Genomic DNA, 288358 nt, shown 5'->3' with positions numbered 1-288358 from the left:
CTAGCAGTCATGCTCAAATAGAATGAAGTACAAGCTATGTATGGATTTCAAAATTTTTGCACCAAAATAAGTCCATCTATTTTTTTCTATGAACTTTTTGAAGCCTCAGTGTATTATAGGACCATATGGACCAAAAATGGCTTTTCCTTTGCTTACATTCATTATTTTAAAGAAAGTTCTAGGGATAGTGCTGTGGTGTAGTGGTTAATGCCAATGCCTGCAGTGCTGGTATACATTATGAGTGCCCATTTGAGACCCAGGTGCTCTACTTCTGACTCAGCCCTTTCTATGGCCTGGGAAAGCAGTAGAAGATGGCCCAAGTGCTTGTAAACATGTACCCATGTGGGAGATCAGCCCAGCTTGAGCTGTTGTGGCCATTTGGGGAGTGAACCAATGGATGGAAGTTCTCTTCCTCTGCCTCTGCCTCTTTGTAACTCTGCCTTTCAAATAAACAAACCTTTAAAAAAGGAAAGTTCTGTGGCTGAATAGTGTAGAAAATTCTAGCGCCCCCTCTCTGTCATTCCAATTGGCTCAGGGATAGAAATTCCTTGCATGACACAAAGATCCTGGTGCAGGTTGCCAAATGTGACATTTGGAGTTCTAATCATCTCTAGTGCTGGGTGGCAATTCTGTCCTTATTCCCTTAGTTGAACTTCAGGAGGGCCAATGTATTCTGTGACTAAGATGGTTTTAAATTCTGTCTCTTGTCATAACGTCCCAGGCTTCCAGCAGAAGTTCTCCCTTCACAGTAAAGAGATTGTGGCTATGTTCTTCCTGGTGCCAGCAGATGGTAAGTTTGGGAAGCAATAAAACAATGTGGGCTCATGTTTTATCAAAAAAGAAAAGATTTCATTACTTGAGCTCCTATTTGGAAGTGGAAATTATCCTAATTTAGTGTTGCTTTTCTCACATAGGATTCCTGGAACATGAAAGAGAGACAGACTATCAAACAATAGTGTATATGAGCTGGGAGAAATTATGTCAATTAACTAACCTCTTCATTTTTTACATGGGAATGTGGGACAAGCACTAGAAAATTTTCTTCTGTTCCAAGCTGAGGACTCTGCTTGAGGGTTTCTCACTCCAGGGCATATTGTTATTCCTATTCCACCAGAAAGGAACCCTTTTGCTGAGGGGACAGATATTAATTCCCTCCAAATCGAGTGTGAGTGCGATTTTCAGGTTAATTCAATCAGAATTCGATAGCCAGTCAGCTGGGAGGGGTGGATGAATCTGGAAACAGCCGGATTCCTTGTGACTAAATCAAGCCCAATATCACTAAGGACTCTTGGATTTCTTTGGCTTTTTTCATATTTTTCTTATTTATCACGGTTTGTAATGAATTTTCTGATGTGACCTTTGGATTTGAGGCTGGAATATGGAGTTCAGGGCATGGGAGGAATGGTCTTTTTCAATCAGGGCACAATTGTTGGCTTGCTCCAATTCTGGCTTTCTGTCATGGTTTTGGGTGCCTCAGCTGATTTTTGGGTTCTTGAGCGGCAATTTCCTAAATTGTTTCGGGGTCTGAGTTTGTTTTGCCTTCTTCCTTCCCAAATTTTGTATCCTGACGCAATACAAACAAGAGTTTAGACAGAGTATCCATTAGGAAATAAAAACACACAACAAATTGGCATTTCATGCTTAGAAATCTAGAGGCAACTCGACCAAGAGGAGTTTTTGTATTTTGGAAAATGAAATGGAACCCTTTTGCTGAGGGACAAGATATTAATTGCCTCCAAATCAAGTGTGAGTGCTATTTTCAGGTTAACTCAATCAGAATTCCACAGCCCAACTAACTAAAAAAAGGAAAAGAAAAGACCCAAATCATTAAAATCAGAGATAAAAAAGGAAACGTACAACAGACCCCAAAAATAAAAAGAATCATCAGAATTTACTACTAGGACTTGTCTGCCAGCAAACAGGGAAACCTATCAAGAATGGATAGATTCTGGACACATGCAACCTACCTAAATTGAACCAGGAAGACATCGAAAACCTAAACAGACCCATAACAGACAGAAATTGAAACAGTAATAAAGGCCCTCGCAACAAAGAAAAGCCCAGGACCAGATGGATTCACTGCTAAATTCTACCAGACATTTAAAGAAGAACTCACTTCAAAACTTCTCAAACTATTCAGAACAATAAAAAAAGAGGGAATCCTCCTAAATTCTTTCTATGAAGCCAGCATCACCTTAATTCCTAAGCTGGAGCATTGAAAGAGAATTACAGACCAATATCCCTGATGAACATAGTTGCAAAAATCCTCAATAAAATTCTGGCCAATAGAATGCAACAGCACATCAGAAAGATCATCCACCCAACCAAGTGGGATTTATCCCTGGTATGCAAGGATGGTTCAATGTGTGCAAAACAATCAACGTGATACACCACATTAACAGACTGCAGAAGAAAAACAATATGATTATTTCAATAGATGCAGAGAAAGCATTTGATAAAATACAACACCCGTTCATGATGAAAACTCTAAGCAAACTGGGTTTGGAAGGAACATTCGCAATACAATCAAAGCAATTTATGAAAAACCCACAGCCAACATCCTATTGAATGGGGAAATGTTGGAAGCATTTCCACTGAGATCTGGTACCAGACAGGGATGCCCACTCTCACCACCGCTATTCAATATAGTTCTGGAAGTTCTAGCCAGAGCTATTAGGCAAGAAAAAGAAATTAAAGGGATACAAATTGGGAAGGAAGAACTCAAACTATCCCTCTTTGCAGATGATATGATTCTTTAAATGGGGACACGAAGAACTCTACTAAGAGACTATTGGAACTCATAGAAGATTTTGGCAAAGTAGCAGGGTATAAAATCAATGCATAAAAATCAACAGCCTTTGTATACACAGGCAATGCCATGGCTGAGGAAGAACTTCTAAGATCAATCCCATTCACAATAGCTACAAAAACAATCAAATACTTTGGAATAAATTTAACCAAGGACATTAAAGATCTCTACAATGAAAATTACAAAACCTTAAAGAAAGAAATAGAAGAGGATACCAAAAAGTGGAAAAATCTTCCATGCTCATGGATTGGAAGAATCAATATCATCAAAATGTCCATTCTCCCAAAAGCAATTTATACATTCAATGCAATACCAATCAAGATACCGAAGACCTTCTTCTCAGATCTGGAGAAAATGATGCTGAAATTCATATGGAGACACAGGAGACCTCGAATAGCTAAAGCAATCTTGTACAACAAAAACAAAGCCAGCGGCATCACAATACCAGATTTCAGGACATACCACAGGGCAGTTGTTATCAAAACAGCATGGTACTGGTACAGAAACAGATGGATAGACCAATGGAACAGAATTGAAACACCAATCCAAACTTCTACAGCCAACTTATATTTGATGAAGGATCCAAAACCAATCCCTAGAGTAAGGACAGTCTATTCAATAAATGGTGCTGGGAAAATTGGATTTCCACATGCAGAATCATGAAGCAAGACCCCTACCTTTCACCTTACACAAAAATTCACTCAACATGTATTAAAGACTTAAATCTATGACCCAACAGCATCAAATTACTAGAGAGCATTGGAGAAACCCTTCAAGATATAGGTACTGGCAAAGACTTCTTGGAAAACACCCCAGAAGCACAAGCAGTCAAAGCCAAAATTAACATTTGGGATTGCATCAAATTGAGAAGTTTCTGTACTGCAAAAGAAACAGTCAGAAGAGTGAAGAGACAACCGACAGAATGGGAAAATATATTTGCAAACTATGCAACAGATAAAGGGTTAATAACCAGAATCTACAAAGAAATCAAGAAACTCCACAACATCAAAACAAACAACCCACTTAGGAGATGGGCCAAGGATCTCAATAGACATTTTTCAAAAGAGGAAATCCAAATGGCCAACAGGCACATGAAAAAATGTTTAAGATCACTAGCAATCAGGGAAATGCAAGTCAAAACCACAATGAGGTTTCACCTCACCCCAGTTAGAATGGCACACATTCAGAAATTTACCAACAATAGATGCTGGAAAGGATGTGGGGAAAAAGGGACACTAACACACTGTTGGTGGGAATGCAAACTGGTTAAGCCACTATGGAAGTCATTCTGGAGATTCCTCAGAAACTTGAATATAACCCTACCATTCAACCCAGCCATCCCACTCCTTGGAATTTACCCAAAGGAAATGAAATTGGCAAACAAACAAGCTGTCTGCACATTAATGTTTATTGCAGCTCAATTCACAATAGCTAAGACCTGGAACCAACCCAAATGCCCATCAACAGTACACTGGATAAAGAATTATGGGACATGTACTCTATAGAATACTACACAGCAGTCAAAAACAACGAAATCCGGTCATTTGCTACAAGATGGAGTCTGGAAAACATTATTTTGAGTGAACTAAGCCAGTCCCAAAGGGACAAATATTATATGCTCTCCCTAATCAGTGACAACTAACTGAACACCAAAGGGGAAACCTGTTGAAGTAAAATGGACACTATGAGAAACAGTAACTTGATCAGCTCTTGTCCTGTTGATGTACAATGTAATACTTTATCCATTTTAGTATTTTTTGTTCTAGTACCATTGGTTGAACTCTGTAATTAACACACAATTATTCTTAGGTGTTTAAATTTTAACTGAAAAGTGATCCCTGTTAGGAATTTGGAAAACATTATGCTGAGTGAAATAAGCCAGTCCCAAAGGGACAAATATCATATGTTCTCCCTGATAGGTGACAACCAACAGAGCACCAAATAGGAAACTTGTTAAAGTGAAATGAACACTATGAGAAACGGTGACTTGATCAGCCCTTACCTTGACTTTTGATGAACAACTTAATACGTTAACCCTCTTAGTAATTTTTTTGTTTGTTCTACTTAATACTTTTGGTTGAATACTGTAATCAATACACAGTTATTCTTAAGTGTTGAAACTTAACTGAAAAGTGATCACTGTTAAATATAAGAGTGGGAATAAGAGAGGGAAGAGATGTGCAATTTGGGACATGCTCAAGCTGACTTACCTCAAACGGTAGAGTTAGAAACATACCAGGGGATTCCAATTCAATCCCATCAAGGTGGCATGTACCAATGCCATCTCACTAGTCCCAGTGATCAATTTCTGTTCACAATTGATCGTAATGATAGGACTAACAGCCAAAGGGAGCACATAAACAAGAATAGTGTCTGCAAATACTAGCTGATAGAATAAAAAAGGGAGAGAATGATCCAACATGGGAAGTGAGATACACTGCAGACCCATAGAATGGCAGATGTCCTAAACAGCACTCTGGCCTCAGAATCAGCCCTAAAGGCATTCCGATCTGGCTGAAAATCCCATGAGAGTATTTCAGGCATGGAAAGCCAAGACACTCTGGCAAAAAAAAAAAAAAACCTAAATGAAAGATCTCCGTGAGAGAGATCCCAGTGGAAAGAATGGGTCATCAAAGAAGGAGGTACCTTTCTCTGAAGGGAGGAGAGAACTTCCACTTTGACCATGGCCTTGTCTAAATATGATCAGAGTCAGTGAACTCAGGGGGCTTCTATAGCCTTGGCAACTCATGACAAGGGCCTAGGGTGATTACTGATGCCATAAACAAGAGTGTCAATTTGTTAAGTCAACAACAGGAGTCACTGTGCACTTACTCCTCATGTAGGATCTCTGTCCTTAGTGTGCTGTACATTGAGATTTAATGCTATAACTAGTACTCAAACATTATTTTTCACTTTGTGTTTCTGTGTGGGAGCAAACTTTTGAAATCTTTACTTAATGTATGCTAAACTGATCTTCTGTATATAAAGAGAAATGAAAATGAATCTTGATGTGAATGGAAGGGGAGAGGGAGCGAGAAAGGGGAGGGTTGCGGGTGGGAGGGACGGTATGGGGGGAAGCCATTGTAATCCATATGCTGTACTTTGGAAATCTATATTCATTAAATAAAAGTTTAAAAAAAAAACCTCCATTAATTTCATCATCCTGCTTTCGCCTATCTCCTATGCCTTCACTTCCAAGTTTACATGGGAAAAGATGCTGTCATGGTTTCATTCACTCACTTTTACCTCCTCTGGTATATTGCTTAGTAGTTACTATGTTTACCACACTACCCATTGCATAGAGGAACTTGCACCCACCACAAATTTGTAATGATAATTCTGAATACAAATGTATGTGTGGTAGCCTCAATTGTTTGGACTTCTGAACATTCAATTGATGTCTATGTAAGATAAATCCACTATGAAATGATAAAGCTAAATCACAGATATGCAGGTCCAATTCTATGCAAGGAAATATAAAAATAAAAACTAATTGAATGAATCCATTTTGAAACTTATTGACAGCAGTGCACAAATAGTCAGAATATGATCAGAATACAAACCAGTTTTGAAAGTTACGTTAGGATGAGAAACTTGGGCTTTCCTTTCCCCCATTCCTATTTGACCGTAAGATAAGTTGCCATAGATTGATAATGACTTGTTTGATTACTATTGTGCTCTGACCAAAATAATAGAAACAAGTTAAATATTACCCTTTGTATGGTACACATGTGAAATGGATTTCATTTTCCAGCCAGACTTAGAAGTATCTCTCTGATTTTGCATCTGGTCCATGTTATGTAAGTAGCAGATAGGTATGGACTTGAACTTGTTTACATGGTCAGGACCATATTGATTTTGCCACCCAAGTGCCTAGATGCTGAGACCCTACAGAAAATACTTTCATTACATTCTGCATGGGCTGCGATTTGGTTTAACTTACTAACTTAACATGTGGGATCTGGGTCATAGGATCCAGAACACCAGAGAGAAAACACTGGTTGTAAGTGCATGTTAGTGTGGTACACACCCATCAAATGTGCCTCTGCATCTACCAAACCCTCACAGACAGGAAGAGCTTAAGGATTACTTTACTCCAAACATGGGACCCACTCCATGGGAATGCAGTATACACATATAACTGCAATAGACTGTTCCACACTGGTGACAATATAAATATACTAGAGGACTGGCACTGTGTCTTTTTTCTTCATTCCTCTATCCTCAGTACTCCAAACTGTATCTGTGACAAAGACTACCACAGTGAATATTAAAGTGAGTATACCATCACTGGGTTACATTCATGACAGTTGCCTAGAGGCATTTCTTCAATCAGTTACTATTAGGATGTTACATGAGTTCTATAGTGATTCCAATTCAAATAAAATTAGTAAGGCAATGTAATAGCTTCCTCTCATGCTTACACATACTCCCTAAAGTCCCATGTGTTCAATTTCATGATATTATCAAAATCAGTCACATATGGGTCAATTTTTCATGACACCTCATAGGAAACAACGCTGATATACCAAAGCATGGAATTATGATATATCTCAATTATGATTACATTTCTTTCTTGTGGGTATTGTACATGTATCAACCAAAGAGTTGTAATGAAGAACCTGTAAATAAATATAGAATTTTGGTAACCTGTGCAAGAACCTGCTTGATAGCAGAGAATGGGTTGTCTATAAAGAAGTGTGAGAATATTATGAGAATTTTGTTCTAAGGAGAAAACACAAATCAGAAAGTGCCATTCTCACTTTCCATGTGTAAGTGAATGCATGTATCATTGTGGGTATTTATTTCATTTGGTTCAGAATCTCTGCAGATAAAAATCAAAATCACAGGGCCTGAAAAACAGGCAAAATATATGTGATTATTATTTGTCAAGAACTAGCATAAGGGTGATTCATCACCAGATCTTGTCAGTTTGTAAAAGTTGGCTAAAATGCACACCAACAGGGAGTGTTGGGTAATAGGAGAATTTGTCTTCATTCTCATCACTCCCCAGATACTGATTTTTATGTTTGTCTTATTGGGCTAAGTCCAAGCCCCTGCTTCTGCATGTACAAGTCATGGAAGAATTGTAACCAAACTCTGTAGACACAACTGCATGCTTTAAGTAAATGCTTTCTCAGTAGGTTAGCCAAAGAATGTTTTCCATGAGAATAATAATATTTTTCAATCTGTGTAAGGATTTTCTCCAAAGTATACCTGGAAGCCTATTTACGACTGAGCTGTATGAAAAATTTATTGGTGCTATGGATGAAGGGAATAAGAAGGCCAGAATTTCCATAATTCACAGGTGATGATGTAATACCTATTCTCCTGGATATGTCTGAAAAACACAACCAGTGCAAACTTGGAAAAATATCAGCTTCTGTTTTATCAATTTATCTAGTCAACTCATTACTTAGGAAAAGGACTTCATTGGGTGATACACGTGGAGGCTAGATTAGAAAGGAAAGGAGGCCTTGATATTGTCAGTGAGTCCATGTTTCTCTCTTAACATTATGAACCTGGAGGACTTGACCTTTGTACACATCTTGGACTATAATATATTTATACAAAAATAAATCCTTTGGTTCAATGCACATGTAAGAGAATTGAGCAGTGTTCTTTGTGTAACATTGTCAACATAGACCCACCAGTCTACTGGAGCTCAGGAATTGAATTCATTGAAAAATTTTCAAACATATTCATACCTTGAGTGAATTTCTAAGATAACTGATAGCCTTTGAGTGCTTGCCACAAAGCAATGTTGCTTTGCTACTACCTTATAAACCTAAGGAAACCATTCCATGCAATTTTTGTTATTAACAGATTTTCAGTTTGGCACATTCTGGAATGCCAGATATTTAAAATATATTTATGTTATATTAGCTATTTATAATATTTACTGAATTTAAGACATGATATAATGTATTCACAGAAACATTGAAGACAATATTTTGATGACACTGATACATTCTTCTCTATTTTCATTCGTTTTGTCAATAGTGACCAAAACAATGTGCTCCATTTTGTATGTGAATGCAAGGTTCTTAGTTAAATTCTTGCTTTAAGAGTACCTTTTTCTGTGTTTAGGCTTTTAGATCAGCTGCCCGAAATGAATTTTCATCTCTTAGAATGCTTATTCATATGTTTATACAAGATTGCACATTCACCACTCAATAATATGACATCTTCTGATTTGTCACTGCACATGACCTCAAGCCTTCTTTGGATACCCATTTCCAGAAACTCAGAAAGAGGAATGGAATGGCAGAGAAAGGTAATGTCTCTACTTTGAATCTGAAATCCTATGTATTAATTCTGATGGACCATTTTTTAATTACATACTTTAAGTACTGCTCTGAAGGGAAAGAGTCATTCATCCATTTGGCAACTGTGGGCAGGTGGGATATTCACCAGGACACTGAGTGCATTGAGTCACTCCACCTTTCTTATGAAGGATTCAATCACTAGAGACATACTACCATAGAGAGCAATGTCATACCATGTGCTAGAAATGAACTTGGACATTGAGGTTGGACAAAACCAGGTCAAGTCTGGGTTTCACCACTGAAGATTGTGCAACAGTATACAAAATTTCCATTTTAGACATTCTTACCTAAGTAATGTCAATTATATTGACAACAGGAACGAGGTGACACAACCAAGGTGGCCTGAACAAAAGTGGTCACCTGCATTTAGCTTATTCTGCTGATTGTTATTCATTAAGAGAGAGGGTAGGTTCTGATTTCATCTCTGCTGGTGGAATATAAAAACTAAGAACATCCTCATGGAATCACAACAAGCAAGGTTGAGGTGAGGCAGTACAATGCACAAGGAGAGACTACAGTTAGGCAGGCAGAAATTTTCCTTCAACATTCTCCTTTCTTGTTGAAAAGATTCACTGATGCTCTGTTTGCCAAACTGAGGATACTTTACTTAAGAAGGGAATTTCCCACGGATGTTTTTGTTGGGTATGTCACAAATTTGGGAATGGTGATACATATCTTCACTTCAAATATCATTAGGAAGACTTACTGGAAATGATACTATCTGTAAACAGGTAGTCAATGAAATAAAACTGCAAATAATTTGAACCACAAATGATAATGTAATGTACTGATAAGAAGTATTTATTTTTATTTATATTTTTATAAATGTAAAAAGATTTAATGTAGTTCAGAGACAATTATAAAAATATAATGAATCCTCCCTTCCTTACATCTTCCCAATCTTTCTTTTTTAGTTTTTGTGATATTTCTATTACTTTATACCAAAAGGCTTATTGCTCCACTAAATTAACAGTTCAAAAGATAAAAACAAAAAGACCACTGTTTTGCATGAAAAAAGATAAGGGCTATAAACAATAATCAGATTGAAAGATCCCAATTTTATAATTCAAGTAAAATTTTATACTCTATATATTAACCATCACAAATCAGAGAAAACATGATTTTGTTTCTTTTTTGAGTCTGGCTTATTGCACTAAGCATATTGATATCTCATTGCACCCATTTTGTTTTATTCTTTTTAAAAGATTTGTGCCCAAGTATTCTGGATTTTTCACATCATTTCATACAGAAAATGGGTTCATATATTTTATGTCAACTCAGTTGTTTTAGAATTCTAAATGTCATATTTTTGTGGGTTATAAGATTCTTATGTGTTTTACGATTTATAGCAATGTCAAATGTAAAAGTACATTCTTTTGTTGCCCTTCATCTAACAGGTTACTCTTATACAATTTCTAATTGATAACTGCAAAAATATTTTTGGACATAGACTGACCTCCTGCATGGGAGGACACACAAAATATGAGGACACCTTCCAGGAACTTTTAGGTATAATGAATCATTTAACTTCCCTTGATTACAAATGGAGACAACCGCTGGTCATGAGAGATTCTTAGATAGTGTCTCCCTTGGAGTTCACGGCATGTCCAAAGGGCAGTGAGGTGGGACCCAGGAACACTTCTGCTCCTTGTTCAAAGTATGACTCATAGGTCAAGGATAGTTTTCACATTGTTGTGAGACAAAGAAAAATATAAAGTGATGCACTGGATTTCAGAAAATAGTGTCAATTCTAGCTGCCTCAAGATACATCACATTGTATGACATAGGGGCTAGGATCCTACAACAGGTAGGTGGAACCCTGTATGAGATTATCTCAGCAAGTATGAAGATTAATGGAATTTAAAATGTTAGTTTCTTTAAATTTATTAAGCTAAGGCAGAAACCCTCTGGGAGAGAGAGATCCCTTCCACTGGTTTGGTCCTCTACGGAATATATCATGTAGGGTTGCATTGGTCCAAAGTCAGAAGCAAGGAGCTTACTGAAGCTTTTCCCCATGGGTAGAAGGAATCCAGGTAATCCAGTCAACACTACAGTTTTATCTTATTTTCATAGAAAATATTTTGAAATTCAGGCCTTGTTTTTTCATATTTACTTTCCATATACAGGGAAAATCATTTTTTGAACCAATACACTTTTGTCAGCAAAATATAATCATATTTTTAATTCCATTTTTCATGAGGAGTTTGAAGTTCTCTATACATATAATCAATGTGCTCTAGATTAAACTAAACTAAGGAGCTCACAGCACTACCTTTTAATTTCCTTCCCCCTTCTTACTCAGTGACCCCTGAGGCCCATGGATATTCTCAATTTCCATAGAAAAGTTTCTAAGAGAATCACAATCCTTGAGCAGAATAGCTTCTGTTTTGATGTTCTGCTTTCCAAAATGTAAAACATTGTGCCATAATTTTCTTGCTGCATTAATGTCATCTTCTCTGTCAGCCTCAGTTTTTGAACTCTAAAATAATGATAAAAGCAATACCTAAATTTTAGGATTGCTTTAAGGGATGAATGAGATAGTGGCTAAAAATTAATTTAATTGGGATAAAAGGAGAATTCATAGGGCTAGTAGAGTTTTTTTTTTTTTTTGAAACTTAAACTAACTAGTACTAGTCAAATCTAGCCAGTGATAGCTTACAGGTTCTCCATTTAATAGGGTAGAGTTTGGGTGAAATTTTTGAGGATATCTATTTTGGTTCCTTCACATTTTTGCCCTTTCCTGACTTTATGACATCTACCTCATTGCTTAGGAGAAATATTTAGGGAAATCCAATTCATTAGCAAGTGGGAGGACTATAGAATTTGAGACTATAGGTAGTAAAGCAACATTTTGTTTTTCATTCAACAGAGAAAATGGAGCTATCTGTTGACTCTGAGCTCATAGAAGTCCCATGCATCAACTAGAAGACCCAAATACGGAAGGATGGAAAGGCCACATATAGTATGGGCCCATCTAACTCTTTGTATTCTACTTTCTGAACATCTACATACTTACATATGATTTTTTTAACCCTACACTTCTTTTCACATTATTCTAAGACCATTTTAAAAATATTTATTGGTCATTTTGGAAAATCTTTTTCTGTCTGTCTGTCTTTCAAATAAAATGAATAAATAAAATTTTAAAACACAAAAAAAATATTTATTGGACTTTTCTAAATTTAGCTGACATCTTAAACTTCTGTCTAGATAAAATGGATTTCTTGGTAAAAGACTGGTCATAAGACACCTGAAAAGAAGACCAACTTTTTTTTTTTTTTTTGACAGGCAGAGTGGACAGTGAGAGAGAGAGACAGAGAGAAAGGTCTTCCTTTGCCGTTGGTTCACCCTCCAATGGCCGCCGCGGCCGGCGCACCGCGCTGATCCGATGGCAGGAGCCAGGAGCCAGGTGCTTTTCCTGGTCTCCCATGGGGTGCAGGGCCCAAGCACCTGGGCCATCCTCCACTGCACTCCCTGGCCACAGCAGAGAGCTGGCCTGGAAGAGGGGCAACCGGGACAGAATCCGGCGCCCCGACTGGGACTAGAACCCGGTGTGCCGGCGCCGCTAGGCGGAGGATTAGCCTAGTGAGCCGCGGCGCCGGCTCAGACCAACTTTTTGCTTCATGTTTAACATTACTTGATCTTAATGGAACATTCAGTGAGCAGCTTCTAACATATGAGCTCATCTTGTTAGATCTTAGTTTTACCATCAACCATACACAAGGAAGACTTGAAATGGTTCCTTCGAAAATGGTATAGAAAGATTAAATGGGGCGGAGCCAAGATGGCAGAATAGTGAGGGTGCACACCGATAGTCCGGGAAAAGATAGTTTAATAAAAGTGGAGTTACGGTAGCCTCAGGAAAAGGATCAGGAAAAAATTGAAGAGGAAACTCTTCCGGATCTAGTGGTTCTGACTCAGAGGACCTATGGAGAGAACAAGGTCGCCCACCGCATGGAAGCTGAGCCGTGGAAGCCGCCGGAGCCATGGGAGCCACCAGAGCCGCCGGAGCTGCCGGAGCTGCCAGAACTGCAGAGTCTACGCGCCAGCACTGGAAGGGGAGGTGAGACAAAAACCTCTCAGTAACCCGAGACATTGGTGGGGAAAGGCAGAAAGAGCCTGCAGAGAATGAGGCCTGAAACCCCACTGGGGAAAGTTCACCAGGATGGCTGCAGGAGAGAAAAAATCGAATAAATAAGGGGAACCGGCATGGACATTTAGCCTCTCCACTCACCTTACAAAGCCAAGCAAGACAAAGGACAGGCGCCATTTTATGTAAGAAGGCGGTGCGCACCATTTTGCATATGTAAAGCAGGTGCCCCTCATTAGCCAAGCAGAAAAATCTGACTCTGGTAAGCAAACGAATACCCACAGAGGCCAGATTTCATACATCAACTACTCTCAATTCCACTCAGCTGTGTGGAATTACTTCCCAACTGAGTCAAAAAAAAAAAAAGAGAGAGAGAGAGAGAGCAAGAGAACAATCAGGGTGAATCACCTTTGGAACACCCTTAACCCGAAAAAAACAAACAGAGTTCTCTGGCCACACCCATCACAGCCTCTAAAGATCCATCAAAAGCAGACAGTCCTCTTAATCTAGAGTCACAGTATAACGAGAAAAAAAAAACAAAGAATATCTCCAATATGCCAAACAACAAATGCAAAAGCCGAGGTAACAAGAACAAGGAAGACACTATGATGCCCCCAAATGAAATAGACACCCCAATTCAAGATTATGAAGATGATGACATAGAAGAAATGCAAGAAGCAGATCTCAAAAAATTGATAAGAACATTAAGAAGTTCTCAAAAACAAATTCTTGAACTACAGAAATCCTTAATGGACAAGAGAGAAAATCTCTCTCATGAAAATGAAATATTAAGGAGGAATCAAAATGAAATGAAACAACTAGTAGAAAATGCAACTGTGATAGTGATGAGAAATCATAATGAAGTGAAGAATTCAATAGATCAAATGACAAACACATTAGAGAGCCTTAAAAACAGAATGGGTGAAACAGAAGAGAGAATATCAGACTTAGAAGACAGAGCACAGGAAAATATACAATCAAACCAAAGAAAAGAAGACGAAATGAGAAATCTAACAACTATTGTTGGGAATCTTCATGGTACTATTAAAAAACCCAACATTCGGGTTCTAGGAGTTCCTGAAGGCATGGAAAGGGAGAAAGGATTAGAAGGCCTTTTTAGTGAGATATTAGCAGAAAATTTCCCAGATTTGGGGAAAGACAGAGACATCCTAGTACAGAAAGCTCACAGAACTCCTAATAAACATGACCAAAAGAGATACTCACCACGACACGTTGTAATTAAACTCACCGCAGTGAAACATAAAGAAAAGATCCTAAAATGTGCAAGAGAGAAACGTCAGATTACTCTCAGAGGATCTCCAATCAGACTCACAGCTGACTTCTCATCAGAAACCCTACAAGCTAGGAGGGAATGGCGAGATATAGCCCAGGTACTAACAGAGAAAAACTGACAGCCCAGAATATTATATCCTGCTAAGCTCTCATTTGTGAATGAAGGTGAAATAAACACCTTTCACAGGAAACAAAAATTGAAAGAATTTGTCACCACTCATCCAGCCCTGCAAAAGATGCTTAAAGATGTGTTACACACAGAAACAAAGAAACACGGTCATCAATATGAAAGAAGGTAAATGAAGCAAATCTCACACCAAAAGATCACAGGAAGCTCAAAACATATATCAGAAAATATCTTTGGCAAATGGCAGTGCAAAGTTACCACTTATCATTAGTCACATTGAACATTAATGGCCTGAACTGTCCAGTTAAAAGACACAGATTGGCTGATTGGGTTAAGGAACAAAACCCATCTATTTGCTGCTTACAAGAAACACATCTTTCCAACAAAGGTGCATACAGACTGAAAGTGAAAGGCTGGAAAAAGATATACCATGCCAACAGAAATGAAAAAAGAGCGGGCATAGCCATCTTAATATCGGACAACATAAACTTTACCACAAAAACTGTTAGGAGAGACAAAGAGGGGCACTATATAATGATAAGGGATCAATTCAACAGGAAAATATAATGATTATCAATGTATATGCACCTAATTACAGGGCACCAGTTTATTTAAAAGATTTGTTAAGGGACTTAAAGGGAGACTTAGACCCCAATACAATAGTACTGGGAGACTTCAATACCCCACTCTCAGAAATAGACAGATCAACAGGACAGAAGATCAACAAGGATACAGTAGATTTAAAAGACACTATAGCCCAAATGGATCTAACAGATATCTACAGAACTTTTCACCCTACATAGAAAGCATTTACATTCTTCTCAGCAGTACATGGAACCTTCTCTAGGATTGACCACATACTAGGCCATAAAGCAAGTCTAGCAAATTCAAAAGAATTAGAATCATACCATGCAGCTTCTCAGACCATAAAGGAATGAAGTTGGAAATTAGCAACTCAGGAATCCCTAGAGCATATACAAACGCATGGAGATTGAACAACATGCGCCTGAATGAACAATGGGTCATAGAAGAAATTAAAAGAGAAATCAAAAATTTTCTGGAAGTAAATGAGGATAACAGCACAACATACCAAAACTTATGAGATACAGCAAAAGCAGTGTTAGGAGGAAAGTTTATATCAATAGGTGCCCACATCAAGAAATTGGAAAGGCACCAAATAGATGAGCTTTCAATGCATCGCAAGGATCTAGAAAACCTGCAGCAAACCAGACCCAAATCTAGTAGGAGAAGAGAAATAATTAAAATCAGAGAAGAAAACAACAGGATTGAATCCAAAAAAAATTACAAAAAATCAGCCAAACGAGGAGCTGGTTTTTTGAAAAAATAAACAAAATTGACACCCCATTGGCCCAACTAACGAAAAACAGAAGAGAAAAGAACCAAATCATTAAAATCAGAGATAAAAAAGGAAACATAACAACAGACACCACAGAAATAAAAAGAATCATCAGAAATTACTACAAGGACCTGTATGCCAGCAAACAGGGAAACCTATCAGAAATGGATATATTCTGGACACATGCAACCTACCTGAATTGAACCAGGAAGACATCGAAAACCTAAACAGACCCATAACTGAGACAGAAATTGAAACAGTAATAAAGGCCCTCCCAACAAAGAAAAGCCCAGGACCATATGGATACACTGCTGAATTCTACCAGGCATTTAAAGAAGAACTAACTCCAATTCTCAAACTATTCAGAACAATCGAAAAAGAGGGAATCCTCCTAAATTCTTTCTATGAAGCCAGCATCACCTTAATTCCTAAGCCGGAAAAAGATGCAGCATTGAAAGAAAATTACAGACCAATATCCCTGATGAACATAGATGCAAAAATCCTCAATAAAATTCTCGCCAATAGAATGCAACAACACATGAGAAAGATCATCCATCCAGACCAAGTGGGATTTATCCCTGGTATGCAGGGATGGTTCAACATTTGCAATCAGTCTATGTGATACACCACATTAACAGACTGCAGAAGAAAAACCATATGATTACCTCAATAGACACCGAGAAAGCATTTGATAAAATACAACACCCGTTCATGATGAAAACTCTAAGCAAACTGGGTATGGAAGGAACATTCCTCAATATAACCAAAACAATTTATTAAAAACCCATGGCCAACATCATATTGAATGGGGAAAAGTTGGAAGCATTTCCACTGAGATCTGGTACCAAACAGGGATGCCCACTCTCACCACCGCTATTCAATATAGTTCTGGAGGTTCTAGCCAGAGCTATTAGGCAAGAAAAAGAAATTAAAGGGATACAAATTGGGAAGGAAGAACTCAAACTATCCCTCTTTGCAGATGATATGATTCTTTATTTAGGGGACCCAAAGAACTCTACTAAGAGAATATTGGAACTCATAGAAGAGTTTGGCAAAGTAGCAGTATATAAAATCAATGCACAAAAATCAACAGCCTTTGTATACAAAGGAAATACCACGGCTGAGAGGAACTTCTAAGATCAATCCCATTCACAATAGCCACAAAAACAATCAAATACCTTGGAATAAAATTAACCAAAGATGTTAAGACCTCTACGATGAAAATTACAAAACCTTAAAGAAAGAAATAGAAGAGGATACCAAAAAGTGGAAAAATCTTCCATGCTCATGGATTGGAAGAATCAATATCATCAAAATGTCCATTCTCCCAAAAGCAATTTATACATTCAATGCAATACCAATCAAGATACCGAAGACCTTCTTCTCAGATCTGGAGAAAATGATGCTGAAATTCATATGGAGACACAGGGGACCTCGAATAGCTAAAGCAATCTTGTACAACAAAAACAAAGCCAGCGGCATCACAATACCAGATTTCAGGACATACCACAGGGCAGTTGTTATCAAAACAGCATGGTACTGGTACAGAAACAGATGGATAGACCAATGGAACAGAATTGAAACACCAGAAATCAATCCAAACATCTACAGCCAACTCATATTTGATCGAAAATCCAAAACCAATCCCTAGAGTAAGGACAGTCTATTCAATAAATGGTGCTGGGAAAATTGGATTTCCACATGCAGAATCATGAAGCAAGACCCCTACCTTTCACCTTACACAAAAATTCACTCAACATGAATTAAAGACTTAAATCTATGACCCAACAGCATCAAATTACTAGAGAGCATTGGAGAAACCCTTCAAGATATAGGTACTGGCAAAGACTTCTTGGAAAACACCCCAGAAGCACAAGCAGTCAAAGCCAAAATTAACATTTGGGATTGCATCAAATTGAGAAGTTTCTGTACTGCAAAAGAAACAGAATGCAAAGTGAAGAGACAACCAACAGAATGGGAAAATATATTTGCAAACTATGCAACTGATAAAGGGTTGATAACCAGAATCTACAAAGAAATCAAGAAACTCCACAACATCAAAACAAACAACCCACTTAGGAGATGGGCCAAGGATCTCAATAGACATTTTTCAAAAGAGGAAATCCAAATGGCCAACAGACACATGAAAAAATGTTTAAGATCACTAGCTATCAGGGAAATGCAAATCAAAACCACAATGAGGTTTCACCTCACCCCTGTTAGAATGGCTCACATTCAGAATCTACCAATAATAGATGCTGGAGAGGATGTGGGGAAAAAGGACACTAACCCACTGTTGGTGGGAATGCAAACTGGTTAAGCCACTATGGAAGTCAGTCTGGAGATTCCTCAGAAACCTGAATATAACCCTACCGTTCGACCCAGCCATCCCACTCCTTGGAATTTACCCAAAGGAAATCAAATTGGCAAACAAAGAAGCTGTCTGCACCTTAATGTTTATTGCAGCTCAATTCACAATAGCTAAGACCTGGAACCAACCCAAATGCCCATCAACAGTACACTGGATAAAGAAATTATGGGACATGACTCTATAGAATACTACACAGCAGTCAAAAACAACGAAATCCGGTCATTGCAACAAGATGGAGGAATTTGGAAAACATCATGCTGAGTGAATTAAGCCAGTCCCAAAGGGGCAAATATCATATGGTCTCCCTGATCAGAGACAACTAACTGAGCACCAAAAGGGAAACTTGTTGAAATGAAATTGACACTATAAGAAACAGTGACTTGATCAGCTCTTTTCCTGACGGTTGATTTACAATGTAATGCTTTATCCATTTTAGTATTTTTTTGTTCTAGTACCATTGGTTGAACTCTGTGATTAACACACAATTATTCTTAGGTGTTTAAATTTTAACTGAAAAGTGATCCCTGTTAGGAATCTGGAAAGCATTATGCTGAGTGAAATAAGCCAGTCCCAAAGAGACAAATACCATCTGTTCTCCCTGATCGGGGACAACTAACTGAGCACCAAAAAGGAAACCTGTTAAAGTGAAATGAACACTATGAGAAACGGTGACTTGATCAGCCCTTGCCCTGACTGTTGATGAACAACTTAACACATTATCCCTCTTAGTATTTTCTTTGTTTGTTCTACTTAATAGTTTTGGTTGAATACTGTAATAAATACACAGTGATTCTCAAGTGTTGAAACTTAACTGAAAAGTGATCGCTGTTAAATATAAGAGTGGGAGTAAGAGAGGGAAGATATATGCAATTCGGGATATGCTCAAGCTGACTTAACTCAAACGGAAGAATTAGAAACATACCAGGGGATTCCAATTCAATCCCATCAAGGTGGCATGCACCAATGCCATCTCACTAGTCCCGGTGATCAATTTCTGTTCACAACTGATCATAATGATAGGACTAACAGCCAAAGGGATCACATAAACAAGACTAGTGTCTGCAAATATTAGCTGATAGAAATAAAAAGGGAGATAACGATCCAACATGGGAAGCGAGATACACAGCAGACCCATAGAATGGCAGATGTCCTAAACAGCACTCTGGCCTCAGAATCAGCCCTTAAGGCACGTGGGTCTGGCTGAAAAGCCCATGAGAGTATTACAGGCATGGAAAGCCAAAACACTCACAAAAAAAAAAAAACCTACATGAAAGATCTCTGTGAGTGAGATCCCAGTGAAAAGAACAGGTCATCAAAGAAGGAGGTACCTTTCTCTGAAGGGAGGAGAGAACTTCCACTTTGACTACGACCGTGTCTAAATATGATCAGAGCTGGTGAACTCAAAAGGCTTCCATAGCCTTGGCAACTCCTGACAAGAGCCTAGGGTGATTACTGATGCCATAAACAAGAGTGTCAATTTGTTAAGTAAACAACAGGAGTCACTGTGCACTTACTCCTCATGTAGGATCTCTGTCCTTAATGTGCTGTACATTGTGATTTAATGCTATAACTAGGACTCAAACAGTATATTTCACTTTGTGTTTCTGTGTGGGAGCAAACTGTTGAAATCTTTACTTAATATATGCTCAACTGATCTTCTGTATATAAAGAGAAATGAAAATGAATCTTGATGTGAATGGAAGGGGAGAGGGAGCGGAAAGGGGAGGGTTGCAGGTGGGAGGGAAGTTATGGGGGAGGGGAAAGCCATTGTAATCCATACGCTGTACTTTGGAAATTTATATTCATTAAATAAAAGTTTAAAAATAAATAAATAAATAAATTGATAAAAAAAAGAATAGTGGCTACAACAAATTTTTATGTGACAAGATGGTTGACAACAGCTAAACAAAACAGTATTATTGGGTTAGTTCAGGAGCTCACAACTGCCTTAGCTTAGTTACAAATGAAATGGGATTCCCTTAAGTACTCCTACAATATTGTAAAAAGAATGCTACCCCTGATACAACTTCAGCTTTGGAAAGGACAGATGGCTCTTCAGCCGTGACTAGAAGAGAAAACCACAGTAACTCGCTTTAGATGGTACGAATCAGATCTTGGTTGAGGGCCAGAACAAGGCATTCTGAAGGAGGATGCAGTCAGGCAATTTTGGCTCAATGCCTTGGAAGTAAGAAACTGCGGTAAGGATGACTGGTTCAAGCGAAGAACCACCTCCACTGCTGTCATTTGGCACCAAGCTATGGCACCTCTCCTCTGCAATGCTGTAACCGCCTCTCAACGGTTCTCTTGCTTTCACCCTCACCATCTGGAGTCTGTCTTCCAGACTATCCAAGGTGAGCCTCCACAAGCATGTCACAAAATGTTGCTGCTTAGCTCAAAACCCTGCTTCAACACACTCAGCTAATTCAAGTCCACAAGGATGGACGTGACCCTTCTCCTATCACATTTCTGATCTCCTTTCCTGCACCTCCCTTCCCTCTTGCCATAGAGACCTCCTGAAGCTGCTGCTATCTGTTGCAGGTGGCAAAGGCTCCTCCCATGCCCCAGCAGAACACACAAGACCAACTCCCTCTCACCTTCAAGTTTTTGCTCACATCTGACCCTCTCAGGTTGGTCTTACTCCACCTACAACTGCACATTCCATACACTCTCCTCTTTTTGCTCCTATTAATCTATCATTTGTTTATTATGTTTATTGTTTATTTCTGCCTTCTGCCACTAGAAGGCAAGTTTCATTAGGGCAAGCATTTTTTATGGAGAAGGACTGGGTATGTAGTAGGCATCTAATCTATATTTGCTTGATGAATAATGTTCACATTCTTGCTTTCCAAGAAATAAATGGGGTCAGGGAGCATCCTCACCTATAACAGAGTCATACTCAAGCCACACGCTGGTGAGTAGCTCCCTCTTTTAGCCCACTTACCACCAGGGTATATAACAGTGTGTCTTGGGGTGGAGCCTTGCATGAGAGAGAAAGAGAACTTACAAACTTGTAGCTAATGTCAGAAGGTAGATCTCTCCCCCTCTTAGAAGTCTTCTTTTGGTCTTTATTTCCTTTTAGATGGTTTCTTTCATGGAACATTACTGGTTGAGTTGTGCCCAACAGCAAATTCCTATGTTGATGTCCTAGCCATCCAGGCCTCTGAATGTCACTGTAATTGAAAACAAAGTCATTGCAAATGCAATTATTTATAAGTTAAGGTAAGCCCGTTTGTAACATGAATGTTCTTATTAAAGGAGGAGATTTGGATTCAGAGATTTGCAAAGAAATAAGCCCATGTGGAGACACAGGAAGATGGCCAACTGCAGGACAAGGAGAGAGGCTTGATACAGACCTTTTTCTAAGAGCCTTCAGAAGCAACTAGCCCTGCTAAAACCCTGATCTTGGACTTCTAGGCAAAATCAGTTTCTGTTTCTAAGCTACCATCTCTGGTACTACTTTGCTATCGTGGCAAATGAATACAGACCAACATGGAATCAAAGGCCCAGGGAAGCCGCCTCATTACCACCCTTTGGAACAGTAAGAGCTAGAATTATAGAAGGTAGATGTAAGCCTGGGCAAAAGGAATCTGGGAGCCTCATCCTGGAAACTCCAGCCAGTGTTCAAGCTGTCTTCAGTATGGATGAGCTTGCAAGGTCACAGAATGGCTCCATAAGACTCAGTATGCATACACATAGAGCACCTAGCCAAGATTCCTTAAAACATATAGCTACATTAGGTATCTGTTTGGTTGAAGAATTCTATGCTCCAGTAAAATAGCAACTAACAGTTATCTACTCCCTATTTCTCCATATACTGGCATGTGGAGAGTCTTTTTTTTTTTTTGACAGGCAGAGTGGACAGTGAGAGAGAGAGACAGAAAGGTCTTCCTTTTTGCCGTTGGTTCACCCTCCAATTGCCGCGGCGGCCAGCACACTGCAGCCAGCACACCACGCTGATCCGATAGCAGGAGCCAGGTACTTCTGCTGGTCTCCCATGGGGTGCAGGGCCCAAGTACCCGGGCCATCCTCCACTGCACTTCCCTGGCCACAGCAGGGAAGCACTTGGGCCATCTTTCCCAGGCACATTAGCAGGGAGTTGCATTGGGATGCTAGCACCAGAGGTGGTGGCTTGACTCGCCAAGCCACAGAGCTAGTCCTTACTTTTTTAAAGATTTATTTACTTGGTTCTCTGAAAGGGAGAGAGAGAGAGAAATATTCAGTTCACTGGTTCACTCCCCAAATGTCCACAACAGCCAGGGCTGGGCTGAATCCAAGAGTCTGAAACTTCATCCTAATTACCCACATGGATTGCAGGAGCCCAAGTACTTGGGCCTTCATCCACTGCTCCCAAACACACTAACAAGGAGCTGGATAGCAAGTGGATCAGCCAGGGCTTACTGGTACTCTGATATAGGATGCAGGGGTAGCAAGTGGTGGTTTAATCCACTGTGCCACAGCATGGTCCATACCTTATATCTTTATGGGGAGGAGTAAACACATTACATATGGAGTGATTTATAGTTGCAATTGTTTTTGGATCCAAGGAAACCTCTATCAGTCAGCTGAACAGTACAATTTGATCTGTATGGCTCACTAGTCTCATGGGACAAACAGTTAAGCTAACTATGCATGGGTGAAAAAAATAAGAAGTTGGTGGTACCTGGCCTTGACTGACAGTGAAAGCAAAGGAGGAAAAGTCTGTATTTGGCTTTGTCACAGATAAACAAGGGAATCATCTGTAAGTCTTTTCATAGCCATGAAGAAAAGAAGCAAATTTAAGTCCCCTATACATAAGCAAGTCTTATTGAACTCAGAGAGAACCACTGCTATAAGCTATCTCTCCCAAACACAAAAGTATGGAGGGATTTCTTGTCTATCACTCTGCCAGGAGCACAGGGCCTATGTATGTCATTGCATGATATGGAGAAAGAGGCTCTTTCCCAAGACAAGATTTATTTATTTACTCAGAAACTAGACTTTAATTAGTGTAACAAATAAAATATTTTCTGACAACATTTAAGGCTTAGAAAAATATCAAAGGCAATAGAATGAAGGAAACCTAAGACATTTTTGAAAGGGTACGTGAGACTCTTGGGACAAATTCTTCCCTGAATATAGTTAAAATCTTGAATAGAGAAAAATTTTTAAATAAACATGGAGTTCTAAGAGCTGATTGTATAGTGGGGAGTTGCCAAACAAAAGTCCATAGGGAAAGACAAAACTCCAAGAAACAGAATGTAAGCACACACACAGGACACTTCGTTTTTATTTTTTTAAACTTTTAAGCATTCATTTATTTGAGAAGCAGAGAGAGAGAAATACAGACAGATAGGCAGATTCACAAAGAGCTGGTTCACTCCCCAAATTCCAAATGCCCACAATGACCATGGCAGGGCCAAGCCAAAGGCAAGAGCCAGGGACTTCATTCAGGTCTCCTACAAGGGTTGGTGAGTGATGAAGACCCAACTATTTGAGCCATGACCTTCTGTTTCCTGCTATCCATGTTAGCAGGAAACTGGAATTGAGAGTTGAGCTAGGATTGGAACCCAGGCACTCCGATGTGGCACATCTGCTTATTAACTATTAGGCCAAATACCCAACCTGCCACTTTATTTTTGAAGGCATTTATTGAATCTAAAAAACATTAACCTTGGCTGTATAGTCTGTGTCAAGAGGAGACCCTAAGTCAAGACTCAGTGCCCAATTAAGTTCTAAAGTCTTATAGAAAACTTCCCAAATGCCCTAATAGGAAACTTCCAATGCTCCATCCTCAGATGTTCACCAAAATAAAACAGTTCCTGTCACCTTCAACCTCCACCATGGTGCTACATAGAAGTCAGTCGTGGTATTAAGCTGAACAGTAAAAGGAGGAAAGAACAAGAACTCAGTCCTCACAATTATTTTCAATCTGGGGCAGGAGGATTGCGGGTGTTAATGAGAAAATGCAATTTCCAAAGAACATCCACTTTGGATTTGGATTAATACATCTGGCATAAGTAAATGAAAATCCCTCTACTTAAAAAGACACATTCTTTCCAGAGCTTGGATGTTGCCACAAATAATATTCAAAAGCGGTAAGCAGCCAAGTCAAAGCTAACTGATTTCACAGGGAAACAATGCACCAACAGTGAGAACCATGAGAAAACAATCACACAAGCATTTGCCATCATAAGTTGGTATTCTCAAGGATTTGGTTACAGGATCAAACATACCAAAATCTGAAGATGCTCAAGTCCCTTATATAAAATGGTGTAGTATTTGCACATAACTGATGCGCATCCTCCCATATACTTAAAATTACTAAATTACTTGTAGTAGTTATTGCAATGAAAATGCCTTAAATAGTTTCAGGCTGTATTTTCAGGTAATAATGAAAAGGAAGAAAAGTATGCATGTATTTCATACAGATACAACCCAGAGGTAGACCTATAATGTAATATTTCTTATCTGCAGTTGATCGAATCTAGGAATGAAGAACTCAGGTATGCAGTGGGTCCATGGTATTATTTTAGCAGAGTTATAAAAGACCCAAAGAAAATTCCATAAATTAAAAACACAAACACCATTGTGGCCAGCTCAGGGGAGTAGGTGCTGTGTGAAGGTGGCAAGGGCTTATTGGCCCTCTGATTGGAGCATATGATGACCAGGAGCCACTTCCTGATAGTACAACTCATGCTGTGGACTGGCCCTGCACAGATGGTCTTCCTGCATTGCCCGCACTCACCATCCTGCTGCTCTTCCTGGCCTCCATTCTGAGGTGCCAGGAGCAAGCCTAAGACCACTAACTGCAGTGTCATGGTAATGCTTGTGTGAATGGCATGCAGCAGATACACACATGCCCTAATGCTGCCTTGGTCATCTGGGAGGCATGGATGGGCTCTGCCAGCACAGGTGTCTTTCCCAGGTTGCAGTTATAAACCCTCCTCACTGATTGGATATGGTGCTCTGCTCTGTGGTGTTCTTAGCACTGTTGCCTCCCATCTCCTATTAACCGAGTGCGGTAGCCCATAAATATGACAGGTGCCTGGATTTTGCTGGAGGGCAAAATCAAGAATGACTGTCACAAGAAATTTCAGTATTACTGCTTCAAGTTATGCCAAGATTTGCAGAAAACACTAGGTCTGGCTCAGAATGTTCTGCAATGTGAAACAACTGTGGAGTTCTAACAGTGTTGAGACTTTTAGACTGGGAACCACACCTGGACCCCCAATAAGCCACATACATCGACCTTTAAGGAAGATGCTGACAGTTGGTGACAGCACATGAGGATGGAAGAACTTAACTTGTGACAAATAACTAATGATTTTACAACATAAATCTCCCTAATTTTTGTGACAGTATTCTGTTACAATCTTACAAGACTTCAAACATGGGAAAATTGTCACTTAGAAATATACTTGTTTACCATGAACTATAAAGGTATGCATGTGTCTGGAAATATTTAACAATTTTTATTTTAATTACACACAATATCCTGTTTTTCTGTAGTTTATTGAGTGCATCAGTAAGTCACATATATGACAGCACTGTGCTTTGCTGTTTACTTCCTAGCACTTGTTCCTCTCAGCAGATTCTAGGATATTTTTAAAAGACTGTAATCTTTCACTAACACTGTTCTTAATAAAAGTTGCTCTTAAAAAGTACAATCAAAATTTAAAATTCTGTGGGTGGGAAATAAGATATTTGACACTGTAGAAAAGGAACTGATGAAATTTTTTTGAAAATGAAAAGATAAATCCAGAATGTGTGAAAGGGAGCTCAATAAACCATGGAAAACATGAAAGTTTAAGAAATACAGAGGCTAACTCAACAAAGTCTCGTTATCTCAGACACAAAGTCATAGGTTCAAGAAGCCAAATGAACCCTAATTAAGATAAGATGCTGGGGGACAAGGGAATAGATTATACTGAAAGTGGGAACTATTAGAGATAAAACTTATTTCTCAACAGCAATTGTGGAAGCCAAAAAGTGGAATGGCACCTTCCAGGTGATGAAAGAAAAACCCTGATCTAAGATTATGTATTTGGTGAAAAATATAATAAGAAGAAATAAAGACATATTCCAACACAGATTCATTGCCAGGAGTCCTTGATGAAAATTCAAAAGGACAGGCACTACCAAAAGAAGAATGATCCAGGATGGAAATTCTGAGTTGCAAGAGGAATACATGAAAATGCAATAAAACATATGTAAACTTCACTGAGCACTTAGAACATGGCATGGAAATTATAAAAATATACATTGTCAGGGCTGGTATTGTGGTATAGTGTGTAAAGCTGCTACTTGTGACACTTGCACCCCATATGAGTGCCAGTTCAACTCCTGGCTGCTCCACTTCTGATCCACTTCCCTGCCAATGGCCTGGGAAAAGCAGCAGAAGAGGGCCATAAGTGTTTTATCTGCCACCCACATGGGAGACCCGGATGAAGCTCCTGGCTTCCGCCTGGCCCAGCACTACCCATGTAAAAAGTGAACCAAAAGATGGAAGACCTCTGTATCTGTTTCTCTGTCTCTCCCTCTGTCTTTGTAACTCTGACTTTCAAAACAAATAAATTTTTTTAACAAAGTCCATTATCAGGGCAGGCATTGTGGCATAGTGGCTAATGCTGGCACCTGCAGCAACAGCATCCCATACGGATGGCGATTCAAGTCCTGGATGCTCTTCTTCCAATCCAGCTCCCTGCTAATGTGCCTCGGAAAGCAGTGAAAGATGGCCCAAGTGCCTGGGCCCCTGTACCCATATGGGAGACTCAGAAGAAGCTCCTGGCTGCTGGCTTCAGATCGGCCCAGCTCTGGTTGTTGCAGCCATTTGAAGAGTGAACCAGCGGAAGAAAGATAACTCTCTGTCTCTCAAATAAAATAATCGTTAAAAAATAAAAAGTCCATTGTCTTTAAAAGATACACGATCATAAAATGGCAACAACACTAAAAATTAAGAGAGGTGTGAAAATGTGATAAACTTGTATTTTAAAATAGAAACAAACCAAAAAAAGTCCTATGCAAAATATTAAATATATAAAATATAAATATATAAATATAAAAAATATAAAAAAGAGGAATGTCTGAAGCCAAAATAATATCACAATGAGGTCATAACATTGTTGTGAAAACATCAGAGGTGAGACTTGTATTTTCTGTTGCCCACACACTCCATCAGGGTGACGAAAGTCTTATTATTAGCCACTCTGAATTACACCTCTCCTGTGTCAACCTCTCCACATTTCAGGAGTGGCTAGTTGGTGACAAGGCCCCCTCTAGTGGTAATAGCAAAGATCACACTCAAGGCAAGTGAAACCACCAAGCGCTTGACTGTACAAAAAGTAGTCACAGTACGTGGCCCAGTGGATTTAAGCTGTAATCTTCCCCCAAAGTAGTTGTAGAGATTAACAGTTACGTAAATTGTTGTCTACTAGAACTACAATGTAAGTTCATTTACTAGCTTTGTTTCCCAAAATTATACTATTTAGGTTTCATTTCTTTCATTATGTGATTTGAAAGAATTACAAAGAGAGGGAGAGACAAAGATTTTTCTGTCTGCTGATTCACTCTCCAAATGGCTATCTCAGCCAGTACTGAGCTAGGCAAAAATCAGAAGCCAGGAGTTTCTTCCAGGTTTCCCACTTGTGTGGTCTGAGGCTCAATTACTTAGACCATCTTCTGCTGCTTTCCCAGGTGCTAGATTAGAAGTGGAGCAGCCAAGACTTGAACTAGCACCTATATGAGATGCCGGCATTGCAGGAGGCAGCTTTACCTGCTACACCACAAGGCCAGCCCCTAGGTTTCATTTCTTACTAATATCATGAACCTGTCAATAAAAATTATGCTTTAGAGGTAAAGTAATGAGCTTAATGCATTATTCATGATTCTTTGTTTTGACTAGTCTTTGACAATGGTTTTCTAAATTCTAATTCTTCTAGACAAAGCTGCTTATATCTTTTTTCAATTCTGATTTATTAGAATCTTCTTGAGCAGCTTTCATACATGGGTATTCAGATTCCAGATCTTTAATTCTGAATTCCATTTTACTCTTTAATGAAGTGTTATTACTCTCTCTTAACTTCTTCAAGTTTTCTTGAAATGCTGCATATGATAAGAACAAATTAAAAAGATGTTTTTAAAATAACTGCATCCTTGATATTCAGTGTGTATTTCCTTTAGTTTTGAGTTAGTGATTCAGAGAGAAATTTTAAAGATGTTGGGGAAAGTAGAATCGGAAGTATATAATATGTATCCTTAGCCTGCTGATTTCTTTTTCTTTCTAAAGAAAGTGGGTGGAAGGATTAAACATTTGTTTGCAATAAAATAATTCATTTTTAAAAAAGAGAGAAAAGGGCCGGCGCCACGGCTCACTAGGCTAATCCTCCGCCTAGCGGCGCCGGCACACCGGGTTCTAGTCCCGGTCGGGGCGCCGGATTCTGTCCTGGTTGCCCCTCTTCCAGGCCAGCCCTCTGCTGTGGCCAGGGAGTGCAGTGGAGGATGGCCCAGGTGCTTGGGCCCTGCACCCCATGGGAGACCAGGAAAAGCACCTGGCTCCTGGCTCCTGCCATCGGATCAGCGCGCCGGCCGCGGCGGCCATTGGAGGGTGAACCAACAGCAAAGGAAGACCTTTCTCTCTGTCTCTCTCTCTCTCACTGTCCACTCTGCCTGTCAAAAATAAAATAAAATTAAAAAATTAAAAAAAAGAGAGAAAAAATTTATTTTCAATATCCACCTAATTAAATCTGAGTTGTAATAGAAATGAAATCACTCTTATGTGACTACTCCTGGGAATTGATAATCAAAGAGTAGTAGAATCAATTAGAAAGTTTAAAAATTGAGCAGTGTCACTTAGGAACAATTCAAGGATAGGAAGTTCCAATTTCTAAATTACAGTTTCTGTCTTCCTCCTAACAGTCTTTTTTTTTTTACATAAATTAGTAAGCAAATGGTTCTCTAATGAGAATAATTATCGCAAAAGGTCAACCTAAATATAATAAAGGGAGAAGTAGATGCAACCTGCCTTCTAAAAATCTACAAAAGAAATTTCTTTAAGGCATGCAATATACTCATATATACCCAGTATATAAGTTACAGTGAAATGAACTAAAGCCAATTACAGATAAATAAAACTATAAAAAGAAATGGACATCTCTTAATTTTTTAACTATATCCTGTATTGCCATTTCTTCACTCTTATATTCTTTTTTTTAACTTTTATTTAATGAATATAAATTTCCAAAATACAGCTTATGGATTACAATTGCTTTTTTTCCCCTATAACCTAACTCCCACCCGCACCCCTACCCTCTCACGCTCCCTCTCCTCTTCCATTCACATCAAGATTCATTTTCAATTCTCTTTATATACAGAAGATCAATTTAGCATATATTAATTAAAGCTTTCAACAGTTTGCACCCCCATAGAAACACAAAGTGAAAAATACTGTTTGAGTACTAGTTATAAAATTAAATCACGATGTACAGCACATTAAGGACAGAGATCCTACATGAGGAAGAAGTGCATAGTGACTCCTGTTGTTTGCTTAACAAATTGACACTCTTGTTTATGGCATCAGTAATCTCCCTAGGCTCTAGTCATGAGTTGCCAAGGCAATGGAGGCCTTTTGAGTTCAGAGACTCTGATCATATTTCAACAAGGTCATAGTCTAAGTGGAAGTTCTCTCCTCCCTTCAGAGAAAGGTACCTCCTTCTTTGATGACCTGTTCCTTCCACTGGGATCTCACTCCCAGAGATCTTCCATTTAGGTCACTTTTTTTTTTTGCCAGAGTGTCTTGGCTTTCCATGCCTGAAATACTCTCATGGGCTTTTCAGCCAGATCTGAATGCCTTTAGGGCTGATTCTGAGGCCAGAGTGCTGTTTAGGACATCTGCCATTCTATGAGTCTGCTGTGTATCCTGCTTCCCATGTTGGATCATTCTCTCCCTTTTTCATTCTATCAGTTAGTATTAGCATACACTAATCTTATTTATGTGCTCCCTTTGACTCTTAGTCCTATCATTATTATCAATTTTTAACAGAAATTGATCACTGGGACTAGTGAGATGGCATTGGTACATGCCACGTTGATGGGATTCAATTGGAATCTCCCAGCACATTTCTAACTCTACCATTTGAGGTAAGTCATCTTGAGCATGTCCCAAATTGTACATCTCTTCCCTCTCTTATTCCCACTCTTTTTAAACTTTTATTTAGCAAATATAAATTTCCAAAGTAATGTTTATGGATTACAATGGCTTTCCCCTCCCCCATAACTTCCCTCCCATCCGCAACCCTCCCCTTTCCACTCCCTCTCCCCTTCCATTCACATCAAGATTCATTTTCAATTCTCTTTATATACAGAAGATTGATTTAGTATATATTAAGTAAAGATTTCATCAGATTGCACCCACACAGAAATAAGAAGTGCAAAATACTGTTTCAGTACTAGTTATAGCATTACTTCACATTGGACAACACATTAAGAGATCCCACATGAGGTGTAAGTACACAGTGACCCCTGTTGTTGAATTAACAATTTGACACCTTGTTTATGGCATCACTAATCTCCCTAGGTTCTAGTCATGAGTTGCTAAGGCTATGGAAGCCTTTTGAGTTTGCTGCCGACTTTGATCTTATTCAGACAAGGTCATGGTCAAAGTGGAAGTTCTCTCCTCCCTCCAGAGAAAGGTACCTCCTTCTTTGATGGCCCATTCTTTCTACTGGGATCTCACTTGTGGAGATCTTTCATTTAGGTCCTTTTTTTGCCACAATGTCTTGGCTTTCCATGCCTGAAATACTCTCATGGGCTTTCCAGCCAGATCTGAATGCCTTTAGGGCTGATTCTGTGGCCAGAGTGCTATTTAGGACATCTGCCATTCTATGAGTTTGCTGTGTATCCCGCTTCTTATGTTGGATCATTCTCTCCCTTTTTAATTCTATCAGTTAGTATTAGCAGACACTAGTCTTGTTTATGTGATCCCCTTGACTCTTAGACCTATCAGTGTAATCAGTTGTGAACAGAAAGTGATCACTTGGACTAGTGAGATGGGATTGGTACATGTCACCTTGATGTGATTGAATTGGAATCCCCTGGCACATTTCTAACTCCACCATTTGGGACAAGTCCGATTGAGTATGTCCCAAATTGTACATCTCCTCCCTCTGTTATTCCCACTCTTATACTTAACAGGGATCACTCTTCAGTTAAGTTTCTACACTTAAGAATAATTGTGTATTAATTACAGAGTTCAACCAATAGTATTAAGTAGAACAAAAAAAATACTAAAAGGGATAAAGTATTAAGTTGTTCATTAACAGTCAGGGCAAGTGCTGATCAAGTCACCATTTCTCTTAGTGTCCATTTCACTGCAACAGGTTTCCTTTTTGGTGCTTGGTTAGTTGTCACCGATCAGGGAGACCATATGATATTTGTCCCATTCGGACTGGCTTATTTCACTCAGCATGATGTGTTCCAAATTCCTCCATCTTGTTGCAAATGACCGGATTTCATTGTTTTTGACTGCTGTATAGTATTCTATAGAGTACATATCCCATAAATTCTTTATCCAGTGTACTGTTGATGGGCATTTAGGTTGATTCCAGGTCTTAGCTATTGTGAATTGAGCTGCAATAAACATTAAGGTGCAGACCGCTTTTTTGTTTGCCTATTTAATTTCCTTTGGTAAATTCCATGGAGTGGGATGGCTTCTGTAACATTGGTTCAGGTAATGAATGAGTAAGAGTTTTCATCAATTGCTGTGAGTTTCCTGGCAAAGTTTAGTTAAGGTTACTTTTAACACCCAATTAACCAATCAACACCAATTCTTTCAATCTTTTTAGACTATTAGAATGTCCAGACAGCATGCAATTGCCAAATTTCCCTTATAGCCTGGGACACTCCAGCCACCATCTTTGAAACAAAAGTTGTCCCATTATAATTTTAGACAGTCCTAAACAGACCAAATTCATGATTAATTTCTCCTAGCAGGCTTTTAATGACTTCTTTTGCACAGGAAGGCCTCTACCCACCCAGTGAAGGTATCTGCAAGCATTAGAAATTTAGATTCCCTTGGAGCTATTTACTTAAATGTGAAGTCAACTTGCCATTCTTCTCCGGGCAAGATACACCTTATCTGCCCTGCTTTGGCTAGTGTGGTAGGGGATACCTGATGTGCACAATATTTTAAGGCAGTAAGTCCATTGTTTTGCTATTTTAGCTGCAATTTCTTCATCTCTGGGATTAAGATTAGGTAGCCAAGTATCCGTTGTCTCTTCGTCATAATGGGTGAAATAAAGAACATACTTAAGAACTGTGCAGCCTAGTTCCAGGGTATTGGCACTTTTTCCTTTTTTGTGTATCATCTAGTCTCCTGAGCCATGATCTCCTGTCATTGGGCTTTCAGTGACTCTGCATAAGAGTACTTGGGTTGAAACACATAAAGGTATAAGAAAGGCAGCAGAGGTAACTGAAGAGTCTTCTTTGTCAAGGCTGCTCTCTTTGTAGCAGCTTGCTTGACTAGGCAGTTCCTTCTTGTCACTTTGAAATCTCCCTTTTTATTGTACAACTGTAACACCCTGGAAAATTACTTTATCATATTTAATTTCTTTCTTGTTAGCATGTAGACTTCTTTCTTTCCAGATGGTTCCATGAGCATGGAACACTGAGAAGATACCTGGAGTGAGTACAGACTGCTATCTTTCCTATTCCAAGTCCCGGTGTCCTAGTCAGAATTATTATTTTTGCCATTTGTGTTGAAAACCCTGGAAAGAGACTGTTAGGTTCAACCATCCCATTAAAGACACAATTGCATACTCTGCCCTCTGCTGACCATTTATCATAAACTTGCTGCCATCAATGAACCATGTTTCTTATGCATTACACACAGGTTCACTTCTGAGATCTTTCCTACTTGAGTGTGCCAGGTCAGTGGTTTCAGTCACTATGTGCTAGGGGGTACTGAAGCACTGGCAGTAATGTTCAGAATCAGACAAGGTTTTACAGCGATATTAAAAGCATCCAGCAACAAGGCTTAATAGCAAAGTATCTGACAATAAGTCAATCAACATGACATTTTGTTTCAGGACATTTGTCACCTGATGTTGGGTCCAGACAGGGTTATCCCATTCTTTTTCCACTTTTCTAACCAGCAAATAGGTGGCAGCAACAGCTCATAGGAAGGAGGTGATCATCCCTGGGATACTGCACCTATTTGTAACAGTGAGCCACCACTAATTCTAAAGCTCCCAGAATTCACATTAGAACCCCAGTGTGATCCTCTGCCTTTCATGTACATGCAGGTCTAATAGATTTTCTAGATCAGGTCATTCTAAAGCAAGAACCTGACAGAACACCCCTTAGCTTTTCAAGGGTCTCATTACTTTGTTCATCTCATTCAATGGGGGTGTCTTCCAGCTTTTTAACCTGTATTTGAGGAGCTTTGTTATGAACTCAATTGGGTATTCAAATCTGTCAGAAGCTGGCCATTCCCAGGAATCCCCATATTTGTTTCAAGTTATAAATTGCCAATTTATGGTAATGAGCAGGTATGCTGTCCTTGGTATTGTATAAAACCCAGATTATTTACAACTTCTTTAGTAATTCCTGCCTTTTCCTTATACCATCTTTCTCTGCCAGATAATTCAAGATTTTAATGTTTTTGATACCAGATCCTCCTTTGAATGGTTTGTGATAAGAATGTAATCCACGTACCATGACAGTGTTGCCTTATTTAATTGTAGTACTCTCAGGTTGCTACTCAAATTATTCCTGAAAACCTGAAAATTGTAGCAGGGTTTGTAAATTCTGTTAGAACAATCCAACAGTACTGCAATTTTTGGTGAGTTTTTGGGTCTTCCCACACAAAGGAAAATAGTGTAAGGACTCAGGTCCAAGGAATCCAGAAGAAGGCATCCTTTCAATCTAAGACAGTATAATAATTGCTATGCCCTGGGAAACTGGATAACAGAATATATGGATTGGGTGTGAATGTCATGTAATGCTTCATCATGGCCCTCAAGTCCTGTAAAAATCTACAATCATCTGTACCAGGTTTCTTAATTGGTTATAGAATTATATTACAAAGATCTCTACAGGGCTGAACTGACCCATGCATAAGGAATCTATTTAGGCCAGTGCCGCGGCTCAATAGGCTAATCCTCTGCCTGCAGCGCCAGAACACCGGGTACTAGTCCAGGTCGAGGTGCCAGATTCTGTCCCAGGTGCCCCTCTTCCAGGCCAGCTCTCTGCTCTGGCCCGGGAGTGCAGTGGAGGATGGCCCAAGTCCTTGGGCCCTGCACCCGCATGGGGGACCAGGAGAAGAACCTGGCTCCTGACTTCGGATCAGCGTGGTGCGCCGGCTGCAGCGCTCCAGCTGCGGCAGACATTGGAGGGTGAACCAATGGTAAAGGAAGACGTTTCTCTCTGTCTCTCTCTCTCTCTCACTGTCCACTCTGCCTGTCAAAAATAAATAAATAAATAAATAAAATTTTTAAAAAAGAATCAATTTAGCATTAGTTAGATCCCAGCTGTTACTTCAGGTCTCAAAGACTATTACCTGGGGGCTGGCACTGTAGCACGGTGGGTTGAAGCCCCAGCCTGCAGTGGCAGCATCCCATATGGGCACCAGTTCAAGTCTCAGCTGCTCCTCTTCCAATCCAGCTCTCTGCTATGGCCTGGGAAACCAGCAGAAGATGGCCCAACTCTTTGGGCCCCTGCACCCACATGGGAGACCTGAAGAAGCTCCTGGCTCCTGGCTTCGGATCAGCTCAGCTCTGGCCATTGTGGTCATTTGGAGAGTGAACCAGGAGATTGGAAGACCTCTGTCTCTGGCTCTACCTCTCTCTGTGACTCTGTCTTTCAAATAAATAAAAATAATGCTTAAAAAAAAGACTATTACCTGACCCTGCCCAGTGATTGATCTGCTTTAATATTACCCTTAGATCAAGCATTGAAAAACCATCATGACCTTGGTCCCATAACTCTGGATTAACCCAAGGTAAAATATCTTCTGGAAGGGCTGGCATTGTGGTGTGCAAGGTTAAGCAGCCACCTATGGTGGTGTCCCATTTGGCACTTGTTCAAGTTCCAGCTGCTCTGTTTCCAATTAAGCTCCCTGCTAATACACCAGGGAAGGAAGTGGAAGATAGCACAAGTGCTTGCCCCTGCACCCATGTGGGAGCCTCAGATAAAGCACTTGGCTTTGGCCAGGTCCAGCCCTGGCCATTGCAGCCATCTGGGAAGTGAACCAGCAAATGGAAGATTCCCTCTCTCTCTAAATCTGCCTTTCAAAAAATAAATAAATCTTTGAAAAATAAAATAAAATATCTTCTGGAATGGTTTCAAGATCCTTAGGCACCTTGTGGAGGAGAACCAATTATTCTGCCTATGAGTTCCTTGGAACATCCACTTCTATTTGGTCTTGACTTAATTTTAGCTTTCTAGACCAGGAAGTCCTAAAGCAGTTAACACTAAGCAGAAGCTGAACACATGGTAGCACTCAAATTATTATTTTTTACATAAAATTCAGTAATACATATACAGATTTCAATAAACATACATGATTTCAATAAATGTTGATGAACCCACATAAATTGGTAAATTTACATAAATTTTGAGAAATTTACAGAAATCTACATAAATTTTGCTAGATTTCAATAAATTCCAATGAGCCTACAGAAATTTCAATATATTTTGCATAGATTTCTATATATACACAAATTTCAAGATTTACATAAGTGTCCATAAAATTGCAAACATTTCAGTACATTTACATACGTTTCAATATATGAGCATAAATACATATGTAAAAATAACCATCTACAATAAACAAACTAAGAGCACACATTTGGGCTCCCATGCCTGCAGGTGCAACATGGAGAGATGGGTCTGAAGTAGCACCTTGACAGTAGGGACTCCATTTTGGAGCACTTGAGACTCCATTCTGGGAAAGCACACCCCCACCGTGAGACTCTGGTCTGAAACTATGATCTCAAATAGTCGGACAATAGCAGTACACTACATCACCCTTGGCAGAGCACAGAAACCCCTTAGCATGATTGCTCAAGCTTGAAAGTAGAAAGGTTGCACCTGGGTTAATGATAAAGATGTGATTTGTCTATGTCTTACCTATAATTTGGATTAATGTCAAGATCATAATTGATAATTTTAAGATTGTAACTGGTATTGTCAAGATTATAATGGATATTAATTTCACTTAGGACTTGGGTTATGTTGACCCCAGTAATTATGTACTCTCTTTTGATTTTAGCAGCCGTGTATCCCCCCTCCCAGTTTTGTAATTTTTGCCTTTATAAACCCTATGCTGTAGTTCCTCAGGGCTCCTCTGTTCTTGCATGTTCAGAGAGCCCCAGCATGCTGGATCAATAAGCCCTTAACCCTTTGCTGATTGCATTAGAGAGTCTCTTGGAGTCATTCTTGGGGGCGGCGGATTTTTTTTAACTCTAGCAGGTCTGCCTATGATGGTCTCACCCCACTGTCCCCAACCCCCAGATCAGTGGCTGGTCACATGGGCTGGTCTGACCCTCAGCAGTCAGGCTGAGCTTCAGGATGCCAGAGCTGGAGCTAGAAGTTGAAACTGGAAGCAGACCCTGAGCACCCAAATTAGTTTGCTGGTCTCCCAAGAGAAGCATGGGCTGCTCAAGATCATACAGAAATGAGTGAGTCGATTTTAAAAAACTACTTCACAGGGCCGGCGCTGTGGCTCAGTAGATTAAGCCTCCACCTGTGGTGCTGGATCCCATCTGGGCACTGTTTTGAGTCCCGGCTGCTCTTCATTAAAGCAGTAGAAGATGGCTCAAGTGTTTGGACCCCTGCACCCAGATGGGAGACTTAGAAGACGCTCCCAGTTAATGGCTGTGGATCAGCACAGCTCTGGCCATTACAGCCATTTGGGGAGTGAATCACTGGATGAAAGAACTTTCTCTCTGTCTCTCCCTCTCACTGTCTGTAAATCTATCTCTCAAATAAAATCCAAGAAAGGAAGGAAGGAAGGAAGGAAGGAAGGAAGGAAGGAAGGAAAGAAGGACGAATGTACCAAACTACTTCACTGTTCAGAGGCTCCAGAAATCTTTTTATATCTCTTCTTCCTGACACACCTTTAAAAAAGATGTATGTATTTATTTGAAAGTCATAGTTACATATATAAAGTCAGACTAAAAATGAACCATAATGAAAAAGGAGATGGGAGAGGGAGAGGGAGGTGGGATGGGAGTTGGGGTGGAGGGAGTGGGTATAGGGGAAAGAACCATTGTATTCCTAAAGTTGTATCTATGGAAAAATACATTACTTTAAAAAAGAAGGAAGGAAGGAAGGAGGGAGGGAGAGAGAGGGAGGAAGGGAGGGAGGGAGGGAGGGAGGGAGGAGAGAGAGAGAGGGAAAGAAAGAAAGAAAGAAAGAAAGAAAGAAAGAAAGAGAGAGAGAGAGAGAGAGAGAGAGAGAGAGAGAGAGAGGAAGGAAGGAAGGAAGGAAGGAAGGAAGGAAGGAAGGAAGGAAGGAAGGAAGGAAGGAAGGAAGAGTTGGAGAGTGAGGTAGAGAGTGAGGGAAATCTTGCGTTTGCTGGTTCACCCCCCAGATGACTGCAATGGCCAGCACCGGGCCAGGACAAAATCAGGAATCAGGAGCTTCATTCAGGTCTTCCACATGGATGACAGGGGCTGAGGCAAGAAAGAGAAAGCAAGTAAGCGAGCAAGCAAGCAAGCAAGAAGACAGGATGAAGTAATGAGCTTCCAAAAAAGCAATATTCACTCCACTGAAGGGAGTATACTTTATTTTGATCATCTCTTTATTACTTTTGTGGTTAAAAGGATTTCTTTAGGAAATGATAGTTGTGGGGAGCAGCCCGGACTGGACTGAGTTACTGGAATTAAGACTTAATTCTATGCATCTGCTCTCCCACAATATGGCGCTGGTAGAGAAGTAAACAGCTTCTGCACAGCTGCCTCCAGTTCAGCCAATAAACTGTAGGACTTGCTCCTGATTGGAGAGCAGCGTACTCGGCATGTGGGCAGCCGAGTTGGGATTGGCAGAGGAGGATTATAAAGGAGGAGAGAGACGGCATGCACCAGGAACATCTAAGGGGAACATCTAAGGGGAATACCTGTGCAGCCCCCGAGAGAGCCGGCCGGCGGTGTGCCGCTCCCCTGTGGAAGTGGGGAAAGCGGCCAGGGGGAACCGCCCTTCCATGGAGGTGGAAGGGATAGTAGCCAACCCGGGAAGAACCAGCAGCAAACCCGGGGAGGGCCGAGCAGACGAAAGAACAGCGCAGGGTCCTGTGTCGTTCCTCCACGAAGAGGGGGAGCGACATAATGGTGCCGTGACTCGGATATGAAGCCTAGGCAGGGTTTAGTGTCGTTCCTCCATGAAAAGGGGGAGCGACAATAGTAATGGATGTTGGTGGAAGTTTATTGTTTTAAAAATAAATTTACTCGGGCCGGTGCTGTGGCGCAGCAGGTTAACACCCTCGTCTGAAGCTCCGGCATCCCATATGGGTGCCAGGTTCTAGTCCTGGCTGCTCCTCTTCAATCCAGCTCTCTGCTATTGCCTGGGATAGCAGTGGAAGATGGCCCAACTCCTTGGGCCCCTGCACCCGCGTGGGAGACCCAGAAGAAACTCCTGGCTCTTGTCTTCAGATAGGTGCAGCTCCGGCCATTGCAGCCATCTGGGGAGTGAACCAGCGGATGGAAGATCTCTCTCTCTGTCTTTAGCTCGCTCTGTAACTCTGACTTTCAAATAAATAAAATAAATCTTAAAAAATAATAAAATAAAATAAAAATAATTTTACTTGGGGGTTGACGCTGTGGCATAGCAGGTAAAGCTGCTGTCTGCAGTGCTGGCATCCCATATGGGCACTGGTTAGAGTACTGGCTGTTCCACTTTTGATCCAGCTCTCTGCTATAGACTAAGAAAGCAGTGGAAGATGGCCCAAGTCCTTGGGCCCCTGCACCCATGTAGAATACCTGGAAGAAGCCCTTGGCTCCTGGCTTAGGATCAACGCAGCTCTACAGCCATCTAGAGAGTGAACCAACAGATGGAAGACCGACCTCTCTCTCTCTCTCTCTGCCTCTGTATAACTCTTCCTTTCAAATGAATAAATAAATATTTCAAAAAATAAATTTACTTGATTGGTGTTGGCATTGTGGCACAGTGAGTAAAGCCACCACCTGCAACACTGGCACCCCAATTGGGCACAAGTTTGTGTCCTGGCTGATCTACTTCTGACCCTGCTCTCTGCTAATGGACTGGGGAAAGCAGTAGAAGAGTGCCCAAGTGCTTGGGCTCCTGACACCCACATGGGAGACCTGGATGAAGCTCTGGCTCCTGGCTTTGGCCTGGCTCAGCCCTGGTCATTGCAGCCATCTGGAGAGTCAACCAGATAGAAAATACCTCTCTCTTCCTCATTCTTTCTCAGTCCCTCCCTCTCCCCCCTGTAACTCTTTTAAGTAAATAAATCATTTTTAAAAATTTTTAAATAAATTTACTTTGTGAAATGTTAGAATATATATCTGACCTCATTTTCCCTTAAATTTTAACTAATCAGCCATGAAATCTGAGAGTCAAAAAGCCTCTTATCTGGTTTCTCCTTTATTTTCAAAGTAAAATGGAAAATAAAGTTATTTATACCACACACATATTTAATTGCCAAAAGAATCCTTAGATTTTTGGACTCAGTTTTCTTTTTGGCTAAACGGTATTAATCTGTCTTCCCCTAGAATAGCTGTAGAGAGACATGACCATAAAAAGTAGTTGGCACAGAAAATGACCATTTGCTTTACTCAGCATGAAACACATGGGGCAAAAGGGATAGCTGAGGAAGATTTTTGTGAGTGTCTTAACCTCAGGCAATTTATTTTTTTTTTTTTTGACAGGCAGAGTGGACAGTGAGAGAGAGAGACAGAGAGAAAGGTCTTCCTTTGCCGTTGGTTCACCCTCCAATGGCCGCCGCGGCCGGCGCGCTGCGGCCGGCGCACCGCGCTGATCCGATGGCAGGAGCCAGGAGCCAGGTGCTTTTCCTGGTCTCCCATGGGGTGCAGGGCCCAAGCACCTGGGCCATCCTCCACTGCACTCCCTGGCCACAGCAGAGGGCTGGGCTGGAAGAGGGGCAACCGGGACAGAATCCGGAGCCCCGACCGGGACTAGAACCCGGTGTGCCGGCGCCGCTAGGCGGAGGATTAGCCTAGTGAGCCGCGGCGCCGGCCAGGCAATTTATTTTTTTAAAGATTTATTTATTTATTTTATGGGGGGGGTCTTCCACCCATTGGTTCACTCCTCAGATGGCCACAATGGACAGAGCTGCGCTGATCCAAAGCCAAGCACCAGGAGCTTCTTCTGGGTCTCCCACAAGGGTGCAGGGGCCCATCTTCCACTGCTTTCCCAGGCCATAGCAGAAAACTAGATCAGAAGTGCAGCAGCTGGGACTCGAACAGGAGCCCATATGGGATGCCAGCACTGCAGGCAGCAGCTCTACCCACTAAGCCGGCCCCAGGCAATTTATTAATGAGACTGATTCATTATTTTGGACAGTGGATCATTTAAACATCTTATCTTTGGGGCTGCCTGTTTGATTCCTGAGATTTCCAAACCTGCATTTTCTCTGAATGTTACCTTGTTGAATTTGTGCATTCACAAGCTCCTGATGGTTGCAGTGTGTGTTAGTGTTACAAGCGTCGTAATGGCATGGAGGCAGTGCTGGTCCCAATAAGGTTTTCATTATGCAACAGGGAAATAACACATTTTAATTTGTTTAACACAACACACTGCATAAACCAACCATCCAGGGTGCCCAAAGTACCTCCGGTGCTCCTCATGATGTGTCTTAGCCACAGAGGGAGAATTGCACAGCATCCACAGGGGTGGTGCCTCTGAGCTGGAAAGCACTGGTCTTCAAAGTCGATCAGAGTTTCAGCGTCTGGCTGGTGTTTCTGCAGTCTCGGCTCAGGGAGAACAGAGCCTCAACGCCTGGTGAGCAAAGGGCTGGCTGGGAGAACTCTCTCACAGGAAGCTCCAAATGCGGTGCTTCAACTGGGAGTTTTCTCTCAGCTGCACTCAGGATAATCTGTCCAGAGAATCCTGCAGGCCTCTTTAGTCTGTGGTTTACATACATTTCTTGACAGTGTAGAATCGATAAGGTCTCGAGGAGAGTGTGAGCAGGCCATGGGTGGTTCTTAACAAGTCCATGCAGATCTCCTGTAGTCAGCTTAGCTCTTGCTTATTTTTGTTAATATTATGGTAAAGTTGCTTAATTTTCTGTTCCTTACAGTTAGTTTTCTGGGGGTGGGGCATGGAGTCTTCCCTTTCTCCCAGTATGAAAGGGTGATCCAGGAATTTGTACTAATGTGACATAAATGGAAGCATATAAACCTGCCATGAGAGGATTGGGACAGAGAAATCAGTGAAGAGGTTTGGCCAAAAGATTAAAAATCAGAAAAGGAGGCTTGAGGTTGCTGAAATTTATGACATTAAGACTGCTATCTATGGTAATGAATGTTGTCTCTTGCATAGGAGGACTGTGAGAGTAACAAAGTCTTGTCTGGCAAGGGTCAGGTGAGATAATCAATGTGAATGATGGAAAGAGACACATAGGCAATGCCTATGTTTGAAATAATAGGCATTATAGGTGACAAGGGATTAAACAGTGAGAGCAAACAATGTTTCTTTGTTGGAAGTTGGAGTAAGTAAAGACCTTGAACTTCCAGTGGAAAACAGTCTGCACATTGAAAGCAGTGAGCAGCTAGGGGAGGAACACTCTTCCTACAGTGATCTATTTTGTTTCTTAAATAATTCTGAATAAATGATTAGTCAGTGACAATACCTGTTATCCCACTGAGTGTGGTAAACTGAGGCAAAAACAAATTCAAAACTTTGAAAAGTGGATCTTCAATTTCTGTTCACAATTGATCATAATGATAGGACTAAGAACCAAAGGGATCACATAAACAAGAATAGTGTCTGCAAATACTAGCTGATAGAATAAAAAAGGGAGAGAATGATCCAATATGGGAAATGAGAAACACAGCAGACCCATAGAATAGCAAATGTCCTAAACAGCACTCTGGCCTCATAATCAGCCCTTAAGGCATGCGGATCCGGCTGAAATGCCCATGAGAGTATTTCAGGCATGGAAAGCCAAGACACTCTGGGGGAAAAAAAAAAAACCTAAATGAAAGATCTCCACGAGTGAGATCCCAGTGGAAAGAATGGGTCATCAAAGAAGGAGGTACCTTTCTCTGAAGGGAGGAGATAACTTCCACTTTGACCATGGCCTTGTCTAAATATGATCAGAGTCAGTGAACTCAGGGGGCTTCCATAGCCTTGGCAGCTCATGACAAGAGCCTAGGGTGATTACTGATGCCATAAACAAGAGTGTCAATTTGTTAAGTCAACAACAGGAGTCACTGTGCACTTATTCCTCATGTAGGATCTTTGTCCTTAGTGTGCTGTACATTGAGATTTAATGCTATAACGAGTACTCAAACAGTATATTTCACTTTGTGTTTCTATGGGGGTGCAAACTGTTGAAAGCTTTACTTAATGTATACTAAACTGATCTTCTGTTAAAAAAAAAATTATCAATTCCCAACTTGACTCTCACTGGGATTAAACATGACAATAGGTCTGATCTGATTTCATCATCATTTAAAAAATCATCTATTATTTTTCACTTTATGTTTCTGTGTGGGAGCAAACTGTTGAAATCTTTACTTAATGTATACTAAACTGATCTTCTGTATATTAAGAGAATCGAAAATGAATCTTGATGTGAATGGAAGGGGAGAGGGAGTGTGAAAGGGGACGGTTGCGGGTGGGAGGGACGGTATGGGGGGGAAGCCATTGTAATCCATAAATGTACTTTGGAAATTTATATTCATTAAATAAAAGTTTAAAAAAAGAGAGAGAAACTGAGAAACCAAAAAAAAAAAAAGAGGATCTTTTTTTTTCCACTCTTTTTTTTTTTTTTTTTTTTGACAGGCAGAGTGGACAGTGAGAGAGAGAGACAGAGAGAAAGGTCTTCCTTTGCCGTTGGTTCACCCTCCAATGGCCACCGCGGCTGGCGCACCGCGCTGATCCGAAGGCAGGAGCCAGGTGCTTCTCCTGGTCTCCCATGCGGGTGCAGGGCCCAAGGACTTGGGCCATCCTCCACTGCATTCCCGGGCAACAGCAGAAAGCTGGCCTGGAAGAGGGGCAACCGGGACAGAATCTGGCGCCCCGACCGGGACTAGAACCCGGTGTGCCGGCGCTGCAAGACAGAGGATTAGCCTATTGAGCCACGGTGCCGGCTGAAAAGTGGATCTTTATACAGAATAAAATTAAGGTGTTCTTTCTTAATGGCTTTGGCTATTTGATCATTAAAAGCTCATTCAAAATGCCAAATCTCTAGCAGAGGCTAATTACCGGGAGGTAATGGCGCAGTAGGTTAATCCTCTGCCTCCAGTGCCAGCATCCCATATGGGCGCTGGTTCTAGTCCCAGCTGCTCCTCTTCCAATCCAGCTCTCCGCTGTGACCTGGGAAAGCAGTGGAAGATGGTCCAAATCCTTAGGGCCTTGCACCCACGTGGGAGACCTGGAAGGAGCTCCTGGCTCCAGCCGTTGTGGCCATTAGGGGAGTGAACCATTGGATGAAAGACCTCTCTTTCTGTCTCTCCTTCTCACTGTCTGTAATTCCACCCCTCAAATAAATAAATAAAATCTTTTTTTTTAAAAAGTACACATCAAAAGAGTCTAATTCCACATGTGGACAACTAAATACTGTTTTGTCTCCCAGTGTCAGCTGATGGGTTCTGGGAGGGCAATGGGTGGCTCAGTCAGGTTGTTTTAAAGATGCAATAAATCTAACCAGTTTACATTATGTAAAACAGCGAATGACACGTAGTAACAACTCAATAAATTTAAGTTATTATTAGTAAACATCCAAGAGATTTCTATAATCTTAAACACAATATTTGAGTTTCACTGACCTAACAATCTTGAATCACTATCAATTCATCAGTAGCACTGGTTTGTTAAACTTATGTGTATTTACAGAGTAAACTTTCCTGGACAATGAGCATTAATTACTGATGGTGTCAATTTGTAGCAAGAATCCAAGAGCTTAGAGGAAGCAAAAGTATCTAACTCTTCTGTTAGGTCAGGGAGCTGGATTGGAAGTAGAGCAGTTGGGACTTGAACCAGCGCCCACACAAGATGTTGGCACTGCAGATGGTGGCTTATCCCACTGTGCCACAGTGCCGGCCCCCAAAACTATTTTATATGGTACTATTAGTAACTCAGTTTTGCAGATGAGCAAACTGAGACTTTGCAAGATTCAATAACTTCTCAAAGTTTACAGCTAAGAAATAGTGGGGCTTGTATCTGAATGCAGTTGTCTGGTTACAGCCAATATGCTCACAACCACATAGTAGTAGTTTTCTAAACTATCCTGAAGAGTTAACTAGATGGATAGTAGGGTCAACAGTTGAGGCATGGAACACAGTTGAAATTAGAAGACTAAGAGGGAAGTGATAGGAATAATTTTGAAATTAGTTGGTTTTCAATAGCTGCTTAGTCAACCAAGTGGTGATATTCGGGGAACAGCTGCAAATACAGTGAGCCCCAGTATAATTTAAGGATAGTGGGTGTAGGCATTCCATAAACAAGTCATAGACAAGTCAAGGTCAGTCTTGGCTTGTGGAATTCCTGGGATGAAAAAAAAAAGTCACCTATTCCCATGCTCTAGGAGAATGATCAAACAAGAACACTCTGCTAAAATTAACTATGTTGTGACTGTGTTGTAGAAAGCCTGATAAGTTGCTTGTGTATGTTGTTAACTTCTGAGTTGCCTAGAGCTGCAGCTGGTTATGCATAAATATCTCTGAGACACTGGAATAAACGAGCCTTGATCAGACTTTTGTCTTGGCTCCATTCTCTGCACCCTTGTCCCTCTTTTCATTCCCACTCCCTCCTTCAGGTTCCATTCGACAGGTGCAGCTGGCCTGCATCAAGTGGGGATGGACATAAAAGGCAATTCTGAGCCAGACCAGACAGGATTCAGTGGCAGAATGAATTTCAGTGATGAGGACGAAGGGGTATGTAGGATTGGCTCTCATGCTTCTATTTTTGAAGAGACAATAAGAGTGTAAAGCTATACTGGACAAGAAGTTAATATAGGGAAAGCAGTTTCGAGAATGGTCTGCAGAAGACTGTGAGGATCCTTTGGAAAATATTAAGTTTGAGGAACCGGCACAGCCCATTCATTGAAAATCTTTAAATGACCACTCTTGGTTTTAAATGAATAAAGTAAAAAGATTACAATGACATAACTAGTATGGTACAAATAATGTGTGTGAAGAATCAAAAAATGCACAAATCGTTCCTTCTGAAGAAAGTGAGCAAGTTTCACACTTCTGCATGTCCCATAACTTAAATACTGTGGTGCAAACTTAATGTATCTTGTTTTATATGATAAGTGGAGAAATGAAGGTGTGAAACAGGGATAAAATAGAATGAAATATAAAATAATACATAAAATATTTTCATTTTATTCAATTCTTTATCCACATACAAACACAGTCATAACAAAATAAGGGAGAAACTTCCATGACAATTACAGTCCTCATTTCTGTAACTGGCAGCTGGATTGTAGCTAGTATTCATAACTACGGTCTTCCACTGCTTGTTCTATATTTTTGTCCTCAATAAACACCTCAGCTTATCATGGCTCTTTGCCTGGTGGAGTGACCCAAATCTTTAATCTTGAATGATATAAGCCATTAGTAGTCCTGCCTGGATGGGTTCCAAATGTTACTGTTTTCCGTTGACATTAATGAGAGGCATAATGATATGAAGACACACCCTAAGGGACCTGGATTTCACATATATTCTTCTTTCCTTCCCTTGTGGAGAAGTAGTTCGATTTGCTATCAGTTGTCAGGATCAATCACCCAACCACTATTATAATACTCAGTATAATAGTCAGTAATGGAATCATTGCTGTGGAAACTAGGATAGCAGAGTATAATGCCATGGGAGAAAGGAAGCAAAGATTTGTCTCATGAATCACTAGACCTGGTAATGATTCCATTCTCCTTGATTCCTAGTTTTGGGAATTCTGTCTATGGGAAGAACAGCATCATATAGAGATGCTGATTCAGAGCACATACATATAGATGCCTGGAGAACCTAGCCCCAGACCTGCAAGGTATTGTTACCTACCTGATGCTATAACTGAGTCCTCAAAAAGCCATTCCATCATTCTTTCAAGCCGACTGCTTCGGGATCATGGACAACATGGAAAGGCCAATAAATTCCTTAGTCATGAGCCCACTGCCATCCCTAATTGCTATGAAGTGAGTTCCTTGATCAGAACTAATGCTGTATGGACTACCATGACAATGAATACAACCTTCTATAAGTTCACTGAAGATAGTTTGACAGAATCACTGTATACAAAAAGGTAGATGCAAGAGTATCTGTTCCATTTAGGACAAAATACTGCCCTCCTGTCAAGAAAGGCATCCAAGGTAATCATCTTGCCACCAAGTAGCTGTTCAATCACCCTGGGAATGGTGCCAAACTGGGGACCTTATGTTGGTCTCCAGTGCTGGCAGATGGGGCACTCCGCAGTGGCTGTAACCAGTGATCAGCCTTGGTGGAAGTTCATATTGCTGATCCCATTCATATCCTCTGTTCCTGCCACCATGGACATTTTATTCATGATCCCATTGGGAATGACAGTAGTTATAAGGGAAGTTTTAAGGGAAGAGGCTTCTACCCATATGTCATCTTATCTGCTTGATTTTTTTTGCCATAAAATAGAACATGATTGTATTTCAATACATAACTTATGACAAACAAAAATAACACATCACAGTAAAATGAGAGAAAAACATGGTATTTCATTTGCAATATGTGACAAAATGTTAACATACTTAGTCATAAATGAACTTGTAGAAACCATAACAAAGAGATTGCATTACAAGGGAAGTAGAAAAAAAGGCACAAAGGAAAGAAAATAACACAATTTACTAATAAGGCCATTTGAAGGTGGTCTCACTTAACATTTCCAGAAGACGAAAGCAGGTTTTTAAAATAGCTACTCAACTTTATTGTTTAATGATTTAATTGTTTATTAAATAAATAATATTTATTCCTCTAAAGAGAGGAAGAGACAGAGACAGAGAGAGAGAAAGAGAGAAAGAGAGATCTTGGTTCTGCTTGTTCACTCTCCAAATTGCCCAATGGCTAGGGTTGGGCAAAACTGAAGCCAAGAGCCAGGAGCATCTTCTGCATCTCCCATGTGGGTTACAGGAATCCAAGTCCTTGGGCCATCTTTTGCTGCTTTTCCAGGGCATCATCAAGGAGCTGGATCAGAAGTGAAGTAGATGGGACATTAACTGGTGCCCCTATAAGATGCTTGCATGGCAGGTGGCCGCTTAATCCACTATGCACAACGCCAGCCCCAAAAGCAGGTTTTTTTAATAATGCATTATCAATTATGAAAATTTTGATTATTTAATGTTTATGCAATTTTAGCAAAATGAGGAATTATTATTAAAAGCCTGGAAGAATGTTCTCCAATTGGTGGAAAAACACTTAAAATGTAGATTTTTTCATATACTTAGTCCTGACAATTCTAACCCATAGCAATTAAGAATGTCTACTGCATAGAAAAACTGTAGCTAACATACAGCTTTGCAAAAAAAAAAAAAAACTAATTACATCAATTTGTTTATGAAAACCTTTCTAATGGCATACATAAAACTCCATCAATAGTAGATAGTACTAGGGAATAAAATTAGAAAGAAAAAGACTGGGCTGGCAGTGTGAGTTAAGGGGTAAAAACACCACCTGAGAAGGCAGCATCACATATGGGTCTCAGTTCATGTCCCAGCTGCTCTACTTCCCATCCAGCTCTTGCTAATAGCCATGGAAAGCAGCTGAATATTACCAAAATATGAATATGGGTCCCTGCATCACATGGAAGACCCAAAAGAAGCTCCTGGCTCCTGGCTTCAGACCAGAATAGTTTCAGCTGATGTGGCCATCTGAGGAGTGAACCAGAGGATGGAAGTCTCTATGTCTCTCACCCTCTCTCTGTAATTCTGCCTTTAAAATAAATATATATTATATATATACGTATATATATATATATATATATTAAAGCTAGAAAAACACCTATAAGTAGTGGAGATACTGAATTCCACAAAATTCTCCTTTAAATTAATGCCACAATAGTAACATTGTGGAGTGACCTTTATATTAATGGATGCTCTCAGATGAAACCCTGTGATCCCACCATCCAGAGCTTCTCTGTGCAATGTCAGATCTTTAGATTTAGTCCAACAACAATAATGAGAGTAATCATCATGTCTAATGAATATTCTCTTCAATGATAACTGTTAGATCACTTCCCTATATGAGATTTCTCGGTCTAATTTTTGGGGTTTTTTTTGGGGGGGAGAATCTGCAAGCGTATCCACAGTAACACACATGAAGGGAGTAGCTCCTGTGCATTGTGAAGACCATGTGTTGTGTCTGGTGAAGCTGGTGACAGAATCAGTGGTGTAGGTTCTTTTTCAATCATCACCATCAAGGGGATATTCCAGAGAGAAATGCGAGTGAAGCACACCTGAATGAGAACACAGTAATAGGTCATTCACTGAACAAAGATGAGAAGTATCCCTCTGGGAAATATCTTCTTTATTAGTTTCAATGAAGCTCTGCAAATTAAGGGACTCCGTAGGGAAGGAGATATCCTTGATTATTTCAGATCTACTCAGGTTAACTGCAAATATAGTTTTATATCCACTTGATTATGAAATTAATAAGATTGCCTTTACACAACTGCCTCTCCATTTTCAGTTGCTTCTCTCTATCCCAAAAAGCCTCTGTACATACCTCTACTCTGACCATCCAGCCAAACCATGTGAGATGTGGGTGTCTCAATTGTAAGGCCAACTGCTCATGCTTGAATCTGGCTTCTTTAATTTAGAACACTGTTTCCAAGTTTCATTCATGTTGTAGCATGCATGCTTTCATTCCTTTATATGGTGAAATAATGTTCCATTGTAGGGATATATCATAGTTTGGTATCTATTTATCAGTTAATGGACATATGGATTGTCTTTATCTTTTAACTATTCTAATTCATCTTCTGTAAACATTCTTTTGAGAGTTCTTATGTGGAAATATGTTTTTATAAATAGGAGTGGAATTGCAACTCTATAAACAACTCTATAAATAAACAACTCTATAAATAACTCCAATGTATAAGTTAAATCATTTGAGGAATTGCTACACTATTTTCCATAGCCACTGCATAATTTTACATTCCCAACAACAGTATATGAAGGTTCTGACCTCTTCACATCCATACCAGTATTTGATATCTGATTTTAAAAATATTTTTATTTTTATTTCTTTTATAAGCAAAGACATATGTACACACACACACAGAGGGAGAGGGAGAGGGAGAGAGAGAGAGAGAGATTTCCAACTGCTGTTTCACTCTCCGAATGACCATAACAGCCAGCCAGGGTTGGGTCAGCCACAGGCAAAATGTAAGTATTCAGTCTGGGTCTCCCATGTGGAAGGGCCCCAGATACTTGAGCCATCACCTGCTGCTTCCTATGATGTGCACTAGCAGGAAGTTGGAATTAGAAGCAGAGGTAGAAGTTGAACCCAGACAGTCCAATATGAGATGTGGGCATCCCAAGTAGTATCTTCACTGCTATGCAAAATGTCCACCCCAGATTATCTTTTTAATATTGAATTGTAAGGCTTCTGGAATCCCTCCAGGATCAATCCCTCCCTCCCTTGCTCATTCCCTTCCCTCCTTCCTCTCACTAAAAGAGCACTGAAGAAGCTGATAATTAAAATACAGTTCCTGAGCTCAAGGATCTCACAGCCTAGTGAGTAAGATAAACACAACTAAGGAACAATTCATATCCGAGATGAGCAGTCTGGGAGGGTTTCATAGAAGATACAAGTAGTACACTTGAGTGCACTGTGGAACAGCATTTCTGCTTATTCCAGGGTCTTGGGTACATCATATTCTTGTTCCATTCTCCAGGTTAAAGAGACAGTGAAGGAAATGCTTGCAATGCATTTGTGCTCATAGAGTCATGTAAATGTCAAGTCAAAGGGTAAGTACTATGATTAAACTATTTGCTAACTAAAGCTGTTAAATAGCAATTTCTGGTAAATACAGACAAGGCAGCTATGTTTGATGACTTAGGGGTTATTGGGAGATCCCCTTCCCCAGTTAAAAAAAAAAGTAATCTCTCTTTCTATAAATATACACTGCTACCACAGAAATTTCTTATTTTTACTCTTGAGGCATTATTCATTTGGGATGATAATGTCTCTAATAACTTGTTTGTCAGTAGAGATCTGTTGATTGAACAGTGAAGTTAAAATTCAAAAAACAGAAAATTTTAAATTTGAATCCTATGCTGCTACTAATCAATTGTTTACGTTGGCCAAATCCCCATATCTCTGAGTCAATTTCCTTATCTGTACAATGGATTTAGTAACACCTACTTTATGTGGTAATTATAAGGATTAAGTGAATCAATGTATGTTTAATACCTAGTTAGTGCCTAGCCAAAATAGAACCTCAGGATAGTAGCTTGAATTGTGCCAGAGGACCTTGACAGAATAGAACACTGGAATACAAAACAGGTGAATTACCTTAGCAATAGAAGTAAGAGGAACCTGGTGGGGTTTTTTTCTTATTTTAAAAATTATTTATTTATTCGAGAGGGAGGGGGACAGAGAGAGAGCACATGCTCCCATCCCTGATTCCTTCTTGAATGCATGCAAGGGCTGGGGCTAGGCTGGGCTGTAGCCAGGATCTCAGTTCAGGTCTCCCACATGGGTAGCAGGAACTCCATTACTTGAGCCATAATCTGCTACCTCCCATGGTCTGCAAAGGCATGAGCCAGAGCTGGGTATGAAACTCAGGTACTCTGATATGCGATGTGTCTTAACTGGCATCTTAACCACTAGATCAAACATTTACCCTATGAATCTGGTGTCTGTTAAAGGCAAAGGCCTGATAGGGCATCAGAACAGAATAGGGGGTCTTACAACAGGAAGGAATGCCAGAAATGAAGAGGGCTAGGGGGCTGTAGACAAACTTTTTTAACATTTATTTATGTATTTGAAAGGCTGAGTGGCACAGATGATGAGGAAAAAGAGATAGAGGGAGAGAGGCAGAGAGAGAAAGAGCACTTCCATCCTTTGGTTCACTCCCCTAGATATCTGCAATAGCCAGGTTTGGGCCAGGCCGAAGGAAGGAGCCTAGAATTCCATCTGAGTCTCCCACATGGGTGGCAGGGACCCAAGTACTTGAGCCATCTTCTGCTGCTTTCCCATGCACATTAGCAGGTGAGCTGGATTGGAAACAAAGCAGGGAATACAACTGGTGCTCAGTTATGAACACTAGTGTCTCCAAGCCATAGCTTAACTCTGCCACCAAAACACTGACCCTGGCTATAGACAAAATGGGCTGACTTGGCAAGTCTGAACCACTTCCAGACAGGGGCAGTCATGGGCTGAAACCTCACTGTGCTGAAATCCTGGGAACTCCACATCCTTCTGACTTTGCCTTTCTTTCCACCAATCATCAAGGGTTTTCAGGAGAACTCTGGATAAGCGACATGCAGGTATGAACATTTGATAAACCTAACAGGGGTTCCTGAGCCTCTGGGTTTCTCTGCTTACTGCAGCCAGCAGCTGTGGACCTCAGTGGACATGGCAGTCCACTGACCCCTCAGACAGGACTTGAGGTACCTTGAGAATAGAAATCAGTCTTCTTCCTGCCTTGCTGTGCCAGCAAAGAAATACTTATTTTCTAACTGTTTTGTCTATACAACAATGGTATCTTTGTTTCTGTCCAGTAAACTCATTGCCTCTGGGGATGCTGCTGAGGCCTGTAGTGGTCAGGCAGGCAGGGAACATGCAGTCCTTTGATAATCACCTTTTATCCTAGCCTCTAAATCAAAGTAACAGACACACTGACAATGCCTTGGGCCAACACAACCAGTGCTTTGAGGGCTGACCCTGACAAGGAGACTCACCTCCATGGGGAGAAGCAGAAGTATGAGACTTCTAGTGGTTTGTGCGATAAAAGGAAACAGGAACTTTGGGTCCCTGAACACAGCTGCACTTGCCTCCGCAGCTCCGACAAAATTTATTATGGGCTAAATCTGAGTTGCCCAAAAAGGCTCTCTTGACTCCACAGTGCCTTTTCACATGTTTTATATAGCTGTGTACAACTTCATATGCATTGTTGCTTCTGAAGGAGATGAAAATCACGTAACATAAAAGTAACCACTTGAAGGGCATCATGGCATTTAGTAAATTCACCATGTTGTGCAAACATCACCTCTATCTATTTGCAAAACCATTTACATTGCTCAGAAAACAACTGCATACCTGCTCAATGGCTATGCTCCATTTTCCATGCCCTCCCCTTGCACAACTCCTGGCACCCACCAGTCTGCTTTTTGTCTCTAGGAATTTATTCAATCTGGATATTTCATATCAATGGAAATCATATGCCATGTGGCCTTTGGTATCTGGCCTCTTTCATTTACTAATATTTTCAAGGTTCAAGGCTCACCATGTTTTTACATGTGTCAGTGCCTCACTTCTTTTTGTGGCTGAGTAATATTTAATTTACCACAATGTGTTTACCCAGTCTTCTGCCAGTGAACACTTGGATTGTTTCTCTTTTGGTTATAATTTACAGTGCTGCTATGACCATTGGTATCTAGTATCTGTTTGATTCTCTGATTTCAATTCTTTTGGGTCCATGAAGATACTTCTAAAAGTTCACCCAGGGACCCGTGTGGTGGCATAGTAGGTTAAGCCTCTGCCTATGACAGCATCCCATACTGGTGCTAGTTCGTGTCCCGGCTGCTCCTCTTCCCTCTGTTTATGGTCTGGGAAAGCAGTGGAAGATGGCTCAGGTGCTTTGGCCCCTGCATCCATGTGCGGGGCCTGGAAGAAGCTCCTGGATCCTGGCTTTGGATCAGCCCAGCTCTAGTCATTGTGGCCATTTGGGGAGTGAACCAGCAGACCAAAGACCTTTCTCTCTATTTCTCCCTCTGTGTCTGTAACTCCACCTCTCAAATACATAAATAATAAAATAAAAGTTCATGCAAATGGTATTTAAAAAATGATTTTGGTGAAAAACTGTTCAAACCTACACACAGGTATTTCATGGGGCATATTTTCTATAAACTGTTAAAGGACCCCTCATTGGAATACAATTACTGGATCCTATGGTAATTGTATACTTATATTTTTGAAGGATTTCAATATGTTTTCTACAGTAGCTGTGCCATTTTACGTTTCCACCAGAAATGTACAAAAGTGTGGATTTCTCCACATCCTCACTAAAACTTTTGAGATTTTATTTTATATTGTGTTTTGTAGCCATCCTAGTGGGTACTAGGTCGTATTTCACTTTGTTTATGTTTTAGCATCTTTCATGTGCTTATTGGACATTTGTATATCTTTGGAAGAACAACGATTCAAGTTCTTTGCCCATTTTTAAACTGAGTTGTATTTTTGTTGTTGAGTTGTAAACGTTCTTTTCATATTCTGGATGACTTCAGATGTCTTGATACTTTTATTACATTCCTATACATGTTTGTCTCCTCTGCTAAACAGAGAGCATCTTAAGAACAGGGCCTGGGAAGAGTCCTTGGCTTATAGGCTAAGGTGCCTATGTACCACATCACAGTTCCTGGGTTAGATTTCCAGCTCTGGTTCCTTACTCCAGCTTCCTGACATTGCAGACACTGGCCCAAGTAATTGTGTCCCTTCTACCCATGTGGTAGACCTGGATTGAGTTCCTGGCATCTGGCTTCATCCCCAGCCTATGGTCCTTGAGGACATTTTGGGTGTGAACTAGTAGGTGGGAACTCTCTCTCTTCTAACAGTTTCCAAATAAATTTTATTAATTTATTAATTTTAAAATAACAGGGCTTATGCCTTTTTTTATTCAAGATTATGATTCATTTATTTAAAAGACAAAGAGAGAGAGAGAGAGAGAGAGAGCACACTCCTATATGCTAGTTCACTCCTTAAATGACCACAATGGGCAGGGCTGTAGGGCTAGGCTGAAACCAGGAGCTGAGAACCCAATTCAGATCTGTGGCAGGGACTCAAATACTTGAGCCATTACCTGCTGCCTTCCAGGGTGTGAATGAGCAGGAAGCTGGAATTTGGAATGGAGCCAGAATTTCAATCCAGGTGCTCCAGTGTGGTGTAGGCATCCTAATCAGTGCCTTAACTGCTAGGCCAAATGCCCAACCCAGATCCTACTGACTTTTAAAAAAATCTCTAGTCCTTGGGCCTAGAAAACTGTCTGACCCAGGATGGCTTAAATAATTAGTGCCAAATCATTTGTGGAATGAGTAAATATTAGTGGTTAGGGGATCCTTTCATATTTAAAATTCATTGTATTCTTTCCTCATGTATAAGACTCTTAGGCACAGATAATAGGCAGACTGGAAAGGCAGAGTGATGTGGAATGGAGTGACTGAAAGCTACAGTGGGCATGTTTTTCTCTACTAAGTAAGTCTTCCATTTCTTTTTTTTTAACTTTTATTTAATGAATATAAATTTCCAAAGTACAGCGTATGGATTACAATGGCTCCCCCCCATAACGTCCCTCCCACCCGCAACCGTCCCCTTTCACACTCCCTCCCCCCTTCCATTCACATCAAGATTCATTTTCAATTCTCTTTATATACAGAGATAAGTTTAGCATATATTAAGTAAAGATTTCAACAGTTTGCTCCCACACAGAAACACAAAGTGAAATATACTGTTTGAGTCCTAGTTATAGCATTAAATCACAATGTACAGCACATTAAGGACAGAGATCCTACATGAGGAGTAAGTGCACAGTGACTCCTGTTGTTGACTTAACAAATTGACACTCTTGTTTATGGCATCCGTAATCACCCTAGGCTCTTGTCAGGAGTTGCCAAGGCTATGGAGGCCTTTTGAGTTCACCGGCTCTGATCATATTTAGACAAGGCCATGGTCAAAGTGGAAGTTCTCTCCTCCCTTCAGAGAAAGGTACCTCCTTCTTTGATGACCTATTCTTTACACTGGGATCTCACTCGTGGAGATCTTTAATTTAGGTGGTTGTTGTGGTTGTTGTTGTTGTTTCTTTGTTTGTTTTTGCCAGAGTGTCTTGGCTTTCCATGCCTGAAATACTCTCATGGGATTTTCAGCCAGGCCCACGTGCCTTAAGGGCTGATTCTGAGGCCAGAGTGCTGTTTAGGACATCTGCCATTCTATGGGTCTGCTGTGTATCTCGCTTCCCATGTTGGATCTTTCTCTCCCCTTTTCATTCTATTAGCTAGTATTTGCAGACACTAGTCTTGTTTATGTGCTCCCTTTGGCTCTTAGTCCTAGCGTTATGATCAATTGTGAATAGAAATTGATCACCGGGACTAGTGAGATGGCATTGGTACATGCCACCTTGATGGGATTGAATTGGAATCCCCTGGTATGTTTCTAACTCTACCATTTGAGGTAAGTCATCTTGAGCATGTCCCAAATTGCACATCTCTTCCCTCTTTTATTCCCACTCTTATACTTAACAGTGATCACTTTTCAGTTAAGTTTCAACACTTAAGAATAACTGTGTATTGATTACAGTATTCAACCAAATTATTAAGTAGAACAAAAAAAAAATACTAAGAGGGATAACATAATAAGCTGCTCATCAACAGTCAGGGTGAGGGCTGATCAAGTCACCGTTTCTCATAGTTTTCATTTCTCTTTAACAGGTTTCCTTTTTCGTGCTCAGTTAGTTGTCACCTATCAAAGAGAACAAGTGGTATTTGTCCCTTTGGGACTGGATTATTTCACTCAGCATAATGTTTTCCAAATTCCTAACAGGGATCACTTTTCAGTTAAAATTTAAACACCTAAGAATAATTGTGTGTTAATTACAGAGTTCAACCAATAGTACTAGAACAAAAAAAATTACCAAAATGGATAAAGTATTACATTATACATCAACCGTCAGGACAAGAGCTGATCAAGTCACTGTTTCTCATAGTGTCAATTTCACTTCAACAAGTTTCCCCCTTGGTGCTCAGTTAGTAGTCGCTGATCAGGGAGAACATAGGATATTTGCCCCTTTGGGACTGGCTTAATTCACTCAGCATGATGTTTTCCAAATTCCTCCATCTTGTTACAAATGACCGGGTTTCATTGTTTTTGACTGCTGTATAGTATTCTATAGAGTACATGTCCCATAATTTCTTTATCCAGTCTACTGTTGATGGGCATTTAGGTTGGTTCCAGGTCTTAGCTATTGTGAATTGAGCTGCAATAAACATTAAGGTGCAGACAGCTTCTTTGTTTGCCAATTTGATTTCCTTTGGGTAAATTCCAAGGAGTGGGATGGCTGGGTCGAACGGTAGGGTTATATTCAGGTTTCTGAGGAATCTTCAGACTGATTTCCATAGTGGCTTAACCAGTCTGCATTCCCACCAACAGTGGGTTAGTGTCCCTTTTTCCCCACATTCTCTCCAGCATCTATTGTTGGTAGATTTCTGAATGTGAGCCATTCTAACAGGGGTGAGGTGAAACCTCATTGTGGTTTTGATTTGCACTTCCCTGATTGCTAGTGATCTTACACATTTTTTCATGTGTCTGTTGGCCATTTGGATTTCCTCTTTTGAAAAATGTCTATTGAGGTCCTTGGCCCATCTCTTAAGTGGGTTGTTTGTTTTGATGTTGTGGAGTTTCTTGATTTCTTTGTAGATTCTGGTTATCAACCCTTTATCAGTTGCATAGTTTGCAAATATTTTTACCCATTCTGTAGGTTGCCTCTTCACTTTCCTTTTTTTTTTTTTTTTTTGAAGTACAGAAACTTCTCAATTTGATGCAATCCCAAATGTTAATTTTTGGCTCTGACTGCCTGTGCTTTTAGGGTATTTTCCAAGAAATCTTTGCCGGTACCTATATCTTGCAAGGTTTTTCCAATGCTCTCTAGTAATTTGATGGTATTGGGTCGTAGATTTAAGTCTTTAATCCATGTTGAGTGAATTTTTGTGTAAGGTGAAAGGTAGGGGTCTTGCTTCATGATTCTGCACGTGGAAATCCAATTTTCCCAGCATCATTTACAAAATCCTTCTTGTGAGGAGCTAATTCTGTGTTGTTCAGGTGGAGCTGCTACTGCTGCCCCTCCAAGAGTAGTCACAGGCCAGGCCCAGATAGTCAAAGACTCCCTGATGGGCTTCATGATGGGCATGTGATCAAAAGAAGGTCAACCAAAGCCTTCTCCAAGTTACCCCCAAAGAAGTACTTTCTGCTACAGTGGCCATTAAGTCTGCCACTCTAGAGATCCTATCCAATAACCGGAGAGGGACACACAGCTCCAGAGGGACAATAACGATATTCATGCTGGATTCAGCCAGGCTTGTAATCTACATGTAGACTTTGAAATTCTGAGACCCCAAAACTTCTCTTCTAGGTGGGCATTGGCCAAGGGTTAAGATGCCATCAGCACATATTGCAGTGCCTGGGTTTCAGGGCCAACTTCATTTCCAATTCTGGATTTTTGCTAATATGTGCCCTCAGAGGTTGCAGGTGATGGCTCCATTACTTGGATCCTTGTCACTCATATGGGAGACCTGGATTGAGTTCCAGGCTTCTGGCTTTGGTCCAGCTCAGCCCTAGTGTTTGTGGGGTTTTTGGGTGTGGAACAAGCAGATGGAAGGTCTCTGCATGCCTCTCTCTCTCTCTCTCTCTCTCTCTCTCTCTCTCCCCCTCCCTCCTTCCCTCCCTCCCTCCCCCCTACTCTTGGAAATAAATAAATAGAAATTATTTTTTTAAAAAAAGATGGGAGTTGTCGCTGGCATTGTGATGCAGTGGGTTAAACTGCTGCTTGCAATGCCAGCATCCCATGTCAGAGTACTTGCTTAAGTCCTGGCTACTCTGCTTCTGATCTAGCCTTATGCTAATGTACCTGAGAAAGCAGCTGAAGATGGCCCAAGTACTTGGGCTCCTGCCACCCATATGGGAGACCAAGATGGAGTTCCTGGCTTCTGGCTTTGGCAAGGGTGAGTCCTGGCTATTGTGGCTATCTGGAGAGTGAAACAGCAGATGGAAGATCTCTCTACACCTCTCCCTCACACTATCATTCTGTCTTTCAAATAAACAAATTAACATTTTTAAAAGATTGGAGTTGGATTTTTATAATTTTTGACAAGATAAAGGAATGCATATTTAGGTGTCCAACAGATCTTTGAATCTTGGCCCTGCCATTTATTGGTGTAATCTTGGGTAAGGCATTTAATCTCTCAAAGCTCCAGCGTCTTAATCTGTAGAATGGGGATGATTATTAAATTCACTTAATCAGAATATTGCAGAGTCTGTCCGGGACATGGGGACCATTAGTGTGGTTTGTTGGACTTCTCTTTGCATATACTCTAACACCCAGCTCTTGTCCACTGTAATACATGACTCATTTCCCATTGCTTGTGCAACATCTGTCTTTCATGCTAGGTTAAACTCCATGGAACAGAAACTTCAACTATGATATGTTTACCATTCTCATCACAGTACCTGGCATGTTTTATTTATTCAATAAGTATTTGTATAGATATTATCTACAATTGACTGAATGACTACAGCAAATTGTTTATTCTCTCTCTGAAGTTAAAAAAAAGCCTCTGTTTTCTCTATCTGCCTATAGGAGAAGTTAGTCCAGATAATTGGTAGAATCCTGGAGGATCCAAAGTTCGATTGAGGGGCAGGCATTTGGCCTAGAAGTTAACACAGTGAATGAGACTTTCTGCATCCTATTTTAGAGTGTGCAGGTCTTATTCCTGACTCTGGCTCCCAATTCCCACTATCAGCTAATATGGACCCTGGGAGGCCGTAGTGATGGCTCAAGTGAATGGGTCCCTGCCACCCACATGAGACACCTGGACTGAGTTTCCTATTCCTATCTTCACCTCAGCTGTGCACCACTGAAGGCATTTAGGGAGCAAATGAGGGCTCTCTCTCTCTCTCTCTCTGTGCTTATCTGTCTCTCTTCCTTTGCTTCTATGCTACTCAAGTAAATAAATAAAAATTTTAAAACAAATATATAAAAATAATTTGGTTGTTCTGCTTCTTCTCCTCATCTTGTCCCATGAAAACTTATTAGCTAATTTTCCTGGAATACCTGTTTTTTCCAAATGCTTCTTGAGAAAAATGATCAGTCTCATATTGCATCATTCCTAAATTGTTTCCCCTTCCTGGAATCTCCTCACTGGCTACCTGAAGGTGGTCCCTCCTTTCACAGGGAGTCCTTCCAGGGTTATTGTTCCATTCGCCCAGTCACCCACACATGCTTGATGAGTGCCCCGTGTGGGCTGGGCATCTGGGCAGGTGTGAGGGAAGCTGGAATACAATGTGTATTCAGATGTGAGTGGCCTCAGAGCTCAGAGACCATCCTTCCCTCTGCAGGTGACAAAATTCTGTCTTGGTCTTCACTCAGAACTGCATCTGGAATAAAGGCAGGACCCTCTGGTTTCCAGGTTATTTAAAAAGTATAGTTGCAGGGGCCGGCACTGTGGCATAGCGGGTAAAGACACTGTCTGCCGTGCCGATATACCATATGGGCACTGGTTTGAGTCCCAGCTGCTCCATTTCCAATCTAGCTCTCTGCTGTGGCCTGGGATAGCAGTAGAAGATAGTCCAAGTCCTTGAGCCCCTGCACCCACATGGAAGACCTGGAAGAAGTTCCTGGATCCTGGCTTCGGATTGGCACAGCTCCAGCCATTGCGGTCAATTGGGGAGTGAACCAGCTGATGGAAGACTTCTCTGCCTCTCCTCTCTGTGTGTAACTCTGACTTTCAAGTAAATAAATAAATCTTTTAAAAAAGTATAGTTGCAATAGACATCTGAAATTCTTTCCTTAGAGTTTAACCTCTTTGGCTTAAGGCACTGATCCTTATTACCATACCTAACCTTTCCAGGCTGTTACTGGTCATTCTAAAATGAAAGGAGAATCCAGATGAACGCAGATGGTGGTGATAGCTACCTTTGGGACTCCTTTTCTCTTTCATCTGATGCCATCAGCACAAAAATTCGGAGACAGAGCATTCAGGGAAACTGCCCCTGAGGTTTACTGTCTCCAGCCCTCAGAATCACATGAAATCTATAGGCCCTTCCTGCTCCCCTCCCTGAAGCCTTGCTCCCTTGTACTCTGTACTTCATGGCTAAACCCAGCCATGGCACATTTGCCTTCACAGCACCCCACAAGGCAAGCACCTGGTGGAGTCTCAGTACCTTTAGTCCTGATCCCAATTATGCCAGGATGGGCCACTGACCCAGGCTCCAGTGGTGCAGGGTGAGTGGGGCAATGAGGGAAGGAGAGGATGAGCCAGGAATCCTGAAGGCATCTAGTGCAGGAGCACACCTTATGTCCTTCTAACTGGATATTGTGGGATGCAGGGGTGCTACTTGTGAGAGATACCTGGACATCTCGGTCTATTTTATTAGGTTTCGGGTTTGTTGTTGTTTAAAATGTGATTTGATTCTTTAATGTTGCAATCCTCTTATTGACCTAAGGCCTGCCTATCTGATATGTCAGCATTGTTTTAACTGCTGGTACAATCCAAAAACTACTATTGGGGGACTCCTGAAGTTCTTCTGAAACAATCCCACACTCATTCCTTCAATTTAAACAAGCTGGTGTTAGCTCTGATAGAAGAAAAAAAAATCTAAGATCTCCTATGTTTAATGACAAAGGCCAGAAGGTGGAATGGGGAGAGGTCAGGGAAGTTAATCAGTTAATAGCTATGGGCCATACCTACCAAAGACTTTCATGTTGAAATCTCACTTAAATCTCATCACAGCCAACCACCAGGCTACTTTGCTTCTTTACTCCAACCAATCCAGAAGCAACAAGCACTTATTCATGTGGACTGTCTTCCTATCCCCAAACTTTAATTACTTAACATTATCCTGCCCCTGTTATCTACAGTCAGTGTAGGTTACTAGGTTTTCCTTCCCCAAAGTTTATAAACAAGTAAAGTTCTCTTATTTCTAGTGTTAATATTGAAGGGAGCGGCCGTGAGCCGCCATAAAAGTGGCCTTGATGAAATAGAAAAACAGGAACTTAAGACAAACAGTTTCAGAAACAGCCATGGGAAACCCCCCCACCACCGTCATACCCTTTCGACCTAGTACTTTTCCACTGACCATACTTCCCTACTGCTTTCAAACTGCCATATTAGGTCAATTGCTGATAACTATCCAATGAGCTATTTACACCAAGTAGAATGTTAATTTATGATAATTGTGTGGTTTTTCGCCTTAAATACTGCGTGTAATCAGGGCACGGGACTCCTCTCTTTCCCGCTGCATGCGGCAGCAGAGGGCCCATTTGCGCAAATGAAATAAAACTGCCTCTTGCTTTTTGCATCGCCTGGTCTGGAGTCTGTGTTTCTGGGGTCGTCACAAAAGGGCACCACTTTTGGAGTCTTTCATTTGGGGGCTCGTCCGGGATTTGGGAGATCCTAGACTCCCACACTCCATCGGCCTGACGGAGGTAAGTTTGCTTATTTGTGTATTATTGTAATTGCGGTTTGTACTGTTTGTCGTTGTTTGCCAGGGCGACGTGGAGACCGTCCTGGGGCGCCTGTGCAGGCTCAGTATTGGACCAGTGGGGGAGACAGACGTGTCCTGAGACCCCTGGTCCCACCCTGGAGGACGCTCCAGTGGTGGTCTGGGAAGGGGGGAAAGAGAGCATTTCCCTCCTTCCAGGGGAGAGTCTGGCCAGACGGCCACTCCCGTCTGAAATTTTAGTTTCGGTTTTGTCTCGGTCTGTTGCCACGCGGCTTGTGATTTGTGTTCTGTGTGTCGCTGTTTTTGTCGTTCTTTATTTCTTACTGTCTCCCCCATCTGTCGTCATGGGGCAACAATTAACAACACCTTTGAGCCTGACCCTAGGACACTGGAAGGAGGTTCGAGAGATCGCCCGCAGTTTGTCAATGGAAGTCCGCAAAAAGGAGTGGGTGGCGCTTTGCACCTCCGAATGGCCCACTTTCGGTGTTGGGTGGCCAAAGGACGGAACCTTTAACCTTGACTTAATTTTGCAGGTTAAAGACCAAGTCTGCCGTAAGGGTGGAGGGGGACATCCAGACCAAGTACCATATGTCACGGTGTGGGAAGACTTGACCCGGAAGCCTCCGCTTTGGGTTAAGCCATTCCTTGCACATGGAGACACCAAAGACTGCCAGCAGAAAGATAAGGAGGAAGTTGATAGGGGTCCCAGACCTCCCCCGCTTCCCTCCTCAACTCCCCTGATCCCCGCTCCAGCAGGAATCCCAGTGCAAGATCCCCTGCCAACCTCCGATCTCTATCCCCTAAAAGAACTCCAACCACCGAAAACCACATGTCCACCCGTCCTTCCGGGTGGACAGGAGGACCTCCTCCTTTTGGATCCCCCACTGCCATACAACCGTCCGGCATTGAGGGAAGTGCCTCCCTCTGCCCCATCTCCGGACTCAACGGTCCAAGGATCAGGGGGACCACAACCCACTCCCCCATGAGACCCATCACCGCCAAGTACTTGCCTGCGCCTTTGCCGAGAGCAAAGGGAAGGGGGGGATTATTGGGCATCCCAGGCATTCCCATTGCATTCGGTGGGGGGGAGCTTCAGTATTGGCCATTCTCCGCGTCAGATCTCTACAATTGGAAAACCCACAACCCCCCATTTTCGCAGGACCCTCAGGCCCTCACAGGCCTGATTGATTCTATTTTGTTGACCCACCAACCCACTTGGGATGACTGTCAGCAGCTTTTACAGGCCCTTCTGACCACGGAAGAGTGACAGCGGGTTTTCACAGAAGCCCGCAAAAATGTGCCGGGGGATGACGGCCGTCCCACCCAGCTACCTAACGAGATTGATGAGGTGTTCCCGCTGACTCAACCAAACTGGGACTTCAATACGGCAGCGGGTAGGGAGCAACTCCGTCTCTATCGCCAGGTTCTCCTGACAGGTCTCCGGGGGGCAGGAAGACGCCCCACCAATTTGGCCAAGGTACGTGTGATTGTGCAGGGTAGTGAGGAAACTCCGGCAGGATTTTTAGAAAGGTTAATGGAAGGATACAGAATGTATACTCCCTTTGACCCACAGGCCCCTGACAGGCAGGCCAACGTAATCATGTCCTTCATTGGACAATCAGCCCCGGACATCCGCACAAGACTACAAAGGTTGGAAGGCCTGCAGGGATATACACTCCCCGACTTGGTGAAGGAGGCAGAGAAGATTTATAACAAAAGAGAAACTAAAGAAGAAAGGGAAGAAAGAGTACGTAGGGAACAGGATCAAAGGGACAGGAAAAGGGATAAACAATTAGTAAAGGTCCTGGCCACCGCAGTTGCAGGGCCAAAAACAGGAAGAGACAAGGGCAGGCAAGACAGGGACCAGGGAGACAAACGGAGACCGAGAGTAGAACGAGACCAGTGTGCCTACTGTAAAGAGAGAGGGCATTGGGCCAGGGACTATCCGAACAAGGGACGGCCAAGACCCCAGCCAAGAACCACTCCGGTCCCGTCATTGGAAGACGACGAATAGGTAGGTCAGGGCCAGGAGCCTCCCCCTGAGCCCCGGGTAACCCTGAAAGTGGGAGGCCGACCAGTCACCTTTCTGGTCGACACTGGAGCCCAGCATTCAGTTCTTACCACAGCTGAGGGCCCTCTCAGTTCCAAGACATCATGGGTCCAAGGGGCCACCGGAGGAAAACTGTACAAATGGACTACTGAGCGTAAGGTCGACCTGGCAACAGGACGGGTCACGCATTCGTTCTTACTAGTGCCAGACTGCCCATACCCCCTGCTGGGAAGGGATCTGCTCTCAAAGGTTGGGGCCCAGATCCATTTCCAAGACAAGGGAGCCACAGTAGTCGGCCCCACAGGCCAACCCCTCCATGTGTTGACCCTTCAGCTGGAAGACGAATACTGCCTTCATGAGTGCCCCCCTACCAGCTCAGCCCCAAGTAGCATCTGAATGGCTTGCTAAATTCCCCCAGTCTTGGGCAGAGGCGGGAGGAGTAGGGCTTGCTGTCCGACAGCCCCCGGTGATAGTAAACCTGAAGCCCACGGCCACTCCCGTATCTATCCGCCAATACCCTATGGCTACGGAGGCAAAGGTCGGAATTCGGCCACACATACAGAGACTAATAAAACTGGGCATATTGAGACCTTGTCAGTCACCTTGGAATACCCCTTTGTTACCAGTCAAAAAGCCTGGCTCCAATGATTACAGGCCAGTGCAAGACCTACAGGAAGTAAACTGTAGGGCTGAGGACATTCACCCTACGGTCCCTAACCCGTACAACCTGCTGAGCACCCTGCCCCCGACCCGAACTTGGTATACGGTGCTTGACTTAAAAGATGCCTTCTTTTGCCTAAGACTGAGTCCCCAGAGTCAACCTCTCTTTGCCTTCGAGTGGAAAGACCCGGAGACTGGGTTTTTGGGACAACTAACGTGGACCAGGCTTCCCTAAGGGTTCAAGAACTCCCCTACGCTGTTTGATGAAGCCCTACACCAGGACTTGGCGGATTTCCGGGTAAGCCACCCAGAGTTGACTCTCCTACAATACGTGGATGACTTGTTGTTAGCTGCAGAGACTGAGCAGGGTTGCACCAAAAGTACGGAGGCCCTACTCCATAGGCTGGGAGAGTTAGGATACCGGGCCTCCGCGAAGAAGGCCCAACTTTGCACCCAACGCGTGACCTATCTGGGCTACGTATTGGAGGGGGGTCGGAGGTGGCTGACTGAGGAACGTAAGAAGGCCGTAGGGCTCATCCCGCTGCCTAAAAATGCTCGCCACCTCAGGGAGTTCTTGGGCAGCACCGGCTTCTGCCACCTCTGGATACCGGGTTTTGCGGAGATGGCAGCATCCCTGTACCCCCTAACCAGGACAAATTCTCCGTTCATCTGGGGAAGGGAACAACAATTAGCATTTGACAGAATAAAACGAGTCCTCTTGGAGGCCCCAGCATTAAGCCTCCCAGATCCCGCTAAGCCCTTTACCCTCTATGTGGATGAAAAAGGGGGAATGGCAAAGGGTGTTTTAACTCAGAATTTGGGGCCCTGGAAAAGACCTGTGGCGTACTTTTCAAAAAAACTGGACAATGTCGCCTCGGGGTGGCCCTCTTGCCTCCGCATGATTGCGGCTGTGGCCGTCTTAGTGAAAGACTCAGACAAATTGACTCTGGGGCAACCACTCACCATAGTGGCACCCCATGCCATCGAGGCCGTCATCCACCAACCACCAGATAGATGGCTCTCGAACGCCAGGATCACCCACTACCAGGCCATGTTGCTCAACCGGTATGGGACTGCTGCCTTGCTCAATCCGGCCACCCTGCTCCCTGGGCCGGGGTCTGCATCACAAGTCAACCACGACTGCCACCAAGTGTTAGCCGAGGTGCACGGGACCCGAGAGGACCTGACCGATCTACTCCTGTCAAACGCAGTCACCTGGTATACGGACAGGAGCAGCTTCTTGCACCAAGGTGAGAGAAAGGCAGGGGCGGCAGTGGTGGATGGGGAAACTGTCATATGGGCCTCTGCTCTGCCCCCAGGGACTTCGGCACAGAAGGCTGAACTGGTGGCCCTCACCCAAGCACTCCATGCTGCTAAGAATCGGAGGGTAAACATTTATACCGACAGCCGTTATGCCTTTGCCACGGCGCATATACATGGGGAAATATACCGGAGGAGAGGGTTGCTAACCTCAGGGGGCAGGGATATCAAAAATAAGCAGGAGATCCTAGATCTCCTACAACCCCTCCACCTTCCAAAGAAAGTGAGCATCATCCACTGCCCAGGCCATCAGAAAGGAGATGACCCAGTGGCTAAGGGGAATAGAATGGCGGATGAGGTAGCCAAAACAAGGGCCCTGGACAGCGTCACTCTAGTAACACAGTCATCTGAAACCTCAAATAACCCTGGGTGGTCATATTCGGAGCAAGATGTGACAGCCATCCAAAGACTGGGAGGTGCATACAATGACCAGCGTAAAGTCTGGGAGATCCAGGGGAAAACAGTACTGCCAAGAAAGGAAGCCAAGGACCTCATAAAAGACCTCCATAGATGGACCCACTTGGGGCATAAAAAGTTAAAGGCCCTACTGGACAGAGAGGAACTAACTTACTTCATAATAGGACTGGACTCATTAGTAAAACAAGCAACAGAATCCTGTGTTCCTTGTGCAAAAGTAAATCCAAAGTGTATTAAAATACCAGAGGGAGCAAGGATGCGAGGGGCATGCCTGGGAACAAACTGGGAGGTGGACTTTACCGAGATTCATCCCGGTAGGTGATGAATTAAGTATCTCCTAGTATTTGTAGACACTTTTTCCGGCTGGACAGAGGCTTTTCCGGTAAAAAAGGAAACAGCACAGGTGGTGGTCAAGAAAATCCTGGAAGAAATCTTTCCGCGGTTTGGCCTACCTAAGGTACTGGGATCCGATAATGGGCCGGCCTTTGTCTCCCAGGTAAGTCAGTTGGTGGCCAAAGTACTGGGGATTGATTGGAAATTGCATTGCGCGTACAGACCCCAGAGTTCAGGACAGGTAGAGCGCATGAATAGAACAATTAAGGAGACCTTAACCAAATTAATGATGGAGACTGGCACTAGAGACTGGGTCGAGTTACTACCAATGGCCCTATTCCGGGCCCGCAACACTCCCTCCGCGTTCGGGTTAACTCCGTATGAGATATTGTACGGGGGTCCCCCTCCTATGACTGATCTGTTGGGACCAAGCATTGACTCTTATGCTACCTCCCCCACTTTGCAGGCCCAGCTTAGAGCCTTGCAATTGATCCAGAGGCATGTGTGGAAACCGCTGGCGGTGGTGTATCAGTCCAAGAGCCCTGCAGTACCTCACCCCTTCCAGATAGGGGACTCAGTCTACGTCCGTAGACACCAGACTAAGACTCTTGAACCGCGCTGGAAAGGGCCCTACACCGTACTACTGACAACGCCGACAGCAGTGAAAGTGGATGGAATCGCAGCTTGGGTTCACGCCTCTCATGTCAAAAAGGCATCAGAAGATGAGGAGAGTTCAGGCAAGGACACAAGTGAACCATCGAGATGGAAACTCCAGCGCACTCAAAACCCCTTCAAGATAAGACTTTCAAAAGCTGCTTAATGTTTGTAAACATTTACCTGTTGCCTGTATTGCTTATGATTCACCCTAGTCTCACCCTACCCAGCTCGTCCCTCCCTATCCCCCATGGGCCGCAAAGGCTCACTTGGGAAGTGATCTCCCCTTCGGGTAGCGTGGTCTGGTCGACCAGTGACACTCAGGTGCCAGGAACGTGGTGGCCTCCTCTCCACCCAGAAGTATGCCAACTAGTCCTGGGGCTAGAGACCTGGGATCTACCCGACCAGGACAGCATACCCTTCCACCCCGGGCACCCGCTCCCACAGGTGCTTTCGCCCGGATCCTCCATGGGGGGCTACGGATGTAGAGACACAAGTTGGAGATGCCGACTACATCATCAGGACTTCTATGTGTGCCCCAAGGATGGTAGACGCCAGGATCAGACCTTCCGGTGTGGGGGACCAGAGTCCCTATACTGTAAGGCTTGGGGGTGCGAAACTTCAGGAGCTGCAGACTGGGGGCCGTCCTCCGCTTGGGACTGGATTACTGTGCAGTGTAACTACACTCCTGAGGGCCTCGATCAGTGTACACCCCTCCTTCTGAGAGGTAGCAGGTCCAATTCCTGTGGGTCCACTTCCCCGTGTGCAAGGTCCCCTACGTGCAATCCCCTTAATATTACCTTTACCACCTCAGGGAAACAATACGCAACGCTGTCTAGTTGGATCAAAGGGAGGATCTGGGGTTTGCGCTATTATGTTTCTGGAACCGATCCTGGATTTTGGTTCAAAATTAGACTGAGAATCACCTCTCCCGACCCCCTACCGGTAGGGCCTAACAGGGCTCTGGCCCCTGCCTACTGGCCGAGCCACCCCCAGCCTGAGATGACCAAGCAGCCGACCTCTAAAGGAACAGGCACACCGGCACTGACCTCTATGAGGACAAGCTCACCGGTTCCCATCGCGAGGTTCCCGTCGCGAGCCTACCTGCAGGAGAGAGAGCAATGTTGCTAATACGAGGCGCCTTTTCGGCATTGAATCAGTCTCACCCTAACCTGACCGACCCCTGCTGGTTATGCTTGTCCACAAGCCCGCCCTACTATGAGGGAATAGCTGTCGTTGGAACCTTCAATACCTCCTCGTCCCACCGGCAGTGCCCTACCGTTAATCCCCTGATAACTTTGGCGGAGGTCTCAGGGAGGGGATCCTGTGTCAGGGACCCACCCTCGGCCTACCAGCGCCTCTGCCACACCACTGTCAACTCCTCCTGGAACCTGGTGGGCATGCTCTCGCAGCCTCACTCCTTGTGTGTCCACCACTGTTCTCAACGGGACTGGGGATTTCTGTGTCCTGGTGGCAGTTGTCCCGAAAGTGATTTACCACCCAGAAAACACTCGAGGAGCGGTACGACAGCGCTATAACCAGGTTCCGTAGGGAACCAGCCTCTGTGACCCTAGCAGTGCTACTGAGCTTTGGGGTAGCAGCCGCTGGGCTGGGCACAGCGACGGCCACCTTAACCCAAGGAAACAGCAAACTAGCAATCCTTCAACAGGCGGTGGACGCGGACATCATGGAGATAGAACAGAATCTCCAACGGCTACAAGAGTCCCTCACCTCCCTCTCAGAGGTAGTACTCCAAAATCGCAGGGGCTTGGACCTGTTGTTTCTAAAAGAGGGAGGGTTGTGTGCTGCCCTCAAAGAAGAATGCTGCTTCTATATAGACCACTCCGGGGTAGTAAAAGATTCTTTAGCCAAACTAAGAGAGCGGCTGGAAAAAAAGACGACGAGAAAGGGAACAGACTCAGAGCTGGTTTGAGGGGTGGTATAACAGGTTGCCCTGGTTGACAACCTTGCTCTCCACCATAGCGGGCCCCCTTATCATCCTAATCCTAATTCTGACCTTCGGGCCATGCATTATAAACCAATTACTCCAGTTTGTTAGGGACAGTCTGTCCACCGTGCAGGCATTAGTCCTCACGCAGCAGTACCAAGCCCTGGCCACCAGTGACCATATTGAAACCCCTTACCAATAGCTTTAACAGTAACAGGCAAACAATTTTAGGATTAAAATTAGTTCAAAGAGAAAATGGGGGAATGAAGGGAGCGGCCGTGAGCTGCCATAAAAGTGGCCTTGATGAAATAGAAAAACAGGAACTTAAGACAAACAGTTTCAGAAACAGCCATGGGAACACCCCCCCCCCCCCCGTCATACCCTTTTGACCTAGTACTTTTCCACTGACCATACTTCCCTACTGCTTTCAAAATGCCATATTAGGTCAATTGCTGAAAACTATCCAATGAGCTATTTACACCAAGTAGAATGTTAATTTATGATAATTGTGTGGTTTTTCGCCTTAAATACTGCGTGTAATCAGGGCACAGGGCTCCTCTCTTTCCCGCTGCATGTGGCAGCAGAGGGCCCATTTGCACAAATGAAATAAAACTGCCTCTTGCTTTTTGCATCGCCTGATCTGGAGTCTGTGTTTCTGGGGTCGTCACAAAAGGGCACCACTTTTGGGGTCCTTCAATATTTTCCCAGTGTTCCCTAGTCTTGCTGCTATTGGGTCTGGTTCTTTTTCAGGCTAGCATCTCTAATGTCACAATAAACCTTTTATTTCAGAGATTCTTGAGTCTCAAAAGTGTTGGTTTAACAGTTCGTCACCAACATTTATGATACCAGTCTGGTATTGGTGAGGAATAGTTTAGAAACCAAGATGCTGAATTCAAGGAGCTTCCAATTACCTGGAAGTTCCATGCTCCTGTGCAACAAGATGATTTACAGACATCACCAAAGTCACAGCGCAACAAGGTGGGGACATCCCAAGATGCCCTGGGCTGGGCTGGGAGAAATGAGCTACCCAAATACACATGGAAGTAGTGATGGGAAAGGGATGTCTTTCTGAAACCGCAATATCTTGTATTTACAGGTTGTACTCTCGTGCCTCTAGTCAATCTGCCATTGATCTCTCTAATCAAGTGGCTGAGGTGGCTCAGCAAATCTTCCCGAGGGCGGCCTTCTCCCTGCCAGCAGCACCGTGCCCTGGAGCCCGGACCGCCTGCCCACTGCCGCTCACCGCTCCGCCGCCGGTGTCCCGCGCGGCTCCGCTCACTGCCGGGCCGCTGAGGCCTCGGTCCGTGGTCGTCGGGCCAACTGGGACATGGCGCTCACCCCAGGCCCCAGATCTGCGTGAAGACCAGGCCGGGCTTGCGTCCGTAGACCCCGCCTTCTCGGGCCGTCAGGCTCCTAACGGCCTCCGTGGCCGCCATTCTGCTCAGCAGGCCGCACCCGCACCACTCAAAGACGCAGCGTCCGTGGCTCCTCGGAGAGGGAGCCTCGCATAGGCTCCGCGGGGTTGAGCCGGGAGACCCAGCCGCCGTGGGGTGGGGAGTCCGGACTCTGAGAGGCGACCACCTCCATGAAATCACCGAAGTGGGGCCGGATGCGGTTCGCCGCTGCTTCAGTGCCCAGGCTGGGGCGGTGGAGCAGTCGCAGCGAGGGCCATAGTCTGTCCTGTGGCCCCCCAGCCTACCGCCCGCCCTGGGTCGGAGGGACCGGAGGGCCCCAGGGGAGCAAACCGTGTCCTGCCCCATAACCGACACTTTAAAGTGACCTCTGTGCTGTAAGTTTTCTAACATTGTAGAAATGTCATCCAAAATGGAGGAGTTCTCTCTTGACCCGTAGGCTCAGAGTTAATCAGAGTTGTTTCCTGTATCACATAAAGGGAGAGGGAACTCCCGGTACAACATAGGATTACCAGGTGCTTCCCATAGAAGAACAAATGCCAAGTAACCTCAATATGCAAATAAAACTATCTTACCAAGATTTTAAATTCCCCAGTTTTCCCAGGAAGCACTTGGATAATGCATGAAGTCTGATTAGTACACAAAAAAAAAAAAAAAAAAAAAAAAAGCCAATCCCAGAACATATTTTGTTATATTTTCATTTTACTCGAAAGGCATGGAAAGAGGGTTCTTCCATCTGCTAATTCCTTCCCCAAATGCCCACAATACTGAGGGCTGCGCCAGGCCAAAGCCAAGAGCCCAGAGCTCAATTTGAGTTTTCCATTTGGGAGGCAGGGACCCAAGTACTTCAGCCATGATCTGCTGCCTCCAAGGCTGCACATTAGCAGGAAATTGGATCTGATACAGGGTAGCTGGAACTCAAACCAGGAACTCTGATGTAAGAGTCAGTTGTCCCAATTAGTGTCTTAACTGATGAACCAAACATCTCTCCCCCAGGACACTTTTACTCTGAACCCTGAGGATTTTTTCCAACTGAGGGTAAACAAAAACCTTTGAACAACTAAAGCCCTGCAAAACCTACCATTTGATAGAACTGAGGAAATACAGTTGTATTGAATGGAAGGTGGGGGAGCTCATGGCTCATGTCAAATGGTTGGAAATCGTTAATTATGTCTTTTACAAACAACATACCTGTATTAGTCAGCTTTTCATTACTGCAGCTGAAATGCCTGAGAGGAGCAACGTAGGAAGGAAGAAGATTTATTTTGGTTTATGATTTATAAGTTCTCAGTTCATGACTGGGTTGGTTGATTGATTCATCAGATGATGCCAGGTGATGATGGAGTAATGATGACATGGTGAGGCAGGAAGCAGAGAGAGACAGGAAGCCCACTGGCTTAAATGACCAACCCTCTTGAGAGAGCTCTGAGGGCCAGCCACCCATGGCCTAAAGATCTTCCACTAGGCCCACCTCTCAGAGGCCATAAGTAGATCAACTCTCTACTCTTAATCCACTATATTAATCCATTGCCCCTTAACGTGAGATTTTGCAGTTTAAAGATCTGAATGTGTTTGAGGAGCCAAATCCTGTTTAAATCATAACAATACCTTCTCATTCCAATGATTTCACAAGTGTCAAAGGTGGTCTAGAAGGTGGAGTACCTTGGAGGAAAGACCTAACAGAAAGGGGGAGAAAGAAGGCAAAGAAATTAGAGACATGGGAAAATAAGAGACACTGTAGCAAAGAGACAATGAGAGGAAATTGAATTTGCTCTAATTATCCAGGACAAACTGAGTGGTCTACTGACAGTCTTCTAGACCCCTGACCATCTGCTCCTACCAGTTACTACAGCTTAAATAAAGCAAGAAATAGGGGCTGGTGCTGTGGCGCAGTGGGTTAAAGCCCAGGCCTGAAGCGCTAGTACCCCATAGGGGTGCTGGTTCGAGTCCCAGCAGTTCCTCTTCAGATCCAGTTCTCTTCTATGGCCTGGGAAAGCAGCAGAGGATGGCTCAAGTCCTTGGGCCCCTTCACCTGCGTGGGAGATACGGAAGAAACTCCTGGCTCCTGGCTTCGGATCGGTGCCATTGCAACCATCTGGGAAGTGAATCAGCGGATAGAAGACCTCTCCCTGTTTCTACCCCTTTCTGTAATTCTTTCAAATAAAATTAAATAAATCTTTAAAAGAATAAAAGAAATGCAGTCAACATAATCTTTGGGCATCAAGGATATGAAAGTCACTGCATATACTTAACTTGTATTTTGGCTGTTTTCTTGCTGTGCTGAGCAGTAGGATAATAAGTAGAGCACAAAAGCCAGTCCAGGGGCTGGTACTGTGCATAGCGGGTAAAGCTGCCGCCTTCAGTGCCAGCATCCCATATGGGCGCTGGTTCAGGTCCCAGCTGTTCCACTTCCGATCCAGCTCTCTGCTATGGCCTGGGAAAAACAGTGGAGGATGGCCCAAGTTCTTGGGCCCCTGCATCTGCGTGGGAGACCCGGCAGAAGCTCCTGGCTCCTGAGGCCAACTGGGGAGTGAACGCTGACTTTCAAATAAAATAAATAAATCTTAAAAAAAAAAAAAAAAGAAAGAAAGAAGGAAAATGCAAAATGCGCCAAGCAGCTCTGGATAGGCCCAACTCTGTCTCTCCCTCTCTCTCTCTGTAACTCTGTCTCTTAATTAACAAACAAACAAACAAACAAAAGGCAGTCCAGCCAAACCTGTCAGCTTTGTCTCCCTTAAAACAAAGACAAAGCACATTGGTAGGTTTTCTGTGTGAATAGTCTCTCATATGTCAGAGAACTGAAAGCTGAGGAAAATATCTGGATCTACATTACAACCTTTAAAGCATAAAGCAAAGCTTCACAAAAATGCAAAATTTGTTTTGTATATGTACCCAGAAAATGAATCCTGAGACATAGGATTTACAAATACTGAATTTTTTTTTTTTTTTTTTTTTGACAGGCAGAGTGGACAGTGAGAGAGAGAGACAGAGAGAGAAAGGTCTTCCTTTGCCGCTGGTTCACCCTCCAATGGCCGCCGCTGCAGCCGGCGCACCGCGCTGATCCTGGCAGGAGCCAGGAGCCAGGTGCTTTTCCTGGTCTCCCATGGGGTGCAGGGCCCAAGCACCTGGGCCATCCTCCACTGCACTCCCTGGCCATAGCAGAGAGCTGGCCTGGAAGAGGGGCAACCGGGACAGAATCCGGCGCCCCAACCGGGACTAGAACCCGATGTGCCGGCGCCGCAAGGTGGAGGATTAGCCTATTGAGCCACGGCGCCGGCTCAACAAATACTGAATTTATATTAAACACTACCAGATTTCTTTCCAAAATGGCCATGGCAATGAAAACCTCTCAGAGCCCTTAACAGTGGTATTGTGACCTTCCCAAATGATGATATAACATACGTATTTCTCAAAACTTCCATGACTTTGGGACTCTCTTTGAAAAGCATCTTGAAGCTTTAGTGTTGCACAGAATAAACTGGGAGATATTAATGATATTAATTATTATGAGATAATTAAGATAATTAAGCAGGACTGGAAGAGTAGCACACTGTTGTGGGGAGATGAGCTTTACTTATTTTTTTTAAGATTTATTTATTTATTTGAAAGAGTTACACAGAGAGAGAAGGAGAGGCAGAGAGAGAAAGAGAGAGAGAGAGAGATCTTTCATCCACTGGTTCACTCCTGAAGCCAGGAGCCAAGAGCTGCTTCCAGGTCTTCCCATGTGAGTACAGGGGCTCAAAGACTTGGACCATCTTCTACTGCTTTCCCAAGCCACAGCAAAGAGCTGGATCGGAAGTGGAGCAGCCGGGACCTGAACCGGTGCCAATATGGGATGCCGGCACTGTAGGTGGTGGCTATACCACAGCACCGGCCCCAGCTTTGCTTATTTTTAACCTAACTAGGTCATTCTGTAGAATTTTTACTTGCAGAGTGACTCCTTATTTGTTGGCTAACACAATAGCCGGTTTTTTCTATTATTTGAAAAAAGACAAAATGTCCTTTCTAATAATTTGTTATTTATTTGTAGTAGGGGTCAGGACTAACTGTTTTTCCCACTAGGGCTGTGCACAAGTAAGATTTGGTGGTTACAATTGTGATGATTTCAGTAAAACGGGCATTTATTCACAGAGGACCTTGAAGAAAATCAGGAATGACATTCAAATCTGAACAGCAGGGAAAAACAGAGGTATAAAGAAGCAGGCTTGGGGCCGGTGCTGTGGAATAGTGGGTAAAGCCGACACCTGCAGTGCCAGCATCCCATTTAGGCACCAGTTCAAGTCCCAGCTGCTCCATTTCCAATCCAGCTCTCTGCTATGGCCTGGGAAGGCAGTAGGAGATGGCCCAAGTCCTTGGGCCCCTGCACCACGTGGGAGACCCAGAAGAGGGTTCTGACTCCTGGCTTCAGATCAGCACAGCTCTGACCATTGCAGCCAATTGAGGAGTGAACCAGTGGGTGGAAGACACATCTTTCTCTCTGCCTCTCCTTCTCTCTGTAACTGTGACTTTCAAATAAATAAAATTCCTTTAAAAAAAAAAAGAAGGCTGATTTTTAAAACTGTGAAAAAAAATAACAACAGTAATTGGACATAGGAGGTAAATGGTTCTGTAAAGGTAGAGCCAAGGACTGACAATGTGGCATAGCAGGTAAAGCTGCTGCCATATGGGTGCTGGTTGGAGTCCTGAGTGCTCAAGCTCCTGACTCCTGGCTCCTGGCTTCAGTCTGGTCCAGTCTTGGCTGTTAAAACCACTTGGAGAGTGAACCAGCAAATGGAAGATCTCTCTTCTTCTAACTATGCCTTTCAAATAAATAAATAAATCTTAAAAAAAAAAAAAAAAAAGCCCGGCGCCGTGGCTCAATAGGCTAATCCTCTGCCTTGTGGCGCCAGCACACCAGGTTCTAGTCCCGGTCGGGGCTCCAGATTCTGTCCCGGCTGCCCCTCTTCCATGCCAGCTCTCTGCTGTGGCCAGGGAGTGCAGTGGAGGATGGCCCAAGTGCTTGGGCCCTGCACCCCATGGGGAGACCAGGAGAAGCACCTGGCTCCTGCCTTCGGATCAGCACGGTGTGCTGGCCGCAGCGCACCAGCCGCGGTGGCCATTGGAGGGTGAACCAATAGAAAAAGGAAGACCTTTCTCTCTGTCTCTCTCTCTCACTGTCCACTCTGCCTGTCAAAAAAAATAAAATAAAATAAATAAATAAATAAAAGTAGGGCCCAATCTTACTAGCTCGCTGAGGCACAGTTTAGAGGAGACACAGTAAATGAGTGTGGAAGAAATAAATTTTAAAACCAGTTTTGTGTGTGTGTGTGTGTGTGTGTGTGTTTATTTTAATGCCATCATAGCAAAAGATTTGGGGTTAATTTTTAAGGTAATTAGTCATCCTAAATATATGTCTGGGAAAATTTCCCCCTAAACTCCCAAGAGTCATGCTAGAAGAACCTCACATCTAGGATTAAGGAAATGTAACTGCTTCTTCCTAAAATATTTGCCCATCTCTTTTGGGAACTGTCCATCCTTCCCACAAGTGTAGATTCCTAGCAGCATATTTCCACCATGTGATCCTGTGTCCTGGCTACAGTTAATTGGATAAGGTTGGACACAGTGCCTAAGCTGGGACAATCAGATTCATGAAAACCTAGATAGCCTAATCCAGTGTTTCTCAACCAAGATGATTTTTGCCTTCTGGGGACTTTGCAATGTCTAGAGACATTTTAGTTGTCACCCTCAGGGGCAGGATGAGGTGGATGCGACTAGTGTCCAGTGGGTAGAGGCCAGAGAAGCTGCTAACCATCCTACAATACAATGAACAGGACAGCCACCACAAAAAAAAAAAAAAAAAAAAAAAAAAAAGACTTCACCTATTTTGTCAATTGTGTGAGGTTCAGAGACTTTGATCGAGGCTTGAGTATTTGAACAAAAGTCATTTTAAGTCAGTTGATTACAGCTACCAGCTGCCATGTACCCTCAGTGTGCAAGGGAACCAGACAAAATCAACAAGATAGGGGATGGGGAGAGATATTGATTTACAAGTTGCACACAGAGAAGCTGCACTTGGAGACTTTTCTAATTCCTGAGTCCAATTCCCTCTGGAGTCTCAACTGTAATTTTTTTTTACCCTTGATAGCATAAAATGATTGTTGTTACTTGTAATCAAAATTATCTTAATGCATAAATATGGAGCTGAATGATTTTAAAATGACCCAAAATTCATCAAGTCTTGGGTAGTACAGAGATCATTCTGGTCTTTAGGGTGGTACTAAAGAAATAAAAAAGGTCAAATGTCATTACTTTTCCCTGACCTCTCCACATTTAAGTACTAGAATGAGTTGAGGCCTTTCAAAGGGTAGAGGAATCTAGGACATGCCTGCATTGTGTTTATCAGTCTTTTGGGAATCAGGAACCTGGCTGACCTGTTCTGCCACTATGCATGAGCCCAACCCATGGCCACTATTTCTAAGTCATTACATACAATGCACCCTATACAGCTACTACTAACCACACACTTGGAAATGATTTCTACTGTGCATTTTATTTTCTCTTTCCATGTATATCACCAGCCTGGATGCTGATTTTTTTATACTTAGGAATTCAATAAAAGTTGTAATCTCTTCACTTGTGCTAGAATTTGTGATTGTACATTTGGGCCAAAACAAGTTTGAGCCACCTGAACTGAAGGCCAAGTGTCCGGCTGGGAAGTTGCTGTAGTAATCCAAGAGAGAATTTGATAGTCTATAGTAAGGTAGTGGCATGGCAGTGAGGTTAAAGGAACAGCAAGGATTTTTACTTGGAGAAATGGCCAGAAGTTAATGGGGGAATTGTGGTAGAGTTGAGACTGCTTCAGGTGGGCACTGTGGTACAGCAGATTAAACTGCTGCTTGAGATGCCTGTATCTCATATCAGAGTGCTTGGGATCGCGTCGTGGCTCTGCTTCTAATCCAGCTTCCAGCAAATGTACTCTGGGAGGCAGAGAAGATGGCTCAAGTACTTGGGTTCCTGTCACCCATGTGGGAGGTCTGTATAGAATTCCTGGCTCTGGCTTCAGTCTGGCCTAGTCTTGGCTGTTGCAGACATTTGGGGACAAACTAGTGGATAAAAGATATCTCTCTCCCCTTCTCTTTCCCTTACAAAGAATTATATCCTTAAAAAATGACTGACTACAAATTCACTAATATTCTTCCCATTGAGACATCCATTCTAAAATTCTTCTTTATGAATTTGAGCGTGCTCTGCACTGACAAGTAGAGTATTGCCAAATGGCATCATGCTAATTTCTGGACCCAGAGATGGGCAACTGCCAATTGTTCTTTCTTGCAACATGTGCTCTTTGAACATAGCCACCATGCTTTCAGAAATGCAAGCCCAATGCAGAGACACACATACATAACTGCTCTGGTTGACAGCCCTAGCCATGCTCATGATTGATGGACAGCATCAACTGTCAGCCATGTGAGTATGGCAGCTTGGATGTCCAATCTAGTCAAAATTTCAGAGACTAAAATTGCGTAATAGACCCAAGCAATTCTCAGCCAACTGGCCTATTCCATCCATAGAACCATAAGAAACTGCAATTGTTTTAAGGATCATTTTAAAAAAAAGATGTATTTATTTATTTATTTGAGTGGTAGAGTGACAGTGAATGAGTGAGTGAGAGAGAGAGAGAATCTTCAACTCTTCAAATGACTACAATAGCCAGGGCTGGGCCAGGCCAAAACCAGGAGCCAGGAACTCCATCTGGGTTTCTAAAATGTGTGGCAGGGACTCACTTCAGCCTTCATCTGATGCTTTCCAGACACGTTAGCAGGGAGTTAGATGGGAAGCAGGACTGACAGGACTTGAACCAGCATTCTGTTATGGGATGTGGGTGTCCCAAGTGGCAGTTTAACCTCCTGATCCACAACATCTATTCCACTAGTTTTTCTCTTTTAAGTCACTAAATTTGGGGGTGGTTTTGTTACAGAATTTCTGGTGAAAAGAAAATTAGCACCTCAGTTCTTGAACTTGGCAGAGAAAGAATTCAGAACCAGTTCGAGACAAGTGAGGAGTGAAGTTTATCAAGCAAAGGAAAAGAATACTCAGGAAAGACCCAAGCCGGCAAGCTGCTGAGTGGCTACTTCAATTGGCTAGAGCGAATAGTCCTTCATTGTCTGTATCTTAATTAAGAGTTGGGATAGTCCTCCCATAGGTTGGGATTTCTGTGGAATGGGGAGCAGGTTATCTAGAAGGAGTAGGAGAATTTGTTTCAATCCTTATTTTGTCATATTGGGTTTGTCATGGTGATTTGGGGATTTCTGTATAATAGAAATTCCTAGAAAGAGAAGGATAGTCTATTTTAGCCTCTATGTAGTTGGGCCATATCTGTCATGGCAAAGTGAAGGTGAAGTCCTCTTTGGAACAAGAAAGATTTGACCCCACTTCTCTGTCTTCTGACAAGTTGTGACAAGATGTGTGCCTGCATCTAATCACTGGAGCGTAGGTGTCCTAGCCTGGGGGCCCCTGCCCATGCCTGCCTAAATTCTTACTCTAATAGTCTGCTAACCCTAACCCTAACCCTAACCTTAACCCTAACCCTAACTGCGAAATGAACGGTGGAACAATCAAAAATCAGAATAGGCAAGAAAGAGAGAAAGAAGGTGGCATCAAGGATGAGAGAATTCTGGTTAAGGCAGAGGATGGAAACCATTACTGCTAAAATGGAGCCCAGGAGCAGACCAGTTTGTGAGAGGATGAATGTGGGTAAACAATCTATCATAAACTAGGAAATGTGTATTTGTGAAACTGTATTTTTTCTACTTGTCCTATTATGGTTTCTTTACAGAATTAGTTATCCATGTTTTAAGTAAATTTATATTTTATAGATTCCTATACCTTTGGCCATTTAAAATGTTTCCTTACTATCTTTTCCTACAAAAAAGATTTCCTGCTTAACTCAAAAGTATTGAGGGGAACTACTACCAACTCCAACCCTTTTAATCCTTGTTCTTCTAGTACTCAATTTCCAGGTATTATATTTATTTATGAAATATTTACTGATTACATGTTAGGTGCTCAGCACTCTTCTGGGTGTTAAGGGCAAACCTGTGGACACAACAGATGATATCCTGGCCCTCAGGAAGTTTACATTCTTTTTGTTGTTGTTGTTTATTTTTTTTTATTTGACAGGTAAAGTTATAGACAATGAGAGAGAGAGAGAGAGAGAAAGGTCTTCCTTCCGTTGGCTCACTCCCCAAATGGTTGCAATGGCCAGCGCTGCGCCAGTCCGAAGCCAGGAGCCAGGTGCTTCTTCCTGGTGTCCCATGCGGGTGCAGGGGCCCAAGCACTCAGGACATCCTTCACTGCCCTCCAGGTCCACAGCAGAGAGTTGGACTGGAAAAGGAGCAACCAGGACTAGAACCTGGCGCCCATATGGGATGCTGGTGCTGGAGGCGGAGGATTAACCAAGTAAGCCATGGTGCCGGCCCCCCGGGAGTTTACATTCTAATTACCAGGCAAAGAACCAGTTAGGAAGAAAGTAGTTAACAATTTGATAAAACCAATGAAGGAAATAAGCAGGGTTGGGTTTGGCATTGTGGTGAAGCAGGTTAAGCCACTGCCTGCGATGGTGGCATCCCATATGAATGCTTATCCTAGTGCTGGTCTGAGTTCCAACTGCTCCACTTTTATTCCAACCTCCCTGTTAATGTGCCTGAGAAAGGAGCAGAAAATAGCTAAAGACCCATATGGAGTTCTAGACTTCTGGCTTTGGCCTGCCTCAGACCCAGCCATTGTGGACATTTTGGAAGTGAACCAGCAGATGGAAGATCTCTCTCTGTCCCTCCTTCTGTCTTTCTAACTCTCCCTTTGAAATAAATAAATAAATCTGAAAAAAGCAGGATACTGAAATAGAGTAATGGTTGATGCTAAGTGGAAACAATTACCTGTTAGAAGGGGAAAGTGAAGGTTGGGATCTATGGGATCAACAAGATGCAAAGATTCTTGAGCAGATGAAAACTTGACTAAATACTAGGAACTGGAAACACTAGTGTGCTTAGGAGCAAAAGGTACTAGATCAAATGATCCCTCAGAAGCCAAATAAAGGTATGTGCTTTTTGATTATAAATTCAAAAGACAGGCAAATGCATAAACATGATGATTCAAGTTTTAAGAATATAGGGGGCCCATTGCTGTGGTGTAGCAGGTAAAGCCGTCGCCTGCAGTGCCGGCATCCCATACGGGCACTGGTTCGAATCCCAGCTGCTCCACTTCCAATCCAGCTCACTGCTATGGCTTGAGAGGAAAGCAGTAGATGTCCCAAGTCCTTGGATCCTGGCACCCACGTGGGAGACCCAGAAGAAGCTCCTGGCTCCTGGCTTCGGATCAGCACAGCTCCGGCCGTTGAGGCCAATTGGGGAGTGAACCAGTGGATGGAAGACTTTCTCTCTTCCTCTCTCTCTCTCTCTCTGTCTCTGTCTCTACTTCTCTCTGTGTGTAACTATGACTTTCAAATAAATAAATAAACTTTTTTTTTTAAAAAATAAAGAAGATAGTGGACACAACAGCAGAGGAATAAGAAGAGTGGTGGGAAAACCTGTTGAGAAACTGTTGAAGCAGGGAAGAGCATATGGTGCAGCAGCTGGCACTGCTTGAAATGCTTGCATCCCATTTTGGAGTGCTTGAGTTGGAGTCCTAGCTCTGCTTCCAATTCCAGCTTCCTGCTAATGTGCACACTTAGAGGCAGCAAGTGATGGAGTTCCTGCATCCAAATGGGAGACTTGGATTGATTTCCTGGCTGCTGGAATCAGCTTGGTCTGGCTTTTGGGGTCATATGGGTTGGGGGATAACTTGGGGTCATTGACCTTTCAAGTAAAAATAAAACAAAAGACACTGTTGCAATGGTGTGGAAGAGAAAAATGTGGCCTGGGCCAAGGATCATTCTAATTTTCTTTTCTTAGACTTAATCTGTTACTTGCAATGACTGAGACATAGTAGAGACAGATCAGCAAACAATTATTTTCAAGTACTTAAATATAAATATGACTCCCACGAATTCCTTCTTCGAATAAAAGCTTGAAATATTTTCAAGATTGATGGTGTTTTCCATTCCTCTGCACAACCAACCTACTTCCCCTAAATGTAAGTTTCAGTCTAACAGGAACTAGGAACATCTGTGGCCTGTGATCCACTGAACCAAGTAGTGGTTTTCCAGGAACTTCACTATAAACAGTGTTTGTTGTCTACCAAGTTTTTTAGTAACTGGAATAGGTGATAGTGGGTGTGTTTTGGATGATCAGTCCTGGAAGATCAGCCCATATGTTTTTTGGCCCTTTGCAGGGCCACAGGACCTGTACTGTCAACAAAACTAACATTCAGTGTTAGAGATCCTTATTAGATTTAAATTCAATTCCCTTATCTCAGTGCCTTTAAGGATCTCAGTAACTCTGAATATTGATGAAATGTCTATCAGTTAAAACTTAGTAATATGGTAGGTGTTGTGGTGCAGTGGGTTAAGCTAATACTTGACATGCCCACAACCCATATTGGAGTGCCGGTTCAAGTTCTGGCTCCTCCACTTTTGATCCCGCTTCCTGCTAGTGCATTCTGGGAAGCAGTAAATGATAACTTAAGTGTTTGGGTCCCTGCCACTCCTTTGGGAAACCCGGATGGAGTTCTGTGATCCTGGCTTTAGGATGGCCCAGCCCTGGTTGTTAGAGGCATTTGAAGAATGAACCAGCAGGTGGAAGGTTTTTCTCTTTCTCTCTGCCTTTTGGAGACAAGAAAATGAATAAATGAACATTAAAAAAAGTAAAAACAAAACATGGTAAAAAAAATTCAGCTTATATGCGTAAAAGCTTCTTCAACATTAAGTGGCAATCTCTGACCCTGGCTTTGGATTGGCCCAGCCTTTGCTGTTGTGGGCATTTGGGAAGTAAAATAGCAGATGGGAACTCGTTGAGTCTCAAATAAATAAATAATTAAATTAAAATTCAATTTGGAAATTAACCTATACAAATCCAATTAAGACTGTATGTAAATTTCAACTGTCCTCTGTGCTCCCCCAAAGCAGTACCTTTTGTACTGACATACCTTCTTAAACTCTTGATGCAGTGAAGAAACATTGTAAAAAATGGTTACACGGGGCTAGCGCTGTGGTACAATGGGCTACTGCCCTGGCCTGAAGCGCTGGCATCCCATATGGGCGCCGATTGGAGATCTGGCTGCTCCACTTCCAATCCAGCTCTCTGCTATGGCCTGGGAAAACAGCAGAAAATGGCCCAAGTCCTAGAGACCCTGCACCCGTGTGGGAGACCCAGAAGGAGCTCCTGGTTCTTGGCTTCAGATTAGCTCAGCTCTGGCTGTTGCAGCCATTTGTGGAGTGAACCATTAGATGGAAGACCTCTCTCTCTCTCTCTGTGAAACTCTTTCAAATAAATAAATAAATCTTTAATGATTACACTCTTTTTTTTCTATCTGAATTATTTAACAATGAGGTAAGAAGTTCTATCTACCAATATTTGCTTTCAATAGTTCTTATCCACACAGATTTGAATGTGAATCTTGAAGAATATCAAATTTCTACTGGCTGCTGAGTATGCTGATCTTTCATGCGCTACAAATACGGGGTTTCTAGCAATGTCTTTAAGAAAAGCACTTGTCTAAGTTTCCACAGAGGCCTGCCTCTTTGGGTTAAGAACATAACTTCTGCTTACCCTGTATTCATCAAAGCTGAAGATTCCAGTGACAATTCTAGAGAACAGTAAGTGGAGGGAGTAGGGGTGGAAGATAAACATCAAATAGTTTTCTCTCTGCTTGTGGCCAAAACCTTTTCATATACTGGTCAGTTAATCAGGTTTTGGGTGGTTTGTTATAACCCTCATTAGGTAAACAACTAGTTACAAGTCAAATTTGGTCTTCCTCTTTCATACTAAAGGTTCCTTTTAAATAATCTGTTTATTTACTCCTCCCAAATTTCCTAAGGTACCCACAGGGCAAGAAAAAAACTGAGATGTGCTAAACTAAACAAAGTTTATTTAAGTAAGAAATATATAGGTTCTGGAACTGGCAGCATTCCAGACTGAAGATGGTTCAGAGTGCCTCCATCTACAATATGATATTTTTACCAGAAAACAGGAAATGAGGTACAAAGATTACCTGATTTGTACAATTCGGTGTTTCCCTTATTTGGGCATAGTTTGGCAGCTTTAATCCTGGGACTAGCTGAGGGCCAGATGCTTAGGTTACCCAGGTATATCCTTAGATGAGGCTACAATTTGTTTGTAGATCAAGCCAGGCTTCAGGTCACTACTTATGAAGGATACTTTGTGTCACATTTTATCATGCAAGAAGGGAGGCAGGTTTTCTGTTTAATACCTCTCTCCTTCAGGTCATCCTCTCAATCTTGAGGGATTGAACAAAACATGGGCATCATCTGTGACATCATCACAACGAATCCAATTGTTTTCAGTATTCACAACTTTAGAGTTAAATTAGCTGACTCTTCCACGTTTTTATTATTACAATCATAAAGAAACAATTTGATATATAAAAGCTGCATACAGGTACTTAAAACTTTTGACTGAGTACAATACAATACACAGTGCTAAGAAATATAACAAGTCTCCCTGAAACAAACTAATCAAAAACCATTCAAAGTTCCACAGGTATCTGAGTCTTTTCAGTCATAGTCCTTGATGGTGACTGAGCACCATAGCATGAGGCAAAATGGCTTGATTTAAAGAGCTATTCTATTTGGTTAGTTTGCTAACACATGTCATAGTGATCTAGAGACCCACTAAAAGAAACGCAAACATTAAGAAATCTTGGTGGTTGTACTGGTCTTACCCATGATGAAGGAAGATTTCATTTTGTCTGATGTAGCTGTCAAGATGCCATGTGGTGCATCAACTAAAAGGCACAAATCATACTAGTGTTGTCAGGCGGCAGGTCAAGCTACCACCCATGACACTAGCATCCCCTATGAGTAACGGTTCTAGTGTGGGCTAATCTGCTTCCCATTCAGCTCCCTGCTAATGCACCTGAGAAAGCAGCAGAAGATGGCCAGAGGACTTGGAATCCTGCTACCCATGTGGGAGACCCAGGCACAGTTCCAAGATCGTGGCTTCAGCCTTCTCCAGCTCTGGTAGTAATTTGGAGAGACAGAAGATCTCTCTCTGTCCACTGCTCACTTTGTTTATATAACTCAATCTTTCAAAGAGTATTGGTTTTTAAGGTACAAAAAGAAAAGTACAGGAGTTACTTGATTCCCCAAGCCATTTCAGATCCATTAAGGCCTTTACATCTCTTTTGATGTCTTCCACTTGACCAATTCCTGGCCCTTCAGTTGCTGATCTATGTGGAAATTGCAGGAATACAACCAGAGGGTCAAAGTTGTGAGAGTGGTTATACTTTATTATCTCCTGAAGGCTTCATGGCTGCCTGGATTTTCCGACATTTGGTTCATGCAGAAAATACTTTTTTGATATATTTTCTACATGAGCTCTATAACTTGAAACTCATTCATTCTTCTTTTTCCTGCAAGATTATATTTTTAAGAATTTTATTTTTGTTGTGGAAATTCTCCTGTGATGGCTGTAAGCTTTACCTTACCAGGGGTGGGGAACATCCAGCCTGTGGTCTGTATAAGGCCTACACAATCATTTGGTTTGGCCCTACCAAGGCAACCACAGATGGTACTTGAAATTCAATAAATCTATAGCAGGCTAATTTTTTTTAAAAGATTTATTTATTTATTTGAAAGTCATAGTTACACAGAGAGAGGAGAGGCAGTGGGGGGGGGGGAGAGGTGTCTTCCATCCAACGGTTCACTCCCCAGTTGGCTGCAACAGCCGGATCTGTGCTGATCCGAAGCCAGGAGCTAGGGACTTCTTCCAGGTCTCCCATGAGGGTGCACGGGCCCAAGGACTTGAGCCATCTTCTACTGCTTTCCTAGGCCATAGCTGAGAGCTGGATTGGAAGTGGAGCAGCTGGGATTCGAACCAGTGCCCACATGGGATGCTGGCACTTCAGACCAGAGTGTTAACTCACCGCGCCACAGCGCTGGTCCCCAGGCTAATTTTTAAGTTGATAATTTTGTATGGCCCATGAATGGTATTATAAATATCCAAATAGCTCTAGGCAGAGAATTGGTTCCATACCTCTGCCTCAAAATGGAGTAAAAGTAGTATGGCAAGCAGTCTTGGTTGATCATAAAGTCTCATCTGACAAGGCATGTATCTGTCTTTGTCTTTTGATTATTTTCAAGGGAAAAGGGAATTGGGCAAAACAGTGGAATCAAAAGTATTTAGGTAAAGATGAATGGAAAGAAGGAATGGTTGGGGTTAGTTCAGAAAGCAGCCAATTTCCATCTCATCTTTAGTCTGTTGCTTAAGCTTTTCATCTGTGTTTTCCAAAAAATCTTTTAAGGAGCAATTTCATGTCTCTTAGATGCCTTCATGTATCAATTAAATGTATTATATTGTTTTTATGGGATGTGTTTCTAATATGCTTCACAAATTCTATTCAAATTAAAACTTTCTTATGTGACCACCATTTTGTAAGCTGTTTCTAGTCAGACTAACCTGTTTTCCCCCAAAAAATATATACTATACAATAATAAACATATAATTATATATTATATGTAATATGATCATATACTATAATTATTATATATAATATATGTAACACCTTACGTGAAATACAAATATTTAATATTTATATAAATATATATATTTAAAAATATATATTCTGGGTCCATACTCTTGATGCATGAATCTAGCTTAAGCCCCAGGTGAGAGTCCTAGACTCCTTGGACTGTGAAAAGCCCATAATCAAGAATCAAAAATAATTAAAAATCAGAAAGAGTTACCCAAGGTCCTTCACTCATATTAATGGATTTCAAAACATTTTTGCACCAAAATAAACATCTTTTTTTTTTTTTTGACAGAGTGGACAGTGAGAGAGAGAGACAGAGAGAAAGGTCTTCCTTTGCTGTTGTTTCACCCAGCACCGCAATCAGCACCACACTGACCCGAAGGCAGGAGCCAGGTGCTTCTCCTGGTGCAGGGCCCAAGCACTTGGGCCATCCTCCACTGCACTCCCGGGCCATAGCAGAGAGCTGGCCTGGAAGAGGGGCAACCTGGACAGAATCCGGCGCCCCGTCCAGGACTAGAACCTGGTGTGCCGGCGCCGCAAGGCGGAGGATTAGCCTATTGAGCCGCGGCACTGGCCCAAAATAAACATCTTTTAATTACACTTTCCATAAACTTTTTGACTCCCTTTGTAAGCGTCAATCCAGTTAATTATCAAACCCAATTTTATTGCGAATCAGTTCAGATTCTAAACCAGTGAGACAAGTAAGGCCTCTTAACTGAATCCAATTCAGAAATGTAGTGGTAAAAATTACTCAGCTACATCGGGGGTTCCGAACACAACGTACATACAAGTTGGGACCCAGAGAGATCACTAGGCTTGGGCCACAAGCGATCACTAGGCTCAAAGGGCCATGGCAAGTTCCTTGCGTGGTGGCTTGATGCTCATGGGGGCCACCGGAAGTTCTACTTTGGATCCATCAACTATACCAATCTGTTTAGCAAAAAGATGTTTACTAAATGAAGAAATAGCAGCAGCAGCACTTTGGGCCACAGATGGTTCAGAAGGCCTCCAACCTAAACATGGTGAACTGTTTCTATAACCAGAAAAGCTTGAAATCACATAAAGATGACCACATTCGTGTCTCAGTGTTTGCCTTATTTGGGTATTAACTTGACAGCCTTCAGCCTTGGTTTGCTGAGGTTCAGATGCTTGGTTACTAGGATATATTCTTAGGTTACAACTTTCTTGCACATCAAACCAGGTGCAGAAACCACTTTGCACCAAATTATCTCACTCAATTTGTTGTGGACAGTTTGAGCCGAATTTGTGTGACACAACCAACCAAAGATAACACAAGGTAGAAAAGATGACACAAATGATTTCTGAGCTCTGCCTGGCAGAGTCGCAACGAGCCCCATCCGGGGGTTAGCCGCAGTCCTCAGGCTGCAGGGACATTCCAGTCACAGGGAGGTACCGAGGCTTCCGGCCTCCGAGAGCCGGCTGTAGCCCGGGTTCCTCACCCACGTGGCCGTCGCACACACCAGACCGCGCACACTCGTTCAAAGTCCAAGGGCCGCGGTCATGGGCAGTGGCCTTGGACAAAGCGACCGCCCATGCAATTGTGAGGGTCGTGAACGTGGCGGCGGGCTGCAGCCTCCGCAGGGACCTTCTCTGGAACCCCCATTCCCAGCTCTGTAACTCGCCCCAACCACCGTGGCAGCAAACGGGCAAGCAACCGGAAGCCCAAGATGGCGACGCCCCGCCCTTCTCTCGCGAGAGGGGGAAAAGGGAGGAAGTTCGGCGACTGACGGGAAGGCAGCCAATGAGAGAGCGGAAGGCGCTTGATTGGCGGCCCTCTCGGAGTCTCTGGAGGCCACGCCCCGTCTGCCCAGGCGAGGTCCCCGCCCTCCGCACCCTCTCCCCGTCCCTTGCCCGCTCTTCTCTTCCCGTTTGAGGTGGTGGCTGGGCTTGCCTCCTCGTCAGCTCCATTTTTTTTCTAGCCTCCCGCCTTCCCTTTTCCCTTAACCTGAGAGCGTTCTGAGCTCCTCTCCGCCTCCTTAGAGTGGCCGCAAGGTCTTTTAGCTTTTCTCCTTTCTCGAGTCGTCCGCCTCGCCCTACCCCGCCATGAATGAGGAGTACGACGTGATCGTGCTGGGCACCGGCCTGACGGTGAGCTGCTGGCCGGGAGGAAATGCTCAGAGGCCCCGGGGGGAGGCGCGGCCCGCCAGTGTACGAATCCGGGGGTGAGGGCGGCCCTTTAGGCACTTGGTTCAGTTCCCCTGCCCGGTTGCGCCGTCCACCCTGTCCGGTGTACAGAGGGTGGGCGCACTCCTTGCGCCAGCGCTCAGCAGGGCCCCGCGTCCTAGGCCCGCTAGATTGCAGGCTGCGTTTACTCGGAGACTGTTTCGTCTTCTGCCTTGGTTTTCGGGGAGGGGTTCGTGGTTGGTGGAGCTGGAGGGGTTTCAAGGAGCACGGTGGGTGGAGCGGGCCCTGGACAAGTGTGCATGGAGAGAACAGGAAATGGAAACCTAGGACAGACGTCTGTGAAGGCAGTCAAATGGGTAGTCCTGGCCGGAGAGAAGGACGTCGGAAATGGGGGACTCTGAAAAATGTGAAGGGAAAAAGCCTGCCTTTAGGTGAAGCCAAGACCTCCCCTCTTAGAGGTCGGTGACCTCTGGTGATTGGAAGCTGAGAAGCACTGGGCGGAGGGGGAGGGAAAGGCGGCTTGCAGTTGCATTTCCTGTTTAGCCTTTAGCCTCTGCTACTAGTCAATCTGGCTGTCAGAGTGAGGCCGGAGGAGTGCCACATCATTAGGTAATCAGTACTTTGTAGTTGCTAGAGTTCACTAGACTTAAACTTTTGGAGAAAGTGAAGGAGTGATTTAATTTTTAATCTCTCATTCCGAGTAGGAGACATCATTGATTGTTTTAAGTCACCCTCTCATCCTGCTTACTAAGCATCTGGTAACTGGAAATGAATTTTTTCAAAACTTGTGTATCAAGTGCTTTTACACATCACTTTACTTTTTTTCCCGGGATGTTCTCTGCTTCCATTGTCTCTTCTACATGCCATCCCCTTAACTTGTGATGGATTGCCAGAGGCCACATTCTCTGTACCTCTGAACTCTCTTCAAGGGTTATCATAAATCAGTAACCACATGAAGAATACATTCATAATATATGAATGCAAAGAGTGACTAATACCATTGGATGTTTCTTTTTCTGGATCTCTGCTTAGAGGCTATTAGATAAGAGTCTGCAAGTATTGTAGGCAGGTTTACTCTCATACTTTTTCTAATCTTGCTTTTATGATGACGAGTCATCTTACAAAAAATTAAATTTGAGGAAGGAAGGAACTATTTTGATTATCAGTTTTATTAGAAAATTTGAAATTCTTTCTGGACTACTTCCTCATAAAAAGATGAACACCAGAAGAAATATCATGTGTCCCATACATTCTGACCTCAGTACATGAATGATTTCATATAAACTACCACTTAAAATTTGTTGAAATGCATTTTGATTTTTTTGGATCAAATCAGTTTTTTTAAGGTAATACTCCAAAATAGCTATATTGGGTTTCTGTAGATAAGAAAACCAAACTTTTGTTTGACTAATTTTTTTAGGAATACACAAGTTTTTAGGAAAAGTCTGTTAAGAATTAGAATAGTATCTTTATGGTTTGTCATTTTCAGTTTATAGTGATTTATGATAACTGGAGAATACTCATTTCTGAATAACTTTATTATGTCTGAACAGTCCGGAAATAGACATGTGACTGTGTATGAAATAGTACCAAATAGAAAGCCATTTAATCATTTTCAAGTGCGTGTGATACAGTTGAATTTCTTTTTCAATAGTAAGTTGTAGGATGCCTGAATATATATGTCTATCCACAGCGGTTTTTTTTGTTTGTTTTTTGGTTTTTTTTTGTTTGTTTGTTTGTTTTTTTAACTACCTAATTGGGATTCTGAGCTGAGCTTAGTTTGTCATTTTTTTTGCCCAGTGGAATGGTGCTGTTGCTGCCAGCATGTTGTAAGAGCCAGTTAGTTCCACTGGTTTTCTATGGTTGCTGCTGGTCTTTCAGATTTGTCCACGATTAAGGTCAGTTGAGCATGAACAAGTGAGTGCAAATCCATCGTGATGCAGGTTTCCACATGCCTAGTTCAGAATCATTTTGTATCAAAGATTGTGTGGTGTTTTTACCTTAATGTATTTTGTTGCTAGCCTTTAGTTTCTCTTAAAAAATATATATTTAGTTTTAACTGACAAATTACTGTATATTATGATGGGTACAGGGTAACATTTCAGTACCTATATACAATGTATAATGATTGGTACAGGATAGTTGGCCATCTGCTACCCCAGACATTTATTATTTATGTTGGTAATGTTCAACGTCCTCTCGCCTAATGATTTTGAAATTTATAATTGCTGGGGCCAGCACTGTCGTGGAGCAGGTAAAGCCACTGCCGGCATCCCATATGGGCACTGGTTAAAGTCCCGGCTGTTCCACTTCTGATCCAGCTCTCTGCTGTGGCCTGGGAAAGCAGTAGAAGATGGCCCAGGTCCTTGGGCCCCTACACCCTGGCTCCTGGGGCCAGCCTGCGATCCTGACATCTCATGTGGGCCCCAGTTCAAGTCCTAGCTGTTTCACTTCCAATCCAGCTCCCTGCTGATGTGCAGAAGGTGATCCAAGTGCTTGGACTCCTGGCTTTGGCCTGGCCCAGGCTCAGCTGTTGTGGCCATTTGCAGAGTGAACCAGCAGATGAAATGTGGTAGAATGAGAAGGCCATGCCAAGATGGCCACTGGCAAGCAAGAGTCAGTTACTCAGGAATGGCTTTGAAACCCACCTGGCAACCGAGCCTGCCTGGCAACAGGCTGTGATTGATTAGGGCATAAACTGCCCCTTGACCAGATTGGCTGCCTTGGCTATTTAAGCTGATGTAGCAACTGAAATAAACGAGTCTGCAGGCTGCTCGCCTCTAGCCTGCTTTCACCCGACTCCCAGGGTCTGTGTGGTGACTCTATGCCTCTTGCCCTCACCACGTTCCTCATCTCAGAATGAATCCACAGCAACAGTGGAATAGCTCTAAAGATTTATTTAGTTATTGATAGAACAGAGTTACTGAGACAGGGGGAGAGAAGAAAACAGACATCTGCTGGTTTACTTCCCAAATGGCCACAATGGCTGGGGCTCAGTCAGGCCAGAGCTAAGAGCCTTGTACTCCATGTGAGTTTCCCATGTAGGTGCAAGGCCTCAAGCATTTGGGCCGTCTTCCACTGGTTTCCCAGGTGTATTAGCTGGGGGCTGAGTCAGAAGTTCAACAACCGGGACTCTAACCAGTGTCCAAATAGGATGCTGGCATTGTAGGCAGCAGTTTAACCTGCAACATCACAACGCAGGCCCATCATTTTTTTTCTTTTCTTTATTTCTTTTTTTTGACAGAGTTAGACAGAGAGAGACAGAGAGAAAGATCTTCCTTTTTCCATTGGTTCATCCCCCAAAATGGCCGCTACAGCCAGCGTGCTGTGCCAATCTGAAGCCAGGAGCTTCCTCCTGGTCTCCTACGAGGGTGCAGGGCCCAAGCACTTGGGCCATCCTCCACTGCCTTCCTGGGCCACAACAGACAGCTGGACTGGAAGGGGAGCAACCGGGACAGAACCGGCGCTCCAACTGGGACTAGAACCAGGGGTGCCGGTGCCACAGGTGGAGGATTAGCCTAGTGAGCCGCCGTGCCGGCCAGGCCCAATGATTTCTGTATTTTTCTTTGAAAATTGTCTGTTCAGGTCACTTGCCCATTTTTAAAGCAGTTAATTTTTCTTTTAATATTATTTGAAAGGCAGAGTTACAGAGAGAGGGGAGTAGACAGAAAGAGGTCTTCCATCCATTGGTTCACTCCCCAAATGGTCACAACAGCAGTGCTGGCCAAGCTAAAGCCAGGAGCCAGGAAATCCATGTGGGTCTCTTATGTGGTGACAGAGGACCAAGCACTAGGGTCATCTGCTGCTGCTTTCTCAGGCACATTAGCAGGGAACTGGATCGGAAGTGGAGCACCCAGGACACCAGTAGGTGCTCAAATGGGATACCAGCATTGTAGGTAGTAGATTATCTCTCTGCACCACAGCCTTAGTCCCTCCTCTCCTTTTTTTTCTGCTGCTGAGTTATTTATGTATTGTAGATATTAATATTTTATCAGCTGAGTAGTTTGTAAATATTCCCTCCCACTGTGTAGGTTGTCTCTTCAGTCTGTTGGTTATTTCCTTTGCTGGATGCATTTTGTTTAAATTTTCATTTGGATTGTATACTTTTTAAAGAGTGGTTGATACCTACTTCACTAGATTTGGGGACTAATTTCTGCTGTCATTTGGTAGCTATGATAATTTTAAACCCTGTTAATCGTGTCAGGTCTTTTGGTGAGTTATTTGAGAATTATATGAATTCAGGATAATCACATTGCTGTCACTGATTAGAGTAGTGATGACAGGGTGTTTTGATAATGAAAAATCTTATAGTCTCATTTTTAGTGATACCAGGTCTTTTAGATGGATGAAAGTTAAATGAAGGGACCACGAAAGTTAAAAGTCCTCAAATTAGAAATAACTGAGTATTTAGAGTAGACATACTATTTAATTTTCTTAACTTTTGGTTTATAAACGTGTAGTGCTTGAGATTTAAGAACTTGAAAAAAGGTATATGCTATCAAATGTGGGTACTGAATACTAATGGTACCTAGCGTGTCCAGTACTTTTAGGATCAGGAACTTCTTATATTTTTTTAAGATTTATTTATTTGAAAGAGTTACACAGAGAGGAAAGACAGAGATCTTCATTTGCTGGTTCACCCCCAAAATGGAGGCAATAGCTAGGGCTGGGCTAGGCCAAAGCCAGGAGCTTCCTCCAGGTCTCTGTTGCTCTGTCAGTCACTCTACTTTTTAAATAAATTAATCTTTTGAAAAAGAAGATGAGACAATTCTGTATAAACTAGAGAAACATATTCCCTGACTAGAAAACATACATATCATTGAATTTTCTTTTTTTTAAAAGATTTGTTTATTTATTTGAAATTTAGAGTTACACAGAGAGAGAAGGAGAGGCAGAGAAAGAGAGAGAGAGAGAGAGAGAGAGAGAGGTTTCCCTCGTCTGCTGGCTCACTCCCCAGTTGGAGCTGTGCCAATTTGAAGCCAGGAGCTTCCTCTAGGTCTCCCATGTGGGTGCAAGAGCTCAAGGACATGGGCCATCTGCTTTCCCAGGCCATAGCAGAGAGCTGGATCGAAAGTGGAGCAGCCGAGACTTGAGCTGGCTCCCATATGGGATGCCAGCACTGCAGGTGGCAGCTTTACCACAGGGCTGGCCCCATATCATTGAATTTTCTAAGGAATTGAGAGCTGCCCCTTTAAAGAACTACAGCTTTCGTGTGAAAGCCTTTCTGAATAACACAATTGTTTAGCAAAGTGAGGAACAAAATTAGTTTATTTATTTATTTGACAGGCAGAATTACAGTGAGAGAGACAGAGAGAAAGGTCTTCCATCAGATGGTTCACTCCCGAGATGTCCTCAATGGCCGGAGCTACACCAATCCAAAGTCAGGAGCCAGGTGTCTCTTCCCGGTCTCCCATGCAGGTGCAGGGGCCCAAGCACTTGGGCCATCCTCCACTGCTTTCCCGGGCCACAGCAGAGAGCTGGACTGGAAGAGGAGCAACCCAACTAGAACCTGGCGCCCATATGGGATGCCGGTGCCTCAGGCGGAGGATTAACCTAGTGTGCCATGGTGCCGGCCCCAATTTTTTTTTTTTAATATTTTTATTTATTTGTTCAGGAGTAAGAGAGAGACAGAGACCAAGAGATCCTAACCTCATTCACCCACCAAATGCCCTCGGTGGCCAGTTCTAGGCTATGCTGTGAGCCTGGAACTCAAATCAGGTCTCCTGTATGGTGACAAGAACCCAGTGACTTGGCCATCACAGCTACCTCCCAGGGTTTGCATTAACAGGAAGCTGAGATTCAAAGCTAAAGCTGGGTATTTAACCCAGGTATCCTGATATGGGATGCAGGCATCTTAGCTGATGTCTTAGCTACTAGACTAAGTGCTCATCTTTGTTCTCCTTGTAGGCTTAGGTTGGTCTCCTTTTTAAAGTTCTTGATTTTATTCTATTATTTTTCACCATCTCTGTGACTTCACTGTTAGGCTGGCAACCTCTACTTTGCTCTGCTTTCCAAAGGGTAGGCAGCCTCTCACCGTATAATTTGCACATAACTTACTATAGGCTTGAAATATACTCATGAATCTTCTTGGAAACAGTGTATTTAAAAAAAGAGTTACTGCATACCCATTTGTGCTTCCCAGAAGTTTTTTGTTTTGTTTTGTTTTTTTAAGATTTATTTATTTGAAAGAGAGTTACAGAGATAGAGGGAGAGATAGAGAGATCTTTTATCTGCTGGTTCACTCCCCACATGGCTACAATGGCCAGTGCTGGGCTAGCCGAAGAAACCCATCTCCCCACCAGGTTGTTTTCTGTGTTTCATTTTTGTTCCATTTAGTAATTAGTAGTGAGTAAATAGTAAAGAATTATGAATGGGAACATATGCTTTGATGATATTTATTAACAAGATGACTCAGCAGTGTATTTTTTTTTAAAAGAGTTATTTATTTATTGGAAAGGCAGAGTTACAGAGAGAGTGTGTAAGAGAGAGACAGAGAGGTCTTCCATTCACTGGTTCACTCCCCATATGGCTGCAACAGCTGGAGCTGGGCCAATCTGAAGCCGGGAGCCAGGAGCTTCTTCCAGGTCTCCCATGGAGGTGCAGGGGCCCAAGGACTTGGACCATTTTCCACTGCTTTCCCAGACACGTTAGCAGGGAGCTGGACTAGAAGTGGAGGAGCAGGCATTTGAACAGGCACCCATATGGGATGCTAGTGCCTTATTTGGTAGCTTTACCCACTACACCACAGTGTATTTTTATATTTTTATGTTAATTTATTTGAAAGTCAGGATTATACATATACACACACAGAGGTATCGTCCGTGCAGTGGTTCACTCCCTATGTGGTCTCAGTGGCCTGGGCTGGGCCAGACCAGGGCCAGGAGCCAGGAGCCAGGAGCTTCAACCAGTTCTCCCACATGGGTGGTAGGGACTCAATCTTCTGCTTTTCCCAGGCCGTTAGTAAGGTGCTGAATCAGAAGGAACTAGAACTGGTATCCATATGAGATACAGGCATGGCAGGCAGCAACTTAACCCACCACACCACAGCGCTACCTCTTAGCATTTTATGACTTCAGAGCAGAAGTTCTGAACTTGATTTTAAAACTTCTGGACTATAATTTAGATTGCCTCTAAGATTTACTCAATGTTAAATTTGCTCTGTTATAACTTGCTGTAGTTATATTAGAGTTCTGTAGACATATGGCTTTTTATTCTTTGTAGTAGTTATAATAGGACCAGTATTTACTAATGCTTGCAAACAATCATTTCTAATCACAAAATCTGAAATCTCAAGTGCTTTAAAAATCCAAAACTTTTAAAGTACCTTTATTGTGTCACACATGGAAGATTCTACACCTGACCTTTATGATGTGTCACAATCAAGGTGTAGGTACATTAAATATGAACAGATGAAATTTATATTTTGATTTGTGTTCCATCCGTAGCTCATTAAATACACTGTAATATTCCAAAATTTGAAAGAAATGGAGATCTCTTAGCAACTTTTGGTCCCATGCATTTTTTTTAATGTCTTTTTTAAAGATTACTGGTTCACTACCCAAATGGCCACATGGCTGGGGCTGGATCAGACCAGATCTAAGAGTTGGAATTCCATGTGGGTTTCCCATGTGGGTATAAGGCCCCAAGCAATTGGGCCATTTTCCACTGGTTTCCCAGGTGTATTAGCAGGGAGCTGGATCTGAAGTCAGCAGCCAGGACTCTAATGAGTGCCCATATAGGATGTTGGCATTGCAGGCAGAGGCTTAATCTACTATGTCACTGTGCTGTCCCAGTACCATGTATTTTGGATAAAGGATACTAAACCTGTATTACTCTTGGAAGCTATAAACATATTGTAATTTAAGATTACAAAACTGTAAACATGTTAAACATTCTGGCCAGGGGCTAGCATTGTGGTACAGTGGGTTAACCCCCTGGCCTGAAGTGCTGGTATCCCATATGGGCGCCGGTTCAAGACCCGGTTGCTCCACTTCTGATCCAGCTCTCTGCTATGGCCTGGGAAAGCAATAGATGATGGCCCAAGTGCTTGGGCCCCTGCACCAGCAAGGGAGACCTGGAGGAAGCTCCTGACTCCGGACTTCAGATCGGCACAGCTCTGGCCGTTGCGGCCATCTCGGGAGTGAAACATCGGATGGAAGACCTCTCTCTCGCTCGCTCGCTCTCGCTTTCTCTGCCTCTGTAACTCCACCTTTCAAATAAGTAAATAAATAAATACTTTAAAAAAGAAAAATTATATATAGAATACTCTCATCTTTAGATTTAAACCTAATATGTTTACAAACATTCAAATGTGTATAAAAAGTTAACCTTTTTTTTTTTTTTTTTTTTTTTTTTGGACAGGCAGAGTTAGACAGTGAGAGAGAGATACAGAGAGAAAGGTCTTCCTTTCCGTTGGTTCAGCCCCCAAATGGCCGCCACGGCCGGCACGCTGCAGCCAGCGTGCTGTGCCGATCCGAAGCCAGGAGCCAGGTACTTCCTCCTGGTATCCCATGTGAGTGCAGGGCCCACGCACTTGGGCCATCCTCCACTGCCTTCCTGGGCCACAGCAGACAGCTGTACTGGAAAAGGAGCAACCGTGACAGAATCCAGCGCCCCAACCGGGACTAGAACCCGGGGTGCCGGCGCCACAGGCAGAGGATTAGCCAAGTGAGCCGTGGCACCGACCAGTTAACCAGTATTTTTGACATACATAGTAGGTGGACTAGGTTTTCTAGTGTAAATAAAGGAGACTTGGGATTTTTCTGTCTTTATTCTTCTTGCTTGTTATTCTGTATTCACAAATAGGTAGCAGATTTTACTTTTTTTTTTAATTTCATATTTTAGAGGCAGAGTTATAGACCAAGAAAAGGAGAGACAGAGAAAAAGCTCTTCCATCTGCTGGTTCACTCCCCAAATGGCCTCAACAGCCGGAGCTGGGCTGATCTGAAACCAGGAGCCAGGAGCTTCTTCCAGGTCTCCCACGTGGGTGCGGGGACCTAAGCACTTGGATCATCTCCCACTACTTTCCCAGGCCATTAGCAGAGAGCTAGATTGGAAGAGGATTCAAATTGGCACTAATATGGGATGCTGGTGCTGCAGGTGGTGGTTTAACATACTAGGGCTAGAGGTCACAGCCCCAAGATTTTGATTTTGAGTTGTTAATTTTAGGAGATACCAAATTTTAGAATTATTGATATATACCCTGTACCAAGGTGTGATTGATTTTTGTCTGTAAATTAATGACTTCATCCCATGCTGCTATTTATTTTCTTTCAAGAATGTTGAAACAATCTTTTAAAAAGGTTTATTTATTTGAAAGGCAAAATTGCAGAGAGAGAAGGGGAGAGAAAGAGATCTTCCATCCACTGGAAGATGAGTCTCCCACATAGGTGACTGAGGCTCAAGCACTTGGACCATCTTTGCCTGCTCTGCCAGGCACATAGTGGGAGCTGGATCTAAAGTAGAACCGCCAGTTCTTGAGCCTGCACTCATATGGGATGCTGGCAGCAAAGTCTGTAACTTAACCAGATGCACCACAATGCTGGCTCCCGAAGCAGTTTTTTACAGGTAGGTTTAAAAAGCCAGTGGACCTGCAGATTTTGATTAGCTACAGTGAGCTTTGTGTCCTTTATTTTTGGCTGAGTCGTTTGTGTTTGCTTTGGGGCCATAGTCCAGTGCATCAGGCTTTATTGCAGTGGAGTGTGAAGTTATATATAGAAGCTTTGCAACACTAAACGTTATTTGTTATGATTTTACTTCCAAAAGTTGAACCATGAAGTCTACTTTTGTCAGCTGGGAATGGGACTATTTGTCTTTTATGTCATAAACTATTATAGAAATAGTTAGTAGTGCTTAAGGTGTATTTCTTATTTAAACAAACGAATTGTTTTAGATAATGTTAGTGTTGATTTTTTTAGTTGTAAAAGACCTTCAGTTTTGTTCATTAAGACATCACTAAGAAAGTGAAAAGGCAGGCCAGAGAATGGAAGAAATTATTTGCAATTCATGTAACCAATAAAGGATTTTTATATACATATAAACTATATAAGTAACTTTTATAAAGCAGTAAGAAAAGACAAAAAGCTCTTTTAAAACATGAGCAAAAACTTGGCACTTATTTAACGATAGCCTGATCATCAAGAAAGTGTAAAAAAAAGTGCTCAACCTTATTAGCTCTCAGGAAATGCAGATTAAATCCTATCTCAACTAGAGTGACCAACTTGAAAGGACAACAGTGTAAGTGTTGGTCAAGGATTTAAGACAACAGGGACTTTCATACATTGCTGATGAAAGGATAAATTGTACAGCCATTTTGAAAAGCCAATAACTGCTGAAGTTGAATGTACTCATACTCTCCCTGATTTATAGCTAACAGAATTGCATCCTTAATGACATATGTGAAAATGTTCATAGGGCATTATTTGTAATAGACAAAAACTGGAAACTATCCAAATATCCATCGGTGGTAGAATGAGTAAGTAAATTGTGTCATATCCATGTGGTACATTTCTTCAGTGGAAACCTCCACAGCTTCATTACCCAAAGTGTGGTCAATCCACCAACTACATCTGTTAACAACTGAGAACTTACCTGAAATGAAAAAGCTTAGGCCCCAATCCAGGTACAGTGAATCAGAATTATAGTTTAACATGATCCTCAAGTGATTCTTATTTGAAAAGCACTGCTTTAGTCATGGTTCTCCCACTTGGTCAACTATCATCAGCTTTGCCCAGGAACTTGTTAGAAACACAGTTTGCAGGCTGTATCCCAGACTTGCTGACTGATAGTTCTGAAGATGCAGCCCAGCAGTTTTATTGAGTTCTTCAGTTGATATGGATACAACCAGAAGTTTCAATATCTACTTAGAACTTACATTTGGAGTGACGCTAAATCAGGAATCACACATGGAGGTCTTCTGTTTATGGCATTGGACATAGTAAATATTTGAAGGGTTTCAAACCTAAACAACTCTGCTGTGCTACTGTGAAAACAGCCATAGACCATATGCATATGAACAGGAATAGTGTTTCCCAATAAAACTTTATTTACAAGCAAAGACTGCAGACTGGATTTTGTGGACCCCTACTCTACAGCAGTGAGAATAAATACATTAGAACATTTAAAACATTCACTCATGTTTTAAATGTAACATTGAATACAGGATGCTAGATTAAAAAGATATAACGACTATGTGATTCCATTCATGAAATTCAAGAAGAGAGAGAACAAATCTGCTTTAGAAACCAGGAGAGTTCTGGGGGGATGGTGGTGGTGACTGGAATAGAGCATGAGGAACCTTCTGGAATACAGTGTTTCATTTTTTGAGCCAAATTTTAAAATGGTGCATATTCCTGATTCTGGAACATAATGTATCTCTTGAGCCAAATAAAAAATGGTTCACACCCCTGTAGTAAAATGTGAACCGGATGCTAATTGTCATCATTTAAAAACTACTAAATAAGTAGACAAATTATGGAGGAAAACTTGGAATTTGTATGGATTTTAAAAAGAAAGATATCAAATTAGATAGAGTGAAGTTGTCCTGTTACATAAGGTCCTTTGGGTAAATTTGAGGAGTACTAAACTTTATAAATTTAAGTGAAATTTCCTTTGTCTTTTTTTTTTTTTAAGATTTATGTATTTATTTGAAAGGCAGAGTTACAAAGAGCAGAGACAGAGAGGTCTTCCATCCGATGGTTCACTCCCTAGATGGCCGCAACGTCCGGAGCTGCACCAGTCTGAAGCCAGGAGCCAAGAGTTTCTTCCAGGTCTTCCATGCTGGTGCAGAGGCCCAAGGCAGGGACCCAAGGACTTGGGCCAACTTCCACTACTTTCCTAGGCCATAGCAGAGAGCGGGAACGGAAGTGGAAGAGCTGAGACACGAACTGGTGCCCATTATGGGATGCTGGCACTGCAAGGGCAGCTTTATTCACTATGCCACAGCACCACCCCTCATTGTCTTTTACCAAGATAAAGTGCTGGTTGCTAAAATCCTGATATAATGGTTCTGATTTGCCCCCCTGTCTCGGTTTGGTGTGTCTTAGTATAATCATAGTTATTTGAAAGAGTTAAAGAGAGGGAGACAGAGAGATCTTCATCTGCTGGTTCACTCCCTGGATGGCTGTAACAGCCAGAGCTGGCAAGGCTGAAGCCAGGAGCCAGGAGCCTCATCAGGGTCTCTGACATGGGTGGTAGGGGGCCAGACACTTGGGCCATCTGCTGCTTTTCCCAGGGCATATGCAGGGAGCTGGATCAGAAGCAGAGCAGCTGGTATACAAACTGGCACCCAGTGGGATTCAGTCATCGCAGGGAGCAGCTTTACCAGCTATGCCACAAAGGCATCCTTGATTGTCAGTTTTTAATGGTTATCTTGAATGCTTCTTCTATAGCTCTAAATCTCAAATGTCTGTTCTCACTTAAAAATGAGGAACCTTGGGATTTAAAAAAAAAATTGTTAATTTGAAAGAGTGATAAAGAGAGAAAGATCATCCATCTGTTGGTTCACTCTTCAAACGGCCACAAAAGCAAGGTCTGGGCCAGGCTGATGCCAGGAGTTGGGAACAACATCCAGGTTTCCCAGATGAGTGGCAGAACCCAAGCACTTGGGCCATCTTCTGCTGTCTTTCCTGGCATATTAACAGGAAGCTTGATCAGAAGCAGAGCAGCCAGGACTAGAACCAGCCTTCTGATATGAGATGCTGGTGTTTTAAGCAGAAGCTTAACCCTTTGTATTACAGCATTTGCTCTCCTGAAGTAGTTTTGTTTATATGGGTTATATATGTTGATAATAATGATATTCTAAATCAACAGATAAATTAAAAAGTATTAGTTAAGTTAAAAAATAATCCATTACATATTAATGTGTGACAATTTCATTAAATATTACTGTTTTGTGTATCAATTTTTTTAAAGGTTTATATATTTGAGAGGAGAGTTACAGACAGAGAGGGAGAGACAGAGATCTGTTCCATCTGTTGGTTCACTTCCCAAATGGTCACAAGAGCTAGAGCTGGGCTGATCCGAAGCCAGGAGCTTCTTTTTGGTCTCCCATGTTGGTGCAAGGGTCCAAGCACTTGGGTCGTCTTCCACTGCTTTTCCAGGCCATTAGCAGAAAGCTGGATTGGAAGAAGAGCAGCTGGGACACCAACTGGCGCCCATTTAGGATGCTGGGCTGCAAGCAAAGGCTTAACCTAACAAGCCACAGCGCTGACCCCTCAAAAAAAGTTTGAGAAAAGTATGATTGTCTCACATTTAATGTCTGGCTTAATAAAAGCTGGATTTGCATACCTGCTTTTGTGTTCAGTCTGTAGATCACAAAAACACAAGGGGTAGGGGTTTTTTTTTTGTTTGTTTTTTAAAGATTTATTTATCTGAAAGGGCAACAGAGAGAAGACGAGAGAGAGAGAGCGTGAGTGAGAGTGCTCTTCCAAAAGAGATCTTTGGTTCACTACACAAATGGCCTGCAGAAGGCTGGCCCACACCAATTCAGGAGCCAGAAATTCCACCTGGGTTTCCCATATGGGTGGCAAGGGGCCCAAGTACTAGAGTCATCTTCTGTTGCCTTCCCAGGTACATTAGCAGAAAGCTGGATTGGAAGCAGAGCAGCCAGGATTACCTGGCACTCTATATCAGATGTTAGCACACACTGTGCCACAACGTTGGCTCTAGGGGTTTTTTAAAAGATGAGTTATAGGCTGGTGTTGTAGCACAGTAGGTTAATTGGTGACATCTGGAATAACATATTGGAGGGCTCATTGGGGTCCCTGCTATTCTTCTTTTAGTCCAGCTTCCTGCTAATATGCCTGGCAAGGCAGAGGATGATGACCCAAATAACCCCTGGATGGAGTTCCTGGCTCCTGGGTTCAGCATAGCCCAGCTAGGCTGTTATGACCATTTGCAGGGTGAACCAGTGGATGGAAAATTCTCCCACCCCCCTCCCTTGCTCTTCATTTCAAATAAATAAGTCTTTTAAAAATGATTAATTCCAAAATCAAATCTGAAACAACATTGAGAATCTATTCTGATACATTGATCTAACTTGCACTTTTAATTACATCATTTATTTGTCATTTGGGAAATACTGGTTTACTCTGGGTAATAGAGATTTTCTGAATGTTGACATTCATTTTGTTTTATAGTGTCAAAAATCATATTTGTTTATATTGTCACTAATATTGTCTAAAAAGCCCTTGCTGACAATGGTAGATTCTTCTCCCTTCTCAGAATTCTGATTTTCATTCAAAAATTTGACTTTCTTCTATTGGCAGCAGATAATCTCAAATTTTTTTTTACATTTATTTTTGAGAAAATATCTGCCACAGGCCGGCGCCACGGCTCACTAGGCTAATCCCCCGCCTAGCGGCGCCGGCACACCGGGTTCTAGTCCCGGTCGGGGTGCCGGATTCTGTCCCAGTTACCCCTCTTCCAGGCCAGCTCTCTGCTGTGGCCAGGGAGTGCAGTGGAGGATGGCCCAAGTGCTTGGGCCCTGCACCCCATGGGAGACCAGGAAAAAGCACCTGGCTCCTGGCTCCTGGCTCCTGCCATCGGATCAGCGCGGTGTGCCGGCCGCAGCGCGCCGGCCGCTACGGCCATTGGAGGGTGAACCAACGGCAAAGGAAGACCTTTCTCTCTGTCTCTCTCTCTCACTGTCCACTCTGCCTGTCAGAAAATAAAAAAAAAAAAAAAAAAAAAAAAAAAAGAAAAGAAAAGAAAAAAAAAAGAAAATATCTGCCACATATTTAAGTCTGAATAATCATAGTTTGTCAGCCATTTGAAAATTTCCTTCTTTCACTCTTTTTCTGTAACACTTCCTTTCAAATAAATAAATAAATTTTTATAAAGTAATTTCCTTGAGTCAGAAGTGCTGTCTATACTCCCCAGATTATTAAAAATATATTAATTTTTTATGCCTCATCAGAGGCACTCAAGTGAGTGCTTTGATCAGTGTAATGACTACTAGTGGAGTTTAGAGTCCTTATCTTAATTTGATCCACCACTGATTTTACATCAGTGCAAATGTCAACACAATAAAAATGTCTTAATGTTATTGTGAAAATTGTTTTAGGGACTGGTATTGTGATACAGCAGGTTAAACTGCCACTTTTAATACTGCATCTCTTATTGGAGTACTGGTTCCAGTCTTGTCTGCTCTGCTTCCAATACAGCTCCCTGCTAATGTACCTGGACCTGCAGTGAATAATGGCCCAAGTACTTGGGACCCTACCACCCTTGTGGAGACCTGGATGGAGTTCTTGACTCCTGGCTTCTGCCTGACCCAGCTCTGGTTGTTATGACAATTTGGGGAGTAAACCAGCAGATGGGAGATAATCTCTCTATGTGTATGTCTTTTCTCCATGCTACTCTACCTTTTAAATATAAAGATAAGTAATAAAAAAAATAGTTTTAGGTACTGACATGTGGCATAGCGGGTAAAACCGCCACTGGTGGGTGCTGGTTTGAGTCCTGGCTGCTCCACTTCCGATCTGGCTCCCTGCTAATGTCTTTGGGAAAGCAGTAGAGAATGACTCACATCCTTGGGCCCCTGCACCCACATATGGGAGACCCAAAAGAAGCTCCTGGCTCTTGGCTTCTGATTAGCACAGCTCCAGCCATTGTAGCCATTTGAGGAGTGAACCAATGGATGGAAGACCTCTCTTTCTCTATGCTTCTGCCTCTGCCTTTCAAACAAACAAATAAATCTTTTAAAAAAAATAATAGTTTTAACCTCGGGAATCACAGGATGGATTCATGACCACAGCCTGGTTACTTTTAGGTTTCTTTTATAAATTTTGTCATGTTGTATGAACATAAATGTTAATTTCTTTTTTCTCTTTTTTTAATTTTACAAAGGGAACAAGTTTCATGTATTTTATATGTATAGTTTTAAGAGACTGTTTAATGATAATTTTTTAAAAAGGAATCAGTTTAAACATGCTGTAGAACTTCATTTTGAAAATGCTTACGCATTTCCTGTAGGAATGTATCTTGTCGGGTATCATGTCAGTGAATGGAAAGAAAGTTCTTCACATGGATCAAAACCCATACTATGGAGGAGAAAGTGCATCTATAACACCTCTGGAAGATGTAAGTATTAGAATGAATACACCTTTTAGATGTTGTTTTACTTGAGAATCACCATTTTACTCAAAGATGGATTTCATATTACTAAATAGAACATCTGGAGCACCATAATTGTCTAGAAGTTTCTAGTTTGGGGTTTATACAAATTAAAACTGTAAAATTGTTGTTGCTATCTGGTATCTGTTATCTCTCAGTTAATAGAGCATAGACTGGAAAGAGTCAGAAGAGGTGTCTGATGTCTCAGGCACAGTGCCAATGCCTTCCACATGGTCTTATTTATTGTCTCAGTTACTCAAAGACACATTTTTCTCCCTCAGTTTACAGTTTACAAAGTAGTGCCTTCAAGGTTAAAATTGCAGACATGGGTTGTGAATCTGTGTCATAAATTTAAAGCTTAGTTCATTTTGCTACATTGCCCTTTTCCTACTTGTTTAGGATATGAGCACATGAAGCATTTCTAAACTGTGTCTTACTAAGTATATGTGTATTTCTCTGTGTGAGGCTTGTTTGACATTCACATGTATAGACATAAACCGTAATGTGCTTTTTGGGAGATACAGATTTCAACAATGACTTTTTATATAATTAGTGGCTTATTAGAGTTAGTATCTATAAAAAGCATTTTTCCTATGTCCAAGAATACAAAAAAGTTATAAGAATAATACTAGTGTATCAAAAACCTTCTGTCTAAAAAAAACACCTTCCATCTGAATTTAACAGTTAATGTTTTGCTATATTTGCTTCATGTGTCTTTGTTACTGGTTTTCAATTGTTGAAAGTAATAACAGACGTCATGCTACTTGACCTGCATATTCACATTCATCTGCCAAGAATACATTTTCCAGCAAATCATAAGGACATATTTATGGAAATTAACTATTATCTAATGATATCAAGAATGTCCTTTTAGTGATTTAATAGACTTTTAAACCAAGGTTACCTAATGGTTATTTTATCAAAACTACTTAATCAATAAGTAGGTGTATGAAGAAGCTTCAAAAATACATTATCTTTTCAGGAAAATTTTAGTTTATTTGAGAGGTAGAAAGAGTGAGGAAGAACATCCAATTGCTCCCATAAGCTGGCCCACAGTTGACCTCCTCCCTAACTGTCTTTATAACCTGGTCTGGGCCTCTGGCCAAACCTAAGAACCAGGAATTCATTCCAGGTCTCCTACTTGGTGACAATAACCCAACCACTTGAGCCATTACAGCTGCCTTCCAGGTCCATACCAGCAGGAACCTGGGGTTAGGAGCCAAAAGTAAGCACCAAACCCAGGCACTCAAATATGGTATATGGGCATCCTAACCCCAGGGCAAATGCCCACTCTCATAATATCTTTTTTCCTTTAATATTTCTTTAATGTTTATATATTTATTTTCAACTACTTGAAAGGCAGAGACAGACAGACAGACACACACACACACACATACATGGGGAGAAAGAGATATCTTTCATCCTGATTCACTCCATAAACCAACCAGGAATTTGCCAGGCCAAAGCTGGGAGCCAGGAATTCCATGTGGGTCTCTCACTTGGGTGGCAGGATACCAAGCACTTGAGCCATCCATCATCTGCATCCTACCAGAATGCATTACCAGGAAGCTGGTTCAGAAGCAGAGGTGCCAGGGGTTGCAGGTGTCCCAAGCACAGCTTAATCCACTATACCACTCTATATATTATCATTATCATTTCCAATAACTTTTTGAAGTCCCTTTGTATGTTATAATAAAAATTGAATTTTTATACATCATGAGTCCTTTTTGTTTTGCTCCTAGTTATACAAAAGATTTAAAATACCAGGATCACCACCATCATCAATGGGGAGAGGAAGAGACTGGAATGTTGACTTAATTCCCAAGTTCCTTATGGCTAATGGTAAAGAACTCTAACTTGAACTTGTGACAATACATTGAATCTAATTTGTAAGTAGATACTAACTCTTCGCAGAGAATATTATTCTCAGTGTGATGGTTATGCTTAGCAATATGATCCATTAGATAGGGTGGCTGGAGTTGTTAAGAATGAAAGGGAGAGAGTGTGACTTACTAGTAATTATTTCTGGAGAAAGAAAATTATAATGTAGCACAACACATCTGAAAATTGTAAACATTTTGAAAATGTAAAGTTTTAAAAAATTATATTTGGCATAATTAAAAACATTTATCCAATTATGATGGTGTATCCTACGTTATAAACACTTGTATCAGACTTCCTTCTTAATTTCTTGAGTGATGATTTAGGTAACTGACTTTTTTTTTTTTTAACCTTTATTTAATGAATATAAATTTCCAAAGTTCGATTTATGGATTACAATGGCTTCCCCCACATACCGTCCCTCCCACCCACAACCCTCCCCTTTCCCACTCCCTCTCCCCTTCCATTCACATCAAGATTCATTTTCGATTATCTTAATATACAGAAGATCAGCTTAGTATACATTAAGTAAGGATTTCAACAGTTTGTTCCCACACAGAAACATAAAGTGAAAAATAATAGATGATTTTTTTTAAATGATGATGAAATCAGATCAGACCTATTGTTATGTTTAATCCCAGTGAGAGTCAAGTTGGGAGTTGATAATTTTTTTTTTTTTTTAAGTAAAGATTTCAACAGTTTGCACCTCCATAGAAACACAAAGTGAAATATATTGTTTGAGTACTCGTTATAGCATTAAATCTCAATGCACAGCACATTAAGGACAGAGATCCTACATGAGGAGTAAGTGCACAGTGACTCCTGTTGTTGACTTTACCAATTGACACTCCTGTCTATGGCGTCAGTAATCTCGCTATGCTCCAGTCATGAGTTTCCAAGGCTATGGAAGCCATCTGAGTTCTCCGATTCTTATCTTGTTTAGACAAGGTCATAGTCAAAGTGGAGGTTCTCTCCTCCCTTCAGAGAAAGGTACCTCCTTCTTTGAAGACCTGTTCTTTCCACTGGGATCTCACTCACAGAGATCTTTTCCCAGAGTGTCTTGGCTTTCCATGCCTGAAATACTCTCATGGGCTTTTCAGCCAGATCGGAATGCCTTTAGGGCTGATTCTGAGGCCAGAGTGCTATTTAGGACATCTGCCATTCTATGAGTCTGCTGAGTATCTCACTTCCCATGTTGGATCACTCTCCCCTTTATTTATTCTATCAGTTAGTGTTAGCAGGTACTAGACTTGTTTATGTGCTCCCTTTGACTCTTAGTCCTTTCATTATGATCAATTGTGAACTGAAATTGATCACTTGGACTAGTGAGATGGCATTGGTACATGCCATCTTGATGGGATTGAATTGGAATCCCCTGGTATGTTTCTAACTCTACCATTTGGGGTAAGTCAGCTTGAGCATGTCCCAAATTACACATCTCTTCCCTCTCTTATTCCCACTCTTATGTTTAACAGGGATCACATTTCAGTTAATTTTCAACACTTAAGAATAACTGTGTATTAATTACAGAATTAAACCAGTCATATTAAGTAGAACAGACAAAAAAACTACTAAGAGGGATAATGTATTAAGTTGTTCATTAACAGTCAGGGCTATGCTGATCCAGTCACCATTTCCCATAGTGTCCATTTCACTTCAGGAGGTTTCCTTTTTGGTGTTCAGTCAGTTGTCACCGATCAGGGAGAACATATGGTATTTGTCCCTTTGGGACTGGCTTATTTCACTCAGCATGATGTGTTCCAGATTCCTCCATTTTGTTGCAAATGACTGGATTTCGTTGTTTCTTACTGCAGTATAGTATTCTAAAGAGTACATATCCCATAATTTCTTTATCCAGTCTACCCTTGATGGGCATTTAGGTTGGTTCCAGGTCTTAGCTATTGTGAATTGAGCTGCAATAAACATTAGGCTGCAGACCGCTTTTTTGTTTGGATCTTTTCTTTATGTTTCACTGTGGAGAGTTTAATTACAACATGTCGTGGTGAGGATCTCTTTTGGTTGTGTTTATTAGGGGTTCTGTGAGCTTCCTGTACTAGGATTTCTCTGTCCTTCTCCAAACCTGGGAAATTTTCTGCTAATATCTCACTAAAAAGGCCTTCTAATCCTTTCTCCCTCTCCATGCCTTCAGGAACTCCTAGAACCCGAATGTTGGGTTTTTTAATAGTATCCTGAAGATTCCCGACAATATGTTTTAGATTTCTAATTTCCTCTTCTTTTCTTTGGTCTGACTGTATCCTTTCCTGTTCTCTGTCTTCTAAGTCCGATATTCTCTCTTCTGCTTCACCCATTCTGTTTGTAAGGCTCTCTATTGTGTTTTTCATTTGATCTATTGAATTCTTCACTTCAGTCACTATCCCAGTTTCCTGTTGTACTAGTTGTTTCGTTTCATTTTGATTCCTCCTTAATATTTCATTTTCACGAGAGAGATTTTCTCTCTTGTCCATTAAGGATTTCTGTAGTTCAAGAATTTGTTTGTGAACTTCTTAATGTTCTTATCAATTTTTTGATATCTGCTTCTTGCATTTCTTCTATGTCATCATCTTCATAATCTTGAATTGGGGTGTCTTTTTCATTTGAGGGCGTCATGGTGACTTCCTTGTTTTTATTACCTCGGTTTTTGCGTTTGTTATTTGGCATATTGGAGATATTTGGTTTCTTCACTGTGGTGCTTTTTCTTGTTATACTATGACTCTAGTTTAAGTGGACTATCTGTTTTTGATGGAGCCTTAGGGCTTGAGATGGGTGTGGCCTGAGAGCTCTGTTTGATGTGCCAAAGGTGACACTCCCAGGTTAGGCATGGTAAACCTCTCTCTCTTTCTTTATTTTTTTTGATTCAAAAGGGACGTTATTCTGCACAGCTGAACGAAGTTGGAGGTAGTTAGCAGGCAAATGATATACCCACAGGAGCCAGAGATCAGAAGCTCTTTCCCAAGGACCACACAGGGAATCTGTCCTGCCCTCAGAGTGGGCTCAAATTCTCCTTCAGTCTCCCACTGGGTTGCCAAAGTTACGGAATTGTAGCGTCTCTGGAGAGTGCTCACGTGAATTCCGTGAGTTCTCTCCCCCACCGTCTCTTTTTTCACAGTCTCAGTTCAGTAGCACCACAAATTTACTAGGTCCTAATCTCCTGTTAATTCGCCCCGCCCAGAGTCAGGTTTTTCTGCTAGGCTCAGGGCCGGTGCAGACCTGAGGTCGCTCTGCTTATGACGTATGTCCAAGATGGCGCCTGCTCTTTGTCTTGTTCGCCCTTGAGAGGTGAGCGGAGAGAGAGAAACCGGTGTCCGTACCAGTCACTTTTTTTTTTTTTTTTTCTCTCTGTCTCTCTTCCAGTTAGCCTGGTGAACTTTCGCCCCCCCCCCCCCCGGGGGTCGTTCCCTCTAGTCTCCTCTCTCCGCTTGCCTGCCGGTGTCTCGGGCTATTGAGGTTCGGCTCACCTCGCGTTCCAGCGCTGGTGTGTTGAGTCTTCCGCTGGTGTCCCGAACTGTGGGCTCCCACGCTCTCCACGCAGGTCCGTTCCCCTTCCAGCGCCGATGTGTGGACTCGGAGCCCTGGACGTCCCAAGTCTCCCCGCTGTTGTCTGTGTGGCACGCACTCCCCTTCGAGCACTGGCGCGCAGACTCCGCGGCTTCCGCGGCTCAGTCCCACAGCTCGGCTTCCGCGGCTCGGTCCCGCGGCTCGGCTTCCACGCGGTGGGCGACCTTGTTCTCCCAGTAGGTCCTCCGATTCACGGCCACTCGTTCCAGAAGAGTTTTCTCTGCAATATTTTCCTGGTTCTTTTTTCTGAGGCTACCGTAACTCCCCTTTTATTAAACTGGTAACTGACCTTTCAGAAAGAGTCATTTTAATGTTTTTCTAGTTCGTGGGTTTTTTTTTGTTTTTTTTTTTTGTTTTTTTTTTGTTTTTTTTTTTGTTTTTTTGACAGGCAGAGTGAACAGTGAGAGAGAGAGACAGAGAGAAAGATCTTCCTTTTTGCCATTGGTTCACCCTCCAGTGGCCGCCGCGGCTGGCGCACTGCGCTGATCCGATGGCAGGAGCCAGGAGTTTGTGGGTTTTTTAAAATATTTTTTCATCTAGCTTTTCTCATAGTTTAAAGGAGCTAAGTATGTTTTGAAATTGCTGTGGTGTTAATACCTTTTTCTGAGATGACATTGAAAAATGGAAATCATGGTTGTAAGTCTGTCTGTGTCCCATAAAATAAAGAATGTACTACCCTTTCCGCTTTTTGAACTTCCATTCTATAGGTTTTTTTTTTTTTTTTTTTTTTTTTTTTATTTTCTGACAGGCAGAGTGGACAGTGAGAGAGAGAGACAGAGAGAAAGGTCTTCCTTTGTCGTTGGTTCACCCTCCAATGGCCGCAGCGGCCGGCGTACCGCGCTGATCCGAACACAGGAGCCAGGTACTTCTCCTGGTCTCCCATGGGGTGCAGGGCCCAAGCACTTGGGCCATCCTCCACTGCACTCCCTGGCCACAGCAGAGAGCTGGCCTGGAAGAGGGGTAACCGGGACAGAATCCGGTGCCCCGAATGGGACTAGAACCTGGTGTGCCGGCGCCGCAAGGCAGAGGATTAGCCTATTGAGCCACGGCACCGGCCCATTCTATAGTTTTAATAGAAGAGACGTTATTTGAATTTTCTCTGAAATTTAAAATGAATTCACTGAATTTTTTTGAGGTACATTGTAAATATAATTGTTTATTATCTAGGTTTATTTGACTAAGATTTCACCATTTATAAGTATGTTAATATTTTGTCTGTCACGTGCATATTTCTTTTTTCTCTCAAGTTATGTTTTTTACTCTGTTACTTATGAGCATTTGAGGGAGTGAGAGTGTGTGTTGGTGCTAAACCTCATTGTATACTTTTAGCTCTGTATTTTGGGGATAAAGGCAATGATCTTTTTTAAACTTTGCCTTATTATTGCCACATTTTGCTTTGTTTTTTAAAAGACTTATTTATTTGAAAGGCAAAATGGCAGAGAGACAAGAGACATAGAGATCTTCCATCTCCTGGTTCACTCTCCAAATGGGTACAACAGCCAAGTCTGGGCCAGGCCAAAACCAGTAGCCAAGAGCTCCATGCCGTTCTCCCACATGGGTGACAAGGGGCCCAAGTACTTGGGCCATCTTTCACTGCCTTCCCAGGAGAGCAGGAAGCTGGATTGGAAGTGGAGTAGCTAGGACTCAAATCAGCACCCCAGTAGAGGATACCTGCCTCAAGTGATGGCTTAAACCACTGTGCTGCAAAATTGGCCTCGCCACATTTTACTTTCATTAGTGACACTGTCTTTTTCCCAATTCCTTTATCAACCCTGGATAATTATTCATATCAGTTTGTCGTATGAAATTGCAAAATATGGACTTTAAATATTTATTAGAGGATAAAATGATTTCTAGATTTATATTGGCCTTCATATTGATGAGTCTTGTGCTTTGGACATTGATTCTGTTGGGGTTTTTCTGTTTTGTTTTTACTAATGTGAAAGAGCTCCTTGGAGATTAAGGGTATTGTTCCTATAAAAATACTTCTAAATATCTTTCTCTAGCTTGTGATTTGCCTTTTAACTCTGTTGTATTTTCTTTTTGTATATAAGGTTTTAGTTTTCATGTCATATTGGTTGCTTTTTTTTTTCCTTTTATTATTTATGATTTGGGGCGATCATGCTTAGAAAATTTCTATTAAGGTTAAGAATACTAACACTTGGCTTTTTTAATGGTTGACAGTTTCACTTTTTCAGCATGTACATTTAGCTATTTCACATTAACATTAGTTTTCTGTTTTATTAAATTTATCTACTTCATTATCTTGAAGTTGAAAAATAAGAAATTGAAATTTAGTTTTTAAAAATTGCTAGTTGTTAGTCTCTGAATGCCACTTAGCTTTCATTTTTATTTAACTTTTATCATATATTAAATCCTTATACCTGAGTATATAAGGTCCTATTTTCCTTCATTTGTGAACCAATCAATATAGTCACAGAATATACTTTATTTATGTATTTATTTATTCATTAACATTTATTTTATTTATTTGAAAGGCAAAGTTAGAGAGGCAGAGCTTCCATCCACTGGCTCAATCCCCAAATGGCTGCAATGGCCCTTGGCTGTGCGAGACCAGTGCTAGGAGCCCAGAGTTTCTCCCAGGCCATCTTCTGTTACTTTCCCAGGAACATTGCAGGGAGCTGGATCAGAAGTAGAGCAGCCAGGATTTGAACCAACACCCATATGGGATGCCAGCGTCACAGACAGCAGCTTTACCCGCTATGCCACAACACCGGCCCCTCGAGTATACTTCAACTTCTGGCTGCTCTTTACTTTATTTCTTGTTCTAAAAAAAAATTTTTTATGTTATTTATTTTTCTTTGCTCGATAGGCAGAATAACAGAGGTAGAGAGAAAGAGAGCTCTATTAACTGACTCATTCCCCAAATGCTCCAACAACCAAAGCTGAGCCAAGCTGAAGCCAGGAGCCTGGAACTATATCTGGGTCTCCCCAGTGGGTGCAGAGGCCTTAATACTTAAGCCACCATTTGCTCCCTCTCAGGATATGTTGGAAGGAAGCTGGATTAGAAATGGAGTACCTGGCACTCAAATTTACCTTGGTATATGATGTGGGCATCCAAGGAACAGTTTAACCCACTGTGCCATGATCACACATGCAAAAAATTATTTTGTTAGTGTTTGACCTTTGTAGTGTTTTTATCCATTCAAATTGGCTTTAAAATATTTTTTTTTTTGTTTCTGAACCATATTTGGTATACCAGATTATAGGTACACCTGCTTATAGGTAGATATTTCTGGTCACAAACACATCTTGTCTTTAGCTGAACTTGATTGACCCAGAGCTGAATATATTCCTGAAACATTTTGCAGGTTGCCTGTATTTAAAATATCGCAGAAACTGGAGAGAAACCCAAACCTGTTTGCAGTTACACTATAATTCTAAACCTCATACTCTAGTTAGCACTTCCTAGCTTTTGCAAAAGCATGCTGTAAGAGTTATTAACCAGGAAGTTGTCTAAATGTGCTGTGCAATAGTTTGCCTTGTCCCATTTGAAATAATGGCTTTAGAGAATTTTTTTGTAGGAGTTACTGAATAAAGTTAAGGGGAAATTGAGAAGGTATTAGTATTAAATGTACTCTTGTTTCTTCTGAATTTTTGTAATAGTAAGGTTTAAGTTATAATTTGAATTATGTGATTTTTCTAGGTCAGCTGGTTAAGATGCTGCTTTATACAGAAGTCACTCGTTATCTGGATTTCAAAGTGACAGAAGGAAGCTTTGTCTATAAAGGAGGAAAAATCTACAAGGTTCCTTCCACTGAAGCAGAAGCCCTTGCATCTAGTAAGTAATTTCATTTTATTTTCTTAGAATAGTGAAAATTTATAATGGAAAGGAATCTCAGAGATCATTTATTAAAAAATGTTTATTGAATGTCTGTCATGTGCTGGACAGTGTTCTAGGAAGTTGGGAATATATCAGTGAAAAAGTTTGGAAACTTCCCTCCCTTTGAAGTTTCTAGAGAGTTTAAGACCATCTTTAGACTTTGTAGCTAGTTACTGATAGATCTAAGTCTGTCTAGTGCCTGAAGTGCTCTTTTTATAATAATCATTATAAAGATATCACTTTTTTGGCCAGCGCCGCAGCTCAAAAGGCTAATCCTCCACCTAGCGGCGCCGGCACACCAGGTTCTAGTACCGGTCAGGGCACCGGATTCTGTCCCGGTTGCCCCTCTTCCAGGCCAGCTCTTTGCTGTGGCCAGGAAGTGCAGTGGAGGATGGCCCAAGTGCTTGGGCCTTGCACCCCATGGGAGACCAGGATAAGTACCTGGCTCCTGGTTTCGGATCAGCGCGATGCACCGGCCGTGGCGGCCATTGGAGGGTGAACCAACGGCAAAGGAAGACCTTTCTCTCTGTCTCTCACTGTCCACTCTGCCTGTCCAAAAAAAAAAAAAAAATTCAATCCAAACAAAATGTCTTCATAATAATAGGATAATAAAATATTATTCCTGTCACTGACAGCTAATTGTGTCTTGAAGTATGGTAGTTATTCCTTTATTGTTTGTGCATTCTGTCCATGTAAAAAGCTTGGTTGCAAATCCTAATTTTAAAAAGTTAAACATGGAAGTTAAATGTAGTTAGTTATTGTTAATAGCTTCATAATTTCAATTTTCATTTTTAATGGTTTGAACTGTAAAATAGTCCTGGATGCAAAATACTAGAGCTATCAAAATACTAAACTGTCAATAGAGAGTTCATTATTTTCAAAGTGGTAACTACTCTTTAACATCTTTAAAGTCACTATACAGATTAGAAAACAGAAGGGAGGTCATATCAGAAATTTTTCTTTTTCATTGGCCAATTTTCTTTCTGCCATCTGAATACTACTACTAGTGGAAGTGTTGTCTAGTAGGGAGAGCTGACTGTAAGTGGTAGTTTGCAGTGGTCTCTTCATCTGTTTTTAGTGAAAACAACAGTGAATGTGTTACCTGCAACTACACTTAAGTGAGTAATTAACAAGATAACCAACATGTAAACTTCTTCTTTGAGGTCAGTTTGTTCTTCATATCTTTTTTTTTTTTTTAAGATTTATTTATTTATTTGAAAGGCAGAGTTATGGAGAAAAAGAGAGGGAAATCTTCTATTCTATTCACTGGTTCACTCCATAAATGGCTGCAACTGCCAGAGCTGGGCCGATCTGAAGCCAGGAGCTTCTTTCAGGTACAGGGACCCATGTATTTGAGTCATTCTTCACTGCTTTTCTAGGTGCATTAGCAGAGAGCTGCAGCAGAAGTGGAGCAGCCAGGACTTGAACTGGCACCGTTGCCCGCTATGCTGGCCTGTTTTTGGTACCCTAAGCTTCTTTTCCACTGACTGACAGAGTGTATCTTAGCATCCAAAAGAGGAAAAGGAGGAGTATTTACAGTTTTAGGCAGTTGTCTGAGGGTAAATCAGAGTTGTTAGAGGAAGAAGATTCAAATTCAATCTTTCATATGTAGTATTTTTTCAGAGTAATACTTTAAGTGATATAATTCGACTTATCACATTTACTTAAATACTGGTTATAATTACTTGTAGTTATATGGTGAAATTGAAGATTTTATAGCTGACCTGTAATTGTGTTGGTTTATTTTAAAGTGTCGTGAAACTGGAAGCCCCATTGTCCAAAACTCCTGTATCTGAAATTGCACCCTGCATCAGTGGTGCCTCAGTTAACGACATGGCATGTCTCAACTTTGTTCTCGTGCTTTCTTTTCCTCAGTGTCCTATTTTTGAGTGTGTGTTTTTTAGGCTTAATGGGACTATTTGAAAAACGTCGCTTCAGAAAATTCCTGGTGTATGTTGCCAACTTTGATGAAAACGATGCTAGAACTTTTGAAGGTGTTGATCCCAAGAAGACTGCAATGCGAGATGTGTATAAGAAATTTGATTTGGGCCAAGATGTTATCGATTTTACAGGTCATGCTCTTGCACTCTATAGAACTGATGAGTAAGTTGTTTAGGTTTTGAGATTTGTGTATTTCTCAAAAATCACTGAATTTTCCCTAGTTCTCTACAGTGATTGTTCTAACAAATACGTAACCATGTTACACTGTGAAATAAGAGAGTCTAGTTGCATATTAGTGTTGGAACCTTTTAAATGAAATGTTGAAATGCTAGAAAAGGATTTTAAATTGAACACCAAGAATGAAATCTAAAACCCTTTTCTAATACCCATTTCCTTTTCTCCAGCTACTTAGATCAACCATGTTGTGAAACCATTAATAGAATTAAACTTTACAGTGAGTCTCTGGCGCGATATGGCAAAAGCCCATACCTTTATCCACTCTATGGCCTTGGGGAACTCCCACAAGGATTTGCAAGGTAAGAATCTATCTTTCACCCATTAGCTGAAACCTTATTGATCCTGAACTTCATCTTCAACATAGGTATTATAACAGTATATTAGTCATATATACATAGGTATATAGCATAGGTATAATTTCTGTGAGAAATGAGATGCCTTTACTTAGTTGTTTTTTTTTGACAGGCAGTTAGACAGTGAGAGAGACAAAGAGAAAGGTCTTCCTTTCTGCTGGTTCACCCCCAAATGGCCGCTGCGGCCAGTGCACTGCGCCAATCTGAAGCCAGGAGCCAGGTGCTTCCTCCTGGTCTCCCATGTGGGTGCAGGGTCCAAGCACCTGGGCCATCCTCCACTGCTTTCCTGGGCCACAGCAGAGAGCTTGACTGGAAGAGGAGCAACTGGGACAGAATCCGGCACCCCAGCCGGGACTAGAACCCGGGGTGCCGGCGCCGGTGCCGCAGGCAGAGGATTAGCCATGTGAGCCACGGCGCCGGCCCGAGATGCCTTTATTTTTATTGAAGTAAAATTTACATACAGTAGAAGGCAGAGATTTTCAGTTAAAAAATCAGTACATAGGCCGGCGCCATGGCTCAATAGGCTAATCCTCCACCTTGCGGCGCCGGCACACCGGGTTCTAGTCCCGGTCAGGGCGCCGGATTCTGTCCCGGTTGCCCCTCTTCCAGGCCAGCTCTCTGCTATGGCCAGGGAGTGCAGTGGAGGATGGCCCAGGTGCTTGGGCCCTGCACCCCATGGGAGACCAGGAAAAGCACCTGGATCCTGGCTCCTGCCATCGGATCAGCGCGGTGCGCCGGCTGCAGCGGCGGCCATTGGAGGGTGAACCAACGGCAAAAGGAAGACCTTTCTCTCTCTGTCTCTCTATCTCACTGTCCACTCTGCCTGTCAAAAATAAAAAAAAAAAAATAAAAATAAATAAAAATAAAAAATAAAAAAATCAGTACATACAGATTTTTGTAACTGAAACCAAAATCAAGATACACAGAATATTTTCCTCACCCCAGAATGTTTTCTTATCACCTTATCATGTGCCCAGCAATTGCATTTGTGATTTCTATTTTCATAGGTTACTTTGGCTTGTTGTTGAAGTTCATATAAAGAGCATAATATATACATGCTTAAGAATGTTTTTGACGGGGCCAGCACTGTGGCCTTGTAGGTTAAGCCATGGCCTGCCGTTTGGCATCCCATATGGATGCCAGTTTAAGTCCTGGCTGCTCTACTTCCAATCTAACTGCCTGCTTATGTGCCTAAGAAAGCAGTAGCAGATAGCCCAAGTGCTTGGGTCCCTGCACCTAGAAGAAGCTCCTGGCTCCTGGCTTCAGGCTGGCCCAGCCTCATTTGTTGCAGCTATTTAGGGATGGAAGCTCGCTCTCTGTCTCTCTCTCTCTCTCTCTGTAACTCTGCATTTTAAATAAATCTCTTTAAAAAACAAAAGTATTTTGGGGGTTCATTGAAGTTGATGCACATAGTATTAATTCACTTAATAGTCTATTAATTTGAATTGTACAAATATACCACATTTTCCCATCGACATACTTAGAAGGTTCCAGTACTTGGCTATTATGAATAGAAATATTAGGAGATTTGTATATACGAGTCTTTTTTGCAGATATCAGTTTACATATGTTTTGGTTAAATATCCAGGAGTGGAACTGCTGACTGAGATAGCAAGTATATGTGTTTTTTCATATACTTATCTGTTTTCATATAGGTACCATTCTGCATATACCCAGCAGTATATGTGAGTTTTGGTTACTTCCACATCCCTGTCAACACTGTCAGCCTTTTTTATCACATAACTGGGTGTGAAATGCAGTCTTATTATGATTTTAACTTGGATTTATTACAAACTAATGTTGATCACTTTTTCATGAGCTTATTGGCCCTTTGTATCATTTGGGATATTTTCAGGTTTTCTGTACATTTTAAAATAATGGGTTATCTTTTTGATTTTCATTTTTTTTTTCTTAAGGTTTTATTTATTTGAAAGCAGAGTTACAGAGAGGGAGAGACATAGAGAGCAAGAGTTTTCCATCTGCTGGTTCACTCTCCAAATGGCTACAATGGTCAGAGCTGTACCAATCTGAAGCCAGAGATTCTTTCAGGTCTCCCTCGTGCTTGCAGGGTCCCAAGCACTTGAGCTATCTTCCACTGCTTTCCCAGGCACACTAGCGGGGAGCAGAAGTACTCCATTAAAAGTGGAACAGCTGGGACTCCAGCCAGCATCCATATGGGATGCAGGTGTCACAGGTGGTGGCTTTAACTAGCTATGGCTCAGTGCTGTCCCCTCATTTGTAGCTCTTGATGTACTCTGACAGCAACCCTTTTGTTAGATAACCATGTGCATGGATTTCAGAATGTTTCTGCACCAAAATACTTAAATTTTAATTCCATTTTCTATGAACTTTTTGTTAAGTACTCTCATACTTTTGAAAACTTTTAACTAGAAATGTATCAGATCTCCGCAATGAAAGCTTTGAAACATTACTGAGACAAAGAAAACCTTAAAAAGTACATGGAGAAAATACCATATTCATGGGTTGGAAGCCTTATTTTAAGATAATAGTTTTCATCAAATTAATCTACAGATCTTACCACAGCATTTTTTCTAAAAATTGATAGCCTGATTTTAACATGTAAATAGCCAAATCAAATTATGAAAAAGAGCAAAATCAAAGAACATATATCACCTGACGTCTAGATATTATAGGGGCCAGTGTTGTGGTGCAGCGGATCAGGCCACTGCCTGCAGTGCTGGCATCCTACATGAGTGCCAGTTCAATTCTGCCTGCTCCACTTCTCACAGGCTCCCTGCTAATGCACCTGGGAAAGCAGCAGAGGATGGCGATAGTGCTTGGGCTCTTGCCACCCACGTGGGAGATCCAGATGAGGTTTTAGGCATCTGGCTTTGGCCTGGCTCAGTCCTGGCTACTGTAGCCATTTGGGGGAGGGAACCAGTGGATGGAAGATCTCATTGTCTGTTTCTTCTTCTCTCTGTAACTCTGCATTTCAAATAAATTAATCTGCTTTTATAAAAAGACTATAAAGCTGTAATAATCAAGGTGGTATGGTAATTTCCTAAGGACTAGCGAGGTAGTTCACATGGGGAAAAAGCCCTGTAAATCACATAAACACCAAGTGGTAGTGGTTCCTTTTGAGCTCTTCTTTCATTTTCTGCTTTCCCTTATGCACTTTTCTGAGCCTTCTGATAATGTTTTTATTCCAGAGTCTTATGCATATACAGGAGGATTAGACCAGTATAAGCCATTCCTGCATATAATTTCTTCATAACTGTGACTTTTGACAGTTGTCAGCAAACATCCTTCTAGAATGAAAATGAGCAGATATGTGCCCTTAACATTGAAATATAAAGAAAAAGACAAGCAATTACATTATTAATTGAGATTTTAAAATTTTTCTAGGCTAAGTGCTATTTATGGTGGTACCTACATGCTGAATAAACCTATCGAAGAAATCATTGTGCAGAATGGGAAGGTGGTTGGTGTAAAATCTGAAGGAGAGGTATGTAGCTTTTACAGTTGAAATAACATGAACTTGTGAAGATAATTATAAGTACTTATTTTGATGTGGACATTGATCCTGGTTTCCAGACTGTTACATGATTTCTTTATGGTAAGTTAGTATTCACCATGATGAAACACTAGAGTGGCTGTTCTTTATTTAAAAAGAATACAAATTGAATCCTTTCTATCCTGTTAATTGTTGTAGTAAAAATAATAGTCTTATGACTAAAATATGCAGCATTATGGATATGTTCTAAATAGTATTTATTCTATATTAATATTGTATGGGTTGATGTCTCTTTTCAAATTTTCATATAAATTTAGTTTCATTTAAACCACTTGTAATTTATTGTTTGAAGTTGGGCTTGGCATATACAGGATATTTTGTTATTTAATTTGAGGTTTAGCTATGGAGTCTGCCATCCATACAGGTGGTTATTTTAATAACATGAGGGTACTTGAAAATGTTCCTGAAAAAATGGAATTAAAAGTGAAGTTTGTATTGGTACATTTTGAAATTCCTGTGTTTTTTCATAAAAAACATTCTCTTAAATTTTTGAAGACCACTCATATGACTCTTAGTCTGGTACTGAATATTCTGATTCAGTAGGTCTGAGGAAGTTTAGTGTGTTCTTGAAAGGTTCTCAGGTGACTGATAACCCTGGTGTGGAAAGTACACATTACAGAGAAAAGTTGCCCATCCTTTGCTTTTCTCACCATATTGCTTAATTTTGTTGTCTCAGTTACTATTCTTAATAGTTGAAGTAGAGGAAACTCCAAAAAATACTGCTTTACATATTGTCTGTGTTTGAAATTCTTAAAATCTAAGCTTTATCTTTTTTAAAAAAAATTATTTGAAAGGTAGAGTTAAAGAGAGAGAGGAAGAGACAGAGGGAGTGAGATCTTCCATCTATTGGTTCACTCCCCAAATGGCCACAATGGCTGAAGCTGGGCTCATTCTAAGCCAGGAGTGTCTTCTATGTTTTGCACATGGTGGCAGCTGGATCACAAGTAGAGCAGCCAGATCTCTAATTGGCACTCATCTGGGATGCCAGCGTTACAGGCAGCAGTTTTACCTACTATGACACAATGTCATTTATCTATCGTAACTACCTGTCCCCCTTCTTTTTTTTTTTAAAGATATATTTGTTTGAAAGGCAGAGTCACAGAGAGAGAATCTTCCATCCACTGGTTCACTCCCCAGATGGCTACAATGGCTGGGGCTGGGCCAGCTGAAGCCAGGAGCCAAGAACTTCTTCCATGTCGCTCTTGTGGGTGCAGGGGCCCAAGCACTTGGTGCATTCTCCCCTACTTTCTCAAGTGCATCAGCAGGGAGCTGGGTGGAGTAGCTGGGACTTGAATCCCATATGGGATTCTGGCATTGGCAGGCAACAACTTAACCCACTATGCCACAGTGTTGGCCCTACTACCTGTCCTTTCAGTGTAATAGTGGTTTAGGAAATATGGTTACTTTTTTTTTTTTTTAGTGGTTTATTTAGTTCATGGGTTCCCTATTTGTTTATTTTTATTTTATTGAAAAATCTCCTATCTGCTGGTTGATTCCCAAATGCTCACAATAGGTCGGGTCAAACCCAGGAGCCAGAACTCAATCTTGGTCTCCCACATGGGTGGCAAGGATCCAACCAATTGAGCTACCACCTGCTGCTTCCCAAGATGTGCATTAGGACACTGGAATTGGCAGCAGAGACAGGACTTGAACCTAGGTGCTCTGATGTGAGAGCAGGGGCATCCCAAGTGGGATCTGAATCACCAGATGAAATGCCCACCTTCAATCACTCACTTTTCTAACAGGGCATGCACATAAGAGAACCCTTATGTACATACCATTTCATTTAGTTCTGACATCAGTTCTTGCGGTTAGGTAGAGCCAGGATTTGAACCCTGATTTGCCCAGTTTTAAATAGTCTGAATACCACGTACCAGTTTCCCTAATAGGATTTCGAATTCATGTTATCTGTTCAATGAGAATATTTGGAATAGATGTGAGATGACAAAGGGAACAGCATCTTTTGGAAACTGTTATGAAAAGAAGTGCATGTTATGCTGCCACTGTGGCTCTAAGGTACACCATCTTCAGAAGTTGGCCTGTCACAAATGTAGCTACTCTGCCAAGCACAAGAGAAAGTATTATAATTGGAGTGCCAAGGCTAAAAGACAAACCACTGTGACAGGTAGAACACGGTCTCTAAAATGCCTATTCTGCAGATTCAGCCACGAATGGATTCCTTGACAGAACCACCACCACCCCCACCACCCCCAGACAGAAGAGGGCAGCTGTTGTAGTATCTAGTCCATCTTAAGAATTTCGGAAATTTCAACAGTCAATCACACAATAAATGTTCTGATTTTTAAATGTGAAAAAATATATATATATAGGGATTGATGACAAAGCTATTTTCAGTACTCCAGAGTTTTATCTATAGTTTTTATATTAAGTTATGAAGATACCATTTTCAGAGGTGAATTGCATTAGTGTACTGTATATAAACACTGAAAATATATAAAGTATACATAAAATTTACCATCTTAAACACTTAAGTGGGGACTGACACTGTAGTATAGTAGTCTAAGCCTCCACCTGCAGCACCGGATCCTATATGGGCGCTGGTTTATGTCCCCCTGCTCTTCTTATCCAGCTTCTGTTATGGCCTGGGAAAACAGAAGATGGCCCAAGTGCTTGGGGCCCTGCACCCTCATGGGAGACCCAGAAGCAGCTCCTGGTGCCTTGCTCCAGCTGTTGCAGTCACTTCGGGAGTGAACCAGCAGATGGAAGACCTTTCTATCTGTCTTTCCCTCTCTAACTCTACCTCTCAAATAAATAAAATATAAAAAAAAATTTTTTTTAAGTGAGTCACTGATTTTAAATATATTCATAGATGTTTTTGTATAATTATCACCGCAACCCAAATCTATAACTTTTTTTTTTAATTATTTATTTGAAAGATAGAATTAAAGATCTTTTCATTCACTGGTTCACTCACTACTCAAATGGCTGCAACAGTTGAGGCTGGGCCAGGCTGAAGCCAGGGGCCAAAAGCTTATTCCAGGTCTCCCTTGTGGGTGCTGGGACCATTCTTTGCTGCTTGCCCAGGCACGTTAGCAGGGAGCTGGATTGGAAGTTGAAGAGCCAGAATTCCATCCTGCACCCGTATAGCATGCAGGCACTTCAGACCGCAGTTTAACTTGATGATCCACAGTGCTCCCCTACAACTCTTTTCACCTTGTAGAACTGAAACTCTACGTATTAAACAGTAAATATTCATGATAAATTCCATGATTATGACTGCTAAGTATTAACAGATAAGTGGAATCATATACTATTTGGTTTTGAATGGTTTATTTCACTTACTGTAATGCATTTAAGGTTTTACCTGTGTTGTAGCATGTGTCCTGTTTAAGGCTAAAATAATATAAGGAGAATTCATAAACTTCATGGGAATAAGAAAAAGCTATGAATGGATTTTGAAATTTTTGGGCCAAACCAAATTCAGCTGTTAATCCCTTTTCCCATAAACACTTTGAAGTACATTTGTATTCCATTGTGTGGATATATACTATTTTTTCTTATTTATCTATCATTAGAACATCTGGGTTGCTTCCATATTTTAGCTTTTGTAATGCTGCTGTGAATGGGTGTGTAAATAAATCTCAAGCTCCTGCTTTCAGTTATGGGTTTATATGCAGGAGTTGAATTGTTGGATCATATGGTAAGTCTTTTTTAGTATTTTGACAAACATTACTGTTTTCCATAGAAGTATACCATTTTTACATTCCTGTCAACAGTGCATAATTTCTTCACATTCTTGCCAACATTTTTTTTTTTTTTTTTGGACAGTGAGAGAGAGAGAAAGGTCTTCCTTTTGCCGTTGTTTCACCCTCCAATGGCCGCTGCGGCCGGCGCACCGCGCTGATCCAAAGCCAGGAGCCAGGTGCTTCTCCTGGTCTCCCATGGGGTGCAGGGCCCAAGCACTTGGGCCATCCTCCACTGCACTCCCTGGCCACGGCAGAGAGCTGGCCCGGAAGAGGGGCAACCGGGACAGAATCCGGCGCCCCAGCCGGGACTAGAACCCAGTGTGCCCGCGCCACAAGGCGGAGGATTAGCCTAGTGAGCCGTGGCGCCGGCCCTTGCCAACATTTTTGATAGTAGCTATCCTGATGAGTATGAGATGTGGTGTATCATTGTAGTTTTGATTTGCATTTCCCTAATGATTAGTGATGGTTAGCATCTTACATATGCTTATGAGCCTAATGTCTTTGGGAAAAGATACATTCAAATCCTTTCCACATTTTTTGAATAAGGTTGGTTTTTTTGTTGTTGGGATGTAGTAGTTCTTGGTATAATATGGATATTAATCCATTATCAGGCATATCATTTGCAAATTTTCTCCCATTTTATGGGTTGCCTCTTTATAGTGTTTCTTGATACACAAAAATTAAAATATTTGTGGGATCAAATAACCCATTTCATTTTGTTGTGTCCAAGAAATTTCCAAATCCAAGGTCTTGAAACCTTTGCCTTATGTTTTCTTCTAACAGTTTTATGATGTTAGGTCTCTTGATCTATTTTGATTTTTGTATATGGTGTTAGACAAGAGTTGACCTCATCCTTTTACATGTGGATACAATTTCCATATAGTAGCATTTGTTGAAATAGTTATCTTTTCTGTAGACTGGTCTGGGTACCTTTGTCAAATTATTTGTGGATAAGCAGGTTTATTTGGGGCTTTCTTTTTTGTTACATTAGTCCATATGCTTTTATGTTAATTCCACACTGGACTACTGTAGCTTTTTAGTGAATTTTCAAGACTTGTTCAATATTGTTTAGGTTATTCTTAAATTCAATTCCTTGAGAATCAATATACATTTCAGGACAGGTTTTTGACATGTTAACAGTATTAACTCTTCCAATCAGTTGTTTCCATCAATTTGTCTTCTTTATAAAGTTTTTTTTTTTTTTTAAAGATGTATTTATTTACTTGAGACAGGGTTACAGAGGGACAGAGAGAGACAGGTCTTCCATCCGCTGTGGTTCACTCCCCAAATGGCCTCAATGGCCAGAGCTGGACCTACTGAAGCCAGGAACCGCTGTGGTTCACTCTCCAAATGGCCTCAATGGCCAGAGCTGGACCTACTGAAGCCAGGAACCAGGAGATTCTTCTGGATCTCCCATGTGGGTGCAGGGGTCCAAACACTTGGGCCATCTTGTGCTGCTTTTCCAGGCCATCAGCAGGAAGCTGGATCAGAAGTGGAGCAACTGAGACTTAAACTGGTACCCAGATGGGATGCCAGCACCACAGATCCAGCCCCTTCAATGTTTTCTTACAGATTGCTCGCTGTAAGCAGCTCATCTGTGACCCCAGCTATGTAAAAGATCGGGTGGAGAAAGTGGGCCAGGTGATAAGAGTTATCTGCATTCTTAGTCATCCCATCAAGAATACCAACGATGCCAACTCCTGCCAGATCATTATTCCACAAAACCAAGTCAATCGAAAGTCAGGTGAGTATTGAAGACCAGCAGATGTTTATAAGATTTTGTTAGATGTAATTTACATTGGATTTCATCTGAAATTCCTAATTTTGTATGCTGTATTATAGTGAATAGACTTAAGTGTACATGTGGGGGACATGTGATACTTTCAGCTTCTAGTGATCCTGCAGCTTACGTTGTTGACTAGGAGCCTTATCTTTTTTTTTTTAAAGATTTATTTTATTTATTTGAAAGACAGAGTTACAGAGAGAGGCAGAGGTAGAAAGAGAGAGAGGTCTTCCATCCATTGGTTCACTCCCCAGATGGCCGCAATGGCCAGAGCTGTGCCAATCCGAAGCCAGGAGCCAGGAGCCAGGAGCCAGGAGCTTCCTCCAGGTCTCCTATGTGGGTGCAGAAGTCAAAGCCCAAGAACTTGGGCCATCTTCCACTGCTTTCCCAGGCCATAGCAGAGAGCTGGATCAGAAGAAGAGCAGCCAGGACTAGAACCGGCGCCCGTATGGGAAGCCAGCGCCTCAGACCGGGGCTTTAACCCGCTGCGCCACAGCGCTGGCCCCAGTGCCTTATCTAACACTTGTTGCATCTCTCTGGACCTTCGTTTCCTTCCTTTTGGAATTAATGGACTAGACAAGGTAAACACAAAAGTCCCCATTCACAGTAGGTAATTGTTGAACTGATTACACTGTTTTTGAGCTGATGACACAGCTGCTTTTATACAAACACTTATTTGATTTTAAAAATGTGCTAGAAAAATTTTATTTCTCTGATTCATATCAGGAATTGAGTTTCAGCCCTAAATCTTGCCTGTATTATAACTATTATTATTATTTTGCATTTAAGGTTTATATTAAAACAGGCAGTTCCCTGGATTTGTGAAGATCTTAAAAAAATATATAGGGAGTCTGGTACTAATTTTTTAAGATTTACTTATTTGAAAGGCAGGGTGACAGAGAAAAACGGGGAGAGAGACTGATTTTCTGCCTGCTGGTTCACTCCCCAAAGTGATCACAATGGCCAATGCTGGGCCAGCTGAAGCTTTAGGAGCCTGAACTCCATTCAGGTCTCCTATGTGTGTTATGGGGGCCTGAGTAATTAGGCCATTTTCTACTGCCTTCCCAAGCACATTATAGCAGGGAGCTAGCGTGGAAGTGGAGCAACCAGGAATAGAACTGGTACTCTAATGTGGGATGCCATTGTCACAAGTAGCAGAATGCCAACCTCCAATAATTATTTTCTATATTGCAAATTATGCAGTTGTTTAGAATAGTGATATACAGACCAGGTCTGGTATCAGGACCTGTGAGTCTGTTAAACTAGTTCATAAAGGTCTTATACTGATCTGCAGTATCAAATGAAGGAAACAGTACTTAATAAATCTTGTTAGCTATTTAATGCAAAGTCCTAAGTAAAAGAAAATCCCAGAATAGTTAATATGGCTTGTTAGCTATTATACAGCAGGGAGATTTCATTTTCATGTTTAGCGGTTCACTGCCACATAATTTTTAATCGTTAAATATTTGAATACTGTGGTTGTGTTTTGTCTCCATGTAGAATGTTTATAAGATCTTGCCTGCTTCAAGTAGTGTAAATTAACACCTTGATGAAATATAGTGAAAAGTTAGTATGCTAAGTTTTATAAACAGGTTTATAAACTTTAGGCATTGAGCTGCTATTATTTGTTTCTAGATATCTATGTCTGCATGATTTCCTCTGCACACAATGTGGCAGCACAAGGGAAGTACATTGCCATAGTCAGTACAACTATGGAAACCAAGGAACCTGAGAAAGAAATCAGACCAGCTTTGGAACTGTTGGAACCAATTGAACAGAAGTGAGTGTTGTGTTCATTTATATGAACTAAAATCCTAATTGGGGTCTTGATTTTGGCTTTGGGGGGTGGTGGTTTGAACATGATAACAAGGAAGGCAACCATTGGGTTCTTGTGGGTATTTCTTAAACTGAACCATCTCTACCAGTCTTACCTTTTGTGTTTAGAAATTCAGCAAACAATTATTAGTTTGAGGCCAACTAACTTGGCAACCTAATTCTTTTTCCCCTCCAGATTTGTTAGCATCAGTGACCTCCTTGTGCCAAAAGATTTGGGAAAAGAAAGCCAGGTGAGTGTGGAGATCTGAAAAGGATATTAGGCTTCATTGCAAGATATCCCTTAACAAATCATAATTTTTATGATTTTTATTTCCAGATCTTTATTTCCCGCACATATGATGCTACGACTCACTTTGAGACAACTTGTGATGACATTAAAGACATCTATAAGAGGATGACAGGATCAGAGTTTGACTTTGAGGAAATGAAGCGCAAGAAAAATGACATCTATGGGGAAGACTAACAACAGTACATGTTACTAAATTGGGACAAATTTAAAATTTGGCAAATAATGCATATTGTATGAAATCAGTATTGTAAAGCCTGCTTTTGTAATTAAAATGGAGGGATTGAAGAGCACTATACCAGTAAATATTCCTCCCCCTTCATCTTTCTAGTATCATGTATTAACTTCTGTTCTTGGAGTGGCTATTCAGAATTGGCAGGTTACCACGTTCTGTTCCAATTTAACCAAACCACCCCACATCCTGTGAAAGATCAGTTTTAAACAAACATTGTGATACTGATACAGAGAACTTGATACAGTATTTTTATCTTTTAATCAGCATAGTCTTGGCAGTTGTGCCTCTGCTGCTCAAGAACTGTATCTGTATGTCTGTGCCATCTGTCCTTATGACACTGAGATCCTACACTGAATATTCCATAATTTGAAACAGCACCCCCAAGTTCTCCCTCTAATTTTGTTTTGTGTTTTATCACATATTATGGCAGGTCCCAAATAGTATAGCCACAGATTTGGTTTATGTGGGCATAAATTATAACCAAACTCCAGAGATAGGGAGTCATTTGGAGGAAGCCACTTTGTGGTGTTTTAACTAATGAAATTGGTGAGACCAAGGGGAAAGGAATCGGTCATAAAGCAGGTAAAATGTAGAAGTATCTTTTATATCACAGGTGTGGCTTCTTCAATGGACCAAGCTGCAATGCAGTATTGATTTGACAGAGCCTCTACTTTAGTCTGTCTGAAATGGCTCCAAATGATTTCTGTACTGCAAAATAAAGCCAAATTCTGGATACCACTGCTCTCTGTATTGGTCTGTGTCCTGATTGTAACTATTAGTGTTTCCTTCAGTAAAGCTGAAAGATGATAGAATCATAAGGTGTGCACAGTATCAAAGAGCATATGTGGCTCCTGATCTGGACAGATCAGAGCAGCCCTTGTCATCATCTGGCTTCAGTATGAGTAGACCCCACATTTTATTCCTGATACTATATAGTATACGATGCTTGACTCCTATTGATGTTAAGTAGTGGTAAGCCTCACTGTACAGGCTATTTATTACTAAGACTTTGAGGAGGGAAAAGGATACCAGAAACACTAGCAGGTCTGTGAGGGTCTAAGTGGTAGGATTGCTCTGGAAGGTTAGTTATTCCTGTTTAATGGCCCGAGATTGCTAAGACAAGGTGTTTTTTTTTTTTTTTTTTTTTTTTTTTTGCCATAAAATCATTGCAGAAACTTTGGTTGGATGCTTTTGGGTTGTCTTTATTAAAAAAAAAAAAAAGAAACAAATTAGTTACAAAAACTTTTGTTCCAAATAGATACTAAGTATCTCAAATGTTTGGTTTTTAGTTTGAAAGATTACTGTAGAAATTCAAATATCATAAAGTTTCCTCAGAATTGATTTTGTAGTGTAGTATTTACAAAAACTAAGTGAAAAATGACAGTTTATAAATTTGTACCATTTAGGAAAAAAATGTATTAACTTTGTGTAGTGTTGTTTATATAATAGCAAATAAAACCATTTAAGATTTATAGTTTCACAAGGATGGCAAAACTTTAAAACAGACCACAACATGCATTACATTAACATATAAAAATGCAGTTATTCGTTACTAAAATACTTATTCTTGGCTCCAACTATGTAAACATGTTGTAAAATTCTTATTTTGAATAGTAAGTCCAATTAATAGCTTTGAAGGCATTCTGTTTAAAATAATTTAAAACAATATTCAACATTGTGACCCAAAGCTCAACAACTACTATGAAATCAGACATTCTAGCAAAATAAAAATGAAGTTGTAGAACAATTGATTTTTCAAAATATGAAATGACTATCTCATGTTTATCAAAGAAAATTGTTGTTAGGCATCGTTCATGAATAGGCAAGCTTCAGTCCAGTCACCTTGGATAAACACAAAATTGTTAATATTACCTTAAGTTTTTTTTAAAATGGTATATCTAATACAGAAAATTCCCCTAAATAAACATACTTTAAATTTGTAAAAGATTGTATTTGAGAGATCTCATCTCCTTACCTTCTCCAAGTGGAGTTAATAACCATCAGGTCAAATACCTGCCCCCCAAATCAATTTTTCCATGAACATTTTGAAGTGCCCTTATATAATGTAAGGAACAATTTTTGAACTGTTTGTCAGACACACAAATCAACCACCCACCACCCATATACCTGGGAGGGTAACATAAAAAGTAATCTTACCAATAGCTACTCCTAAATGGAGATGCTATTTTTTGTATATTTTCAATGAAATCATTTACATCTGTAACAAGGATTCCACTATTTTCAAAGACTTCTCTGGATACAGTAGGCCTATCTGTTAAAACAAACATTTTTTATTATTTTAAAAAATATAATTTCTTTATTTTTTAAAGCAACAGACCCATTTTTTTAAAAACTGTATCTAGGACTCTCTAATAAGATGAGGCAATAGATAGAAGACAGAAAACATAGGTGTCTAGTTAAACCTAAGAAAGATTTGAAGCTTTGGGAGTAGCTGCCTCTAGGGGTGGGGAGAACATTACTGATACCATTTGTAGTTTTTTAAAAATCCTAATTAAGATTCATAGAAAACATTAGATATAAAAAAGTATAAAATTATTAAGTACTTGGAGCCAATTAAACTTATTAGAAGACACATTCCATAATACCTATGTTGCCTTATATGCATTTATCAAAACATACAGGCTAAAAGTTTGCTGTTGGCATGCCAGCCATGGGATATATCCCCAGGTATCTTAGGTATTCTGTGACTAATTAGAAGGACACTGTTGGAGCTGACCTACTTTGACACTAACCAAATAGAACTCAAACTGAATTTACCTGTAAGGAAGACAGCAAACCTGGCATCAATATGCTGAATTTGCAGACTTATCAAACATTTCAAAATTTCTGTTTTTGTTGATGACTGAGAGTCACACCGGTGATAGTGAAGCAATTCAATGATATTTGCACCCTGGTATGATTTCAATATTAAGTTCTTCTTGTGTGCAACTGAATCCACTCTGGAAAACATAGAAATGTTTATAACCAAATATATTTTAAAAATATTTTGGAGATAACACACTGTTTATATTACAGTCAAAGGCTGACTGGCTCTAAATGTTAAGAGTTCAACATGTAAAAAGTGAAAAGACCATAGAGCCCCACTGAAAATATGCACAGGCTATACGTAATAATCAAAAGAAAATGTCTGTTCCTATCAGTTTGTTGGACATATATTTAAAGCAAGGTTTCACAAAACACATGGAATAAAACTGATACATTCAGGTTTTAAATTTTAGCTCCCATATACAAAGGAGAACGTCAAGTCCTCCATTTCTGACCTTTCTGCTGCAATCATAACAGAATTACATTTTTGTGTGGCTGTAAATTATTTCATTGTGTGTATATATCCCATTTTATTCACCAATTTGATGATGCATACCTTGGTTGACTATATATTTTGGCTACTGTGAACAATGCTGCTATAAACATGGTGGAACAGGTATCTCTTTGATACAGTGAGTTCATATCTTGGGTATATACCCAGTTGTGGGATTGCTGGAGCATATGGCAAGTCTGTTTCTAGTTTTTTAAGAAATCTCCACACTGCTACACTAAAGTACATTCCTACAAGAGTGCATAAGACTTCCCTTTTCTCCACATCCTCACCAGATTTGTTCCTCTCAGTCTTCTGGAAAACAGCCATTCTATCAGCGGTGAGGTGCTATCACTGTGGTTTTGATTTGTATTTCCCTGATGGCTAGTGATGTTGAACATTTTTTCACATACTTGTTGGCCATAAAACCAAATTTAGACTCAGTATAATTTTGTGTTAATTCTCATTTTTCTCATTTGTTTTATTCCAAAGGTTTTTTTCTGGCCTTTATTTTAACCAGTTATAACAAATCAAACTTATGAAATACTGCTTTATCTAATGTTCTGTTTTTGCAATTTTATTTATCTGATATAATTACAGGGAGAGGTAGAGACAGAGAGACAGAGAGAGAGAGAGAGAGAGAGGTGTCAGTCTTCCATCCACTGGTTCACTCCCCAAATGGCCACAGTGGCCAGAGCTGAGCCTATCTGAAGCCAGGAGCCCAGAGCTGCTTGTGGGTCTCCCACAGACTTGGGTCATTTTCTGCTGCTTTCCCAGGCACGCTGGGATCGAACTGGTGACCATATGGGATGCTGGCCCTGCAGGCCGGGGCTTTAACCTGCTGTGCCACAGAGCCAGCCCCTCTAATATTCTTTTTCATGACATACCTGGCCTAGGATGTCACTGAATGTTGTCTCGAAACATTACAGTGGCACTTAAAATACATAAAGGGGTTTCATGTAAGAAAGGGAAACCACACATTTATCTACTACCACTTAAATCATGTGGCTTGGCAAACACTTTCATTTCTTCTGGATTTTTCTCTACTGTCTAACTGTATCTCAAAACTTCCATACTTAGGCCTTGGGGTCCAGTGATGATTAACTTCATTAGCACTGGGTAGCAAGCTGAAATTTTCTTAAAATTTATTCTTCTTTTCCTCCTCTGAGAGGAAAACATGTCCTAACTCTTCCCATGCTTAAGTTTTAAACATCCATCCCGGTTGATTCCATCTTTAGTTTTCAGTTATGTTGTTTCCTGCTTAATGATGAAAACCACAATCTCACACATTCTCATGACCTTAGTGATAATCACTATTAACATCTTGATGAATTCCTCCCAGGCTTTTCCCTGTCTATAGAAAACATTTTATACGATGGGCATCACACGGAATAGTTTTAGGATAACATTATACTTCCATGTTATGTGAACAGAAGTTCTTAAACACTTTTACTTACTATGGCACTATTTTGTATCAGCTTTAAAACATCTATCTAGTCTATGTCTTTTGTTGTATTTGTTTAGAGCTGGAACTGAGGTTGGTTTTACAATTTCTGAATACTTTCCACAACTATAAATATTTGTAGACGTAATGATTTAAAAGCTAGGTGTTTTGGCTTTAGTTTTACGTAAGTTCCTCAAAAGGTCAAAGGAATTATCTGAGGAGTTCTCTTTTTGCCTTTTCCATAGTACCAGACAGGTACAATGTGAAGAGTATATTGCAGTACCAACAATGAGTATTTTCCTTTACCCAAAGTCCTAGAAACCAATTATTTTAACTTATACTTACTAATTCTTTATGTGTGCTGTGACACCTAAGAGCTTTAATGTCTTTCTCTAATTAGTACTGAAGTTTGAAATTTTCCCAAAGTCAACTCTGCCTGGTCATACTCTGACCTTCCTAAGGCTATACATCCCTTCTTCCCTTCCTGTCAATGAAACCTCTGTACTCTTCCTTTCTCTCCTGTGCTAATCTCCCTAAGGAAAACCTTTCCTAAAATTTTGTTCTGACCCTTTTCCTTTAAAGGTTTTCATGTAGTCCCACAATTTCAGCTTGCATATTCATGGCTGGTGATAATAAATGTCTAAAATAAAACCTAGTAAATAGTAGATCTAAATAGTGTGTTTAGTGATGAAGATGTTTTCCAGGCCACACACACCTCTCCTGGAACAGCACAGCACCTGAAGTCGTCACTAGTCTATAGCCTTCAGACATCTAACCTCCTCCAAAGGGGAAAGGGAACAAAAGATAAATAGTCCTTACCTTACTATTTCTTTTAGCTTTTTATTTTCCCTGTAGTGAAGTAACCACTTCCATCTTCCATTTCCATTTAGCTTTTCCAGGGTTTTGACAATCTCCTTAAGTTGATCTATAAAATAAGTTTGGCAAGAAATGATGTGCTTTAGGGTTTGACTCATGCAAAGTACAGTAATTATTACTTGTAAAATTAAGAGTCATGCTTGAGCATATCCTCACAGCCACTTTGGTGGTTGGGCAGTGTCTACTCTCAAAATGTAAAACCTAAGGCCTGTCTCTTGGATCAGTCCTACCAATTCACATTACAGTGGGTGACAACTGTAGAGACCACAGCATGGTGAGCGCTAGCAATTAAAGCTCTGATTGGACAAATCATCTTAACAGAAGAGAAGCATGAGGCACAGGGAAACAGAGAAAAGGTAGGTTGAGATTTTATTTACTTGAAAGCCAGAGTGACAGAGATCTTCCATCCACTGATTCCTTCCCCTAATGATTTCAATAGCCAGGGCTGGCCAGTCTGAAGCCAGGAGCCAGAACTCCATCCAGGTCTCCCATATGGGTGGCAAGAGCCCAAGCACTTGAATCATCTTCTGCCACCTTCCCAGGCCCAAGCACTTGAATCATCTTCTGCCACCTTCCCAGGCGCATTAGCAGGGAGCTGGATAGGAAGCAGAGCAGCTGGGACTCAAACTAGCATCCCAATACAGGATGCTGGCACTGCAAGTAGGGACTTAACCTGCTGCACCACAATGCTGGCCCATCTACTACTATTTTTAATCACAGTTTCGATGTGGAATTCATGCTGGTTAAAGTAAAACCTGATCAGAAGCAGCAACCACACTGAATTTTAATGTGATCAGAACTAGTGCTCTGAGAAAAGTAAATTATGTATATGTTCAAGAAAATGATTAAACAAGTCAATTTTTAGTAACCATTTTTTAATTTCTGTGGTGTCAGCAGGACAGTAGGGATGATACCATTCAGAAAATGGAGAAGGCTGATTCTAAGCAAAAAATTAAACATGTAGCTACTGAGTTAAATATCAGAATCTGAAATCAGTATGAATGAGAGTTTAACTGTGCTACTGAGAATGATGAAACTTTTAATGATGAACAGAATCAATTAAAAGACCAAGAACACTGTGATAAGGGAATTACTTAAAAAGTACTCAGCTGAGCAGATGGTAGGAATTAAGTGCTCCATAGGTGACAATTGATATTGGAGTTAGTAATTTCTTATTGATAAAATAGTATTTGGGTCACTGGGTGACCCAAATTAATCTGACTATACTTCAAAGAAGGACCCAAGAAAAGAAAATACCAACCTAATGTTAAAGTTTCTAATATTTTGTCATCTGATATCACAAAGCCTCCTGTACGAAACAGCTCTTGGTAGGTGTAATCAGTAACATCCTCAGGGCTGTCTACTCCAGCAAAGACGACACTGGGTAGATGCTTGAGCTGCAGCAAAGAAGGAATCTGTAGAACATAAAAGACTCCTGTAAAGATAGGTTCACTGGGCATGTTTTCTTGAACTTGCTTGTCACTTTTCTATCGAGACGTTTCAAGGTTCTGAAACACCTAAAATATCTGTGTCACTGGTAACTTTGCCACCCATAAGGAATATTTCTCAGCTTACCATTAGCAGCTACAAACTCATCAAAATCAATTAATTTTAAAAAAGGACTCTACAAGTCCCAGAGGCTGAGAATAATGATTCATGAGGGAAGAGCACATCTGGGATTTTAGAGATTGTAAAATAACCTCCAAGTTACACAAACTGGGCATCAATCTGGCTCCAGATCACACATAGGTGTCAGCCTGCTGAGATATTTATACCTTCTACTGACAACAGCATTATGCACCTTGCCTATGTCCTTAAATTGGATCTTTTTCCAACAAGAATTTGTGTTTTTTCAACTAGTAGGAAAATATCAAAGTGTTAGGAAAGGAAGATTTCTATAAGGTCTTCCAAATCAAAGATTTGTCATTGCTTGCCATTAAGTGATACAGATTTTTGTCTCCGATTAGAAAATTTAGCAATCTCTCACCTCTTCCTAGTTCCCCCTTAGTTAATATTACTTTCTTAGCTCTAAAACATAATCTGCCCTATAAATACCTTGGTACTATCGTGGTATTTTATAGTACATCATCTTTATCCCATTATCTTCCCACTTAAAGGCCCAGGGGTAATGTGTGTGTTAGCTTCTTCCCTACATAAAAAGGTAGTGATGAGTACCAGCTGGTCTCTATAGAACAACTGAAGTGCTTAGAATACAGTTCTTTGTAAGGTTAATTTCAAACCTACTTGATGCAAATGTGATGATATATCTTCATTTCTGATGATGACTATTAGTGTATCATCCTCTCTCTGAAAAGCTTGACAGAAATGCTGGGGTTCAATTTCCGTATGGCCTCCTTTCCTCAGAATGTTCTATAAGATTTACAAATAATCATTACAAAAAAAAAAGGGATACTTTCAGACAGCTACTTTTATGGTTTATTAAAACAATTGATCAAAACATTGTTTACTAAAACAGTTTACAAAAAAGCACATCATATTCTACCATGGCAACATAAACAGCAATTTGACAAGTAAATAAGCACCATTTATACATAAAACATGACTCCCAGGGCTGATGTTGTGGCACCCTGGGGGTAAGCTACCACTTGAAATGCTGGCATCTTATGCCTGAGCAGCAGTTCAACTCCTGGCTGCTTTGCTTCCAGTCCAGCTTCCTGCTAAATAGCAGAAGATGGCCCAAATGCTTGGGCCCCTGTGACCCATGTGGAAGAAGTTCCGGGCTGCTGTGGCCATTTAGGGAGTGAACCAGCAGATGGAAGATACTTTTCTCTATCTCTCTGCCTTTCAGGAGCAGAGGGGTGGGGGGACATTACAACGACAAAAACCTACTATTAACTACATTTAAAGTTCATAAGAAATCTTTCATGTCCATAAAATATCAAAAGCCAATTTTTTTGTTAACATATCAGACTAATCTACATAAGTTTCACCCTCTTCAAGGTGACTTGGGGATGCTGGATATTTCCTTTTCTGCCACCTTTTGTCACAACATTTCTAGGACTTTAAGAAAAATACACAATACCCATGTATTTGATCATAATGGGGGCTGATTTTGGAGAGTCAGTAGTCACCTGGACTCAATTCTTTTCACAAAGTAGGTGATGTACTTTAAATTGCACATGGTTATAGGGTGCTGCTGTGATGCAGTTTACTATTCTAAATGCAGAGTAGTTCCCTAGTAAGCTTCACTGAGAAGGTACATTCATGTAATTAAAGAAATTTCTCGACCTTGCTTTCCTTTGTGATTCTGACATTATGTTTCTTTCTGTTGCACACCCTCATATTCCTAGTTATACAAAAATACCATATGACAATATTTCATTAAAAGATAAACTGTTAGCCTTATCTTTCAATCTCCTACTCAAATTTTTACTATTTTAATTCATTACTCAAAACATGGGATGATTTTTAAAGAAATTTTTGTGACATTTTTGTTAATAAGCACTGAAATATTTAAGTCATCACTTAATTTTACTAATAAACTGTTAGAATGAATACATTTTCATTAAATCCTGTGGTGTTCTGGGTTTTTCTGTCATGCACTTAGATTTCAGATGCTCATCTTTTAAGTAATGTGCCTAACACTCCATCCATGACTTATTAATACTTCAGAACTTTTTAGGGCAGAATAGTTGGGGTGTATTTCTAAGCCTTTAAAAACATTTTGTCCTTGGCCGGCGCCGCGGCTCAACAGGCTACTCCTCCGCCTGCGGCGCTGGCACACCAGGTTCCAGTCCCGGTTGGGGCGCCGGATTCTGTCCCGGTTGCCCCTTTTCCCAGGCCAAGCTCTCTGCTGTGGCCCGGGAGTGCAGTGGAGGATGGCCCTAGTGCTTGGGCCCTGCACCCGCATGGGAGACCAGGAGAAACACCTGGCTCCTGGCTTTGGATCAGCGCGGTGCGCTGGCCGCAGCAGCCATCAGAGGATGAGCCAACGGTAAAAGGAAGACCTTTCTCTCTGTCTCTCACTGTCCACTCAGCCTGTCAAAAAAAAAAAAAAAAAAAAATTTGTCCTTAATAATACATTGTTCTCAAGTTTATTTTAGAATATGTTCACTTTCTCACTTAATTTTACCTTTGCACAGGATTTGTTATCAATTATTGTGATTCATAGCCACATGGTAAAGTAGTAGCATGATCAGTACATTCACTACAGAAAATAGCATGATACCTAGTAGTACTCCTACTACAAATAAAACTTAGCATTACTATGTCTTGTACATGAAAATTAGGATCACCTGCTATGGGAAGGGGGCAAGAACAAAGATTATTGGGAAGCTGTAGACAATAAAGGATTCCCCTTCCCCCTCTTCAATGATAAACTTTCTTTAAGCTCCCAACATGCTAACAGCTCATAATATTCATTTGCCTGACTGCTGCATAGTAACTTGCTATCCCATAATAGTTTACTTAAAAAAAAAATCTCTTTTTCAGGTCTCCCCAAAAAAAGGACAGGTATCTTTTTGAAGTCCCTGAAAAAAAAATAATTGGCTACAGCCAAAATTGCGATTAGAGCCTACAAAGATGAACTCAGACTAGAGTCACCTTACTATCCATTACAGTGTTAAGTGACAAAATTCATGTAATATTTCAACTATCTTTGAACATGTTATGCATGCAAAAACACAATTTTTTAATATGCATGCTCAAAGGGCTTCCCACATCCCTTTCCTCTGTGCTATATTCCACCACATAGTTTTCTCAGATATGTTCCATTTTCCCTAGCTCTGTCAATTCTCAAACCTCTTTCTGAATGCGGAGATGGATATGAATTTTTTGGGTTTTTTTCCCCCTCCCTCATCTCCTTTACAGGCCTGTAATACATCTCTTTTTCAGGGGATGCATCCCATATTTTCTTTCTTTTTTTTTTTTTCTTTTTAACAGGCAGAGTGGACAGTGAGAGAGAGACAGAAAGGTCTTCCTTTGCCGTTGGTTCACCCTCCAATGGCCGCCACGACTGGCAGTGCATGTGAGTGGAATGGGTCTGTTGTTCAGCAACTGCTGCTTTTGAGAATATGGAAGCAAAAAAGAAAACAAGAATTTTGTTCACTGTGGCAAAACAGAAACATGGCTGAGTGCTCATTGTAGCACAGTAGGGTATAGGATTATCATTAACCAAATTAAAATTAAATTTAATTCATGGTAAAAATTTTTTAAAAATAATCTCCAAATTGCTTTTGCAGACCAAAAGCCTTCAGAAAGACTTGAAAGCCATTCAATGCTTTGTCTTTTCAACTACAACTTACCAAAATGGCATGGAATTCAGATCAAAGATGAAGGGTATGGAGAAATGAAAAAAAAACAAAACAAACAACAACAACAAAAAAAAACAAATCCTGCAACCATTTAGTAAGGATTCTGAAGAACAAAGGGATCTTCAGCAGGAGAAAAAAAATATCAGTTATGCTAGAACAGATTCCACAAATTGGGGGGGGGGGGGTAAATCAAGTCATTTAATGTCATACTTAAATGGCACCAAATATGAGTCACCTTACAGAAGTTATTGTGACTCTAGTAACAATAGGTAGCTTTAAGTTAAGACTTGTTATCTTAAATTTCTTCAACCAGTTATCCATTTGATCAAAAGTTGTTACTCATGTTAAAATACTTTTCAGGGCTCTTTAGTCACTTCAGGATAAACTCTAAATACCTAGTGTAATTAATGAGACCCTTCTTAACAAGGTCCCTTCTGATGTTTCCAAACTCATCGCTTGACAGCAAACTCTTTGTTCCAGCCATGCTGGAGGACTCTAAAATATATACTGGACAGGACTGCTGTTGTCTGAACACAAATTTCTGCTGCAAGGGTGAGGGAAAGGCAGCTAGCATATTTGTGGCATATTTGGAAAAATAGCTCTTGATAAATGCCCCAGATAGGTCTGATGACATGAGGCAAATGGGTCTGCAACAAGTCAATACATGCAGGACAGAAGGAGCCAGCCTTCTCAGATAAAGGAGCTCCAGCCATGGAAAGGAATGTCAGTACAACCTTGGTGCTAGGATTAGAACTGGGGATATGAATTTCCATGTTCATTTCTTACATTTAACAGCACTGAGAAGACCTTGAAGCAGTAACAACTCAAGGCAATGAGTTCATGCACTGCCTAGATCTTTATTCTAAATGCTCTTTCACTAAAAACAACATGGTTTTTTGAAAAAATGACTGATTTCAAGACTTGGGCAGGGAAAATATGAGACAAGCCTGGAACATCATTTTTTGCACCATAAAATAATAAAGTTACCAATGAATTATGGGGATCACTTAAAAGGACACAGAAGCTGGCTTAAAAGGACTCTCAATGCTTGGGTCTAGGAGGAGTGTTACAGTAATCCTCTGAGTGTTACAGTATCTGAATGTTACAGTAACCTCTGAGTATAATATGGACCATGGTCCACACTGATATATAGAAGCAAATAATTAAGTAAATAAATGGAAGAGAAGGGAAAGCTCTATTGCAGAATGCTAATAAATTCAGAAGGAATCATCAAATAATATAACCATTTGGCAATCATAATAATTAATGATCAGGAAAGAAATATCAATAAATATTTATAAATCTTGTGCATGAAAGTCTGACAGGGAATTAGATTTTTATTTACATTCTCAAATATTACCCACATTTTACTACAGCATGCTTATTAAATAACCACATTGGAGAATCCTGACAAAGATCATCTTAACCAAGTGAAAAGTCAGGAAGGGGACAAACTGACAACAATGGTCTCCTGGTGTCATGTACCAAAAGGAGCATATCTGGATATTCTTGCCCAAAATGTATTAATTATGAGAAAATAACACATGAACACAAACTGAAGGAAATTCTGTCAAATAACTAGCCTGTAGTCTTCAAAACTGTCAAGGTCAAAAAAGATAAGAAATAACAAAAGAACTATTCAAGACTGAAAATATGGAAAGTTCATATATTGAAATGGCTCAGAAATACCAATACTGGGGTAACTAGATCAGGGTATTCTGAAACCTTTAGGTAAATTTAATTGTTTTAAGAAAGAACACTGTTTATATGGAATATAAAAGAAAAATAAATTCTGAGAGGATAAAATGAGAAAGCCAGTTATGAATAAAGACATTCTAGCTCCTCCAAAGTCAGAAATCACCATGGTTATGTCACTTAAATTTAAGAGCCATGTACTAACCAGAATATCAGTTATCCTAACATTATAAAAAAAAAAAAAACCCACAACTAAAACCAAAAGAGGTCCCCTCAATAATATACCCTAAGAGAGGAAATTGGCAATAATAGCCTTTGAAGATTCTGTATGTTAGCACTGGAAATATGTTTGAAACATTCATAACTTTTTGTGAAAATTAGTCACTGTACTACTGAAACATACAAATCTTCAGAGAACAAATGGCAGATCCTTATAGGAAAACAATCTTTGATATGCAAATAAATATTGAGAGGTGAAACCTAAATACCACTTCACACCCTAATTTCTTTCTGAAGCCAGGATTATTAAATTTATTACTTATAACACTAGAATTAAAAGGCAACAAAAATTATAAGAAAACAAAGGGGTACTTTACCTTTGTTCTTAAAGAAAATGATTTGTCTTCTGTTTCAACAAGGTAGAATAGGAAGGTACTCTTACAAGCTTCTTTCACAACACTTTTCAGTTTGACATGTAAACTGGTACACAAGTCTGTAATCATATCTTCAAATGAGGCTGACCGTCTTGGGGAAGATGTACACATCTCTTGAGGTGTGGTTTCTCCAGAATCAGCATTTAAATCTTTATCTTGGAAAACTACTGGATTGTTATTCATCACTAATTTATTGAATTCAGCATATTCATTGAGAATAAGAGAGATATCATTCCGGGATTCTTTCAAAGCACTGTTGTACTTCAGTTTGTTGAGGTGAAATGAAACAGTCTGATTTCTTTGAGAATTTGTAAGATTTCTACTGTAACTACTTCTTTCCTTCCAAGGAAGAGAGCTGTCAAGATTTCTGGGTGAGCGGCCTCTCAGGGGCTGACTCTGTTGTCTGGCATCTGAATGTACAATTGTTACCAGAAGGGGACTTCTGTTCTTGGATGTAGGACGTAGAATTGGAACCTCAGACACATTTGTCAAGGATAATGTTCCATTCACAATCTGGGTAGGTGATTCCTTTGGAAAGATACTGGTGGGAGTAGAACGCTGAGAATCCCCATTCTTTACTATCTGTTTTAGCTTATGAGCAAAACGCAGATACTCCAGGTCTAAGGTGTTCTGGGTGAGGTCATCTGGCACATGCCACCTGTGTCTCCAGATGCTGGGCAAACCACAGTGTGCTGTCAAGCCTGGCTGCCTCCTCGGGCTATGCAAAGTTCCTGTGGTATTTTTGAGCTCTTTTGTTATAGTAAAGTTAGGGTAAGTTCTGGGAATACCATGGAGATCTCGGATTTGGATATAGCATGGCACACATTTATCTTCTTTATTTAAACTAATAGCCCAGCTTCTGGGTGGAATGCTGGTTTCCAGCTCTGGAACTTTGTTAAAGTAGCTCCAACCTTCATTATCATTATTGTTTACCTTCATAAAAGTGTCAAAACCACCTTTTGTAGCATCTTTTTTCCTGGTATGACTACCACTCAAAGTGTAAGAATCCTCCACATCTAATTCATCATGGTCTTCAGAAAGTGCCTCATAGTATATGTCAGAATTCACACTGCTCTGTCTGTCTCTGTCTAGGGTTTCAGAATCAGCCTCAGCCCTGCACCCCTCAGTAGTGCTGTTACTTTCCACATGCTCTTTAGAGATTTCACAAACAAGAGAGTCAAAGGATTTTGGAATAGAGAAAGCAGAAGGCTCTTTATTGATATCTTTACTGGTATCTGCTGTTTTTTGGTAAGGACCAGCATCTTTGGGGAAAAGTTCACCATTCAACAGCTCTTTTGTTTCCCATGATGTATTCTGCAGCATGCAGATTTTTTGTTCATTTTTTGTGGATGTGCTGTCAGACTGAGGGCTGGCAACATGTAGATCTGTGTTTTCTTCATGTAACTCAGCTTCAGTTTCACTATTAAGCAAACTGGCCATTCTGACTACAGATATTTCCTGTGTTCGAAACCCTGGCTCTACACTAACTGGTAATGCATAGTGAGTTAATGTAGTACCATCAGAGGGAGGACCAAGCTTTGGGATCTCTAGGTGCACAGCATCAGTTCCATCAATGGAGTCAGAGTTCAACAGATTGGCCTTACTTGAACTGCCATACTCTGTTTTCAAATCACTGTGAAAGAAATTTTTCTTAATGCTTTTAGGGCTAGTCTGCTGTTTTATTGGCATATTCATTATATCACTTAGAGTAGCTGTAGAAACTAATGTGTCAGCCAAAGACTTATTTTCATTAATCTTTCTAGGACTAAATGGAGGTTCACTGGACTCCAAGACAAGATGTTTTAAGTCCAAATGTCTGTTCTCTATGCTAATTGGTTGCAATGAATTTCCCGATTTTACCAGTTTTTCAAGGGAAGGCTTGACATTACCTTCATTTTGGCCAGTTGAGGCAGGCTGGTTTAACTTTGTATCATAGCACTGTACCTCCTCTGAGAAAGATAAACCCTCATCTTGCTCAGTTGGGACAATTTCCTCTGTTACTTTACCAGGAAGTGCTAGTCTATCTTTTCTTCCTGGATGATTGTTTAATGCTTGAGGAGTATCAGCAGACAGTTGAATTTGTTGTACCTGAGTGAAATTACCTTGTCTTTCAGTATAGTTAGGCCCAATTAAAGAATTTTCTTTTTCTGTTATGGCTAAATCTCCTGACACAATCTGGGAGAATTTGTTACTTTTCTCACACTGTGTACCATAAAGTATTAAACTACATGGTGACACAGTCTGAGTTGGTCGTGTTTCTTCAATTGATACTGGAGGGTCAGGACTAGAAGCTGGTGACACTTCCTCAATAAGAGAATCAAAGCGAAAGTCAGAGGTAATAACTTCCTCTGCAATTTCAAGGGTACAATTTTCTTTAGAAAGTATTAAAGTAACTGGTTGTAAATTATCACTTTTCTTCTCTTTATTTTCTAATAGTTTTTTTGACATTGCAGGATACACTGAATTCACTGGTCTGTTTTCCATGAGGGTCACCTCTTCTGGCTCAGCTATTTCTTCAACTACATCCTGAAGTTCTATATTTGATAATGGGACATCCTCAAGTTGCTCATTTTCATCAGATGGCATTTCTTTTCTGGGACTTGAAGGTGGAGATATTGTTAGAGTTAAGTCAATATCAGAATCCTCCTCTGATAACTCTACACTAACTTCTTCTCTATTTGGAGACAGGCTGGTTTGTTTAGTGGCAAATATTGAATTAAATGATTCAAAATGCATATTTTCATTGTTTATACCACTCTTGTCATTCTTTCTTAGTTCAAAAGAGTCATCTGATGTATTGATTTTTGATGGAATGCAGTTAAGTGAATACTTTTTCTCCAAGGTGATAGAGGCTGATGGTGAGACTACTTCAACCTGTGATGGCTCTACTATCTCTTCTGAACATATGCTAAAGAGATTCTGAGTCTGCATAAAAAGTTCTTGAGACTGTTTCATTTTATCATCAGCTAATGGATAACTAGAACCTTTACCTAACAACGTCTTCATTACCACTGCATTATCAGATGGTGATGAGATTGTAAGAGGTATCTCTTTCTGTAAGGAATATGTTTCTTCAGCAAGTGTTCCATTAGTTACTAAAGAGGCAGAAAGGTAATTAGCACCTTTCTGTCCTGACATTGCTAGAGGTGGAATGCCCCCAAGACTTTGTATTTGTGACTTCTCTACTGTGGATACAGGATGTCCAATACTTGTAGTAGGTGATACTTGCTTAATCAACTCTGTATTAAAGGTAACTGGTTTATCACCTCTATTTACAACTTCTGTCTGTACTGGTACATAGGCATTTTTGTCAAATGTAAGAGTAACCGGTTCCAGATTAATCATTACATACCCCGTATCATCTGTCCTCTCCAAGGAAGGCTGCCATTCATTGCTTATGGGGCTTCTACGATGGATATGGTCCTGTAAAGCACCTGTGTTTGTTTGCATTTGTGCATGAAAAATATCAACTTTGCTTTCAAGGGTGCTGCACACAGACTTTTGACACATCACTGACTGATTGCTGGTCTCACTGTAAGTTGTGGTGAATGGGACTTGTGTGACAGTATCATTGTAAGGAACCAATGTTGTGCTATCAAGTTGCTGAAAGGTTTTATCTTTACTAGGAACAGAAAGTCCATTAATTTGGGCATTTCCAATATCAGAAAGCATAAGTTTAGAAGTCTCCGATTTAGCTGATGATTCTTGTTTAGTTTTTTCCCCAATTACCTGAAATGATAAAAAAAATCAAATAAATGAGTTAAGACTATAAATACACCATCATTTCAAACTGTCCCATGAGGCAACACTATAAATTAACTACAACTGAGAATACAATAATTCAGATAAATTAAGGTCCCTTCTCCCATAGCTATCCTTTTTACTTAAAACTGGACAGAATTCTTTCTTGTTTTAATACTTCTTATTCCACAGATCAACAGAAAACTTATCAATGTGGTTTGCATTCCTAAAATAAAGGGACTGGATTAAACAATAACAAGATAGGTTAAATATTGGCAGAACTACCGGAGGACAATTCTAATAACCTTATGGACAGGCTGTTTTGTTTTGTTGAAAGTCTCAAGTATTGTCTTTTCCAGAATATGGTAAAATGGGGAGATTACACAGATTATGCCTCTAATGTTTGGAATTTTATGCTTACAGATTACCTACTGTATCTTGAAGCATGCTGGCAAGTCAGGATCTGGGTTTCAAATCTCTATCTTTTTTTAAAAAAAGTTTACTTTTATTTATTTGAAAGGCACAGTGACAGAGCAAGAGCGATCATCCATCTACTGGTTCATTCCCAAATGTCTACAACAGCTAGGGCTGGGCAGGGTAGGAGCCAGGAACTCCATCTGGGTCTCCCATATGGGTGGTAAGGACCCAAGCACTTGAACCATCATTCATTGCCTCCCAGGGTGCACATTAGCCTCAAATCTCTCTAAAACCCTTTCTGTCTTAACCAAAGAAACATTAACTTAATTAGGCAGCAGGGTGGGCCTGAGATGAGGTTTTATGTAGACAAAACATTAGAAAAGTCTTGATGGCAGGAATTTTTCTGAGAATATTCCTGTGCTATTCCCCCAACCCAGCTATGGCTGATAATATTTGGCCACCTCATGGTCTTAGTGAAATGCCAACATGACAATCGTGATATATTTATATTTAAAAATTATTTTTAAATGTATTTACTTATTTATGGGGGGGGGGCAGAGAGAGCAAGTGAGCTCCTATGCACTGGTTCATTTCTCAAATGCCTACAACGGCCAGACCTAGGTCAAGCTGAAACCAGGAGCTGGAAACTCAAACCATGTGGGTAGGGTAGAAGGAACTCAACTACTTGAGCCATTACCTGCTGCCTCCCAGGATGTATATTAAGTTTGAACTGGGAGTGGAGGCAGTACTCAAGCTCAGGATCTTTGATATGTATGTGGGCTTTCCAAGTGGCAGCTTACCAACAGGTCAAATGCCTGCCTGGATCTATTTTTTACTTCAGATACAGTGTGATATTTCTAAAATAAAGTCTAATATTATAAAGAACTCAATTCAGCATATGAGTACAACAAAATGCCACTGATTTCTGGTACCTGTCTGGAACCCCCTTCATATCCCAAGGTGATCACTTGTTGAGGAAGTGAATGGCATATACAACAAATCTGTGCATCTTTTCAACTGCAGGCACTATAACTAAAAGATGATGGAAAAACTTTCAACTATAGAGTGAGCATTACTAATCTGAATCCAAACTGAAATACTTTGGGTACTGAATTCAAATTTTTGAATTGTACAGCATTTTAGATTTTACATTAGGGATGCTTAACTGGTGAAGTCTACACAAATATCCAAAATCTGCAACACTTGTCCTAAGCACTTTGGGTCAGACTTGACCTGTATAAATGCTAGAAAGATTGTTAGTAATCACTAATTTTAATATTCCATTTTATAGTTCTTTATGCTGTATTTTCATGTTTGCCAAAAATCATTCCTAAGAATAGTATGATGATAGGTAGTTACATTACCATTAAATATTACAAGAAGCAAAAGGTACTGTTTTTAAAATTTATTTATTTGAAAGGCAGAGTTACAGAGAAACAGCGGCAGGGAGAAAGAGAGAGGTCTTCCACCTGCTGGTTCACTCTCCAGATGGTCGCAATGGCCACAGTTGTGCCAATCCGAAGCTAGGAGCCAAGAGCTTCCTTGAGGTCTTCCATATGGGTGCAAGGGCACAAGGACTTGCGCCATTTTCCACTGCTTTCTCAAGGCCACAGCAGAGGGCTGAATTGTAAGTACAGCAACTGGGACTCGAACCAGCAGCCATATGGGATGCCGACACCGCAGATGGTGGCTTTACCTGCTAAGCCACAGCACCAGCCCCCAAAAGGTACTTTAAGAAACTATTACGTGTATGGGGCAATGCCATCTGCAAAAAACAGCTGCCATCTGTAACACTAGTATCCTATACAGGCATTGATTAGTGTCCCAGCTGTTCCACTTCCAATCCAGCTCCCTGCCAATGGCCTGGGAAAAGCAGCAGAAAATGGCTCAAATGTTTGACCCCTGCCATCCATTGGGAGACCCAGATAAAGCTTCTGGCTTCAGGCTGGTCCAACCGTGGCAGTAGCAGCCATCTGAGGAGTAAACTGGTGGATGGAAGCTCACTCTAACTCTTTCAAATAAATAAATAAATCATATAATATATATATATATATAAGAAGTATTTATTTGGATAGTAATCAAAATTTGCCTGACTAAATTACATTTTCTTATGCTAAGGTGGTAATTCTTAATTGTTTTTTATGTACCTTTTAAACAATCAGATGAACTTTCTGAACTCCATCTTCGGGGGGAAAAAGCACATATATGACTACAATATACATAAACACAAAAATATGCATCTTTACAGAGGTACTTCAAAAATGAGAAAAGTTTATTTTGGTGCAAAAACAATTAAAATTCATGTATAGTTCTTTCAAAAAATGCTCTCTCCATGAATTTTTGAAGACTCCTTATATATGTACCCACATACACTGAATCTGACATTGACAAACATCTAAGCTGCCTAGATTTGAGTCTTGAGAATTTACTGCATGATTTTCAACAATTTCCTTGCTTCTCTATGCCACAGTTTGCTTATCTACAGAATGTGGAGAATAACAGTCCTTACCTCATTGGTTTGAGAATTGAGTTACTGTTATTAAAGGGCTTAGGACACCATCTGGCATGTATGCTCCCGAAATCTTAACTTTGATAATGATCCTGCTCATTTTGCAAGCCCTCTAAGGCTCATAAATGGAATGAGTAACCCCAGGTTTAGAATTATTGCTTACCCAATGTTAAGACAGGCATCATAGGTGCTATCTAAATCCATGCTAATTTATTCTAGAATAAATCCATACTGAAAGCATAAAATGATAGGCATTTTGTCAATTCATTTACTTAGAATTTTGTTACAACTTTTTGACTTGTTGCAGTTAATATCTGGATTATCTGGTGTGGCTGAAAATCAGTTAAAAACAGTAGAGTTCCTGGCTCCTGGCTTAAGCCTGATCCAGACCTTGTTGTTGCATCAGTTTGGGAAGTGAACCAGCATACAGATCTATTTCTCCCTCCCTGTCACTCTGCCTTTCAAATAAATATATCTTTTTTAAAAAATTTAGAAAATAAGTTGAGAGAGAATAAACAATCTGTTCCAAATGATAAAACTAATAACACAATTATGGTGAGCTTCCAAAATATTTAACCTATGATTTTTTCCTACTGTTTATTTCCATCAGGATGACAGATAAGATCCACCTGCAGAGAACTGAGTGACACTTAAAGAAAATCAAGTTTTTGGTCCAATAATCCTTGTATACCTAAAGAATTCACCTTTCTGAAGTAAACAATACCTTGTTTTGAATGTGACTTTATATACAAAAAACTGAAAATGTCTGCAAAAGTAATGCCAGCATTTACAGTATTCAGTCTTACCTCACTATTGCACGAATAGATGAAATTCTGGCTTTCTGAAGTATCTAGATGACACTTTCCTGCAAAAATTTCTTTCTGTTCATTCTGTACACAGAGTTCCAAGCCTTTGACAGGAGGTGATTTAATGAAAGGAAGCAAGCAGTTATGGTCAGGGAAGGATACTTCAGTAGCATAACCTTTGGAAGTTTCTTTTGTTTCCAAAAGAGGGTCTGCAGAACATCTTTCCACTTTGGGGAACTCCTCAATTTCACTGAGTTCAAAAGATTCTAATGTACTATTTATAGACACATATTTTGCTGGGTTGCTGTGTTCTACCACTTTTCGGGATGATCTTATGACTTTGTTCTGATTGCTATAAAACAGAGCTACCCACATATGCAGTAAAAGCTTCACTTCCTCCACATTATCAGGCAAATCAGTGTTCCAGGGCCTGAGATTTTAAAGAAACACACAAAAATCACTAAAAATAGTTCTTTTGGTTGCTTATCATAAAAGTCTCTACTATTAACTTCAGTTTTGCATTTTTATTTTAAAATTTAAACATGAATATGAAATTTGCAAATAACTCTAACCCACTCATTTACAGAGAATAGAATTGAAATCAAAACATGTAGGTGACTTCTTTCAGACCGTGAAACCTGTATCACCATCGTCTGAACATGGATCTCCCAAATCCTAGACCAGCATTTGCTTTTCTGTAACACAAACTTTTGCTGGACATGATATACTTAAGATATGAATAATGCTTTCAAAGCAACTACCCAAATCCTTATTGCCTTGGTTTTCCTAATTCTTGCTAATTTACTATAACACAAATAGAAAATACTTCTTATTTTTGTCTTCTAATCATTGAAAAAGTCTAAAAATTAGAATATCTGGGCAATTTAGCAGAATTGTATATACTGTTTTAGATTACAGTTAATATCACAAAACTACAAAATGACATATAAAACATTTCTTGCCTCTGAATGGTTAAAGCAAGCAGATAGAGTGGGAATGATTTAGGGAAGCTGCATTGTTAGGCTGCAGTTAAACAGGATTAAAGCTAAGGAAATGATTCTTATAAGGTTAAGTATATATGTGAATGTAAGTATATGTGAATAGGTGCAAGGGAAGAAATCTAACTGTAAATTCCATTGGGTCATTCCATATAGCTAATGCTAACTGCCAACAGTCATGGGCCAATCACTGTGCAAAACCCTAATATATGTAATCACCTCAGGATATAACCATTATGAAACCCATACTCTTAAGAGTGTTGCCCATAGACTGTCATCCTCCATTGACATCACCTGGAAATTTGTTAGAAATGTAGATTCTTGACCTCATCCCAAACAGACTACACCAGAATCTGCAGTTCAGTGAAATCCTTGGATGATACACATACACAATGAAGACTGAAAAGCACTGTCCAGAAGCAGATAACTTGCCCACAGTACAGAGGTGATAAAACTGGAAGAGCCTAGATTCAAACCTAGATTGGTCTAAACTGCAAAGCCTGGCTGTTAACTACCCTATTATTATTGCTTTAATCCCTTCTTAAGGAAGATTAATAGAACAACCCTAAATAAAACCACTCAGTTCCTATTACTCTGACCAATGTTTTGAATATTTCCTCATGAACTTAAGTGTAAAACATAATCTCTATCTCACACTACCAAACTACTTTCACACACAACATAACACTAACACTTCTTTTTCCTCAAAGTCTCTCACAGGTTTCTTGTCTCAGTACACTAATCTCAACAGAAAAGTTACATCATTTGCATTATATTTCACTCATACTTACCCATGTAATGCTCTTACAACAGTTTTTTCTAGTGGATTATTTGTATATTTGCTATCTAAGCTGAATGCATATTCTGCTTCACATTTGAATGTGACCTTCAAGGAGCCATCACAGCTAAATACGTTATGAGAGTAATAAACATTTTTAAGATTGGAAGACATCAATCGGCTCTTGCGCTTTATCAGTGGATCCTCAGAAAGCTTTTGTAGTGGGGAGATGTTTTGCTGATGCCGAAAAGGCATGACTTTTCCCACTGGGGTTCCTGCATCAGGGCCTTTTGTCCCATTCTTGGCAAAGGCAGGACCTGGTATCCCTCTCTGGTGTAGATATTTCTTGGAGTGTTCTGCAAGGAGTAGGGCATATGAATGTTCCACAGCAACAAAAGTGTTTTGGCTTGCATCTGAAGGGGCTGACGTTTCCACAGTAAGTGCTGACTGGACTTTAGCAGGGGCCTGACTACAAGAAACCAAGTTCTCTTCATCTTGGCTGACAGTTAAGTCTGACCCTGAATTACTCTTCTTATCAGAGGATGGCTTAACTAATAGTCCACCTTTCTGACTTTTAATTCCCCTATGATATTCATGGTCAGATGTACCTCGCAAAGTACTTTCTTTAGGGAGCACAACATCATTTTGTAACAATTCAGTGCAGGGAAGGTTTCTAGGCTCAGCTGATGGAGTGGAAGAAGTAGCAGATCGTAATGCTAGGTCAGCTAACATATTTAGGGCCTGGGAATCATAGTTCATAATGGAGTTTTCAGTAAGATCTTTCTGATCCACCGTGGTATTTTCTGGTTGAACTGTATTTACATTAATAGCATCTTTTGGGCCATCTGATGAAACTTGTGATTCAAGCTGTGAAATAGTTTCTCCTTTGGCTTCCATATGAAAAGAAAAGAAAAAAAGACAATATAATGTTTGCTTTTCATAGAATTCTCTGCCATATTACTATGCCTTAGCAAAAATTAATGGTTAAGTCAACATATTCAAGATAAGTTACACAGATTACATATTAAAATTTCACCATCTCTTCCAAACCTCAGAGCAATTATGGCGCATCAACCAAAGGAACAAATCCTAAGTATATTCATTAATTTAACAGGAAAAATGCACTTACTGGACTATATGTTAGCTTAAGAAATATAAAAAAAGAAATAAAACAAATGGAAAATAGAAATGAGACCTGCCTTGGAGAGCTTACAATCTAGTTGGGACTTAAAAATACAGAAGTTTGGGGCTGGCATTGTGATATAGCAGGTAAAACTACTGCCTGTGATGCAGCCAACGCATATCGGCACCAGTTCAAGTCCTGATTGTTTCACTTCCGATCCAGCTCTCTGCTAAAGGCCTAAGAAATCAGTGAAGATGGCCCAAGTCGTTGGGTCCCTGCCACTCACATGGGAAACCTGGAAGAAGCCATCAGCTTTGGCCTGGTCCAGCCACCATCATTATGCCCATCTGGGGACTGAACTAGGGGATGAAAGATCAATTTTCTCTGTAACTCTTTCAAATAAATAAATCCAAAAAAAGGGAATGAAGGGAGGGAGGGAGGGAAAAGAATATAGAAAGTTTGAGGGGTAGACATTGTAGCATAACAGGTAAAGCCATTGCCTGTGATGCCAGCATCCCACATGGGTGCCAATTGGTGTCTTGGCTACTCCACTTCTGATCTAGCTCCCTGCTAATCAACTGGGAAAAACAGCAGAAGATGGCCTAAGTATTTGGCCCCTTCTGCCCCCACCAGGAAGACACAAGTGAAGCTCTGGGCTACAATCTTGCCACTGTACCCATCTGGGAAGTGAACCAGTCCATGGAATATCTTGTATGTCTCTCCCTTGCTCTGTAACTCTTTCAAGTAAATAAAAAAATAAATTTTTTAAAAACTTTATATAGAATTTTGAAGTACATATTATAGTCTTTCTCAGAACCATGTCCCCTTCAAAACTTCTTGAGAAACCACCAATGTTCAAATAGATTTTTTTAAAAATGATTTTAGGGATGGGGCTGGTGCTGTGGCGTAGCGAGTTGAGCCGCTGCCTGCAGTGCCAGAATCCCATATGGGCACCGGCTGAAGTCCTGGCTGCTCCACTTCTGATCCAGCTCTCTGCTATGGCCTGGGAAAGCAGTGGAAGATGGCCCAAGTCTTTGGGTCCCTGCACGCACGTGGGAGACCTGGAAGAAGCTCCTGGCTCCTGGCTTCAGATCAGCACAGTTCCAGCTGTTGTGGCCATCTGGGGAGTGAACCAGAGGGTGAAAGACCTCTCTCTCTCTCTGCCTCTGCCTCTCTGTAACTCTGCCTTTCAAATAAATAAATCAATCAAAAGGAAAGAAAAATGATTTTAGGAGCTGGCGCTGTGGCACAGTGGGTTAAAGTCCTGGATGCAGCACCAGCACCCCATATGAGCTCCAGTTCAAGTCCTGGCTGCTCTACTTCTGATCCAGCTCCCTGCTAATGCCTGGTAAAGCAGTGGAGGGCCCCTGCACCCTAAAGAAGCTCTTGGCTCCTAGCTTCAGATTGGCTCAGCTCTGGCCATTGTGGCCATTTGAACCAGTGGATGGAGGACCTCTCTCTCTGTAATACTGTCATTCAAATAAATAAAATAAATCTTCAAAAGAAAATAAACTGATTTTAATTGTAAGGTATAGGAATAATGATATGAATAAAAAATTAAGTCATGACCCTTATAGATTTGCCCTTATTCAGAGTCACTAATTTCATCACCTTCTACAATTTTATTTTCAGTACTGAAAACACATTCCCCTTTATTTGCAAAAGAGCAAATCTACTGATAGCCTTCTTTTCCGTAGACAATCAAATCTATCCATTTGTCTTTCATTAGAAAATTTATATTCTCCTGTGATTTGCTTAGGTATTCTCAGAACATTAATTATTACTCCTTAAATGCTAGCATTATGAAGGATAAAGTTTACAACTATACTAAATAGCAAATCCCTGTTGTAGATCACTGGATTGACAGCAAAACCAACTGTGTTCCTTTACAAAATTAAATAGTAGCAGGTTTGAAATGAATTAACAACCTGCTATGAAAGCACTTAATAGAATTAGGAGGGTGTACATGGGAAAGAGTGTAAAATTAATCTATCAGTGCCCAGTTTTTATTTAAAATAGCAAAATCCAAGGGAGGTAGGTAGAAGAAAGGAATCTAAAGCTCAAAATTATCTTTTTAGTCTCATGGGTATATTGAAAACATGTATTTTGTGATTTGATCATTTACTGATACTTTCTTCATCCTATATTTAATAACATTATGGCATATATATATATACATACATATATTCCTATATCATCTCTTAAATGTATCACTTATAAGTAAAGCCTATATAACAAATATCATTGAAGAAAAATGGTATAATTTAATAGATATAGTGTCACATAAATCTATTATGGCTTTGTTTTAGGTTCACAGTTTAAAATACAACAGTGATAATTTCTATTTAAGACATATAGATATGAAGACAACATGAGTGAACTGTATAAAAAATCTAGAGTTCAGTGAATAAAAAACTATTAAAAACTCTAAGAAGAGAAAGTCATTAGTTTCAGTAACAAAATGATTGACTTAAACAATTCTTCTTTGAGTCTGATAAAATATTTAAATCAGTAATTTTCAAACTGAGGCTAACATGGCTATGTTCCATCTGCCTTATTAAACTCTAATACTTCAATAACTGAAAGAAATTAGTATAAATGATTAAGAAATGGAAGAAAAAGTAAGAGATTACCTTGAAATTTTAACTTGAAATGTGTCTGCACAATACTTACAGATATAAGCATTACAAATTAGCCTATTTTTGAACATACAATCTGAAAACTTTTTCTGGCCTCACTATTCTGCAATATCCAATTGTATACTACCTCCCATCAATCAATATATCTGAAAGCCAGTTCAGTACAAAGAATTCAAGTGATACTCCCAAGAATATATCTATTTACATAATTTTTTTGCATTTGAAAGGCAGAGAAACAGAGAGGGGCAGAATGCAAGAGTTGAGAAAGAAGAAGGGAGAGAGAAAGATGTATCTTCCATCTGCTAATTCACTCCCCAAATGGCCACAACAGCCGAGGCATGGTCAAGCTGAAGCCAGGAGTCTGGAACCCCATCTGGGTTTCCTTCTTGGGTGGCAGGGGCCCAAGTACTTTGGCTATCCTCTGATGCTTTTCCAGGCAAATAAGCAGGGAGCGGGATCAGAAACAGGGCAGCAGGGAGTCGAAATGGCATCCCAATATGGGATGCAGACGTCACAAGTGACAGCTTAACCTGATGCATCACAACACTGGTCCTTGTTTTCATATTTACAAGCTAACTGGAAAAATAGGATCAAGATACATCAAATCGTTAGAAAATAGTACAATTTAAATTCTACAATGGTTTCAAAAACCTAAAAGGAGATAGAGATCAGTGACGGTCAAACCATGAGGCAGTGCCTCCTTATGGAAGTAGAATTTAGCAGCGCAGAACCTAGATGGAGAAGAATTGCATAACCATGAAAGTACACATGATCCACATGAGGACTCACTGACCAAGCAAAAGGGAAAGAACATGTCAATAATAGTAGGAGCCGAATTTGATCCAACGGTTAAGATACTGCTTGGGACACCCACAACCATATGGGAGTACCTGAGTATGGATTAAGCTCCTGGTTTTGGCTGGGGACCATTGCGGTCATTTAGGGAGTGAACCAGCAGATAGTACATCTATCTGTCTGTCTCTCCCTCACTCTCTGTAATTCTGCCTCTAATAAATAAATCAATCTTTTAAAAAAAGTTTCTATCTAGTGAGCAACTGGAAATACAGAACAGGAGTTCTCAGTGGTTCATATAATGAAATTTTATCATTCAGTAAAGAAAAAATAGAAAACTAAAATAACTTTTTAAATTAATGCATTTTAAACCAAATACAGGATTTTGGATTAATCTGTTTATAATTCCTTTTCGGCAAACTTATAACCTATTTTTGAAACTGATTATGGTCTAGAAAAATAGTGCCAGATGTTACTTGCTTATACATTTACATAAATAAGGCTATTTATATCTTAACTGTAGACAATTCAAATCGGGTTCAGGCTTTATGCAAAGTAAAAAGTAGAATCTAATTTGAGAAGGCTAAAATCATTGCAACCAAGTGCCTTATTCATGTTAGTGTCTGAACTAAAGATTATAGAAGAATTATTGGTAAATTTCAACTGCTTGTATATTATTTCAATATATTATCTTGTAATCTTTATTACATCTGTATTGTGGTATTTACATTCACAGGAAGAATATTTCTTACCAGATTGTGGCTGCTTTCTGATTCTGGGATTCTGGTAACCTTTTACTATATTTACCCTCTGTTTGTGAAGAGATTTCTTCATAGATGTTTTATTTCTTAAAACAGTTTTGACTGGAGATTTTTCTTGTTTCCTTGCCCTTTTAGCATTTGTTGACACTGGAACATCTTTAGAAATAGGAGCTTCTTGGTTCTTCCTATTCAATTTGGTTTTCTGTACAAATTGTGCTGTCAACACTTCCGCACCTGATGTAGAAAAAGATGCCATTTTTAAAGGGGTAGGGATTCAGATATTATCTGTATAGCTTTTTCCTTTTCCGTTGGTTCACCCCCCAAATGGTTACTACGGCCGACGCCCTGCGCCGATCTGAAGCCAGGAGCCAGGCGCTTCCTCCTGGTCTCTCATGCGAGTGCAGGGACCCAAGCACTTGGGCTATCCTCCACTGCCCTCCCGGGCCATGGCAGAGAGCTGGACTGGAAGAGGAGCAATGGGGACATAATCTAGCGCCCCAACCAGGACTAGAACCCAGGGTGCCGGCGCCGCAGGCAGAGGATTAGCTAAGTGAGCTGTGGCGCCAGCTTTTTTTTTTTTGGATCCAGCTCTCTGCTATGGCCTGGGAAAGCAGTAGAAGATGGCCTAAGTTCTTTGGCCCCTGCAACCGCGTGAGAGATGCAGAAGTAGCTCCTGGCTCCTGGCTTTGGATTGGTGCAGCTCCGGCCATTGCAGCCATTGGGGGAGTGAATCAGTGGATGGAAGACCTCTCTCTGCCACTCTGTAACTCTGCCTTTCAAATAAATAAATCGAAGTTTTAATACTTTATGAAAAATAATGTTTTCAGAAAAGATGGGATAATTGAACAAAGTCTGCACCTGGTTTCATTTCCTACAAATATACTATCTTACAAAAATATCTCTTTTACAAAATGCTCTGCTTTGCATTTCATATGGAAGAAAATGGCTAAAGGTAGAAGTAGGAAGGGTGCAAACAATACTATCTGCTTATAGTATACTCTTAAAGGGTTAATACATTATTTCTCACTGAGAACACTAAATATGATATTAAGTAGTTTAAAAAACTATGATGAGTGTTAGTGAAATGTAGGGGGGAAAAGAAACTATTTCACTTAATCTATCGGGAATCAGAGAAAGAAATAGTTTTTAGAAAAGCTTTCAGAATCTCTTAATGTTGTACATTTCCCTCGGTCTAATTAATATTCTCTGTACTAAGCTATTATATGAAATAAATCAGCATATAGGTTTTTTTAAGAATCAGATTTCTCATTCCATTCCAGTTGTACTTTCTAAAATGAGGCAAAATATAAATTAAGCAGGAAAACAGTTAAATTAAAAAGAAAGATTAGACAACCAAAACATAGGAGGAAACATTTCTAATATTTGCATATACAGGAAGGGAAGACAATTCAGAAACCCAGGTACTGGGGAAAAAAACAAAAGTGAAATAACAAGGTAATCTGATGGGATTATTCTGCTTATACTTATTGCTCAATGACATGTTTCTCAAATTGCAAGTAATAATCCACGTTGAGCTATAAAGTAAATTTGATATGTCACAACTAGGATTCTTTCTCAAATTATATAAAAACAGAATAGAAATTAGCAAATTATATTACATAGAGTAAATGTTTTTTTGAAATTTTTGTTTCAGTCATACATAAATTTGTGGATATATATTTCATACAGTAGATATAATTAAAAACATCTGAGAAAAAGGAACAGTGTATATTGAGTTACACATAATCTATTAATATTTTAAAGCAAATTAGTTCACACAGAGTAAAAACTCAGTATGTTGGCCTGAAATATATTTACAGCAGGGGTACAATATAACCCAATGCTTTACACTGCCATACTTTCTATAACTCTCCTGATACACATGCATCCATACCACTATTCAAATCATAACAGGCGGCCAGAAATCACTATTTGTTAAGCCACTGTGCAGAACTTTAATTAATGGGAATCATACAGTTATCCCAGATGGTAATTCCTTGGGCACCAACAATCTCATATTCAAAACATTATAGATGGTGTTAGCAAAATTACTCCATGAAGTGCCAAGAGTATACATTTTCAGCTCTCTGTCACAACTGCTTACCTCTGCCACTGAAGCATGAGTAGACAGCACACAGAATGACAGAGTGGTACTTTGGCTATAGTGTGCTGACAATTTTATTAGGAAGTTACATAGCATGTGATTCTCTACTCCTTTCGAGGAAATATACTAAATATAATTCGAGATGAATCCAACCTAGTTATGGTCTGCTGTGCACTAAAGTGCATTTGTCAATATACTAAATGGCTCTAGACTGTGACTCTCAATTTTCAAGGGGCATCAAAATCACTTGTGGGACTTTTTCAGTATGTTTCCAGGCCACTGCACATTTCATCTAAGTACGTATGTCATAGGATCCAAGTAATCACTTTAAGAACTCTGTTACGGGGCTAGCGCTTTGGTGCAGTGGGTCACGCCACTGCTTGCAATGCAAGCATCCCAAATGGGCACAGGTTCAAGTCCTGGATGCTCTACTTCTGATTCCACTCCCTGCTAATAATCTGGGGAGAGCCGGCGCCGTGGCTCAATAGGCTAATCCTCCACCTTGCGGCGCCGGCACACCGGGTTCTAGTCCCGGTTGGGGCGCCGGATTCTGTCCCGGTTGCCCCTCTTCCAGGCCAGCTCTCTGCTATGGCCAGGGAGTGCAGTGGAGGATGGCCCAGGTGCTTGGGCCCTGCACCCCATGGGAGACCAGGAAAAGCACCTGGCTCCTGGCTCCTGCCAGGATCAGCGCGGTGCGCCGGCTGCAGCGGCGGCCATTGGAGGGTGAACCAGCGGCAAAAGGAAGACCTTTCTCTCTCTGTCTCTCTCTCTCACTGTCCACTCTGCCTGTCAAAATAAAAAAAAAAAAAAAAAAAAAAAAAAAAATCTTTTAAAAAAAAAAAATAATAATAATCTGGGGAAAGCAGCAGAAAATACTGCTGGGCCATGAAGCAGTTGTTCCTAGCTCCTGGCATCAGCCTGTAACTCTGCTTTTCAAATGAATTTTTTAAAAAAATCCTTTAAAAAGTCAAATAAACAAATCTTTTAAAAAAACACAAAAAGAACTCTGTAACTGTTACACAATGGAATAGAAACTGCTTTAGTTTGTTGTTGGTTTTGTGTTTCTTGTTTTTTTTTTTTTTTTTTTTTTTGGACAGGCAGAGTGGACAGTGAGAGAGAGACAGAAAGGTCTTCCTTTGCCGTTGGTTCACCCTCCAATGGCCGGTGCACCACGCTGATCCGAAGGCAGGAGCCAGGTACTTATCCTGGTCTCCCATGGGCTGCAGAGCCCAAGCACTTGGGCCATCTTCCACTGCCTTCCCGGGCCAGAGCAGAGAGCTGGCCTGGAAGAGGGGCAACCGGGACAGAATCCGGCACCCTGACCAGGACTAGAACCCGGTGTACCGGCACTGTAAAGCAGAGGATTAGCCTAGTGAGCCGAGGCACCGGCCTGCTTTAGTTTTCAGTGTTTAGACTGTCAGCTATCATTTTTTGTTGCTAGTGGTGTACCAGATTTTAGAAGATCTTTTACTACCAACTCCATCTGTCTGAAGATGGTACAGAAATTGAATGATCACCTTTCTTAGAATATAAAGTAAATATAGTTTGAGTTACAGGTAAAACATATGTTTTTGGTGGGTAAACTTTTAAGATATATTAGTTTTTCCTATTTCTTGGTTTTTAGCTATTACTTAGATCAGTGTTTCTCAAGCTTTAGCATACAAGTAAGTCAGGTGGAGAGAAATGCTTGTGTTTCTAACAAACTTCTAGCATGCTGCAAAACTGCAGTCCACATGAATTCAGACAAGAATAGGGTTTGAATAAAATAGTGATTATTATAATAATCCACATACATGGTGCTTACCTCTTTTTCTTTTCTGAGGAAACTGTCCTTTAACCAACTTAAGAGTAGTTGGTGACTGTGAACCACTGCCTGCTCCAAGCACACTTCTTTTAGGAAAGGGGCAGCACAAATTCACCCTTTTACTTGGTACCACAGGAAGCATGCTGGCCTTTCTCTTGGGCTGCACTCTCAGATTTGATACTGGACTCAGTGGAACCACAGTTCCCTGCTTTGCTTTCAGTCTTTCTTTAGAATTATTTTCTGTTTCATTGTCTTTTCTTACTTCTGCCTCTGAGTCAAGAAATTCAGGATCTGGAGTCATAACTAAAGAAAATCCAGCATCACAAATTCCATCTGAAATACAAGTAGACTGAGAATCCTCTGCTAACAAATCCAAGGCAGTAGATATTTCTAAAATGTAACCACTAGGATCTGAAAAATAAGACTTCAACAGATTTAATGACTCTAAAGGGCACTTTTCAGCTGGAGGAACCAAGTCAAAACCATCTGACGGTTTTCCAAAGAGTGCGGTCTCTCTAATTCCATCCTGAGGAGCAGCAGTCAATGAAGGCCTTCTGTCCTCCATACACAGTTCTTGGAAATTTTGTTTTACTAATGTATTTGGATGGATTCCTTCTTCAGGAAGTGATTTTTTTGCTTCTAGTAGGGCACAATTAAGGGCAGGTAAAATAGGTATGACCTTCAATAAGATGTCATCTTCAACTTTCAAATCTTTCACCTCTGAAATATATTTAAGCACATATTAAAATTCTTAATTTTTTTTACAAAACACACAAGAAAGTAGTATTTTAGGTTTCAAAATGATGGGATGATTAAATACTCTAGTTTAAAAATAAAAACCTAAATGACAACAATAAGAAGACTTATTGGTACATTTCATGAATCTCCATCTATTTGAAATTAACAGACATATTGAACTAAAAAGTAATCATTTGACAAACAATTGCTAGCTAGAATGAGTAAACCCTGCTTTCCATTCCATCTCACCTGACAAGGAGCTCAGTGTAAGCTCAATGGTCCTTAAAAGCAGTAGTACCAGCCTTTGGAGCTGGCAGATGTGCTTTCAAACTTTTTTTTCTGCTTTTAAAACATCTCATTTTATCTGTGCATCACTCACTTTAACACCTTTTTACAGGTTATAAAAGCAAACCAAGTGAAAAAACAGCCTTATTAACCTTATCTCATCGTAATTGTTGCTAATTTCACCACTTGTTCTACCAAAAGAAATAAAAATTAGACCTCCAATGCCTAGTAGATGGAAATAGGAACTGTACGATTTCTTTTAATGAAAAAGTATGTGCAGAATTACAAAACACCAAGTTAGTCCTATACCATTAGCACTATACCAAGTATTAAACAGAAAAGGGGGCCGGCTCCGTGGCACAGTAGGTTAATCCTCCACTTGGGGCGCCAGCATCCCATATGGGCGCTGGTTCTAGTCCCGGCTGCTCCTCTTCCAGTTCAGCTCTCTGCTATGGCCTGGGAAAGCAGTAGAAGATGGTCCAAGTGCTTTGGGCCCCTGCACCCACACAAAAGACCAGGAAGTAGCACCTGGCTTCTGGCTTGGGATCGGCACAGCTCCGCCCATTGCGGCCATTTGAGGAGTGAACCTCAAACCATTTGAGGAGTGAAAGGAAGACCTTTCTCTCTGTCTTTCCCTCTCACTGTCTATAATTCTACCTCTCAAATAAATAAATAAATATTTTTAAAAAAAAAAGAAGAATAGGAAAAGAAGCATGAATAAGAATGAACCCTTCTTTGTAGTTTCTTACTTAAAACAGAGTAACATGTAAAGGAAAAATAAAATATAAAAGGTCTCTATATACTATTAAGGACACAATTCACAATAAAGCAGTATTTTCTAGTCAATGTTATGTGTATTGTCTGGTGTTGTGAGCTTCATTTTTAACAGTGCCTCATCCCTTCTTAAAATGAGTTATCTATTTGTAAATTGTTGATTTCTTTGGACCATTGTCTGCACAAACTTTGTAGAGCATTAATGATTTCATCACCTTTTCACGCACGTTTTACTATAAATTTCATGTTGACCATTGTTTTTGTTTTTGTTTTTGTTTTGACAGGCAGAGTCAGACAGTGAGAGAGAGAGAGAAAGGTCTTCCTTTTTCCGTTGGTTCACCCTCCAAAGTGGCCACTATGGCCGGCATGTTGTGGCTGTTGCGCTGCGCCGATCTGAAGCCAGGAGCCAGGTGCTTCCTCCTGGTCTCCCATGCCGGTGCAGGGCCCAAGAACCTGGGCCATCCTCCACTGCACTCCCGGGCCACAGCAGAGAGCTAGACTGGAAGAGGAGCAACCGGGACAGAATCTGGCGCCCTGACTGGGACTAGAACCCGGGGTGCCAGTGCCACAGGCAGAGGATTAGCCTAGTGAGCCGTGGCGCCAGCCAGCTATTTTAATTTTTGCAGAATTCAAGCTTATTTTTCTCTTCAACTGATGTCTTATCCTTTTGAGTGCCTTACACTAGACCCAGATACATTATAAAAAGGCCGGTCCAAGTTTATTTTGGTGCAAAAACAAAACTGAAATCCATGCATAGTTTTTTCATAATATGTACTTTCCATAAATTTTTTTGAAGATCCCCTACTGAATTAAGGCAGACTAGAGTCTCTCCATCTTTTTATTCATTATCTCCCCCAAGAGTTATTTCAGACTTAAGTTTTTCCCCTAATTGGCCTCTGTAATTTTAATATCACATATATATTACATATTTGTTAATGTACTACATGAGTAAAAAATTTTTCCCCAAAAGCTAAGTTTTGGTCCTTTCTTTTCTTTTTTTTTTTTTTTTAAAGATTTTATTTATTTATTTGAGAGGTAGAGTTACAGAGAGTGAGAGGGAGAGACAGAGGGAAAGGTCTTCCATCCACTGGTTCACTCCCCAGATGGCCACAACAGCTGGAGCTGATCCGATCCAAAGCCAGAAGCCAGGAGCTTTTTTCTGGTCTCTCATGTGGGTGCAGGGGCCCAAGGACTTGGGCCATCTTCTACTGCTCTCCCAGGCCATAGCATGAAGTTGAATTGGAAGAGGAACAGCCAGCCGAGAGTAGAACCAGCACCCATATAGGATGCCAGTGCCGCAGGCAGAGGATTAACCTACTGCACCACGGCACCAGCCCCTGGTCCTTTCAAGAGTCAACATCACCCTGAGAATACATGGGCTAGAGAAGAAGGAAACCAACAGTCCCAACAGAGAGAATAGTATCTATGAAGACCCTGAGTTATAGTTAAATAACAGATCATAGTAAAAGTATCTTTTAGCAAATGTTGTTCAATAACAAATGAGTTCAATTTTGAACAAGCTGAATTTGAGGAACCTTTGAAGTAACTCAGTGAAAACATCAATGGATAGTTTGGAGACACAGATCTGAAGTTCAGAGGAAAGGGAAAGCCTACAAAGGAGGCCAAGAAGGATCAACTTGGGGGGCTGATGCTGTAACACACTGGGTTAAGCCACTGACTATCAGAGTGCTGGCTAGAGTCACTGTACTCCATTGCCAATCCAGCTCCCTGCTAATGCTCCTAGAAAAGCAGCAAACGATAGCCAAGGTACTAGGGAGCCTGCTACCCATGTGAGAGACCCAAATGGAGTTCCTGGCTCAGGGTTTCAGCTTGGCTCAGACTGGCTATTGTAACCATTTGGGGAGTGATTCAGTATATGGAAGACTGTGGGGCCAGCGCTGTGGCATGGTAGGCTAAGCTTCCACCTGTGGTGCCGGCATTCTATGTGGGCACCAGTTTGTGTTCCAGCTGCTCTTCTTCCAATCCAGCTCTCTTCTTATGGCCTGGGAAAGCAGTAGAAGATGGCTCAAGTGTTTAGGCCCGTGCACCCACATGAGAAAACTGGAAGAAGCTTCTGGCTCCTGGCTTCAGATTGGCCCAGCTGCGGTCATTTGGGAAGTGAACTAGTGGATGGAAGACCTTTCTCTGTCTCACTCTCTCTTTCTCTCTCTCTCTGTAACTCTACCTCTCAAATAAATAATATCTTTAAAAAAAAAGTATATGGAAGATTGCTCGCTCTCTCTTCCTCTGTGTTACTCTTTCAAATAAGTCATTCTATAAAGGAAGAAATAAAAGGAAAGGAGAGGGAGGATCAACCAGAGAGGTAACAGGATGAAAGTTATTTAAGAGGAAAAGTTAGTTAACTATCATGTGCTACTGCAAAGTCAAATCAGACAAAGACTGAAAAATATCCAATATACCAAGTGAACTACAAGATACTTGATACTTACCTGTTGACAGGGATGAATGGCCTAAATGTAACCCAATTACACCTATCTGCTCACCTCCAAAATCTATACATAATGAAAATCAGAAGAAATTGTTAGGTTATTGATCTTAAAAAAAAAAAAAAAAAACAAGAATAAACATAGTAAAAAAAATTTTTTCAAATAAATTTGTCCTTACCTGATTCTGATATTAAGGCTGATGATGTAAGTAAAATAAAAAAACCTCGATCATCTAAGCATTTGATGATTGCCTTTAAAATTAAAAAAGAAAGAACATTATTCTTCAATTCTATCCTCCTTGTTCTAGCTACATTATTCAGTGAATTTTGAGCTAATTAAAAAAAATCTTAAAATATTATTATATACAGAAATCAGGAGAATTCTGTCCCTAGTATTAGAAACTAAAATTGCCTTAGCTCAGATAATCTTAGTCCTACTTAACTACAAAAAACAAGTAGCATACCAAGTGTTAGTTTTAGAATAGTGTTTAAGTATATAACAAATCAATCAGAAAACCCTTATTTCATTTCTTTCACTGAGATATTTGAAATTCTATATCACTATCTAACTAGCGTATTCAGGATGAATCAGACATAGACATGTAAGTAGCACCTTAGGCTCACATTTTACATGAAAATTATCACAGAAGCCTGAAACTAGAAAGATTGAAAGATACCATCCAATAAAAGAGTCCTTTCTACAGCATTCTAATAGATGAAAAATAGTAGAGCCCCATGTAACAAGAAACACAGACAAAAGAGTTTCTTTCTATTTTGCCTCTCTACCATAGTCTTTAGTGGAATATTGAGCTCATGAAAAAATATCTTGGGCCGGCACCGCGGCTCACTAGGCTAATCCTCCACCTTGCGGCGCCGGCACACCGGGTTCTAGTCCCAGTCGGGGCGCCAGATTCTGTCCCGGTTGCCCCTCTTCCAGGCCAGCTCTCTGCTGTGGCCTGGGAGTGCAGTGGAGGATGGCCCAAGTACTTGGGCCCTGCACCCCATGGGAGACCAGGAGAAGCACCCTGCTCCTGGCTTCGGATCAGCGCGGTGCGCCGGCCGCGGCAGCCATTGGAGGGTGAACCAACGGCAAAGGAAGACCTTTCTCTCTGTCTCTGTCTCTCACTGTCCACTCTGCCTGTACAAAAAAAAAAAAAAAAATCTTGGAGGAAAAAAATTTACATTTTAGTATTTTCATTACATGGGGAATTCTGTCCTTAGACAGCAGGAAAGTTTTCTAAAAGCTGTCACTCTAAATCATGCAGTTAAAGTTCTTTTCTATGGTTTACCATTTCAAAAACTTACATGCCCATAACAAAGGTAAAATTCAATGTTCATGTAATTTTTAGTTAAAAAGATACCTAAACAAAACATGCCATTTTATAGAATAAAACATTTCAAACCCGACAGGACTTAAACCTACAAATATGATAAATCAACAAACTATTCAATCACAAAGAAAACATGAAATAAATACCTTTTCTAATTATCACAACTCAGTTTTGACACTGATAGCTCACTTATAAGAAGAATCAACTATCTTGAGTTTCAATACATTTCCACTATAGCTCCTGTAAGTTTTATAGCATTTGAACTTACATTTTTTTCTTTTCTATAGTTTTATAAGCTCCTTGACTTATGGGAACTATGACTTAGGGACTATTCTGTATCCTTGCTCCTAGTCTAGAACATGTTAGACATCCAGGAATTAATGAATATTCAGAATACTGAATATTAATAATTATATATCCCATGACTTTGGGATCTATTAAACCTTTAAACTATTTTATTTTCTGCTAACATAAAAAAGGACAGTGACAATAAAGTTCTACCTTGTTCTCCATTTTAGTTTTGTAATACAAATGAAAGCTCATTAAGCTCATGCATTTCTATCTTCCAAAATACAAAGAAATAAAACAAATGCATGTTTATCTTATCAGTGTCTCAAACTGTGTACTGAAAAAGCTGTATAAAGTTCCTATTTTAGCCTTTGTGAGAAATCATAATCTCTTAAACATCTATTTCAAGCCTCTGTCCAATGCAAATGAAAAAACAGTCCTACATGTCCTTAACAACATCTTAAAGAGACCTTGTTCTGTATTGTTCTCAAATTCAAGGTTCTAGACATAACCCCACATACTTTCTTCAAAGGACAGATTGCTTGCTCACCATACATTAAGCACTAATGTATCACAGATGATTAAGGCGTAATACCCAATCTCAAAAACTCACGGTCTAGCTGGAGAGACAGAGGAATAAAAAAAAAAATTCATAATACAAAACATTGAGCACTGTTGGGAAAGGACCATAAGTGATATGTAATTTCTATCAATAACTTTTACTAATAAACAACTTTCAAAGCAAAAGCAGCACTAAATTTTGACTATTATTTTAAGATTTATTAATTTGAAAGCTAGAGAGAGAGAGAAGGAGAGAGAGAGGGAGAGATCTTCTATTTGCTGGTTCACTCCCCAAATGCCCACAATGGCTGGGGCTGGGCCAGAATGAAGCCAGGAGTCAGGAGCTTCTTCTGAGTCTCCTACATGGGTGCAGGGGCCCAAGTACGTGGGCCACCTTCCTCTGCTTTTCCAGGCACTTTTGCAGAGACCTGGATAAGAAGCAGAGCAGCCAGCACTTGAACTGGCACCCAAATGAGATAACGGCACTGCAGGTGGAGGCTTAACCTTTTAAGCCACAGTGCCACCCCCAAATCTTGACTATTCTTACAACCATAAACACTCATGAGCAATTCCTTCACCAACTGCATTTTCTGAAAATATTTTTGGACTTTCTTACTTTTAATTTTCAAATATAGAAAAGGACTATGCTAATTTAAAAGGAAAAAAAAAGAAGTATCTCACAAGTGGTCCTTTGATTAACGCAGAAATATTGGAGATGTAATTCAATTCTGCCAAAACCCAAAAATAACAATAAAGACTGAGAAAACTGTCCTTATTTTCTTACAGTTGAGAGTATAAACTGACTAGAAAGACACAAGAGTAAAGTGAGATACAAAGGAGAGACAGGCTTTGTGGCATAGCGGGTAAAGGACAACACCGGCATGCCATATGGCACCCTTTGGGTCCTGACTGCTCCATTTCTGATCCAGTTTCTTTCTAATGGCATGGGAAAAGTAGCCGAAGATGGTCCAAGTGTTTGGGCTCCTACCACCCACAAAGGTAACCTGGAGAGAGCTCCTGGCTCCTAGCTTCAGCCTGGTTTTAACGCTGGCAGTTATGTCTCTCCCTTTCTCTATAACTCTGACTTTTAAAATAAATAAATAATCTTTCAAATAAATACAAAGGAGATGAAAATGTTAGTAAATATTAAATAATGAAAATTCAGCAAGCCACAATAACTCAATTGAGATACAGCCAACAAATATTTAGAGATCAATTTTTCAATTAAAAATTGTATTTTAAATAAATGATTCTTACCAACTGCTTATTTTTAATATATTCTATTAGCTTATCTATTTTTTCCCCTTGTCTGTTTGACAGTTCCACATCATACAAACTGAAGCATAAATCTTGGCAACAGACTGTAAAGAAAAATCAGAAAATTTCTTATTTTTAATATGCATTGCTTTTATAATTTATTAATTTATTACAAAAATTAAAGAACTAGGACAACTACTAAAAAAAAATCCTTTACAACTTATTATTCCTGGTTATAAAACTCCTTAATTAAAGGTTACTGAAATAATTATTTTAAAACAATGTTCTCATACTAACTGACACTCCTATGAGATTCCCATGACAATTAAATACTATTTAAATAAAATACACTTCAAGTTGCAAGAATTAACCTAAAAGAGCAATAAATTTTCTTCTAATTTTTTTTCATGGAATTCAGAATTAAATAAGTAAAAACAAAAATAAAAACTCTGTTCTCCTTGAGAGGAATGAGTATGGGTTTCTAGCTTCTTAATTTCCTCAGTATTCTACATTAAAACTAGTCTTTGTCAGCTTAGTTAAACCACCTTTCAGTTTCGAAGAAACTTAAGAACATAGCAACTCCAGAACTTTCAAAAAAAGTCTCTTAAAAATCACTTGGAATGAAACAAAAGTATATGTACATTTGGAGGCAGAGTGGAAAATAACTGGAATAAAGACCAGGACATGCAGTGTGGCATTACATTTCAACAAAACAGACCTTTCTGTGTCAAGTAATTCTGTTTTTTAAAAGCAGCTTCTGGGAGTCTTTTTTTCAAAGAAGACACTTTCATTACATATTTAAAATCTAGCTCCGGTGGTCTAAAAAACAAAACAATATCAAATCATATAAAATATTTTGGTTTTTTAACATAAATTTAATACATAATACAATAACCACAGGTTAAAAACATAGTTATAAATAGTTCAGATTTTCAAATACATGCCCCATAGACTATGGTCTGCAAATATGTTCACATTTTTTAAATATATATATTTTTGGTACGACCACAATATCTAAATATGGCAAAGAAATATTTACACAGGACCATTGAAAAGCTCTTAGAAAATGCATATTGTGAAACAAACTATGCATGGATTTCAAAATATTTTGCACCAAACTAAGTTTGTTTTTCTTTCAAAAATTTTATTTATGTATTTTATCTGTTTATGTGTGTGTATGTGTGTGTTTGAGAGAGAAAGAGAGAGAGAGAAAGCAGAGGAGAAGAGAGGGGAGGGGAGGCAAAGAAGGGGAGGGAAGACGAGAACAATAATTCATTCAGTGGTTCACTCCCCCAAATGCTTGCAGGCCAAGTCTGCCTGAAGCCAGGACTGTTCCAGGCCTAAGTCAGGAATTAAACACACAATCTGGTTCTCCCATGTGGGTAGCAGGCAGTCAACTACCCGAGCCATTACCTGCTTCCTTCCTGGATACACATGAGCAGGAAGCTAGAAAGGGAAGCAGAGCTAGAACCTGAACCTAGGCATTCCAGTATGGGATGCAGGTGTCCCAAGCAGCATCTTAATTGCTAGGCCAAATGCCTGCCCCTAAACTTGTATTTTAATTCAATTTTCCATGAACTTTTTTAGATACCACATACAAAGAATTTTCTTTTATATTCTTCCATAAATGTCAAAAGAATACCACATCACGTTCACTTTGTCATTATTTCTGTAAACACACACACAATTTTTTCTGAATCCTGGAGAGTGAGATGCAAACCTAATATCCTCTTAGCCCAAATATTTGTTTCCTTTAAAAAGGAAATTTTCTTGTTAAATCACAAATCAATTAACAAAATCAAGAAATTCACAATGATATAACATTGTTACTTAACCTGTATCATATTCAAGATTTCACAAGCATCTCACTAAAATCTTTCACGGCAAAAAAAAAAAAAAAAGAAAAAAAACAGAAAAAAACACCCAACACATAGGCACATATACCTAACATAATAACATAATGCATTTTATTATGCTTCTTTATCGAATAGTTTCTTAGTCTTTTTTTTTTTTTTTTAATCTTTAGTGACCTTGACATTCTGTAGAATACAGACCAGTTTGCACAACACCTCTCAATCTAGTAGAGCTGGGGCTGGCACTGTGGCACAGTGGGTTAACACTTTGGCCTGAAGCACTGGCATCCCATATGGGCGCCGGTTCAAGACCCAGCTGCTCCACTTCCAATCCAGCTCTCTGCTAAGGCCTGGGAAAACAGTAGAGGATGGCCTAAGTCCTTGGGCCCCTGCACCCACATGGGAGACTCAGAAGAAGCTCCTGGCTCCTGGCTTTGGATCGACATAGCTCCAGCCATTGCGGCCATCTGGGGAGTGAACCATCGGATGGGAGACCTCTCTCTCTCTCTCTCTCTCTCTCTCTCTCTCTCTCTGCCTCTCTTCTCTCTGTGTAACTCTGACTTGCAAATAAATAATCTTAAAAAAAAAAAATCTGGTACAGCTACTGTTTCCTCCTAATTAGATTGACAGGAAGACCCAAAGTCAGAAGAAATAGTGTCATTCTCTGTGTGTCATACAAGGAAGCACATGGCATGCATTCCATTAACAGCAATAACTTAACCCCTTAAATTGGTATGGTATCTGACTGTGTTCTCCACCAGGAAGTGTCTATTTTTTCCTTCATGATTAACAAGCAAGTTGTGGAGAGATACTCTAAGGTATGCAAAAATCAAACTTTCATCTATTATTTTTAGCATCCACTGATTGACTTATGTTGTTGCCAAATAGTGTTTCTCTAATTCTGTCATTCCTTTTACATTTTATTGATTGATTAATTGAAGGAGAGAGGAGAAGAGGGAGGGACGGAGAGGAGGGGAGAAAGAGAGTAGGAGAAGGAGTGAAAGGAAGCAATGAAGGGAGGGGGGAAAACAGGAAGGAAGGGAAGAAAGAAGATAGGCAAGAACAGAGGGAAAGAAAGAGTGAGCAAGTGAGCATGCTACCATCTGTTGGTTCAGTTTTCTGGATACCTCAATAACTGGGCTGAGGCCAGGATGAAGCTAGGAGCCAGGAACTCAACCCAAGTCTCCTTTATGGGTGTCAGTAACTTAGGCCATTACAACTGCCTCCCATGGTCTACATTAGCAAAAGGCTCAAGTCAGAAGCTGAAACTGGGTATGAAATCCACACACTCTGATATGGATGTGGGTGTCTTCAACATTAGGCTATGTAAAAAAAGCAGAGAATGGCCCAAGTGCTTGGGACCCTGTACCTCCTGGTTCCAGGCTTTGGCTTGGCCCAGCCCCAGCCATTATAGACATGTGAAGGGTGAACCAGCAAATGCAAGATCAATCTCTCTCAATTTCTCTCTCCATAACTACCTTTCAAGTTAAACAATTTTTTTTAATCGTTAGTCCAAACAGCTGCCTTCCTTTCCATATATTTTGGTTGCATTTTACTAATAAAAAGTTCTTTTTCATTTATTTATTTACAGAATTCTTACTTTATTTTATAATACCCATGCCATGGCTTACAAAAGGCTAATAAAAAGATAATGAATCCTAAGAGCACATCAATTTTACCTTCTACATCAATTAAATTACGTCTTTAAGTGGTTTGGGGTACAAATTAAGAACAGGATAAAAAAAATATTTCAGAAGATGTCTTTCACAATTCCTCAAGAGAAAATATTCATTATAATATAAATATGTTTAACAGATATTTTAATATTTTTCTAAGAGAATCATGAAAATCAGAAAATAAGGTATTGTAAATCATAATACACAATAAGAGGATTAAGTGGCTATAATCTGATATACCTATGACCCAAGCAAATCTGATTTACTTTTTATGGAAAATCAAGCTTCTACTTTCAAATAATTTATCTTGAGAGTTCATTTACCCATTAAAGGATTAGAATTTAGGTCTCCTGTATCATGGCCCTGTTCTCTGCACATCTACCAAATGTGTCCTAATCTAAACTCAAGTACAATTCCTATATTTCACACCAAAGCTATTTATCAAGACCTCAAAATAATTTAGAAAGTTATTTAATTCAGGCATTAGGTAGAGAACACAAAATTTAGTACTTACAGTTGTGTTGGAATTACCATACCATAAGTGGACCGAAGTGTTATATCACATAGCATATAACCTCCAATAATTAATTTCCCTTTCCATGGAGGAACAAGAACTTCAAGAAATGAGAGTGAAAAAAAGATCATTTGAATGAAGAAAAAAAAAGAACAAATGAACAAAAGAACCAATGAGGTAATTTCTTACCATTTTCAGTGAGTTCAGGTCTAGAAAAGAAAATAATAATTTTTATTTTATATAAAAAAAGAGCAAAAGAAACTAGTCCAGTAAAACTAAGTATGTACATAATTACTTACATGCTTTTATGAACAGATGCTGCCATCATTTTAGGTTCCCTGTACTTAAAAGCTACAATTACATAAGGACAGAGCTGTCTTGGTCGCTTAGTAACAGTACTCCCTGAAAGTTCATAGAGGTAATACTGAAAGAAGAAGATTAAGTATTAGAGTAGCACAATGGAATTGCATACGTATCAAGTTTAATCAAAACCCCACGCAGCCCTGAAATTTAACACATTAGAATCAGAAATACACCTTGGGTATTATCAAAGGTACTATACCTGACTCAATTCAAAGGCACGAAAATGACTCGTCTTATGAGAAACCTTGTTTGTATCTGCAGCCACGTGGCAATCATAGCCAGAAGATGGCCTAGTATAGTTAGTCGTGTAATTCTCAGACACAAACTTGACTTTTCCCTAGAATGAAAACATGAAAACAAATCAGATGTCTTTGAAGAGCAGTAACTCTCACTCTATGATTCATTTAAAACAAAAAAGGAAAAACAAAAAAGTAGTCTAATGACGTGGATGTGTTTTCACTACCAGTAACTATGCTATGAGCTATCCTTCTTGGAGAAACAATTATCTTAAGGACAGAAACACTCTAATTACCCATGAACCCCTTAAAATTGCATTAAAAAAATCTTGTTTTGGCATTTTTCTGAGACAAACGTCTGTGGCTTTTATACAATATCAAAGCAACATGTGAAGGGTCGGCGCTGTGGCACAGCGGGTTCAAGCCCTGGCCTGAAGCGCCAGCATCCCATATGGGAGCAGGTTCAAGTCCCAGCTTCTCCTCTTCCAATCCAGCTCTCTGCTATGGCCTGGGAAAGCAGTAGAAGATGGCCCAAGTCCTTGGGAGACCTGGAAGAAGCTCCAGGCTCCTGGCTTTGGATTGGTGCAGCTCCAGCCACTGCGGCCAGCTGGGGAGTGAACCAGCAGATGGAAAACCTCTCTCTCTGTCTCTACCTCTCTATGTAACTCTTTCAAATAAATAAAATAAATCTTAAAAAAAAAAAAAAAAGGAACATGCGAATTACAACAAACATAAGAGAACCACTTCTTTAAGAGAAAGCCTACACAGTCCACCAAATTTTACGTTATACTTATTGAATGGTTCTTCAGTGACTGAATATAAAAGATGACAAATGAAATCTAAAATTTCAACAGATGTGTTTCTAAACTTAGTATTATCTATTGTAATTATAGACTAAGATACTTCTATTGTGGCAGGGCCCAATAAATCAGCAAGGAGTAAGTAAGTAGTAAAGTACTTAACAGGTGGTTGGCCCTGATCACTGGAAAAGCCAACAGTATTTCTCATTCTATATTTCCCTTCATTAGAATTACAAGTCTCACAAAAAGGAAAAAGAAAAAATTCAAAGTTACCATAAGATGACATATCATAATTACTTAAATAAACAAACAAAAGATAAAACTTTTTATTTGAAAGAGTTACACAGAGAGTGGGAAACATACAAAGACAGACAGAGAGAATGTTCTATCGCCTGGTTCACTCCCAAACTGGCTGCAACAGCTGAGGGTGGGCCAGGCCATGTCCAGGAGCTTCTTCCAGGTCTCCCATGAGGGCACAGGGGCCCAAGGACTTGGGCCATCTTCCGCTGCTTTCTGTGGCACATTAGCATGGAGCTAGGCTGGAAATGGAGCAGCCAGGACTCAAACCTGCGTCTATACAAAATGCTGGTATTGCAGGAGGCAGTTTAACAGGCTACACCACAACACTGGCCACAAAAAGCAGTTTTGAGTACTATGACATTAGAAAATGTTTACAACGTAATGTTAAGTTAAAGAATATGCACCTAAGTGTATGCATTATAAACTCTTTTGTGGGTTTAAATAAATATATATGTAAGGGAAAAATTTAAATGTGCAAAATATATACCATATATACCAAAGTGAGGCAAGAAATTATAGACAACTTTTATAACAATATAGTTACTTTAAAAAGAGTCCTCTGCATTTATACACCACCAAAGGCAATACTAAGAAGCCGAAGAATATAAACAGTACTGTACAGAATAAGCATTCATACCTATGGCACTGAGTATATCTTTTTTTCTTTAAAGATTTATTTATTTATTTGAAAGTCAGAGTTACGCAGAGAGAGAGAGAGAGAGAGAGAGGCCTTCCATCCGCTGGTTCACTCTGCAGTTGGATACAATGGCCGGAGCTGCACCAATCCGAAGCCAGGAGTCAGGAGCTTCTTCCGGGTCTCCCATGCAAGTGTAGGGGCCCAAGGACTTGGGCCATCTTCTACTACTTTCCCAGGCCATCGCAAAGAGCTGGATCAGAAGTGGAGCAGCCATGACTCCAACTAGCACCCACATGGGATGCTGGCACTTAAGGAGGCAGCCTTACCCGCTACGCCACAGCCCCGGCCCCCCTGAGTATGTCTTGATTTTGAGAAGCCAAAAGGAAGATTGAGAGTGTACAACCAAAAACTTGAAAAGCAACCTTCAGCCATATGGGTGGGTTTACAAGTCAAGAAACAAATGCTGAGGTACAATCCAACCAAAGTGAAAAAAATCAAATGTTTATCTGACTTGTTAGGAATACTTCTGTAGCAGAACTGTATAATTTATCAGAGAACAGAAAAAATATTAATAGAGAAAAAGCAGTGTTTGTACTTCAAAGCAATGTTATTTTCCCTCCAGTTTTTAAGGAATGTTGAAATAGTTCATACTTTAAAAAAAAAAAAGGATTGGTTCTATAATCAAAGATTTTGAGATACCAAGGAAACTAAAACAAAAACAACACTATGCAATGATTAAGGGATCAATTCAACAGGAACATGTAACTATAATAATAACAATTACAGGGTGCCTGGCTATTTAAAACAAATGTTAATAGATTTAAAGTGAGACATACAATACAATTGTAATGGGAAACTCCAATACCCCACTTTCAGCAATGGACAGATCATCAACAACGAAACAACAGAGTTAATCAACACTATAGACCAAAAGGACCTAACTGATTTCTACAGAACTTTTTTTTTTTTTTTTTGGCGGGGGGCGGGCAGAGTGGACAGTGACAGAGAGAGAGACAGAGAAAAAGGTCTTCCTTTTGCCATTGGTTCACCCTCCAATGGCCGCCACGGCTGGCGCAATGCGGCCGGGGCACCGCGCTGATCCAAAGCCAGGAGCCAGGTGCTTCTCCTGGTCTCCCATGGGGTGCAGGGCCCAAGCACTTGGGCCATCCTCCACTGCACTCCCTGGCCACAGCAGAGAGCTGGCCTGGAAGAGGGGCAACAGGGACAGAATCCAGTGCCCCGACCAGGACTAGAACCTGGTGTGCCAGGGCCACAAGGCGGAGGATTAGCCTATTGAGCTGCGGTGCCAGCCATTCTACAGAACTTTTCATCCCACAGTTGCAGAATACACAGTCTTCTCACCAATTGCATTGGTTTCTCTAGAATAGATCACATGCTAGCCCATAAAGCAAGCCCTCAGCAAATTAAAAAAAAAAAAAAATACCATGCATCTTCTTGAACTACAATGGAATGAAGCTGGAAATCAGCAACTCAAGATCCTCTAGAAATTAGGCAAACACATGGAGACTGGACAACATGCTTCTAAATGAATAGTGGATCATAGGAGAAATAAAAAAATTTCTGGAAATGAAGACAATACAACATATCAAAACTTATGGGATATAGCAAAAGCAGTATTAAGAGGTAAGTTTATAGCAATTGGTGCCTACATCAAGAAACTAGAAAGGCACCAAATAAATGGCTATCCAATGCATCCCAACGACCTAGAAAAACAACAAACTGAACCTCAAATTAGTAGGAGAAAAGAAATAATTAAAATTAGAGAAGAAATAAACAAAATTCAAACCAAAAGAAGAAAAACAAAATATTAGTAAAACAAAGAGCTGCTTTTTTTGAAAAAATAAACAAAATCGACAGACCATTGGCCCAACTAATTAAGAAAAAAAAGGGGGAAGAAGACCCAAATTAATAAAATTGGAGATGAAAAAGGAAATGTAACAACAGACACCACAGAAATAAAAAGAATCATTAGGAAATTACTATAAAGAGCTGTATGCCAACAAATCGGGAGACCTAAAAGAAATGGACAGATTCCTAGACATATACAGCCTATCAAAATTGAGCCATGAAGATATAGAAACCTACGCAGACCAATAACCAAGACAGAGATTGAATCAGTAATAAAGACCCTTCCAACAAAGAATGTCCAGAACCAGATGGCTTCACTGATGAATTCCACCAGATAGAGAAGAACTAACTCCAATTCTTCTCAAGCTATTCAATACAATTCAAAGGGAGAGAATCATCCCAAACTCCTATGAAGCCAGCATCACCTTATTCCTAAACCAGAAAGAGATAACATAGAGAAAGAAAACTACAGACCAATTAACCTAATGAACACAGATGTAAAAATCCTCAACAAAATACAAACCAATCTAATTCAACAACAAACCAGAAAGATCATTCACCCAACCAAGCAGGATTTACCACTGGTATGCAGGGATGGTTCAACATTTGCAAATCAATCATGTGATACATCACATTAACAAACTGAAGAACAAAAACCATATGGAGGCTGGTGCTGTGGCATAGCAGGTCAAGCCACCACCTGCAGTGCAGGCATCCCATATGGGTGCTGGTTCGAGACACGGCTGCTCCACTTCCAATCCAGCTTTCTGCTATGGCCTGGGAAAGCAGTAGAAGATGGCCCAAGTCCTTGGGCTCCTGCATATGCATGGGAGACCTGAAGGAAGCTCCTGCTTCCTGGCTTCAGATCAGCACAGCTCCGGCTGTTGCAGCCAACTAGGGAGTGAACCAGTGGATGGAAGATCTCTCTCTCTCTCTCTCTCTCTCTCTCTCTGCCTTTCCTTCTCTGTGTAACTCTAACTTTCAAATAAACAACAAATAAATCTTTTTAAAAAACCATATGATTATCTCAATAGATGCCAAGAAAATATTTAATAAAATACAACACGCCTTTATGATGAAAACTGTAAGCAAACTGGGTATAGAAGGAACATTCCTCAACACAATCAAGGCAATTTCTGACAAACCCACAGCCAACGTCCTATTGAATGGGGAAAACTGAAAACAATTTACAGATTTAATACAATCCCAATCAAAATAGCAACAATATTCTTCTGAGATCTAGAAAAAGCAATGCTAAAATTCATATGGAAACACAAGAGACCCCGAATAGCTAAAGCAGTCTTAAACAACACAACACAAACATGGCCAGAGGCATCAGATCTCAAGACATACTACACAGCAGTCATAATCAAAACAGCTGGGTACTGGCACAGAAATAGACGTGTAGACCAATGGAACAGGATGGAAACTCCTGAAGTCAATCCACACATCTATAGCCAACTTACCTTTGACAAAGGAGCTAAAATTGATCCCTGGAGCAAGAACGGTCTCTTCAACAAGTGGTGCTGGGAAAACTGGATCTCTTCATGCAGAAGTATGAAGCAAGGCCCCTACCTTACACCTTACACAAAAATCTTCTCAAAATGGATCAAAGTCCTAAATCTATGATCCAATATCATCAAATTACTAGAGAACATTGGGGAAACTCTGTAAGACTGACATAGGCAAAGACTTCTTGGAAAAGACACCAGAAGCACAGGTAATCAAAGCCAAATTTGACAAATGAGAAGCTTCTGCACTGCAAAAAATACTGCAAAGTGAAGAGGCAACCAGCAAAATATGGGAAAATATTTGCAAACTCTGCAACTGATAAAAGATTAATATTCAGAATTTATAAAGAGCTCTAAAAACTCAACAACAACAAAATAAACAATCCAGTAAGGAAATGGGCAAAGGACTTGAACAGGCAGTTTTCCAAAGAGGAAAATCAAACGGCTAACGGACACATGAAAAACTGCTGAGCATCACGAGTCATCACCCCAGTTAGATTTACTTTCATACAGAAATCAGCTTAACAACAATGCTGGCAAAGATGTAAAATAAAAAGGTACCCTAATCCACTGCTGGTGAGAATGTAGACTGGTACAGCCACTGTGGAACACAGTATGGAGATACCTCAGAAATCTGAATATAGACCTAACATATGACCCAGCCATCTCACTATTGGGAATTTACCAAAAGGAAATGAAATCAGCATATCAAAGAGTGATCTGTACCTGCATGTTTATTGCTGCTCAATTCACAATACCTAAGATATGGAATTAACCCAGATGTCTTATTAGCTGAAGACTACATAAAGAAATTATGGGATATGTACACTATGGAATACTACATAGCAGAAAAAATCCTGTCATTTGCAACAAAATGGATGCAACTGGAAACCATTATCCAAATACCATATGTTCTCCCTGATCTGTGGTAAATAATAGAGTACCTAAAAGGTAATCTATGGAAGTGATAATTTTGAACAGCCTTTGTCTCAACTGATGAGGAACAGTGGGTTTTTTTTCCACACTATTTGTTGAACTCTTCACTTAATGTAGGGTTAATCTTAAGAGTATAAAGTTAGCTGAAAATAGATCTTTGTAAGAAATAAGGGTGGGAATAGGAGAGGGAGGAAAAAGAAAGGTGGGAGTGTGGGTAGAGGGTAGCGTGGGAAGAATCACTATCTTCTTAATTTGTATACCTTAAATAAAAAGTTTCTAGATAGAAAAAATAAAACAAAAATAAAAACAAAACCACAGAAATAACTTCAAAATGCCTACCCACAATTATCTTTCCTATTATTTGTTCAACAGTTCTAATTGGCTTATTTCACTTAAGCTGCACTATTTAGGAATTTAAAAATTTGTGAGATGATCAGTTCTAGGTACCACATAACGCTGTGAACCAAGTCTGGATGTCTTAAGAATAAAGACCACTTATTTGGGGGCTGGCACTGTAGTGTGGTGGGAAGTGGCACCAGCATCCTATATGGGTACCAGTTCAAGTCCTGGCTGCTCCACTTCCAATCCAGCTCCCTGCTAATGTGCCTAGGAAAGCAGTGGAAGATGGCCCAAGTTCTTGGGCCCTGCAACCATGTGGGAGACCCAGAAGAGGCTCTTGGCTCCTGGCTTTGGATGGGCCCAGCTCCAGCTAATGCGGCCATTTGGGAAGTGAACCAGCAGACAGAAGATCTCTCTCTGTCTTTCCCTCTCTCTTTCTCTGTAACTCTGCCTTTCAAATAAATAAATAAATCTTAAAAAACAAGAAAAAATTTTTTTGACAATTTAAACCAGACATATTGTTTTCTAAATTCACATTTTATAACTGTAATCTCATTCTATGAGCAAATACTTGTTTTCTATTATTTCATGCTTATAATGTGGTTGTCAGGCAAGCATTCAGCAGTAGTGGCTAAATCATAGTAGAGTACCTAGATCGATGTCCCATCTCTAATTCCACCCTGGCTTCCTGCTAATGCATCACTTGGGAGGCAGCAGACTTCTTGGGTCTTTCCCAGCCACTTGTAAAACCCCGACTAAGTTCTGGGATCCTGGCTTTGGCTCTGCCCAGCCCTAGCTATTGCAGGTATTTTGGGTGTGATTCAGTGACGAAAGCCGTTTCTCTGCCTTTTAAATAAGTAAAAATATACCACAAGGAGTGGGAGTTACTATGTAGCAAGCTAAGCTGCTGCTTGGGATGCCTTCAGTCCATACTGGAATTTCTGGTTTGAGTTGTGGCTACTCTGCTTCCAACTGAGTTTTCTGCTAATGTGCCTGGGAGACAGTAATAAATCTTTTTTTTTTTTTTAAGGTTTATTTATTTATTTGAAAGTCAGAGTTACACACAGAGAGAGAGAGAGGAGAGGCAGAGAGAGAGAGAGAGAGAGAGAGGTCTTCCAGCCGATGGTTCACTCCCCAACTGGCTGCAATAGCTGGAGCTGTGCCAATCCAAAGCCAGGAGCTTCCAGGTCTCCCATCCAGGTAGAGGGGCCCAAGGACTTGGGCCATCTTCTACTGCTTTACCAGGCCCTAGCAGAGAGCAGGATTGGAAGTGGAGCAGCTGGGTCTCGAACCAGCGCCCATATGGGATGCCGGTGCTTCAGGCCAGGGTATTAACCCACTGCACCACAGCACCGGCCTCAAGTAATAAATCTTTAAAAAAATTTTTTTTTCTCTGTTGGTTTAACAAATTATCTGTGAATTATTTTAAACTTGAAAATAATAAAAAGGACTTTCACTGAAAAGTTTTCCTTTCTTTTGTCTGGTAGAGCAACCTTTGATAAAGACAGTAGAGATTTTCAAAAACTGTATTTTATTTGAAAGGCAGAGTTACAGAGAGAGAAAGAGAGAGACAAGAGAGTTCTATCCTCTGGTTCACTATCCAAGTGGCCACAACAGCAAGGGCTGGGCTAGGTTGACATTAGGAGCCAGGAACTCCATCCTGGTCTCCCAGACGGGGCCCAAGCACTCGGCACAGCTTTCACTGCTTTTACTAGGTGCAGTAGCAGGACGCTGGATCAGCAGCAGAGCAGCCAGGACTAGAACCAGCTTTCCAATACGGATACTGGTGTTGAAGGCTGCTGCTTAGCTCACCGTGCCACAACCTGGGCCCCAAGTTTTGTTTTTAAAGTAAAACATTTTTGTTTTCCCTGCACTTAGATAACCACCTTTGGCAGGGTAGTACTATATTTACCTAACAATCTAGAAAGAACATCACAGGTGGATGACTTTCAGTTTTTATGAAAAAATTACATAAAAAACACATCTGGGTTTTACCTTAATTAGGTTAAATATTACAATATAGCCAGATTTCCCATGATACCACGGTCTTGGATGAAGATAATCTGAGTATTTCGAAACGTATACACCTATAAAAGTATAAGATACAGATTAATTTACACTTTAAAAAGAATACTGATATAATTCACAAGTGAATATTTTTAATTAAACAAGAATAACAAAGGACAAATGAGTTTTTTAAAAAATTTGTTTTGATACTGCACACCTTTTAGAGAGCCACTGTGATATTCTAAACTTATGGAAACAAAGCTAAAAAATATCTGCTTGATAATACATTTTCTAATCAGGCACAAGAACTGAAATAAAATCCAAAATTTGTCTGTTTTTTCCCTCTGTGCAACCATTCAACCAAAAGGTATACAGTAGTCTATTTACTCTTTGGGGGAAAAAAATCAGTATTTTTATTTATTACTTAATAATACGCACTGAAAGCTTACTATATGGCAGATTTTGTACTAGAAAGTAGTGATACAAAAGTAAATAAAATGAGGTCTCGCCAGCGCAGCAGCTCAATAGGCTAATCTTCCGCCTTGTGGCCCTGGCACACCAGGTTCTAGTCCTGGTCGGGGCACTGGATTCTGTCCCTGTTGCCCCTCTTCCAGGCCAGCTCTCTGCTGTGGCCAGGGAGTGCAGTGGAGGATGGCCCAAGTGCTTGGGCCCTGCACCCCATGGGAGACCAGGAGAAGCACCTGGCTCCTGGCTTTGGATCAGCGCGGTGCCCCGGCTGCATCGCGCCAGCCGTGGAGGCCATTGGAGGGTGAACCAACGGCAAAAGGAAGACCTTTTTCTCTGTCTCTCTCTCACTGTCCACTCTGCCTGTCAAAAAAAAAAAAAAAAAAAATGAGGTCTCTACCATCAACAAGTTTATTGTACTAGATCAAAAATTCTATTAAGGCAGGGGTTATATTTGTCAATATAAATATACCATAGCCCAACATACAGTAGCTAGTAGCTAATTAAGTATTTGCCAAGAATATTATGCATCTGAGGGCACATGGAAATGTAAACAAGTATTACTAAATGCAAAAAGTAGTGTTATCCCAGCAGTAACTGTGTACTTACTCCCCATGTAGGATCTCTGTCCTTAATGTGTTATACTATGAAAATCAATGGTAAAAGTAGTCTTCAAACAATACTTTATACTTTGTGTGTCTGTGTGGGTACAAACTGTTGAAATCTTTACTTAGTATACACTAAGTTGATCTTCTGTATATAAGGATAATTAAAAATGAATCTTAATGAAGAATGGGATGGGAAATGGAGGGGGAGATAGGATAGTTTGTGGGTGGTTATGGGGGGGAAAACTCCTATAATCCAAAAGTTGTACACTTGAAATTTATATTTATTAAATAAAAGTTTTCTAAAAAAAAAAAAGAGAGAGAGAGAGAGACAGACAGACACCTGAATTGAGTTCCAGGCTCCTGTAATTAGCCTGCTCGGGCCTCAGCAGTTGCAGGCATTTGGGGAGGGAACCAGCAGATAGAGGATCTCTGTCTGTCTCTTTCTCTGCCTGTCCATCTCTCAATGCCTTTCAAATAAGTAAAAATAAATAAATGTTTTAATAAGACCCAAGTCAATGCCAGGTAACTAATTCTGAAAGGCTAATTTGTGCTTCAGTAGCCTTTCTCCAGCATCTTCTGTACTTGGCCTGCAGTTATTGTCTTATGTGCTGCAGTCTACTCGAGTCATGATCTGCCTCTCACTCCTTTTCTTTCTGTATTTGTCAGTGTCACCCACAATGATGCCTTAATTTTTTAAAAAAAGGAAAACCTGCAAATCAGTGAATGCTATAAAACCTTCATTGTGAGAAATGTGTTGGCAATTCCATGTTCTAAGTAGCTAAGAGTTGAATAAAAAAATCCTTTTCATGTCGAAAAAAAAGTGTTATACAATAACTATAAAAAAATCAAATACCTTAGAATAAATTTAACCAAGAATGTCAAAGATCTCTATGATGAGAATTAAAAAATATTAAAGAAATACAAGAAGATTAGAAAAAATGAAAAAATCTTTCATGTTCATGGATTGGAAGAATCAATATCATCAAAATGTCCATTCTTCCAAAAGCAATTTACAGATCCAATGAGATACCAATCAAAATACCAAAGACATTCTTCTCAGATCTGAAAATAATGATGCTGAAATTCATATGGAGGCACAGGAGACCTCGAATAGCTAAAGCAATCTTATACAACAAAAACAAAGCCGGTGGAATCAAAACACCGAATTTCAAGAAATACTACACAGCAACTATAATCAAAACAGCATGGTACTGGAACAAAAACAGATGGATAGACCAATGGAACAGACCAGGAACACCAGAAATCAATCCAAACATCTACAACCAACTTACATTTGATCAAGGAGCTAAAACCAATCTCTGGTGCAAGGACAGTCTTCAACAAATGGTGTTGAGAAAACTCGATTTCCACATGCAGAAGCATGAAGCAAGACACCTTACACAAAAATCCACTCAGCATGGATTAAAGACCTAAATCTACGACCCGACACCATCAAATTATTACAGAACATCGCAGAAACCCTGCAAGATACAGGCACAAGCAAAGATTTCTTGTCAAAGACCCCACAGGCACAGGCAGACAAAGCCAAAATTACAGCTGAGAATATATCAAATTGAGAAGTTTCTGTACAGCAAAAGAAACAGGAAAATGAGGAGGCAATCAGCAGAACAGGAGAAATTCTGTGCAAACTATACAACTTATAAAGGATTAATAACCACAATCTACAAAGAGATCAAGAAACTCCACAACAACAAAACAACCAACCCACTTAAGAGATGGACCAAAGACTTCAACAGACATTTTTCAAAAGCAAAAATCTAAATGGCCAACAGACACAGAAAAAAATGTTCAGGATCACTAGCTGTCAGGGAAATGCAAATCAAAACCACAATGAGGTTTCACCTCACCCCACTTAGAATGGCTTTCATACAGAAATCAACAAACAACAAATGCTGGAGAGGGTATGGGGGAAAAGGCACCCTAATCCACTGTTGTTGGGAATGTAAACTGGTTAAGTCACTATGGAAGACAGTTTGGAGATACCTCAGAAATCTGAATATAGTCCTACCATTCGACCCAGCCATCCAACTCCTCAGAATTTACCCAAGGGAAATGAAGTCAGCAAATAAAAGAGCTATCTTCACCTCCATGTTTATTGCAGCTCAGTTCACAACAGCTAAGTTATGGAATCAACCTAAATGCCCGTCAGTGGAAGACTGGATAAAGAAATTATGGGATATGTACTCTATGGAATGCTACACAGTGGTAAAAAAAAAAAAAAAAAATGAAATCTGGCCATTTGCAACAAAATGGATCAATCTGGAAAACATCATACTTAGTGAAATAAGCCAGTCCCAAAGGGACAAATATCGTATGTTCTCCCTGATCTGTGACAACTGAGTACCTAAAAGAAAACCTGTAGAAGTGAAATTGACACTATGAGAAGCATTTCAAGCATGGAAAGCCAAGATACTGTGGCAAAAAATGACCTACAAGAAAGATCTCTGTGAGTGAGATCCCAGTGGAAAGAAGGAGGTACCTTTCTCTGAAGGGAAGAAAGAGCTTCCACTTTGCTTAAGGCCCTGTCTAAATACTGACAGTTTGTGGACTCAAAAGGCTACCATAGTGGTTGGCGCTGTGGCGTAGTAGGTAAGGCCGCTGCCTGAAGTACTGGCATCCCATATGGACACCACTTCAAGTCCTGACCGCTCCACTTCCAATCCAGCTCTCTGCTGTGGCCTGGGAAAGCAGAGGAAGATGACCCAAGTCCTTAGGCCCCTGCACTCACATGGGAGACCCAGAAGAAGCTGCTGGCTCCTGCCTTCAGAATGACGCAAATCTGGCCATTGCAGCCAGCTGGAGAGTGAACCAGTGGATGGAAGACCTCCCTCTCCCTCTCTCTGCCTCTCCTCTCTCTGTGTAACTCTGACTTTCAAATAAATAAATAACTCTTTAAAAAAAAAAAAAAAAAAAGGGCTTCCATAGCCTTGGCAGCTCATGACAAGAGCCCTGGGTGATCACTGACGTCATAAGAGTGTCAATTGTTAAATCAACAACAGGAGTCACTGTGCACTTGCTCCCCACATAGGACCTCTTTCTTTAATGAGTTGTACTATGAGAACAATAAAACTTGTCTTCAAACAGTACTTTATACTTTGTGTGACTACCAACTGATGAAATCTTTACTTAGTATAGAATTGGTCTTCTGTATACAAAGATAATTAAAAATGAATCTTAATGAAGAATGGGATGGGAGAGGGAGTAAGAGGTGGGATAGGAATGGGGGAAGAAGGGAGAGTATAGGGCAAAGAACTGCTATATTCCTAAAGCTGTATCTATGAAATTTATATTTATTAAATAAAAGCTTTCTTTTTAAAAAAAGCTTTCTTGTTATGAAGAACTATATGAGTACAGAAATAATATAATTAAATGTCTGGAAAAGAAGGAGTTGTAAATGCTAGCAAGGATATAGGGGAAGAGGTACCCTAATCCACTGCTAGTAGGAATGTAAACTGGCACAGGCACTATGGAACACAGTATGAAGATATCACAGAAATCTGACTATAGACCTACCAATTGACCCAGTCTTCCCACTCTTGGGAGTTTACCCAAAGGAAATGAAATCAGCATATGAAAGAGTAATGTGTACCCCCATATTTATTGCTGCTCAATTCACAATACCTAAGATACGGAATCAACCTAGATGTGCATCAACTGAGGACTGGATAAAGAAATTATGGGATATGTATACCATGGAATACTACACAGTGGTAAAAATAAATGAAATCCTGTCTTTTGCAACAAAATGGATGCAACTGGAAATGATTATACTTAGTGAAATAAGCCAGTCTCAAAAACAAAAATACTATATGTTCTCCCTGATCTGTGGTAGCTAACAGAGCACCTAAAAGGTAATTTATAGACGTGAAATTAACACTTTTGAGATGTGATGACTCAATAGCATTTTGTCTTGACTGTTGAGGAGCAAGCAGTTTTTTTCCCCCATACTATTTGTGTAGTGTTATTTAGTGTAGGGTTAATCTTATGAGTATAAAGTTGATTGAAAATAGATCTTAGTGAAAAATAAGAACAGGAATAGAAGAGGGAGAAGGAGCTGGCGCCGCGGCTCACTAGGCTAATCCTCCGCCTTGCAGCGCCGGCACACTGGGTTCTAGTCCCAGTTGGGGCGCCGGATTCTGTCCCGGTTGCCCCTCTTCCAGGCCAGCTCTCTGCTGTGGCCAGGGAGTGCAGTGGAGGATGGCCCAAGGCCTTGGGCCCTGCACCCCATGGGAAACCAGGATAAGTATCTGGCTCCTGCCATCGGATCAGCGGAGCGCCAGCCGTGGAGGCCATTGGAGGGTGAACCAATGGCAAAAAGGAAGACCTTTCTCTCTGTATCTTTCTCTCTCTCACTGTCCACTCTGCCTGTCAAAAATAAATAAATTAATTAAAAAAAAAAAAAAAAAGAAGAGGGAGAAAGAAGAATGGTAGGAACACAGGTGAAAGGGAGGGTTGAGTGGGAAGAATCATTATGTTCCTAAGTTTCTATATATGAAATTCATGAAGTTCGTATACCTTAAAAAAGAAGTTTTTAGGCAAAAAATAAAATAAAATAGTGAGATTTTAAAAAAAGGAATTGTTTAAATAGATGGGGGAATGAAATCCTAAGTAGAAAGGAGAATGAATAAAAGTATGGAAATATAAAGGATCACACACTATTAAGGACTTAAACCAGTGTTGGGAATGAGGAGGAAGTGGTAAAAGCTGAGGCTGATAAGGAAGGTTGGAACTGGATAGTAAAGATCTTCGCATGATTTGAAAATTAGCTTAAGACTTTATTCTGTAGGTAGCAGAGAACCATTTGATAAGCAGATTTCCCATCAAGAGAGAAAAAAATCAAGACCAATTAGGAAAGGGGGCTCTCAACAAGACAGCAGCAGTCGAAGTAAGGAGGAAAGGATGGACTTCACAAATATCCCCCCTTTTGAAATAGAAAAGACAATGGGTGAGAAAGCATTGACATAGTGATAGTGAGAATGAGCAATAAATCTGTGGTCATTCGCTTGTGTTCCAGGTTACAAATAAGTCACCCAAGAGAGGAAGGTAGACCTGGATCATAGAAACCACAGTGTTCTCGAGAAGATCAATAAGCTTTTAAACTAAAAAAAACATTTAACTAATAGAAACAAGACTGTTAACACAAAACTTTCCAGTTATAATCTAAGCCAAAACTATAAAACATATACAGGCAGTAGTGTTACTTGACTATCATCTTCAGCTATGTGCTATGAAGATTGTGCCTTGTCAGGAACAACCAACTTCTACCCATACCAGTCTACTGAAGCCAGCCTCTCAAGCTGAGGTGTTCAGTTGTATTTTACTTTCAAATTCTTCAGGGGAAAAAAATGTAAAGCCTATAAGGCAAATTACTATCTGTTAAACTTAGATGTTGGGTATACCACATCATGTGCTCTACTTTCCATATGTTTGAATTTTTCATAATGAAGACAGTGGGGTGAAAAAAGAGAAGAAAAAATGTATCATGTTTTGTTATTGAGGTTATGAATTTATCACCTTTTATTTCCATTACAAATATAAGCTGAATGTAAGTTAAAATTTTTTTGTTTTACAAACATGACCCTGTGATTCCATTCCTAACAGACCCAAGAGAAATGAAAATATTATCCACACAAAAAATTCAAACATGAATTTTATGAAATTATTCATGAAAGCCAAAAGTACCCATAAATTTGAGTGCATAAAGAAAATGTGGTATACCCACATAAAAGAATACACCATAATAAATATACCATAGAAAGAAATGAAGTATTGATATATGCTACAACATGGTTGAACCTCAAAAACATGCTAAGTAAATTACTCACAAAAAGACTTGCATATATTTGATTTACACAGAATGTCCAGAACAGGCTAATCTACAAATGTAAAATGTAGTTTTTAGGGCTGATCATCATGAAAAACAGGGAGTCCCTATTAACTGCCAGAGGATTTCTACTTCACAGTAATGAAAATGGAAATTCATCATGGTGGTAGTTGCATAACTCTGTGAATATATTTTTTTAAAACCCAATGAACTCTATGCTTTAAATAGGAAAATTCTATAATGTGAATTATATCACGATAAAGCTGTTATTTTAAAAAACAAAGTCAGTGGAGATCTAGCCATGAAGCCTAATAATTTTTCTCAGTCCTGACCTCCACATTCTGTAGCTCTCAGCACCACTAAATACTCCTCTATTCAGATCTTATTATTTATGTGAAATTCTACTTTCCAATTCTCCATCCAATATTCCCATTTCCCCATATCCTGGTCCCTTTAACTAACCGAAAGTACTGTTCTTTTGCATCTTTTCCTTCTACACTATATCCTATAACAATGTCTTGGCTTCAACTAAAACCCCAGCCTCATACTTGTTCTCATCCTTTTCCTAACTATTTTATCCCTTGTAGGCTTTGTTTCAATAACACCTAAAAAAATGCACTATTTCTCAAATTTAACTCACAAAAGTAGTACTGGTCATCTACTGAGAACTTCCTATTTTGACTCTCACAACTATACAAAGTAGTTTAACTGATTTCACAGATGAGAAAACAGATGTTTAAAAAAATTCAGTGCTAATTCATATTAGCCATTAGATTACTTTTCTCTTTCAACTCACCAGCTTCCTGACCAATCTGTTTCTCTCCTTCTGTGCCTCTGTTCTATTAACAACATACTATGGTATAGGTTTAAAACCTTTTTTTTTTTTTTTTAATCAATTTCTCTTTTATTCCTCCCATTCCATAGTTGCTGGGTTTGGTGAGTTCCATCTGTTCTCTATTCCTATTGCCATTATGATAGTTTAGAAGAGTTCCTCAGGACAGTACTAATCTCTTGGAACTGAAAAATACTCTAAGTTTTAAATTCAAAACTCATTTATGTGTTTAAAGTGCCGATGATAAAATTTATGAACTGTTTGACACTAATAAAACTGGCTTTCAACATAGATGTCTTATGAAATTAACTAAATCTCACTTCATCTTGTGAAAGGTTCTTTTTACTTACAGACTTACCTTTAGATGGATCACCCAGAGTGGTAATAGAACTGCTGCCAACACAGAGTCCACGCTGACATACCAATTTTGCCTTCAAACAAAAGATACTACTTTGCTTATTATCAGTCTTTAGGGAGGCAATGAAATAATGCTATAATCTAAACGCTTTAAAATAAATAAAGGATCCATTCACTCTATGTATTCATGGCACAAAGCAAGCCTATATACAACAATCAAGTTTTAATTAATAGTCCAAAGTTTTTCATAAAATATACCATTTCTATGAATAAAATTGTCACTAGTAAAACCAAATTAAACAAAGTCACAAGTAAATCCTCTCTTGAAGATTTCTTCTCCAGTTATAGCTTTAGAACACTAAATCTGAAAACGTCTTATCTCCAAACGTCATTTTTAGTGTGAACCCAGAGCACATTTTATTTGGATTTGATGACTAAATTTAAAAGGACTAAATTCTTCTAGCATTACTATATAATCCTTGCATCATTAATTATTCTTTAAGCTAACTACATTTTTTCTTTGAAATTATTAATTGAAAAGCAGAGTCACAGAGAGAGAGACAGAAACAAAGCTCCTCCATCCAACTGGCCCACTCCACAAATAGCCAAAAATGGCTGGGGCAGGGCCAGGCTGAAGCCAGGAGCCTGGAACTCCAACTGAGTCTCCCACTTGTGTGGCAGGGGCCTAAGCACTTGGGACCTCTTTTCCACTGCTTTCATAGGCATACCAGCAAGGAACAGCCAAACCATAGATCATATGGAATGCCAGCACCACAGGTGGTGTCCCAACCTGCTGAGCCACAACGCTAGCCTTGTGCTTCTCTATAAACTATTTTTTTAAAGATTTATTTATTTGAAAGTCAGAATTACACACAGAGAGATGGAGAGGCAGAGAGAGGCAGAGAGAGAGAGAGGGTCTTCCATCCGCTGGTTCACTCCCCAATTGGCCACAACAGCCAGAGCTGCACCAATCCGAAGACAGAAGCCAGGAGCTTCTTCCGGGTCTCCCATGCAGGTGCAGGGGCCCAAGGACTTGGGCTATCTCCTACTGTTTCCCCAGGCCATAGCAGAGAGCTGGATCAGAGGTGAAGCAGCCAGGACTCGAACCAGCGCACTTACAGGATGCCAGCACTGCAGGCAGTGGCTTTACCCAATATGCCATAGCACTGGCCCCTCTCTATAAACTATTAACCCAGCCTAAGTTTGTATCTCAGAATTATTTTCAGCTTTGATGATAATCTCTGGTATTATTTAAATTGTTATCTAAGTAACCATACACATCTTTGGATGCATACCCTATATACCATAATTTCCTTCTCCCACAATTTAGATTCTGGCAATAATATACATGTTCAATCTTCAAAGAAAGCATGAAACAATTCCATTTAACTAGAATGTTGAAAATATTTACCTCAGTCCCAAAAACATGTAATTTAAACTTGAAACTCCTTTATAGGAAACCAAAAAAATCTATGCAATGATGAATCAGAATAGATAATTGTCAATTCACTTTATTAAAGGACAATACTGTCATTAAAGAAATCTATTTGAATCCAAATCTTACTGGAAGTTTAGAAACATTAAAATAAGAGTAATCATGAAAAGTCACAAAAATTAAATCTCTGTTATGACTGGCTTTCATTTTCATTTACACTGCTATGAAACTAAGTAACAAAAAGTAATGATGAATTGGTACTCTTATAGATTTATAGAACTGGAACACCAGTATTTAAGGTTAATGATACAATGAATTTTGTACATTAATACCACAGAACAAATTTTCTATAACCTAATTCCCTTACCTGGTTTTCCGTTTCAAACAGAAGAAACCCGTAAGTTTCTTGAAGTTCTTCTGGAGTATAATTACTGGCCTTTTTTTGTTGGTAAAAGTTTCTGTACTGTATAAAGAAAATAACCAAATGCTATAAATATACTATTTTCTCCTGCCAATTAAACATTTAAATGTATCATCTGAATTCCTCCTGGAAATCTCTCTCTCTCCCTCTCTCTCTCTTTTAAATGAATAAAAGACTAATAATATTGTTTTTCTATTCCCTAGAATATATTACTTTCTAAGTAGATATTCCTAATAATCTGCTGTCTCCTCTGAAAAAATGTTAGCTAAAAAGTACTAGGCTTATATATCAAAAATTATGGGTATACTTAATTTAAATCTAGAACATGTACCAAGCACCTCACCTCATTTAAGAAAATGTCATTTTTCACCAAAGTCACTTGACTGTACTGAAAACCAGGCTCAGATGCAGAGTCCAAGTAAGAAGTATGAAGAAGTGAAACTGCCCTCTGGAAGACAGAGTTTGAATTCAAGGACACTTTCTTGAAAACTGTAAAACACAAACAGAAATAGAGCAGCTGTTTAAGATAACCAAAAGATAGGGTAAAGAGGGGCATGTTGACTTAATGTCAACCATTCTTTTCCTGGATGACTTAAGAATTTCATTATGTGCCAGCACCGTGGCTCACTAGGCTAATCCTCCGCCTTGCGGCGATGGCACACCAGGTTCTAGTCCCGGTCAGGGCGCCGGATTCTGTACCGGTTGCCCCTCTTCCAGGCCAGCTCTGCTGTGGCCAGGGAGTGCAGTGGAGGATGGCCCAAGTCCTTGGGCCCTGCACCCCTTGGGAGACCAGGAAAAGCACCTGGCTCCTGCCATCGGATAAGCGCAGTGCGCCGGCTGCAGCGTGCCGGCCGCGGCGGCCATTGGAGGGTGAACCAACGGCAAAGGAAGACCTTTCTCTCTGTCTCTCTCTCACTGTCCACTGCCAACGGCAAAGGAAGACCTTTCTCTCTGTCTCTCTTTCACTGTCCACTCTGCCTGTCAAAAAATTAAAAAAAAAAAAAAGAATTCCATTATGTTACAGTTAAAATATCTGTACTATCAATACATTTTAAAAGGCCCCTCATGTGGAAAAACAAAAACTAAATAAATTGTATCTAAAGGTGAATTACTTTTAATACAGGAACTAAAATATACCCTAAAATATGTCTTGCCAGACCCATTATGCCTTTTGGTTTTAACCACAGTTGGTCAAAAGCAGATGCAACTGTAGTTTCGCGGTGGAAGTTAACAATTGCTTGGACCAGTGTTTCTCACCTTTAGTTTTTTAAAAACTGTGCTACATTCTGATAAATCTACCCTTCCAAACTTCTCATCAAATCCCCAAATAAGTATGTTAAGTTCCTTTCAAGGGCCCAACTACTGCTTAGTCCTCAAACACATTACAAATCATTGTTTCTCTAACCAAGAGGAATCTTTTCAATTCTACTGTCTATGGATTGTATTGCATTTTTCATTTTATAAAACTATATTACATTTTTTGAAAGTGTTTGTTTCTAACTACATCCATGTACTAGATTGGATTCAATAGTTCTCTTGACTGCCTCTTTGTGTCTTTTGATTTCTTTTTCACTTCAGCAAGAAGCCTACAACTACTCAGAACATGTAACCATTTGAACTATTTTACTCTCTTCTATTTGTATTCTTTATACTCTCTTTATCAGAGTTGTTAGAGTGTTTTACAAAAACCTATTATGTACAAGTAAGGCGAATGAAACGATTTACTTAGCACTGGAAATTTGCATCTTATGATATAAATAAGTACAATATTGCTTGTTACTTTTACCAAAATTATGCCTACTACATTAAAACTCAAAATTTAAGGAAAAATGCACTTTAATTAAACTTATAGACAAAACATACACAAAAATTAGACTATCACAGAAGTGATAAGTATTTTACTAAACTCAACCTGAACTAAACCATTCTAATACTTCCAAGACAGGAGAAAAAAGGATGAAATGTTTAAAAATATCCTAGAGCTGGTGCACCATATCTATCTACTGTTCTATGTTTCACTTTTACATTTGCTCAGTTTCACTTTCTCCTTCAATACCAGTGTACCAGTCCGTAAAAACATGGATATTCTGAACAGATTTAAATAGTAAAATATCCACAAATGTATTACTAAAAAAAAATCTAGGAATCCTGTGTATTTTCAAATTTATCTACAAATAATATGCACTCCTAGCCTAAACACCTTCAATGCCAGCCATCCCAAATGGGCACCAGTTGGAGTCCTAACTGCTCCACTTCTGATCCAGCTCCTTGCTAATGAGGCTAGGAAAGTAGCAGAGGATGGCCCAAGTCCTTGGGCCCCTGCCCCCTTGTAGGAGACCAAGATGAAGCTCCTGGCTCCTGGCTTTGGCCTAACCCAGCCCTAGCCGTTGTGGCCATTTGGGGAGTAAAAGAGCAAATGGAGTATCTCTCTCTCCCTTTCTCTCTCTGTAGCTCTTTCAAATGAATAAAATAAATCTTTAAAAAAATCCTTTAGAATCCAGAATTTTGGAAACTGTAATATTTAATATAAATTTATTTATTTTCATTTTTATTAGAAAGAGACACAGAGAGAGCTCTTTCATCTACTGGTTCACTCTTCAGATGCCTGTAGCAGCCAGGGCTGGGTTAGGCAAAGCCAGTGGCCTGGAATTCTGTATCTGGGTCTCTCACATGGGTTGCAGGAACCCAAGTACTTGAGCCTTTATCTGCTGTCTACAGGGTGCACATTAGCAGGAAGTTGGGTCAGAAATGGAGTATCGAGGATTTGAACCAGGTACTCCAACATATGATGCAGACGTCCCAAGTAGAACCTTAACCGCTACGTTGTAATAATCTCTCCTATATTTAACAGTTTTATTAAACCAAGATGGGGCAGGGCATTTGACACAGCAGTTAAGATACCAGTTGGGGCACTTGCATTCTATGTTAGTATGCCTGGACTCAAATCCTAGCTCCACTCCTGATTTCAGCTTCCTGCTAATGAATACCCTTGGAGGAAGCAGGTGATGATTCAAGTAGTTGGATCCTTGCCACTCACTTGGGAAACCTGGATTAGACAGCTGCTTGAGGACTACGTCAGTAAATGGGAACTCTTTCTTTGTGCCTCAAACAAAAAAAAAGCAAGATAATTTCAAAAACCTATATACAGTTTGATGCCCAGTATATGAGAAGTATGTTAATAGTGACACAAAAGTAAAAAAAAAAAATCAATAGCTTTGCCAGTGAAGACTACGATTATTTACTTCTCTGAATTCTGTAACATATTAATGGGTAGGAACAGATTAAGCTTGGGAAGTACTGAATCCTGCAAATATCCCTATTTTGAGCATCATAATGCACAATAGTAAACGGAAAACAGTAAGAGATGGGGCAATTAAAAAAAAAAACTAACAGTGTTTCCCAACTACATGTGGTCAGTAAACACTTTATTTATTAAACATCAGTACGGGGAATACTGTTCCACAAAGCTATGAATACATGTAATACAGCTATGAACAAACATGGAGAAACAAGGAGCAAATGAATTATTGCTGTTTGTATATTATTTCCAAAACTATTTATTTATAGTTGAAGATGCTTTCCCCTTTAGGTTAGCATTCTCCAAATAGCAATATATTTATAAAGTTATAATTTTATTGTTACCAGAAGAATGCCCAAAGAAAAGTTGTTGGAAACACCATAGCCAATTTTTAGTATTCATGACTTCAATCATATTCTCAAGAGGTATATGCTTGGGGCTGGTGCCATGGCATAGTAGGTTAAGAATCTGCCTGAGGTGTCGGCATCCCATGTGAGTACTAGTTCAAGTCCCAGCTGCTCCACTTCCAATCCAGCTCCATGCTGATAGCCTAGGAAAGCAGTAGAAAATGGCCCAAGTGCTTGGCCCCCTGCACCCACATGGGAGACCAGGAAAAAGCTCCTGGCTCCTGGCTTCAGATCGGCCTAGCTCCGGCCATTGTGGCCATTTGGGGAGTAAACCAGCGGATGGAAGACCTCTCTCTCTGTTTCTTTCTCTGTCTGTAGCTATGCCTCTCAAGAAAATTTTTTTAAAAAAAAAATAGAATAGGCTCTCTGTTCTTTATACAATATATTTTCATTTATAATTAGTGCATTAAGAATACAAACCCTCTGTAAATGAATAGCCTTACTTTTGTTAAGCAATTCCCATAGCTTTATTTAAACATGAAAGGTTATCAGAGCATTAAGAAAATGAAGAAAGGGCTATTCAACAAACTTAAGACATTTAATAAGATAACTTGAAAAGTACTGGCTATATAGTAGTAAGAATATCTCTTAGGGCTTAAGTGAGCAGTAGAGTGCACATGGGAAAAAGTTAAGTTCAATCACAATGGCTATGGAAATCAAGTTTTCTGCAGCACCTGGACTAGGACACACAGTTCTGTTATCTGTATGTTGTCTTTTTTTTTTTTTTTACTTACTTGACAGGTAGAGTTAGGCAGTGAGAGAAAGAGACAGAGAGAAAGGTGTTCCTTCAACTGGTTCACTCCTCAAATGGCCGCTGCAGCCGGCGCTGCGCCGATCCGAAGCCAGGAGCCAGGTGATTCTTCCTGGTCTCCCATGCGGGTGCAGGGGCCTAAGCAGTGCTTGGGCCATCCTCCACTTCCCTCTCAGGCCACAGGACAGAGCTGGACTGGAAGAGGGGCAGCCGGGACTAGAACCCAGCGCCCATATGGGATGCTGGTGCCGAAAGGCAGAAGATTAGCCAAGTGAGCCACAGCTCCTGCCCCGTGAACGTTCAGTCTTAAAGTTCAGCTTGATACAGGATGGATTCTAATTAAAATGTTCAGCAAAAACCTCCCTCCTATCAAAACTCATCACAGAAATACTGGCAGGGACTGGTTTGAGACACTTATTTCTCTTTTTAATTTCTGATAATAGGGATGAGAAAATTCTAAAATAGCTTCCCATATGCCATGCCACACACCTATTTTCCACCCAATACACAACTGATCCGAAAGCAGCTGATGAGATAAACTAATGCCAACTTACGTGTAACAATAATTCTTTAAAAACTAGCTGCTTCAGGGACCAGTGCTGTGGCATAGCGGGTAAAGCCACCACCTGCAGTGGTGCCATATGGGCGCCGTTCTGGTCCTGGCTGCTCCACTTCCAATCCAGCTCTCTGTTATGGCTTGGGAAAGCAGAAGAAGAAAGCCCAAGTCCTTGGGCCCCTGCGCCCACATGGGAGACCTGGAGGAAGCTCCTGGCTCCTGGCTTCAGATCAACGCAGCTCTGGCCATTGCGGCCCACTGGGAAGTGAACCAGCGGATGGAAGACCTCTCTCTCTCTCTCTCTCTCTCTCTCTCTCTGCCTATCTTTTTCTCTCTGTGTAACTTTCATAAAAGAAAAAGCTACTTGTACATCTCTGCATAACTTTCATGACCACATCTCTCTACAGAAGGATTATATCCCACATCTGTTAATACTAAAGATGTATAAATATTCCATCAGATCAAAATAAGCCATTTGATAGTTGTTGACAAAACAGTCCATTCCTTAAACACTTAATCCTACATGTATTACTTTTAAGATATTAAGGGATAACTGGTTTAAGATAAATACAAATAATGATGTTTTAGTAATAAAATAAAATAAAATCATGTATTTCAAGGTACCCTTAAGTAATATACAGAGGATGGGAAACCAAACTGTTAATAATGACTAGAGCAATGATACATATTACTGCAATTCAGGCTTTTCTTACAGCAACATTTTACTTACACCATTTAAAATGTCTCTATTCAAAAATAAAATTAAGTCATAATTTCAAGGAAATATAAATAGAAGAAAATAACTTTTAAGATGCAATGTGAAAACTTAATCTTGTTAATGAGTATAAAAGCGCCATTGCTACTGGAAATTCTAATTTTAAAAAAGTGCTTTTGTTTTACATGATCTAAATTAAAACTAAAAAAATTGCTATTCCATTTTGTATTCAATATTAATAATTTATAGGACTTAGTTTAATACCTACTCTTTTCTGATATGAACCCTGTCTCGATCTTCTCTAAAAGAGAATGTAGCTGAGAGGGTGGTCTTAGTTCATTTTCACCATATATACCCTCAGAATCCTTGACACAGTTCTGTCCTTTGTTAATGTCATAAATGCTAAAGTGAAAAAAGAAAAACAAACCACAAAGTTAATACTTCCATTTAAAGTAAATCTACTCTTAAACTTTTTTTTGAGTTTCTAATTCACATTAAAAATACTATTTTGCTTATTTACCTCCTTTGACAAGTTTCCATAACTAAGGATTAAATCTGCTCTATGAGCAGAAATACAACATAATCTAAAATGCTTTTCCTTTCGAAGTAATTAGCTTCCAAAGAAAATTATACAGAGAAATAAATTATGCTTACAAGAATCACTTCTGCCTCACTATAAAGAACATATTCCATAATGAAAAGGTCATACCTGGTTGAAGATAACAAAAGAAAGCAAGCAAAATATCAAGAGCACGATGCACTAGATGAATAGTGGTGCAACCAACCAATTTCATGGACATGGAGATATGTTAAAAAAAAAAAAAAAACAGCCTTGTAACTTGAAATCTGGGTAGGCATTCAAATGATAAAGAAGCCCCAAAAGGAATGGTCAAGCATGGATGTTTTCTAAATAGTACAAACAGTCTGAGCAAATGCATAGGTATGAACATGATATATTGAAGAAACTACAAGTAGCTTAATGTGACTGATTAAGAAGAGGGGAGAATAAAAGCAAGTAAGGAGATTAAAAGATGGTAAGGTAGGAACTAGCATTGTAGCATACTGGGTAAAACCTCCACCTGTGACCGGCATCCCAAATGGCACTGGTTCGTTTTCTGGCTGCTTCACTTCCAGTCCAGCTCCCTGCTAATAGTCGGGGAAAAGTAGCAGAAGACAGCCCAAGTGCTTGGGCCCCTGCCACCCATGTGGGAGACCCAGAAGAAGCTCCTGGTTCCTAGCTTCAGCCTGGCCTAACCTAGGCTGTTGTAGCCATCTGGTGACTGAACCAGAAGTTTGGAAATACCTCTATCACTGTGTATCTCTCCCTCTCTCTGAAGCTCTTTCAAATAAATAAATCTTTTACTATGTCCTAAACAATTATTGAGAATTTCAACATGCTTTACAAGAACAGCACAAATAGCACAATCCTTTTTCAAAAAGGCTATGAAGTAGAACTTTGTGAATATATTCAGGATTGTTTAGAAAATATAGCTATATTTTTGTTAATTCATTAAGCAAATAAGTTACTTATGTCAAGAAGGGACAATTACATTGGGAATGAGGAGACCAGAATTTTGGTGGTGCAGGCTCTTCCATTAAAATGATGGAGACTTTCATGCGACATACCATTGACTGGTTTTCTAAAAACAGAGTCACCTTTCCTTTTTCTTCAACAAAATCACTTTTTATTTTTTTAAGATATCAGTTAATCAATACTGTGCTTTAGTCTGAATTTGTGAGAGGAAACCTAGTATAAACTCATCATGGTAATTCTACACTCTTTGGCCAGTGATTATTTTAGTAATAAACATGTTGCTCAATTCTGGTCAGTGCGATACCAATGTAAGTCTACAGGAAGAATTCTGGGAAAGTTTTCTTCCAAAAGGACAGGAAGAAAAGAAACACCCCTCTTGCCTCCAGCTTATTCATCTAGCATTGGGGCCTTTCTAAAGATGTGTTGCCTGGAACTCCTTACAACCAAGACAGAAAAGAACAATGAAGATGAAAACAGAAGAGACAGATGGTTAACTACTAAAATAACTAACCTGTAGCTACAGTTTTAATTTTTTTGATATATGAAATAAAAAATAGTCCTTATTGCTTAAACAATTTGTATTGGTAGTTGACAGCACAATAACTGATGGGTTTTGTTTAATTAGTTATATTATTTAAGACCTCATTTCCTTGTAATTAGCTTTTCTAAGGTTCCTTTCAGTTCTAACACTGTGATTTCGTTGTTTCACTGAAGGTTTGTTATGCACGAGGCACTGTGCAATGGTGCACTGCACTAGATAGCAAATGCCTTTTTTATTTGTGCCACGCATATAGACATTTTATTATTTATTATCAAGGACAACACTGTTACTAGTGACAACAATAGCAAGCTATGTTCCAGGCATCACTTGCCAAGCACTTCAACTTCAGCCGTATCTTCTGGTATAACTATGTTTCTCAATAAAATGTTTATATAAATTCTAGATATTCCTTTAATGAAAAACATCTCTCTCTACACTATAAAAACCTCCATATTCTTCTGGTCTATCCTCTCATATTATATTTATATTACTGTTATATTTATATTCCATATTTCATTATTAAATTGAATGGCTCAGGGCTGAGTCACTTTGGGTAGTCCCTTTCTCAGCCCATGTTTTGTTTTTCTGAATTTAAAACTGCTTAAATTTCAGATACCAATCATTAGTCAACTTGAAATTCTCCTATAAGACTAAAAACATTCTCTGAATAGAGACAGATATAAATTGTTTCTGAGGGGGAGGCACCCTGGGGAACAATTATGTCCTCTAGCTTCAGTTTGGACTTGTATCCTCTGATACTACTGCATACCTTTGTGACCTCACTGGGGAATGCTGAGACACAAAGTTGTCTATAAATTCATACTATCCCAGTTTGCAAAAATCAATGATCTGATTGTAAAACTTAAATAGGATTCCAAAGGATTCAAGACTGCCAAAACAGTTTTGAAAAAAGAACAACCATGTATCATTGTTGTATGACTGGATAAACCATGGCATAATTATTTAACATACTAATATTCAGCAATAAAAAACTGATCCATGAATCTCAAAAACAATAAACGAGGCAAAATAAGTCAGACATGAGTACACATTGAGAAATATCCTATTAAGTTCTGGAACCAGTAAAATTAATCTGTTGTGATAAAATTCTTATCAGTGGTTGCCTGGGACAGGGATAGAGAAATTGCAAGTGGGGGGAGCACACGGTAACTTTCTGGGGTGATATAGGGTGACAGAAATGTCCTGTATTTTTATTGGTATGGTGGTAAATGTAAAATAATGCATACATTTACCAAAATCAACTGAATTGTACTTAAAATGTTCATTTTATTGCATGTAAACTGTATTTCAATAAAGTTGAACCAGAAAAACAAGCCAAAACAAAACACCCTGATGAGTATATATTTGGACACAAGGGAAATCCTTACAGTAAAGGTGAGCATCCCTAAAATGAAAATCCAAAATACTCTACACTCTTGAAACTCTGAGTACCAGCATGATACCACAAGTGGAAAATTCTACACTTGACCTCTCAAGAAGGTTCATAATCAAAATGCCAGTATACTAAAAATACTGTACATAATTACTTTCAAGCTTTGTGGATAATGTGTACATGAAACACAAATGAATTTTAGACTTGGGTGCCATCCTCAAAATATCTCATTTTATATACATGCAAATATTTCACAATCCAAAAAAAAAATCTAAATTCAAAATTGTATTGATTCCAAGCATTTTGGATAAAGGATGCTATAGTTAAAAATCTGGGGGCTGGTGCTGTGGCGCAGAGGGTAAAGCTGCCACCTGCAGTGCCAGAATCCCATATGGGTGCCTGATTGAGTCCTGGATGCTCTACTTCCAATCCAGCTCTCTGCTACGGCTTGGGAAACCAACGGAAGATGGCCCAAAGACCCCTGCACCCACATGGAAGACCAGGAAGAAACTTCCAGCTCATGGCTTCAGATTGGGCAGCTCCAGTCATTGCAGTCATATGAGGAGTGAACCAGCAGATGGAAGACCTCTCTCTCTGCCTCTCTGTAATTCTGCCTTTCAAATAAATAAATATTTTTTAAAAATCTGATAGTGTACAGAACACAAGTAAAATCACAAAACATAGTAAAATTACAACGTAATCACAAAATAACCTCATGAGACCCTTTGTTTGGGGACTTAAACAGCAGACAGAAAATCTGTCAGTCTCTGTCTCTTTCAAAGAAATAAAAACTTTTTAAAATTTCAAAGTTTGGGGCCGGCACGGTGCTAGAGTAGGTTAATCCTCAGCCTGTGTCGCCAGCATCCCATATGGGCATCAATTCTAGTCCCGGCAGCTCCTCTTCCAATCCAGCTCTCTGCTGTGGCCTGGGAAAGCAGTAGAGGATGGCTCAAGTCCCTGGGCCCCTGCACCTACATGGGAGACCTGAAGAAACTCCTGACTCTTGGCTTCAGATTGGCTCAGCTCCGGCCGTTGCGGCCATTAGGGGAGTGAACCAGCAGACGGAAGACCTTTCTCTCTGTCTCTCCCTCTCACTGTCTGTAACTCTACCTCTCAAATAAATAAATAAAATCTTAAAAAAAATTTTTTTCAAAGTTTTTACCAGGAAGCTAGACCAGTTTTCCTGGAACATGTGTCTTGTCATTAGATTCAAATCTTTTTCTACTTAAAGGGGGAAAACACCTTGAATTATCTTTCATATGTTAAATTTCATTTCCAGCTTTATGACTTCTGCCACAGTGTTGAGCCTTCCTTACATCATTAGATTCTTGTCATTAGATTCAAATCTTTTTCTACTTAAAGGGGGAAAACACCTTGAATTATCTTTCATATGTTAAATTTCATTTCCAGCTTTATGACTTCTGCCACAGTGTTGAGCCTTCCTTACGTATCTCTAATTTAATCTTTGTCTCTGAAATGATTTAAATTTTACTTCCATTTGTTATCTGTTTTGCTGGTGTCCATTTCACATCCTACTGCTCTCTGGCTGTCTTCCTTGAGTTCTTGTATTTCTGCTTTACAGTGTATCTTCATAACTTCTGTTTCATTATAACAGTTTTAATACAATTGTATTGAGATACAACTTGCATAACTTACAATTCACCTATATAAAGTGTACAACTCAATGGCTTTTATTATTTCCAAGTTGTGCAATCTTCATAAATTTTTTACCCACAATCAATTTTAGAATATTCTTATAAGCCCAAAAAGAAACTTTTTGCCATCCTCCTCTTCCCTCATCATTTTCCAGGTCAGGTAACCACTTATCTACTTTCTCTCTCTCTCTCTCTCTCTCTCTCTCTCTCTCTCTCTATATATATATATATATGCGCTTATTCCATATCATTTCATGTAAATGAAATCATACACTTTGTAATGCATGACTGGATTCACTTACAGAGCATAATGTTTTTGAAGTTTAGTGATGTTGAAGCATCTAACAATTTATTTCATAACTTTCTAAGACTTAATAATATCCCACTTTCTGAACATATAGTAGTTCCTCTTATCTGTAGTTTGGCTCTCCTTTGTTTCAATATAGAAACATGTTTATTCTATCAAGTATAGAATATATTAGCTGAAGTTTTAAATAAGCATAAACATAACTTGGGAGAAATATAACTTTTCCCCTTGGAGAAAAAAAATCCACAGCCCTAAGTAGCAACAAGTCATAGTTTTTCTTTAAATGAAAAAAAGGGAAACAAAAATAGTTATGTCCCATACGTGAAAAAAAATTATAAACAGACCCATAAAACAAAGTATCCCTATTAAAAATGCTGAATGAGTAAAGTATGATTTCATAGAAATTTGTGTAAGTTTTGCCATGTATAAAAGCTTAAATATTTTTTCTAGGTAAAGCAAAAAGGCTTTAAAAAAGTAAGGTACTTCTTGCTATATCTAAAGAAGTCCATTTGGAATCACTGACATTTCAAAAGGTGATCTTAACTACTGTAGAGACATACACACAGTCAGAAGTAGGGTCATCTCTCCAGCATTTCTGCAAAGGTTCCACTCTTATACAATCCAATGAGGAGTCAGGGTTGAAAGCATTCAGTCAGTAAACCTCTAAGTACCATACAATCCTCTCCTGTCATCACCTGGTCTAGGCAGCAAAGATCTGACTTGCCCTACCAACACCTCGTTCTCTATACTTGCACCTTAAGGCAAGACACTACACAACACAAAATCATCCATTTTCCCTGGTCTCCACATTCAGGTGAACCTGCCTCATGCAGGGAGGTCTGGGGGGGCCTCCGAAGCAGCACCTGAAAAGACCGAAACCCCTCCTCTCCTCACCTCATGGTGTGTGGGGGAGGGGGCAGTGGCTCCGCGAAGCCGGTGGACCCTCTGGCCCCCTCCCACCGCTGGTGGGGGCCAGTGTGCCACAGGCAGGCAGGGAGGCAGGCAGGCAAGCAGACAGGGGCAGGGAGCTGGTGGCAGGGCGCGGGACCAGCTGCGCCTTTTGAAAGCCAACGAGGGCGGCAGGGGTTCCGCGAGCTGAGCCAGGGAGCATGGCCCCGCCTCAGAGCCTGAGGACCAGTACAGCCATCAGAGTCTAGTTATTCCGCACACCAGCAGATTCAACAGAGCAAATGGACCCTAAAGACTCAGATGGATGTAGTCACTTAAGCAGAGGATGGGGTCTGAGAGCCCAGTGCCCTTGACCTGTTTCTTGGATGTCCCACAATAACGTTTTTTTAGTGCTTACTTTACTGTGATCACCCCAAGTTCTAATTTCCTCAAGTGTCCTGCCTGAAAGTACAAATAAGGATGCCAGATTGCAAATCATGGGTCTAATCCTAAATCCATGTTATTTTCACTACAGTGATGCCAAGTTGGTCTCACTGTCCCACTACTGCCCATGTAGCCTCACCAGCTATGGTTTGGGGGGGGGGGGGGTATTTTAAAATAAAAAAACTTCTGTCAAATATGGCTTTTTTTTCCCTTTTCTATGAAGTAGTTTATTTATGTTTTTTTGTTTTTGTTTTTCACAGAAACCTTTAATTTAAGATATACAAACTTCATGCATTTCATAAATACAACTTTAGGAACATAGTGATTCTTCCCACCCTTCTTCCTCCTCCCTGTCCTATTCCCATTCTTATTTTTTACTAAGATCTATTTCCTAATAACTTTATACACATAAGATTAACTCTATACTAAGTAAAGAGTTCAAACAGTATTAAAAATAAAAAAAAAAAACCTGTCATTTATCCTCAGAGGATGTTGATACCTGCACCTGAGAAAGAAATGGGGTGCTCCCCCCTTCCACTAAGCTACGCAGCCTAATAATAGTCACCAAAAATAAAATTAAATCGGGTTGGGAATGGAAGGTGAAGTATTTGGCTCAACCTAAGAATATCTTCACTTCTGATTCATTAACACTGTTTTTAAAAAGTTAAGATACTTACCCAAAGTTTCTAGGAAAACCTAAGTAGGATTTATAAATCATTACCATTATTATGTTGCACAGAACACAATAAAGGATAATTTTAACTCATAAAGCAAATGACTTAAATCCATAAAGAATTATGTAATTAGTTATGTGCTGTTTAAAATAGTAAATTTACTTAGGGTATTTTAGTTTACCCAGTGGAAGAGAAACTGCTTTTTGAAAAACATTTTTTGAGATTATATCCATTGAGTAAAATAAGTTATACCAATGCTATGTACTATGATGTTTTCATTTACCTGTAGCTTGCTTACATTTGGTTTTAATATTCAATTTCTGAACACTGTTTTAATATTCTCAAAATCTATCTAATACAGAGTATTTTTGATAATCAAATTGATGCTTATTATCTTGCACCTACAGAAAGTTTTTTTTTTCACTATGCCATGTAAAAAGGTCAATAAATTATAATACTTTATATATTCAAGATTATGCAAATTTTATTAGAATGATACCAAAGTTTATATGGTGATTCTTTTAGACATCTATTTAAAGGTACAGACCATTGTCCTGGGTCCTCATTAAACTGGGTTTATGAATTTGTGCCTACTTTAAAATGTCAATCTTTGATAAAATGGTGCAAACTCATGATAAGTAGTTTTATTCCTCTTAAGGATAAATTTTTCTCCATTACAATTACATTTTAAAACTTGTCTTTGGATTCTCTCAAGTATTTACATGCAAGTATCATAGAAGAAAAAGTAAAATCTGGTCCAGGCCAGAACAGAGCTAATTTTTGTCACCATCCCTAGACATGCTCGATCCCAAATACCCTCGGCACAAGTAAGGAGGATATAAGAGATAAAGTAGGTACCTTAACTGGACAAACTAGACCTTAGGAGTTGAGTCTTGAAAATTACTTCTCTTAATGAGGGAGCAGGTGTTCAAGACAGATTTGAAACAGGGTTTATTTCACCATGCCAAGGAGGACAACGATGCTTTACATAGAATATTAGCAAGGGACTTAGTTCTCCAATTAAATGTTATTATAATATTATTAGGGGAAAACAGCAAGGATACCCCAGATACATCTCTTATGATAAAGGCAGTTATTCTGAAAAGGAACAAAATGCCAATTGCTGGTTCTTTAAAAAACTTAAAAAAAAAAATAGGTACACTTGCAGAAAATAAAATCAGGAGAAAAAGAAAAATTAGAGTTGGGGACAAAGAGGTAAACAAACACAAATACACAGGAGCAATTTCTAAAATTATAAGTAATTTATATCAATAAATTTGAAAACTAGAAAAATGTAATTAACATTGGTTTAAATGGAAGAAATATTTGAATAAACCAGTAACAATGAAAACAGACTGAAAGAAGTAGTCATAATTCTACTCTCTGTTCTAAAAGACCAAATTTATTGTTTTATTTAACAAATGATCAAGAATTCACAAGCCTTTTCTGTTAATAAAATTGTAGAAAACAAAGTGAAAAGAAAATCAAAGATCAGCAGAATATATTTATTGTGTAGATAATAAAAGATTTACTTATACATTAATATAAATGGAATATAAAAATTGAAATTCATATTTCATAAATTATGAAGAGCCAATAAGTGCATTTAAAAACATTTCTAATTTACAGATTTAAGAAGCAAACAATTCCAAAGAAGATGAAGACACAATCCAGTGAAAGCGCTAAAAGCTAAAGAAAAAAAAAAATTAAAAGTAGTCAGAAAGTCAAAAAGGTAGTGACAGATAGACAGGTTATTTCTCATAGCAATAAAAGTAGCCAAAGAAAAAGTAAGAAGGACTTCAGCATGCTGAAAGGAAACAATCACCAACTAAAACTTCTATATCCAGCAAAAACACCTTTCTAGAATAAAAATGAAATAGACACTTTCAGGTGGACAAAAACTAAGAATGTTCATCTTCAACAACCTTCAGTAAAACCCACTTTATTTTTTTTTTTCTTCTGGACAGGCAGAGTCAGACAGTGAGAGAGAAAGGTCTTCCTTTCTGTTGGTTCACCCCCAAATGACCGCCACGGCCGGCACGCTGTGGCTGGCATGCTGCGCCGATCAGAAGCCAGGAGCCAGGTGCTTCCTCCTGGTCTCCCATGCAGGTGCAGAGCCCAAGCACTTGGGCCATCCTCCACTGCCCTCCCTGGCCACAGCAGAGAGCTGGACTGGAAAAGGAGCATCCAGGACAGAATCCGGCACCGCAACCGGGACAGAATCTGGCACCCCAACCGGGACTAGAACCTGGGGTGCCGGCGCCACAGGCGAGTGAGCCGTGGTGCCAGCCAGTAAAACACACTTTAAAGGCTAAACTTCAAGCAGAAGGTAAATTATCGGCCGGCGCCGCGGCTCAATAAGCTAATCCTCCACCTAGCGGCGCCGGCACACTGGGTTCTAGTCCCAGTCGGGGCGCCGGATTCTGTCCCGGTTGCCCCTCTTCCAGTCCAGCTCTCTGCTGTGGCCCGGGAGTGCAGTGGAGGATGGCCCAAGTGCTTGGGCCCTGCACCCCATGGGAGACCAGGAAAAGCACCTGGCTCCTGGCTTCGGATCAGCGCGATGCGCTGGCCGCAGTGCACCGGCCGCGGCAGCCATTGGAGGGTGAACCAATGGCAAAAAGATCTTCCTTTCTCTCTGTCTCCTTCTCTCTCTCACTGTCCACTCTGCCTGTCAAAAAAAAAAAAAAAAAAAAAAGGCCGGTGCCGTGGCTCAATAGGCTAATCCTCCACCTTGCGGCGCCGGCACACCGGGTTCTAGTCCCGGTCAGGGCGCCGGATTCTGTCCCGGTTGCCCCTCTTCCAGGCCAGCTCTCTGCTATGGCCAGGGAGTGCAGTGGAGGATGGCCCAGGTGCTTGGGCCCTGCACCCCATGGGAGACCAGGAAAAGCACCTGGATCCTGGCTCCTGCCATCGGATCAGCGCGGTGCGCCGGCTGCAGCGGCGGCCATTGGAGGGTGAACCAACGGCAAAGGAAGACCTTTCTCTCTGTCTCTCTCTCTCTCACTGTCCACTCAGCCTGTCAAAAATAAAAAATAAAAAAAAAATAAAAAAAAAAGGAAGGGAAATTATCCAAAATGGAAAAAAAAAGAAAATAATGAATAATTTAGAAAGCAATGAATAACAGAGAAAACAATAAAAATGTGAGAAACAAAAGCAAGCACTGATACAGGTTCATTTTTATCTGACAGGAATTTTTAAGATAATTCAATTACAAAGTATTAACATAAAAATCATGATGGGTTGAATGAAATTAAGTTTGTAAGTCTTCCACAGAAAAGTAAAGATATTGGTTAACATTAGATTTTGAAAACTCAAGGTGAGACAGGGTAGAAACAGGTCTCAACTAAACCAAGGCCCTCCCAAGCTGCCATGTATCCACCTCCAGCTTCAAACCAAACAGGAGCAAGAAAGAGTCAGACTCTAACAGCAAAAGACCCCCTTACAGCCCTGTAAAGGACTTCCCTAACCTGCACGCAATGCCCAGAATAGCCCAATGACATTGATATGTGACCCTTCCTGGGGTGACAGCAGGGAGCAACACACCATTTTAATAATGAGTAGCGTGCAAACCAAAGTGCTGCACGCTGAGGGATGGAAAGCACCATACCTCCCCAACCCGATAACAGCAGCTTTTCGGTTCCCAAGGGGAACTAGTCAGTGGAACATCTTCCCACCATGCTGTCTCCCTTTTGTTCCAGTATAAACCCCCAAAAAACGTTTTTGGGTTGCTAATCGGCCTTTTGTCAATTCTCATTACAAGAGAGCCAAAGTATGCCTATTTCTAGGAAAACTATGAAATCACCAAAAGTATATAACTTCCAAAACTAGCAGATGGGGAAAATGGAATACTAAGTTGGTATTAAGAAGAAAGAAAAGAAATTCAGAATAGGACAAATAGAAAACAAGAGCAACTGCATTAAATGTAAATGAGCTATATGTTCCACCTAAAAATATTAAAAACTGCATTTAAAAATGTCAACAGATGATTTCAGAGACTTACCTAAAATATGTAAGTGCAAGTAAATCTAATTATCTCAAAAGTTTAATGAAAAGAAATAAATGGTATGATTCGTTCAAAAGATTAATACTCATATAATGTTTAAAGTATAGGTAAGATGAATCAAAAGAAACTGAGGGCAACAGGAACAGAAATGGTCAACATTAAAAATGAAAAGAAACATAATTATACATGCTTCAGACATTAGAGATACCAAGAGGGCACTTAAACTCAGCTAATAAATACTAAAATTTAGACAAAATAGAGTTCTAGAAAAATTTACCAAACCTAATATAATTTTTAAAAAACTGTGTAATCCTGTAACCACTAAAGAAATTAAATCACTAACCAATCAAGTGCCATGAAGGAAACTTTGGGTCAAGTGAATTCAACTGCAAATTCTACAACTGCTTATCTACAAAGAATAAAGTTAAATTATATTTATCCCCCAAAATGCCCTCAAACAATTTAAGCATACAAAGATGAAATGAAAATCTCTAAAAATTTTTGAGAAATACAGAATATTTTTATAAAGAAGAGACTGATAGATTTGACAACATTAAAATTAAGAACTTTTGCTCATCACAGACTAGAAAAATCAGAGATAAGGTATTTGCAACACATTAATTATTAAAGATTAGTCTTTAGAGTATGTAAAGATACCCTACAACAAAACAACCTAATAAAAAATAGACCAATGAGAAGAAGGCGTGAGAGGGAGGAAGGCCCAACAAATGAAAAGACATTCAAAATTCAGTCATAATAAAATGCAAATTTATATTAAAATGACATACTTTCACTTATCAGATCAAAAAATCCACAAGGTTAGCAATGTATTCTGTTGGAGAAGGCTTTAGGAGAATTGCTTCAGTAAACTGCAATTAGAAGTACAAATTCTCAGCATTTCAAAATCATATAACATTTGACTCAGTAATCCATAACAGAAATTAATCATATATAAAGGCTTGCTTACACACAAAATTAACAAACACTCAATGTTATTCCATGTCCCATTGCCTTCAACAGCAAGACCAGAAACAACCAAATAACCCCTTTACATTAGACTAGCTAAAAACCTGATATAGACACACAAGGAAAATTATGCTTTCCTAAGATGTAGAATGAGGGTATTCTTCCAGCATATATTGCAGGAAAAACGTAGTATAGCAGAAATTAGGGTAAGAAAGGAATATAGTAAGTATACTCAGAAAAGCACTGGAAGGAAGAACAGGATACAAGGAGAAACTAGGAAAGTGGGGATGAGTTGAAGAGGTTCAAGGAAGATTTTTTTCAATATATGCCTTTATGTTTTTAATTATTTAAATAAGTTAATGAATCTTTTAACAGGAAGAGTTCATCAACTTTTATATATAACACATTTCTACAAACTCCTACAAATTAATAAAGCACCCAATACAAAAAGTGAGGAAAATATGAGTAAACTTAACATAAAACATTCAACTGGCTAAAAACATATGAAAAGATCCTTAGCTTTAGCAAGCAGATTAAGGAAGTTTACAACTACATTAATGTATCATTTCATTTCTACCATACTGCCAAAAATTCAAAAGCTGGACAATGCTACATGTGAAGAAAAAAAGGAGTAGAGGGAGATTTCGTTCACTATTGCTGCAAAACCGAAATGACCTTTCTGGAAAAGTCAGATAGTATTTAATAAAGTTGTATACATAGCCTCCCAGGGGATACACCAATTCTACTAGTAATCTGCCTAAGTATTGTTTATTACATTTGGAGCCACGAACAGGAAGAAACCTGGCAGAATTAACTAGAATGCACCAATGTTAGAAATAATTATCATGGGTAACTATATCACATATGCTTATAGTAGACTATAATATTTCAGTGAAAATGAACAAGTTACAGCAGTGGTTCCCAAAGTAGTGATATTGCTAATGCATTTGATTTTTTGATATTATAAGAAGAAATATGTCATTTGGAAGATCTGTATAACCAATACATGGTTATATGAGTGAAAGAGTTCCTCAAAGTACAAGACTAATGATTTTGAATTTTTTTTAAAGATTTTATTTATTTATTTATTTGAGAGAGAGAGTTACAGACAGTGAGAGGTAGAGACAGAGATGTCTTCCTTCTGTTGGTTCACTCCCCAAATGACCGCAACAGTCACAGCTGTGCCGATCCAGGAGCCAGGAGCTTCTTCCTGGTCTCCCATGTGGGTGCAGGGGCCCAAGGATTTGGGCCATCTTCTACTGTTTCCCCAGGCCACAGCAGAGAGCTGGATAGGAAGAGGAGCAGCCGGGACTGGAACCAGCGCCCAAACGGGATGCCAAAGCCACAGGGGGAGGATTAACCTACTGTGCCCCAGGGCTGGCCCCAAAACTAATGAATTTGAATGTCACATAGTGTAAAGTTCATTGGCATGGTTTTAGTTCTACAATGCATCTAACCTTTACAAAACTGTTAGGTTTTGATGAATGTCAAAGAAGAACGTAACTACTTGAAAAAGGTTATTAAAATTTTCCTCCCTTTTTCTATCACTTTGCTGAGGCCAGATTTTTTTCTACACTTCAACCAAAACAATACACTGCAACTGACTGAATGAGGTAGCAGACATGAAACTAGTCATTAAAGGTGACCTTAAAGATATTTGCAAAAAAAATGTGAAACAATGCCACCTGTCACTATTTTTGGGGAGTGGGAGGGAATGATTATTTTATGTTAAGATGTGTGGTGTTTGTTTTTAAAAGGTTACTGATTAATACATATATTTAAAATTATTCAATTCTCATACCTAAGATGGTACTATCATTTGATATACTAGCCATAAACAAAAGACCTTTGGGGTACTCAGCAGTTTTTAAAAAGTCCTCTCATTCTCTCTCTCTCTCTCTCTCTGCCTCTCCTCTCTCTGTGTAACTCTAACTTTCAAATAAATAAATAAATCTTAAAAAAAAGTCCTGAGACAAAAATTTTCTGAATTGGTTTACTACAGGCACATGATTCAACACAGATGAATCTCAGAAACATGACATTTAACAAAAGTAATTCAAAGACCATGAGTACAGTATGAGTCTATTTCAGTAAAGTTCAAAAACAGGTGAGAGTAAAGTTGCTTTAGGGAAGGTAATAACACAAAATTAATGAACACTCTGAGGAATGCAATCTTCCTGAGGTAAACACACATAAAAGTTTTCTAAGGTACTCATCATGTGCTTTTAAGGTGGGTGCACAGATATGCTTTTTAAAACAAAGTACATATTAATAGCGTATTTCACAACAAAATTGTTTTTAAAAGAAACAGGGAGACATACCTATTCTCAGGAAAAAACTCAAAACAATGTCTCTTCTCAAATTAGTCTACAAATTCACTGCAACCACAAACAATATCCCATCAAGACTGTCTATAGTACTTGAAGAGATGATTCTAAATTTCATCTGAAATAAAATGCAAAATAAGAACTAAGAACCCAAAGCTTTTTTTAAATGAAAATATCAAAATATAATATAAACCACACTAAATAAAAAAATATGGTAACAGCTATATGGGTCAAAGAACAGAATTCAGACCCAATAAGCACAAAAGCACAGGATATGACCCAGCCAAAAATGTTCATGTTTCTTAGTCACCAAAAAAGACAAAAATTGAAATGAGATGTTATTTTCCATAGTTAGATGGGTAAAATATTTTAAAAATACTTTCTACCATCCAGTACAGGCTAGTAGAGATGAAAGCACATCTTCTGGCCGGCGCCATGGCTCAATAGGCTAATCCTCCACCTTGCGGCGCCGGCACACCGGGTTCCAGTCCCGGTCGGGGCGCCAAATTCTGTCCTGGTTGCCCCTCTTCCAGTCCAGCTCTCTGCTGTGGCCCGGGAGTGCAGTGGAGGATGGCCCAAGTGCTTGGGCCCTGCACCCCATGGGAGACCAGGAAAAGCACCTGGCTCCTGGCTTCGGATCAGCACAATGTGCCGGCCGCGGCAGCCATTGGAGGGTGAACCAATGGCAAAAGGAAGACCTTTCTCTCTGTCTCTCTCTCTCACTGTCCACTCTGCCTGTCACAAAAAAGAAAAAAAAGCACATCTTTTGAAAGAGTAAACTTTTATAAAAGGGTTCAATAGAGAACAAATTTAGCAGCATTATTATCCAGCATTTTCATAGGACTAAATTCTACAGAAATACTGTCATGAGCACCTGAAACATTATTTGTAACAGCAAAAAAATATCATCACTGCATCATTGTTAGCTATAGGGCAAGCCTTAAAATAACTTTAATCAACACCAATAGATGAATCAAAGATAAATGCATGCAAAATCTATTTATTTTAATTAGATACCATACTATATTTAGTTAACAAAGATTAATTCAGGGAAGTTTTTAGGCACTTTGTAGATCTGAATTCATTTAAGCAGATGTGTTTGGACTACAGGATTTGCACATGATACATCCATTTTTAAAGAGAATTAATTACCTCTGGATATATGCCCTGAAAGCACAAAATTTTAAACACCGGTTTTCCTTAAAATAATTGTGTACAACCACTGTCACCTTTTACTTTTCCTGCGTTAATTTCTGACATACTGGAAATATCGAATGCAGATATCCATTTCTATGAAGCAATTTCTCAACAGAAGAGTATTCATACACAATTAAGGAGGATTTGCTTTGTTACAAACCTCTCAAGTAGGATTATGACCAGTCTCACATTCTACAATATTTCATCTCTTTCCCTTTTAACGCTTAATTTCCCCAAAACAACACTGTGCACCCTCAGATCACTAATGTGACAACAATACCACACCTGTATACCTGCACAACACAAGTTGCGAAACATCTTCATAAACCTTACCCTTCTCATTTTACCTTGCAGGGAGAAGAAAGAAAGATTAAGAGCACTTCATTTAAACTTCAAATAGATAAATGGGGATTACAAAACTTGAGAATTTTCAAACCATCTTTCTCATATGGGTAGGTTTATCCGCCACGTTCTCCCACAAAATTCTGCTTAGCACCTCCTTCGGACAAATTGTTGGGCTACAGGGGCCAAACTACTCTAATGTTCCTAATGCATTACTAGGGTTTGCTGTTAAATGACTCTCTCTATAGAGAGACTTTTTTTTTTTTTTAAGTCACGCATGGCCACGAAGTCTCTGCCGAAACTTGAATAGCAGGCTTCACAAAGAACCCTTACAAAAATGAGTCCATAAACAAGAGTGTCAATTTGTTAAGTCAACAACAGGAGTCACTGTGCACTTACTCCTCATGTAGGATCTCTGTCCTTAGCGTGCTGTACATTGAGACTTAATGCTATAACGAGTACTCAAACAGTATATTTCACTTTGTGTTTCTATGGGGGTGCAAACTGTTGAAAGCTTTACTTAATGTATACTAAACTGATCTTCTGTAAAAAAAAAAAAAAAAAAAAAAAAAAAAAAAGAAGAAATTATCAATTCCCAACTTGACTCTCACTGGGATTAAACATGACAATAGGTCTGATCTGATTTCATCATCATTTAAAAAATCATCTATTATTTTTCACTTTATGTTTCTGTGTGGGAGCAACCTGTTGAAATCTTTACGTAATGTATGCTAAACTGATCTTCTGTATATAAAGAGAATCGAAAATGAATCTTGATGTGAATGGAAGGGGAGAGGGAGTGGGAAAGGGGAGGGTTGCGGGTGGGAGGGACGTTATGGGGGGGAAGCCATTGTAATCCATAAGCTGTACTTTGGAAATTTATATTCATTAAATAAAAGTTAAAATAAAAAAATAAAACCATAAAAAAAAAAAAGATTTCCTAGCCAGTCCAAACCCAAGGAGAAAAACTCCAGCCAAGAACTTTATTATCCTATCTCTAGGGACGCAGCCGACCTCTGACAAGCGACGCAAACGGAAAGCCCGAGACTTTCTAGATCGTCTCCCTCCAACAGGGGGAAAGATAAACTTCGAAACCGCGTACGGACACGTAACGTGGTCAACATCTCCACGCTGGCGAAACTGAGACCTGCCACAGGTTGTAGTAGGTCCTGTCATCCAGAAAGCGCCCAAGCAGTTAAGACTCCGAGTATCGCCGAGCCCCACCCCTCACCCCCTCAGCTCGCAGCCAGAAGAACGCGCCGGCCACCCAGCACCCCAAACACGCAAGCGAATTCCCCACGCGCACCACACAATTCCGAACAGCTGCGCTGCGCGTTCAGCCTCGGGAACTGGCTCTCTCCCTCGCAGCAGCGTCCGGAGGTCCGAGACCAGGGCGCCCTAACACGAGAAGGGAATTTACCTGTCCTTGGCGCGGCGGCCGTCCCCGAGAACTTCAGATCACGGCTCAGTTTCCTCCCCATGCTTTTCCATGTCCGCTCCTGCCAACCGGCAAGCGTGCACAAAATCGAGTGCTTGCTCCGGCGCTTCCCGAAAGCAGCACTTCCTCAGAGGAACCCCGCGTTCTCCACGTCGCACCGGGACAGAGCCCAGTCTCCCCTCAGGGTCACAAGCGAGAACCATTCCCCGGCCGCCGGGCCGCCTGAGGAAACATGTCGACTCTATCGCTGACGGGAGCCAGCAACCGGAAGTAAAACCTTGTGGCCAAAGGAAAAGGACTGAGACAAAAAAAAAAAAAGAAGAAGAAGAAGAAGAAGAAGAAGAAGGAAGAGAGAAAGTGAAAACTATACTGCAGCGTCCCAGAAGACAGGAACCAATCACTGGGGAGTAGCCAAAGCGCCGGCGCCGGCTGCGCTCGGCGTCCACGCGGCGCTCGCGTCTCCCCTTTGCGCAGGCGTGAAGCGCCGGCTCGCTCCGGATGAGACCGCTGAGCCCGGCGTTCTCGCGGCATCTCGCGACGCTAGCGCCAGGCCGGATACGGAAGGCGTCCATGGGAAGAGGCGGGAACGCCGCCTTGGTGGAGCTTCGGGAGCTGTGGGGTTGTTGCGTTGCACTCTGAGTTTCCTTCAGCAGCTACCGCGACGACGCGTCTTTTGTCTGGTCGTAATGCTTCATTTCTGAAGTCTCGCCCGTGTTTTGATTTACTAAATGTTAACTGTCGTGACACGCTTCACTGAGCTGGTTCTCTCGGAAAATACTTCTAAAAATATATTAATCTAAGTAGAGTGAGCTAACGTGATCTAATACAGCGTTAATTCAAGTCTGTCCATCCCCGTGGTGAGTATCAACGAGAGACTCAGCCTACTGACAATTAACCATGAGCCCGGGGGTTGTGCTGGGTGATGGGAATACAGAGTTTTGTCCTTGGTTGATTGATTTTTCTGTGGTTAGATTCTGTATTCGACACTGGGATCGCAATCGTGATCAAGCTAGACAAGGATCTTACCCATAATGCAATTTCTTCTAGAGGTGGTTTCACCAGTAAACCAGCCTTAACAAAATACAATTTCAGGAAACAATACTTGCTGTGAAAAGAGACTGGAAAGATAATAACAAATGAATCTAAATGAAGAATGGGAAGGGAGAGGGAGTCGGAGATGGAATGGTTTGGGGGTGGAAAGGCGGGTATGGGGGGAAGAACCACTATAATCCAAAAGTTGTACTTACGAAATTTATATTTATTAAATAAAACCTTTCTATAAAAATAAAATCAAGGAGAACAATAAAAAGAAACGAAATACTTGTGAGTAAGGTGCGAGGATAGAGGCAAGCCATCACTAGATGTTGCTCATGAACTTGGACTAATTATCTTTTGGAACCCATGAAGCAAATTTACCCAGTAGTCTGTTCTATCAGCAGAAAACTAAAACTACTCCCCTTCCTTGATAACAAATCTAACCACTTTTTTTTACTTCGTTTAAAAATATATTTGCTACCTAAACATACATACTTAAACTGTATCATTTAGTTTGCTTGTGGTTTAACTGCTATATAAATTGAATAGTTTCATGCATGTTTGTGGTGCCTATGGTTTGGGATGTACTTGTTCTTTCATTCTCATTGAATTTGTGGATGTAGCACATTTTGTTTATCCAGTGTACTGTTGATGGACATTGGATTGCTTCCAGTTCTTGACTATTATGCATAAAGCTGCTATGAACATTTGTATCTCTTGGCACACATGTATGTTTGTTTGTTTTAGGTGTATACCTAGAAGTAGAATGCTGGAATATTCATATAATTTGAATTTTTATTTCCATAAATATTTATCTCCCACCCCACTCCACCACTGCCTTGGCCCAATTTACTTGTCTACCTCATTGATGCTGTGCTTGGTTAAGTGAGTTCCTTTGGCTGATAGACTGTTAGACATGGGGCAGGTGTTGTAGCACACTGGATTAAGCTACTGCTTACCATGAAGGCATCTCATATTGAAATGCTAGTTTGCGGCCGGCGCCGCGGCTCACTAGGCTAATCCTCCTCCTTGCGGCACCGGCACACCGGGTTCTAGTCCCGGTTGGGGCGCCGGATTCTGTCTGGCTCCTGGCTTCGGATCGGCGTGATGCACTGGCTGCAGCATGCCAGCCGCGGCGGCCATTGGAGGGTGAACCAACGGCAAAGGAAGACCTTTCTCTCTGTCTCTCTCTCTCTCTCACTGTCCACTCTGCCTGTCAAAAAAAAAAAAAAAAGAAATGCTAGTTTGCATTTCTGATCTAGCTTCCTTCCTGGCCCTGACACCTTTGAAAGCTGGGGATGGAGTTTTTGGCTGCTAGCTTTGTCATGGCCCAAACCTCACTGTTATGATCATTTGGGGAGTGAGCCAGTGAATGGAAGATATCTCTCTCCTCTGCCTTTCAAATAAACAAATACATCTTTTGAAAAAGACTGTTGGACATGACACAGCAGGAATCTTACCTATGCTTGTGTAGTTTGGTTTGGTTTTTTTCCTCAAGTGATTCACATGAGGAGACTGTTCTATGTAACTCTTAACTCTTCAGCCTGTGTCTCTGGAACACATCTATCTGGAGAATTTAATTGGCACCAACCCACAATCCAGTGTACCATAGACTAGCAGAATCTTTGATATCCCCAAAATTGATTCGTCTGAGAAAAATTAGTACTGTTGTTAATGCCATTATGTTTGGGTGGTTTATTATGCAGAATTACTGTGGCAATAAAGAAAATATATCAACCTTTTATAAATTGGCTATATCAAGTTAAATGTCCAGAAACAGTATGAAAACTCTAGTTCTTCTACATTCTTGACAACACATGCAATTCATTTCTTTTTCATTATTTAAAATGTACAGTTTCCAATCAAAAGTTAGGAGGCATGCACAGAAACCAGAAACACTGTACACTAGGGAAAAAGCAAGCAACAGAAACTGCCTGTGAGTAAACAGATATCTGGGGCCAGTGTTGTGGTATACCAAATAAATCCACTGCCTGTGACACCTGCATCCCATTTGGGCACAGCTTGTGTCCTGGCTGTTCTACTTCCAATCCAACTCCCTGCTAATGTGCCTGTAAAAGCAGTGGAAGGGGCCAGCACTGTGGCATAGTGGGTTAAGCTATGCCTGCAGTGTGGCATCCCAGATGGGAGCTGGTTCAAGACCCAGCTGCTTTCTGCTATGGCCTGGAAAGGACTAGAAGATGGCCCAAGTGCTTGGGCCCCTGCACCTGCATGGGAGACCCAGAAGAAGCTCCTAGTTCCTTGCTTCTGTATGGTGCAGCTACGGCCGTTGCAGCCAAATGGGGAGCAAACCAGCGGATGGAAGACTCTCCTCTCTCTATGTAACTCTGACTTTCAAATAAATAAATAAATCTTTTTTAAAAAAGACAGTGGAAGATGGCCCAATTGTTTGGGCCCCTGCACCCATGTAGGAGACCTGGATGAAGCTTCTGGCTCCTAGCTTCAGCCTGGCCCAGCACTAGCGATTGCTGCCATTAGGGGAGGAAACCAGCAGATGGAAGATCTTTCTCCCTGTGTTTCTCTCCCCCGCCCCGTAACTCTGACTTTCAATAAATAAATATTTATTTTTAAAAAATGACCGGATGTCATATTTAAAAGACTTAATAATAGAAATAATAAATATATTCATCAAACTAAAGGAAAACAGGCTACAATTAGCTAAGGAAGTTGTGACACTGTTGTATCAAATGGAAAACACCAAAAGAAAATGAGAGTGGTGTTGAAAAGTTTGGTAATTGAAATAAGGAACACTGGAGGGATTCAACAGTAGATTCGAACTGGAGGAAGAAAGAATTATAAACTTGAACATAGATCAATAGAGATTATGCAAGCTGAAGAACAGATAAAATAATGAAAAAGCAGCAGCACCTCAGGGAAATGTGGGACATTACGCATGTCAATATTTGTATAATAGTAAAATTAAAGGGAAAGGCAAGAGAGAAATAATGGCTGAAAACTTCTCTAATAAGAACAAACAACAAGGCAGTGGAATGACATTAAAAGTGTCCAAAGGGAAAAAAAAACAGTCAATCCATAATCCTATATTCAGCAAAACTCTTTCAAAAATAAAAATGAATTAAAGGTTGTTCCAGAGGAACATAATTGAATTTGTTGCTGCTAGCATACCTGTTCTGGAAATTGAAAGCTAGTAACTTGGGGCCAGCATTGTGGCACAGCAGGTTAAGCCACCACCTGTGACAACAGCATCCCACGTGAACTCTGGATTGAGTTGCAGCTGTTCCATTTCCAATACAGCTCCCTTCAGCTACTCCACTTCCAATACAGCTCCCTTCTAATGCATGTGGGAAAGCAGTGGAAGATGACATGCCCTTGTGACCCATAGGACAGACCTGGATGAAGCTCCTGGCTTTGTCGCCATCCTTGTGGTCATTAAGAGAATGAATCAGTGGATGGAAGATCTCTCTCCCTCTCTCACTGCAATTCTTTTTCAAATAAATCTAAAAAAAAAAAACCTCCAGATAGTAATTTAAACCCACATGAAAAACAGCACCAATAAAGTTAATTATTAAAGTTATATTATTAAAAATAATGTAAATGTTCATTCTCATTTCTTCCCATAACTGATTTTAAAAGCAATTATATGCCAGCCTTTGCAGCCATTCGGGGGGTGAACCAACAGAAGGAAGATCTTTCTAGTCTCTCTCACTGTCTTTAACTCTGTCAAATAAATTAAAAAAAGCAATTATATGAAATACCATGTACCTAATGTAACAATGGGCTTAGTGGAGAAATGAGCTATAAGTATATAATAATAACAGCACAAAGGAAATAGATGAGAACTAATCTGTACTTGGTTAAAGATATGACCACAGATCATGAGAAATAGTTAAAACAATATATTGTTGTGTATGTAATACTAGTAGATATAATATGTATAACATTAGTATCATAAAAAGGGAATATAGCTATGTAGGCATAGCATGTTTTTTACCATTGGCATTAACCTAATATAAATCTGAAGGTGATTCCGTTAAATTGTGATATCTATGGTAAAGAGCAGCTACTTTAAAAATCTTCAAAAATAAAACAAAAAATAATTTAAATAACTGAAAAATTCTATATTAGAAGATACTCTGCAAAAGAAAAGAGTAAAGGAGGAATAGAGGAACAAATGAGATGAGACATACAAAACAAAAAATTAAGTGGCAGTCATAAATCCAGTTATTTCAATCATGATATAAAACATGGATGTGTTAATGTAATCAAAAGGTAGATGTTGGCAGAATAGATAAAAAAAGATTAATCTGTATGTAGAAAGCAGCCAAAAGAAAGCTAAAATATTTATAATAGAAGACAAGATAGATAAAACACAAGTATTATTACAGATGAAGAGTGAAATGCTCATACAGGATACCAAAAGATACAACAAATATATAAAATGCATATGTAATAACACCAAAACACATGAAACAAAAATTGCAAAATGAGAGAGACAATAATAGTTGGAGACTTCAGTAACTAACTGAGTAATTCAGAGAGCAACTAAATGGAAGAAAGCTTCAACAATACTTAAATCTACTAGAATTGGGCCGGCGCCCTGGCTCACTTGGCTAATCCTCCACCTGCGGCACCAGCACCTCAGGTTCTAGTCCCGGTTTGGGTGCCGGGTACTAGTCCCAGTTGCTCCTTTTCCAGTCTGGCTCTCTGCTGTGGCCCAGGAGGGCAGCGGAGGATGGCCCAAGTGCTTGGGCCCCTGCACCTGCATGGGAGTCCAGGAGGAAGCACCTGGCTCCTGGCTTCAGATCGGCACAGCGCCGACCATAGCCGCCATTGGAGGAGTGAACCAACGGAAGGAAGACCTTTCTCTCCGTTTCTCTCTCACTGTCTATAACTCTACCTGTCAAATAAAAAAATTAAAAATTTAAAAAATCTAGAATTAAAAGATCTTTATGGAATGCTCCATTCAAGAACAGAATATGAATTTTTCTCAAGTGAACTTGGAACATTCTATAAAATAGACCGTATGCCAGGCCATAATACAAACCTCAATAAATAATAAATTTAATAAGACACAAATAATGCAAAGTATGTTTTTTGACTATAATGGAATGAAATTAGCAGGAAAAAATTAAGAAGCTTACAAATGAGGAAATTAATATACTCAATAACCAATCAATCTATGAAGAAATCAAAAGGAATATAAAAACTTTGAAGTAAATGAAAATGAAGGCACAACATACAGAAACATACAGATGCAGCTAAAGAAGTGCTTATAGAGTTAAATTTATCTGTAAGTGCCTATATTAAGAAGAAAGATCTCAGTAATCTAAATTTTACCTGAAGAAACTAAAGGGGAAGCAAAACCTAAAGTAAGCAGAAAGATGGAAATAACAAATATTAAGGCAGTAATTAATGAAATAGAGAATAGAGACACCATGGAGAAAAGCAATGAGAAGAAAATCTGGTTCTTTGAAAATATTAAAACTGACAAGCCTTTTCTTGACCAAGCAAAGAAAAAAGACTTAAATTACTAGATTCAGAAATAAAAGAACATTAATATCAGAAATAAAAAGGATTATAAGGAATATTGTGAATAATTATGTGCCAACAAATTATAAAACTTAGGAGAACTAAATATATAGAAATAGTGCAAACGACTGAAAGTTGACTCAACATATAGAAAATTTCAATAGAACTCTAACAAGTAAGGTGATTGAATTAATAACAACAGTAGCCATTCACAAAGAAAAGCTCAAACCCATATGGTTTTAACATCATATCCTACCAAACATTTAAGAGGGAATTAATAGCAGTTCTTCACAAGCTCTCCTGAAAAACAGAAGAGGGTAACACTTCCAAATTTGTTTTATGAGGCTAATATTCTCCTGACGTAGATAAAACAATCACAAGAAAAACTACAAGTCAATATATTACAAATATGATTGTAAAAAAAACAAAAACAATTCAGCAAAATATAATTGTAAACTATGACCAAGTGTATTTATCTCAGAAATGCAGTTGATTAATTAATGTAACATAAGTCAATAGAATAAAAAATGAAAATCACATAATCCTCTCAGTGGAATCAGAAAAGCTTTTGATAAAATCAAACAATTTCATGATTAAAAACACTCAAAGTTGGAGTAAAAAGTAAACTTACTCAGTTCTGTAAAGGGTGTCTACAATAAAACCAATCTTATATCATACTGAAAGATAACAGACTGGATGCTTTCCCTCTGATATCAGAAACAAGACAAGACCTATTTTCAGCTTTTCTATCTATCATTATACAGGACATTATAAACAAGGTAGCAATGGCAAAAACTTAACATTGTGTATGGAAAAGTAGTGCACATAGAGAATCCTAAGGCATCACATTTAACAACTTAAGAATCAGTGAGTTCAGCAAGATTGCAGGATACAAGATTGTAAACACTAACGTAGAAATCAGTTATATTTCCATACATTACAATCCACAAGTGAAACTAAGAAAATAATTCCATTTATGGTAGTATCCAAATAAATAGAACACATAGTAAATTTAACAAAACAGCCAAAAAAGTACTCAAACTACAAAACCTTGTTGAAAGAAATTTTTTAAAAAATCAATAAATGAAAAAAACATCATTTTCATGGATTAGAAGATTTAAGACAGCAACACTCTGCAAATTATCTACATATCCATACAATCCTTATTTCCAGATGATTCTTGTGTAGAAGTTGATAAGTTGATTCTAAACTTCATAAAGAATTGCATGGAACCCAGAATAAATAATCTTGAAAAGGAATAAAATAGGGGGACTCAAATTTCTTGATTTCAAAACTTAATTATAAAGCAATAGTAATCAAGATAGTGGAGTACTGCCAAAAGACATAGACCAACGGAACAGAATTAAAAATCCAGAAATAAACCATGCCTTTATGGTCAACTAATTTTCAGTAGGGGTGTCAAGAACATCAAATGAAGAATCAGTATGTCTGCAAATTGTGCTGGGATACCTGGGTTGTCACATGCAAAAGCATTAAATTGAATCCTTGCCTCAAACCGTATACAAACATTAACCCCAAATGTTTCAAGACATAAAAGTAAGAACAAAAATTAAAACTTGTAAAAGAAAAAACACAAGAATAAATATTCATGATATTGAATGCGGCAAAGGAAACTCAAGAAAAAAATAACCAAGAAAGGGAAAAAAACTCCAAGATCTAAAAATGCAATTTAAAAATAGATTTTATGTAAACAACAACCAAACAAGATTTGGAAACCAATAGACATACTTTTGGCTAAAGAAAGAACAAGATGCCAGTGTTGTGTACAGTCACTTAAACTGCTGTTTGAGATGCCAGCACCCCGTAACAGAATATTGGTTTGAATCCCAGCTGCTCCACTTCTGATCCAGCTCCCGCTAGTGTGCCTCGAAAGGCAGTGGAAAACAGTTCAAGTGCTTGGGTCTTTGACACCCATGTAAAAGATCTGAATGGAGTTCCAGCCTCCTGGCTTCAGCATAGGCCAGCCCTGGCCACTGAAGTCATTTGTGGAGTGAACCAGCAAGTGGAAGATACCAATCTCACTCATTTTGTCATTCTACCTTTGAAATTAATAAAACTTTAAAAAAAGAACAACAAATATGAAAGGAATATTAACCATAGGAAAGGAAATAAATAGGTGTATGTATTTATACATCTATAGTTATAAGACTACTAGGCATATCATATACAAATACATTTGGAAATTTTAATCTAGGGAGCAATAATAAAAAGTTCCCCCAAAAGATCTATGAATCTATGAATATGTTCCCTTATTTTGTAAAAGGGTCTTTGAAGCTATGTTTAAATTAAAGCATTTGATTTGGGGGTTATCTTGAATTATTTGGGAATGTTCAAAATTGCAAAAAAAGTCCTTGTAAGTGCCAGAGGGAATAAGGTAGAATGGAACAAGCTAGATCTAGAAAAAAGAACAGGAAATGTCATTTAACATGTTTCTGTGCATTTACAGTTGAATTACAACAACTGAAAATTACAACTATAAAACAAAAGACACAACCATGGAACCTGAATTACGTTGTTAATAATGGTATTTAAAGAGCAAATCTGTAATATATAATGGTTTTGAATGCTATAAGAACCATGAGGGGATCAAATATATAAAAAAATTGTTGAAAAATAGTTTACACAAAATAAGATTAGTATATAATATTTGAGATATATTATTAAAAGCAGTACTTTATTAAATATTTTTATTGAGATTTGCTTTATTTATTTGAAAGGCAGAATTAGAGAGAGAGAAGGAGAGACAGATCTTCGACCCACTGTTTCTCTCCCCACATGGCTACAGTGGCCAGGGCAGGACCAGACCAAAGGAACAAAGGAGCAAGGAGCTTCATCCAGGTCTCCCATGTGGGCAGCAGGAGCCCAGACACTTGGGCTACCTTGTGCTGCTTTCCCAAGCACATTAGCAGGAAGCCAGATCGTAAGTGGAATAGCTGGGACTTAAACCAGTGCCCATATGGGATGCCGGCATTGTAAGCAGTGGTTTAACTTGCTGTGCCACAATGCTGGCCCCAATATATTATTTTTAAAAGCATTGAGCACATTTTAATTTTATAAACTATATTTTAACATAAACGTATGTGCACATATTATGCCCAAAGCACTGTGTTATGAAGGGTTACACAAGGAGTCAGACCTTAGCATTAAAGCCCTTACATTCAATGTTTTAAGATACTTAAAACAATATGTAGGCCAGCACCGCAGCTCACTAGGCTAATCCTCCGCCTTGCGGCGCCGGCACAATGGGTTCTAGTCCCGGTTGGGGCACCGGATTCTGTCCCAGTTGCCCCTCTTCCAGGCCAGCTCTCTGCTGTGGCCCGGGAGTGCAGTGGAGGATGGCCCAAGTCCTTGGGCCCTGCACCCCATGGGAGACCAGGATAAGTACCTGGCTCCTGCCATCGGATCAGTGCGGTGCGCTGGCCACAGCGCGCCAGCCGTGGCTGCCATTGGAGGGTGAACCAACGACAAAGGAAGACCTTTCTCTCTGTCTCTCTCATTGTCCACTCTGCCTGTCAAAAAAAAAAAAAAAAAAAAAAAAAGACAGTATGTAGGTAGGAAGTCTAGGTGTGTCATTAAAGAGGAACATTTTGTGGGAGGTCAGAGAAAAGTGTGATACTTATGACTGGGAAATTTTGCACAAGGTTTATTTGAGTAGGTGATAATTTAACCAATCCTGAAAGGCAGGTGGGATCTATACAAACAGAAGTAAAACAGAAGTAAAGAGTGATTTCAGAAGGAGAGCAGCCCAAGGATGGAAAAACTCAAAATAGCTGGCCCATAGTGTGCAGTAGGATCATTAGTGCATGAAAACTTTATTGGATTAATTAAGAAAAGCCTTGAAAGCCACACTGAAACTACTGATGTATTTGGTAGATAACAGCTGACTATCAAGATCTGTGTTTGGGGGTTGGTGCTGTGATACAGCAGGGCAAGCCACAATCAGCATTGCCGGTATTCCATATGGACGCTGGTTCATGTCCTGGCTGCTCCACTTTCAATCCAGCTCCCCGCTAATGCACCAGGGAAAGCAGCAGAAGATGGCCCAGGTTCCTGGGCCCTTGCCAGCCACGTGAGCGACCTGGAAGAAGCTCCTGGCTCCTGATTTCAACCTGGCCCAACCCCAGCTATTGCAGCTACTTGGGGAGTGAACCAGCAGATGGAAGATTTCTTTCTTTGTCTCTTTCTCTCTCTCTCTAACTCTACCTTTCAAATGAATAAATATCTTGAAAAGAAAATCTGTGTCTGGTAAGTAAATACAATCATTAAATCTGTATTTTAAAAAAACTGGGGACAGAGCCGGCGCCGTGGCTCAATAGGCTAATCCTCCACCTTGCGGCGCCGGCACACCGGGTTCTAGTCCCGGTTGGGGCACCGGATTCTGTCCCGGTTGCCCCTCTTCCAGGCCAGCTCTCTGCTATGGCCAGGGAGTGCAGTGGAGGATGGCCCAGGTGCTTGGGCCCTGCACCCCATGGGAGACCAGGAAAAGCACCTGGATCCTGGCTCCTGCCATCGGATCAGCGCGGTGCGCCGGCTGCAGCGGCGGCCATTGGAGGGTGATCCAACGGCAAAGGAAGACCTTTCTCTCTGTCTCTCTCTCTCACTGTCCACTCTGCCTGTCAAAAAAAAAAAAAAAACTGGGGACATTTAACTCATTAATCTCAGGTCTCCTTCAGTTAATATTGTCACCTTGGCACCCCTGTGCTTATTCATTGTTTATAAATCCCTGTTGGTGCCGCGGCTCACTTGGCTAATCCTCCACCTGTGGCACCGGCACCCCAGGTTCTAGTCCCAGTTAGGGCACCAGATTCTGTCCCAGTAGCTCCTCTTCCAGTCCAGCTCTCTGCTGTGGCCCCGGAAAGCAGTGGAGGATGGCCCAAGTGCTTGGGCCCTACACCCGAATGGGAGACCAGGAGGAAGCACCTGGCTCCTGGCTTTGGATCGGCGCAGCGTGCTGGCTGTAGCGGCCACTTGGGGGGTGAACCAACAGAAGGAAGACCTTTCTCTGTCTCTCTCACTGTCTAACTCTGCCTGTCAGAAAAAAAAAAAATCCCTGTTGGTTTGGTGGCTAGGTATTGTAGATGCAAAAAAATTTCCTACAACCCTCTTTATTTTTTGAATTCATATTTTTAAAGATTTATTTAATTTGAAATGTAGGACATCAGAAAGAAGGAGAGATACTGAGCAAGAGTGAGAGCGAGAGCGAGAGAGCCTTCCATCCCCTAGTTCAACTCTCCAAATGGCCACAATAGCCAGGATTGGGCCAGAAGGAAGCCAGGAACTGCACCTGGGTTTCCCACACAGGTGGCAGGGGATCAAGCATCTAAGCCATCATCTGCTGCCTTCCCAGGCACATTTAGCTATGGCCTGGGAAAGCAGCAGAAGATGGCCCAAGTACTTGGGCCCCTGCACCCACGTGGGAGACCGGGAGGAAGTACCTGGCTCCTGGCGTCCGTTGGGTGCAGCTCCAACCATTGTGGCCATTTAGGGAGTGAACCAATGGATGGAAGACCTTTCTTTCTGTCTCTCCCTCTCACTGTAACTCCACCTCTCAAATAAATGAATAAAATCTTAAAAAAAAAAAAAAGAGGGATACGCTCGTTGGCTTACTCCTTTCTGCCTGTGGACGTCGAGTTCTCTCTTCCCACCGCCGTCATGTCGAAGTCAGAGTCGCCCAAGGAGCCCGAGCAGCTGCGGAGGCTCTTCATCGGAGGACTGAGCTTTGAGACGACCAATGAGAGCCTGAGGAGCCATTTTGAGCAATGGGGCACGCTCACGGACTGCATGGTAATGAGAGACCCGAACACCAAGCGCTCTAGGGGCTTTGGGTTTGTCACCTACGCCACCGTGGAGGAGGTAGATGCGGCCATGAACGCAAGGCCACACAAAGTGGATGGAAGAGTTGTGGAACCAAAGAGGGCTGTGTCGAGAGAAGATTCCCAAAGACCAGGTGCCCACCTCACTGTGAAAAAGATCTTCGTGGGTGGCATTAAAGAAGACACTGAAGAGCATCACCTCCGAGATTACTTTGAGCAGTACGGGAAAATCGAGGTGATTGAGATCATGACTGACCGAGGCAGTGGCAAGAAGAGGGGCTTTGCTTTTGTGACCTTCGACGACCATGACTCCGTGGATAAGATTGTCATTCAGAAATACCACACTGTGAACGGCCACAACTGTGAAGTGAGGAAGGCCCTGTCGAAGCAGGAGATGGCCAGCGCTTCGTCCACCCCGAGAGGTCGAAGTGGTTCTGGAAACTTTGGTGGTGGTCGTGGAGGTGGTTTTGGTGGCAATGACAACTTTGGTCGTGGAGGAAACTTCAGTGGTAGTGGTGGCTTCAGCGGCAGCCGCGGTGGAGATGGTTATGGTGGCAGTGGGGATGGTTACAATGGATTTGGTAATGATGGAAGCAATTTTGGAGGCAGCGGAGGCTACAATGATTTTGGCAATTACAACAATCAATCTTCAAATTTTGGACCCATGAAGGGAGGAAATTTTGGAGGCAGAAGCTCTGGCCCCTATGGTGGTGGCGGCCAATATTTTGCCAAACCACGAAATCAAGGTGGCTATGGTGGTTCTAGCAGCAGCAGCAGCTATGGCAGTGGCAGAAGATTTTAATAACTGCCAGGAAACAAAGCTTAGCAGGAGAGGAGAGCCAGAGAAGTGACAGGGAAGCTACAGGTTACAACAGATTTGTGAACTCAGCCAAGCACAGTGGTGGCAGGGCCTAGCTGCTACAAAGAAGACATGTGTTAGACAATACTCATGTGTATGGGCAAAAAAACTCGAGGACTGTATTTGTGACTAATTGTATAACAGGTTATTTTAGTTTCTGTTCTGTGGAAAGTGTAAAGCATTCCAACAAAGGGTTTTAATGTAGTTTTTTCTTTTTTTTTTCTTTTGCACCCATGCTGTTGATTGCTAAATGTAATAGTCTGATCATGACGCTGAATAAATGTGTCTTTAAAAAAAAAAAAGAAAAAAGAAAATGTGCTTCTTGCTGAATAAAAAAAGAAGAAAAAGAAAAAGAAACCTAATGAAATCTCTGGAGCCAGAACACTTGATTTCAATCCTGCCACTTGAAAGTTGGGTGCATTTGGGCAGATAATTTAACCTCTCTGTGCCTAAGCACTGTTATCTACAAAATGAAGATAATAACAGAACCTACTTCATAGGATTAATATATGAGTCAAGACTTATTATGTGTTTACTATAATTTTTCAGCATATGGCCTGGTGTGGTGAAGAGTTTTTAAAAAATTATTTTAATGGATGAATTACATTGACAGCTGCTGGACCAAATGATCCAATTTGTTATAACCAAAAGAGCAAAAGCCAGACATCATAAGACTCCTGATTCAGTGTAGTAGAAAGTTTACAACTTATAAAGTAGTCTTACCAAAATCCTGAATCTAATGAAGCTGACTATGGATTATAGATCTAGCTTCTGGTGAACATTAAATACAGAGAACAGAGGAACAAGTCAAATGACACTGCAGAGATGCAATCAGCAAAGTTGAAAACGTGAAAAATTTTGCAGCTAATGGCCCAGTTTCTTTTTCAAAATATATATTACAAAAGAAAAAGGGGACTAATATGGCATAGAGGGTAAATCTGCCACTGGCAATGCCTGCATCCCATATGGGTGCTGGTTCAAGTCCCAGCTGCTCCACTTCTGATCCAGCTCCCAGCTAATGGTGTGGCTTCCTCACAGTCTCCCATGTGGTTGCAGTTCCCAAGCACTTGGGTCATCTTCCACTGCTTTCACCAGGCCATAACAGAGCAACTGGGACTCAAACCCGTGCCCATATGGGATCTCAGCACTGCAGGTGGCAGCTTTACCCACTACACCACAGTGCTAGCCCCTAGATTTATTTATTATTTATTTGGAATACAGAGAGTTACAGAGAAGCAGAAGCAGAGAGAGAGAGAGAGAGAGAGAGATCTTTCATCTGCTGGTTCACTCCCCCAGATGGCTGCCATAGCTGGAGCTGGGCCGATCCAAAGCCAGGAGTCAGGAGCTTCCTCTCGGTCTCCATGTGGGTGCAGGGGGCCAAGGACTTGGGCCATCTTCTACTGCTTTCCCAGGCCACAGCAGAGAGCTGGATTGGAAGTGGAGCAGCTGGGTCTCTCGCGCCCATATGGGATGCTGGCACAGCAGGTGGCAGCTTTACCCACTACGTCACAGCGCTGGGCCAAGAACAGGGTTTTTTCCTTCTTACTGTTTGTTGAATTCTTTACTTAGTGGAGAGTTAAGCTTATGATTATAAAATAAAGTATGTCACTGTAAAAATTACAAAAGGAAGGAAGAGGGAGGATAGGAGCATGGGAGGGAGGGTAGGATGGGAAGCATCACTGTGCTCATAAATATCTCTCTCTCTCTCTCTTTCTCTCTCTCTCTCTCTCTCTCTCTCTATATATATATATATATATATATGAAATTTGTCCAGGCTATATAAATAAAAAATATTTTTAAAACCCCACTATGTTAAGTTAAAGAAGGTAGTTACTGAAGACTACATGCCATATAATTCTATTCATGTGAAATGTCCAAAGTAAAACAAATCTATATGTACAAAGACAGACAGTAGATGTTAGTTTAGAATGGAGTGAGTAATGACTGCTAATGAACAGGAAGTTTATTATTACCATGATGAAAAAGTTCCTAAATTAGATTATGGTGATGGTTTTACAACTGTTCAAATTCTAAAAAGAAAAAATTGTGTTTTTTTACTTTAAAAGGGTGAATTTTATGGCACATAAATTATATATCAATAAAGTTGTTATAAACTGTATAATTATTTAATGAAAAATAACAATGGATTAAGAGGTTTAAATCATAAGTAGAGGGAAAATACTTGATGATAGTACAATGGATGAACATGGAGAAAATGGAAGTATAATGTTATAAGCTTATAAAATTTAATGCAAAGTGATATATTATTTGAAAGTAGATGCTCATAAGAACAATAGGTATTTTATAAGCCTACCCCTAAAAATGTAAATAAAGTATAGACAATAAATAACAAAAGAGGCAAAATGAACACTTGATAAAAAGTTCTTCATTAAAAGGAGGCATGAAAGGAGGAAAAACAAAGAGTAAATAAAATAAATGGGAAATAAACCTCAAGTTCAATCATGTCACTACATACATTGAATTTGAAGTACTAAGCCATTAATTAAAAATTAGAGATTGTTAGACCCAAGTATGTACTAAAGTAGAAATGACATGCTTTAAATATTAAAACACATAGAGGGGCCGGCGCTGTAACCCAGTGGGTTAAAGCCCTGGCCTGAAGTGCTGGTATCCCATATGGGCAACAGTTCTAGTCCTGGCTGCTCCTCTGCCCTTCCAGCTCTCTGCTATGGCCTGGGATAGCAGTAGAAGATGCTTGGGCCCCTGCACCCACGTGGTAGACCCAGAAGAAGCTCCTGGGTTCTGGCTTCAGATCGGCACAGCTCCAGCCATTGTGGCCTATCTGGGGAGTGAACCAGCAGATGGAAGACCTCTTTCTGTCTCTACCTCTCTCTGTAACTCTGTCTTTCAAATAAATAAAATAAATCTTCAAAAAAAAGACACATAGGTTGGGGCCAGCACTGTGGTGTAGTAGGCTAAGCTTGAGTCTGTGATGCCAGCATCCTATATGGGCACCAGTTCTAGTCCCAGCTGCTCCTCTTCCAATACAGCTCTCTGCTATGGCCTGGGAAACCAATAGAAGATGGCGCAAGTTCTTGGGTCCCTGCACCCTCATGGAGAACCTGGAGGAAGCTTTTGGCTCCTGGCTTTGGACTGGCCCAGCTCTGGCCATTAAAGGAGTGCACCAGCAGATGGAAGACTTTTCTCTCTGTCTCTCCCTCTCTTTGTCTGTAACTCTACCTATCAAATAAATAAATAAAATATTTTTAAAAAACCATAGGTTGAAGGCAATAGGATAGAAAATATATACTTGCAAGCATTAATCATAAGAAAGCTGGAATGGCTATATTTGTATTGGACAGTGAAGACTGTGCAGCAAAAAATGTTAACAAAGAAGGACATTTAAAAATGATAAAAAGAAAATCAAGAAGATACAATCTTGACTATATATACATTTAAAAGACTGCTTTAATAATAAGACAAAATCTGACAGAACTGAAAAACACAAAGACAAATCCATATTCATTGCTGGAAACTGACCCTGTTGTCTCAGGAATTTAATCTAACTGAAATTAATAGAAATTTTACCAAGTGACTATGAAGTACATATCCTGTTAATGTGTATATAGGACATTTGGTAAGACAGGTAATATACTGGGCCATAATAGAAATCTTCATAAATTTTAAGAGGTTGAAGTAATATAGGATATATAATGTATGTATTGTATACTCACATTAAATTAGGAATCAATGACAAAAGGATATCTGGAAAATTCCAAAATATTTGGAAGTAAAAACACATATACATCTAAATAAGCCATGGGTCCAAAGAATAGATCATATAATATAATAGGAAATTTTTTTAATAAATTAAAATGAAATAACACACAATACTTCAGGGATGCAGCTAAAGCAGTGATTAGAGTGAAATTAATCTCCAGTCTTACAGACATGGCTAACTAACAGAGAAGCTGTTTCCTTTCACCATGGAATTCCATACACACTTGCTTCAGGATGTTAAGAAGTTGAAAACAGAGATCCAGTGAGAGTCTGCTGCTACTTATTTTAGAAAAGAAAAAATGTTCAGAATGAGGTACATGTTGCATTGAAAATCCAAGGATGTCTGTTTAGCATCGTGTTTCTTTCTAAGTAGTTGAAGATTGGATACAGCCGCTTTCAAGTTCACTTTGGAAAGGGTATCTTGAGACTCCCCAGATCACCAGAAATTTCACCAAGGTGAAGGGTATCTGAATTTTTATGGCATTTGCTTCCTACCCTCTGGCCTGCATGTGTCTTGTGAAGATTCTTGGAGTAGATACTAACTCCTGCTCATCAATCAGTTTGATATCAGCATTAAAATCACAGACTACAGCAATGTCCTATTGAATGGAGAGGCAATCAGTATTCCTGTAGGCTAGGTTATGACATAAGGTTGGAATATTGATATCAAATTCTGAGGTAAGATAGGTAAGGTGAATCACCACCTCTGCCAACTGGAAACATGGTCTTCACTAATGGGTATGGATAGAGAAAGCATACATCAAACCAGTAGTTGCCCACCAGCAATGAAGCCATTGCTGAAACAGCAATTCAGAAACCATTTCTGAGTTATCCTGGATCAAGTTTATGGTGAATTCACTGTCTTTACCCAAGATCTATCTGGTTCTCTGCACAGCCAAAATATGTGAGTTGAATGAGGATGTGGTGGAAATCATAACCCTGCATCTCTCACATTCTTGATGGTGGCCCTACTCTCTGCAAGAATGTAAGATTGCTTTTTCATATTTTAGTAGACAGAGGCATTTTAGTGACTTCTACTTGGCTTTTCCTACCCAAAGATCTTCACTCCATGATTCAGGTTATCAATATAGGGAAACTCCATGATTCAGGTTATCAATGTAGGTTGCTAGTGTAACTATTGAGATTATTCTTTCTGGAAATGGAGAAATAACTACAGGACTCTACAGGACTTAGGGCCCCTCTAGGTCCATCTGAGATGGATTCCAGTCAAAACCCTATGGACAATTTTCTCCATTAGCCCCTATTGTAACTGGTAAATGTAGTGGCATTTTAGCTTTTCAGGAATTACTGTCAGTTCAAGACTAATGACGAGGAATTCTTGAATATTTATCAATTAGTCATTGCTGAATTCTGATTACTGAATTAGTTCAACTGCCCATGATGATAACTAGTCCTACACTGTCTTTGGTGATTGTTACCACTTGGTCCCTGTCATTATTTTCCTTCTACCTTGATCCAATATCCCTTTGACCCATTGTCTTACTTAGTCTTCAGATCTCTTCCCATGTAAATTGACAAAAATATTACAGTTCTTTTGGTGTGTGTTGTACTTTTCTTATACTGCAAAGTGTCCTTGTTGTTTACCTTCCAGATCTCATAGCTGTTGCCTAGATATAGATTTACAAAGAGTGAGAGGTGGTTGGGGTATGTCCTTGCACAACTCTCTCAGGTAAGGTCATTATAGGTTCTTCGGACAATACTAACTATCTCAGTAAACAAAGGATGGATTCCTGCTACTGTTAAAGGCTCTGTATGGGTCAGGCACTGTGGCTGATTAGGTTAAAGCTGTAGCCTGCAGTGCTGGCATCCCATATGGGTGCCCGGTTGAGTCCTGGCTACTTCAGTTTTAATCCAGCTCCCTGCTAACGTTCATCGGAAAGCAGTGGAAGATGGCCCAAGTCCTTGGGCTCCTGAACCCACATGGGAAACCCAGATGAAGTTCCAGGCTCTCGACTTTGGCCTGGCTCAGTCCTAGCTGTTGTAGCCATTCAGGGAGTGAATCAGCTGGTGGAAGATCTCTCTCTCTCCCTCTGTCTCTCCCTCTTTCTCCTTCTCCCTCTCTGAAACTGCATTTCAAATAAATAAAACAAAATAAATAAATTTTAAAAAAATAAAAGAAGGCTCAGCATAACTGAGAGCTTGATTAGTGTTGAGGCCAAAGAGCTTCCAGTATGTTATGGTCAAACAATTTTGTTTCCTCTTTAGTAAACTGAGGGCTCTGGAGGTAGATCAAGTTGGATTATAATCTTGGCTCTGACATCTGGTAGGTGCAATTTGAGAAAGTCAAACCTTCCTACATTTAGTTCCCCTCCCTGTGAAAACAATAACAGTTCTTCCATGTAGGTATGGTTTGTTGAGCATTAACCATATCCTATATAAAGTATCTAGCACATGGTACCTACCACATATTTCATCAGAAGGAACTGAAACATCACAATCTGTTTTGCCTTTGTCATTTAGATGTTAATGTGTCTTCTTATCATCTGCTTTCTATAGTTGATGATGTACTAATATATTAGCCACAGGGGCCAGTGTTGTGGCATAGTGGGTAAAGTCACTGTCCACAATGCTGGCATTCTATATGGGCACTGGTTCCTTTCCTGACTGCTCAATTTCTGATCTACTTCAACGCTAATTGCCTGGGAAAAGCAGCAGAAGATGGTCCAAATGCTTGGGCCCCTGCCACCCATGTGATAGACCCAGAAGAAGCTCCTGGCTCCTGTCTTCAGCCTAGCCCAGCCCTGGCCTTTGTGGCCACTTGGCAAGTGAACCAGTGGATTGAAGAGCTCTCTCTCTATCTCTCCTTTTCTCTGTAACTGTTTCAAATAAATAAATAAATATATAAATCATTAAAAATATATATCATCCAGCTATTTAGAATATTTTCTGGAATATTTTCTAATTTGCTGTTTTATTTATTATACCCCTTGTAACCCAAATTGAGTTTTCCTTTGAATGGTTAATTCACCTGTTTCTTTCTTTTGTGTGTGTGTGTGTGTGTGTGTGTGACAGGCAGAGTGGACAGTGAGAGAGAGAGACAGAGAGAAAGGTCTTCCTTTACCGTTGGTTCACCCCCCCCCCAATGGCCACTGCGGCCAGCGCACCGCACTGATCCGATGGCAGGAGCCGGGTACTTATCCTGGTCTCCCATGGGGTGCAGGGCCCAAGTATTTGGGCCATCCTCCACTGCACTCCCTGGCCACAGCAGAGAGCTGGCCTGGAAGAGGGGCAACCGGGATGGAATCCGGCGCCCCGACTGGGACTAGAACTTGGTGTGCCGGCGCCGCAGGCGGAAGATTAGCCTATTGAGCCACCGCGCTGGCCTGTTCACCTGTTTCTATTAACATATTAACATGACAGATATATTTGGTCTAAATTTATGACGATTCTTCATGTTATGATTTTTAATTTTTATTCATTTATTTGAGAGACACACAGAGAGAGCAAGAGAGCATGAGAGAACCCCCATCTGCTTGTTCACTTCCCAAATGCCTGCAAAGCCAAGAAGATGTGTGTATGTGTGTGGAGAGGAGGCTTGAAGCTTGGAGTTGGTAACTCAATCTAGGTCTCCCACATGGATGGCAGGAAAATAACTACTTGAGCTATCACTGCTACCTCCCAGGGTCCACATTAGCAGGAAGCTGAAATCAGGAGCACAGCCAAGCATTGAACCCAAGCACTTTGATGTGGGACCAGGGCATCATAATTGGTGGCATTAACTACTAGGTCAAACACCGGCCTCTATTCTTTTAATTTGCTTTTAGTATCATTCATAAGATATCCTTCAGAGCTGCCTTTGCAGTACAGTAGGTTAAGTCGCTGCTTACAACATTAGCATCCCAAATCGGAGTGCTGGTGTGAATCCCAGCTGCTGTACTTCTAATCCATCTCTCTGTGCTAATGCACATAGGAAGGCAGCAGAAGATGGCCCAAGTGCTTGGGGCCTTGTCCCATGTGGGAGTCCAGGATGGAGTTCCTGGATCCTGGCTTCAGTCTGGCCAAGTCTAAGCTGTTGCAGCCATTTGAGGAGTGAACTGATGAATGGAAGATCTCTTCTTCCGGGTCTTCCATGCAGGTGCAGGGGCCTGAGGACTTGGGCCATCTTCTTCTGCTTTCCCAGGCCATAGCAGAGAGCTGGATTGGAAGTGGAGCAGCCAGGATTTGAACCAGTGCCCATATGGGATACCAGCACTGCAGGTGGTGGGCTTTACCCACTACACCACATGCCGGCCCAAAATTTTAAAAACATTTTTGATATTTATTCAGATCAACACATGTGAATGTAGTTCATTCTGAACTCATGAAATAGCACAGTTGATTGATTCTTTCACCATTTGATGGCTTCTCCCTTTTTCCTCTATTACTTGAGTAAGTGAAGATCCACCCCCTCAGAGCCTCCCTGGGGGAGAGAAGGAAATGTTCTGTCACAGGGTTTGTGGGGTGAAAATATAACTTATCATCTAAGCCAGGACACTTTCAACATGAAAGGAGGCATGACTCGATTCTTTGTGACAAGTGGCTTAAACCATGATTGTTTTAGGCAAAGCTCAATGAAAATATTCATTATGTATGAGTTTGTTATTTCCTCACATTCTCACTAAACCCCATTACTTTCAAAATTTAACATTTTAAAAGAGTTTCAATTATTTATTATTATTTATTTGAAAGGCAGAAAGAGAGAATATCTTCCATCTGCTGGTTCACTACCAAATACCTCAAATGCCTGCAACAGTCAGGAGCGGGCCAGGTTGAAGTCGGGAGCCCACAATGCCATCTCAGTCTCCCACGTGGATGGCATGGGCCAAAGTACTTGAGCTTTCACCTGCTGCCTCCCAAGGTGTGCATTAGCAGGAAGCTGGAATTGGAAGAGGAGCTGGGACTCAAACCAGGCAGTGATGTGGGATGTGACTTTCTCAAGCAGCAACTTAACTGCTGTACCACAATGCCTGCCCTAATTTTGACATTTTTGTCAATAGATATAAAATGGCATCTTACTGGCATACCAAATATTTATTAACATGTCATTTTATTTCTCCGTAAGTTGTCTATTCATGTCCTTTGCTTAATATTTTGTTGATTTATGTTTTTCTCACTGATGTGTAGAAATCCATTAGGTTGTACTGGAGATTAATCTTTCATTAGTTAAATTGAGTTCCAAAAATCTTTCCATCTGTGTCTTAGCTTCTCATTTTGCTTATGTGTCTTTTGTCTTACCAAAGTTTAACATAGCCAAGCCAGCCAAGAGTTTCCTTTATGTCTTGTGCTTTTGTACCTTTCATAAGAAACCCTTCTTGCTCTTGATGTCATAACAATTTCCTCCCATTTTGTAATCACTTTTTTGGTTTTCACATTTTCACACTCAGTTGTTCCAGCCACCTGTAATTAATTTTTAAGTATGATATGAAGTATGAAGCAAATCTCATATTTTTCCTAAAGGGAGACTTTAACTCCGTACTATTTATTGAATGAGTCCTCCTTTCCCCCAGATTTCCAATCTTTTTTTTTTTTTTTGAATACCAGTTTCTCTCCTGTGAGTGCATCTATCTCTGGGGGACTCTCCCTTATAATTCTGCCTTATATTCAATACCGTCTTAATTACTGTATTGTAGAAAGTCTTGCTACCTGGGAGGCAATCTAACTCATTAATCGCAATTTGCCATGAGTGGGGAATACCTATATATGCCACTTTTCTAGAAGCACTCTTAACAGATTCTGAAACTCTAACAAAAAAATCATAATCTTATACAATGACAGTCATTTTAGAAACCCCATGTGATAATTGTTTAAAAATTGTGTACCTTAGATTAGATAATCAGTAAATATTGTTAAATGAATAATAGGAGATTAACACAACATAGATAAGTGGATTGCTATAAAATTAATACTTTGGAACATTCCATTTCAGTTTAAAGAGGAATTAACCTAGATCCTATATTTTCATTCTATACTTTACAACAAATTCCAGATTGTTAAAGCCTTAACAACAGAACAGAACATAATAATATACATATTTTGGTTTTTGGTGGAGAAATATATTCTGAACACTGAAGAAAAAGGAAATGTTTCCAGGGATTATATTTATGATTACACTGAAACTTTATTTTTAAAATTTATTTATTTACTTTTTGAAAGCCAGGGTGATAAAGAAACAGAGAGAGAGATAGAGAGGAATCTTCCATTTGTTGATTAACTCCTCAAGTGCCTGCAACAGCCAGGGCTATGCCAGGTGGAAGCTAGGAGCCTGGAACTCCATTCATGTCTCCAAGTGGCGACATGTGCCATCATCCACTGTTCTCCCATTTGCGCTAACAGGAAGCTGGATTGGAAGTGGAATAGACAGAAATCAAACCAGCACTCTGATATGGGATGTGGGTGTACCAATCAGGAGCCTAACCCACTGTGCCCTGACACCTACCCCAAGATTATATAGAAATTTTAAAAAGCTTTTCTGCATTAAAATGTTGAAATCAAGCAAGACACTGCCAGAAAAAAAATAGAACATAAGCAAATATTTGCCTTCTAACTGATTTGGCAAATACTTGTATAACACTATTTGATATGTACTCAGATCTAGACAATACTTTGTCAAGGAAGAAATATTAAAGAAAATACAAACATATGTGGTTTTATCACAGTGGAAAACATAACATCCTGTAGCAAATATTTCAATTCAAAAATCCATTACATTTACAGGGCTGGCACTGTGGTGTAATAAGTTAAGCATATATCTGCAGTGCCAGCATCCCATATGGATTCTGATTCAAGTCCCAGTTGCTCCTCTCTGCTAATGCCTGAGAAAGCAGCAGAAGATGGCCCAAGTGCTTGGGCCCCTGCACCCTTTTGGGAGACTGGAAGAAACTCCTACCTCCTGGCTTCAGATTGGCCCAACTCCAACCATTGTGGTCATTTGGGGAATGAATCAGCAGATTGAAGACCTCTCTCTCTGTCTTTCATTCTGTCTGTAATTCTGCCCTTCAAATAAACAAGTAAATCTTTAAAAAAATGAAGATTAAAAAATTCTATTAAATTTAGTTAAAGAAAAGGCAGAAAACTTGCAAGAAAAATGTTAGAACCTTTTTTTGTAGACAAGTGGGAAAAAAATGGTATGGTAAACATAGGCTAGAAATTTCATTACCAGGCCTGGAACTCTGAATTCCCAGGATTGTGCCTCCTAAATACGGGGTATGGGGTCTGGATAGCAGAAAAAGAGTTGGGTCATTGGGAAGAGGCCTTTCATGGAGGAAGAGCTGAAACCCTCTGCTCTTTACTAGTCCTCACCTTCCAGTATTTCTTAACTGATATTTTTAGGACACCTGCTAATATTTTGAGTCCAGATAACTTCTACATTTGTGCGAAGTACACGTCGGAGTGAGTGCAGACTCTAGATGAGGTTGCAAGGAACGTTGGCAAGGTCAAGTCTTTTGAATATTGGAAGCTGTTTTGCAACAAAACAAAACAAGTCCAGTGACTCAGAATCATTTGGGAAACAGCTTCCTCATTTTTGCTGGGCTTGTGCCCCAGTTTCATCCTCTAAGAGTTTAAGTGACACACTGAATTAAAAATTGTAAGGGAAAGGATTTTAAAAAATTGGATGTGGACGACTTGAAATTTTCCATTAATCTTCAAAGACAAAAAACAACCAACCAACCAAAGGTTATAAACACTAGTTCTGGCAGAAAGCATTTCTTGAAAGTTAATGCATGGAAGAACTCAGGAGCTTTCAATGTAAGGGATCTAAGTTTTGGCAGCTGGGCACGTTTTGTACATGTTCACACGTTTTGCACGCATGAACACATGTTTTGTGTACGACCTATTTTGCATAAGAACACATAGACGCATAATTTGCAGATGAGCACCAGTCCATGCTTTGCACACGAATACATGCTTGCACAGGGCGCACGTGTGCAGGTGGACACGTTTACAGGGACGCACGTTTTGTAACAAAGCGCGGCGGCAGCGTCAGAGGAGTGGGGCCTCCAGAAATAAGCCAGAGGCTAGTTGGAGTCTGGGGAACAGCGCCAAACAGCGGGAACTACAACTCCCAGCGCGCGGTCACCTCCGGCCGACGTGCGGCCCCGCGCTGAGATTGGCTCCGCCCAGCGGCCCGACTCGACCGGGCTCAGGACCCGGCTCAGCTCCTAGAGCCGAGTGCCCAGCCACAGAATCGCCCAGCGAACGCATGGAGCCCCGGGCTGCTGACGGCTGCTTCTTGGGAGACGTGGGTACGTGCGGGGCGCTGCAGAGGGCGCTGGGCAGGGGTTTGAGGGGCTGGCGAAAAAGGGAGGACCGCCGGAGCCGGCTCTGGAAGACTGGAGAAGCGCACCTAATGGTGATGGCTTTGTCCCAGAGATGGCTGGTGAGCCCTGATCCGAATTCATGGTCAGGGGCGTTTGGGTGGTGGGTGGGGGGAGTGATTGGAGCAGAATCTTGCTGATCCTGAGCATCTCGGACGGAGCCCCGGGTGTCTCGCCCCAAGTCCCAGCGTACTGCAGGGTTGGCTGTTCATCCGTGTGGCGCACCAGATGTGGGGTTTCCGTACCGCAAACCCACCGGAGCGCCGCACAAGTTGGAAATGGGGGGCATGTGTGGGGTCGTGGCCCAGTTGAGGAAGAGTCAGGAAGTGTCGCGAGCCCGTTTTTCTGGGCAGCCCGAGCAGCCAGCCCATCGAGGGAGCAGAAACGCCTCTTTGGCTCCTATGAGGCCGTGGTGCAGTGTCATGAGCATCCTACGGACACAGCTGGCTGTGGCCGGAATCCGCCTCAGAGTGAGGGTAGCGGAGAGACCTTGGGATGTTAGGGCTCACTCGGAACATTGTGACCTTACTTCAGGATGCCATCTTTGCTAAATGGCAGCTGGGCTAAAACTGATGAATGGGTGCAGGGACTTCCTCTCAGAAAACGAACTTTTCCCTGGCTATGGAATAATAATATGGCAAATAAAATGAATGGCCAAAGCGCTTTGAGACTCTGGAAAGGAGGGGGGAAAAGGAGGTATTTTTACACTGCTAAAAACAGCAGTGCAAATAAAAGCAAAAAACATTAAGGCTGAATTTAACTGAAGAGGTAATTGCAGTCATAGCAAGGCAAAGATATTTTAATTGATTTTTGCAATACAACCACCTTCCACAGGATCAAAAGCATTTAATAAGCATCTGCTTTAATCTGGCGTTCCACCTCAGGCAGGCACAGACTTTTACCCTGACAGTGTAATCTATATTTGATTGGCTCAGTTGAATAAGTAATGAACAGCTAACCACTGAAGTCTATTTTAGCTGATAATTTAATATTTTTAATATTTTTGTTTCTGTAGAGGGTTTGGTACCCTGGCATCACTTGCAAGCATGTTTTCTACAGTTTGTTAAAGAATATTCGTATAGAAGAAAAACACATTCTAAACTAATGGATGTGCATCTTCTATAGTTCATGAGTATTTTTGACATTGCCATTGTTTTATTCAATGTAATTCTCCAAAAATATGTTCTGCCAATATTTTTATTCCCAACCTAATGAATAAGTTGAATATGTTGGCTCCTCATATAGCAGTGTTATCCCTGCAGACAGAGAGGCTGCTGTGGGAGCTTTAGCCCATTTTAACATTCTGACCCTAATTTCTATACAAATCATAAACAACTCAACTTATAAAAGCTTTCCATTTTGCAACATCTCACAGATGTAATGATTACAGAATTTTATAATATGGCCTTTTCAACAAGTACTAAGAATTTAGGGAGAGTCACACCCTAAAATGAATCCAATGGTTATGATAATTTAAATATAAGACACATCATTATTAATCCAATTAATTGTCTACTTGCAAAATTGAAAAGTGATTCCCATATTCAGCATCCATGTGCAAGAGCCTCTGACTTGGAAGTTTGGGGCTGACAGAAGAGGAAAAGAATGACTTAGGGAATTTGAGGATCTAAGCAAGGTGAGCTGCTGATGCCCTTCAGCAATCCTCAGTCAAAAACTTTTTTTTTCCAATAGAGCAAAAATAGTCTTTTATTAATTTTTAAAGAATTTATTTATTTGAAAGTCAGTCGCAGAGAGGGAGACACACACACACACACACACACACAGAGGGATTTTCTATCGACTGGCTCACGCTTTATATGGCTGCAACAGCCAAAGCTGGGCTAGGCCGAATTTAGAAACTTTATGTGAGTTGCCCACATGTGTGACAGGGGCTCAAACACATGGACCATCTACCCCCTGCTTTTCCAAGCCGTTTGCAGGGAGCTGGATTGGAAGTGGAGCAGCTGGGATTTGAACTGGATGGTATAGTCGAAGGCAGCTTTACCTGCTAAGCCATAATGCTGGTCCCCTCAGGCAAGAGTTCTTAAGTCTCTGGGGTATCCAGAACCTGAGGTGGCGGGAGAAAAAGGTGAGACAGTTAGTTCCTGGGACTGAGATAAAGAGCCACTAATTTGCCTCATTATGTGTGGGATACTGACTCCAAGCCTTTCGATTGTTATTTTTATTGATAATTTAGAGGTGAAACCAAGGTCACCCAGCTAGAAAGTAGAAAAGCTGAACTTACACCCAGGTGTTGTTTTTTGATTGTTGCTTGTTTGATGCTAATATGTACTCTGATGGATTTGTAGGGCTCCCTGGAGTCCTGGGATGATTTTGCGAAGTCTGCTGTGGGTTTTTAAGGGGACCTGGGAGCACTTTTATACATATTTGTGATCACCACATTCTACCACATCCATTGTGAGAAATGTATTTGCCTTAGGTTTGTACTTCCTGCTTAGTGATTTGAGAGTCCCAGGAACATATATGCAAGTTTATTTTTCTGATGAGTCTGGAGAGTTTTTAAAAATATAATAGTGTTGGCCGGCGCCACGGCTCACTAGGCTAATCCTCCGCCTATCGGCGCCGGCACACCGGGTTCTAGTCCCGGTCGGGGCGCCGGATTCTGTCCCGGTTGCCCCTCTTCCAGGCCAGCTCTCTGCTGTGGCCCGGGAGTGCAGTGGAAGATGGCCCAAGTGCGTGGGCCCTGCACCCCATGGGAGACCAGGATAAACACCTGGCTCCTGGCTCCTGCCATCGGATCAGCGCGGTGCGCCGGCCGCAGCGCGCTGGCCGTGGCAGCCATTGGAGGGTGAACCAATGGCAAAGGAAGACCTTTCTCTCTGTCTTTCTCTATCTCACTGTCCAATCTGCCTGTCAAAAAAAAAATATATATATATATATAATAGTGTTGAAACTTCTTTGAGAGATTTAGATAATCACTGCCCTGGTTGGGAGTCAAACATCATCAAAACCTTCTTGGGTTGGGTTTCTGTTTCTGAGTTAGAGAAAGCTGTCCTCTGGAAATTTTAGAAAATTCCTTTATTATGGAGAAATCCTTGGACACTATGTCATACTGCTAATAAGAATGTCTGAAAGAAATGAAAAGCACATTTGGCACAACGGTTAAGATGAAACGTTGCTTGGGACATCTGCATCCCATATAAGAGTGCCTGCTTTTGAGTCCCAGTTTCACTCTCCATTCCTGCTTCCTGAATGCCACTCTGGGAGGCAGTGATGATGGCTCAAGTGATTGAGTTTCTGCCATCCATTTGGGAGACTCATTTAAGTACCTGACTCCTGGCTTTGGCCTGGCTGTTGCAAGCATTTGGGAAGTGAACCAGAAGATGGGAGATCTCTCTGTCTCTGTGCCTTTCAAATAAATTTTTTAAAAATGATAAAAACAAATCCATTTAAGATTTCCCTAACACCTGATGGAATTCTGAAGCAGTCACTGTGGTCAGTAGCAGTTGCCATCTGTAGAGGTACAAATCTATTTTAGGGCTATGGTTTTTTTTTTTTTTTGTTTGTTTGTTTGTTTGTTTGTTTGTTTTTGACAGGCAGAGTGGATAGTGAGAGAGAGAGACAGAGAGAAAGGTCTTCCTTTTGCCGTTGGTACAAATCTATTTTAAATTTTTGGCATAACCCTGCCGCCTTGGAGAATGGGGAGGACTTGGGAGATTATTCAGCTGGGGATCAAGGCCAGTGGATGAGAGTATTGCGGATATCTTGGGCTAGAAACCAAAAGTCCTTTAGGAGGGGAGGAAAGGAATAGTGCTCTAGGAATTTGGTTCTGGGATATTATAGGAATTGAAAATGTAGAATGATACCCTTCTATGCTAGAGAACTCACTGAATCCTGGCTGCAAATTGGAATAACCTGAGTGTCTCTAAAAAATGCTGACTCCTGGGTTTTGTCCCCAGAATTCTAATTGTTCTGCGGTACAGTCTGGGCACCACACATTTTAAATATGTCCCAGGAGTTCCAACATGTGACCAAAGTTGAGGACAACAGAATTAGAGAAAGTCTTATAAAAATGTGAACCTACCTGCAGTAGGTCTTTGGAAGTAGGGAGGAGAATAGAGCACAGCCAAGCACTCCAGTACAAAAAGAGGTACCTTTCTGGTGCAGATTTGAATTCATAAAATCAAATTGTAACAGCACAGTGAGAAATTTCAGATTCTTGATTGTTTTCAGTCATCCTTTGTTGAGTCCTTCTGTGTGCAAGCTTATAGTAAGCAGAAGTATGTTAAATAAATAGTTCCTTGCTCCACTGAAGATTGTTGTGCTGCAGTTACATTGCTTTCCTATGGAGACACTGTAGACACCTTTATTGTTCTTGGGTTTGCTTCCCAAAGCTTTCTAGCCAGGTGTTTTCAGTTTGTTTTTTCAGATGAGTTACTTCTCTGGAGGGCTTATCATTTCTGTTTATCCTTAGTAAGCCCTATTTTCAGAGGCTGATTTTTTTTTTTTTGAGATTTACTTATTTATTTGAAAGCCAGAGTTACACAAAGAGAGGGAAAGACACAGATTTTTTTTTTTTCATCTACTGGTTCACTCCCCAAATGGCTGTAACAGCTGGGGCTGGACCAAGATGAAGCCGGGAGCCTGTAACTCCATCCATGTCTCCCATGTGGGTGCAGGGGCCCAGCCACTTGGGCATCTTTATTGCTTTCCTAGGTACATTAGCAGGGAGCTGGATCAGAAAGTAGAGCAGCCAGGACTCCAACTGGTGCACCTGTATGGGATGCAGATGTTGTAGGCAGTGGCTTAGACCACTGCTCCGTAACGGCAGTCCTAGAGGGTGATTAATTCCAAGTTGTAGGAGTGGGTTTCGGGTAGCCCTCTCTATACTCATTTTTATAATGAATTAGGTGTGTAAAAGGGCAGCATCTTTCTAAATGAACAGGTAAGATAAAAATAGTGTTTTTTTCTTACCATGACTTGTATGTTCATTGAGTTTTGACTTTTCTTTTTAAGATTTATTTTTTATTTATTTGAAAGGCAGAATGACACAGAAATAGGGAGAGGTAGGGAGAGAGATCTTATATTTGCTGGTTCACTCCCCAAATTACCCCACAAAGGCTGTGGCCAGGGCTGGGCTAGGCTGGAGCCAAGAACCTGGAACTTCATCTGGATCTCCCACATAGGTGCAGGGGCCCAAGCACTTGGGCCATCTTCTGCTGGCTTCCCAGGCATGTTAGCAGGAAGCTGGATCAGAAGCAGAGCAGCTGTGACTGAAATCACTGCTCAGATATGGGATGATGGCATGACAGATGGTGGCTTAACCTGCTGTGCCACAATGCTGGCCCTGAATTTGGCACTCCTGAGAACCTGGTTAAGTTGCTTTGAGAAACTGGGCTGATGAAGGCTGCTGGCATCTAGTTCCCGCTCCTTGTGAATGAGATAATGTTGTACTCAAGGCCCCTGCAGGGCCCAGGCTAACTGCAGCTTCCTTGCCTCCTGGGAGAGACTGTACCTTGGTAAAATATCTTACATATTTTGGTTTTTAACAGATTTACTTTCCCATTTGTATTGGTGAAATTTAAAGCTGAGATCAGTGCTGATGTCAGCCAAGAGTTTAATTAATGTGATATGGTAAAATCTGACAGAAAGGAAGGAGGAAGAAAATGTTTTCTCCCACTTCTACTTTTTCTAAGTATTTAAATCTCATCAAAATGCAGTCTGAAACAGTGCATTAAAGCAAAAAAGTGAGCAAGGCCAGACTGAAAAGTAGGTTCCTTTAAGATGCACAAATCACCAACAGCTATTTGTTTTCCATTTTTTAGTTGTCAAATACACATAATATAAAATTTACCATCTTAAACATTTTTAAGTGTACAGTTGAGTGGTGTTAAACACATTCATAATGTTGTGGAACTATAATCACCAACCATCACCATACTTCTTTTCATCTTGTAAAACTGACACTCTGCACTCATTAAATTCCCTCTTGCTCCCTCCTCCAGCCCCTAGAAGCCACCATTCTACTTTTTGTTGCTATGAATTTGACTACTCTATGGACCTTGTATGCAATCATATAGTAATTTTCTTTTTGAGAGTGGCTTATTTCACTTAGTATAATGTCCTGAAGTTTCATCGATCTTACTCCATGTGTCAGAATTTCCTTCCCTTTTATGGCTGAATAATTCCATGGTATGTGTACCCTACATTTTATTTATACATTCATCCATCATTGCGCTCTTGAGTTGCTTCCATGTTTTAGCTATTATAAATAATGCTTTTTTTGTTTTAAAGATTTATTTATTTGAAGGAGTTACAGAGAAAGTGAGAGATGTTCTATCCACTGGTTCATTCTCCAAATGGCCACAATGACCAGGGCTTTGCCAGGCTGAAACCAGAAGCCTGGAGCTTCTTCTGGGCTTCTAGGTCTCCCAGATGGGTATAGGGGCCCAAGGACTTGGGCCATCTTCTGCTGATTTTCCAGGTGCATTAGCAGGGAACTGGATTGGAAATGGAGCATCTGGGACTTGAACCGGTGCCCATATGGGATGCCACACTGCAGGCCACAGCCCGACCCGCTTTGCCACAGTGCTGGCCCCAGTAGCAGCTATTCTAAATAGCAGAATTTATAGAAGTGATGAAAGTTTTAGTTATTTGGCTCTCCTTTTCATGGTTGACATCCGTGGACAGTCTAGGCTCAAGTGATTGGGTTTGCTAGTAGGTAAAGGTGAGAAAACGCTTTTAAATTGCTTTGCCTATTGGCTTCTTAGTATTTTACCAAACCTACAATTTTTTTAAAAAGATTTATTTTATTTATTTGAAAGGCAGATTTACAGAGAGAGAGAGAGATTGATTTTCCATTCACTAGTTCACTCTTCAAATGGGTACAATAGCCAGGGCTGGACTAGGCCAAAGCCAGGAGCCAAGAGCTTTCTCTGAGTCTCCCACATGGATGCAGGTGCCAAGAATTTGGACCATCTTCTGCTCCTTTCCCAGGCACATTAGCAGGGAGCTTGATTGAAAGTAGAGTGGGCCAGCGCCGCGGCTCACTAGGCTAATCCTCTGCCTATCGGCGCTGGCACACCGGGTTCTAGTCCCGGTCGGGGCGCCGGATTCTGTCCCAGTTGCCCCTCTTCCAGGCCAGCTCTCTGCTATGGCCCGGGAGTGCAGTGGAGGATGGCCCAAGTCCTTGGGCCCTGCACCCCATGGGAGACCAGGAGAAGCACCTGGCTCCTGCCATCGGTCTCTCTCTCTCTCATTGTCCGCTCTGCCTGTCAAAAAAAAAAAAAAAGTAGAGTGGCTAGGACTCGAACCAGTGCCCATATGGGATGCCGGCATTGCAAGCAGTGGCTTTGTCTGCTATGCCACAATGCTGCCTCAAACCTACAATTTAAACTGGTTTCACATACCTGCTGAAGCTAATAGATGCTCAAAAAGTAGATTAGGCAAGTTCACCTGTCCTATCATAGCTGCAGTTGATTTAGTATATTTTTAAGTACAAACACAGACAGATTCATCCTGCTAGAAAATAAAGCAGAATTCTGCATGGTTGGGTAGTTTTGGATCTCATTTAAAGGTAGCCACAATGAGTCAAATATCAAAGGAACTTTTTACTGGGGGTTTGGCTGTGTGAGGTGGTACTTGGCAGAATTATGGGGAGGCTGTAATGGACATCTGTAAATACCTGTGCATTTCCAGAAATGGTGGCCTGCTAAGGGTGAGGAGTCAGATGTCTATGAACCCTATATGAACCCTATCTGCCCATGCTGCCAGACCCAGAACCTCTCAAAACCCACAAGGAATGATAACAGAGAAAGACTATTCAGATAGAAAACCAAAGCTACCTGTGCTTCCTTTCTGTGTATTAGAAACCAGTGGGGGCTGGCACCGTGGCTCGCTTAGTTAATCCTCCGCCTGCAGTGCCGCCATTCTATATGGGTGCCGGATTCTAGTCCTGGTTGCTCCTCTTCCAGTCCAGCTCTCTGCTGTGGCCCGGGAGGGCAGTGGAGGATGGCCCAGGTGCTTGGGCCCCTGCACCCCCATGGGAGACCAGGAAGAAGCACCTGGCTCCTGGCTTTGGATTGGCGTGGCTCTGGCCGTGGCGGCCATTTGAAGCGTGAGCCAATGGAAGATAGACCTTTCTCTCTGTCTCTCTTTCTCACTATCTAACTTAACTCTGCCTGTCAAAAGAGAGAGAGAGAGAGAGAGAAAGAAAGAGAGAAAGAAAGAAAGAAAGAAAGAAAGAAAGAAAGAAAGAAAGAAAGAAAGAAAGAAAGAAAGAAAGAAAGAAAGAAAGAAAGAAAGAAAGAAAGAAAGAAAGAAAGAAAGAAAGAAAGAAAGAAAGAAAGAAAGAAAGAAAGAAAGAAAGAAAGAAAGAAAGAAAGAAAGAAAGAAAGAAAGAAAGAAAGAAAGAAAGAAAGAAAGAAAGAAAGAAACCAGTGAAATGCATTTGAGAATTTGGTATTTGGCTGCTGCAAAGGCAAAGCTAGTTCGTGTTTGGGTCACAACCAACCTGCTTGTGAACAACCAAATCCAAGAATCTCAGTGATGCTGAATGTCCCTAAGTGGTGTTTGGTTTTGCATTGGGGTAGAAAATGTGCCTCATGTCAAATGGGCCATTTTCTAAATATGGAACACACAGCACAAACATGCAAGTGTGATCTTGGTACAGTAGGAAGATGGCTGGTTTGAAAATCAGCAATGACAGTTTTTTTTTGTCATCTTAGGTATGTCTTCTGCTCTATTTCATGTTTTCTAAAATGAATTAAATGAGAGATTACACAAGATTTCTTGTTAGTTTTTCCAAAGTAATATTTAATAAATATAATATTATACATAGTTTTAAAAATCTAACAGAACTGTCACTATACCAGAAGAGGCTCACTTCTTGGTGTATAAACATTAAAACCTCCACTAGCAGTTGTTATCACACAAAATAATTTATTTGCAGCAAATAGGGGACCATAGGAATGATTTTGAAAGTGCTGACTCCCTGAGCAAGGGGCAGCAGGTATCTTTTATTTTAGAGGGGAATGAATATGGAAGAGCGGATGTTCTTGTCTTCACATGCAGGGGTGGGCACAAGTTTATGCAGGTGCAGTTCAGAAATATGCTACCATATACATCACATTTTAGTGTGATGAGGCTTGAGCTCCTTCAGGATGGAGATCTTAGTGTGAAATGAAGGGAAAGGTAACCTTTGGACACTTTTTTCACTCTTATTCCCTGGTGTAGGTGTTGCCCTTACCATAGGGTCTGGATCAGTTCAGGAGGATTGGTGGTTGCAGCTCTTTCTGCATCTTAACTGAAAAACCTGAGAAACAGGCCAGTGCTGTGGCATAGTGGGCTAAGTTCTGCCTGTGGTGCTGGCATCCCATATGGGTACCACTTCTAGTCCCAGATGCTCCTCTTCCAATCCAACTCTCTGCCATAGCCTGGGAAAGTGGTAGAAGATGGCCCAAGTGCTTGGGCCGCTGCACCAGTGTGGGAGATCTGGAAGAAGCTCCTGACTCCTGGTTTCAGCCTGGCTATTGCGGCTATGTGGGGAGTGAACCAATGGATGGAAGACCTTTCTCCCTGTCTGTAACTCTACCTCTCAAATAAATAAATAAAATCTTAAAAAGAAAAGTAGGATTCTGACTCCTAGGATGATTAAATAGGATTATTTATATAGTTATATATGAGTAAATAACGTCTCAGTGGGGGGAGAGAAACAAAGACATAACTCATTTGTTGTGTTCCCTGGTATAAATACTCACCCTGTGGCTGATTTCATGCTGCTGGCAGTGTCCAGCCGGCAGAATTCCTGGCTCTTTAGTAATTGACTCTCTGGAGCTGGCTCTGACTCCACGGAATGACTTATGAAGAAGGCAGGGCTCTAGTCTCAGAGGACTCAAGAACTGAGCAGGTAAATTGGCAGGTACCCAGTCAGTCACTAAGGACTTAGATAAGGTTTGAGTAACTGGGACTGGAACTTGTAATGGAACAGACCGTAGGACAAGCACATGAGCCCAAATAGGACTAATAGAACAAGTAATGATGATAATGGTTCTGTGGTGGTCATAGCATTTGTCACGTATTGAATATTTATGGGTAACAATACAGAACAGTGCCCAGGCATTATTTCATTTAGGCTTCACAGGCACCCGGTGGTATGCACATAAATATCTACATACTGTAACTGAAGAAACAGAAGCTTTGAGAGGGTTAGTTGCCACTGTGACAGCCTACAGTGACAGAGATAGGATTTGAATTCATGAGATGAGCTGTATGGTCCCTGAAATTGGCCACTATATACATCATTGCCTAAGAGCAGGCTGATACTGAGACCCTTGAATTACTCAATTAAGACTTCTCAATCTCAAAGGATAGGCTAGGTCCTATTGCAGAGCCTAATTGTCAGATGTGAGGGTGTCAGGGCCTCAGCTAAAGGGTAAGAGGGAGGTGTAGGAGCACGGAGCCAGAAAGGTCCATGCTTGGCTTATGTGCTAAATCAATACGGTCATATCTTGGGCAGAAGGGTAGGAAGGATGTTATCTAGCACATGCCATTCCTTATTGAAGTGACCTGAGTCACTTCTGCAGTTGTCCAGCAGTAGATATATAAATGACATTCATTAAATTCTCTGGCTTTCAAGGCAAAGGTTTTTGCTTAGTCATTCATTAGCCTGGACTTGTAAGAAGCAGATAAGCACCAGGAACCACCTAAGTATCACAGTGACCCTTAACCGAAGCACAGGGAAGAGGCAGGGATGAGCTGAAGTCCAACTATCAGGACTGGATCACAAACCACCAAACACCCTGTTTTCTATGGGATGCAGCCCTGCTTTTGTTGCAACACAAACCCTTTTAGTTGATGCACTAGCCCCTGTCATGACCAAGTGAGCGAACATAACCTGTGTTAGGTTTTAAGTCACTGGCTGGGACAAGGGCAGATTTGTAAAGGGATTGGAAAGTGGTTATTGTTCAGTGGGGCCAAGGACAGACCCAACTATAGGGATAGGAATTTCAGTCTGAGAAGTAAAAGATGCTTCTGTGGAGTATTTATTCATTTGAATATCTGTGTGCTAGAGATCAGTCTGCTGCGGTACTATCACTTAGCCACCCATGGACCACCCTCAGGAAAAAGCTAGGAAGAGAAGAATGCAAGCCAGCCTGTTGGTGCAAAGATGGCATGAAGAAGGGCATGGGTTGGTGGGCTGCATGCTTGGAAGGCTTCCTGAAGGAGCAGACATTCCACTCAGTCTTAATGGATGAGGAATTGGCTCACTTAGCTGTAAGGGAGGTGGGATGGGATTGAGATGGGGTGCTGAGGAAGGCATTCCAGGCAGGGAAGGAGGCCTGAAACCATCAGACACTTTGAGCCGTATGGAGTTGGAGACAAATGTGTGTGTCATGGGGTGAATTGGGAGTGGCCACAGAACTAGATTTTGTTCTGGAGAAAGGAGCCTTTGGTAGATTGTGAGCAGGCTCCAAGTGACAGACTTGTGAGTTAGCTGCATTAGGGAGAGGGGAATGAGAAGGGGGCAGGGATAGGAGACCAATTATGTGGTGGCAGCAGCTGGGATTTAGGGGCAAATCTCTAATCCCAGAGGGATCTTGACAGAAGAGCTAGGGTCTCAGATTTCAAAGCTTCAGTCCTCTAACGGATGTGGTGCAGTGACTGGGGAGAGGGAGACACAAGGTCTGGAAACAGCCTGTGGTCGGATCTGGCCACTCAGTTTACTAACTTATCCCGTTTCCCATGCTCACTCTTCATAAATGTATGTTGCCCTTCCCCCTACCTTTTCATTTTCCCAACTCATTCTGTGAGGTGACCTTGATTATCAGTATTACCTTGTTACCAAACCAGACAAATATGTTACAAGAAAACTACACATATGAATGTAGATGCAGAAATCCTGAACAAAACACTGGCAACCCAAATCTAGCAATATAAAGGGCTGTACACTATGACCAAGTGGATTTATCTCAAGATTGTGAGGTTGACCTAATGCCTGGAACCCAATTAATATAATATGATACATAGATAGAGTTAGGGGGAAAATCACACATAGTCACCTCAGAAGTTGCAGAAGAAGCATTTGACAAATTCCAATGCTCTTCATATTAAAAACACTCAACAAACTGGAAATAGAAAGGAACTTTTAAAAAATAACTAGGTGAGTTTTTTTTTTTTTTTAAGATTTATTTATTTATTTGAGAGGCAGAGTTACAGACAGACAGGCAGGCAGAGAGAGAGAAAGAGAGGTCTTCCATCCACTGGTTCACTCCCCAAATGACTGCAAAGCTGGGACTGGACTTATCTGAAGCCAGGAGCCAGGAGTTTCTTCCAGGTTTCCTACACTGATGCAGGGGCCCAAACACTTGGGCCATCCTCCACTGCTTTCCCCGGCCTTAAGCTGAGAGCTGGATGGGAAGAGGAGCAACTGGGACTTGAACTGGCACCCATGTGGGATGCTGGCACCGCAGGTAAAGGCTTAGCCTACTACGCCATGGTGTAGGTCCCAGAAAGGAACTTCGTCTTTTTTTTTTTTTTAAGATTATTTATTTATTTATTTGAAAGAGTTACACAGAGAGAGGAGAGGCAGAGAGAGAAAGAGAGAGAGAGAGAGAGGTCTTCCATCTGAAGGTTCACTCCCTAATTGGCTGCAACGGCCGGAGCTGCGCCGATCCGAAGCCAGGAGCCAGGAGCCAGGGGCTTCCTCTGGGTCTCCCACATGGGTGCAAAGGCCAAGGACTTGGGCCATCCTCTACTGCTTTCCCAGGCTATAGCAGAGAGCTGGATCGGAAGTGAGGCAGCTGGGTCTTGAACCAACGCCCATATGGGATGCCAGAGCTTCAGGCCAGGGCATTAACCCACTGCGCCACAGCGCTGGCCCCTGAAACTTCTTAACATAATGGAAAGCATCTATGAAAAACCCACAGCTGACATCATTGTCTTAGCTTTTTATTACTATGCCTAAATACCTAAGACAAGCTACTTTTGCAGGAAGGAGATTTATTTTGACTCTCAGCTTTGAGACTTCACAAGTCCAAGACTGGACAGATTCCATTGGTTAGGCGGTCTTGTAGGGCTGAAGAAGGACAGTTGTGGAGTATGTATGGAGGAAGGATCCCGTGCCTATCCCATGAGCTAGGCCCAACTTGGCTTTTACAACCAGTCTTCTGATGAGAGCTACCTTCCATGGGCCAGCCCCCAAAGACCCAGAGATCTCCCATTAGGTTTGTTGCCCAAACATATTAATCGATTAGTTGAGTTTCTACCTCCTTTAGTACCATGAACTTGTGAATTTGGGATTTCTAGATAACTTCATGAGTTGGGGAGCCAAATCATATTCAAACTATGATACTCAACTTTTTTTTTCCATATGAGCTAATTTTAATAATTCAATCTGTCCCATGAAAGATGGAAAAGTAACTCACTACCATCATGAATATTTAAAATCAAATCAAAACAAAAAACAACCCCCCAAAAAAGGTTACTAAGCAAGTCATTTAAGTTCCATCTGAGATTTGGACACTGGCACCAGGACACAGGAAAACACTTTTGAGTTCCTTTTTCATTCTATTCCAAGTCCTCACAGTGAAACCGAGTGAAGCAAGCATCAGCACACACACAGATTTAGGTAGTCTGTTGTGAGTACACACTGCTAATTCTTAAGTACCCATCTTCTCCAATAACTTGCTTTACTTTTTGATGATTTATGCTGCCAAGAAGAAAATAATCCAAATAGTGAACATGTATAGTTTTAATGTGACCAGGTTAGAATTCAGAGTACCATTCAAAATCTGTAAAAATATCTTGTACTTGCTAATCCTTATCATATCTGACTTTTCTTTAAGCTTTTGCAATTAGTAACACTCAACCTTAACCATGAAAGCTTGAAAGTTTTCCCTCTAAGATCAGGAACAGTACAAGGATGTCTCCTTTCATGACTTTGTGCAACATTGTACTAGAGGTTCAAACCAGAGCAATTGGGCAAGAAAAATAAATAAAAGACATCCCAATTGGAAGAGAAGAAGAAAAAGTACTCTATTTACAGAAGACGTGATTTTGTACACTTCCTTTCCAGGTTTCTGGGTGGAACGCACCCCTGTACATGAAGCCGCCCAGCGAGGTGAGATCCTACAGCTGCAGCGGTTGATTGAGAGTGGTGCCTGTGTTAACCAGGTCACAGTAGATTCCATCACACCCTTGCACGCAGCCAGTCTGCAGGGCCAGGCAAGGTGTGTGCAGCTGCTGCTAGCAGCTGGTGCCCAGGTGAGTGGCCTTTTAAGACAGACTCCTAGCATGGCTGCAGCTGCAGGAATGGATGAGACTGACTCAGGAGACCTCTAGAGGGAGGGAAACTGCAAAGGAAAAGCATATGTGCTAGAAGCCCAGGCAGAGAGGGAGGGGGCTGTGTCAATTTCATACTGAGGACTGGGAAGCAAAGTGCCAGGAAGTGTTCATGGACTAGACTATTAGGAGCATTGGTGACTGAAGAGAAGGCAGTTTTAGCAAAATGTCAGTAGGAATGCTCTACTCTGCAGTGAGCAGGGCCCAGACAGGCCAGCTACATCCTAGACTCTGGGTGGGTAGACCTGGCTGGGGCTGCAAAGCAGCTGCTTAGGCTTGAAGAGAAGGGATCCCGCCTCACGATGACTCAGAGGATTGCTAGCAAACTGGCTCTTTGGAAAAAAAAAAAATGGACCAAAACTTCTGTTTTATTGCTTTCCCTGGTAGAAATCTTCATACCGTCCTTGGTTTTAAGCTGCCAGCTCTTTCTGGCTAGCACAATTTCTGTTGAGCCGGCAGGAGCCTGCCCTGTATCGCCCTGGAGGAATGCAGGGCTCCTCTGTCAGAGTTCAGATGGGTGGAGAAGAATTGAAGGCAACGCACTGTTTTCTCTTTCCAGAAGCTTGGAATGGAATAAGTTTCATCCTGTACCTAAATAGAAGCTGAATTTGGAAAAATTCTAAGTAGAATTTTTCAATTTTTCAATTAGGGAGTTGCTTTTTCCTGGCCTGTGATTTTCACACTAGACAAGGCATGTTAAGCAGTCTCAGGCATCTTTCTAGCCAAGACTTGAGTTAAAACCCATTTTTTAATATCCTGCCTCTTGTAGCTTGCAACCTAGGGCTCTCCTTTCCTGCTCTGTGTTTATTCAGTGTTTGAGGTGGTGTTGAGGGTGAGGCTGGGCTTATTCTGCCCCAATAGAGAGGAGCCCCAGTAGGATGACTTTTATATTTAGGAGGCTAAAAAACCTCCTGTGTCTTTCTCTTTTGAACTCCCTTGCCTACCTCGGTGCCCTAGCACATGATAGCAAGCCATGATTGCTTCTGAGAAATATCTTTGCACAGATGAATCTGCACCAACGTGAAAGCAAGTTGCATGGCATTTCTTCCTGCCCCCTTGATACTTGTTTCTTCTTCCTCGTAAGGTGGATGCCCGCAATATTGATGGCAGCACCCCTCTCTGTGATGCCTGTGCCTCGGGTAGCATTGAGTGTGTGAAGCTCTTACTGTCCTACGGAGCGAAGGTCAACCCACCCCTGTACACAGCATCCCCCTTGCACGAAGCTTGCATGAGTGGTGAGTTGGTGGATGGGTGGGCTGGCCAAGCTGGGCTCCAGAAGTTTCTTTGCTTTTTTTTTTTTTAACAGTTTGATCTTTATTTTTTAAAAATAAAATTAACTTTCATTTAATAAATATAAATTTTGAAAGTACAACTTTTGGAATATATTCCCCCCATAACCTCCTTCCCATGTGCAACTATCCCATCTCCCATTCCCTCTCCCATCCCATTCTTGTGAAGGATTGATGCAGTGTAGACAGAAGTAGAAACTCCTGTGTTGGTGGAGAAGCATTCTGTGTCCCTGTTGCTCAGCTGTGCAGAGTCGAAGTTTTTCCTCCTGGAGGGAAATTCTTCACCAGTGCTGGGAGGCAGTGAATCCTGTGATGCCTGCAGGTTTCTCCTTCTCGATGGAGTCTCCAAGTGTCCTTCTGATGTGAACACTGGAACTCACTCAACTCTATAGCTGATCTCTTAGTATTTGCAGTGGTTTGTCTGCAGGCTTCTCATCTGTCTAGATGAGATGCAAGACCCAGACATGATTGGGCCTGGGCACATTCAGAGGAGAGGATTGACCTTTGAGGCTCAGGGAGGCAGTGGGATTTCAACCATCCTCAAAGAAAGCACAGACTTCAGATGGTGCAAAGATAAGAAGAGGGCCTTTTCAAGCACAGGGAAAATTACTTGTCCTGTCTCACTAGTTTGCAAGTTCCCAGTGGAAAACAAGAGATAGGACTTGAAACTTAGGGCAAGATCAGTTGGTGGAAATTTTTTAAAATGAGACAAAGAAGTTTAAATTCTACTCTTTTATGGAAAGGTTGCAAATTGTGGCCTCTGTATATTTTTAAAATTTATTTTAGAGAGAAAGAGAGAGGGAAGAAGGGAGACATGGAGGGAGAGAGAAAGAGAGAGTGCTTCTAGTTTGCTGGTTCACTGCCCAAATTCCCACAATAGCCAGGCCTTGGCTAGGCTGAACTTCGGAGCTGGAAACTCAATCCAGGTCTCCCATACGGGAAACAGGGACCCAAAGACTTGCATCATCATTGCTGCCTCCTAGGATCTGCATTACCTGGAGCCAGGTGTTTAATTTAAGTACTCCTATGTGGGATGTGAGCCTCTTAACTGGCATCTTAGCCTCTAGGCTAAATGCCTATCCCTGTAACCTCTATTTTGATTGGTATTTGGATGCATTTCTCTGGGATGTGGGGTGTGAGGTATGCCTTCCTCCTTGGGGCCAAATGGGGGTGTTCCTCCCTACTGCCTTACCCCTAATTTTCTCAGTGATATCATCTTTTGACACTGCAGGATTGTTGCTGAGAGGTCTTAGAGGTTTTTGAGCTGGTATTGAATGACAAGGTAGCAAAATATTGAAAGGTTATTTTAGCAGCCATCTGTATAGAGACAGACTAAAGTCATGGTTGGGGAAATATCTTGGAAACAGAAGGATGAGGTTGGGCCATTGTAATGATCTATGTACATTGTACTTAGTATCTAAAGTAGGATGATGTTGTGGTATGGATTCCTTTACAAGGTTTGGGGGAAGAGTCAATAGGATTTAGTTGTATCAGAGAAAGGCACAAGTGGTTAAAAATAACTTGAGTTTGAGCTGGGAGTGATGCCGCTGGCTGAGAGGAATTGGCCAAAAGCAGAGATGGTGGGAGAGGAAAGAGGACTGTAGTAGTTGAGATATCCAGAGAATAGCCAGTTTTAGATGTGGGGCTCAGTTTCAGGGTTAGAGGTAGAAATTGGGTAGCTACCAATAGTGAAGAAGAGATGAGAGGATAGGCCTGGGGCAGAATGTGCCAGGAAGAGAGGCAAGAGGACACCAAACTTTGATCCATGCTGCATTCAAGACACAAGAAGCCAAGCCAGGGAGAAGGTGGCAGCCTCAGTATGGCTAGAGGGCAACCCTTATGTTGGTGGGAAAGTCCAAGAGAGTTCATCCAGGAGGCAGGATTGGGATGCCAGCAGCATGTTGTCATCATGGGCTGGACACTCCCCAGATGCAGTGCAGGGGCAGCCAGGACTCTTCTGTGTCCATTCCTGGAGAGGGTCCCAAATCTGTTCTCACAACACAGCCCTTTTGTCCCTCTGCCATGTAGGCTGTGAAACATCCCACTTCTCAAGAGAAAGGACAAGACAGCTGTTCCTTGGTTCCCTAGGGCCACATGGGGTCATAAACTGCTCCTTCAGTTGGGATATATACATTGTTTCCCCTCATGTTCCCTGCAGCCAAATTCAGGCTGATTTAGAGCAGCTGCTGTTTCTGTCATGCTTACTATGTCCAGTCTATATATCCATGAGTGTTTTCCATCCTTTTCCATTTATTTTAAGGGAGTTCCGAATGTGTGAGACTTCTTATTGACGTTGGGGCCAACCTGGAAGCACACGATTGCCATTTTGGGACCCCTCTACATGTAGCCTGTGCACGAGAGCATCTGGACTGTGTCAAAGTGCTGCTCAATGCAGGTGCGTGGGTGTTTACCTGAGCTGGTATTTACCTATGTGGGTGAGAGCCAGCTGTCAGGATCAGACAGACCAGGATTTGAATGTAGGTCTCCACTTGCCAGCTGAGAGCTTGGGTCTCAATTTGTATGTCTATAAAACTGGAAAAATAAACTCATTTTGCAAGATTGTTGGAAGGATTTGTGATGATGTTTTCCCTGGCCCTTCTGTGTAGTTTGTGCTCAACAAATGTTAATGATTATTTCTGGGGGAATCAAACAACTGTCTGCTTGATAAGGCTGCTTTCTGAATCTGAGAGATGAGGAAATAATGGGAAAAGGAGTCTGCTGTGTTTAAGAGAATGGAGCTTTTGGAATTGAGGGTGTCCAAAAAAGGCTCAGGATAGAGAGATTGCCAAGATGGGGAAAAAAAACCAAAACATTCAGCCAACTGAAGGTTAGCGACAGGATCTGCCTACATCAGATTTAAGATGTTGCCAAAGAGAATATTGGCCAAGGGTTTTAATAGGAATCAAATTTAAAATGTTTGAGGGAAAATTGTAGCTCAGCCATTTCATCAGTGCTGACTGTTAACCTAGGATAAAAAACAAAATGTTCAGAAACAGAAAGATATGAGTTTCCCTCAGATGACAGCCATTTGAGTTTAAGTAATGTGGAGTTTTCTTTTGGAGGCTCTTACTTAAATGAGCCATTTTGGAGTCTTGCAGTGGAAAGATTAATTTTGTGTAAGGCTTGTTAAGGTTTCTAAACATTTTTATACCGTGATGAGATATCTTGATTAGAAACAGACATCAGTCTTCAGCCAAGCTCTCCTCTGGTGGCTGGATCCATTTGTGCCAATGTGGGGCAGTATTATTACTGTTGTGCTCCATTCACTCGGTACATGCAAATTCAATTTTTTCTTCAGTTTCTTTTTGTGTGACTGCAGGGAAAGAATCAACTTATTGTTTTAACACAACGTCCTTTCTGTATTGTTTAGGACCTTGTATCATTTGTGACTCCTTTGTAAGGAATATTACATCTATTGCACCTGAGTAAATAGTGTATTTACTGTTTAAGGATATTAATTGGTATTAAGGATATTTATTGGTTCATTTAACTTAAAAGATGAGAAGTAGAGACGGTTTAGGGTCAGCCTGACCTGCTTTTTCAACAGTGTCACCAAGTTCTCCCTTTCTTTGATTTTTGCAACTCTACTTTTCTCCATGATAGCTTTACCCAGGCCTGGCTTAGGAGGAATGGTCAGACTTCACTTTTTGAGGCTCTGATAATTTTTTTAAGATGTATTTATTTTGAAAGATGAAGTGATAGAGAAAGATCTTCCATCCACTGTTTCATTACTCAAATGGCCACAACTGCCAGAGCTGATCAAGGCTAAAGCTAGGAGCTTGGAACTCCATCCAGGTCTCCTGTGTGGGTGGCAGGGCCCAAGCACTTGGACCATCTTCCACTGCTTTCCCAGGCACAGTATCATGGAGCTGGATCAGAGGCAATGCAGCTGGGACTCAAATAGGCATTTCCATATGGGATGCCAAGTCACAGGCAACTGCTTAACCTGCTGTGTCACAATGCCAGCCCTCTTTGACAGACTGGAAAAATCTGTCCCAGATGTCTTGGGCACACCTCCCCTCATGTCCTGTTGGCCCGAGTTGGACCCTAATGTCCAAACCTAAACAGAGGCTTTGGCTTGAACTTTTGCCACATTCTGATTGGCTTACATGGGCCATGCCCCTAAGCAAAACAAGTGCATACAGGTGCTTTCACAGGTGAATCAGAGAGGGCCTGGGGACTTCGTCAGAAGCTGAGTTGTGTTGGGGACTTCGTCAGAAGCTAAGCTGTGTTGTGCTCCACAGGATGGACACAGAGGTGGTTGTTCTTTTTGTTTCCTTTGTAGGCACTGAGGCCAAATCAAGGAACTAGGTTATATTTGCAAAGGAGGAGGGCTAGGGAAGGTGAAAGTCCAGTTATTAAGGTGAAGTAATTTTTAATCTAATCACTAGTAGTAAATATTTAACTCTGCTGAAAATATTCAGAAGTAGTGCTGTCATTATGCTGCCTTTCTCTCAGCACAGTGCTTATCACAATTGTTTTACAGTTTATTGTTGCAAAAAGCATGTAGTGGGCTATCTGTGCTTATTCTGCTGGCTCCTGGCATACTAAAGAGTATCAGGGAATCCCTTCACCTTGCCAGCCATGATTTTGCTTTGAATCCACTTTTATCTCACGTTGCTTTGAAATCAAGATTTTGGTAATGAGCCAATTTTGACTTGTTTCTCTGAAGCGTGAAGCTGAGAGTTTTTAATGTCCAGATGGTTCTGTTTGTTTTGCTGGCTTCCCTCTCTGTCTCTGTCTCTTTCTCTCTCAGTTCACATAAAACCACTTTCTTTCCCCGTTTACCTCCCTTCCCTCCATCTATTGTGCCTGTACTCCCTCTCGTAATATGTATCTGTTTGTGTTTTATTTCTGTGTTTTTGTAAGATACTAATCAGTCAAGGCACACATTTTGAATGGAAATAAATGGTACTGGGTTATGTATCTTACTCTATTTCTTAATTACCCAATTCTATACTTTCAAGGTCCATCTGCATTCTGTGTGCATACCTGGCCTGGTGTTTCTAACTGGTGCTGCTGATTTCAGCTTCCTTCCATATTCACCTTCTTCAGAAGATGCCAGCACAGATTTTGGAGAGATCCCATTGTATGCCTTGGGAAGGCCACCTCTTTGCAAAAGTCACCTTGCCCAAGTCTTGTCTAAAGAGCAACCTAGCAAACAGCAAGAAAGTGGATGATTTTCAGAGCTCTTTCCAGCCAATTTTCTCTCTGACCATAACAGAGTAGTTTTGTTTCCCATGTGTCTCTTTCTCCTTTGATAAAATAGAATCATGTTCCTTCTTAGTTGGCAAGAAGATGCCAGAATTAATGGCAGGAGAGCAGGTTACTTGGACTTTAGTTCTGTGAACTTTACAATTTGTTTTTCATTGCAGTAGTGCTCATTGTAGTTGTACATTTAGCATTCACAGTTTGCACTTGCATTGATTGCAGTACAGTTAGATTTATTTATTCCCATAGGTAAGTGTTGGAAGAAAACCCCTGATGTGAGATAATAGATGTTGCAGGGGAAAATATTTCACTTATCTAATTTATTGCTTTTTATTATTGTTCTCATAATACATTTCTGTCAAATTAGATAACTTTACTTAGATATCAAGCCATTTTATTGACTTGAATTCTGAGTTTTGGCTATGGGAAATGGAAAAAAATTTTCTTTGCTTGTATTATCATTATAAAGCTGAAAGCAGGGTTTTTTTTTTTTTCAAAATTTGGGGGAACTAAAAGGTATAATAGCCATATATTCACTTCATTTCAATGCACTAAAAATAAAGATTTTGATAAGAACACAATATGTAAGCTGTCATTCTTAGAGCATGGCCATCATTGATTCTATACAATGGCATCTCCTGGAACCTCAGAGTTTTTTGTTTTTTTTTTGTTTGTTTGTTTGTTTGTTTACAAGAAATACCATCATCCTTGACGTCTTTAGAATAGAGAAGGAGATTATAAAGGCATTAGAAAAAAGTGTTTTAAAGAAGCCAAGAAAATAGCCCAATAAAATCTTCTGAAACTACCATTAAGTGGTGACATATTAGTGTAATGATTTTTTAAAAAAAAAATTCTTGCTTTTTAAAATAAATTATTTAGGAGACACACATACATATGCACACACAGTGATACTATTTTCGGAGGAGGTTGGCTACAGACAGGGAGCTATCACTCATCTACTGCTTAACTCCCCAAATGCCTGCAACAACTGGGCCTGGGTCAGGCTGAGCCCAAAATCTGAGACTGCAGTCCTGGTCTCCCATGTGGGTAGCAGGGACCCAACTGCTTGAGCCATCATATGCTTCTCAGGATGTGTGCATTAGGAGACAGTTGGAATCAGGAGCAGAGTCAGGACTCAAACCCAGGTGCTCAGATGTGGACAGTTTAATTGCTAGGCCAGATACTCACTTGCTTTTGGTAGTATTTTGCTTTTGGTAATATTTTATTGTTTATAAGAAAGATTTACTTATTTAGTTGAAAGGCAGAATTATAAAGAGAGAGAGAGACAGAGAGAGACAGAGAGAGAGGTCTTCCATCTACTGGTTCACTCCCCAAATGGCTGCAACAGCCAGGGTTGGGCCAGGACAAAGTCAGGAGCTTCATCTAGGTCTCCCATATGGGTGCAGGAACCCAAATACTTGGGCCATCCTCTGCTGCTTTCCCAGGCACATTAGCAGGGAGCTGGATCAGAAATGGAGTGGCTGAGACTCAACTTGCACTCATATGGGATGCTGGTGTTTCAGGCTGTGACTTAACCTGCTACGCCACAGGAGCAAACTTTAAAGAAGTTGGTGTTCTTTTTTCCAAAAAATTTCTGAGACCCCAAGAAACCCTATTATATAGAATCAGTGATGGCCATGCTCTAAGAATGTGTTTACACAAATTGTATTTTTATCAAAATCTTTATTTTTTAAATGCATTGAAAAGTCCTGTATTTAGCTATTGATTCTTTGCATTTTCCTGAATGTCTACTAGAAGGATGCAGAGGGCAGAGTTGAATTCATAATTTAATCTTTAAATGAACTCTGTCACCTTTTGGGTACATTACTTGACTTGTCTTTATTCTTTCCTTGGTAGAAGAATATATTTAAGGAATATTCATTCTTTCATTCCACCAATATTTGTAGAGCATTGTGCTGTGCCTATAGTAGGAAGAAGCAGTATGTGTGTTCAGGGACAAGCTTGGGTCCTGCGATGACTCAGCCTGAGCCTCCAGAAATCTAAAGATTGGTGAGACAGTCAGCATAGATTATCGGAGCTAATGTTTCATTCATGAAGAAGGCTTTTGTTTTGTTTCTTTTTCTTTTCGGTTCTATATCCAGTTCTATTTCTTCATTATTGTTAATTATCTTTAACCTTCTTCTCATAAAGAAAAGTACGTGCTGCTTTTGAATTTTGAAAAACATTTTTGAATAAGCTACTATCGAGTCCGTCTTGATTTTGTTTTCTGGGTGGGAATTGTTTTGGCAGCTGTTTTTGCTGTGCTGAATAAAGATGAACAAGCCAGTTTTTCTCTTGGCTCCAAGTTCTTTCCTTGGTGACATGTGTTCTCCGCGTTGGGCCTCCAGGGGCCAACGTCAATGCAGCAAAACTTCATGAGACAGCCCTTCATCATGCGGCCAAGGTGAAGAATGTTGACCTCATTGAGATGCTCATTGAGTTTGGAGGCAACATCTACGCCCGGGACAATCGAGGGAAGAAGCCATCTGACTACACGTGGAGCAGCAGCGCCCCCGCCAAGTGCTTCGAGTACTACGAAAGTGAGCCCTGGGCCAGACCACCAGCCACCTCCATCTTTCAACTGGGGTCCCTGGGTTACTAGTTCTCCTTAAGCTTCCACTCCTTGAGGGCTTCATCTTTAGTCCTGAACCCCAACCTTCGCCACTTGGACGTGCATTTGAATACTTTGTCTGCTGGAGCTGTCTGGGCTGATGTACCAGTTCTTCCTGGGTTCCCTGTGGCTTGTGAATACTGGTGAGAGTGGAGCCTCTGGCCCAGAGCAACAGGAGCTGACCACTAGCATCTACTCTGGTCCCAACCCCTTGACCTCTGCCTTCTTTGGGTGGATATTTGACAAATGAGCCTACCAGCTGCAGATTAGTTCTTTGTTGACTATCTTTGTGCTGAACTATCATACTGTGGCTCAAAATAAAAAACAAAAAAAAGAAATACTCAAAAGACCCCCTCAAAACATATCAGAAACCCAGATAGACACCCCCAAAAGCTAATGCTCTCCCAAATGCAATCCCAGTGGACATTACCCAAATTCTATCTTTTGATCTTCTTTCCTCGGGTCTCTGGAGATCCTTTGTGATAAACTTTCAGAGAAGGCATCCTGGGTCCATCCTATTTCCAGTGGTAAAGGGAAGATTTTCCAACTCCATCCCAGTGTTTTATTAGACTGAAAGATGTTATGCTCCTTCCTGAAACTAACCTCATGTACCTCTTCTTTCTCTTTTTCCAGAGACACCCCTGACCCTGTCACAACTCTGCAGGGTGAGCTTGAGGAAGGCTACCGGTGTCCGAGGACTGGAGAAGATCGCCAAGTTAAACATCCCTCCCCGGCTCATTGATTATCTTTCCTACAACTGAACTGCAGGAACACGGACCAGGCCAGGCTGGAGACTCCTGGATTGCTGCTCTTACTGTGCCCAGCATCAGGCTGGAGAGGTTCTTCCTGTTTGTCTGAAACCCCTAATTGCTATGGATAGAACATTTGTTTGAGTCCCTTTGCAGCCCTGAATCCTGAACCCTGAACCCTGGAGAGTATTTCCAAGGCCTCGAGCTGGCCTGTGTCTCAGATCATAGTTGCAAGTGTGACCTTGTGCTGGCGGTCTGGAATTTGTGCTGTCATTCCAACATAGACCCAACTGTCCAGCCCTCTTTGCACTGACCTTCCCCACAAGCACTCACAGGACAGACAGCTCAGGGAGCACAGGGGAGGCCAACTGGGGCTGGTAATGCAGGGCATGGCTGTTGATTTTCATGTCTGTGGTCTGCCACGGAAGTACCAGGACCATCTCTGACTCAGCATGAGGGCAGCTCTCCATGTTGAAAGGGAGTGGTCTGTGCTCCAGAAACTGAGCCCATGGTAGATTAGGATCTGACCACGTTGTCTGGGATGGCCGCTCTGCCGACATCCTGACACCTGGATGCTTTTTCTGAAGCAGCAGTTGACACTTTCTAAGGCCTACCTGTGCCCATGTGAATCTATCACTCAGGGGTTTCATAGTAGTCTTGGGAAATGGCTTTAGCTCTGTGTTCCCCACTACCAGCAATGTTTCTTTGGAAGTTTGTTTTCAATATTAGGTGTCAACTCTTGGAATAAATTTTATGTGGGATTTAAAAATATGTTTAGAAGTTAGGTAGGCTGTAACACTAAGGTTTCATGAATGAGCCAGTCAATCAAAAGGTAATATGAAGGCATGTTAGAATATATTCTCTTAGGCAGTCATTTCCAATGTAAAGGGTTATTAGGAGACCCTTTTGGGATTGATTTTCATCAACTATTTACCCACTCTAAACTTCTTTCTAACTGCTTGAAGCTATGAAAATGGTAGAAGTTGGGGGCATCTGATGGGCCTTAGCACCCATAACCCAGTGGGCCCTGGCACCCATTTATTCATTGGTTTTACAGATACTCATGGAACATGTGTTACACATCAGGCATTATTCCAGTGCTTTGAACAACAGAGGATGAAGCTCATCAGCCAAGGCAGGCATTAGTGCAAGTACATTTGGTTTCTGTGGGAATGCAGAAGGCATCAATGTGAATGCTGTTGTGGGTCATGAATATCTTAAAGACAGTGTACTTAGAAATGGGAACGTGGACTAGAGACTGAGCTAGCCCAGGTGATGCTAATTGTGCCACGTGACCAGAGGCATCTCTCCACATGGTTACTTGGGTGGGGCCACAGATCAGAGTATTTTCCATCTCTAAGGCTTTAGTCATTATTTTAGGGCTTCATCTTCTACTGAGAAGAAGAGCCACTTGCCACTTCTGTTGCATTAATTCTTAGATACAAGTTCTAGGTGAATCTGTGTCTGCATGTAATAATAGTTGTTTTTTTTTTTTTTAAAAAAAAAAAAAAACAACAGAGTACTGCCCTTTCTTTCATCTTTGTAACAGAAACTTGCCTCTAGCAATGAAATCTGATTACCTCCCCACACAATATAGCACTTAATACAGAATCTTATTTGCTCAATAAACATGGCCGCATAAAGCTCATCCTTGCGTTCACCCATTTCTTAACACTGAAATAGGCTTCATCATGTTTGGTGAAGAGGGGTCACTCACACCTTTCTGCCTCTTTCCCTAACCTCTTCATGCTGACTTTAGCAAGGCACTGATGTAGACGTTCTTTGGGGAGACAGCCATTATCCAAGGGACCAGATGATTAGGATTTTTCTTTTATTTTCTTTTTTGACGGGCAGAGTGGACACAGAGAGAGAGACAGACAGAGAGAAAGGTCTTCCTTTTTCCATTGGTTCACCCACCAATGGCCGCTCTGGCCAGTGCACCACACTGATCCGAAGCCAGGAGCCAGGTGCTTCTCCTGGTCTCCCATGCGGGTGCAGGGCCCAAAGACTTAGGCCATCCTCCACTGCACTCCTGGGCCACAGCAGAGAGCTGGACTGGAAGAGGAGCAACCAGGACAGAATCCAGCGCCCCTACCAGGACTAGAACCCTGGGGTGCCGGTGCTGCAGGTGGAGGATTAGCCTATTGAGCCGTGGCACCAGCCGATGATTAGGATTTTAGGCCTTCCTCCACCCTTAAGCAGGACTGTGAGCATAGGCAAGATTTCTGCTCTTTTGGGCCTGGATTATCCCAGTAGCAATATTGGAATAACAGATCAGAGTTGGATTACTGAAAGGATTTTGGTAGCTAACCATTGAACCAATCCCTTCATGCTATAGGTGAGGAAATGAGGCCCCACTAGCCTCATAGCTGTTTGTGAGGATGAAGTTAAGTGATTAAAAGATGCTTTGAAAAGTGTAAAGTATTCCCAAATTTTGACACACATTGAAAGAGCTGACGGTTTTGTAAAGTTGAGGGACTTAGGGGCAGATGGGGTCTCATAGACTGCTGATGGGAAATACATTGATAGGTTTATTTTGAAGAGCTATGAGATATTATCTAGAACAGTTAAATGTATATACCATTATTCCCAGTAATTCTGTTTTCATTTTTTTTTTTATTTTTTATTTTTTTGACAGGCAGAGTGGACAGTGAGAGAGAGAGACAGAGAGAAAGGTCTTCCTTTTCCATTGGTTCACCCCTCAATGGCCGCTGCAGCTGGCACGCTGCGGCCAGCACACTGCGCTGATCCGAAGCCAGGAGCCAGGTGCTTCCTCCTGGTCTCCCATGCGGGTGCAGGGCCCAAGCACTTGGGCCATCCTCCACTGTACTCCCGGGCCACAGCAGAGAGCTGGACTGGAAGAAGAGCAACCAGGACAGAATCTGGTGCCCCGACTTGGACTAGAACTCAGGGTGCCGGCGCCGCAGGCGGAAGATTAGCCTATTGAGCCGCGGCGCCAGCCTGTTTTCATTTAAATATACCTTTAAAGGAACTCAGATATATCACAAGGAGGCAAGTATGAGAATGTTTAGCGCAGCAATATTTAAAATAGTAAAAAACTTCATCAATATAAACAAAGTTGTAGAATGTTTTTATAATGCTTAAATTTTTCATAATTAAGATTAATTAGTGTTACATGTTTTAGCACAAATAATCAAAAAATATATTGGGTGAAAAAGTTGCCAAGCCTTATTATCTGTGTCCAGTATGATTCCATTTGTGCCTATTTTGATGCCAAAGAGCCTAAGTATTTAAGTATGCCTATCTATGCAGTAGATGCATGAAATCATGGAAACCACACATCAGTGCCATAGCTGTGGTTACAGGGAACTTAAACTGCAATGTTTTATATCTTTTTAAAAATAGATTTTATTGTTCATTTGAAAGGCAGAGTTACAGAGGAAGAGGGAGATCTTCTATCTACTGGTTCACTCCCCAGATGACTAAAATGGCCAGGGCTGGGCAAGGCTGGAGCCAGAAGCAGGAGATTCTTCCAGGTCTCCCAAGTGGTTGCAGGGCCTAAGTGCTTGCGCCATCTCTCACTGCTTTCCCAGGCCATTAGCAGAGAACTGAATCAGAAGTGGAGCAACTTGGACTTGAACTGGAACCTACATAGGATGCCAGCATTGCATGAGGCTGCTTTACCTGCTGTGCCACAATGCTGTCCCCAATATTTTAAATCTTAGGAAATGATGTGAAACTAAATAAAAAGCTACTGTGTATTCATGTTTGGTGGCAAATGGAAAAATGGGTATTATTCTCCACCTGTTTTGGTGTTTAGTTTTTTTCATAATACAAATTGAATGCATAGATCAATAAAGGGAGAAACTTTCTTTTAAAAAAAAGGAAAAGATTATTTGTACAGTTATTATAAACTGGATTCTATTTAAATGTATCTTTTAGCGTCTTGTTGGTCACGAGGTCGTGTTTTTGGTTATCAGATTTTGTATTCCATATTAGATGTTGGCGTTTGTTTGTTTGTTTTTGACAGGCAGAGTGGACAGTGAAAGAGAGAGAGAGAGACAAAGAGAAAGGTCCTCCTTTGGCATTTGGTTCTTAACTGCTCCTCTTAGATAAATTAGATGGTGGGAGGGAGATTATGGGGGGGGAAAGCCGCTGTAATCCAAAAGCTGTACTTTGGGAATTTAAATTTATTAAATAAAAATTTAAAACAAAAACAAAAACAAAACCCTGGATCAGTGCAGGTGTTTGGCACACTGGTTAAGGCTATATTCAGATTGGCTGCATCCCATTCTGGGGTACCTGTCTGAGTTCCGGCTCTGCTTCTGATTTCAACTTCCTGCTAATGCATACCCTGGGAGGCAGCAGGTGAGTCCCAAGTCCTTGAGTCACAGCCACCCATGTGGAAGACCTGAATTGTTTCACGCTCCTGGCTTCAGCCTAGTCCAACACTGACTCTTGTGGACATTTTGGGGATGAAATGGTGAGTGGATGATCTCTTTCTGTCTCTCTCTTTCAAGTAATAATGATAATGATAATGATAATATAATAATAATAAGAAGAAGAATAAATGCCTTTAAAAAAAAAGTACTAGTTTGCATTGTTTGAATTCCAGAGCCCCCCTCACTCACCTGAAGGAAAGTGCTATCTAATTCATTGATTAGCCTCACCTGTGCTGGCATGGCTGGCTCCCTAGATCAGGATGAGCCTTCTAGAAGTGACTTTGGACCAAGTCCCTAGCTTTTTCCCTTTGGAGAGTTCAAAAACAATTCCTGTAAATCAAGGGGCATTTCACAGTAAGACAACTTCACCAACTTTCCCCAGCCTAGTGCTGGAATGCCCCATTCCTGGGTGCTGCCTGCCCTCTACAGGTGGGAGGCGTGGAGAGGTAAAGGAAGAAGGAAGGGGCCTTCTGAGTAGGACCCCAGCAGTGAGTCTGCTTTGTGTCCCTATGGCCTAGAGGAGGGAGTGGAGTCTCCTCCTCTCTTCCTCTGTCACAGAAATGGTACCTGTAGTATCCCATCCTACTTTTGGATGAACCTGCAAAGAGTTTGGAAGGTGTTTGGGATGAAAAGAGTGCCTTTGCTTGGGTTCCTTGGTTATAGCTACTGCTCATGCTTTCTTCCCAGGGGCAGCATCCTTTCCTTCTAAGCAGTTCTTCTATTTGCAAACATGGACCTGAAACTGGCTTCAAGAACAAAACTGAACAGCTGCTCATATTGTGAGCAGCTGAGCTGTCCTACAGATTAAGGCTACACCACAAAGAGCCTGGCGGCCTGTGGACTGTGCCCCACCCTCTGGGCAGCTCCCTAGTACTTACTGTTCTCCCTGTAATGACCTAGAAAATATTTCCAGACCCTGGAGTCTTTGCCTTCTCTGTTTTCTCCACGATGGTACCACATGGTGTTGGCAGCTGAGCCCTGGTTACATTGACATGAAAGTCTTGTGATCTCTGGTAGATTTAATGAAAATACATCTTAAGTTGGTCCAATGGAAATAGGGTCCCTCCTAAAAGCTTAATGTGTACAAACCGTGAATAAAGGGAGAAAAGATTCATGACAGTTCTGTCTCTTTCACATATATCTATACACTTTTATTTGTTTATATAAAAATTTTCTTTCTAACAGCTGGACTCCAGGTGTGCAGTGCTTGTGAACACAGACATTAGAGTGGGCAAGAGTTTGCCACTGAACTCTGAGCCAGAACGTGCACTTGGTTTAGCTATCTGCATACTGAGTAAACTACTGCTTCCTGGTATTAACCTTGTTGCTGTGGATTCTGTTGCCTTTTCATTCCACCACATAACCTGAATCCCGAAACTCATTCCTCTATGTTAAAGACAGACAAGAAGCAGGAGGAGCATTCACATACTCCTTGGGATACTTTCTGAGCCATGCTTCCTCTTCCATTTTTTTTTTGTTGTTTGTTTTGCATTTTTCGCAGTTGTTCTATTTAGCTCCTCTACTTCAGACTAAAGACAAGAATAAAAAAAAAGGAAACAAATCCTTAGCCTTATAGAATGTCATAGTCTATTTCTTAAGGAACAGGTGCAAATACTGCATTGAGTAAAGTAGCAGGTTGGGGGTATGCCATGGTCTGATTGTTTTTGTCCTCCCCTCCCCCTCAAATTCCAATGCTTTATTACCTCTGGGAGGTAATAAAGTCACGAGGTGGAAATGCCCATGAATGGGATTAGTGCCCTCATCTGAGAGAACTCTGGCGTGCAGCCTTGCCCCTCCCACCCTGTGAGGACCCAGGGGGAAGGCAGAAAACAGGTCGTCATAAGGCACTGAATTTGTGGACACCTTGATCTTGAGCTTTCTAGCCTCCAGAACTGTGAAAAACAGATTTCTGTAGTTGAAAAGCCACCTGTTTGTGTTATCGCAGGCTGAAGAATTTGAACAGGGCATGAGCCTCCAACAGGATAGGAACAACTAACTCTAATCCTGTTAGCGCACTCCAGAAGAAGACAGACAACCTTAGCCCCAGTGTCTAAGGATAATTGCATAGATTTAAAAACTCTATTAAAAATTATTTATTGAAAGACAAAATGAGAGAGACATCTTCCACTCACTGCTTCACTCTCACTCCCCAAAGTACTCACAACAGCCAAGGGTGTGCCAGGCTGGAGCTAGGAGCCTGGAACTCCATCTGGGTCTCCTACATGGGTGGCAGGGACCCACGTCCTTGAGCTATCACCTGCAGCCTCCCAGCATGTGCATTTGTAGGAAACCAGATCTGAAGTACAGGCAGGACCCTAACCCAGGCATTCTGATATGGAACGTGGCATCCCAAGCAGCAGCTTAACCTGTGCCATAATGCTTGCCCCTAAACCCTCATTATCATATTCCTGGTGCTCTGTAGTTTACAAAGATTTACAAGAACTTGAATTATTGGGAGCACTTTTCGGGGATGAGTGTGACATACAGATGACTCGATACAGTTTCTCTTTTCTTTCATACTTTTCTCCCAAGCATAGAAACAAAAATGTAATTTTACATGTATAATAGGATTTGCTATAATCCCTTCTTATGCTTATGATTTTCAGGGACTTAAAGAGAGTTTTATCATAAAGGGTAAGATTGGGCCACCCAGTGGGCATGAGATTTTGCCAAGAAGCCTGTGGGAATTTGGATGTGGCAGAACAGGAACAGGTCATTTTGAAAAACGGAAATTTACTAAGCCATAGAATAAAATATCACAAGCTACCTTCAAATGATCTAATTATTATTATTTTTTCTTCTTTGGGGTTGGAGGAAGAGATCCCTTGCTCCTTTTAAAACAGCAAAGAACATAAAATTGTATTCAAGCAATATAGGCAAAATAAGATTTAGTCATGGTTTTGGTCAAATATGGCTTGAATCAGAGCAATTGTGCCCAAAACACTGAATGATAACAAGCTTGGCTCCCCGTATCTGGCCTCTTTCTTGCACTTGTCCTACCATCTACAAGCTTCCAACCCTAAGAGGCTGTATCTAGAAGTATCCTGGTTTATAAGGCTTTTCCTCAAACTCTGTGATCCAGCCCCTGGATCAATTCTATATCCCTTTGAAACAGGAGCAATACAATCACTAGGACTTGACACAGCTCAGTGATCTTTCTAATAACAAGTTAGCTGTGACTAGGATGGGAGCCTGTTGTTATCATGAACACATTTCTTTATGGAAACAAGAGTTGCAAGTGATGTTTCAGTCTGAAGGCCAGTCTCCAACGTTCTTTTGCATTCAAGAGGCTTTTGATTAATCAAATCAATTGTCTACCACGGTTAGAGCATTCTTCCAGGTTCTGCCCGAGCCACAGAGGAATAAAAGAGCAGTGCCTTCTCAGAGCTGTTGGGGAAGACTGCATAGGAGTGAGCAGCCACATTCCAAGAAGGAATTATGATGTAGCTGAAAGACTGGGCAGCAAAGAAACATGATCAAATCTGTTCAAGACTAAACAACTTAAAATGTAGGCTTTCCATTTACACTGAACTTGAGAAAAGCAGAAAGAGGATGATGAAGTGAGAGGAAACTTTTATTGAGATGCTTAAGATGTTTTGGTATTTGGAAAGGTTGCAGAAGTTTGTTAACCAGGATCAGTCCTTGAATGTGACTTTAAAATGTGAAGGATTCCTTTTGCTACTCATAGGTATGCCCCAGGACTATTGTGAAGCACCAGAAAGGCCATTTAGTGGCTGACAACAGGAGAAGAGTATGAGAAATAAAATTAACACCAAGAAGAGAGGAAAATGAGTACGTTTAGCTATTGGGAAAAAGTTGAAAGAGAAGAAGAAATGGGATGGATGTTGGAAATTTGGCCCAACCTAGCTTAGGTACTATTTGGAGTTAATTTCCAGGATTGTGATGCCTTGGAGATGGATTGAGGGAGGGAGTCTATGAATAGGCAGTATTTTGCAAGTCTGATTGTCATAATTCAATGGGGAGAAAGTTACACGTGAATTCAGAACCCACCACTTGCTAAGCAATAATGTTGCTGAAATTTGATATTTACTGAAATAGGTGGTATAGTTTACCATCTGCTAAATACTGTCAATTGTCAGGGGATAATATAAGAAAGGAGTTGGTTGGAATTTTCAAAGTTGCATACGTGAGTTGCATCAGTGAGGCCATGCAACCTACCCAAGCCATCTAATTTCCTATTCCTGTGGTTCTTAAACTTGAAACATGTGTCAGCCATCTGAAGGGTTTGCTAAAGTGTAGATTTCTTGCTCCATCTGCAGCATTTCTAGTAAATAGGTCTCAGGTAAGGCCCACAAACTATATTTCTGTAGGTTCCAGAGGTGTTGATGCTACTGGTGGGATGTACAAAAGAACCACGCTTTGAGAACCACTGTTCTAATCTCCTGCTGGAATCTTTTTTTAAATTAAAAATAAAAAGACATTGATTTTAAAGGCAGAGTGAGAGAGAGTTGAAGCCCCCTTCTATTGGTTTACTCTCCAAATGCCTACAATGGCCTGGACTGGGATGGGGCTGAATTCACGGAGTCAGGAACTCAATCCGGGTCTCCCATGTGGGTGGTAGGAACCCAGTCACTTGAGCTATCACTGCTTTGTCCCAGAGTCTACATTCACAGGAAACTGGAGCCAGGACTGAATCCAGGCACTCCAACTTGGGACAATGGCATCTTAACCACGAGCCCCAACAGCCAGCCCTGATCAAACCTTACAGAGTCTGGAGCAGCTGGACAACAGCTGAGGCCCCTTTTCCATTGTGGGCTTTGTTTCTTGCTTCCTGAAGAAATCACTCAATACCAGGTTTCCTATGCAGGAGCCCTTGGAAATGTGTTTTGCAGATCTTGGCTGCAAGGAACCTTATTGTGTCTTTCTCTCTGTCACCTCTTGTTAGACTTGCAGACTTAGCCAAGCATTTGAGCCTTGGCAACTTAGCACTGTAATTGTGTGCACTTTGTGCTAACAGTACCACTGGTTACCTCAGACCAGGTGTGGATCATTATTTTCCTTGTGATGTTCCGAGCACTGAAGTAAATGATTGATGAACCAGAGAGACCCAAAGATGTTACATAAATCTCTGTCTTACCGGCAAACCACTTAAATTGTGTTTCCTTTTGTGTATTTTGCCTTGCCAAGCAAATGAAGACACTTTGTAATGTTTTGCCAGTGAGAGGCTTCATGAGGTAAAGGAGGGGAGCTGCCTCCATTTTTCTGCACTGGAACACTAAGCTGAATACAAATATAAATTGGAGAAAACGTCCTAGCCATAAAAAAGCCACCTGGAGAAAGGGCCTCCACATGCCATTGCTAATCACAGAATGTGGTACCTCTGCATATCAGGAAGTCACTGCATCCCAATGAATGGTTGGGGGGTGGACAATTTCTCTTCTGGGAATTTACCAGAGTCTTAGCTGCTCACTATTTTCTCAGGAGGTCTTTTTGTCCAAACTGGGACATCTGGTTCCCATAGGAAATCAGAATGCTTATCCCATATTCCCATGGGGACACTCTGAGGAAGGCTGCTACCTAGGGTCAGGGTTCTTTCACACGATGCTAAGGAAGTTTTGTGCCGAGTATGAACTCACCCCTACCCAGTACAGTCAGGATTATAACGTGGTTACCATGTCATTCCCTATAAGGTCAGAGATAATGGCTACTACTGTTACATATCTGTCTACCTATCTCTCTGTCTCTCATCTATTTTTTTTTAAGGAGAGTCAGAGAGAGAGAGGTCTTTTTTTTGATAGATAGAGTTAGACAGTGTGAGAGAGAGACGGAGAGAAAGGTCTTCCTTTCGTTGGTTCACCCCCCAAAATGGCCGCTACAGCCGGAGGTATGCCGATCCAAAGCCAGGAGCCAGGTGCTTCCTCCTGGTCTCCCATGCGGGTGCAGGGGCCCAAGCCCTTGGGCCATCCTCCACTGCCTTCCCGGGCCACAGCAGAGAACTGGACTGGAAGAGGAGCAACTGGGACTAGAACCTGGCTTCCATATGGGATGCCAGTGCCACAGGCAGAGGATCAACCAAGTGAGCCACGGTGCCGGCCTCTGTCTCTCATCTAATATCTACTTTGTATCATCACTCTTTCTATCTGTCCATCCATGTATATAGATAATCTATCTATCCATGTAGTATCATTTATCTCTATACATCTCCATATACCTAACAGTTGCCTGTTTAGACATTTAACAAATGTCCAATAAATATTCTGAACTGGGTATTGGAAGGGGAAGTGAAAAGACCTTAGTCTTTCCCACTTAGCAGGGATAAAAGATGTGTAAACAATGTTAACATCATTTTTAATAAAAGTCAGAATGCAGTGGAGGCCATACAAATCATTGGTGTTTAAAATATATGTGTCTGGAGATGCTCCCCAGAGAAGGGGATGCTGAGTAGAACTTTGAACATCCAGTCAGGGCGTGTCATGAATTGAAATGTGTCTGTCCTGGAAGACTAGTCAGGCTGTGGTGGATGGCGTAGTTGGGCAAACAGAAGGGGCTGGAGGCTGCAATGAGAGGCCCTTCAGGAATCTGGCAGAAGTATGAGGGATGTTAGTAAGGGAGGAAAATGAAGGTGAAGCCATGTCTGCCAAATTCAGAGGTAAAATTGACTGGACTGAGAGACTCATTGGTCTAAATCTCAGGGTGGGTATTCAATAGCTATAGCATAACCTTTGTTCTCGGTTGCTAAGTTGGAGAAGTTCCCTCCACTGTTGGTAATGACCCTGAGCATCATTCTCTGGATGGAGGTAGAGATCCTCGTTCTCTAGTTTTCTTTACTTCCAAGAGTTGAGCAAATCTGTTCCCTTAACACATCCCAGTCCAGAAAGCATCAGGTAGAAAAGTCGATGAGAACCTACTGCAAGTTTGGGGATAACAGAAGGATGAAGATCTGCTGTCTCACTTCCAGGCTGCCTCCATGTGACTGGGGCAATGGCACACTCCTGGAATCTCCATTTCTCAGCCTTTCATCTAGACTGTGCCCCAACTCAAGATAGAAGAGGAGCTATTTCCTTCATGCCCACTAAGGACCCAGCTTCTCGGTCCTTACCTCTCAACCAGCATAGACCTCTTGACCTCTTCCCAAGATAATTGGTATGTTCACCCACAGAGATCTGATTGAACTCATGCTCCTAAAAATAAAACCACAACAGTGTGACAATGGTATGTTTTCTAATGCCTGGATTTGTTAATCTTAAATAACACCACAAATAAAATATCAAGAGCTTGTCTCAAGAGGAGGGGTGTATCGAGCTTACCCCCAGTTTGTCAGTCTTTTCTATAAACCAGTTTTGCTTAGGATAATCTCGAGCTATGGTTTCAGTGTTTCAAAATTCACATGTCAAACTCTATCCCTAATGTGATGGCATTAAGAGATGGGGCTCTGGAGAGGTAATTAGATCATGAGGATCCCACTCTCATGGTTGGGGTTAGTGCCCTTATAAAAGACACCCTAGAGACACCCTCTCATTGTGTTTAGAACACAGTAACAGGGCACAATCTATGAATTAGGAGGCTCCATTCCTATCATAATCTAGGTAGAGCTGTGCAGTGTGCAGCCTGGGCAGGTCTTTGGCATCCTGTGGTCCTGGCTCATCTTGCAGTTCACTCATTCAACCAGGGTATCCGGATGATTGCTATGTCAGACAATGCATAAGGAGAATAAAACATGGTCCCTAATCTTTAGAAACTTACAAATACAAGGAAATAATAAAAAAATTTATATGTGATGGACTAAGTTATATCTCCCTGCCTCCAAATTCATATCTTGAAGCCCTAACCCCTAGTGTGACTGTATTTGGAGATGGGGCCTTTAAGGAAGTAATTATGAATTAGGTCATCTAAACCAAATGAGACTGGTGTCCTCGTAAGAAGAGGAAGAAACAAGATGCATGGACATAGAGGAAAGGCTGTGAGACACAGTGAGGAAGAAGGCTGCCACCTGTAGGCCAAGGAGCAGGAAAATCCAACCTACTGACACCTTGATCTTGGCCTTGTAACCTCCTGAACTGCAAGACAATAAATATTATTTTTAAGTCACCCAGTCTATGATATTTTACTATAGCAGTCCATGAGGACTAAGGCACCTTGTTCCCATGTGACTGGGGTTGTTCAAGTAGGAGATTCAATAGGAAGACTAATAGTTCAATTTTGGACCCTCTAATGCTCTGTTCTTGAGTCTCTGTATCAGGAAGAAGAGGAAGCTGCTGTAAGAAACAACTCCAAATTTCAGGGGCCTGGTGCAATCAAGTTTATTTTCCATTTACAACATACAGGTTAAGGAGGCTGTGCTCCTGGCAGGCATCAGGAACCTCGGCTCCTCCTCAGCAGGTTCATCATCTCGAGTTTTGACATTCCCCTGTGTTCCTCTGCAACTGGCTTGGAAACCAGGGGAGAGGAACATGTGAAGCAGGCACAGCCACTTTCAACCACGTTAGCAGGCAGTGGCAGGCTTCACCACCCCCATACCTTCTGGTGAGAACAAGTTACACCTCTGAAAGTATGCTGAGAAATGGCAAGCAGCTGTGGCCAGACAATGAAAACAGGGCTATGATGAACAACTAGCCTGCGTCTGCCATGGTCCCTCTATCAAAGAGAATGATAGATGGGAGTAGGATAAACCCACCACTTGCAACCTCCTTCCCCAAGATTTCCCCTCAGAAATCTTGGCCAGAGAAATCTTGGGCAGAGAAAACTCTCACCATCGGGGATCAGCGCTGTGGTGCAGTGGATTGAGCATCTGCCTGTAGCACCTGCATCCCATATGGGCGCCGGTTCATGTTCTGGCTGCTCCACTTCGATCCGGCTCTCTGCTATGGCCTGGGAAAGCAGTGGAAGATGGCCCAAGTGGTTGGGCCCCTGCAACCATGTGGGAGACCAGGAAAAAGCTCCTGGCTCCTGGCTTCAGATCAGCCCAGCTCTGGTCGTTGTGGCCATTTGGGGAGTGAATCAGCGAATGGAAGACCTTTCCTTCTGTCTCTCCCTCTCTCTGTAACTCTGCCTCTTAAGTAAATAAAGAAACAAAAAGAATAAAAGAAAACCCTCACCCTCTTCTGTGGTTCTTGGTACATGTTGCATGAATAAACACCAAAGGACCTTTCTACCTTAAGGGCCAAGAAGTGTTGTTCTTTCTTGGATCTAGAGTTTGCATTCTAACTCCCTTATCTTTCCTTCAAGGGAAAAACTTATGTGTTGTCTCCTGTGTTGCCTAACCCAGTACCAGTTCTAATCTTCCAAGACACTGCAAGCTGCTAGGCAGATCAGAGACTAGGTGTTCTTTGACAGGGTCAAATGCTACCATTTAAGGGGAAAGGAGCTGTAGCAGCAGAAATATTCCCTATCTGAGGTCACTTGAGGCTATCAAAATGTTATTTCCAAAAAATATGTGCTCAGGAAGTCAAGAATTAAAAAAAGTCTGCAACTTGAAGTCCAACACATTTATCTTGAATACTTCATGTGCTACAGCATAGATGAACAAAGAGCTCCTAACAGTGCCCCATCAGTGTTTTTGTTTCCAAGATAGAAAACCATCTAATTTAGAGCAGAGAAGTCAGAGAAAGTGAATTCTTATCTCTCAAGTTGATGCTGGCTTCCGAAATAGAATATTCATCTAGGAAAAATATCCTTAGATGCACTGCCTGTGCTGTATTTAGGGAATGTGCCAACAACAGCTCGATGGTTGATCGTCCAAATGAAAATGAAGGTTGTCAATTCCTTGTCCTCTGGGCCACTTTTTTTTTTTTTTTTTTTTTTTTTTTTTTTTTTTTTTTTTTTTTGACAGGCAGAGTGGACAGTGAGAGAGAGAGAGAGACAGAGAGAAAGGTCTTCCTTTGCCGTTGGTTCACCCTCCAATGGCCGCCGCGGCCGGCGCGCTGCGGCCGGCGCACCGCGCTGATCCGATGGCAGGAGCCAGGAGCCAGGTGCTTATCCTGGTCTCCCCTGGGGTGCAGGGCCCAAGCACTTGGGCCATCCTCCACTGCACTCCCTGGCCACAGCAGAGGGCTGGCCTGGAAGAGGGGCAACCGGGACAGAATCCGGCGCCCCGACCGGGACTAGAACCCGGTGTGCCGGCGCCGCTAGGCGGAGGATTAGCCTAGTGAGCCGCGGCGCCGGCCCCTCTGGGCCACTTTTTTTGGATTAGATTTGGATCTCTGGATCCTCAAGCTATCTTGTGGCATATTTACTTAGCATATTAGTTTGCTTGGGCTGCCGTAACAATGTGCCCCTCTCTGGGTGGCTTAAACAACACACATTTATTGTCTTGCGGTTCAGAAGGTTGCAAGGCCGAGATCAAGGTATCATCAGGTTGGTACCACTCCTAGGCTTAAAAGTGGTAGCCTTTGTTTTTATTGTATCCTCATGACCTTTCCCTGTGTTCATGCATCCTTAGTGTCTCTAACTCTTCTTATGAGGACAACAGTCTCATTTGGTTTAGGGCCCCATCCTTATGACCTAATTCATAACTACATCCTTAAAGACCCCATCTCCAAATACAGACACACTTGGTGCCAGGGCTATGAATTTGAGATAGTGCAGACATAATTTAGTTCATAGCATATTTATAATCAATTCATTTCCTTCCACAGCATTTGAATAGAGGTCATCCACATGCCCTGACTGAATGAATGGATTGCAAGATGAAGCCAGGGGCCAGAGGCTGTTAGTACAGCTCCCTAGGCTGTGCACTGCAGAGTGCAATGCACTCTGAATGGAGCCTCCTGGGGTTATGTGGGAACTATGTCCAGCTGAATGGTTGTGTACCTTATTCAAATGGATTGAATTGGAGATGGAAGCTTTTATAATTTCCCCATAGCTTCCATGCTCTGCTCCCATAGTTGTGTAAACTCTAAGTGCTTTGGATATATTTTGTTAATTAGACCGATACTTTACATTAAACACAGAAACCCTCATGTCTTAAACACATGATTATTGAATGTATTACATAAGTCTTCAGGTAGGCAATTGTTCCTTGTGGTTGAGCAGAGGTTGAGAAATTTTTTCTGTGATGGGCAGATAGTAAATATTTACAGCTTTGTGGACCATATGATCTCAGTTGCAACTATTCCACTCTGTACTGCAGGGCAAAATCAGCCTCAGGCAAATAAGCGAGTTTGAAACTGTTTTCCAATTGAAGTTTATTACAAAAACGGGTGCCGGGCCAGATTTAGTTCATGTGCCATAGTTTACGAACACTTGTTGTAGAAGCTCAGATATGCCAAAGCCAGTGTTTTCACAGTTTTCTTAATCTTTCCCTCATGGTCCCGTGATGTTTATCACAGCTCCAGTCATCACGCTCATATTCCAGGTAGGAAGTAAAAGGAAGGAGCTGGAACAAATGGGGTGGGCCTCGTTTACATGTTTTGTTTTGGACATATTGCCATTCCAAATAATATATGGTTTCTCTCATTAAGGAAGAATAGACAGTAAGCAGATCCTAGCAACCGTTCCTTCCCTTGATCTCTCTGATAATCCTCCTACTCCTGGAGTAATATCATGCTAAACACAGTTTAGTAAACTCAATCAATAAAGATGCCTCATTTGTTTATTTCTGGACACCTCTAACTTAAATTCCATGACTAAATCATTTCAGAAGAATGCAATCTCCATAGTCTAATTCGCAAAAAAGATGACTCAAAATTTCCAATTCTCATTAAAGGAAAAAAAATACAAAAACAACCACCAAAGCCAATTTGTTTTATGCTGCAGAAATTTCCAGGTGGGCAACAGATGAAAGAAGGGATTTTATGTATTGCTCACGTAGCAGTAATTGTTAGCACCTTTAGGAGTTGTCAGGGGAAGGCTTAGGTGGCTTCAGGGCATGATGGATGATGGATGATGGGTACCAGGAGTTCCCTGTCCTATTCATTCAAGGGTGTAGAGAAGCAGTTTCTGTGAAGCTCCTTCATCATTCATTCTAGTGCCCCTTCAGCTTATTTTGTGAGAAGGCAGCGGTTCTTCTTAGCCTTGGCTTTGCACAATTTTCCATGGTCTTTCCAAACCTCCGAGTTGCCACCCTGTGGATACTGTCCTGGTCTTGAGAGGCACATGGTACAGCAGAGAGTCCCTGAACTCCTAGACTGGGGGAGTGCTAGGTTTTCCAGGGACCTCCAGTGTAATAATTTTTCTCTTTGTTCTTTCTCAACACTCCTCCATGCTTTCCAGAATGAGTGTATGGTGAGGACAAGAATAGGGCAAGAGGCAATATGCTCTGAGTCAGTGTTAGAATCAAGGCCAGTCATATAGAAAGGGAGATGACCATGTGCCCTCAAGCCTTTTCCTTTGATTTAAGAGTGGCTCCACCCCTGGCTTTCACATATCTTTGGCAGCTCTCTCTGTCTTGGCCATGGCCACTTCCTTTTGACTCCTTTCGCCTTGGCTTTTTCTCTTTTCAAGTTTCTACCTGGCATGCCCGTGGACTGAATTTTGTTCTTCCCTGTGCCCCATTCATATTTGAAGCCCTAACTACCCATGTGACTGTGTTTGGAGATGGGGCTTTTAAGGAGATGATTGAGGTTGAGTGAAATCTTAAAGGTGATCCAGATCCAACAGGACTGGTGTCCACAAAAAGAGAGGAAGAGGCATCTGGATTTCTGTCTGAGAGATGAAACTATCTGAGAACACAGGCAGAAGATGACTGATCATCTGCAACCAGGAAGACAGAGATCTCACCTAGCATCCAACCATGCTGGCACCTTGGCCTTGGGCTTCCAGTCTCTAGAACTGTGAGAAAATAAATGTCTGTTGTTTAAGCCAAGCAGGTTATGATGCTTTTTTATGGTGGCCAGAACTGACTAAGACAATGCCCATCCCTGCAGTCCAGGAAGGAGCAGGTTAGTGTGCAGAAAATCCTTTTCATCTTTCAAGGCTTAGCTCATTTATAACCCTTGTGAACTCTCCTTAGTTTCTGCCTGGGCTGAAGAATCATTTCCTTTTTGGGTTTCCACATGTATTGCTTATAATTATACCCAAAGCTCTTTGCTTTTAATTCCATAATATTTCTACTTATGCTTGAGTCTAATGATTTTTTAAATTTCTATAGATTTGTTTGAATGGGAGACAGATAAAGAGAGAGAGATCCCCTATGTGCTAGTTCACTCCCCAAATGGCTGCAACAGTGAGGTTGAGTCAGGCCAAAGCCAGAAATAAGATCTCAATCCACATCTCCCACATGGATAGCAGGGATCCAACTGTTACCGATTTTCTTATTAATAATTCAAAATTAATAAGCTGTGTGGGCTCTTGCCTCATATTCAGAGAAGAATTCTGAATACTGACACAAATAGACCAGGCAGCATTTAGTGAGAGAAATGCATAGGAGAGTGAAGGTCCTATCTAAGAAAGAAGGGAAATCTGGATTCATACTGAGTGCCAGGAGCCAGCCACGTGGAGGAGCAATCAGGCCAGAAAGCATGGAGTCGGTGGCCCGAAGACCATGTCCCCTAAAGGTGCAGGGTATCAAGGGCTCATAATGGCAAAAAAGGGCTAAAGGAGGCCAAAAAAGGGCCAGGCCCACCATGTCCAAAGGGGAGTGGTTAATTAGCCTTATTGACAGGTGGGCACACAGGTATGGTCAGATAGGGGCATGAGGTCACACAGGGGCATGGTGAAGGCGTGGTCTTTGAGCTCACAAATCTAATCAATTTTATTCTTTATGCCTGCCTACATCACAACTACTTGAGCTAGCACCTTCTGCCTTCCAGGGTGTGCATTAGCAAGACACTAAAGTTGGGAGTAGAACTGGGACTTGAACCCAGGTACCCTGATATGGGGTGTGGGGATCCCAAGTAGTATCATAACTGCTGTGCCAAATGCCCACTCTGATTCTGATAATTCATTAATGTGACTGTGAAGGTCCCTAAATCATAAGTACCTTGAGAGTAGAGGCCATCACCCAGAATCCCCATGCCCAGCTCATGGACTGGCTCAGAGAAAGGGCTGCAAAGTGTGTTTGCTGAATGAGGGTAAGAGGAACAGTCATTTTCACAGGCCCTGGCTCCCTGAGCTGTGTGGGAGGAAGTTCTGAACGTCCCCATGTTTTCCAATTGCACTGGCTCTTGTGTGCCCTCTTCACAGAGTAAGAATCTGAGCATCTCTAAGTTTTCAGCTGTCATCTCCTTGCCAGAGACTGTGCCATGATACAGCTATAGGGGGGCCCTGCTGAGAACAGCAAGTGGAGATGCAAGGGGCCCAAGGGCAATGACTCAGCAACAGCATTTCTGAGGTCAATGAGTAAAGGTTTTACAACACTTGAAATTTGGAATGTGAAGTTTAGCCACGGCTAATAGTAACTGATCTGTGCTTACTTATTGGATAAGAGAACCATATCTCAATTTCTCTTCAGAAATAGCCTTCTGGTCTATATGTCAGTCAACATGGGTCAACACTTTCCCATGGTCAGCACAATTTTAGCTGCCCTTTGGGATTTCTAAACTTCTAGCTAAGGGGAAGCAGGGTGATCTGGCACAAAGCTCTGGCTCTTATGATGTACCCAGAGTGCCCAGAGGGCCAAAGGTGTTGTAGTATTTTGTCTGTAGCCAGAGAGCCAGCAGAGCCAGAGACAAAATGGCAGAAACTTCACCTTTTGAACCCTGTGGTGCTTCTACCTGCAATCCTGCTCTCACATGGGGCTCTTTTGATGGCCACATCATAGCTTAGTGTCTACTTAGGAAATTATAGCCATAATATTTTAAGGACAGCAGCCATTTCTTGAGTGCCTACTTTTTTTTCTAGTTTTTTTATAGAAAGCTTTTATTTAATAAATATAAGTTTCAAAAGTACAACTTTTGGATTATAGTGGTTCTTTCCCCCCATACCCGCCCTCCCACTTCCAAACCATCCTGTCTCCTACTCCTTCTCCCATCCCATTCTTCATTAAGATTCATTTTTAATTATCTTTATATACAGAAGATCAACTCTATACTAAGTAAAGATTTCAACAGTTTGCACCCACACAGAAACATAAAGTGTAAAATACTGTTTGAAGACTAGTTTTATCGTTAATTCTCACAATACAACACATTAAGGACAGAGGTCCTACATGGAGAGCAAGTGCACAGTGACTCCTGTTGTTGATTTAACAATTGACACTCTTATTTGTGACATCAGTGATCACCTGAGGCTCTTGTCATGAGCTGGCAAAGATATGGAAGGCTCTTGAGTCCACAAACTCCAACCTTATTTAGACAAGGCCATAGTCAAAGTGGAAGTTCTCCTCCCTTCAGAGAAAGGTACCTCCTTCTTTGATGGCCCATTCTTTCTACCAGGATCTCACTCACAGAGATCTTTCATGTAGGTCATTTTTTGCCACAGTGTCTTGGCTTTCCATGCCTGAAATGAATGCCTATTGTTTTACAGATGAGGTCTGAGAGATCACAGGACTACATTCCACAGGATGAGTGGAGAGGAGTCCCGGTGTTCCTGGCTCCCTTTCTCCTTATTGCTTCTGTGTAGATGGCATGCCCCTCCTCCATCTTCCTCCTGCTCTCTGAGCTTCCTTCTCTCAGGGCCTTCTCTCCCTTTCCTGGGCTGTTCTTCGATGACCTCACCATCCTGGAGCTGTTCTGTCTCAGAGACCTGATAAACCACTGGCATGAAGAGAACAGTGCATTTTGTTCCTTATCTCTGGAAACAAATGTTTACTTTAATAAGAGCTTTCTGGAGGCAGTGTCTTCAGAGCCTCGTTAGGACACAGTGGGGCTTGACCTAGGTACATTTTGCTTTCTTTTGGAGAAGAAAAAACAAATTGAAAGTTCTATTTTATGAATGTGTTAGTTCAAAGATAAACATAATGCAGGCTAGATTCCTGGTGAAGTGTTCATTATTTCCTTTTGATTTTAAAAGGAATGGAAGTAGGGGCCGGCACTGTGTAAAGGGGGTAAAGCCACTGCCTGCAGTGCCGGGATCCCATATGGGTGCCGGTTCTAGTCCCAGCTGCTCCACTTCCAATCCAGCTCTCTGCTGTGGCCTGGGAAAGCAGTGGAAGGTGGCTCAGGGCCTTGGGCTCTGCACCCATGTGGGAGACCTGGAGGAAGCTACTGGCTCCTGGCTTTGGGGAGTGAACTAGCAGATGGAAGACCTCTGTCTCTCTCTCTCTGCCTCTCCTCTCTCTGTGTAGCTCTGACTTTCAAATAAACAAATCGATCTTAAAAGAAAAAAGTGGAAATAAAAACATCGTCATGAGCCCCTGAAAGTGTCATAGGCCCCAGACATTGTTCCTATAGTCCCTGGATCGTATGATGCTGCCAAGTGTCCTACCTGTTATAACATCCATCCCTAAGATGGGTTGCCCTGGGAATTCCCTGGGGAAGTGGTCCTTCTAGGGTTCTATCACTGCTAATCACTGAAACAAATTACTAATTCCTGAGACCATCTTTTTAATGTCACCATTAAGCTCTTTTAAATTTGGGATCCTCTGCATGCCTTTAGTTTTCATGAATGAGAGTCAGGGGCTCATCCCAAAATATTGTTCAGCCACTGGTCATCCAGAAATTTATGGTGACTTGCGTTTCTGATGCACCAGTTTCCTTAACATTATTGATCTTGTTGCATAGTTTTTAGTGCAGGCAGAGGCCAAGCTCTGCAAGTGGCGGGGCCAGAATTTTGTGCGCCAAGCCTGGCATTTAGACATCTGGCCACATGAGGGCATTGACGCGCCAGCCTGGTACTGCACGAAGTGACCTGTGGGAGCCAGATCTGGCCTGGCAGGAAGGAGTGTCTGGGGCTTGCCAAGCTGGTTGAGGCCTGAGCCAAGCAGGGTGTTGTCCAGAAGGCCCTTTGCTTCCCGCAACCCTGAATAACCCCCATAACTCTGGAGACACTGAAGGAAACACCGGTCTGAGGTGGAGATAGATTGCCAGTCGTTATGTCATTACTGAGCTGGAGGAAGAATTGCCCCCTTACCAGAAATACCAAGGGGAGGAATGAAAAATGTTTCTAAGACCATTTCCTGCTCTCAAAATATTAAAGCAATTTAAATGCTAAATTTTATTTTTTCAAGATGTACAATGTGGTGTATACACTGTGAAATGACCACCACAATCAAGCTAATGTATCCATCAACTCACATAGTTGTGGTTTTTTGAAGAAATTCTTTATTTATTTAATCTATTTGAGAGGCAAGACAGAGTGAGAGAGACTGACAGAATTCTCCCTTTTTTTGGTTCATTCCCCAAGTGCATGCAACAGCCAGGGCTAGGCCAGGCTGAAGTCAGGAGTGGGGAGGTTGATCCATTAATCCCACAAGGATGGTAAAAACCCAGCTACTTGAGGCATTATCATTGCTGCCTCACAGAGGGCTCATAAGCAGGAAGCTGGAATTGGGAACAGAGCCAGGACTTGAACCTAGGCACTCCGATATAGGATGTGGATATACCCAATGATAGCTCAACTGCTTTATCAAATGCCTTCCCTAGCTGTGAGTTTTTTCTTTGTAATCAGAATATTTAAAATCTTCTCTCTTAGCAAATTTCAAGTATACAATAGTTTTTTAAAGAGGTTTATTTTATTGATTTGAAAGACAGTTACAGAGAGAGGTAGAGGTCTTCCATCCACTGGTTCATTCCTCAAATGGCTGCAATGGCCAGAGCTGAGCCGATCTGAAGCCAGGAGCCGGGTGCTTCTTCCAGGTCTGCCACATGGGTACAGGGGCCCAAGGACTTGGGCCATCTTCTACTGCTTTCCCAGGCCATAGTAGAGAGCTGGATCAGAAGTAGAGCATCTGGGACTCGAACTGGTGCCCATATGGGATGCCAGTGCTGCAGGCTGGGGCTTTAACCCACTGCACCACAGTGTCAGCCCCTACAGTAGAGTTTTATTAACTATACTCACTATGCTATACAGTAGGTCTCAAACAATTTATTCATCCTACATTATTGAAGTGTTGTGCCTTTTGACCAAATCAGATTTCAATACCGCAGAAAATACAAAATGGTAGAAGCTTGCATTTCATGATGCTGCTGATTTTTGTTAGGCTTGGCTATTACCTTGCCTGGGTGATCTTGGACAAGTCTCTTTCCCTCTCTGACTCCCTTTCTTTGTGTGTTGTTGGATTTATCCTTTCAGTGGGCCCCTAGCCTGTTTAAGAGAGTTTTGGGGGGTTGGTAGGGGAGCCTATGTAAACTTTGATTTCCAGGCACTGGTTGAAAAAGACCTGGCTGGTGTCTGTCTCAGAGGAAAGTGGGCAAGATACAGGCTGCAAGGTGATCTTGGTGCCTGGAGACTAGAACCTTCCACTGTCCTCCTGCTGAGGCCTGGAGTAACAACTGAATCTTGGTAGAAAAAAAAAGCCAAGAGAGTGGAGCTCAAATGAGTGGGTCCAAATTCTACCCGTTCATTCGGCACCCATAGGCATCTGGCAATGGCTCTCATGTGGTCTCGTTCAGATACCACTGCAGGGGGTAACTGACTGTTGGCTCTTCATTTTAAGTACCTCTACAAAGGTGTCAACCTCTCTAGCATTTAACCATCTCTGTATCTCAGCACTTGATCCCTAAGCAGTGGAGCAGAAGTGTTAGCTGAGTATTGACTGAATATGTAGAGCTCTAGGTTCCTCGCTCCTTGACTGATTTCCTAGGTCTATGCCCTCAAATCTGCATTCTTTTAACCCTCTGCCATCCAGGTAACATACTGCCCTAGAAGTGTGTTGACAAGATGAATCATTTTCTTTAATGGGTGGTTTCCCTTCCATCCTTTCTTTTGTTTCTTTTTGCATTAAATCATATCTTAGCACGTTGGAATTCTGGGAAGAAGGATGTAAAAATAGCCGTTCTTCAGAATGAGTGTTTTCCCATCTCTTGTTTAGTCTGGAGCTGTGTCCTCGGCCTCTGCCAGGCTGTGGTCACTGTGGAATGCACTGGTGGCAGTACGTTCCCTAGTACCCCTGCAGCTCCCTTGGCAGTGCAAGCCCTGCCTGCTCTTGCCTTCAGCCTGTGAGAGCCAGGGTAGTGAGGCTACCACGAATCATAGAAGTGGATGAGGACACTCATACAGAGTTTGTTTTGTCTTGGTGTGCTTGGAAGGCTGAGATCTAAATTCTACCTTTTTATTTTCCTAAGCAAAGGAGAAACAGTCAGCTGGGAGCAGATGAAATGCTACCTGTGCTCAGAGCATTGTCTAGAACACATAGCAAGAATTTGCGAGTCTCCCGTCTCACCAACTCAACACCCAACTAACCCTCACCTACTTCCCAAGCAGTTCTTTTCTCCTTCCTGTCACTGGTGTTGGGACTCTGTGCCTGATAGGCCTTTCCTTTGGCAGGGCAGGTGTCAGAGCTCCTTGCTTTAGATTGTAGCTCCCCTTGCCAGGATCCCAGGACACACTCTCCACCCCCTACTCTCCTACAAGCCAGGCTCTAAAACCAGTCATAACATGTTCACCAAAAAGGGAGAGAAAAGTAAAAACATGTATCTTGGCCTCAAAACAAACCCAGAATGGATTCATTTCCAAACCACTTAAAACAACGACCATGACAAGGTTCTGATGATTGGGCTGTAGGGCTCTGCTTTGGTGGGGTCTTCCCTGACCTTAGAGAAAGGGTCTTTGTTGGGAAGGGAATGTGGGAATGGGGGAGCAAAGAGGGAAGAGACGTCCCCCTGGAACAGGGCTGCAAGTTTAGACTCCAGATCGGGCTTCCCACAGGCAGCCTCAGAGGGGAGGAAATGGCTGTCTGGACGGATGGCTGACTGTCAGGCCTGCATTTTCACCACCTCCTCTTCCCTCCTCCCCTTGCTTGGCCCTCCAGGCAACCTCAGCCTCTCCTGAGAGGGCCTCATGTGTGGTTTTTCTGTTAACTCCTTCCACATGTTCTGCTCAGAGCCTATGGAGCTGTTTGTTGTTGTTGTTGTTGTTTGTTTGTTTGTTTTTGCTTCTTTTGGAAGAACACTGCCCTTTCCACACATCCTTGTGGCCTGGTTCAGCAGCAAGACGCTGTGCTGGGGTTGCTTCTCCCTGTGTCCAGCTACTCCCAAGTGCTCAGGTGCATAGCTGCGGCCTGTGCAGTGGGTGATGGGTATGAGTGGTCCCTGCAGGAGGAAGGGGTTGGCAGTTGGTGGGCCGCCTGCTGCTATGATCTTTGAGAGGTGGTGGGGGAGTCCCTGACATGGAGCAGTTCCCTTCTCCTCGGCACAGTTCTGGAAAAACCCATGAGGTAGAGGCAAGAGCTGCTCTGGCAATGTCTTTTATGAGAAAAGAGGTGCAAAGATTCATCTGTCTGCTCATCCACTGTTTCAGCTTGGAGCGAGCACCCACACCACTCCGGTCTCTTTCTCTAGATTGACAGGAGAGCTGTCCCGTGCAACAGGCTCAGATTCGGACTCTGTGCACAAGGTTCTGGCTGCTGCTCTGAGCTGCTGCTCTGCAAGGTTGCAAAACCACAGGGAGAGACGCTGGAACCTTGACCCTTGGCCAGCCCAAGCCACAGCTGTTACTGATTATACAGTGTGCATCGGCCTTGGGGGTTGGGTGTCCTTTCTCTCTCCAAAGAGGAAATGCTGATGCCTCCCACAAGTTGTGGAGGAAAAAATGCAAGCCTCTGTGATTTTATGGAGACATCCAGGGCCCTGCTTCCACAGTCTGAGTGAACTGCCTCTTCCAGTATCTGCCCAAGGCTCTGGCTCAGTGTAGGGACCCAAGCACACGACTGCCGCCTGCTGCTGCCGCTGCTGCTGCTTCTTTTGATTGATTTATTAATTTGAAAGGCAGAGTTACAGAGAGGCAAAGGCAGAGAGAGAAAGGTCTTCCACCTGCTGGTTCACTCCCCAGATGGCCATAACAGCCGGAGCTGAGCTGATCCAAAGCCAGGAGTCCCTTCTGGGTCTCCCACGTGAGT

The 288358-nt window shown here is 41.1% G+C and overlaps 4 protein-coding genes and 1 pseudogene across 38 annotated transcripts; 4 read left to right on the top strand and 1 right to left on the bottom strand.

The window, feature by feature from the left end:
* Window positions 1–67850: 67850 nt before the first annotated feature.
* On the top strand, window positions 67851–69315 carry LOC149122692 (endogenous murine leukemia virus Env polyprotein from Emv-2 locus pseudogene; annotated as a pseudogene).
* Window positions 69316–88229: 18914 nt separating this feature from the next.
* On the top strand, window positions 88230–128558 carry GDI2 (GDP dissociation inhibitor 2). 2 transcript variants are annotated; one of them, XM_017337715.4, is made up of 12 exons: window positions 88230–88475; window positions 90312–90409; window positions 104487–104594; window positions 106370–106469; window positions 113731–113865; window positions 115812–116010; window positions 116253–116384; window positions 119805–119904; window positions 125253–125424; window positions 127099–127243; window positions 127475–127529; window positions 127616–128558. In XM_017337715.4, exons 2-12 carry the CDS (start codon window positions 90371–90373, stop codon window positions 127760–127762), a joined length of 1332 nt encoding a protein of 443 aa, XP_017193204.3. In that variant the 5' UTR covers window positions 88230–88475; window positions 90312–90370; the 3' UTR covers window positions 127763–128558. The 2 variants fall into 2 exon arrangements, with proteins under 2 accessions (XP_017193204.3, XP_002721737.3); XM_002721691.6 differs by lacking the exon at window positions 90312–90409.
* Window positions 128559–129001: 443 nt separating this feature from the next.
* Window positions 129002–214211, bottom strand: TASOR2 (transcription activation suppressor family member 2). 30 transcript variants are annotated; one of them, XM_070055831.2, is made up of 27 exons: window positions 213652–214141; window positions 210687–210810; window positions 208188–208268; window positions 196229–196362; window positions 190577–190722; window positions 190180–190275; window positions 188379–188451; window positions 180259–180350; window positions 171835–171972; window positions 171572–171696; window positions 171462–171481; window positions 171273–171372; window positions 167948–168048; window positions 167230–167333; window positions 163972–164044; window positions 163797–163859; window positions 159550–160269; window positions 155633–155875; window positions 150340–151216; window positions 148551–148980; window positions 141021–144806; window positions 135701–135826; window positions 134718–134871; window positions 133400–133505; window positions 130599–130780; window positions 129978–130092; window positions 129002–129662 (listed from the first exon to the last, which is right to left on the bottom strand). In XM_070055831.2, the coding sequence occupies exons 10-27, from the start codon at window positions 171598–171600 to the stop codon at window positions 129659–129661; spliced, it is 7233 nt and encodes a 2410-aa protein (XP_069911932.1). In that variant the 5' UTR covers window positions 171601–171696; window positions 171835–171972; window positions 180259–180350; window positions 188379–188451; window positions 190180–190275; window positions 190577–190722; window positions 196229–196362; window positions 208188–208268; window positions 210687–210810; window positions 213652–214141; the 3' UTR covers window positions 129002–129658. The 30 variants fall into 30 exon arrangements, with proteins under 30 accessions (XP_069911932.1, XP_069911934.1, XP_069911924.1 ...); XM_070055833.2 differs by lacking the exon at window positions 208188–208268 and having other exon boundaries at window positions 213652–214152; XM_070055823.2 differs by lacking the exon at window positions 208188–208268 and having other exon boundaries at window positions 188379–188467; window positions 213652–214126.
* A 10-nt stretch (window positions 214212–214221) lies between these two features.
* On the top strand, window positions 214222–264770 carry ASB13 (ankyrin repeat and SOCS box containing 13). 5 transcript variants are annotated; one of them, XM_089312411.1, is made up of 7 exons: window positions 238756–238889; window positions 241271–241309; window positions 252997–253184; window positions 254347–254497; window positions 256812–256946; window positions 262111–262302; window positions 263007–264770. In XM_089312411.1, the coding sequence occupies exons 4-7, from the start codon at window positions 254491–254493 to the stop codon at window positions 263132–263134; spliced, it is 462 nt and encodes a 153-aa protein (XP_089168537.1). In that variant the 5' UTR covers window positions 238756–238889; window positions 241271–241309; window positions 252997–253184; window positions 254347–254490; the 3' UTR covers window positions 263135–264770. The 5 variants fall into 5 exon arrangements, with proteins under 5 accessions (XP_089168538.1, XP_089168536.1, XP_002721734.1 ...); XM_089312412.1 differs by lacking the exons at window positions 238756–238889; window positions 241271–241309 and adding an exon at window positions 214222–214526; XM_089312410.1 differs by lacking the exons at window positions 238756–238889; window positions 241271–241309 and adding an exon at window positions 214240–214526 and having other exon boundaries at window positions 252997–253041.
* On the top strand, window positions 225871–226982 carry LOC100351044 (heterogeneous nuclear ribonucleoprotein A1-like). Its single transcript, XM_051834749.3, has one exon. It carries the CDS (start codon window positions 225886–225888, stop codon window positions 226846–226848), a length of 963 nt encoding a protein of 320 aa, XP_051690709.1. The 5' UTR covers window positions 225871–225885; the 3' UTR covers window positions 226849–226982.
* Window positions 264771–288358: the final 23588 nt, after the last annotated feature.

Source organism: Oryctolagus cuniculus, chromosome 13 (genome assembly GCF_051225735.1).
Source record: "Oryctolagus cuniculus isolate XC-2025 breed Fujian yellow rabbit chromosome 13, ASM5122573v1, whole genome shotgun sequence".
Lineage (NCBI taxonomy): Eukaryota > Metazoa > Chordata > Mammalia > Lagomorpha > Leporidae > Oryctolagus > Oryctolagus cuniculus.
Note: the sequence above shows the minus strand (reverse complement) of the source record. Positions and strands in the feature narration are given on the sequence as shown.

Coding starts and splice junctions, on each gene's coding strand:
- GDI2 (XM_002721691.6), top strand. CDS start 88,431: ATGAATGAGGAGTACGACGTGATCGTGCTGGGCACCGGCCTGACG. Junction 119,905..125,252: donor GTGTAAAATCTGAAGGAGAG/GTATGTAGCTTT, acceptor GTTTTCTTACAG/ATTGCTCGCTGTAAGCAGCT. Junction 127,530..127,615: donor ATTTGGGAAAAGAAAGCCAG/GTGAGTGTGGAG, acceptor TTTTATTTCCAG/ATCTTTATTTCCCGCACATA.
- TASOR2 (XM_089312397.1), bottom strand. CDS start 213,712: ATGGGGAGGAAACTGAGCCGTGATCTGAAGTTCTCGGGGACGGCCGCC. Junction 168,049..171,272: donor ATGGTAATTCCAACACAACT/GTAAGTACTAAA, acceptor TTTGTTTTTTAG/ACCACCGGAGCTAGATTTTA. Junction 163,860..163,971: donor AGCCTTAATATCAGAATCAG/GTAAGGACAAAT, acceptor CATTATGTATAG/ATTTTGGAGGTGAGCAGATA.
- LOC100351044 (XM_051834749.3), top strand. CDS start 225,886: ATGTCGAAGTCAGAGTCGCCCAAGGAGCCCGAGCAGCTGCGGAGGCTC.
- ASB13 (XM_002721688.6), top strand. CDS start 238,847: ATGGAGCCCCGGGCTGCTGACGGCTGCTTCTTGGGAGACGTGG. Junction 238,890..252,996: donor CTGCTTCTTGGGAGACGTGG/GTACGTGCGGGG, acceptor CTTCCTTTCCAG/GTTTCTGGGTGGAACGCACC. Junction 253,185..254,346: donor TGCTAGCAGCTGGTGCCCAG/GTGAGTGGCCTT, acceptor CTTCCTCGTAAG/GTGGATGCCCGCAATATTGA.